The sequence below is a fragment of the Leopardus geoffroyi genome, chromosome B3, assembly GCF_018350155.1.
Source record: "Leopardus geoffroyi isolate Oge1 chromosome B3, O.geoffroyi_Oge1_pat1.0, whole genome shotgun sequence".
In the NCBI taxonomy this organism is placed as follows: domain Eukaryota; kingdom Metazoa; phylum Chordata; class Mammalia; order Carnivora; family Felidae; genus Leopardus; species Leopardus geoffroyi.
In genome coordinates this window covers 136,053,969-136,311,281 of record NC_059337.1, presented here as the reverse complement: position 1 = coordinate 136,311,281, position 257,313 = coordinate 136,053,969, and the positions used below count along the sequence as shown (strand labels likewise).

General features: G+C 52.4%; 2 protein-coding genes and 2 long non-coding RNA genes across 8 annotated transcripts; 1 reads left to right on the top strand and 3 right to left on the bottom strand.

Annotated features, from left to right (window-relative positions):
- The first annotated feature begins 47,231 nt into the window (after nt 1-47,231).
- ITPK1 (inositol-tetrakisphosphate 1-kinase) lies at nt 47,232-226,249 on the top strand. 5 transcript variants are annotated; one of them, XM_045448287.1, is made up of 11 exons: nt 47,232-47,335; nt 89,253-89,277; nt 153,808-153,933; nt 178,459-178,576; nt 204,467-204,565; nt 204,927-204,967; nt 208,858-209,023; nt 213,656-213,781; nt 215,061-215,128; nt 219,333-219,495; nt 224,047-226,249. In XM_045448287.1, exons 1-11 carry the CDS (start codon nt 47,241-47,243, stop codon nt 224,403-224,405), a joined length of 1,386 nt encoding a protein of 461 aa, XP_045304243.1. In that variant the 5' UTR covers nt 47,232-47,240; the 3' UTR covers nt 224,406-226,249. The 5 variants fall into 5 exon arrangements, with proteins under 5 accessions (XP_045304243.1, XP_045304245.1, XP_045304244.1 ...); XM_045448289.1 differs by lacking the exon at nt 153,808-153,933; XM_045448288.1 differs by lacking the exon at nt 213,656-213,781.
- LOC123582067 lies at nt 71,476-79,606 on the bottom strand. Its single transcript, XR_006704174.1, has 2 exons — nt 74,321-79,606; nt 71,476-71,661 (listed from the first exon to the last, which is right to left on the bottom strand). It is a non-coding gene; the product is annotated as an uncharacterized LOC123582067 (long non-coding RNA).
- LOC123582066 lies at nt 225,831-226,674 on the bottom strand. The gene is made up of 2 exons (XR_006704173.1): nt 226,575-226,674; nt 225,831-226,320 (listed from the first exon to the last, which is right to left on the bottom strand). It is a non-coding gene; the product is annotated as an uncharacterized LOC123582066 (long non-coding RNA).
- A 2,862-nt stretch (nt 226,675-229,536) lies between these two features.
- CHGA (chromogranin A) lies at nt 229,537-242,307 on the bottom strand. Its single transcript, XM_045448292.1, has 8 exons — nt 242,070-242,307; nt 241,197-241,243; nt 238,776-238,869; nt 237,921-237,989; nt 235,727-235,822; nt 233,413-233,850; nt 232,214-232,701; nt 229,537-230,022 (listed from the first exon to the last, which is right to left on the bottom strand). Exons 1-8 carry the CDS (start codon nt 242,113-242,115, stop codon nt 229,939-229,941), a joined length of 1,362 nt encoding a protein of 453 aa, XP_045304248.1. The 5' UTR covers nt 242,116-242,307; the 3' UTR covers nt 229,537-229,938.
- Nucleotides 242,308-257,313: the final 15,006 nt, after the last annotated feature.

Here is a 257,313-nt window from a genome sequence, read left to right as displayed (position 1 = left end):
TGTATCATTGTGAAAAGCTAGAAATTATATAAATTCCCAAAACAAGTGACAGGTTGAGTCAACTATCCCATGTCCAAAGGGTAGTATATTCTCTGCAGCCATTAAAACAAAATTGTGTTGGATGGAACATGATGGCTGTTTTCGTGGGTCAAAACTGGTTAAATTGTGGTAATTTCATATGGTTCAGCCTAATAGAAGAATATTTCTTGGTATGCAAATGCAAAACAGTAGTTCTCTTTGGGGGACTGAATTATGGGAAATTTTACCCTTTAAAAAAATGGGGTTCCTGCTTTTGTCCAGTGAATACTTCCCATCAGTGTAATGTGTACAGATTATTAACTAAAAAAAAAAAAAAAAAAAAAAAAATCATGAGATAAATTTCAAGAGGCAAACACTATTCTCTTATTTTGTGTTAGTGATTTATAATGATTAGGCAAAGCAGGGGGGAGGCAGCTTCACCAGAGGGAGCAGATGTACCAGTTCTAGCTGGCTGGAGGACATTCATCTCAGTCCTGCAGAATGACCTCGCCTGGGTCACTCAGAAGACAAGTTTTGTCTCTAAGCGCCTGATCCCCGTTTGGGTTTAATTGAGACCAGCACAACTGAAGAAATGTGCATATTTGGAGGGCCTGGCTGGCTCCGTCGAAAGAGATAGTGACTCTTGCTCTCGGGGTCGTGAGTTCAAGCCCCATGTTGGGTGTAGGAGATCACTTAAATAAGTAAATGAGTGAGTAAGTGAGTGAGTGAGTAAATAAATAAATAAATAAATAGGGGCGCCTGAGTGGCTCAGTCGGTGAAGCTTCTGACTTTGGCTCAGGTCACGATCTCAAGGCTCTTGGGTTCAAGCACCGTATCGGGCTCTCTGCTGTCAGCATAGAACACGCTTTGAATCCTCTGCCCCTTCCCTGCTCATGCTCTCTCTCTCTCTCTCTCTCTCTCGAAAATAAATAAATAAGTAGACTTAAAAAAAAAAACCAAAAAACAAAATAGTTTTGGAAAATGTGCACATGCCGAGAATGTCTGAATCAGACACCTGCTCTTTTCTCCGGTGCCCGCTCTGCCTTCTTCAGGATCTAGTGTGGGTTTTACTTGCAGATTCCCTCTCCCATGGCTCAGCCACAGTTTAGGGCATGGATGGATGGCCTAGACCCAGGCGAATCAGTGAATCACACTTGCACAAGGTGAGCACGAGATGGGATCAAAGCCAGAGCAAGAAGCCCACGGCCCCAGCAGCCTCGTCCAGCCTTTGTGGTGCATTTTCTTTTCTTTTTCTTTTTTTAAGTAGGCTCCATGCCCAACATGGAGCCCAGCGTGGAGCCCAACATGGGGCTCATACTCAGGACCCTGAGATCGAGACCTGAGCTGAAATCAAGAGTCAGGCGCTTAACCCACCGATCCACCCAGGCACCCCTGTGGTGAATTTTCCATTCACTTACACACTACTTTCCTCACGCTCGTCCATACTGTGTGATCATTCCATGTTTATTCATTTAATTGCTTATTATCTCTCATGGTTTCTTTGGGTCAGGAATTCAGACAGGGCTTAGTGCGGCTATTGTATGATATCTGGAGCCTCAGCTAGAAGACCCCAAGGCAGGGGCTAGAAGCCTCTGAAGTCTTGGCTCTCATTTGGCCACAGACGGTGGTGTCAGCCCAGGACCTACCTGGGGATGCTGTCTGCCAGGCCTTTCCTTGTAGCCTAGCCTTCCTTGCCACATGGTGGTTGGGTTCATGGGCAAATGTCCCAAGAGTCAGGCAGGAGCCGTATCCCTTTTATGACCTAGCCCCAGAAGCCATACAGCATCATTTGTGCTGGATTCCCTGGGTTACTGGTTGGGCAGTCGCATGGCCTCTCCCAACCCAGATTTAATAAGAGTAGAGATTCCAGGTCAGTGCCACCGTGAGAAGGACATGTAAAATGGGATAGACAGATCATTGGAAAATGCATTCCGTCTCAGGGGCTGATTGCCCTTTATTACTGCTCCTGGCACATTTATTCCAGTTTGGTGGTTGCTGTTGTTGGCTCTTTAGTTTATTTTTTAGTTTTCTAGTCTTCCCTACTGTGTTATTGTTTCCTCAAGTAGATCCATCCCTTGGGTAAGGCAAATGGAACAGCTGTCCTGAGCCTCTCACTTGGTAGCAACCCTCAGGGGGCTGCATCTTATGACATTTATGTCCTGTCTATGGGTAGCCCTGCATTCAAGTTTCTTTCTTCTATTTTCTTCTCCCTTCCGTGTTGGAAGCTTTTTTCTAATGAGTCTGAGAGAATGTGTGGTGTATTCTCAAATGCATCGTGCTCCTCAGCTGTCGGTCAATTCTCCTCTAAGTAGCTGATCGTAAGTGCTGTTTTCGTAGATGCGACTGGTGGTGGGACAGCAGGTCAGCTTTTTGGCTGGGGGACCCCCAAATGTCAGTAGCCGACGGTCTTCTCTCTCAGGCCGTTCGGTTTCTCCAGGGAACAATCGTTTCTCTCCTGCCCAAAGGGGTATAGCCTGACTACTTACTTTCGGGGGCCAGGTGGGAAACAGAGGCCCTGGGTCTCCCCGTTGGGAATGCAGACCCTTGTCACTCTCCTGGTTTTCGGTCAGGAGCCTCCTCTGCACCCCACACTGTGTCTGGCGTCCCTGGGTCAGGAGCATCTCAGGTTCAAATTAAACTCATCCAGAGAATAAATCTCCCATCTCCTGCCAAGGGAGCAGCACAGGGTAGAATGGGGCTCCAGGTGTCTCACGGCACCTTCTATCTGACGCATTCCTTCTATCTGGCAAACTCTGAGTAGCTCCCTGTGGCCACCATGGCAACTTACCACAAACTTCATGACTTAAAACAACAGACATTTATTCTCCCGCAAGTCTGGAGGCCAGAGGTCCACAGTCAGTTACACTGGTCCAAAATCAGAGTGTCAGCAAGACAATGCTCCCTCCACAGCTCTCGGGAAGAATCCACACCTTGCCTCCTCAGCTTTGCTGGCTGCCGGCATCCTTGGCTTGTGGTCCTATCGGTCCAGTCTTTAAGGTCACCATGTTTATTACTATTATTTTTTTTGAGAGAGAGAGAAGGTGCACCTGAGAGGGGGAGAGGGGCACAAGGACAGAGAAAGAGAGAGAGAGAAAGCGAGAGTCTCAAGCAGGCTCCATGCTAAGTGCGGAGCCTGACGTGAGTCTCAATCCCACAACCCTGGGATCATGACCCGAGCCAAAATCAAGAGTCAGATGCTCAACCAACTGAGCCACCCAGGAGCCCCAAGGCCACTATCGTTAAATCCCTCTCTGCCCCATCTTCACGTGGCCTTCTCTTCCATGTCTATGTCAAATCCCCTCTGCTTCTTTTAATAAGGAGTACATTTTGGAAGGTCCATGAGGGGTGAATATTTGCTTTCTTTTTTTTTTTTTTTTTAATGTTTATTTATTTGAGAGAGAGAGAGAGAGAGAGAGAACAAGCATCTCAAGCAGACTCCACACTCAGTGCAGAGCCCAATCGCACAACCCTGGGATCATGCCCTGAGCTGAAATTAGAAGTCAGTCACTCAACCAACTGAGCCCCCCTAGGCCTTTTGCTTGCTTTCTTTCTTTCTTTCTTTCTTTCTTTCTTTCTTCTTTCTTTCTTTTGTGCTTGTTTTTGAGAGACAGAGAGAGAGAGAGCAAGAGAGAGCATGAGCAGCGGAGGAACAGAGAGAGGGAGACAGAGGATCCAAAGCAAGCTCTGTGCTGACAGCACAGAGCCCAATTCAGGGCTCAAACCCATGAACCACGAGATCATGATCTGACCTAGAGTCAGACACTTAACTGACTGAACCACCCAGGTACCCCAGAATTTGCTCTCACCTGGTCCCCTCTGCAGGGCCTTATGGTGTAGCTTCCTCTGCTCTACTAGGTCAGTACTATTCCCTCAATACAGGCATAGTCAGAGATATTGTGGGTTCGGTTCCAGACCACTGCAATAAAGTGAAAATTGCACTAAAGTGAGCCAAATGAACTTTTTGGTTTCCCAGTGCCTATAACAGTTACGTTTACAGGGTGCCTGGGTGGCTCACTTGGTTAAGTGTCCGACTCTTGATCTCAGCTCAGGTCACAATCTCACGGTTTGTGGGATGGAGTCCTACCTCGGGCTCTGCACTGGCATCATGGAGCCTGCTTGGGATTCTCTCTCTCCCTCTCTGTCTGCCCCTCCCTCACTTGCCGTGCTCTCCCTCTCAAAATAAACAAATAAACATTTTTTTTAAAGTTGCGTTTACATGATACTGTAGTCTATTAAGCGTGCAATTGCATTGTGACTAAAAAAAAGTATATCCTTTAACTTAAAAGTACTTTATTGCTACAAAATGCTAACCATCATCTAAACTTTCAGTGAATCATAATCACCGATCACAGACCACCAAAACAAATATGATAATAATGAAAACGTTAGAAATATTGTGAGGTGGGGTGCCTGGGTGGCTCAGTAGGTTAAGAGTCTGGCTCTTGGTCTACAACCCAGCAATTGCACTACTAGGCATTTATCCAAGGGATACAGGTGTGCTGTTTCAAAGGGACACAGGCACCCCAATGTTTATAGCAGAGCTATCGACAATAGCCAAAGTGTGGAAAGTGCCCAAATGTCCATCGATGGATGAATGCATAAAGAAGATGTGGTGTGTATATATATATATATATATATATATATATATATATATATAAAATGGAGTATTACTCAGCAATCAAAAAGAATGAAATCTTGCCATTTGCAACTACGTGGATGGAACTGGAGTGTATCATGCTGAGTGAAATTAGTCAGAGAAAGACAAATATCATATGACTTCACTCATGTGAGGAATTTAAGATACAAAACACATGAACAGAGAAGGACAAAATGTAAGAGATTCTTAAATACAGAGAACAAACTGAGGGTTGCTGAAGGGGTGTGTGGGAGGGGGGATGGGCTAAATGGGCAAGGGGCATTAAGGAAGACACTTCTCGGAATGAGTACTTGGTGTTATACGTAGGGAATGAATCACTGGAATAATGAAATCATTATTGCACTATACACTAACTAAATTGGATGTAAATTTAAAAATTAATTAATTGATTAACTAATGAATTTTAAAAAAAGGAGTCTGGCTCTTGGTTTCAGCTCAGGTAATGATCTCACGGTTTGTGAATTTGAGCCCCGTGTGAGCACGATAAAACCAGGCACGCCCGGACTTCTCCACGTTCCAAAAATGTGTTGACATCTTGCTATGGTCTGAATGTGTGTGGCTCCCAAACTGTTATGTGTTGACATCCTAACCCCCAGAGGTGATGGTATTAGGAGGTGGGACTTTGGGGAGATGGCTGGGTCACGAGGGTGGAGTCTCGTGAATGGGCTTAGTCCCCTGGAAAAGAGACCCCGAGACCTTCCGCCCTGTGAGGACAAGGCGAGAATTCTGTGATGCAGAAGCCCTCACCCAACCATGCTGGCTCTCTGATCTTGGACTTTGAGCTTCCACACTGTAAGGAATAAAGATCTGCTGTTTATAAGCACCCAGTCTTCCTGAGTGGACTGAGCATACTTCTTGGCAGTGGATGTAACCCGCCTCCTTGTTCTGGGAGGCTTACACTTGTTTTGGTCCTTGACTGTCATTTTGGATGAGTTTCAAGTGGAAATAAATATTAACATATGTGTTTAATATACAGTGTGTAACCACATGTCTCTCCACTGGTTTTAAATATTTTTACAAATAGCTTTATTACTTCTTCCATTTGTTACAATATTTATTTGCTTGTTTTCAAAAATAGTCTCATACTAAGGGTAGGACAACGAAACTCTAGAAATCACGCCTCTTACCAACGAAACTCTAGAAATCACGCCTCTTACCTAAATGCAATGGTTGAAATTCAAGTCCACTGTTAACCACGTTTTTTAAAGCATATCCCAAACGTTATGGCATTTTTGTCTTTACATACTTTGTACCTCTTTTAAAAATCTCCCTTTTCTTATAATGCCAATATCACATCTGATAAAATTGTCAGTAATGACTTGATCATCTAATATCCAGTTCATTTTCAATTTTCTCTGATTATCTCGAAAATATCTTCTCACGGTTGATGGGAACCGGGATCGGATCCAAACAAGGACCACACGCGACTCTTGGTGTCTCTAGAGTCTCTTTGCTAAAGCGGCTCCCTCCCTTTTCCTCATGCCATTGCCTAGTTGAATCTCCAACTTTAAGAAGACACATAAGAAACATGGGGTGCTTGGGTGGCTCAGTTGGTTGAGCGACTGACTCTTAATTTTGGCTCACATCATGATCCCAGGGGCGTGGGATCAAGCCCTATGTCTGGCTCCGTGCTGAGTGTGGAGCCTGTTTAAGATTCTCTCTCTGTCTCTGTCTCTGTGTGTCTCTCTCTCAAAAAAAATTTTTTTATATTCCCTACAGTGCTCCAAAATGGCTTTGAGAGTCTAACGGAGCGCACTATTCCTCGATAGAAAGACGTGTGAGGGCAACTAACAAGTCTAACGGAATCAGCTAGGTCTTGTTCCGATACCAAACTCCACCCAGACATTTTGTCCCCACACAGCCCTTTTACTCTGAAATTCAGACTTTTTGAAAAGGCATCTGTTTTTCACCCGCAGATCTTAAGTAGCCCTATCCAGGCAGTTATTTTTGGATCAAATACAATCCAGGAGAAGGCGGAGACCCCAGATAACAAATTCCTTCTGCAGGGCACGCTGGCTGCCCTTGGTGGATTTCCTCACAGTCGCGTACAAACCGCTGTTACAGAAGAAAGTCTAAGGATCTGCCTCTTGAATTGCTTCAGAATATTACTGAAACACGTACGAGAAAAGGAAGTTTCTCTTTTTTGCTGGAGGAAGAGAGGTGGCTCCCATACCTTCCTCTTTTATTTGAGGGTCTGCCCACTGTATTAGTTTCCTCGAGCCACTGTCACAAAGTTCCACAAACGGGGGGCTGAAAACAACAGCAATGTATTCTCACAATTCTGGAGGCTCAAAGTGCAGAATTGGGGTGCCTGGGTGGCTCAGCTGGTGAAGCATCGTACTTGAAGCATCAGGTCATGATCTCACAGTCTGGGAGTTTGAGCCCTGCATGGGGCTCTGCGCTGACAGCTCAGAGCCTGGAGGCTTCTTCAGATTTTGTGTCTCCCTCTCTCTCTGCCCCTCCCCCGCTCACACTCTGTCTCTCTCAAAACTAAATAAAACATTAAAAAATTAATAAATAAAAAATAAAAATAAATAAAAGTGCAAAATCAAGGTGTCAGCAGGGCCATGCCCTCGCAGAAGTCTCTAGGGAAGGATCAGTTTCATGCTTCTCTTCCAGCTTCTGGTGTTGCCGGCAAGGTGTTCCAGCTCCTTGGGGTTCCTGGGCTTATAGACGTATCACTCCAATCTCTGCCTCCAGCATCATGTGGCCTTCTGCCTTATGTGTCTCTTTCTTGGTTTTCTCTTCTTCTTTTTTTTTTTTTTTAATTTTTTTTTTTAACGTTTATTTATTTTTGAGACAGAGAGAGACAGAGCGTGAACGGGGGAGGGTCAGAGAGAGGGAGACACAGAATCTGAAACAGGTTCCAGGCTCTGAGCTGTCAGCACAGAGCCCGACGCGGGGCTCGAACTCACGGACCGTGAGATCGTGACCTGAGCTGAAGTCGGCCGCTTAACCGACTGAGCCACCCGGGCGCCCCCCTTGGTTTTCTCTTCTTATGAGAACACCAGTCTCGGGTGCCTGGGTGGCCAGTCAGTTAAGGATCTGACTCTCGGTTTCGGATTGTGTCACGGTCTCGTGGTTCGTGGGTTTGGTCCCCACGTCAGGCTCTGTGCTGACCATGGGGAGCCTGCTTGGGATTCTCTCTTTCTTCATCTCTCTCTGCTGCTCCCCCACTCACTCTCTCACTCTCTAAAAATAAATAAATAGGGGCGCCTGGGTGGCTCAGTTGGTTAAGCATCTGACTTCGGCTCAGGTCATGATCTCGTGGTCCGTGAGTTCAAGCCCCGCATCAGGCTGTGTGCTGACAGCTCAGAGCCTGGAGCCTGTTTCAGATTCTGTGTCTCCCTCTCTCTCTGACCCTCCCCCATTCATGCTGTCTCTCCCTGTCTCAAAAATAAATAAACATTAAAAAAAAAATTTAAAAATAAATAAATAAACTTGAAGAAAATTTAAAAACACCAGTGTCTGGGTTAAGGCCCACCCTGATCCAACATGACTTCATCCTAATGACCTACACTGCAAAGGTCTTATTCCAAATAAGGCCACGTTATGAGTTTCCAGGGGGCCATGAATTCGTGGAGAACACTATTCAACCCGGTGTGCAGTTGAGATACAGAAGCTATGGAGCCAACCTTCTTTTGTAGAAAATGAAAACTCCTGGTGAACATTTTCCTCGTCTCCCTGTCAGGTACCACACAGATGTGAGACCTGGGCTTGGCCAGTAAAACACCCCTGCATAGGATTCTGTATCTGGACCTAGAGCTTTTTCATAAAAAAGCAGGAGAGGAGAAGGGGTACTTGGGTGGCTCAGACGGTTAAGCATCTGACTCTTGGTTTTCGGCTCAGGTCTTGACTTCACGGTTTCATGAGTTCGAACCCTGCCATCAGGCTCCACGCTGACAGTACGGAGCCTGCTTGGGATTCTCTGTCTTCCTCTCTCTCTGCCCCTCCCCTACGTGCACTGTCTCTGTCTCTTTCAAAAATAAACTTAAAAAAAAGGGGGGGGGGCGCGCCTGGGTGGCTCAGTTGGATGGGCATCTGACTTCGGCTCAGGTCATGATCTTGCAGTCCATGAGTTCAAGCCCCGCATCGGGCTCTGCTCTGACAACTCAGAGCCTGGAGCCTGCTTCGGATTCTGTGTCTCCCTTTCTCTCTCTGCCCCTCCTCTGCTCACACACTCTCTCTCTCTCTCTCTCTCAAAAATAAGTAAACATTGAAAAAAAATTAAAGAAAAAAAAAGAAGTTGGCCCATTAAAAAAAAAGGGGGGGGGGCGCCTGGGTGGCTCAGTTGGTTAAGCATCTGACTTCAGCTCAGGTCATGATCTCACGATTTATGAGTTCAAGCCCCGTGTCAGGTTCTGTGCTGACAGCTCAGAGCCTGGAGCCTGCTTCAGATTCTGTGTCTCCCTCCCTCTCTCTCTGCTCCTCCCCCACTCATACTCTGTCTCTCTCTCTCTCAAAAATAATACACACTAAAAAAAAAAAAAAAAAAAAAAGCAGGAGAGGAGAGATTCTTCTAGGTGGTCAGGTGCACTTGTCAGCTTCTATCATGGTAAAAAAAAAATACACCCCCAAATCTCAGTGATTTCCACCAGCAAATATGTTTCTCACTCACAGTTCTGTGGACAGGATGTTGGTGACCTGTGGCTGGGCTGGTTTCTATTGGACTCCCAGAGGCTGGACTCCAGGCTGCAAGTTGGGTTCAAGTGTGCTTCATGTCTTTGCAGGGCTGTGGCTGGAGGAGCCGCAGCCCCAGGGAGTATGTTCTCCTCATGCAAGAGGGCAGGAGAGTGGGGCAGGAACGCTGCTCAGAAAGGGCACACCATCATTTCAGCATATTCCATGGGCAGGGCAGATCCCATGGCCAAGCCCAAAGCCAGCGGGTCAGGGAAGCTTGGGGTGGAAGCAGAGAGAAGGAATCCCTCCTGGAAAGTAACAGAATCTGGCACGCCACGGCAGCATCAGATGCCCTATGGCAGCAGTGTCCTTCTGGTCTGGTTCTGAGCCAATTTCTAATCTCGTTTCTCAAGCCAGTTCTGTGCGATACCCAAAAGCCTTTGGTAAATTCCTTTGCAGCTTCAACTGGCCAAAGTCAGCTTCTCTAGCTTGCAACTAAGAGTCTTGAATGAGATGCAGGATATTAACTCCTCTTTGGCTTCAAGCACGCCTTGGTGGTCACTGGCCCAGTGTCTCTCAGCTCCCAGCCCACCTGTCTACCTGCTCTGTTGCTGGGACTCTGAAAACTATACTCCAGAATCCTTGGCCAGCTGATTTTCCAATGGATCCAGCCCCTGTAAAGAAAGACTGGCAGGGAGAAAGACTTTCCCGTTGCTTGACCCTCCTGTCTGCGTTGTCTTGGCAACAGTGGTCAGTTCCCAGCCTCTGTGTTCCTTCAGCACCTCTGAACCTACTCCATGGTGCCCTCACAATGCACCAGCAGTGGCTGGACAGTGCCCCCTTTCCAGGTGTGTTTTCCCAATAGGGCCAGTTGGTGACTGGGTCACCTCCCAGGTTAAGGACCTCCAGGTTGAGTACGTTCTCCCATGAGTGCAGCTTTGAGGCCTCCTCTCTTCCCTGTTGTGGGATGGACTTTGGGCTCTCAGGGGTCCCGGAGCGTTTCAAGAAGGCGTCTACACTGCATGGTCACACCAGGACAGAACACAGTCTTGTGGCATCACTGGGTGCCATCCCCACTGGGCAGATCCTGGTGAGAACCTGACCCTGTCCTGCATGCAGATCACAGAGGTGTCTGTATCCAGAGTTTCCCTACGGAAAGCTGGGAAAATTCCAGCACAGCCCCTGGACTCTCAATAGAGCTTCACATGCAGCCCTTCCCTCTCAGTCCCCTCGCACAATAGCCCCACTCTCTTTTTTTTCCTGGTAGACCCTGATGGGCCAATAAAACCAGACACTAAATCATTACCCTTTGATAAACTGGCTTTGCTTGCCCAGAGGGCTGGAAGAATTCATTCTGCATTTACCACCGGAAAGAGAAGGGAAATATTTGGAAATATTTGCACTGGGGTGAATGCTTGGAGGTGAGGGGGAGTCCCCCTTCTTAAATTGTATTGAACCCTTCCAAAGCAGGGATGAAAATGAGGAAAAACAAAACTTAAATTTCCATATTTAAAAAGTTCATATGCTGCCTCAGCATTAAACCAAAAAAAAAAAAACCTAAAAATACACACAAAAAGTCATAGACGTTAAATGAACAATATTAAATCAAAGTGACGGGTGATGTTTTACTGAAACTGAATCACTGTGAATCACTGGTGTGTGGTTTAATGGGGGAAAGGTGTATTTTCTTTTAAAACTTTTTTTTTTTTCAACGTTTATTTATTTTTGGGACAGAGAGAGACAGAGCATGAACGGGGGAGGGGCAGAGAGAGAGGGAGACACAGAATCGGAAACAGGCTCCAGGCTCCGAGCCATCAGCCCAGAGCCCGACGCGGGGCTCGAACTCACGGACCGCGAGATCGTGACCTGAGCTGAAGTCGGACGCTTAACCGACTGCGCCACCCAGGCGCCCCGAAAGGTGTATTTTCAACTTGAGTTTTGCTTTGTTTTGGATAATGGACCATTATTTGAATCACTGACATTATGACTGTTTATTCTTTTTATGAATAATAAACTCCTTTTCAACCACCTAGTCATAATTTTAATGAGCCAATCCATTTAATCATGTACCCCCAAATTATAACATAGAGGGGCACCTGGCTGGCTCAGTTGGTAGAGCATGAAACTCTTGATCTTGGGGTTGTGAGCTCAAGTCCCACGTTGGGTGGAGAACCCACTTAAAAACAAAACAGGGGCGCCTGGGTGGCTCAGTCGGTTGAGCGTCTGACTTCATCTTACGTCATTATCTGGTGGTTCCATGAGTTCAAGCCCCACATTGGGCTCTGTGTTGACGGTTCAGAGTCTGGAGCCTGCTTCAGATTCTGTGTTTCCCTCTCTTTCTGTCCTTCCCCTGCTTAGGCTCTGTCTCACTCTCAAAAATAAATAAACATAAAAAACCCACAAAATATAATCAGGAAAATATTTAAATAGTATTTCGTGGAACCTCTTCATGGTTTATTTATAAACCTTACTGTTAGTACCTACTGTCACATTGGATGGGAAGACAATTAGAGCTGCAAAACCCTTCATTTCATAGGACCATCTTTCTCTTGCCATCTTTCTCTATTTGAACTTCAGTGAGACATTTGGCTTTGATGATACTGCATACTGATTCATCTGCCATGAACATGACCCTAGTCCAAATGGAAAACCAGGTTTTAAAATCGCGAGGTGGCCCTTGGTTCTGGGGTGGGCATCCAGATGACCCAAAAATGAAAACACAACATTTGAAACTTTTGGTAGAATTCAGAGACCACCGCCCCCTCCCCGGCCCCACCCCAGAATATACCTACAGACCCTAGTTTGAAAAGTACCACCCTGAGTTATGAAGGGAGAAGGTTAGGATGAAAAGAGGTTGCTCAGGGGCTGCAGGCATGAGTCCTGGAGGTATCCACTGCTGCCCTGCAAAAACAGGCTAGGAAGACTCCAATAGAGGAAGGAAGTGGGAGTGAATTTCCAAGGACAAGAACAGATAACTCCTATCCATGCAAGGAAGAAGTGGCTTCCTCCAGGCAGCCTGGTGCAATCCTACCCAGAGTGGGGCTCCTTCTGGAAGTAAATAACATAAGATATATGATTGCAGGGGTGCCTGGCTGGCTCGGTCAGTAGATCATGTGACTCTTGATCTCGAGGTTATGAGTTTGAGCCCCACGATGGGTATAGAGATAGCTTAAAAATAAAAAAAATCTTTAAAAAAACGTTCAAAGGGTGATGTCAGCTATACTTCAAAAATAAAAATAAAAATAAAAAAACAAGGGGCACCTGGGTGGTTCAGTCGGTTGAGTGTCCAACTCTTGATTTTGGCTCAGGTCATGATCCCAGGGTCATGGGGTCGAGCCCTGGGTCAGGCTCCACATTGTGTGTGGAGCCTGCTTCAGATTCTCTCTCTCCCTCTGCCCCTCTCCCCTGCTCACACATGCTCTCTCTCTCTCTCTAAAAAAGAAAAAAAAAATCTTAAAAACAAAACGATATATAATTGCCTTTCCACTGTGCTTTCCTGAAACTCAAGCTGCAAACTTCTTAAAATCTCAAAAATGGTGGAGTTAAAAGATTTAAGTAAATCCAGTATAGTGTAATTACATTTTATGTGAATTTTAATTATGCAATCTGAATTACAGTAATGTAAAAATATGAGTAAGGCCTCATGTTATGTCCCATCATTGAAATACAAAACGCACCAATTAAAAAATTAATAAATACCGGAGCCTGAGTGGCTCAGTTGGTTGAACAGTGGACTCTTGATTTCTACTGGGGTCATGATCCCAGGCTTGCGACATGGAGCCCTGCCCTTGGCTGTGTGCTGACTGTGAAGCCTGCTTAAGACTCTCCCCCTCCTTCAGGGTCCCTGGGTGGCTCAATTAAGCCTCTGACTTCAGCTTTGGTCATGATCTAGAGGTTTGTGAGTTCGAGCCCCACATCAAGCTCTGTGCTGATGGCTTGGAGCCTGGAGCCTGCTTTGGATTCTGTGTTTTCTTCTCTCTCTGCCCCTCCCCTGCTCAAGCTTTGTCTCTCTCTGTCCCTCAAAAGTAAATAAAACGTTTAAAAAAATTTTTTTTCTCTCCCTCTGCCACGCCCCTGCTTGCGTGCACTCTCCCTCCACTTCTCTTGAGAAATAAAAATAAATCTAAAATTAAAAAAATTAATATTTATTTATTTTTGAGAGAGAGAGAGAAAGAGAGAGAGGGAGAATGCAAGTGGGGGAGGGGCAGAGAGAGAGGGAGACACAGGATCCAAAGTAGGCTCCAGGCTCTGAGCTGTCAGTACAGAGCCTGACATGGGGCTCCAACCCACAGACTGCAAGATCATGACCTGAGCCGAAGTTGGATGCTTAACCATCTGACACCCAGACGCCCCTAAAAATTAAAAAAAATATATTCAAGAATCCCTTAATTGCACAACTGGAGGGACAGGGGATTGTACACTATTCATGAAGTTGCCACAGGGTGGCGCCACTTTAGTGGATAAACAGAGGTACACCTCCTGAGTCAGCCTCAGGGCTGTTTGGGTGTACTGGGACTTCTGAGTTCAAGTGGTCTTGGAAGTGCTGAAGCTGAAAGATGCATCATTGTTGTAATCACTTCCATGGAAAGGTCAGCTGAGATAAAGTGCTATAAAGGACAGTCACTGCGATAGCTCTTGCTTGCTATTCCTGTATGTGTGAGCATTTTGCAAAATACCAGAGACGGCACAGAGAGCAAATTGTTCAGGAGCACCTGGCTGGATCAGTCAGTAGAGCACGTGACTCTTGATCTCCAGGTTGTAAGTTTGAGCTCCGTGTGGGGTGTAGAGATTACCTAAAAAAATTAAATCTTAAAAAAAAAGTTCAAAGGATGATGTCAACTCTACTTCGATAATAAAGGTTAGAAAAACAAGGGGCTCCTGGGTGGCTCAGTTGGTTGAGTGTCCAACTCTTGATTTTAGCTCAGGTTGTAATTTCACAGTTCATGAGTTTGAGTTTGAGCCTTGAATCCTCTGTGCACTGACCGTGTGGAGGCTGCTCGGGATTTTCTCTCTCCCTCTCTCTCTGCCACTCCCACACTTACACACGTGTGTGTGCGCGCGTGTGTGCTCTTTCTCTCAAAATAAAATAAACTTAAAAAAAATTTAAAATAAGACACATTTTTAAAAAGTTCAGTGGGAGCACAATACTACAATGGTTGTAGAATTTGTGCTCTGAGGCTCAAGCCCCCAACATTACAGTTATTCTTACAGGAAAATTATTCTTGACTTCTTGGGTTTTAAATGGTACAAGTCTCCTTGTCATTAAATGTGATGGATCAGATTCTGATTCTTAGCAGTAGATCAGCTCTGCTGGAAAGGGAGCCCTCCCAGCCTGTCCCAGAAAACCCAATTCACTCCAGGATACACTAAAAGAAACAGGCAGGGTTTTTTTTTTTTTTTAAGTTTATTTATTTATTTGAGCAATCTCTACACCCAACAAGGGGCTCAAACTCCTGACTCTAAGACCAAGAGTTTCATGCTCTTCCAAATGAGCCAGGCAGGCACCCCAAAACAAGCAGTTTCTCAGCTCCATTTCCTAGTATGTTATTTTTATCCACCTCCTCTCATTGAATCCTTCGAGACCTACCTGGTACTGTTCTACACCTGTCCACCCTACAGGTGATCTCTTGTCCATTTCTTTCCTTCCTGCAACAGACAAGGAAGCTGAGGCTCAGAGAGGTTGGTTAATTTGCCCAAGACCCCACAGCTGGCTATTTGTGGAGCTGGGATTTGAACTTACATCAAGTTGACACCCAAGCCTGCTTTATTCCTCCACATCAGCGTGCCATTAAGCTATGCTCGGTGCTGTTATCTCTGCCATCAGAAATTCAGCAGAAATAAACAGGTGTCTGTGTGTGATAGGGTGGAGAGAAGGCATTTCTCAACGAGATATCATTGCTCTTTCATAAACCATTAGAACATTCGAAGAGTCCTTGGACAAGATGATTTTAAAGATTATTTCAGCAGAAGTCACACCTCTCCAGACATAATGTCACCATGTGTGGTTAACAGCAATGGCATGTCCATCAGCAAACTTCCCAATCAGTGATTCACTTGCAAGGTTTCAGTCTAGTTGAGTCAGCAGCCTGGTAATTTCATGGAGTCAAGGAGAGGTTGATGGAGGCAGGACAGAAAGGGTAGAGAATTGTGATAAAGCAGGAAGATCACAAACCACAAATGCTTCCCAATTCTTTGGGACACTGTAATGTTATTTATCCATCCACTAACCAAACACAAATGAGGAAGCAAAAGCATGAGATCCTGGATCACTTACTCATTGCCAGATTAACACCAGCCAGCTGCCGTGTAAAATAGCATCATTCTGGTTGTGTTCTTGATTAACCTAAAAATAGAAATGAAGTTGAATCCCCTAAGTATGATTATAGGGGACATACATACTACGTTTTTCTTTTCAAAACGTTTTTACACCTGTTGTCTTATCTCTGCACAACCTCCCTGCCTTGACGAAATTTTTATTACAGCACCATGGCCCTGTAGTTAATGTTTAGTGCGTATGTCCGTCTCTCCCAGTGGTTTATGGCCTTCTTCAGGGCAGAGACCTTGCCATATTTATGCATTTATAAAGCCCTAGCATTTGGCAAGCTATTGGCTAGGGATTGTTACATTGAGAAAGATAGAAACCCACTGGATGCAATTTAAGCAAAAAGGGGCTTTGTTTCAAGGAGCCCCAGGGCAGGGGTGCAGCCACATCCCAGGAGAACAGGCACCAGGCTCTCTCACTGTTCCTCATCTGCCTCATTCACACCTCCTCCGTGCAGAAGTGTCTTTCCCTGCTTCGTGGACCCCTCGACTAAAACCCGGGCTGCCAGCATAGCTCCTGAGTCAAGGAGCGACTAGTCCAGCCGGGAGCCCGGAGCCTCATCACCCCCGCCAACTCCCTAGTCCCCAGGGGTTGAGACTCTGATTGGTCCAACCTCGGTGAGGTGTTCACCTCCAGTCCAATCAACTGTGGCCAGAGGGGTGTGGTCCAATCGCAGGAGCAAGGTTGTTCCTATGGTAACCACTTGGCAAGGGCAGGAAGGAAGAAGGCACAATTCCCTGAAAAAAAGGGGAAGGGGCGGGGTAGTCGAACAATAGGGGGCCATATCCCGTATATACTTGGTGCTCCATAAATGCTTAGCGATCTGCCTGGCTCTAAAGGCTGCAGGGTGTTGGCCTTCTTTTAGCTCCCCAAGTACAGTGGGACCTCTTTCTGGTCTCAGGGCCCCCGGACTCTTTTCCCCTTGGCTCTTCTGCACCTGCACCCCCTGGGCCTGGCTAATTCCTGCTCCTCAGTCTGGGTTCAACACCTCTTCAGATGGCCTCTCCTGACCCCCTTCCAGAATATCCTGCTCTAGGGGCGCCTGGGTGGCTCAGTCAGTTAAGCGTCCATCTTTGGCTCAGGTCATGATCTCATGGCGTGAGTTCGAGCCCCGTGTCAGGCTCTGTGCTGACAGCTCAGAGCCTGGAGCCTGCTTCAGATTCTGTGTCTCCCTTTCTCTCTGCCCCTACCCCCTGTCCCCCTTCATGCTCTCTCTCTCTCTCTCAAAAACAAACGCTTTTTAAAAATTTAAAAAAAGAAAAGAATATCCTGCTCTATTTCTTCAAAACATTTATGACCGGGTGGTTCCTTGTTCACCTCTAGCCTTCCGCCCAAGATTCTTCCAGCCTGGGCAGAAGCTCCAATCACTCCTCCCACAAAGGAATAACCCTTGTACCTTTGGGGTGGGGGATAGCAGGGAAGTTCAGTCCCCGGTAGTCAAACCTTTGACCAATAGGAGGTGGGAGAAGCAGCTAAATTCTTACCCTTTTCCCCTCAATGGACTGTCCTGAAGTGAAATTTATGTGGCTTCTTTCTTTCTTTCTTTCTTTCTTTCTTTCTTTCTTTCAGTTTACTTTATTTATTGGGGAGGGAGGGGCGGCGAGAGAGAGGGAGAGAATCCCAAGCTCTCAGCACAGTGCCCCACTCAGGCTCCATCCCGTGAACCGTGAGATCATGACCTGAGCTGAAATCACGAGTCTGCCACTCAACCAACGGAGCCACCCAGGCGCCCCCTCAAGCTTTTCTGGGGAACTCAGGCCAAGTTACAAACTCTAGCTGGCATAAATAAGAAATTGGCTTTTGTTTAAGCGCAGAGCTTAAACAGTGTGTCAGAAATCCCCCTCCCTCCATCCTGGGCTCTGCTTTCCTCCACTTTGGTTTTATTCGTATTCGGGGAAAGCCTGGGAGAAGGGGCAAGGTGAGGCCCAGGAAATGCCAAATTGGGTATGGTGTGGGGGCAGGATAGCACCACATTTGCACATGGTAGGGAGTTTATGATCTCCCCCTCCTCCCATCCAGGACAGACCCTCAGAGGGGAGAAGGGGGGACCTGCCCCCAACTCTCGCCTCCCACACCGACTACTTAGAGAACCAATTCTGTGGGAACTGGTGTAGGAGACCAGAGCTGGGGCCGGCCAGTCTTACCTCAATGATGGCCTGTCCCCGAAGCAAAGTTCAGGCCCTTCCAACCCTATGTCCAAGCCGACGCTGGCCCTCTCTACTCCACAGCACCACGGAGGCCTGTCTGCCCCAAAGCTCTCAGACGCAGAGCCTTCCCAGGGGTCCAAATGGCTGGTCCACCAAGTGCTGAGTCTACCCAGCAGTCAGGGACCTCAGGTTCGAAGCAGCCGGGAGGGTCCTCCTTCACTACAAGCTTTCTGTCAGGTAGACCCTCCCCCTTCCCCTGGGGAAACTGTCCTGAGGAATTTGCCTCTAGAGGAGAGTCAGGACTTACCCAGAGACCCAGGCCAGAGGCTCTGTCATAGGGTCACCCCCCACCCCCACCCCATGTGGGTTTTCTGGGCCTCAATCCTTCTTCTCTTCCCTGCCTTGGCAATCGCGCTGTGATCCGTCCTTAACTCTGTGAGTCCTGGGCCTAGTGGAGTTCGTTCTCAACCATCCCTAAAGCCTAGTAAGAGAAGCCACCACACATTCCACACTCGCCACACCAGGGAAGGAGTCTAAGTGCCTGATGGTTATTGATTCATTTCATCCTCAGAGCAAACACCCTCTGAGAGCAATGGATTGACCTTGCCTGGAACACAATTTGAAAAAAGTCATGGTTGGGGCGCCTGGGTGGCGCAGTTGGTTAAGCGTCCGACTTCAGCCAGGTCACGATCTCGCGGTCCGTGAGTTCGAGCCCCGCGTCAGGCTCTGGGCTGATGGCTCAGAGCCTGGAGCCTGTTTCCGATTCTGTGTCTCCCTCTCTCTCTGCTCCTCCCCCGTTCATGCTCTGTCTCTCTCTGTCCCAAAAATAAATAATAAATAAATAAATAAATAAAACGTTGAAAAAAGTCATGGTAAAAGACATTTTGGAGATCTTTAGGCAAATCTGAATGTGGACTGGGGATTCGATGACAAAAAGGAATTGTTTTCACTTCTGTGAGGTGTGAAAATAATATTGTGGTTACTGTAGGGAGAAATGTTATTTTGAAGCACAGTCATCAAAAAAAATTTTTTTTTAACATTTATTCATTTTTTGAGAGACAGACAGAGACAGAGCATGAGTGGGGGAGGGGCAGAGAGCGAGGGAGACAGAATCTGAAGCAGGCTCCAAGCTGTCAGCACAGAGCCCAACGTGGGGCTCAATCTCACAAACCATGAGGCTGTGACCTGAGCCGAAGTCGGACACTTCACCGACTGAGCCACCCAGGTGCCCCAGCATAATCAATCATTTAGAGGTGAAGTTTAATGATGCCTCTACTTGTATTATTAAAAAAATTTTTTTAATGTTTTTTATTTTGAGAGACAGTGTGAGAACGGAGGAGGGACAGAGAGAGGGAGACATAGGATCTGAAGTGGGCCCTGTGCTGATGGCAGAGAGCCGGATGCAAGGCTCGAGCTCAAAAACTGTGTGAGATCATGACCTGAGCCAAAGTTGGATGCTCAACCAACCGAGCCACCCAGGTGCCCTGATGTCTCTGCTTTTGAATAATTCAATAACAATGACAACTAAATGAAACAAATATGGCAAAAGGCTAAAAACTGTTAAACGTAGGTCATGGTATATGGGTGTTCATTAGAATATTGTTTCTACTTTGGTGTACATTTGAACCTTTTATAATAAAGGGCAAAAAATAATTAATGAGACATAAGTAATATTGGCAATCCCATTGTACAGGTGAGAAAGCTGAGGCTTGAGGAGGTCACACAGCCTCCCCAAGGTCACAGAGCCTGAGTGGTAGAGCCAGGATGGAGTCCCAATGCCTGCAGTACCTACCGCCTTGTTCCATACCCGGTGCATGCTCAGGGTTTCTGGATTGATTCGGCCCCTGCCTCACCCCTAGTGTCCTAAGGTTTCCCTGGAGGGCAGCCAGAGGGACCTTTCTGCAGTGTGGTTCTGACCCTGGAGCTGCCCTACTTAAAAACCTTCCTGCGTTTTCCACCTAAGATTGTGTTGCCACTGTTGCTGTTGCTTTATCTTGAAAAAAAAATTTTTTTTACTTCTCTTTTACTTCTCTGAATAAGTAATAACGAACACAACTTTAAAATTCAAAAAACGCAGGGGCCCCTGGGTGGCTCAGTTGGTTAAGCGTCTCACTCCTGATTTCGGCTCAGTTCGTGATCTCATGGTTGTGGGAACCGGTGCTGAGTCAGGCTCCATGCTGGGCATGGAACCTGCTTGGGATTCTCTCTCTCCCTTTCCCTCTGCCCTTCCCCCACTCACGGGCAAGCTCTCTCTCAAGAAAATTATTTAATTTATTTTAATGTTTATTTATTTATGAGAGAGAGACAGAGCGCAAGCAGAGGAGGAACAGAGAGAGAGGAAGACACAGACTCCAAAGCAGGCTCCAGCCTCTGACCTATCAGCACAGAGTCCAATGCAGGGCTCGAATCTATGAACCACGAGATCATGACCTGAGCCGAAGTTGGACGCTTAACCGTTTGAGCCACCCAGGTGCCCTCAAAAATGGTTTTTAAATAATATTCAAAAAATGCAAAAGAAAATCTAGTAAAAACTGATCCCCCCCCCCCATCCATTCAGCCACCTGGTCCCTCTGCCTAGAGGCTACCACTCTACCCAGTGTCCCGTGTATCTTTCCAGAGCTGGTCCACATGTATGGAAGCAAATAGGGAGGGGGAGAAGGAGCAGGACCTTCTTTTGCTCCAACTCTCACCCTACCTACCAAGGAGCTCCATTTTGTCTTTTTATAGCTTGTCCTCTTGTATGACATTTAAAACAATTTTTTTAATTTTTTTTTAAAGTTTATTATTTTTGAGAGAAAGAGAGAGAGCGAGCATGAGCTGGGGAGGGGCAGAGAGAGAGGGGAACAGAGGTTCTGAAGCTGGCTATGTGCTGACAGCAGTGAGCCCGATGCAGAGCTTGAACTCACAAATGGACAGCTCGTGACCTGAGCTGAAGTCAGATGCTCAACCGACTGAGCCACCGAGGCGCCCCGCGACATTTCATTTGAACACATTCCTAGCGCTAAGAAAGGTTTGAAGCCACTGACTACCTGGATGATGGCATCCACAGCCCTTCTCCTGCCTGGTCCATCCAGACAGCTGTGTACTGTCCCCTTCCAGCCAGCTTGAGCTCTGGCCACACCAAGCTGCTGTTGCCATTTATGTCCTGCACTTTCCTGCCTACAGCTTTGCATCTGGTACTGCTAGAATGACCTGCTCTGTCAGCCTTTCTTTGTTTCTGCTCAGTTAGTTCGTTCTTGAACATCTGCCTCAAGTATCACCTCCTGTGTCAGCCACCGATTGCTCTCTTGCTCCGTAACAAAGTGCCTGGAAACTCTGCACTTAAAAACAACAAATGTTTATCACCTCCCCCTCCACGCCTCCTTTCGCCTCCTTTTCAAGGGTCAGGAATCTGAGATTGGCTCAGCTGGGTGGTTTGGGCTCCCGGTGTCTCATGAGGTTGCAGTCGAGCAGGGCTGCAGTCTTCTCTGAAGGACTCACTGGGGCGGGAGGATCCACATGCGAGCCCACTGGCATGGCTGTTGGCAGAAGGCTTCAGTTCTTGGCTGAATGGACCTTTTCTATGCTTATCATGTGGCGGATAGCTTCCTCCACAGCAAGTGACCCAAGAGAGCAAGGCAGAGCATACTCAAGGTGGAAGCCACAGTCTTGCATCACCTGTATCATCTCTTCTACACACACACACACACACACACACACATACACACACACACACACGAGAGCAGTGTGGGAAGGAACTCCACCGGGGTGTGAACGGCAGGAGGCAGGGACCACTCAGCTGCCTGTCACAGTCCTCAGGGGATCCGCCCTTTACACATACTTCTTGCCAAGCTTTTGTCCCACTTTGTTATGGGTGCTCTGCCTCACTTCCGTACTGCAAACTTTTTTTTTTTGAGGGCAGTGATTAAATTTTATCCGTTCTTCCCCTTATTTTTAGCCCCATGTATGGCCTAATATAGAGTATATATTAAATAAATGCCAAATTAATGTTGAAACCATGGATGAGTAAGTGAATTAGTGGCTATCTGGATGGGTAGTTCAACAGACTAGGTAGCATGAACTATTATGTGACGAATTTCCCCCGGTTTCTGCGGGCCAAGACATCTAAGGAGTCGGTTGCTCAGGGTTGGCTTCATTTTACTCTGGTTACTTCTCCTTCCCTGACACCCAGAGGCAACAGCATCAGGGGCCTGGTCGCCATCTTGGTGTAAGGCCATCCTCACAGCTCATTGGACCGGAGCTGAGCACCTGATCTAAGCTCGACCAATGGACTCCTTCCCCAGGGAATTTGAAACTGGGACTGGGAGGCCAAGTTTGTCTGGCTGCTTTCTGTCGAGAGGGTCCTGAAAACCTGGAAACTGTTGGCGATAGCGATTCTTTGCTGCATGGATTCGGGGGCAGAGAAAGCCGGTCTGCCACAGAGGAAGGAGAGAAGAGCAAGAGGAAGGATAGCCCATGTTGCAAAAGCACGCCAGGTCCTGCTCCCAGTCCGATCGGAGACCCAGCTACAACTCCAGCTTGGTCCCCGCGACATAGGCTTGTATTCTTATTATAAATGGGGCTTGAGCGATGCTGCAGCTGGCTCATACTAGAAGTTTACTGTACATATTTCTTCGATGGCATCACAATGGCAGCTTAAAATAGGTCACCGCGGCAGTGTTTACACCGCAGCAAATGGCAAATACTACGGATCCCTCGCTAAAAGCTGGTTATTAAACATTTGCGAGCATGCCACTGGGTTTAAGACAGTTCCAAGGGGCTTCTGTAACTTACAGCCCAAAGAGTTTTTCCGACTAAAACATCTGGGCAAACTCCTACTCAGACTTCAGGACCCAGTGCATCTCCTGTGAGAAGCCTCCCCTGGTGTTTGTGAGAAGCTAGTTCTGTATGTACTCAGTGCCTAGGAGACAATCCAGAACTCAGTTACATGATATAGGACATGGGTAAAACAGACACCCCACCTAGGCAATAAATGCCTATTGCCTTTGAGTGAAGTCCATGCTCCTTAACATGGCAGGCTGGCCCTCAGTCGGTGGCCCTTGCCCTCCCTACCTCTCTCCAGGCTCTTCCCTGCCTGCCCCATCCCCACCCCATCCCCACCACCCAGGCTTCCTCTGCCTTTTCAGCCTGTAGCCCAGAGTCTCTGCCCCACCGGTTGTCAATCACCTGGGGAATCTGATAAAGATCACGGACCTTCACCCCAGAGGAGACACACGGACATGCACACATCCATTTGCATATAGTTTCAGGAGATTTGTGGACAAATATCGTCTTTCCTCTGAAGACTGTCTTGATTCCCACATCCTGTGTGCCCTCGCCACCAACCACAATCTCATCACCTTCAGTGCTTCTACACTTTAGTTATTTTTTTTTATGTTTATTTATTTATTTTGAGAGAGAGAGCACACAAGCAGGGTAGGGGCAGAGAGAGAGGGAGAGAAAATCCCAAGCAGGCTCCTTGCTGCCAGTGCGGAGCCCCACGTGGGGCTCAAACTCACAAACCATGAGATCATAACCCGAGCCAAAGTCAAGAGTTGGTCACTTAACTGACTGAGCCACCCAGGTGCCCCCACATTTGGTTATTTTCGAGTCTTTTGCTACACTGGGAGTTTCCCTGTGGAAGCACTGACTATCGTCTTATTAATGACTACATAGGTGACTGAGGGATGGCAGGTGTGTCCTGACACCCAAGTTCTAACCTTGAAATTGGGGTGCGGCTTCAGGCACAGCCTGCTGTCTAAGCACAAAGCTGCGTCATTGAGGATGGCACCACCATTGCTAAAGGGAGAAGATGCCAACCAAAGACAGGCTGTGACACACACAGAGAATGAGGAGCAGGGATCGCTATGGCCAGTATATTCAGGGTGCGGGGGGTGCCTTGGGCAAAGGAGGAGGAGCACCGTGAGAAGAACCTGAACTTTGGGGTCCCGGATTCTAACTCTGTCACTAAGGCTTGTGACCACGAGCAAGTCACTTTGTCTCTGAACCTCCATTTTCTCTTTAGTGAGTCACTGTTAAGATTAAAAGAGACGATGTATACGAAGTGCCTGGGATACAGGAGATGGTCAATAAAAGCCAATTTCTCCTTTTCCTGTGTTCCTGTCTTGTTAGTCCTACCCCCAAAAGCAACTCTGTTAAACTAAAGCAACACAAGAAATTTATTTGTAGGAGAGGCAGAGGCTGCTGACTGTCCCTCAATTTCTGTCATTCCTTTCTTACATGATGAAATAATTTTTTACCTGGAGGCATAGCTGCTCAGCTAAACACTACATTTCTGTCCCCACCCCCCAACCCCACCGGCCTCCCTTACAGATTGACACGACTTGGTTGGTGACTGTGGCCTGGAGGTGAGATGTGACTGGAAGTGATATATACAACTTCTAGGTCAAGTCCTAAAAAGGAAGGTACATACTTACCTCTTCCTTCTTTTCTCTCATCCTTCTGGCTGGAACAGAGATGTGCTGGCAGAGGTGGAGCAGCCATAGTAGCCCATGAGGTAGAAGATGAGTATCGAGGAAAAACTAGACAGAGGGAGCCCCGTGTCCCTAATGACTTAACAAAGGAGAAACACCACACTAGCTTAAAAACTCAGACTGCCAAGTGCAAGAGAATTAAACTTCTATTTGTTTAATTAGAACACTTCTATTCTCAACCTTTGGGTTTTGTTACAGCAACCAAACCTATATTCTGCCTAAAACTCAATGCTATAGACTAAATGTTTGTGTTCTTCGAAAACTCATATATTAGGGGCGCCTGGGTGGCTCAGTCGGCTGAGCGTCTGACTTTGGCTCAGGTCATGATCTCATGGCTCGTGAGTTCAAGCTCTGCGTCGGGCTCCGTGCTGAAAGCTCAGAGCCTGGAGCCTGCTTTGGATTCTGTGTCTCCGTCTTTCTCTGCCCCTCCCCTGCTTGCACTCTGTCTCTCTTTCTCTCTCTCTAAAAAATAAATAACCATAAATAAATAAATAAATAAATAAATAAATAAATAAATCTATCTCATATATTAGATCCAAACTCCAGTATGATGGCATTTGGAGGTGGGGAGTTTGAGAGGTGATTAGGTCATGAGGGCAGAGCCCCCACGAATGGGATTAGTGCCCTAACTGAGACCCCAGAGAGCTCCCTTGCCCTTTCTACCAAGTGAGGATACAGTGAAAGATGGCAGGTGGGCTCTCACCAGAAATGGAATCTGCCAGCATCTTGATCTTGGACTTCCCAATCTCCAGAACTCTAAGAAACAAATTTCAGTTGCCATCCAGTCTATGGTATTATGGTATAGCAGCCGAGCAGACTGAGACACTCAGCGAACCATTAAGGAGCTCACAGCACCCAAAAAAGAGCCAGACAGATATTTCTGTTGTTTCGGCTTCGACTATCGGGAGCTCGTTCTGGTGGCTCTTGTGTTATTTTGGTATATATGCACTATTTTGTTTTTTGAATATTTCCTTACAGTTGGCCCAAGGTGTTCCAGGCTCATCTTGTAGTTTCCATGCCTCAGCCTTGGAATTAGCCATTTCGGTGATGAGTTTGAGTTGTGCTAGTGGGGAACGGTAATCAGAAAGCAGATTCTGGGTATGCTAATTGTTACTGAGCTGTCACTGCCACTAGGCGGTCCAGCAGACAGAACTGGGAAATGTGTGTGTGTGTGTGTGTGTGTGTGTGTAGACAATACATACATCTAATATCAACTTCTGTATCTCTGTGTATATTTAAAAACCGTGAGTTTACGCCAATATCTCCAATTCTAACTCAATACACAGGTTTACTCTAGTCTTCCCCTTTTCCCTTGGAAGTTCCTCTCTTCTCTGACAGTTAGAAGTAGGGTCCCATCATCTTCACTCTATTTCCGGGTTTGCTCAGTCCCATGTGCGAACCAGTCCCTTGACCGCTCAGGTCCTTCCTCTGGCCTGGCCCTGTCATGTCCTCAGTCTGACTAAGGAAAAGGGGAAGTGACCAGATGCATATTTTAATAGCAATCCCTTTCCTTTCCCCCTGCTCATCAAACAGCTTCCTTGTTACAATGTGGCTACCCATTTAGCTTGCTTATAGGTACAGAAAAAACTGACCTTCCGGAGAAGTCACTTCCTCCTCATCCCTGTGCCACAGGAAGCTGGGATTGGATTTGCCTTCTGTTTGAAGACAGAAAGGTGCTAATTAAAAGGACGCTTTTGCAGGAGGACGCCAGAGGCACAAAACCTGGGTGCTTCTCCAGCACTAGCCCCAGGTTGGGGTTCCTTTCCTTACTAGGGAGCCCAACGCTCAGGGAGCTGTTCTTTGAGAGAGCGTCCAGCTAACCCCGTTCTCGTCCTCTGAGCCTGTCCTCAAGTACAAGACCAGAAGAAATATCTATGCCAGGTGTTGTGCTGGAGGCTTTGCATATATTATCTCTTTTATTTTAATTGTTTTAAGGCGTATTTTATTTTAACATTTATTTATTATTTTTGAGAGACAGAGCATGAGCAGGGAAGGGGCAGAGAGAGAGGGAGACACAGAATCCAAAGCAGGCTTCAGGCTCTGAGCTGTCAGCACAGAGACCAACCTGAGGCTTGAACTCACAAACTGAGAGATCATGACCTGAGCGGAAGTCGGATACTTAACTGACGGAGCCACCCAGGCGCCCCTTGATTTATTTTATTTTTTTAGAGAGAGAGTGTGTGTGTGGGCTGGAAAGAGAGGCAGAGGGAGAAAGAGAGAGAAAGAGGGAGAGAATTTCAATCAAGCTGCATGCCCAGCACAGACCCTGACATGGGGCTCGATTCCGTGACCCTGGGATCATGACCTGAGCTGAAATCAAGAGTCGGATGCTCAAACGACTGGGCCACTCAGGCGCCCCTGCATATATTATCTCTTTTTGTCTTCACAGCAATATTAGGGGGTGGCACTGTTTTGGTCCCCATTTCACAGATGAGAATACTGAGTCTTAGAGAAGTGACTGAACCTATCCAAGGCCACATAACAAACATCAAGGCCAGAACTTGAACCCTGGCCTAGTAGCTCTACTGTCCTGCTTTGGCCCTTGACTCCTCACGTCACTTCATCTGTTGGCCTGAAGCTGCCTGTGATCTGGCTAGTTCTGGCTTGGTCCTGGGCTCACTGAAGATTTCAGTGCCAAGCTTTTTTTTAAAAGTGCTATTGGGGAGCCTGGGTGGCTCAGTCAGTTAAGCGTCCGACTTCAGCTCAGGTCACGATCTCGCGGTCCGTGAGTTCGAGCCCCGCGTCGGGCTCTGGGCTGATGGCTCAGAGCCTGGAGCCTGCTTCCGATTCTGTGTCTCCCTCTCTCTCTCTCTGCCCCTCCCCCGTTCGTGCTCTGTCTCTCTCTGTCTCAAAAATAAATAAAAAAAACGTTAAAAAAATTAAAAAAAAGTGTTATAATGTGATATTTAACACAGGGGGAAAAGGTATCATACATATGTAAGTTATAAATCATCATAATAAAACAACCCCCACGTCCCCATCCCTACCTCCTAACTTAAAAATACACTAACAAGTTTAAAACAAATAAGCTTCATCCTTTCTATTTTTAGAGATCTGCTGTGTTTCCAAAATGTAAAACCTTTTCCAGTTTAATCTCCTAACTGGAAACCTGAATATCCCCCGTGGGTTAACCAGCTGCCTCCCTCTGTCATTCTTTCTCTGAGGAGAAAGTCCTGGACTACTGTGTGTGTGTGTGTGTGTGTGTGTGTGTGTGTGTGTGTGTTTACATCACACTTTCATCAACAAATCCTGTGGGTTTTACTGTCAAATGCATCACAAATCTGACCACCTCTTGCTCCCCCATCCAAAGTACTGTCATGGCTGGACCACGGCAGTAATTTCCTACCTTCTCTCCATTGGCCACCACAGTGAGCTTTAAAAAAACAGCGGGGGAGGGGGACCCCTGGATGACTCAGTTGGTTAAGCGTCTGACTCTTAATTTCAACTCAGGTCATGATTTCACGGTTCGTTGGATCAAGCCCCGTGTCAGGCTCTGCAATGATAGCACAGAGCCTGCCTGAGACTCTCTCTCCCTCTCTCAAAATGAATAAACATTGAAAAAAAAGGAGGGGATGGGAATCAGATTATATCTCTCCCCTGCGCCATCCTGGGGACATGCCTGTCCTGCCACCTCAATCCTGAATCCTCAGTGCTGACCAAGGGCAGGGCCAGATTCCCTGGTCTCTGCCATGGTTGACAAGGCCCTTTCCACGGATGTTCCTCTCTCTTTTGACTCAGGTGTTTTCACACTCACTGTTCCTTCTGCCTGGAACGCTGTTCCCCAGATAAGCTCGTGGGTCCTTTCTTCCTCTGCAGGACCTCTGCTCATTTGCACGTTTGCCCAAATGCTCCTTTTATAAATTTCACAGCATGAAATATATTCACAGATAATGAAATCTACCTAAGCACATACTTTAAAAAATCAATAGGGTACATTGTAATTTAAAAGACAGATGAAAGAAAGTTAATATTTAATAATTTGATATGTATCTTAATATATGAATGTTCTGACAGCAACCCGTTTTTATACCTGGAGGTATTATAACTGTGACAGTGACAAAGATATGATATATATATTTTTTAATGTTTATTTTTGAGAGAGAGAGAGTGAGTGAGCATGAGCAGGGGAAGGGGTGGGGAAGAGAGAAGGAGGACAGAGGATTTGAAGCAGGGTCTATGCTGACAGCAGAGAACCTAATGCAGGGCTTGAACTCATGAACCATGAACTCATGACCTGAGCCGAAGGCTTAACTGACTGATGTGATATGTTGACTCAAATTCCACACGGATGGGATTTCCTAAAACAGTGACCAGCTCTTAGTGGAGTCCCAAACAAAACAAAGTATAACTTTCCCTCCGTATATGTAGTTCTTGAAAGCCTGGAGATGCAGTGAATGTGCAGTTTGTGCACAAAATACTTTGCGCTTAATTATAAAACCAAGTTAGGGGGTGCTTGGGTGGCTCGGTTGGTTAAGCGTCTGACTGCAGCTCAGGTCAGCCCAGGTCACGAGCTCACGGTTTGTTGGTTCGAGCCCCGCGTCAGGTTCTGTGCTGACAGCTCAGACAGAGCCTGGAGGCTGCTTCTGATTCTGTGTGTGTGTGTGTGTGTGTGTGTGTGTGTCTCTCTCTCTACCCCTCCCCCACTCACACTCTGTCTCTCTCTGTCTCTCAAAAATAAATAAATGTAAAAATAAAAATAAATAAATAAATTTTTTATAAAACCAAGTTAGGTTCCAGGCTTGTATTACAGGTATATTATAAGCAGATTTTTCACCCACATGGATGTCTGTTGGAACATTCTAGAATTGCATGAAGGGGGTTGGTCCTCAGCACTTCATCCTTTCATCTGTCTTGTGTGTCCTAGAATGTCTGGTGTCCACGACACACGTCAGCTAAACTAGTGTGTTCCCCACAATGTGACAACCCCGGCCATTTCCAGAATATCCGCTAGGTGTCGCTATCGTCCAGAAAGAACCATAGCTGGGCCTTCGTTTTATTTTTCTTAGCAGCCACCATTCCCCTGATCTTGGAGACTACATTTTTTAATATGTGTAGTGCCTGTTTCCAATACTAGAATGTGAGCTGGGAGGGGTGGGGGGTGGCGGCAGGGCTTTGTTTCTGTCGCTAATGCATACCCGAGGCCTAGAAAGCACCTTGCTCATGTGGGCACTCTGAAGTAGTGGGTAAAGGAGTGGTGTCCAGGGTCACCCTAATTTCAATTCCTAGAACTCTGCCTTACAGTGCGGTCACAATCGTCTCAAAGAGGATACAAGATTTGAAAGTCAAAGTAGGTCAAAGCAGGCTTACGTCCAACCCCCAACTTTGTACAACTTCGAGATTTTTTTTTTTTTTAAGTAGGCTTCACGCCCAGCACGGAACCCAATGCGGGGCTTGAACTCACACCCTGAGATCAAGACCTGAGCTGAGATCTGGGGCGCCTGGGTGGCGCAGTCGGTTAAGCGTCCGACTTCAGCCAGGTCACGATCTCGCAGTCCGTGAGTTCGAGCCCCGCGTCAGGCTCTGGGCTGATGGTTCAGAGCCTGGAGCCTGTTTCCAATTCTGTGTCTCCCTCTCTCTGCCCCTCCCCCGTTCATGGTCTGTCTCTCTCTGTCCCAAAAATAAATAAACGCTGAAAAGACCTGAGCTGAGATCAAGAGTTGGATGCATAACCAACCGAGCCACCCAGGCACCCCCAAAACTGAGATTTGTAACAACAGAGTGACCACCCCCATCCCTTTCTTTGCTCAAATCACATTTTAAGCAGATCTTAGAACAATAACAATAGTTCTCAGTAGTCACTAAACGCTGATCATGTGACCAGCACTAGTCAAGTACAGCATAAGGCTCATCTCTTTGATCTTCTGGGAAATCCCTTGAGGGAGGTGCTAGCGTTACCTCCATTTTACAGGTGGGGAAACTGAGACCCAGTAGAGAGGCTGGGAAACATTCTCAATGTCACGCACCCAACCCAAAACCTAGGTTTTTGAACACCAGGCACTCAACCATCCACATGTGGAGCCACGAGGCTACACGCCCCTCTTGAAACACCCCGAGCGGCACAGAGTAAAAAGAAGTCTAGTTTAAGAACCAGAGTCCTAGGTTCAAGGTGTTGTTTTACCACCAACTTGCCATGTGACATTGCGCAGGCCACTGAGCCTCAGCCTCCTTATCCAGGAAGTGAAGGGGTTGAGCCAGTCATAAAAGCCACTGACCAGGGGCGCCTGGGTGGCTCAGTCGGTTAAGCGTCCGACTTCGGCTCAGGTCATGATCTCACGGTCCGTGAGTTGGAGCCCCGCGTCGGGCTCTGTGCTGACAGCTCAGAGCCTGGAGCCCGTTTCAGATTCTGTGTCTCCCTCTCTCTCTGTCCCTCCCCTGTTCATGCTCTGTCTCTCTCTGTCTCAAAAAAAAAAAAAAAAAGCTACTGACCAGAGGCCGCAGACATAGGCACATTGCTCTCTACTTCAAGAGAATTCAACTCTGCCTGGAGGCAGCCAGCGGGGCTCAGGGGGGGCCTCAGAAGTGGCTCAGAAGGCAGCACCAGCTACAGGAAATGGGGCCATTCTGGCCTGGGGACCGAAGACCGGAGGGGAGGCGGGGTAAGGGTGGGGTGACTGTCTTCTTCTCTCTGTAGGGCAGCCCAGAGGGCAGAGTTGCTGTACTGGGTTTCCACAAATCCCAGTAGTATCTGGTGCTCCTGACCCATGGTCAGGGTCCAGCAGAGAGGTCAAGGTTCACACGGCAGAAGTCAGAGAGGAGGCTCCGCAGAGTATCCTCGGTCTAAGGTTAGAAGATAAGATCTCCTGAGTCCACCTGAGGCAGCTGGAGGTGAGTCGCTAAAAGACAGAAGTGCTTTCTGTGGATGCCAAGTGGGCTGCCCTAGGGGAGAGGAGCACTCTGGGTGAGGAGAGGTGTTCAGAGAGCTTCTAACAGGTCTTTGGGGTCCTTCCACACCACAGCGCTGGGGAGATGGTCCCTGACATCTCTTTCAGACTGGCCTCCCTGCGTGGGCCCCCCATGGTCTGCATCTCAAGGCTGAGTGCTGTTTTTCTCTCCCCGCCCGCATGGCCTTGAAAATCCTTGAGGGGCTTTCCTCAGGGATGACATGAAAAAAGCCACTTCTGACTTATTCCACCAGCTCATTTGGGCCCAGGCCTAGCTGGATATTTCTGGCTCTCCCAAAAGAAAACAAATCTTTACCCACGAATGTAAGTGGGCAAAATCTTTACCCAAAAAACAAACAAACTAGCTCTTCTAGGCCTGGCCCAGCTTCCCGAATATGACATCAGGGATTATATCCTTGGAAGCCAATCAACATGGATAGTCCCACTCCCAGGAAGAAGAGGGACTAACCCCAGGTGGCCCACAAAGGTCACATTCACACTGAGGTGGCTTCAAAGATTGGATGGGGCTTTTCAGGGGTAAGGTTGTCAGATAAAATACTGGCGGCCCAGTTAAATTGGAATATCCTATGAAAACCGAATTTTAAAACAGTGTAAGTATATCCCACAACCCATTTGGGACATACTTATACTAAAAAATTATTCACTGTGTATTAGAGATTCAAATTTAACCGGGCTTCCTGTATTTTTATTTATCCAATCTCTCAACTTTGGGGGCTACATGTAAACAAATATGGTAAGCAATCAGGGGCTAAAACCAGTGTCTTTAAAGCAAGTGAGCGAGCACCTGTCAAAGAAGGACGTCCTGGTAAAGCTGGTAATTTGAGGCTACAGCACATTTGTGTATGAAAACTCGGCGCCATTTGCACTAGAAATAGCGGACGCAGATGCAGATGCGGATATGGCCGCTCTGAGAGTGGGAATCACCAACTTAAAAGCCTTTGCAGGAAGCTAGCCTTTGGGAAATTCCTTTGACTTTTTGCCATTGAAGCAGCTTGACCCCGTTACTCCCCTCCGAGGAGTCATTTCCAAGGACAACATCACAAGTGAGCTTTAGGGATGAAGACAGCCAGCACCATCTATAATCATTGCTAATATGTCCATGGCAGTGCTGTGCTTAAGCGAATTGCTTACTCCTCACAGTAAAACTGAAACACGGAGAATAACTCTGGTGTTCAATATCAGGGGACTAGTTAAGTGAGGTGGTGGCCTAATCACTAGGCACAATAGTAGGTCATTAAAACTAATGATTATTGAGGCTGTTCCAACGTAGAGGATGCTTAATGAGTGGGGAGAACACAGGAAAAACAATTAAAATAAAACTCGTTACCAATTTACAGAGAAGACACTGGAAGGGAAGGAAATCCATGCTAACTGGGATCGTTAGATAGTTTTTGCTTCCACGGTCTCTTTTTTCCGGAAATCCTTTAATGAGTGTATATTAATTTGATCATCAACAAACAAAACAAAACGGAAGAGTCCTCTCGTAGGTAGAAGGTAGACGTGCAGAATCCAGAATCTACCCATGGTTATGCCACAGAGGCCTACACTATAATTCTCTCACCTTCCCTCCCGTCCTCCATTAAATTCAAAATGACATTTAATAGATGCCTCCTCGGTAAGAGGCACGGGCCTACAACAGAGCAGTTGAAAAATGGAGTTGAAAAACACATAAGCCTGCCCTAGAGGGTGCTAATTACAGCAAAATGTGTTTATGTAGCACCTGCTACTTAGCCTGCTAGACTCGCCTCTTCCAGGATGCCTTCCAGGATACCCTATCCTTGTGTTCCCGTAAAGCTCCCTACATACTTACCTAATTTTGCCGTTAGATCATGAGCTTCTGGAGGCCAACCAAGGCTGTGCCTCTTTCCACTGACTCCCCAGGGAGTGTATTTTTGCTAAGTGAATGCTTCATATATCCTACGAACGCACAGAGTTTGTGGAGGGTACCTCTCTCTTTTTAGTTTGTCATTTTACTTTTCTTTTTTTTTTTTTTTTTTAATTTTTTTTTTTTTTAACGTTTTTATTTATTTTTGAGACAGAGAGAGACAGAGCATGAAGGGGGGAGGGGCAGAGAGAGAAGGAGACACAGAATCGGAAGCAGGCTCCAGGCTCTGAGCCATCAGCCCAGAGCCTGACGCGGGGCTCGAACTCACGGACCGTGAGATCGTGACCTGGCTGAAGTCGGACGCTTAACCGATTGCGCCACCCAGGCGCCCCTGTCATTTTACTTTTCTTAGTCAGCTGCTTGCTTCAGGCCCGGCCTAGCCTAGCCTCCAGAGGACTGTTGCCAGATAGACATACACGAGAAAGGTGAATCTTCCTGTTGCGCTGTTTTTGTGGCCTCACACATTAGTGCATTCACGTTCATTCGACGCTTGAAGTGATCCACCAGAAATCTTAAATTTTTTTTTTTTTAACGTTTTTATTTATTTTTGGGACAGAGAGAGACAGAGCATGAACGGGGGAGGGGCAGAGAGAGAGGGAGACACAGAATCGGAAACAGGCTCCAGGCTCTGAGCCATCAGCCCAGAGCCCGACGCGGGGCTCGAACTCACGGACCGCGAGATCGTGACCTGGCTGAAGTCGGTCGCTTAACCGACTGCGCCACCCAGGCGCCCCGATCCACCAGAAATCTTGGACAAGCAATCAGCTGATTTACCGTTAAATGACTCTATAAAAGCAACTTTATACATGTTCCCATTTAGCATAGCGTGGGGTGTGTGTGTGTGTGTGTGTGTGTGTGTGGAAACAGTAGTCAGTTAAAGTGTATAAAAAAGAAAAGTGGAGAATTTACAAACTGCGTGACCATTCAGAGCAGGGGTCAGCTAACCTTTTCTGGAAAGGCCCAGAAGTAAACATTTGAAGCCCTGCAGGCCGTCCGGTCCCCGTGGCGATTATTCAGCTCTGTAATTACAGCAGGAGGCTCAGCCACGGACAAGACAGAGAACGGGCGGCTGTGTGCCAACAAAATTTGATTTGTGGACACGGAAATCCGAATTTTGAATAATTTTCACATGTCGTAAATTCTTCTTTGGATTTTTTCCCTCAACCACTTTTTTTTTTTTTTTCTTTTTTTTTTTTTTTTTTTTTTTTTTTTTTTTTTTTTAAATTTTTTTTTTAATTTTTTTTAAGCTTTATTTATTTTTGAGACAGAGAGAGACAGAGCATGAACGGGGGAGGGTCAGAGAGAGAGAGACACAGAATCTGAAACAGGCTCCAGGCTCTGAGCTGTGAGCACAGAGCCCGACGCGGGGCTCGAACTCATGGACCACGAGATCACGACCTGAGCTGAAGTCGGATGCTTAACCGACTGAGCCACCCAGGCGCCCCTCCCTCAACCACTTAAGAATGGAAGAACCATTCGTAGCTGATGGGCCGTATAAAAACCAGATGCAGGTAAGGTTTGGCCAGGCTCTAGTTTGCTGGTCCCAGTTTATAGTGTGGACTCAGGGGCCAGCTCCAGATTCACCAGCCACTTACTCTCACTCCTTTAGCCTCTTAGTCCCTCAGTGTCCTTGGGTGTCAAATGGGAGGCATTAGCTGTGGCCCCCGCGAAGTGTCCTCATGAGGACTGAAGGCTGCATGTACCCGGTCAGAACCTTATAAATATCTGCATGTGTGCCTGGGAGCTATTTTTTTTTCCTTTTTTTTTTTTTTTTTCTTTCAGCATTTTATTATTTAAAGGTTTTTCATTCAGTTTTTTTTTTTTTTAATGCTTATTTATTTATGAACGAGAGAGAGAACGTGAGCCAGGGAGGGGCAGAGAGAGAGGGAGACAAAGAATCCCAAGCAGGCTCCACGCACTCAGTGCAGAGCCCAGTGCAAGGCTCGAACCCATGAATCGTGAGATCATGACCTGAATGGGAATCAAGAGTTGGATGCTTAACCTACTGAGCCAGCCAGGCTCCCCTAATAAGCTTTTTATTTTAATTCCAGTATAGTTTACATATAGTGTGTAATAGTGTTTACTGTATTAGTTTCAGGTATACGAGATAGGGATTTAACAATTCTATACTTATTCAGTGTACTTCATGATAACCGTGCTTCTTTTTTTGGAGAGAATCTCAAGCAGTGTCCTTGCTCTGCGTGGAGCTGGATGTGGGGACACAATCATGACCTGAGCCGAAACCAAGAGTCACAGGTTTAACTGACTGAGCCACCCAGATGCCCCTGTACTTTTTTAAAAAAAATGTTTACTTATTTTTGAAAGAGAAAGAGACAGAGCATGAGTGGGGGAGGGGCAGAGAGAGAGAGAGAGGGAGACACAGCATCCAACCGGGCTCCAGGCTCTGAGCTGTCAGCACAGAGCCCGACGCGGGGCTCGAACTCGCAAACTGTGGGATCATGACCTGAGCTGAAGTCAGACGCTTAACTGACTGAGCCACCCAGGCATCCCTTTTTTTTTTTTTTTTTTTAACTGTAAAGAATATTGGGTACCTGATTATAGATGATGATGATGATGATGATGATGGTGGTAATTAAAAAAATTTTTTTAATATTTATTTTTGAGACAGACAGAGACAGAATGCTAGTGAGTTAGGGGCAGAGAGAGAGGGAGACACAGAAGCAGAAGCAGGCTCCAGGCTCCGAGCTGTCAGCACAGAGCCGACGCGGGGCTCGAACTCACAAGCTGTGAGATCATGACCTGAGCCGAAGTCGGACACTGAACCGACTGAGCCACCCAAGCGCCCCGCGGTGGTGATTTTATGACTCATTTCCCCCCTGGACTGGTATAGTGCAATAGTTCTATCCCATGTGCCTCCAAGTATCTTGGGGAAGACTGTTTCGTTTCTTGCATTTCTTAATGTTGATCTTAGGAGCAGACGATTTTAAGAATTGTTGCCTTCGTTGCACTTCGTCATTGCTGGTACGCGCAGAATGCTGTTCTCATTTATTTTTTGATTTTGAATCTCCCTCCACACAAGAATTCTGATCCATTGGTCTGGGCGGGGCGCAGACAGAGATATTTGCTTTTAAAAGCTCTTCAGGAGCGTGTGGGTGGCTCAGTCAGTTAAGCAGCGGACATCAGATCAGGTCATGATCTCACAGTTCAGTTCGTGAGTTCGAGCCCTGCCTTGGGCTGTCAGCATGGAGCTTGCTTCAGACCCTCTGTCCCCCTCTTTCTCTGCTCCTCCTCTGTTCATTCTCTCTCTCTCTCTGTCTCAAATAAATAAATAAACCTAAAAAAAAAAGTCATCGGAGGAAAAAATAATAAAATAAAACTCTTCGGTGATTCTAATGTGCAGTCAGGGAACCAGTGAATTGGTGTTTTATTATAGTTGTTAGTATGTTGCTGGTTAAAGTCACCCATGGACCAGTAGCAGCATCTCCTGCTAGAAATGCAGGGTCCCGGCCCCCACCCCCGGGCCCAGTGAGTCAAAACCTGTACCTTACCAAGATTCCAAGGGATTTTTGTGCTCTTTGAAGCTGAAGAAGCACACAGCTCTTGTACCGTGTGTGGGTTATGCTTCCCTTTCTGCAATCGACGTGTGCTTGAAAGTGGTGTTTGAGAGACCGTGCTGTAGATGGAATCACGTTTCAGACCCAAGTGGGGCAGGTGCGCCTGGTAAAGCATCGGCCATTGAGGTCCGTGTGCTGTGAACTTGTTTTGTTTTGTTTTTCCTTTTTTAATTTAGGTTTCTGGTAAAGCAAGGTCCCTCTGCAGTTCTCTGTCTGGCACAGCCCAGAGGGCTGGACTGTGCCAGGAAAAGCAATTTAGGACTCAAGAGGCCACCAGGGGCCTCTTTCCCCATGACCCCAGAGAGTGGACGTCACTGGGGCTCAAGGGGCTGACGGGGGTGGGCTGTGGATGGCATTTCTTAATATAGTTAGTCAATAGCTATGTTTTCTAAGTGCCACAGAGGATTAAAAGAATGTCACTAAATGTTTGGCGTGGAGGAAACTAATGGTTTTGAGAGGGACATTTCCCAGGCCTTGGAAGGAGGACAGATATCCTAGAAGGGGGCTTTCATGGAGACAAATCCCCACGCATGGGCCCGATCACTGCTTTTGAACACTTTGGCTCAGGGTTTGAATAGAATGGCGTGGGCAGAGAACTAGCATTTCTCAAGGAAGCTCTCTGCGCCTGCAGTCCTTGGAGCCTGGCTTTGCTCAGTTTGCAGGAGAGCTGGAGGCTGCGGCCTTCCTCCCTGTGCCGTGGTGTATTGGCCCGGATCAAGGGCGCGTTGCCCCAGCTAGCAGCGTTTCGAAATTGGATTGCACTGTCTCGTTTCTGTATTTCCTTCCTTCTTTCCTCTGGAGGTCTTGAGAAGAAGGTTCCTGCCCTCAACTCCTCTTTGCCACTTCCCACAGTAACGGGAAAGAGGGAGGAAAAGCCCAGCATGGGGTCCAGGCCCCACTCTGCCATTGAGGTGTGACCTTCACCTGGGCGTTTCACCCCGGAGGTCCTCATTGGCTACAATGGGAGACACACTCCCTTCTCTGCGACGTCCTTAAACCAAGTATCGAAGGGTTCTTTGCCCACCAGGCTCAGGGGCTCATTAGCTGTGTATCGTCTACATGAACATCTCTTGAATCGAATCAGCTCCCTCCCACTGCACCTGCAAGGTCACACTAAGTCTCTCTTACCTCACTTTTTCTGGGGATGACAGCTGACTTGAGAGTTTGGTCAGTTGTGCAACTCTTGAGGAAATCATGGGTTCGGGCACAATTACCAATTTTTTTTTGGTGTTCAAACCATAGGAGGTGTATCAGCAAGGGGAAGGATGACAAAACTGACATATTCACTCAATGAAATAAGACAATAATGGAGAAAACTCTTGATACAACAATATGTATGCATCTCGCAGACAATACTGAGTGAAGGAGTTTATACTATAAAATTCCATTTATATGAAATATAGAAGCAGGCCATCATCTGGGAAGGGGCAGGAGGGGAAACCAGCCGCTGAGCTAGGAACAGCCTCTGTCTCGATTTGGGCTATGGTAACGTGGGTGGATACATGTGTAAAAATCCTAGCACAAGCAGACCTAATGTATTATTTTTTTTTAACGTTTATTTATTTTTGAGACAGAGAGAGACAGAGTATGAACAGGGGAGGGGCAGAGAGAGAGGGAGACACAGAATCAGAAGCAGGCTCCAGGCTCTGAGCCATCAGCCCAGAGCCCGACGCGGGGCTCGAACTCACAGACCGCGAGATCGTGACCTGAGCTGAAGTCAGACGCTTAACCGACTGAGCCAGCCAGGCGCCCCAATGTATTATTTTTTTAAATGTTTATTTATTTTTGAGAGAGAGAGACAGAGCATGAGCAGGAGAAGGACAGAGAGGGAGACAGGACTGGAAGTGGGCTCCAGGATCTGTGCTGTCAGCACAGAGCCTGGAGTGGGGCTCAAACCCACAAACTGCGACATCATGACTTTAGCCAAAGTCAGAGTCTTAACCGACTATTGAACCACCCAGGTGCCCCAGACTTTATGTATTTTCTAGTGCACATATACCATCTATAATTTTTTTTCAGCCTAAAGCTTTTTTTTTTTTAAGTTTATTTATTTATTTTGAGAGAGCAAGTGATCAGGGGAGGGGCAGAGAGAGAGGGAGAGAGAGAGAATCCCAAGCAGGCTCCTCACTGACGGCATGGAGCCTGATGTGGGGCTTGAACTCATGAGCCATGAGACTGTGACCCGAGCTGAACCCAAGAGTCAGATGCTTAACTGACTGAGCCACCCAGGTGCCTCTAAAGCTTTTTATCTTTTTAAAGTTTATTTATTTATTTTGAGAGACAGGTTGAGAGAGAGAGAACATATGCTCAAGAGAGCAGGGGAGGAGCAGAGAGAGGGAGGGACAGAATCCCAAGCAGGCTCCTCACTGCCAGCACAGAGCCCAATGCAGGGTCTGATGTGGGAGCTCAACCTGGAGCTCGAGCTCACCAACTGTGAGATCATGACCTGAGCCAAGGGCAAGAGTCAAATGCTTAACTGACTGAGCCACTCAGGTGCCCCTCAGCCAAAAGCTTTCAATTTGATTCTAATCAAGTCTTTAGGTCTAACTTCCAATTTCCAGGAAGTGTAGGGATAGATTGGCCGGCTAAATGCACCACGATGATGCAGACAAATCCAGAAGGTTGGTCCTTCTGCAGGACGACCAACCTAGTCTCTTTCACAAGGTGAACTGGTCAAGATCAGAAGACATCAGGAGACATCCCAACCAAGGGCAATTTGAGGTCTCAGTCTGAATCCGGTTTGGCCAAACCAGGCATAAAGGCAGATTTTAGAGGCAATTAGGGATATTTAAATATGGATCAAGTTTTAGATGACAGTAAAGAATTATTTTTCATGTTTTAAAGTATGATATTGCTAATTTGGTTCAATTAGAAAATGTTTATATATTGTTTTTAAGTTTATTTGTTTATTTATTTTTTTTTTCTTTTTATTTTTTTTTTTTAAATTTTTTTTTTCAACGTTTATTTATTTTTGGGACAGAGAGAGACAGAGCATGAACGGGGGAGGGGCAGAGAGAGAGGGAGACACAGAATTGGAAACAGGCTCCAGGCTCTGAGCCATCAGCCCAGAGCCCGACGCGGGGCTCGAACTCACGGAGCGCGAGATCGTGACCTGGCTGAAGTCGGACGCTTAACCGACTGCGCCACCCAGGCGCCCCTTGTTTATTTATTTTGAGAGAAAGAGAGACAGAGAGCACACAAGGGGCAGAGACAGGAAGGGAGAGAGAATCCCAAGCAGGCTCAGCACCATCAGCACAGAGCCCAGTACAGGGCTCAAGCTCACGAACTGTGAGATCATGACCTGAGCCGAAGTCAGTGGTCTAACTGAGTCACCTAGGCACCCCAGAAAATGTTATTTTAGAAAGGTGCATACCAGAAAACAATTCTGATTCATTTCCTGCTGGAAGTTCAAGCCAACCCACAGGAGTGCCTTTCTTTACTTTTAAATTTTAATTTTTATTTATTTTTGAGAGAGAGAGAGGGCAGGGGAGGGGCAGAGAGGGGGACAGAGGATCCAAAGCAGACCCCACACTGACAGCGGTGAGCCTGATGCTGGGCTCGAACTCACGAGCCTCGAGATCATAACCTGAGCCAAAGTCAGACACTCAACCCACTGAGCCCCTCAAGGTGCCACTCACTCTGTTGAGTGCGTTTCAACAGAAAACGTACATTTATCGGAAATTGCTGCTCACTTCATTCATTATAATCATATGTTTTTCCCTTTTGTAACTATTTTTATTTTTTTTATTTATTTATTCTTTTTTCAACGTTTATTTATTTTTGGGACAGAGAGAGACAGAGCATGAACGGGGGAGGGGCAGAGAGAGAGGGAGACACACAGAATCGGAAACAGGCTCCAGGCTCTGAGCCATCAGCTCAGAGCCCGACGCGGGGCTCGAACTCACGGACCGCGAGATCGTGACCTGGCTGAAGTCGGACGCTTAACCGACTGCGCCACCCAGGCGCCCCTTGTAACTATTTTTAATTGAAAAAGTAATACATGTTTGATAAAAAATACTTTAATTGCCAAAGAAATATGCAATGAAATATGAGCCCCCTCTCACAGCCGGGGGGCCCATTCCCCTCCCCCCCCACCCTCTTCCTCTCCCCAAAGGCAACCACTGTTAATGGTTTCTTGTGTATCTTTTCAGAAACACACAACATATATACATATATGTATATATATGTGGCCCTCGATTTTTTTGCTTGGTGGCAGCCTATCGTGTGTACTGAATTACATTTGTGGGGTTTTTTGTGTGTGTTTGTTTTTGTTTTTGTTTTTTTACTTAACATATTTGAGAGACTCTTCAATACTCAGTCTTAGGAAGGACACCAGTGATCTCCCACTGTCAGGTCCAAGGTCACCTGTCTATCTTTCTGTCGTTCCACTAGCTGATTGCTCCTTCCTCCTGGAGTACTTCCCTCGTGTGGCTCCCAGGGCTAGAACTCTCCTGGGTTTCCTCCTGTCTCTTCAGCTCTTTTTCTGGTTCTTCTGCTCCTCCCTGACCTCTGTACATGGTCATGCCCCTGAGGCCCATCCTTGAACTTTTCTCCACCTACACTCACACCCTTGGTGACCTCACCCAAGTTCACAGCTTTCAGTACCATCTGGGTGCTGACAACTCCTGATTTTATATCTCTTGCTTGAGTCATGCCCCCGAACTCCAGATTCCTTATCAAAATGGCCTACTTGATATCCCTCAGACAGATATCTCAAACCTAACCATTCAAAACAGAACTGATGTAATCCCCAAACCCTCACCTACTTCTGTCTTCCCCCATTTCAACTGTTGGCAGCTCTGTTTTTCCAGCTGCCAGGCCCCAGACCTCAGACTTCCATAATTTCTCTCTTGCGCTCAACCCCATTTCCCATGTCCCAGCAAATCCCACTGACCCTTCCTTCAAGTTACATCTGTAATGTGACCGCGTCTCACCGCCCACACTGCTATGGCCTGGGTCTGAGCCACCATCGCTCCCGGGCTAGATGATTGCAAATGAATCTTAACCATCTCTTTCCCCCATCCTTGCTGCCTCACTGGGTCTCCCCTGCACACAGCAGTGGAGTCCCAGTAAAACCAGAGGCGGTCCTGTGCTCCTTCAAGGAATCCCGTCTTGCTGGGCGGAAAAGGCCTTCACGGTGGCCTGTGAGCCCTGCGTGATCTGGCCATTCTCTCTCTGGCTCTTCCTCTTCCTCCCTCTTCTGTTCATTTTGCTCCTGCCAGACTGGCTTCCTTGTCAACACTCAGGCCTGAGCCTGTTTTAGGGCATTTGCTGTTCTTCTACCTGAGAGCTCTTACCCAAGATATCTTTACGACTTGCTTGCTCACCTTCGTCACATGTTTGCTCAAATGGCACCTTCCAGTGGGATTTACTCTGATCACACAATTAAGATCACAGTCCGCTATTTGCTGTCTCCCTTAGTGTGGCTTGTTGTCTGTAGTATGTATCACACGGGTAACATACTACACAATTTATTTACTTATTTTGTATATTCTTTGCCCACTCCAGGAGAATATAAGTTCCATGAGGGCCCAGATTCGGTTTTTGTCACTGTGGTATCCCTAATGCCTAGAATATAGAATATATTGTGCCTAGAATATACCCCTATGGCCTGGCACATAGTAGGTGCTTAGACAATATTTAGCGAATGAATGAATGAACCGATATAATTCTATTTGATTATTTTAATCGCTGCAGAGGCCCACACTATGGATGACGTAGTATAGCAGCACAGCAGTGGCTAACACTTATAAGACATGTTTGATACAGTCCTTCATGAATTTACCTCCTTTACAAATTTATAGTCCTTTACATATCTACACCCATTTAAACTTCTCGACGATCTTATGAACTAGGTTTGATCGTTACTCCCATTTATTTTTATTTTATTTTCAAAGTACCTAATTTTGGTTGTTCCCATTTAATAGATTACAAAACTGAGGCTCAGACAGATTTATTAATTTGCCCACAGTCACACAGATAATAAATGGTCAGGCCAGGCTGGCTGCGTCTTGAACCAGCACATTTAATTCCTTGCGCCAAACCATTGCAGAATGGGTATACCACGACTAACTTTTTTTTAAATGTTTATTTACTTTTGAGAGAGATCCCCGTGTGCATGCACGCGTGCGCAGGTGAGCGGGTGCTAGTGGGGGAGGGGTGGAGAAAGGGAGACAGAGGATCCTCAGTGAAGCTGGCTCTTCACTGACAGTTGTGAGTCCAACTCGGGGCTCGAAGTCAGTGACAGTGAGATAGTGACCTGAGCTGAAGTCTGACCCTCAACCGACTGAGCCACCCAGGCGCCCTACCTCGACTTTCTTACCCAGTCTCCTTGTAATAGATACCATCTTAAGGGTCTCAGATGAGGTGAGCAAGGCTCAGAGAGGTTAAGTAGATTGTTCAATGTCCATCAGCCACATCCTAGGTCGGAATTCTCAATTACTTCATTGTCTTACTTTCCAAAGCCCCAGTTTCCCCCGGGGAGAAAGATTGGGGTTAGGAGAGCTTCCCAGGTGAACAACTTCTACCCCTTGGCAGTGCTCTTCCGCCCCAAGGCCCTCCCTCCACTATGGCTCCACTTCCAACTCTGGAATAATCCTTTCCCAGATGGCCCCAGGCCATGGACACACAATAGCTCATTTAATCCCTTAATGGTCCATCTGCTTCCCAGAGGGAATGTAGATGTCTCCAGGTTCCTGTTCTGGAGTTTTCCTAGTTTTGCCTCTCTTACCTCAGGTGAGGTCGGGGACTGCCTGGGGGGACTAACCTGACATTCATTTATTCAGTCACTTTTATGGAGCAGTTTGGCTTCCGGTGCCTCCAGACAGAATCCAGACTCTCAGCCAGTGTCCTCTACTATTGTGCTATCCGCTGGATACTGTGGTGGGAAGAGGAAAACACGGTTCCTGCCCTCGAGGGGCTCACGGTTAGTGGTGGGACAAACATTAGTAAAATACTCAGCCCCAGTAAGGGTCCAAGTCTGATTCCCATCCGGGTCATTGAACTAGACTGGTTGAGATGACAGGAAGGGACCCCTGGGCGGGGAGCCGGTGGATGAGTTAATAAGTAAAAAGAGGGAAGAACGTACCAGAACAATGAACTGAATGGCTAAGGGCCCTGGGGACAGCAGGGATCACGGAGGCCAGGTTGGTAGGGGCAAGGTGAAGAGATGAGGCTGGGAAGCAAGGAGTTTTGGCTTTTATTCCAAGTACAGTGGATTTGTATTCTGAATACTGTTCTGGCTGGAGTGGAGAACAGACCAGCTGGGACTACAGGGGACAGACAAGTAGGGAAGGGTTGACAGGCTTTGTGGCACTCAAAGAAGTGGAGGAAGTCGTGAACTGAGCAACACTTGGCCCGAGGCTTTGCCTCTCCCCAGGGGTCAGCTCGTGCCCAAAGACCGATGGATTGGGCTGGAATGAGGCCGGCAAAATGGTTCACTCCTTTAGTCCAAGTGGGACAGCTCTGCGGCATGGTTTTACCCCCAGAGCCCCCTGTGGGATGACCAGGATCTTAAAACAGAGATAAAACCCATAGAAGTTCCCATTCTCTGTGGAGAGGAGGCTTGAGGCCAGCACCTGCCCAGGGCTCCAGGGAAATGTAGGTGGGTCCCTGGTCCCAGTGGTGCGTATGGAGGGTCCCGCTATACCCCGGGCGGCCGTCTGCTTCTCAGAACCTGTCCCTTCTCTCTCATCCCTCCTACCTCCAGAAGGATGGTGGCCTGGGGTTGCTGGTCCTGGCTTTCCCACTTACTTGCTCGGTGGCCTTGGGCAAATCCCCTTCCTTCTCTGGGCCCATTTCTTCCTGATAAGAAAGTAAGCTGGAGGGGCACCTGGGTGGCTCAGTCGGTTAAACGTTCGACTCCTGACTTCAACTCTCGATCTCATGATTTGTGAGTTTGAGCCCCGAGTTGGACTCTGTGCTGACAGTGCGGAGCCTGCTTGGGATTCTCTCTCTCCCTCTCTCTCTGCCCCTCCCCCGCTCACGCACACCCTCTCTCTCTCAAAATAAATAAGTAAACTTAAAAAGAAAGCAAATTGGAGTAATTAGTGACTCTAGGGCTTGCTTGGGCAGCACATATGCCAAAATTGGAGTAACTATAATGATTTTTTTTTACATTTTTTAAGTGTTTATTCATTTTTGAGGCAGAGAGAGAGAGAGACAGAGACAGAGACAGAGACAGAGTGTGAGTGGGGGAAAGGGCAGAGAGAGAGGGAGACACAAAATCTGAAGCAGGCTCCAGGCTCTGAGCTATTAGCACAGAGCCTGATGAGGGGCTCGAATCCCCGAACGGTGAGATCATGACCTGAGCTGAAGTTGGACGCTCAACCAACTGAGCCACCCGGGTGTCCCTGGAGTCATTAGTGATTCTTAACTTCTGGGGCAAATCCCAGAGTCGCAGAGTTTGTAAAAAGCTATGACCATTATGCACGTAATTTCTGGCAGCTGCAGGAGTTCCTGAAGCCCTGGGGGTGGGGGTGGGGGGGCTCTCAACTGGGCCTCAAGTGAAGAATCCTTAGGTTCTTGGATCCTGGGGTAAGTCAGTAACGAGCAGCATTTTTGAAGGCCTGCGGAGGACCAGTCCATGACCTTGTTCTAATCCGTGCTGCAATCCTTGACGCTCCAAGGGCTAGGCTGACTTGCCCAGGTGCTGAACTAGGGCCCCCAAGTCTGGTCTTTCAGAAGCCAAAGACAGTTCTTCCCATTTCGTGAGAGACATCTCTACCTTCATCTTCTTTCCGTCCCCTCACGCCCCACAACATCATACCTTTTAGACCCCACAGCCACTGCTCTTTTGCAGTCTGAAGTGCTCTCACCGCTGGTCTCTTGAGGTAAAGATGGAGGACCCGAGGCTCAGACGGGCTGAGTGGACTGCAAGGTCACACAGCGAGCACAAGGTGAGGTGAGTGGTGGAGAGCAAGCGGAGAGGTGGAGTTAGTGATGTGTGATCACTCCTGAAGTCCCAGAGTGGGCCAGCCTCTCCTAGTTGCAACTTGGAAGGCCAGCCAGAAGAAGGGTGGGGAGGTTGTAATTAGGGGAAGAAGGCAGACCCCCTAGGGCTGGGCCTTAAAGAATGAGCCCAAGTTTGGTCAGGGAGAGTCTGTCAGCCCTAACAACTTGGTTCTTTCTCCCTGCCTCAATTGTAGCTATTTTCCCTTCTAGGGCCTACCAAAATCTTCCTTATTTTCCGAGGCCAGCTTAAATTCTCCCCTGAAACTTTGAGCCCCACCCCTCACTCATTTTTCCTGCCGTTTTTCTCCTCCTACACCCAGGGCTCTTTGAAGGCTGGATGCTCCCCTACTGTCCCACAGGGCTGGAGCAGGGCAGAGTGGGGTTCAGTGAATCAAGGACCCAGAGGCTGCTGCTGGCTTGCGCTCCAAAGGGAAAGGGGCTCCTGGGAGTGTTCCACCCCCATTTTAGATGTTTCTAGTTCCTGCCTTGTCCCCACTCAGTGGGAAGGGACCAGAGAGGCAGTCAACACCCTACGTGTGAGAAGGCCCTGGGTGCTCAGGGTCACCACCCCAGAGGGCCCCGTCCTGGGCCTGGGTCTGTCTCCTCAAGAGAAGAGAGATGATCTCATTAAATGTCCATATTCCTCCCCCCCCCCCCCCCCGCTGCTGTTCCAGTGAATTACCCAGCGTGTTGAGGGGGGGGGCGCTGAATACTGCTGGGGGTACAGAGATGCTTTTAAGAAACTCGCAACGGACAGGCCGCAAATGCCCACAGCACGACTCCTCTCGCCCCTTTAAAAAGCAAAAACCACTTGGCAATGGCCGCCCCAAACCCAGTCCCGCGCCCTCCGTCCCGAAGCTCATAAGCCTGAGCCCCGACGCAAACAACCCCAAACAGCCAGCCGGGAGGGCGCGGCGCCTTTAAGAGGCGGCGGGAGGCGCTGCCCCCTAGCGGCCGTCGCTGCGGCGCTTCCTCCGCCGCGGCGGGGTCCAGCGGGCCGCCCGGCCGGGTCAGCGCGGCGGCGGCGGCGGCGGCGGCCGGGTTCGGCGGGGGCGCGGGCTGCGCGCGGGGGCGAAGACGAGGACCGGGAGGCGGCGGCGGCGGCGGCGGCGGGTGAGGACGGTGGGCCGGGGCGGGGCGGCGCGGGGGACGCGGGCGGCCGCGTGCGCCCCGCGGGGTCCGAGCGCGCCGGGAAGGGCACGCGCCCGGCTCGCAGCGGCCGATCGCACCGCCCCGGGCTCGGAGTCCGGGGCCGCCGGCGCGGGCGGGAGGGGGGGAGGAGGGGCCTCGAAGGGCGCGGGGGCCGGGCCTGCGCCGCCAGGGCCGCCGTGGGGGGCGTGGGGGGGGGGCGCGTGCGGCGCTGCCCCCGGGCTCCGGGCCCCGGCCCCCGGCCCCCGGCCCCCGGCCCGGTCCGGCGCTGGCGATCTGGCGCGCCGGCGAGCCCCGCGGGCGGCGGGGGCGTGGGCGGCGGCGGCAGCGGCAGCCAGTGGCACGCCGCGCTGAGCGCCGCTCCCTCCGCCCGGGCGCCCGCCCCGGCCCGCCCCTCCCGGCAGGACTGCGCGCCCCGAGTCCCGTTCCGCGTCCCCGCCGCCGGAGGAGGTGCCCGCACGCTCGCGGCGCGCGCCGGGCCGCCACACTCGGCCTGTGGGCGATTTCCTCCGGACCCGAGCTCCCCGCCCGAGGAGGAAGATGCAGACCTTTCTGAAAGGGAAGAGAGTTGGCTACTGGCTGAGCGAGAAGAAAATCAAGAAGCTGAATTTCCAGGCCTTCGCCGAGCTGTGCAGGTAAGGAGGGACGGGGCCCCGCCGCCCGGGGACCCCCGGCCCGAGCCCGGTTCAGCCTCAGCCGCTGTTTTGGGAGGCCGGAGCGTTCGGGAAGGAGCGGTGCTCGGGGACATCGAGTCCCAGCGACCAGGTGGTTGTGGTGGCCGCCGGCGGTGCTCGAGGGGAGCGGCGGCCAGGATGGGCGGTGTGGCACGGACCGGGGCTTCCAGGTGCACCGTGACCCTCGGTGGGGAAGCCCCCAGCTGCCTAGAGCGCGTTGGGAACGCTGCTAAAGGTGGCAGAGGGACCTGGGAAATCGGGGGATCCACTCTGTCTGCCTGTGGCTGGAGGTTACTTTTGGACTGGAGTGTTTTTCCTCCTTCCTTCCCTTCCCTTCGTGGAGAAGGGCAGCACTGTTTATATGTTTGCAGACCACCTACTGTGTGCCCCTCGTGTGCAGCCCTTGAAGCTGCCATTGCATGTCACTGGGTTAAGCCTCTGTGCAGCGAGTAGCAATACTTGGCATGTATGTGATGATTTGCTGTCTCATTAGAGCGTCGCACCAGCTTTGAGAATTGACCGGGGTGGTGATTCTGGGCCATGTGTCTGAGAAGGGGGAGCTATCTGCAAGAGAGGTAGGGTACCCTGCCCCGGGTCCCACAGCTAGGGAGTGTCTGGTGCAGAGGAGGTGGGGTAAATGCATGTGGTGTAGAATGGCCTTCCTCCCTCCGACAAGCTTCCCCCCCACCCCCACCCCCACCCCCAAGCTGGTGCTCAGTGGTGGAGATTCATGGTGTTTTAATAAGATTACATTCCTAGTCTATTATGGAAGCATCCACTCTTGGGTCAGGTATACCTCACCTTGTTCTACAACTGTGGCTTTGCCTCTGGGAAGCTGTTAGTGAAATCCTGTTCTTATCGAAAGCCAAAGAGAATCTGGTTCCCCAAGCCTTTTGCAAAGTCTTGATGGAATCCTTTTGTTATGCAGTGTCTCCACTTGGTAGATTTGATTCTGGGAAATGTGTTCCACTTACATTTTTGTCCCTGTTGGGTCCCCAAACATGTTGCAGAATTGAACAATTGGGCTTCCTTATCTCCTGGTGCTCGGAACAAGTGGTGAGTCTGAGCTGGCCTTCACATGCTGACCTGGCTTGTGCATTTCTGTGCCCCTGATGCCTGTCCCAAGGCTTGTTGCTCCTTTGCCTTGGCAAGCCCTGCGGGCACTCTTGTCCCTGCAGCCAGAGGGGCGCACCTTGTGTAAAACAGCTCCTGGCTCTGCATTTTTTGGCCTAGGGATGGAGTTGGCTGCCATTTCTCAGGCTGGTCTCTTAAGGAGAAAGCAAGCTTTTCATGGTCGGTAGGGCATGCCAAGCAGCCCGGGAATTCACAAGGAAATCAGGAAATCAGGAGGAGCTTGCAGCGAGAACTTTGAAAATGGGTCCGAGGACTTTTGGAACGTTAAAAAAGGACACTTGAACTTTGCGCCACAGATACATACAGGGAAAAAGTGCCCTAGACACAGGAGAAATGTGAAGCCCCTTTGACATGTTTTGCAAGCCCCTTTCTGCTCTTAGACTCCAGAGTCATCTCAGACTTGGTAGATCCCAGTTAATACCTTGCACCCTTTTTTCCCCAAGGTCTGTCTGTATTTGTGTCATCCTGTGTCTGCAGCTAAAGCATGAGGCTTGTCATCTGGCTGGTATGTTTTGCTCGTTAATTAGGAGGCTCTCGCAAAAACAGTTCCAGCCCAGACTCGGGGCTGGGTCCTGCCGCTGGACTTGCAGATTGCCTTCCCTTCCCACAGACACCCCCTGCCTTTAAGCAGGGCTGGAGGGGTGTTCAGGGCAAGCCCTGAGATGTTAACCATTCTGGGGAAGTCCAGCATGGAGGGTTAATTTCTCTGAAAAGGTTGTTGCCTTCAAAGTCTGGATGCCTACTTCTGGCCGGAATATTGGCTTCAAAGAGAAGACAGAGAGCGTCTGGGTCATTCTAGAACCTCAGGAAGCCCACTTGTGTTTTCATTAGGGAAGCTCTAGATATAGTGTCTTTTAAGCTAAAGAAGGAAAAGAAAACACCAAGAAAGAGTTTTTCTTTTTTTCCTCTTCTTTATTACTTTCAGGGCAGCGCCCCCTTGTGGCCACGTTTCTATACTTGATGCAGAAAGCTCCCATTCTTGACCCGGTGGCCAGAGCCCTTGGAGGTTGCTGTGCTCTTGGTAGGGAAAGCTGCTTCGATTTCAGTGACCCGAGAGGTGATGTGGATGGACATGTCACGTTTTTGACATTCACAGTCTGGAGGTGCAATGCTCCTGCTTTGATGGATGATGAATTGCCTGTGACTTTCTCTGATGAGAAAGTCCAGGAATGTTTGAAAATGATCTGAAGCTCTGCTCCGAATGTTTAGGGCAGTGTCAGCGCCAGAGAGCATGACCTGAATGGACCAGATGAGTTGTTTAGTTGGATGTCAGGCCTTGTAAAAACCTTCGAGCAGGAAGGGATGTTGGGGATCATCTCCTCCAGCCCATTTGTTTTACAGATGGGGAAGCAGGCATGAGAAGGGGTAGGTTCCGTACTTTTGTTCTTTTTTGTTTAACTTCTAGAATGAGCCCAACTTGATGACCTGGAGACCCCCACAGAAAGCCCTTTCTACTTGGGCACCTCCCAACAGTAAGGCGGACCCCCTCTTCCCTTCACAAGGGTTCCGCTGCTGCCCTGTTATCCCGGAGACACTTCCTTGCCTTGTTCCGCCAGGGGGGCATCGCATGTGGATGGTGGCCGTAGGGGGCTGGTACCTGGGCCTGGATACGGCAGGTGGGCATAAGGGCCCACCCTTCACACTCTTGGGGCACCTCGATAGGACAGCCCTCTGACTAGTCAACAGATGGGCCTTTGACTCCGCTTGTTTTTAGTGGTACTGTTTGTTCCTGTCACTGTCCTCGGTTTCTTCTCCCCTCAGGGACGGGGACATGGATGAAGCTCTCCTGTGCCCTTTTCTTTCGTTTTCTTCTTCTTTTTTAATGTGTATTCATTTTTGAGGGTGGAGGAGGGGCAGAGAGAGAGGGAGACACAGAATCCGAAGCAGGCTCCAGGCTCTGAGCTGTCAGCACAGAGCCCGATGCGGGGCTCAAACCCATGAACCGTGAGATCATGACCTGAGCTGAAGTTGGACGCTTAACCGACTGAGCCACCAAGGTGCCCCTTTAAAAAAAATTTTTTTTTTAAATCTTTTCCTTGTACCCTTTTTTTTTAAAAAAAAATTTTTTTTTTTTTCCAACGTTTATTTATTTTGGGGACAGAGAGAGACAGAGCATGAATGGGGGAGGGGCAGAGAGAGAGGGAAACACAGAATCGGAAACAGGCTCCAGGCTCTGAGCCATCAGCCCAGAGCCTGACGCGGGGCTCGAACTCCCGGACCACGAGATCGTGACCTGGCTGAAGTCGGACGCTCAACCGACTGCGCCACCCAGGCGCCCCCTTGTACCCTTTTTAAGATGCCCAGAAGGGACTCCCAAGGGGAAGCCAAGAAATAAAGCTGGTAGTTGGAAATGTTGGGGGGTTTTTGATTTTTGATTTTTGAACTTCTCCGATGTCTCGTTTGGAAATGCTGGCTGGCCCCCACCTCTCTGTTCCCTTTGTTTTCTGTGTCTCTCCTCCATTTCCTCACCCTCCTACCCTTTTCTGTCCTGTGCTTGAACCTGTACTGGGGGAGGTAGTGAAAAGTCACAGGATGTCACAAAGCATTTTGGTGTAAGATGTGGGCGGCCCGCTGTCTGTCTTTACTGTTCTGTCAGCTGCCTTTTTAATGCAGTCCTTCCTGGTACCTCATGTCACTTCATGCTCCCAGCAGCCCGGGACGGAGGCATGGGGACACCGAGGCCTGGGGAGTAGAAGGAAGAGGCTCCCACAGCCCGTTCAGCTTTCCTGTGCCTGGTCCTGAGGCCCCTTCACCGGGGGACTTCTGTGTTAAGTCTCTTCTGTGCCCAGGTTAGGCCGGGGCTTCCTGGAGGCTCCAAAAGCAGAAGAATGTCTGTGAGGTTCTCTTCCTTGAGAACCTTAGATGCCAGCACGGCCCACTGGGCCCACAGGAAACGTGTTTATGGAGCAATCTCAGGCCACGTTATCATCGCAGACCGTCCCACCAGGGAACCTTTATTCAGTTCCCTCAGAGGGAATGGGGCCTGGCGTCCACTGAGGCTCAGGTTGACTGAGCACCTTCTGGGGGGGGCAGCAGGTCGGGGAGCAGCAGGGCAGAGCCCCTGTCCTCGTGGAGCTGGGAGTGTGGTGTTAACGGCAGCCTGGGCTAGGGAAGCGTGCCAGGGAGGGCGTGAGGGTGCCATCAGGCCTTCCCCTCCCCTCCTCGTCCTACATTCCTTCCTTGAAAAGGGGGCATCTCGAAGGTCCCTTTCTGCTGGGATGGCTGAGAATTCTGGGCTGGAGTTCTTTTAGGAGATTCTTAGGGGGAAGAAGGAGCATCTTTTCCAGGATTAAGTGATGCTGGTCTGTGGGTAGGTGTTGCTGTCTTTGTCTCAATGTCTGGATGTGCACCATTTTGGGGGTGTGGGGGTGGGAGGAGGTACTGACCAGGTTTCCTTTGCACCAGTGCCCCGAGACCGTCCATAACTCAGCCTTGCAAAGAAACGCTTCCTTCCCGCCTCCAAGGGAGAGAACTGGACTTACCGGTGGCAGAAGACGTCCATCTGGACAGTGTTGGTCCCCAGCCTGCTCCACACCAGACCATCCATGTGACCCTGGGCCCTCTGTGCCTCAGTTTCCCCACCTGCAAAGCGAGGGTGTTAGCACTGCATAGCGCAGGGTGGTTGTGTACGTGAAAGGAGTCAGGACTCCGGGCATGTGAAGTGCCTGCAAACTGTAGATGGTGTCTGCTGCTTGTTTTTAGAGCTGTCCTTGGGGAGTAGGGGAGTGGGCTTCCGCCCAGGGCTGCCTCTCTGTTCCAAGACCTTTGGCACTTGTGAGTCTAGCATTCTTGGCCTGGGCCATTTGCGAGGGACTCTGAAGCCCATGATGGGTGCTGCCCGATCACCCTGCTGGGTGTGGGCTTTGTGGGGCCATCAGAAGCAGCCAAGGCGGTGCCCATCCGGTGGGGTATTCTCCTTTAACACGGGCTCCTCCCCACCGGGAGGCAGGGGTGCCGTCCTCTCCTCATTTACGGATGAGGAACCTGAGAAAATCATACACTAATGCAAGGTAGCACTTCCATTTTTTATTAAAGTTTGGAGATTCAGGGCGCCTGGGTGGTTCAGTCGGTTAAGCATCTGACTTGGGCCCAGGTCATGATCTCACGGCAGGTGGGTTCCGGCCCTGCATTGGAAAATTGTGCTGGACTTGCAGAAGATGCTGAGTCTTGATGAACAATCGTGTTACTATTAATGGTAACTCTTATCGTTTTCTTTATCTTTGTGAACACTTAATATGTGCATACGTCAAAAAAAATATCAAGAGTACTCAGAGGACAACAAAAAGTCAGTGACTCCCTTGTTCCCGGGTTCCTGTCACTCAGGGACAGCTGCTGTCGGCAGCCTCTCTCTGTAGATGTTCTGTGCAGACGGGCACACGCGTGTTCTGGTCTCTGCATATGTACCATTCTGCCCGCGTCTCATTTCACGGAACACCATGTCTTAGAGAAATAGCACATCTCTGCTCCTTTGGGAGGTAGATCCATATTGTTACCCTCCTTTATTTACTGGCCGAGTGGTCCAGCTCCTAACATGATTGACTAGATCTCGCCCCCTCTGGTTGGCCTCTGCCGGTGTAGACAGTGGGGCAGCGAGCGCCCTGCCCCATCGCCTGGGCATTCCCTGCCAGATGAGTGAATGCTGGGTCAGAGGGCACAGGTGGCTCACTCTTCCAGGGGAGTCGTAAAGCTGCTCACAGAGAGATAGCACTGCCCACAAGCGTTAGCAAATGGGAGAGCCTGTTAACCACACCCTCCCCAGAACAGCCCCTGGCACACGTTTTTGATCTTGGCCATGTGCAGGGGTGAGGTGGTACTTTTGATTTGCATGTCTCTTTTGACAGTGAGATTGATTCATGCTGTCTAGGCAGGGTGGGGGGGGGGTGCGGGCGACTGCATGAGGCAGGCGCCAGCAGGCACGGCGCCTGGGACCTCCATTCCTAACCACCAGGCCATCCTGCCTCCACTGGTTATGTCTCCCGCATGGTTTCACAGGCTCGGGGCATTCAGTAAATGCTTAGTGAAGTGCCTCATGAGTGCAGTTCCCCGAACAGTTGGAAGTAAATAGGGTTTCTGTTCCCACTCGTATTGTGAATTCAGCTGGTAAGCTAGCTTTTTGAGGGAATATTCTGGTACCTCCTTTTTTAAAAAGTAAGATTCAGTTTAGAAAGCCAGGCATCATTCGGGAGCTGTGCACCTACTCCTTCGCTCTTCCTGCATGAATCGGGCCGACCTCAGCCTTTCACCCTCCACCGGCCCTGGGGAAGCTGGCCTGGGCTTGTGTGGCCTTGCGTGGGGAGAGTGTTGGTTGGGTTCCCAAGGGGGAGACCCAGGCCTGGCGGGGTGGGGCGGCTTGTTCCAGGTCACACAGTGAGATGTGTGTGTTGGGGGGGGGGCTTACCTGCTCCAAGACCACCGTGCCCTCCCCACTGCCCGCCAATGCCTCTTAAACAGTACTTCCTCCGGAGTTACGGACCGGGGTGCCTGGGGAGCAGCCAGGCCCTTCCCGTTGGGCCGTTCGAATTCCGCCTGGTGCTTTGTCTTGCCTGCTGCAGGCCTCCCTCAGAAAGCAGTCGCCCTGTGGCCCGCACCTCCCCAGCTGGGCCTCACGGGCTGGTTTGTGTAGGCCCGTCATGTGCCAGGCTGAGGATTGTGACAGCTCCTGGGGGTGGCTCTGGCACTGCCTGTGGAGATTGGAAAATCACTCCCATGAGGAAGTCCCAGGCTGACCATGTCAACCGCTCTCCGTGCTCCAGGCCTGCCCTCCAGCCCCTGCAGGGAGAGTCAGGACACGCAGTCAGGCTGCGGTCCCTCCGAAAGGCAGCTTCTGAGAGGTACCTTTAATTTCCCTTTCTCTTGGAATCTTCAGCCTCTAGTGGGTTTGTTCTTTCTCTTCGGATTTGCGTGTTGTCTTTGAAGGTGCTTCCGTAAAGGTGGAGACCGACCGGCAGTTGTGTTCGGGCAGAGACCCAGGGCCTCCGAAAGCGCCCGTGGTAGGAGCACCAGAGGGTATCTCTTCGTGGATGAGGGAACTGACTGGTGGGTTTCGGAAGCCTTTTGCACGTCCGTGTGGCTCAGCCAGGAGCCACTTGTGGCTCTGGAGTGCTCTGGGCCCAGATGGAAACCCTGGGGTGAGAGGAGAAGGGGGAGCCCAGGCCAGGGAGGAGCCCCTGAGCTCCGTTCCTTCGTTCTTTTATCCACAGAGCAAGTCTTGAGCACACACCCAGCCAGCGGTGTGCTGGGTGCCGGTCCCCGCCCTCAGGCACCTGCAAACCCGGTAAGGAGATGAAGGTGAGGGCAGCACACAGACCACTTCAGTGCTGCGCCGTGTAGCTCGTGCCGGGAAGCCCGCAAACAGGAGAGAGCCGTGGCCAGGGGCGGCTGAGGCCACCGAAGCGCTGTGTGGTCACAGGAGGCCTCTCTGAGGAGGTGACGTTTGACCAAAGAGGCCGAGAGCCCCGTTCTTCTAGTTGCTGAAGAGCTACAGGGTGGGCTCTGTCTGCTGCCTAGAGGCCACACGCCCCGGCCCGCCTCTGTTGTAGCCCTGGCTTCTGTGTGGACTGTGGGCAGCTGTCTTGGGAAGGGCAGGCTGGTTTCCACTTCAGACAGGTGGCCAAAGGAGGCAGTAGAGTGTCCTTGGTGTCCTTGTTCCCGGACAGTGTGATGGGGGGCCAGGTGGGTGGCCCAGGGACCTTCTTTCCACCTGAGGCTGTAGCTGTGATCTGGGGGCCGGGACAGGAGGCCACATGCTCCCCTAGGGTCAGGCCCAGTCCAGCCTCTGTGTTCAGGAAGGAGCAGTGAGCCGGGAGCCTTGGGGATCCCCTGGCCCTTATTGGTAGTCCCTAGGCCAGCTGACCTTTCCCTTTTCCCAAAGCTCAGGTTTGGCCTCAAGGCGGAGTCTAGGGGTGGCGGACGGAGGTCACCGAAGCTTGCTCTCTTTAGTTTACCTTCCTCCAGGCCAGTGTTGGCGAACCTGCCCCGCAGAAGTGGCACCTGGAGGCCCTGCTGAAACATACACATCCTTCAGTCTTCCCTCTCCGGAGAAGGGGCCTGGCGGCTTTCTCTTAACATCAGTGCCCTGGTGATTCTTCAGGGAAACCCAGAGTACATTACTAGGCCTCACCCCCAAACTGTTAGCCACGTTTGTGTCGAGTTAAACAGGCAAGAAGTGGTCTCTCGGGGACAGGTCCTCTCTAGGAGGGCATCCGGATGTAAAGGTTCCCTGGCCGGTCCGTCTGAGGGGTCCCCATGGGGCACTTGTGTTCCTCGGAGCACACCCGCCCAGCTCTGCTTGCTGGTTGCTGCCCTTTGGACAGCCTTCTCTCCTCTTTTAAACATTTCTGACCTCTGGCTGCCAGTCCGTGCTGGAATTATTTAAAGGTGGATCCCGAGGGACTGGCCTGGCCAGACGTCACACCGGTCAGCGGCCCAGGGCCCGAAGCAGAGGCAGTGGCACAGCCCGTGGTATTTCCCTTCGCGGTTTGCTCTGCACCCCCATTGGCTTCCCATCAGAGGTCTGTGTGCTTGGGTCTTGGAGCCCGAGCCATGAAGCCGGGACTTGGGGCTCGCCCACGCGGCCCTCCAGGCTTCAGCAGGACTGTGGTGATATTCCGCCCCATCCCCAAATCGGTGGCTCACATCAGAGCCCCGCGAGAACCCACCACGGGTCGGGCACTGTTGCAGGTCGGAAGTCTGCCCTCCAAGGTGGCTGGTGTGTGTCCGCGTGCCAGATGAGAGTGGCAGGGCTGGGATTTGCCCCAGGGGCTAGCTGACCCCTGAAACCACGCCATTTCTACCCTGTTCGGTGGCTTTCGCCTCCACCTTGAACGTAACATCCGAGTACCATTGGCTTGATAACCACTTCAGAAGAAAAGCAAGGCGTTCTTTTCTGAGCACTCTGTGTACAGTTACGGGGCCCAGAGGGGTGGCGGGTGGTGGGGACGGCAGTGAACTCGGAACACAAGTCTTGCCCATCTGTTTGTGGATGACTAGACAAGCCACTCTGCCTCCCCTGAGCCTCTGCTCCTCTGCCTGTAAAGTGGGCATAATTCAGCCACCTCTAGGGCTGACAAGCATGGCAGATGCTTAATAAACGATAGCATTCCCCCTGTGCCCCAGGAGGCCACCTCCCCAACCTTCCTACCTGTCCAAGCTGGAGCCTGGGGCCTCTGACATATCTCTGGTGGGAGCCCTCGGCCCAGGGCAGACAGGTGGCCTCCCTGCCTCCCTTCCTGATCCTTTCCTGGTGTGGGGGTCCTCCAGTGTCAGTGACCAGGACATGCCTCTGGCCTCCCAGCTCACTGCTTCCTGGGAGGGCCTAGGGGTGGTAGGTGGGTGCTGAGAGTTTCGCTTTCATTTCTGCCTCACACCATATTTCCATCCAACATTGGAGGGCTGGGGTGTGGAGGTGAGGAAACATCTGGGCCCCCACCCTGGGGTGCTTGTCCTAGCGAAGGTTCAATTATTGAGTGCCTGCTACATGCTGGCCAGTCTTGGGTTCTAGGGACCCTCTGCCCCCAGGGGCAGCCCCAGCCCTTCTAGGGAATGTTTGCTGCACTGGGCCCTGATGAGCGGCAGGTGCTACAGGGAGGTGCGGGTTGTATGGAGTTCTGTTCTCCCAGGGGTCTGGGGCACCCTCGGAGAGGAGAGAAGGGACATGTTGGTGTGTGTGGGGCGGTGTTTGTGAGACCCCAGGTGCCCATCCTGGAAGGGCTGGCTCCTGCCCTTGTAGGATCCTGGGCATCTTTATGAGTAACATTCAGTGCTGTGGGATTGTTGGTTTCTCTCTAGGCTCTTTACTTTTAATTTAACAAATTTTTTATTTTCTTTCTTTCTTTCTTTATTTTTTAAAAGTAATCTCTGTGCCCAGTGTGGGCTTGAACTCACAACCCCAAGATCAGGAGTCATCTGCTCTACTGACTGAGCAAGGAGCAAGCCAGGCGCCCCTCTCTCTCTTGGTTTCTCTCTGGAATTTCCTCTTTGCACCCACCCATCTTACAGATGGGGAAATGAAGGCCCAGCAAGGAGATGTAGCCCCAGAGTTGTAGAGCTGGTGGGAGGGGCAGCTTGGAGTTGAACCTGGCCTTGCTGACACTAAAGTTTATTTTCTTTAATATTGGATTCTTTTTCTATGTTTGTTTGGTTGTTTAAGGTTTATTCATTTTTCAGAGACTGAGAGACAGAGAGTGAGCAGGGGAGGGGCAGAGAGAGAGAGGGAGACACAGAATCCGAAGCAGGCTCCAGGCTCTGAGCTGTCCTCAGACAGGGCTCGAACTCATGGACCGTGAGATCATGACCTGAGCTGAAGTCGGACGCTTAACCGACTGAGCCACCCAGGTGCCCCAGTGTTTATTTATTTTTGAGAGGGTGGGGCGGAGGGGCAGAGAGAGAGGGGGACAGAGGATGTGAAGCAAGCTCTATGCTGGTATAGAGCCTGATACAGGGCTCAAACTCTCATGAACCTTGAGATCATGACCTGAGCCAAAGTCGGAGGCCCAACCGACTGAGCCACCCAGGTGCCCCAATATTTTATTCTTAAAATTAAAAAAAAAATTTTTTTTTAATGTTTTTATTTATTTTTGAGACAGAGAGAGACAGAGTATGAACAGGGGAGGGGCAGAGGGAGAGGGGGACACAGAATCTGAAGCAGACTTCAGGCTCTGAGCTGTCAGCACAGAGCCCGACGCGGGGCTCAGACTCATGGACTGTGAGATCATGGCCTGAGCTGAAGTCGGACGCTTAACCGACTGAGCCACCCAGGCGCCCCTTAAATCTTTATCTTAAAATTCATTGCAGGATTCTTGAAAAGGAACTCTGACCATTCCCTCAGAGGCCTGTTCCTGCCTCTCTGTGAGCAGGTATGGGCAGGGCTTTGGGGTCCTGTTGGGAAGGAGTTCTGCTTCCTGAGGAATCAGCCTCCAGACCTCTTGGCCCTCACCTTGACTTGGGCGCAGCCAAGCTGTGGACTTTGCTCAGGGCGCTTTGGGTCCCTGGTTCCTCACTGCTCTGGGGAGGAAGGTCCAGGCTTGAGCCTTTGGGCCTCATGGAGGCCTTTGTCTGTAAATTTGGGAAGTGTCCCTGCAGTGAGGAGGGTGCTTCCTCCGTCCCCTGGGGTCGCCAATGTGCCTGCCTCTGGTGTGGAGGGGCGCTGTGGGGTCCTCCTCTAGAAGTGCAGCCAGCCTCTGCCAGAGACAGCAGAATGTCCCTGTGGCATTATTTTCAGCAAAATAAGAACAGTTCAGCCCCAAAGTAATAGCGCTCTGGGCCTGTCACTGTGCTCTGAGTCTTTCAGTCCATATTTTGAAACTGAGGCTCCAGGAGGGTAAGCGACCTTCCCGGCTTTCATGGCTGCTGTCTCCTGGGGGTAGGAGTTGAACAGTGGTCTGCATGAATCCAAAGCTGTCCCCTTGACCATGATGGAGGTGTGTCGTTTTTGGTAGGTGGATCCAGAGGATGACAGGATGGCTTTCCTTTTGTTTGTGCTCTTTTCCAGCGCCTCATCCTCAGCGCCCATAGGTTATTAGCTTTTTTCCATGTCCCTCTTGGTTCCATTTGGATGTCCTCCTTGCCCAGAGTCAGGAAATTTAGGTGCTGACTCTGTTGATCTCTGCTCAGCTGGGGAGGCCGGCCATGGATTCCGAGTGATGTCCTGGGGACAGTTGTGATCTGCTTGGTGGTGGGGTTTGAACCCTGGTTTGGCCTCTTACTGGATGGGTGGCCCTGGGTGCGTTGCAGCCCCTCGCTGGGCCTTGATTTCTTCCTTGTTAAGAGTCGGCCTTGTGCCCGTGCACAGGAGGTGCTCAGCATGCAGACCTCCTCCTTTCTTGAAGGGGCCAGAGACCATCCTTGAAGGAAAAAGGGGGCTGTCCCTCACTTCCCTCACCTGTCATCAGATCCTCCGTGTCTACAGGTGACAGCAGAGAAAACGTCCTCTGCTGAAGTGCAGAGGTTTGCGATCTTGGAGGAGTAATTTTCCAGAACCTTTGAGCTACAAGAGGTCTTTGCAGATGAGGATTTACAGCTCGGGGCGCAGGACTTGCAGCTTGGTGCCCACGGCTGTGTGGCGGGCCAGGCTGGGCCTCTGCTCCGGAGCCCACACGTGCCCCCAGTTTGGCCTCCAGGGAACCGAGTGTGAGGGTGAAGCAGGGTCTGTTCTGTTCCGGGCTGTCGTTGGCAGACCCCACCCCTGGTCAGGATGAATTGTTTCGGTCCCAGGGCCCAGAAGGTTGGGGTCCCTCCGCCACCACTCACCCCTGCAGTCTTTCCCATCTTTCCTCCAGCCTTTCTGGGAGTGCTGAAGGGCCAGCTCTTTGGATTCCGGAAGCTTCCCTGGGAAGGGTAGGGGAGTGGGCAGCCCTTTGGGACGCGGGCAGTTCTGTGGGTGCTTCTGCACCGTCAGCGGACGGGGGCTCCCCTAAGAGCGAAACCTGTGGACCTGGCCATGTGCCCGCAAATCTGTCCCCATTGCTGAGGACACCGTGGCAGCTGTGTCATCTAGTCCTCTTCCTCTCCCAATCAGTGTCGACGATGTCAGAATGAAGTTAATGACCTGAGCAGAAAGTCAACTGTATGATTGATTCCTACAAGTCACAGAGATGATGGGTTCCTGCGTAAACCTCAGTGCCAACTAGGTTCAGTAATGATGGGGCTCTCTGTAAGTGTTCTCTCCGTGGAGAGTTCTGGCTTCAGGCATAGGTGGAATCAGGTGCTCAAACGGTGTCTCAGGACCTGGCCTCTCGTGTTGGCTTTGTTCTCAGGCTGGATGGTTCCAGGTGAGTCCTCACTCTGACCTTTATCCTGAGCCAGGCAGTGTGCCGAGTCCCTCGTGTACTCTCATGTGATCTGCACTAAAGCCTGTGAGGGTGTGGGCTTGTACCCCTGTCTTCTAATAGGAGAAATGGAGGTACAGAGAGGTTGGATAACTTGCCGAGATCACACGGCTAGCAGGTGGCAGAGCTGGGATTCAGGCCTGGGTAGGTTGGCCCCAGGGCCTCCCTCCAGCCTGGGTGTAGGTCCCAAGGGACCCAGGATTCATTCTGAGTGGCCCTGATGGATCAGCCTGAGCCACATGCCTGCCCCTGAGCCAGCTGCTGGGGCCAGGGAGTGTCTCTTTCCCGGCCACATGGTCCGGGTGTGGGCAGGGCGGACCCCACACAGGAAGTCGGGGACTGCTTGCTGAGTAGACTGTGATGGCTGTTGGGCAGTCGGGGTGGCAGGGGCGCTTCCTGGTTCTGGGTTCTCCGGCCGGCCGGGGTGAGGGTGGGGGCTGCTTTCTGCCAGCCTGAGGGGCCACACACGTGGTCTCCTGGGCTAGGGTGGTGCTCCGGAGAGGGGAGTGAAGAGAAACCCCACAAGTCAGAGCCAATGGCCGGGCCCCTGCCTCCATCTTTGTCCTCAGATGAACCCACAGCCAGCTGGACACAGGTAGATTCCGAGGGCCTTGGGCCCAGGGGTCTGGCGCTGGGCCTCCTGGAGAAAGAGCTTATGTAATTCTGCCTGTAGGGATGGAGTTTGATGGGACCTTGGGGAAAGGCCAAGGCTGCCAGGAGTCCAGCGTGAAGGCTGATGATGTCCTCCCTGCCCCACTGTGCTGTGTGGAACCTTGTTGGACGGTGTTTTGGGGTAAACCAGTCCCATGTTATGTAAACTATTACTGATGGCCTTGTCCCGTGCACAAGGAACGTTTAGAAAGTGTCTTTCTTTCCCAGACCAGGAACCTGGAGAATATCACAGCTACAAACTGTCCGATTGGGGCTGTGGAACTGGAGGGGGGCTCAGTCCACCCTGAGATGGGGAGTGTGGGTGCAGGGCACGTAGCTGGCCTGTCCTGTCCTGTCCCTTCCACCCTGAGCAGGCCCGGTGGGAGCTGTGGGGAGGACACACTGGGAGTGGTTACACCTGGAAGGGGGAGGAAGTGAATGGTGAGTGTCCACACCCAGGCTTGCACACTTCTCGGGGGCCCAGTCCTGCAGGCCCCGGGTGAAGGGGCTAGGCTGAGGCTGGGAGAAGGCTCAGTGTGGTGGGGCCCGGTTAGGGCTTGAGGTCCCTTGTGGTTCCTTTCTGGAGTTGGTGAGGAAGTGAGGACCATTGAGGAGCCAGTGGCTGCCCAGCCCAGAGCCCTTGTCCTGCGTGGCAGGTTCCTCCACCCGGGTGTTCCAGAATTCTCACAGGCCAGTGGCTCTTCTTAGTGGCATGGCCTTCTGAGGCAGATAGATAGAGGTGGTACTTGTGGGACAGGAGTGGAAGTGAGGGCGATCCTGGGCTCTCCCTTTTGCTGTGCCCACTACAGACAGCAGGCAAAGCTGGCCTGATCTCTGTGAGCCCCAGAGGACCTTCTTGGTGCTGTACAAGGTGGCAGGAGCCCGGGTCAGGGAGCTGAAGTCCTGCTGTTTAGTCGTGGGGCCCTCATAGGAGTTCTTATTTGAGGACCCTCTCTCAGAGTCCTGGGAAATGAATTTGTGACCCGCTGCTTTCGGTGTAGCTGGTGAGACTGCTGTTTGGACCTGAGCGGTCATGCCAGACAGGAAGAACTGAGGCGAGTACTTCGTATCTGTTACGTGAGGCTGCGAGGACGGGTCATTTCAGTTTATTGACTGATAAAAATAGAGCCCTTGAAACCAAGTTCAGGGAGTTTGCGGACTTGTCTGCATGAAATTCCAGAGTTTCTCTTGAGTAGATTCATATCTGACTTGTGAATACTAAAAAAAAAACAAAACAAAAAAACCCTTTCTCTTTCTTCTTCTTCTTCTTCTTCTTCTTCTTCTTCTTCTTCTTCTTCTTTTTTAATTTGAGAGAAAGAGAGGAAGGAAGAGAGAGGCAGAGGGAGAGAGAGAGAGAATCTTAAGCAGGTTTCATGCTCAATGCAGAGCCTGATGCAGGGCTTGATCCCGTGACCCTGGGATCAAGACCTGAGCTGAAATCAAGAGTTGGACACTCAACCAACTGAACCATCCAGGTGCCCCTAAAAAAAACAAAACAAAAGACCTTTTTTTTTTTTTTCAACGTTTATTTATTTTTGGGACAGAGGGAGACAGAGCATGAATGGGGGAGGGGCAGAGAGAGAGGGAGACACAGAATCGGAAACAGGCTCCAGGCTCTGAGCCATCAGCCCAGAGCCTGACGCGGGGCTCGAACTCACGGACCACGAGATCGTGACCTGGCTGAGGTCGGACGCTTAACCGACTGCGCCACCCAGGCGCCCCAAAAGACCTTTTCTTAAAAAGTAACATTTCAGGGCTGCCTGGGTGGCTTAGTCGGTTAAGCGTCCGACTCCTGATTTGGCTCAGGTCATGATCTCACCGTTCATAAGGTTGAGCCCTGTTTTGGGCTCTGTGCTGAGAGCCTGCTTGGGATTCTCTGTCTCCCTGTCTCTGCCCCTCTCCCATGTACTCGCGCTCGGGCTCTCTCTCTCTTTCTCAAAACAAATAAATAAACTTAAAAGAAAAAAGAACACTGAGCCTTGAGCGGGGAATGCTCAAGGCATTTGGTCCTGTGAAGGACCAAATGGTAAATATTTAGAAAAAACAACAACAACAACAACATTTCAAAGTGAAATTCTGCCAAGGGCACAGAATAAAAAAGTATTATTCCTCACATTTGACCCTCATCCCTGGAGGCAACCCTCATTCCACATTCTTGCCTCCTCTTGGAAGTGTGCTGAGTCTCACAAGGCAGCGTGTATGCACACACACACACACAGCCCTCCACTTTCGTTTCCGCACCAGTGGTGGCCCATTACCTGTGTTCTCCCACCTTTAACTTTTTATTCGTTTAATATAGCATAGAGACGACTCTGGACCTACACTGTATCTACACTACACAGGGCCGCTTGTCAGCCTCTGTGTGGGGTTCTAGGCTTGCCCCCAGGGCTTACACTATACCTTCTTCCTTAAAATAAGCTCGGGCTATTATGACAAATACCACAGACTGGGTAGCTTGAACAACAGGCGTGTATTCCTCATGGTTCCGGAGGTTGAAAGTCCAGTTCTTGGGGAGAGCTTTCTTCCTAGTTTCTAGACAGCTGCCTTTTTCCTGTGACCTCACACGGAGGAGGGGGGGCACTTATAGTGCCTTTCATATAGGGGTACTAACCCCATTATGGGGCTCTGCCCTTCTGGGCTCATCTGACCCGAATCTCCTCCCGAAGGCCCCACCTCCAGATACCATCACATTAGAGGTTAGGGCTTTCATATGAATTTTGAGAGGACTCAAATATTTAGTCCATAGCATCTCTCCTGGTGGGGGTTATACAGCACCAGCTGCTATCTGTCTAAGTGTGGGAGGGGCCTCAACCTGGTTTGGTCCCTCTGCCTCCTCCCCCTCCTGCACGTGGCCCCAGTGCAGGTGCTGCCTGGGGAAGGAGGCTGAACAGGTGTGCTGGCCGGTGACTTCTGACCCCAGCCCCAGCGCCCAGGGCATGGCTGACTTTGGGCAGGTGAGGGGGCTCCCTTTCCTCCTCTGTAAAATGGGGACATCAACACCCAAGTGCGGGGCAGATTGGGCGATCAGAGAGATGATGGCTGAATTGCTGGAGGTGGGTTCTAGCACATAGCGGGGGATCTGATTGTCATTTATTCCCCCCCCCTTTTTTTCTGTCTGAAGATAAATTTTAGAGAGCTGAGTGTCATTTCTGATCTTAAAACTGGCCAAAGGAAGGGGCTGCTGGTGTGACCCCTTAAACTTGGGAAGGACAGATCTTGGTTGATAGCCCCCCACCACCCCGCACTCTTCCCTGCCTTCTGGCCAGCCGGGGTGGGAGACACTGGCCCTTGAGGGGGCCTGAGGGTCCCCTCCACAGCCCATCTGTGGCTTCCCAGCCCCACACACTGCTGGGAGGGCCCCCCCCCCCCCCCACCAGCTAGCTCCTCCTTCATGCTGAGACCCAGCTGAAGGAAGTGAAAGAATGTGTCATCCTTTTTCCTGAATTTTTTTTTTGTCCTCTGTGAAGACAGTTTAACATTATGAGAGCAGAATTTGAAGAGACAAATCATCCCTCTCGCCACCCCCTCCACATCTTTCCCTCTTTCCCTCTTTCTGTTTTGTGTGTAAGAGTCACAGGGTTGAAATCATTATGTGCACAGCATTTTGACTTCTGTTTTCTGCACGTACTGTAGCATTTTGTTTTTGCTTTCTGTACATAGCATTGTGGTGTAAACAAATTCCGTGTTTCTACACAGTTTTCAGAATGATCGTCCTAAAATGTAGTTTTTATGAACCTTTAATATGAAAATTTCCAACATATGTAAAAGAAAGAATAAAAAATGAACACAGCTCCCCCACCACCTCAATAATATGTGTTAACCATTATTGACTTATGGCTAATCTTGTTTTTTATCTGCCCCATGTGATTTTGAAGCAAATTGCAGACATAGAATTTCATACGTAAATATTTCAGCATGGCCTTTAAAACATAAACGTAGTGCTGTTACCACACCTGAAAATAAAGTACGACAGAACATGATCCTTTAAAATTTTTTTTTATTTAGAGAGGGTCGGGGGATGGGCAGAAGGAAAGAGAGAGAAAATCTCGAGCAGGCTCCAAGCTTAGTGCGGAGCCCAGCGGGGAGCCTGATAAGGGCTTGGTCCATGACCTTGGGATCATGACCCCGACCGAATGAGCCACCTAGGAACCCCAGAGCATAATCCTTTAATCACTGTGGAAGAGTTCTTTTTATTGGACATCTGTACTCTGATACAGTAAGCTGTAATCTTATTACTGAATATTTAGATTATTTCTGCTTTTCTTGCTGGTGTAGATAATGCTGCCTCGGACATCTCTGTGTGAATATAAATGTCTTCCTTCCCTTTCTGATCCATTTTGTGTAGGGAAGAGTTTGATTAGTTAACGTAGAGTAACAAACCATCTGAGTGTTGCGGCTTGAAGCAGTAACCATTGGTTTGACTCACCATTCAGTGGGGTGACAGTTCAGACCAGACTCCCTGGTGGATCTGCCATCAGCTATAGGTCAGGGTTGCCCTGGGCACTGGGAATGACTGGCCACGTGTGTTCATCCTCCCGCATGTGGCCTCAGTGTGTTCTTATCCAGGAGGCAAGGATTCAAGACACAGTGGGCGTGTCCGAGGCTTCTGGAGGCCTGATGGCTCGACCACGTCTGTTGGCCAAAACAAGGGCCAGCCTAGATTCAAGGAGTCAAAATGAATTTCACCTCTTTTTTTGTTTTTGTTTTTTAAAGCAATAAATGGAATTTATTGGAGGAAATTATAGTCTTTCACATAAATCACCTGTTTCTGTAGAACAGAACTTCTTAGCCTTTCTTGGGGGTTATTGATACTTTGAGATTCAGATGAAAGCTATGGAACCTACTCCTAGAGGGGCTCCTGGGTGGCTCTGTCAGTCAAGCGTCCGACTTCGGCTTAGATCATGATCTCGCAGTTCGTGAGATCAAGACCCGCATCGGGCTCTGTGCTCACAGCTCGGAGCCTGGAGCCTGCTTCGGATTCTCTGTCTCCCTCTTTCTCTGCCTCTCCCCTGCTTGTGCGCTCCCTCTCTCTATCTCTCTCTCTCAAAAAATAAACTTGAAAAAAAAAAAAAAAACCTAATTCCTAGAAAAACACTTGTAGTGATACCAAAATATAAATAACGCCACAGATTCTCTGAAGTTAAGGTTCTAGGGATCCGAGAGGAACTTTTCTTGTTTGACACTTGTGGTTTAGATTTTTGGGAAAGACAATATACGAGCATTCTTCACAACAGGATTTCTTACAAGATAACTCGCTAAAGAATTTCTGTGGTCACATGAGTTTGGGGAGCAATGTATCCCGAGAGATTGAAAACACATTTTATCTTTGTTTAACTTAGTGTTTTGCATCTGATGTATTAGCATCTCAAAGAAGACATTTGGGGAGATGTGGGTCTGCTACCTGCCTGTTCTGCAGTTTACTAGCTTTGCGACCTTTGTCAAAGCACTTAGTTCTGTGAACCTCGGTTTTGTAATCTGTGACATTTGGACGGTGACACTAATACGATGCCACAGTGCTTAGCTTGCACAGTGAACAGCACCTCTTGAGCAGAGCATAAAGTCATTGCAAAGGGCACAGACCCTGAACGGGGTCAAGAATTGAGGTCATTTCTGTGCACAAGGGTGTGGGATCTGGCCGTGTGTGCCAGCCTGGCACTTCACAGACCCCTCCTTCTTTGGTACCTGGCAGGTGCTCAGAAGGTGCTGTGCTGGGCACGGAGGGGGTGGAAAAGACGTACCACCTTGGGAGACCCCAGGGTGCTCGTTCCTGAGCGGACTCATGAGGGATGGATGCCTGTTTATTGTTCAGGAGACATTTCTGGAAACACTCTGTGCCCAGCTCCAGCCAGGTGCTCTGTGGCCTGGTCCTCTGGGAACTTGGTGTCAGCTTACGGAGAGGACGCTCGCATGGGTGACTGATGAGGGGGGACCTTGGCAGGCAGGGTCGCCCTGTGTGCGGTGCTGGGTTTTGGTCCCGGTTTGTAGCCTGGGGTTACCTGTGTGGCAGCCCCTCTTGCTGAACCTCATTGTATTTAGCTGAAAGAAGAGAGAGAACACAGGAGCACCCGAGTGCTAGACTGTTCCAACTGGGCGAGCCCCTGGGGTGTTCGGTGGGGAAACTAGCAGGAATCCGGCCACCACTGCCTCCTGCACTGGCGGGTGCCGTCATACTTCTGCACTGCTTCCAGGCCCGGTGTCTCGTTGTTGGTCTGCTTCTGTGTGCTTCCAGTGGGACACCTCCGGCATCCCCCCCGTTCGAGTGTCTGTTCGCAGACATCTGTTGGCATCCCTCCGTGCCAGGCCTCGTGAGCCACCATGGATGTATATGAGAGACCGGTGGCAGCGAGGTGGACAAGTCCTTTCGCAACTTCAGTCTGTGGGGACAAATTGGAGGAGAGGTGGTGACAGGTATGTCAGCCAGCAAGTTAAAGGGGGTCATTTCAGCAGGGATGCGAAGAGGATGGGTGACTGTCCTCAGGGTGGACACAGAAGGCCTTTTTAAAGGAGAGAGACCTGGGGCTGTGGCCTGACTGGTTAGAAAGGAGTTATCTGAAAGGCTGGGGCCAGAGCCTCTCAGGTAGGGGCAACAGCAAATGCAAAGGTCCTGCGGTGCTTTTGAGCAAGGGCTTTGGTGTATTTGTGGAGCAGCAGGGAGGAGGGCATGGCTGGAGATGTGAGGGAGGGAACAGTAGAGAGGCAGGTGGGGGCCAGATTGTTCAGGGCTTTCCAGGCCATGGTGTGTGGTATAAGTTTTACTTAAGGGCGGGGGGGGGGGGGGGGGGGCAAAGGCTCGCATCCAATTACTACACAAAACAGTCTGTGGACCTTGATGACCTTTTAAAAAGCTTTGGGCAGAGGGCCATGTGGGTGGCTCAGTCAGTTTGAGCGTCCGATTTCGGCTCAGGTCCTGATCTCACGGTTCATGAGTTCAAGCCTCGCACTGGGCTCAGAGTCAGAGTCTGGTGCCTGCTTCGGATCCTCTGTCCCCCTCTCTCTCATTGCCCCTCCCCTGCTCTCTCTCGCTGTCTTTGTCTCTCCCTCTGTCTGAAAAGTAAATACATAATTAAAAAAAAATAAAAAAGCTTTGGGCAGTGTTCACTAACAATGGGGCGGTTTTCCAGAGTCCCATGCTCAGGTGCACAGGCTGTGCATATTAGGGTGTTAAATGTCACCTGCAAGAGCAGTGCTCCCACCATCCCTGGGGCTGTGCTCAGCCCTCAGATGGGTGACTGTGCCCTGGAGCAGGCAGTTCTGGGCTGGGCGGACTCCTCTGTCCACCCGGGGCAGCCTGGGCTGTCTTCCCTCCAGCTGCCAGCCAGGATGCCCAGGCCGGCCTCGGAAGGAGGGCCCTTGCTGCTGTCACTGTCCAGCTCTGTGGTTTTGGGCCAGTTCTTGAGCTGCTTTGTGCCTCTGTTTCTACGTCTGTAGGGTAAGCATGCACTGAACCTTAACAGTTGGTGTGTCAGTTGAAATAACAAGCGTAAGGCCCTGCAGTTCACTGCCTGCCACATTTATTTATTTATAACTTTTAGAAACACCCCGCTGGAGCTCCTCGGTAAATGGTAGGTGGATGGTATTATCACTGCGATGGGGGTGTCACTCAGTGCTGTGGGTCTGTGTTAAGACACGGTGGTAGGTGCTGGGGATGCAGCCATTCCCACGCCCTGGGAGCTCAGGCGGGAGGGCGCCTTGAAGACTTGCTCAAGGAACGGCGGAGGTGCGGGGGCGGGGGGGCGCTTTCTCTGTCTGGGAAGGTTGAGGAAGGCTTCGTGCAGGCGGTGACCCTCAGCTGGGTCTTTGAGGGTCAGGAGGAGCTCGCTGGGCTGACAAGTGTGGGTGTAAAGTGCTCCCAGTGGTGAGCCAGCACAGGTGAAGGTGTGATGCTGTGAGGTCAGGCGCCCTCAAGCAGGGACTCTGGGCATGTCGGGTTGGGGGACAGATGGGGGCTGAGGGAGCCACTGGAAGCCTGGGCTGAGAACGTCTGGAAAGCAGCAAAATAGAGCGTAGGGGGAGGAGTGTGCCTAGGACCGTGGCAGGTCTTGTCCACTTTGTGAGTGGCAGGCGTGGACTACACCCACACCGAGCAGTTAGGAGCCTGGAGCCCAGAGGTGGCCCCCTGGCTTGGATCCTGGCTGCCCCACCGGGAGGTCACTGCAGGTCTGTAAGCTTCAGCGGGGGATGATGACAGGGCCCACCTCCCTCGGCTGCTTTCAGGGGACGGGAGGTCCATGCAGAGCACTGAGCACGAGGCAAGCACTTGATGATAAAATGGTGGCTTTTAAACCTGCTCCTGGAGTGTGAGTCTGGCTGACAGCCTCTCGTTGATGCAGCCGCAGGGGTGGCGTGCGGGGGTGGGGGGAGGTCCCCTCTCGGCCTCCTCTGAGCTGTGGGCACAGATGAGTTTCCAGAGCAGACTGACAGAGGGGCGGCCCTGCTTCTTGTTTCCTTTCCTTCTCGTTCTGAAGCGGTCCGCAGAGCAGCTACCTTCCTGTGTCTGCCCCAAGCCCCCTGCCCTGGCAGTCTCTCCCCACCACGGGAATGTTCCTGGCTGGAAGCAGGCAGGAGGGGACCCCCACATGGTCAGGCGTGGTCGTCCTGGCATTGAACGGATGAGGAGGCCAGAAGTTGAGTATCTTCCACTGGGGGGGACCCCCCGGCCCCTCCCTCCTGGGGTAGGTGGAGCTGAGGCCGCAGACGCCGCTAGGAGCCTCCAGGAGCCTCGGCATGAGGGGTGAGGCCCGGGGCAAGGCCAGGTGGCACAGGGTCCCGTAAGCCATCATTGTGCGCCTGGCCTTTGTCTCGGAGGCTGTGGGAGCCCTAGCAGGCCAGTCGGCAGGGCGGGCCGAGGCCCCTGTGGGCTCTGCCAGCTCCTCGGAGGACAGACCGGAGATGACGAGACTGGGGCTCTGGGCTGCAGGGTGGGAGGCTGCTGTGGTTGACCAGGCAGCGGGGAGGGCCCGGACTGCTGGCCAGATGTGAGGACTCACTAGGACCTCGCCACTCGGGGTGTGGTCCAGCGTGGGCTCGTGAGAACTGCAGCATCTCCTCGCACCCAGACCCTCTGATCAGGATCCGAATTTTAGCAGAGCCCCCAGGAGGTCATGTGCCTGTTGTACACTCATCTCTAAGGAGCACTGGTTTAGAAAACCTGCTGCCCCTTGGGTGCGGGCCTGGGAGAGGGAAGGAGGGGTGAGGCCGACAGGTGCCCGGTGGGGAAGTGGGCTGTGCAGGTTAGGGGGCCGGCGGGAGGAGACCACGTAGGATTTGGGATGTTCAGTGTACTCAGGTTCCCATCGCAACCCACCCCCCCCAGGGGAGTGTGAGGACCACAGGGGTCACTGAGGAGGCCTAAAAGGGTTGGGCTCTGCGAGGCTGCCCACTGTACCCAGTTCTGCCCTCGGGGCTCTGGAACCTGGAGGCCCGTCCCCTGTGAAGCTTCTCTTTAAACCTGGGATGTGTCTACCCCCTGCAGAGTTAGGCGTTTATCTCCTTATTGGGCCAGGAAATGGGCCTTGAGTCCATAAGTGCATGGGTAGTGGGTCATAGGAAAGAACAAAGTCCTGCTTTTATGAGTGGTCATTCCAGGAGGGTGGGGCAGAGGGTGCAGAGTGCGCAGGGGCGAAGGCTGGGGGAGGAGGGGGAGGGTCAACCTGAGGACCAAAGGAAGCACCTTCCAGAAAGGCTGGCCGGGTGTCCGCCAGGCCTTGGTGAAGTATGTTTCTTTGGGGGACGTGGTTAACATGATGGGGGGCGGATCTGGGGAGGCAGGTGCCCCTGGCAAGAGGACTGGGTGACTTTAGTGCCTGGCGCCCGGGAGTATAGCTGAGGCAGGGTGAGCACGCCTTCCAGCCCGCCTTCTGGATTCCTGGCTCCTTGCCCCTCTGGAGTCCGCTGGTGCTGAGGCCCAGTGGGGCTCAGGCCAGTGAGTGCACTCTGCCTTCCGCTGAGGCTGGTTGTAACGGGATGGAAATTTGGCCGGCCTGGTTGGCATCAGCCGGGACTGTAGCGTGGCCAGCTTGGGCTGGGTCACCCCACAGGCTCTGCCATCAGCCGTACCCTGATTGGGGCTGCCAGAGGCCCCGCTTTGTGCGTGTAGGTGGGGTGGGCACGTTGGGGGACGCGTGGAAACTCTCTGTGCCTCTTTGCACATCTGACTCGAGGCTCTAGTTCGTTCTCAGTAAGGTGTTTTGGGGTGGTTGACCTTGGGTTGTACTCAAGAGGCTTTCAAAATGTGGAGGTTGGGGAGTTGAGGGAGACTGTGCACATGCACAGGAAGTGTTATTTTTGAGAGAATGCGTGTGCGTTGAAATAGACAATACAGTCCCATGATTCAAATCAAAAGGTGAGAAAGGACTTACAGTGAAAAGGGTCTTGTTCTAGCTGTGCCCCCTTCACCCCTAGCTGCCCCCTCAGAATCGCTTCTTGTTTTTTTTTTTATCTTTCCAGGGTATTCTAGTACATGCAAACCACACGTGCATGCATATATCCACATTTACATAAATGCGTACGTACGTACACACATACATATTTATTGAGTTGAAAGTTCTGGTTTTTTGAACCAACTGCAGGTCTTGGCAGATCTGTGTGCGTGTTCACAGACGAATGTAGCTCAGGGCTCCTCAGCTTGGGCACTGTTTGCATTTTGGGGCTGGATCCTTCCATCTTGTTAGGGCTGTCCTGGGGCATTGAAGGATATTCAGCAGCATGCCTGGTCTCCATGCTCAGGGTGCCATTCCCTGCCCGCCCCCCTCCCCCCGAGTTGTGACAACCAGAAATGGCTCCAGACATTGCCAGATGTCCCCTGGGGGGCTGTCCCTCTCAGTAAGAACCAGTGCTAGCTGTAGCCCCCCGCCCCCCCCCCCCCCCCCCCCCCCCCCCATGGCTCCTGTCTGGCTCCCAGCCTGGCTTTGTTGCTGCCCAGTCACAGGTCTGGCCTGCTTTGTTTGCCGCTTACTGTTCTCACACACCTGTCAAGGCCCTCATGGCTGTGTGCTCATGGCTACTCAGGGTGGCCGGGTCTCTGGCCTGCAAGAAGGGAGGCCCGGATGGAAAATCATGGCCCTCCCTTGTTGGGGACCCTGAACCTGTCCTGTTAGGCTTCTCCAGACCTCGGTGTTCTCATCTTTCTGTCTTTGGGTGCTGGTGCGGATTGTGGATGCTGGTGTGTGGTCCTCCCCATCCCCCAGTAGTCGGCTGTCATGGGTGCCTGATGACAGTTAGTTGATCCCCTGACTCTCCCATGACCTTAAGTCCCTCTCAGTCTTGGCCTTGGTTCTGTTGTGTGTGAAATGGGGGGACCCAGTGCGGTGCAGGCCCCCGAGTTAGGGGGCACCTTCTGGTGAGAGAGGGGGATAGTGGAGGCCGGCCACCCAGCCGGAGCCTGTGATGTGTCAGAACCCAGACCCCTGAAGAGGGTCGTGTGCTAAAGCTGGGGAGGGCCAAGCTGCCACCCGCCATACGAATGCACACTGAGAAGCTCAGAGGGACACCTTTTCCACTGTCCCCTGAGCCTAGCGAGGACGCAGCGTGACACAGGTGTGGAGCGTGGACTCAGGTAGAGCTGTGTTTGCATGCCTGCTCTTCACCCACTACGTCGGTGGCTCCTGTACGCTTTCTGAGCCCCAGGCCCACATTTGTAGAGCCAGCCAGTGTTCTTCGTGGGAGGAGGGGGAGGGGGATTGCGGTGGCATCGACAGGACACGCACTGTGTGCCAGGCATCATTCTCTCCTCATGTGATGAGTTCCACGCCATCAACACGCCCATTTACAGATGGGAAAACTGAGGCGCAGAGTGCAGCACTTGGCCATAGGAGGCATCCAGTAAGTGAAGGTACCTTTGTTATTAACTGGCTGCTCTTGGGATCTGAGTCTGAATATCAAGGACTCTGAAGATCCAGAAAGGGAGAAGAAAGAAGAAAGGTGTGCCTCGTGCCTTCCTGGGGAGGGCCCTGTGCTGGCGGTGGAGGGAGTGAGGCCGGTTCCCAACGTGCTGGGGTTCCTGGGCTGGTGCTTCCCCTGGGCAGCTGGGAGCGCTTCTCCGGGAGCGGGAGCTGTCTGTCTGGCTCCAGCGCCTCTGTTGGCTTCGTTATTTTTTGCCTGCAGGGGCCTGAATGATCTGAGCTGACGATAAAACATTTGTCGGGCTGACGCTGTAATCACACTGCAAGGGACACTTGAAATTATATCCACATTTGGGAAGCTAATTTTAAGGAGCGTTTTCCTTCATAATTATATGCAATCAACCAGCCAGTGTTATTGGGGGTTCTCTTTTCCCCTCAGCCGAGAGGCCATCTGTTTTTCCTCTTCCTGCTTCTCCTTCCAGCATGCGTAGGCCACCTCCCTGGGGGAGGGACCCCCAGGCCTTGGCTGCCTAGAGGCCCAAATGAAAGCTTTCTGTGGTGACTGATGGGGTGGGGGATGAGGGAGAGGAGAGGTGGGGGGTGATGCCGGGCTTCGGCTGGGCTGCTGGATGGGTGCTGGTGTTGCCATCAAGTTTGAGGCACAGGTTGTTGGCGAAGGTGGTAGAATGTGATGCTTTGGTTTGGATGTTGTGAAAGCCAGGATTCTTGTGGATGTGAATGACAGAACACCCAGTTCAGATGAGCTTAAGCAAAAAGGGAATTTCTTTCCCAGGTTACCAAATGGCACAGGAACAGCCCCTGAGGGCCCCAAGATGTGCCTCTTGCCTCTCTCTCCCTGCACTGTGATCTTTTCTCAGTTCTTCAGCTGCTCGAAACTCTTTCCTACCTCAGGACCTTTGCACATGATGCTGTTCCTGCTTCTCGCAGGCACCCCCCCTCCCCCCACACTATTGGCCTCTTAGCCTTTAGACCTCAGCACAGTCCCACCTTCTCTGTCTCAGCCCCTTGAGTGGTCTTTTCAGAACATGTCACACGTTGTATTTATTTCAGGCGTTTGCTTGTTCACCCTTCCCTTTATGCTCTAAGTTCCTTCAGGATAGGAATCCTTTCTACTGTCTTTACTGTCGTATCCCCGGTAGCGAAACCATGCAGGGCACGTAGTAGGTGCTCAGGAAGTATGCATGAAATACGTGCGTGAATGAATAAAAGAATGCTCTGGACAGAAAGGCAGTTTGTGAGAAAGCAAGTTATCAGGAGGAATTTAGTTTAAGACAACCCTGGCCAAAAAAAAAAAAAGCCCCCTCTGTCTCCCCCTGCTAACTGGGCTCATTCCTCTCTGTCTGGAGTTCTTATCCTGGCAATGACCATCATTCCTGGAGAGCTGTCCAGCAGAGTAGCATCCTGAGTCAGGAAAGTGGGCTGGGATGTTTAGAGGTCCCCCGTACTCAAGGATGGGCTTGGGCTGTGGGTCTTACCTTTGGTAAGGAGTCTGGTTCTGGTTGTGCTCTGACTCCCTGGGCTCCTTATGGGCCTTCCCCTTGGGCTGCCCCCTGGGTTCTGTTGCGGGCGAGGGTGGCACGGGGAGCGGGGGTGTTCCAGATGGGGGGCTGCCCGCGTGGGCAGGGAGTCGGAAGTGTGAGAGCAGTGGCCTGTGGGGGAGGGCATGGAGCCAGGTATGCTGGGGACAGAGCTGCCAGCAGGGGTGAGGTTCCCTGGACCAGGAGGGAGGCACCTGTCACAGAGGCCTTGGTGCCAGTGGGGGTTGGGGGAAGCCGCAGCCAATTTGGGGGTGTGGTGAGGTGATGAGTCATGTCTTCAGTGTAGACGTCACAGGCTGGGGGAGTGGGGCTTGTGGAGACAGCAGGCTGGTGGCCTCCGGGGTAGGGAGGCTGCCCTTTGCCCAGACTCAGGCTTCTCCCTTCTGAGGAATCAGGGCCTTCTCTTTTTGGCGTTTTTCACTTCTGCGCGGGGCCCAGGCTCTTGGCTTTAGGTTGCGGCTGTGACACCCTGCGTGGGGCTCTCTGAGGGATTTGTCGAGACGTTTGGGGCCCGTTGCCATGGCTTGCAGCTGCAGAGCCCGGCAGGGTGGGAGCCCGAACGTGAAGGAGGTGGGGGGGGTGTGCCTGTCACCGGGAGCAGGCACTGGGTCCCCCGAGGCCTGACCGGCCTGTGCTTTTGGGTGCCTTTGTGGTCTCCTTGAGTCCAGTGACCTGGCCAGCTGCTCTCTCTCTCGATGGTGGATTCAGAACCTTCCTAAGACATCGGCCCCGCCACCTTCCCTGTGTACCAGGGTCCCCACCCTGATGGCGGGCGTTCAGCCCCTGCAGTCGGGCCAGTGACCATCTGCCTTCCTTGGGGAGCCGCAACCCTTCCTGCGACAGAGCTGAGCTCTGCTTCCGTGGTCCTTCTGCTTGGAGCGCGTGGATTCCAAGTGACACCGTACTCAGCCAGCCTTGTGGAGAAGGGAGAGACAGGTGTCCTGTGGCGTGTCCAGTCCCCACCCCACGTGGTCTCGGCACACCTGAGACATCTGAGACCCGTCACAGCCCCTGGAAGTGCCTTCTGGCTCTTCACCCACAGGGCTCCCCCAACCTCCCCAGGGTCAAGTGTGGAGGAGGGGTTTCAGCCCAGGGTTGGGGCAGTTGGCGGCGTGGGGGGTGGGGGACAGCTGTGTCCAGAACTGTTGCGCCTCCAGAAACCCCAGAAGCCTCACCCCCAAGACCTGGCTGGACCCCTGCCCTCCCAGGCCACGGAGTGAGGATGGTCTTTGCTGACAGACGCAGCTTTAGATTGTGGTTCTGCTGTGACTTACTTGCTTTGAGCTTTTGGACGAGTTTCTTTTTATTTTTTTAAATACGTGTATATTCTTTCCAGCTTTATTGAGGTATAACTGAAAAATAAAACTGTAACGTATTTAAAGTGTACGATGTGGAGGGCGCCTTGGTGGCTCAGTTGGTTACGCGCCCGACTTCAGCTCGGGTCATGATCTCACACTTCATGGTGTTTGAGCCCCGTGTTGGGCTCTGTGCTGACAGCTCAGAGCCTGGAGCCTGCTTCGGATTCTGTGTCTCCCTCTCTCCCTCTGCCCCTCCTCCACTTGTGCTCTGTCTCTCTCCATCTCAAAAGTAAATAAAACAGTAAAAAAAAAAGTGTACGATGTGATTTGTTGTATGCATAAATTGCAAGATGATTGTCACAACTGAGTTAATTAGCACATCCATTGCCTCACGTATTTGTTTCTGTTGGAGCTGGTGAGGACAGTTAAGTCCCACTCTCGGTAAACTTCAGTAGTCACCCTGTCCTATACTGGATCCTCAGATCTTATTCATCTTGGAACGGAAAGCTTGTCCCTTTCACCAGCCTCCCCCCATTTCTTTTCTGGTCTCTGTTCCTATGAGCTGCATTTTTTTTTTTTTTTTTTTTTTTTTTAGATTTCACATGTAAGTAACACCATGCAGTCTGTGTCTTTCTCTGTCCAGCTTCTTCCATTTAGCATAACATTTGGGTGAGTTTCTTGACCTCTCTGAATTCCCTCACTTGAAAAAAAATAGGACCGTCATACCCCTTAATGGAACCTGTGAAGTGAGTGCCCTTTCTGGCCCCTGTCTTCTCCCTTGTCCCCTCTCCCGGGCTCGGGGAGACCAGGCCTGAATGGGGAGTGAGGGGACTCAGGAATTAACTGCCTTTGCCAATCATTTGTTCGGGTTGTGCCAGGGCTTCGGAACCTCCCCTAAATTTGAGGGCTCCAGGAGCGCCAGATGAAGCCATTGCCTGTTTCTAGAGTTGATTGTGTCTGGGAAGGCGGCTGAGGCCAGGGCCTAGCACCCCTGGGCCTGTCAGTGGGGGACCCAGCAGGCCCCTGTTGGCTTTGGCATGCCTCGTGCTGGGCTCAGGTTCCAAACACCTCTCTTTGGGAGGTGTCTGTCACTGCTCAGAGTCACTTGGCAGGGTCTGAGGGACTTGGCCTTCAGTGAAGCCAGGTGGCCTTGAAGTGAGCAGTGGGAAGGCCTGTCTGGTCTGGGCATCTCTCATGGGCTTTCCGGTGGGCCCAGGGGTCAGGAATATTACCCCTCCCCGCAACTTAGGGCCAAGGTTTCCGGGTCTGGGGCCTTAGGTCTCTATCACCCAGGCCCAGGGCGCTTCTCCCCATCAGGGATCCCTGTGTCGGTGTTTGGTTTTGCTCAGTGTCTCTTTATGTGTTTCTTATTTCTTTATTTTATTTTTTTAAAGTTTATGTATTTACTTTGAGACAGATGAGAGAGAGCGAGAGAGCAGGAGCAGGGGAGGGAGGGAGGGAGGGAGGGAGAGAGAGAGAGAGAGAATCCTTAGCAGGCTCTGCACTGACAGTGCAGAGCCTGACATGGGGCTTGAACTCACAAACCTCGAGATCATGACCTGGGCCAAAATCAAGATTTGGATGCTTAACTGAAGTGTCCAGGCACCCTGCCCATTGTCTCTTTAGAATCCTGTGGGCACGTGGGGGCTGAGTTCCCATATCCACCTTGGTGACTGTTGAAGCTCCTAACGAAACTCTGGATGAATCCTGATCTGCACCTGGCCTGCCTCTGAACACTTCAAGGGAGTGTCCGAGATTCGTGGGATGGCCGAGAACTGCAAGAGTCTTGTGTTGGGCTAGACAGAATAAAGTCCCCCCAACAGGTGTCCTCAGAACTTGTGAATATGGTCCCTGACATGCAGAGGAGCTTTGCGGATGTGACTAAGGTCAAGGATCTTGAGGTCGGAGAGCATCCTGGATCACCTGAGTGGGCCCAGTGTAACCGCACCAGTCCTTGTAAGAGGGAGACAGGAGGGGCGGAAGGAGATGAGACAACGAAGCAGAGGTCAAAGCAATGTGGCCACAAGCTGAGGGATACAGGTGGCCTCAGAAACCGGGAACGGTAAAGGCATGGTGTCTCTGGAGAGCCTCCAGAAGGAAAACGCAGCCCTGCTGACCGGTTCCTGACCTCCAGAACCGAAGAGAAGTTTGTGTTGTGCTCAGCCACTGCATTTGTGGTGGTTTGTCACAACAGCAATAGGAAGTGAATACCGTGTTCCTACACGCTGCCTTTCTCTTCCCCCTGGCTGGGGGCTGGTCTGTAGGAGGGACTTGGGTCAAGCAAGGTCAGAGTCAGGCTCTGACTCCCTGTCCTTCATCACAGACCGAAGGATAAGGCTGTGACTTGACTGACTTCTTGGACCTGGACACCACTGCCATCCTGTAAATAGCTGAGGGGTTGGGGAAATTTTGAATAAGGCGCTTCGTGGTTTAAGTTTTCTGAGATCGGGGCGGGGGTAACCTCACCTTTCCTTTGATGGGACTGTAACCCTGGTGCCTATGGCAGAGGGACCCAGGGAACCCCAGTGTCCAGAAGGCCTGGCTTTGCCGTGGCTGTGTCTGGTGCTTGGCACGCCCAGGCAGCCTCCTTCCTGGTCACCCTCAGGGCTCAGCTCCAACAGCAATCTTAAGTAACCTTCCTGTGCCCCCTGCCATTCCCCAGATGTTTGCTGTATTCAGGGGCCTTGTGGCCACCAACATCTCTAGGCGGGGACTGGTGGTTTGGGGTCCCCTCTGTGACTAGGCCAGCCCAGCAAATGTTTGACGGCAGTCATATGGGGAGCTCTGCGCTTCTGTGGTGGGAGGCCGGGCAGCAGAGCAGTCACCCCCCCCCCCCCCCCCAACCACAAGGGCTCAAAGAACCCTTCTCATGCTCTTGGAATCCAGCCGTCTGGCCGGAAGGGAGATTTCAAATGCAAGCGAGTGTTAGCAGCAGGGTCTGGGCGGATGGAGATGTGTAATGTAATGTATGCTGGAACGCAGCCTTTGAGAGTGTCACCATCCCAGATGTAGGCCCAGGACACACACTTGTGCAGTTATTTTAAGGGTGTGTGGTGCCTTGAGGATAGGTGCTACAAAAATCAGACATTCTTGGGCAGGCTTCTCTCTCCCCCGGTGGCTCCAAAGGAGGGAAATGTCAGCGCTGGGACTCCTGTTTCTCTTCCTGCTCTAGCTTAAAATGACTTTGCATTCTTGGGAATGAGAAACTGCTGGGGAGAGAACAGGTTGAGTCATTAGCCCCCAGGCAGGCCAACTGACAACTGGGTGGAAGGTGGTAGGTAGGGTTGGTTTTGCTGGAACCAACCCTTCCTGCAGCCCCTGTGGGTCTTCGCTTCTAGAAACACCCTCCCCACCCCCCCACCCCCCACCTCCTGCAATTTAGGGCTCCTCCCTAATTAGAAGAAAGAAAAATTATAGCACCTGTAAAGGGGTAGTAAAAGACTCAAAAAGAATTTGTTAGAGAATTTTTATATTAAAAAGTGGGGGGATGCCTGGGGGGCTCAGTCGGTTGAGTGTCCGACTTCAGCTCAGGTCTGACATTGGGCTCTGTGCTGACAGCTCAGAGCCTGGAGCCTGCTTCAGATTCTGTGTCTCCTTCTCTCTCTGCCCCTCCCCCACTCACACTCTGTCTGTCTCAAAAATAAACATTAAAAAAAATTAAATAATAAAAAGTGGGAGCGTGGCTGGCTCAGTCAGAAGAGTATGTGACTCTTGATCTTGGGGTCGTGAGTTTGAGCGCCACTTTGGGTGTAAAGATGACATAAATAAATGAACTTAAAAAAAAAAAAAGCCAGAATGTGTTGAGTGCCGTTAAGGGGTCTCAACATTTGTTTTCAGATGAAAAGTTGGAGTGATCTGAAATGGTGACACTTAAAAAAATTTTTTTTTTTTAAATTTGTTTTGAGAGAGAGAGAAAGCACGAGCACGGGAGAGGCAGAGAGAGAGAGGAGAGAGCGAGAATCCCAAGCTAGCTCCACACTGTTCGCACAGAGCCCGACGTGGGGCTCCATCCCACGAACTGTGAGATCATGCCCTGAGCCGAAATCAAGAGTCTGATGCTTAACCGACTGAGCCATCCAGCTGCCCCTGAAATGATGACACTTTGGATGCACTTCCTTGGGGGATATCTAGCCCCCCACCCCCCGCCTCAATTTCCCTATCTTGAAAGTTAGGGGTGGGATTTGTGCTGTCATGTGCCAGTTAGCCCTGGCGGTTCTGCTTTCCTCCAGGAGGAGCTGGGGAGGTGAGTCACTAGCCCTGCCTCTCGCCCACCTCCTGGGCTCCTGAGAGAAAGCTGCTTCCAGGGACCCCTTGGGTTTGTCCTAGGTCTGAAAGAACACGCTGACTCACGCTACGGTGTCTGCACTGTGAGGAACCTGTGGCCTGCCTGTCTCCTCCAGGTGGGGCGCCTAGTATGGGAGCAGGTCTTCAGTTAGGAGGGGTGGTGGCTGTCCAGTCAGGGGAATGGCTCTCCCTTCTCCTCCCCCCCCCCCCCCCCTCCAAGGAGAAAAAAAAAAAAAAAAAAAAGACATATGGCAGCTTCCAGTTTATCTGGTTCTTTGCTGGAGCTGTCCAAACAATTCAAATGTTTGTACTGGCTTTGAAATCCTGTTCGTATGTTGCCTTTATATCGGGCCATTTCAGTTTCTGGCATTGTAATAAGAGGGAAATCCAAGTTACAAGACCATCAGCAAGTGAACCAGACTGCCGCAGAAGCAGATGGGCAGGGATTGGCTCAGGGTCAGAGCCTTGGCACCGGGAGGCTGGGACATCCATTCAGGAAGAGCTTGCAGGGCTCCTGCCAGGTTGAGGGTCCACGGTGGGCAGGGTGCCGAAATAAATAACACAGTCCCTGCCCTTGGGGGTGGAGGCTCCTGGTCTGAAACGGAGCACAGAGCAGTCCTAAGTATCAGATGGCTGTATGGCTGAAGAGCCGTCATTTCTGCCCCTGGGAAGGGGCAGGGGAACAGCCTTCAGCAGGAGTGATGTTTGAGCTGTTTTTGATGGCTGAGCAAGAGTTTGCCAGGGGAGGAAGGGCATGGCAGGCAGAGAGAACAGTTTGTGCAAAGGCACAGAGTTTTGTCAGGCTCAGGCGGGTTTAGAAAATGGGGTCCCTCCTGGGAGGGTTTCATGAGAAGGACTCGTGCTGCTTTCCCCCCAGTGCCTTTATGCTGCACCTCCAAATGCTACGTGTCAGGTGTTGTGCTCAGAATTTGGGCTGTAGACAGAGGCCACAAGCCCTGTTTCTTCAAGGGGCATTTATTGGTCAGGATAGGCTGCGAAAACAACCCCAAAAAGTTTGCGACAATAGATTTATTTATAGCTCGTTCATAGTCCGGTGGCTCTGTGCTGGTCTCCACACCCCGGCATTTCTCAGCCTTGGCACCGTGGACAGTTAAGGCTGGAGGGTCCTTGTTCTAGGGGGCTGTGCATTGTAGGGCCTCTACCCTCTGGATGGCAGTAGGCCTTCCCCTCATGTGACCATCAGAAATGTCTCCAGGTGTTGCTAAACGTCTCCTGGAAGTAAAATTGCCCCAGTGGAGAACAGCCGCTAGCTGAAGGTCCTCTTAACAGTTTCCTTCTGGTTCCCAGCCTGGCTTTGTTGCCACTCGGTCAGGTTTTCTTTTCAGGAGTGGGTCTGGGCCAGCTTTGGGGGCCATCTGCGTCCTCGTGCTCCCACGAGGATGTCCTGGAGGACTGGCTGCAGAGTTGGACACTGGCAGTTGAAAGCGTCTGCTTGGAAATGACATGGGGTCACTTCTGTGCGCATTTCATTGGCCAAAGCGAGCCGCGTGGCCATGCCTAATTTGGTGGGGGCCGTGGGGCCAAGGGAGCGCCCAGCAGAACCGCCAGCAGTGGTGGCCACCATTAACGTCCACCGCAGTGCCCTTAGCCTGGTAGGAGTCAGCGACACGGAGCCAGGCAGCCTCTAAGGTCTGCGTGCAGTGCTGGGGTTCCGGGGACTCTGAGGAGTTTGGGAGCCAAGGAAGGAAGGTTCCTAAGGAACTGACCTCGAGTGGGGTTAGCTGGGTGACCTTGGGGCTGCACTTGAGGCAGTGGGAGGCATGTCCCTCTGCGCACACTGGTGAGGGAAGAGGCCCCGCTGCCTATTCAGGGAACCCCAAGTCCTCCGGAGGCACTCCGGGGCCTACCCTCTGGGGGGAGGAAGGAGGCAGGAAGCGGGGAGGTTGCCTGCCTGCCTCGTGGGTGTTAAAGGGCGTTATTATTCGGGGCTCCTAAAATCTGGCAGTTACCAAACTGTGCTACAAATGGCTTGGATGAGCGTGTGCCTGGCTTTCCACTTGAATAATTACACACTTCCCGTCTCTAAGTGGTTTTCAGCTCTGGGTGCAGGTGCAGCGTCTTTCTCCTCCCCTGGCGGTGGGAGGGAGCCTGCGTTTCCGGGTTGATTCCCTCTGCTATGAAATTGCTCCAAGGAGGCCTGGCCTCCCTCCGCAGCTGGGTTATCCTGTAGGGCCCCTTTCAATAGCAGCTTGCCCCCTGTGGCCGGTCCTCAGCTGTGTCTGGGTAGGAGGCAAGTGACTGTGCCCTGGCAGATTGCAAGAAACCAGTTTTTTTGTTTTTTTTTTTAATGTTTATTTTTGAGGGAGATAGAGAGAGAGAGAAAGAGAGAGAGAGAGAGAGAGAGAGAGAGAGAGAGAGAGAGAGAGAACACAAACGGGGAGGGACAGAGAGAGGGACAGAAGATCCGAAGCAGGCTCCATGCTGACAGCAGAGAACCATGAGATCGTGACTTGAGCTGAAGTTGGACCCTCAACAGACTGAGCCACCCAGGTGCCCTGAAAGCAGTTCTTGATGAGCCCAAGCGTCCCCTTTTTTGACAGACTGAATTATTTGATTGCCACTCTGCTCTCTCTGAGTGCCTGCAGTTCTGGCTGTCATCACCAGGCTTTTCTCTCCTTACTAGTCAGAGGGCACCTCTGTGTCTCAGCATCACCCTCTCTCTCTCCCTTGCTGATTCACCATCTCATGTGCTTTACACACATGTCTGCAGTCATCAGGTCTTACACCTGCCCTAGAAGGTTCTGTTGGGCCAGAAGGATCACACCCATTTACCAGATAGGAAAGCTGAGACCCAGGTCCGTGTCTGCTGCTGGTTTCTACAGGGCCCTGCTCTGCAGTGAGGCAGGCCTGCCGCTTGAGGGGAGTCGTCGTCCCAAGATATCCTGTGTTACCCTTCCTAGTGCCATATGCAGTGGCCAAGGCCCAGGCCTTATGTGGCCTCCTCGTGGTGGCCTCCTTGTGGGATGGGTTCGTGGACACTTCTCCGTCTAGGTGTTCTGCCTCCCTGGCTTCTGGGACCTTCTATTTCTCCTGCTTTTGACCCTCTTCATTGGGCCCCTTTGTTGTCTCCTTTCCTCCCACGCTGGGTCATCCGGGTAGTTTTGTCATCTTCAGGAAGTGGTAGCTGTTGTCACTTACTGAGCACCTGCTGTAGTAAGCAAGACAGTGACCAGTGACAGAGACTCGGTAAACTGGCTTAAGCAGATAATCTGCAAGTGCAAGTCTGGAGAGGACAGGCTCCAGGCTGGCTGGATTGGGTGTGGAGCTCCAGCAAGAGGGTTATGGCTTTTTCTTCTGGTGCGGGCTCCTCCTTGTGAGTCTGGCCACAGAGAGGTGATGGCGTGCCAATGCTCCTGGCCATGTTCTTTGTGCTGTGGACAGTCCTCCAGGACCTGTCCTGGCAGGGACCAGGACTGGCCTGGCTCAGGTCCTGTTCCTGTCCTTCGTCTTACCGAGGTGCCAGGCCACGTGCCACCCCTGGAGAGGGTGCGGCCTTCCCCTGCATGGTTTGCTTGCTTATCAGAATCACATGAGATCAAGGAGGGATAGTTCTGGAAGGCTGGAGGGTAGTACAGAGCAAAGTAACAGAAGCCCACATTCCTAGTGTGGGCCCCAGTAGCCCTGTGAGGTGAGTTGCAGGATTCTTCTCACCTGACAGATGGGGAAACTGAGGCACAGGTACAGTTAGGTCTGGTTCCATGGTCTCCTCTTAGGGATGCACCCCACCTCTTACCTTTCACCTGCCTCCCTGATTGCATTTTCTGAGCCCTGAGCTGTCACTCAGCTCAGTTCTGGGTTTCTGATCACCTGCTGGCACGACCGTGGTCGGGAAAATGGAAGAGTTGACCATCGTCATGCAGTGTGCTCTCCGTCCTCTGCTGGCGCTGGCACGTGACCTTGGCCTGCTGTGCCCAGACTGTCACAGCTATTGTAGTTCTTGCATGTCCTTTAGTCCTGTCCCCGAGACCTGGAAGGGCTGCACCTGAATGAACACCTCCCGGCCTCCCCTCCCCCAGTCTGGTCCTGCTACTCCTCAAGCACAAGCTGCTGCTGCTTCTCACACCTGGCTGCCCCCTGAGCAGCAGCTGGGGCTTGAACAAGCCCCGAATCCCTCACTGGCCTTAGACCTTAGACCTCCAGAATCAGAGTCTGCAGGACTAGACCTTGAATGGGTATTTTTTTTTTTTTTTTTTTCCCAACGTTTATTTATTTTTGGGACAGAGAGAGACAGAGCATGAACAGGGGAGGGGCAGAGAGAGAGGGAGACACAGAATCGGAAACAGGCTCCAGGCTCTGAGCCATCAGCCCAGAGCCCGACGCGGGGCTCGAACTCACGGACCGCGAGATCGTGACCTGGCTGAAGTCGGACGCTTAACCGACTGCGCCACCCAGGCGCCCCATTGAATGGGTATTTTTGACAAACCCCAGTGGTGATTCTTAGTCATCCACCCTGGTATTTGGGACCCACACAGGGTAAAGGCCAGGCTGCGCTGTGATATTCTGGGCCCCTGGGCCTTGCTCACATCTTCTGTCCACTTCTCATTGCCCCTGCCCACTCCTCGTAGTGGATCTTATGCTCCCACACTCCCTTTTGGGAAGGGGGGCACTCCTCATGTTATTCCTCTTTAATCTCTCCTCCCTAGTGTTGGTCTGTAGTTTCCCTTCACTTGTCTTCCAAATGGCCAATGCCGCCTCCTCCCGGAAGTTTTCCCTGATTGCTCTCCCTCCTGTCCTGAAAGGCTAGTTTGTTTTGTAAGTGAGCATTTAAAATTCCTCCAGGCTGTGCTCTCCTTAGGCTTCTGCTGAGGAAGGGTCTTTTTACAAAATAGATCCTCCCTTCACAGCTATCCAGTTTTTGGAAAAACATTTGGAAAAAGTTTATGAGTTTTGGGGGTAGATCTCTGTCTAAAACTTATCAATGTAACAGGTACTGAGAAAGTGACAGTTTTAGAGCCTGTAGAAGTTTTCTCCAGGTGCAGGTTTTTTAATAAACTCCTTTGATTATTTAACTTTAACTTTTAGTGTTACTTTTTCTATCATTTTGGGAGTAATATCTATCCTTATTGTAGGAAACTAGAAAATACAAGGAAATGTAAAGGAAAAAAAGCCACCCGTCACTTTTCTGCTGTGTCCACAGTTTACAGGCTTTGTGCTCCCTCCTGGTCTGTTTTTCAGATACTCGAATATTGAAATGCCCTTAGAATCCAGACTGAATGCCCCTTCTAGGGCGGTCTGGTGATTCCAGAATGGGCATTGTTTCAGCTCCTCTTTGAGCACAACTTGGAAGCTTTTCTAGATGAATCCTGAACTCCTCTGCTTCACTTTACTGATTGATTGATTGATTCATGCTTTATCAGGCATTTACCTTATGCCAAGTACTGAGAATGCTGGCAGCTGGAGCTTTACCTTTATTTATTCGTTCATTCATTCGTTCATTCATTTACCTATCTATCTACCTATTTATTTAAAATATTTGTTTTGTGGGAGAGAGAAAATGAGTGAGTGGGGGAGGCCAGAGAGAGAGGGAGAGAGACCCTAAGCCCGATGTGAGGCTTGAACTCATGAACCATGAGATCGTGATCTGAGCCAAAATCAAGAGTCAGATGCTTAACCGACTGAGCCACCCAGGCGCCACTGGAGTTTTACCTATTATTTACAAGACAATTCAAAAAACACACTCCTCTAGTTTTTGAGAATATGTTGTTGGATGCACGTGGCACAAAGCTCAAGCATGAGAGAGCACAGTGAAAAAGAAATCTTCTCACCCCACCCCCCCGGCTGCCCTTGCCCTTGACCAGAGGCCATCCCACTACTGTTTTCTTGTGGTACTTTCAGATTCATTCTGTGTATATGCAAGCCCTCCTTCTTGTGCTGGATGCTGTTCTGAACCCAGGTAATTGCACATCGCACACGGGGTTTTGCACCTTGTATTTTCACATAGTAGTGTCTTAGCGAGAAAGCCTTGAGGGTGCATTGAGGAGTTCTGCATTCTTTTTACTCACTGCCTAGTATTTCTCTGACCACGTGTGGTTTGTTAAAGGTCTCTTAGGGTGTGTAAGTTGCTACTGGTCTTCTGCTGTCACAGCGTGGCAATTAACAGCCACAGCCTGGAACACTGCACATTTGAGGACGTCTGTGGGGTGCGATGATGGACTGGAGTTTTCAGGGGGAGCAGTTAATCACTTGACAACGAGTTCTTTGGTTTATCTTCCCCTCCGTCTTCCCCTTGGGTGTCCTGAACCAAATTCTGAACGTTTGGGATTTCAGGAGCCTGCTGTTTGGAAAATGAGGGTTGTTGGTCCTTTTGTTCCGCAGAAATTTCAGGAGAAGAAGTGAGCCCCAGGGGGTTTACGTTCTCCTTTCCCAGGTGGGCCACAGTGGTGTGCCTAGGGTCCTGCCACCATGGGCCATGTGGTTTTCTGCTGGCCTCCTTGCCTCCCCTCTTACACCGAGGCCCTGCAGCATGGAGACCAGGCTGGTCCATCTCAGTGTCTCCTGTGCCGGCTCTGCTGGGCCTGTCAGTTGCCACCCGGGCGTGGGCGAGCCTGGCTGCAGAGCCACTGCGCGCACTTCCTGAGGTCACCCAGCCTCCGCTTGCTCATCCGAGTAATGGGTCATCCCTGCCCCTCCCTAGTTGGGCTGCGGAAGCCGTCAGTGAGCAGAGAGCATCCGTCACACCATAGCTGCCCTCGCCTTGAGGGTGTCTTGCGTACTTGTGTGGCCTGATGTGGGCTGAAAGGGGAGCCGCGCCCCCTCCTTTCCGCCAGAGTCACAATTTATCCTGTTCTTGGAGCTCTGAGCCGCAGAGGAACTGGTCTGGCCCCTGACAGCTCAGCCACACTTAAGATTTTCAGCCTGCCTGTTCTCAAGATTACTGTTTTGTTTTCTTTTATGTTATGGGTCTCTTGTGTTTTCAGAGTTAGCTCAAAGTTAGCATCCTGTTTGTTTTTTAGGACCGGGGGAGGGAGAGCTGACTGGGATGATGTCAGATGTAGACGGATTGGAAGTGACCCGCAGTTGGCTTCATAAGGAGATGAGAGCCACACGCCGGGATAATCGGGATGCCATGAGGATTAACGAAGAGGGAAAACCCAGGTCTGGGCTGCAGCCCAGCCGAAGCCCTTTTCTACCTGGTGCGGGTCACGTCCACTTGCGCCCTCTGTCTCCTTCAGTGCTGTCCATTTTTCCTGAGGTGTGGCTCCAAGTCCTTTGGGACTGGCTGAGGGGGGCTGCTCCCTTAGCTGTCTGAAATTTCTGTCCTGGGGCAGGGACAAAGTGCGGAGTCACACTGAAACTTACCTGGCTGGTCAGAGTCCTGAGCCAAGTGCCCTAGGACCGGTTCCTATCACCCATGCTCACATGGGGCGGGACAGTCTGGGAATGAGGCCAATGCATTGAGGTGTCCACAGGGCTCAGAGATGATGTGGGTTGTGAGCTGGCGCAGATTTCTCAGGGCGCCGTCTGCCCCCCTGCTGTGGATGCTGGTGGCCCAGGGCTGTGCTCTTGTGCCCGGTCTCCCCTCCATGAAGTCATGGCAGTACATCGGTATTGGCTGTCATTCCTTCTGGAACTCTAGAGAAGCTGAGTGATGGTGGAGACCCCAGAGAGCATCAACCACTGTGGTTTTCCCACTGGGTTCCTTGGGGCCCGAGGTTGTGTTGAGGTTGTTGGGGGTTAAGGGGAGGGCGTATCCTGCAGTGCGAGCCGGTCTGCCCTCTTGGACTGACCTCGTGGCTTCCTTCGGAGGTTCCACTTGGTGCCCGGCTCTCAGAAGGTAACGTAAGATTGGTAGCTGTCACCTCAGCTGTGTTGTGTGAGGGAATGGTGTCGGTGCCCACTCACTGGTGCCCAGAGACTTCCTGGTGGCTTTGTGCCCACCTCCTCCCCTAGACCGTGAGCCCCTCCAGGGCCTGAGCGATGGCTGTCGCATTTATTGTGCCCCTGAGTGCTGGGCCAGGCTGGGCACGGGAACCTGAGCGAGGTGTTTATGTACTTACATTTAGGGAGTGTCTGTATGCCGGGCGGGCCCCATAAGTAGGCACAGGGTACACACAGCCATTGAATCTGCCATAGTCCCTGCTCTAATTTCTGACCTTTTCTGGTCACAGGTCCTTTGAGCGTCCGTCGGTGGCCTAGGCTTTCTTCTCAGGAAAACACTTGTGGGCATGGCCATTGGCAAGCCATCTGCATTCCATGCATCCTGCGCCTCCCTAGCATCCTGCCCCAGGCGACAGCCCACTGGGGCTCTGGAATGAAGGGCTGGGATACAGTGGTAGCCCCAAGTTCTCGGGAATATTCTGGCTCTGGGTGGGTCAGTGGGGCGAGGGTGTCGTGGGTCAGGGAAGGCTTCCTGGGAGAACTTCTGTCTGAGCCACATCCTGAAATCTGGGCTGGAAAGCGTGGACCAAGACTTGGAGAAGGGGCATGGCCCTGTGCCCAAAGGCTTGCAGTAAGGAATGTAGGGCAGGGGAGGTAAAGGTGGGTGCGTGGCAGGGGGCCTTTGTGCACTGCTCAGAGCCCCTGATCCTGTCTGTAATGGGGTGGGGTCATTAGGACATGTGTGTAGGTGAATACTGGCCACGGGATTGTGGGTGAGAGATGGAAGAGGCAGGGCCCAGGCTTGCAGGAATATTGGCAAGGCCCGTGATGGTTGAGTCAGGGTCGAAGGATGCATAGGGGGTCAGTGGGGGCTAAAGATGGCCAGGATTGCACTGACCTGAGCAGGGCTGAAGGGTTTGGGGAACTCCTGCAATGTGGGAGAGCAGATGGGCTGAGGCAGACCTGGGAGGCCAGGCCGAGGTAGTAGACCTGATATGGGAAGAAATGGGGAGCCATGGGAGGTGGTTGAGTCCAGGAGGGAAGGTCAGGCCATTGGGGGTAAATAAGGTGGAGGGAAGGGTACAGGTGTGATCCAGGCTGGAGCTGTGCCCATGAAGGGCTGGCCCTGAGATTGGAGAGCGGGATGCCTATGAGGAAAACCAGCAAACTTGGGGTCCTTGTAGAGCTACAGCCAGGTCCCTCTCAGGAAACAACTCTCTCTCTCTCTCGCTCTCTCTCTCTCTCTCTCTCTCTGCCTGCCTGAAGGTGGCCTTGAGGACTGGCTAGGAGTTTGCAGACTTTCCCTTTGCAAAGGAGGCTGTTCTGGGGATCGTGTTTGAGAGGGGCAGCTGCAGGCTGTCCTGCCATCAGCTGGCTGTAGTGAATGTTCTGGAAGGATGCTTCCTGGCTGCCTGAGTAACCTTTGTTTTCTTTGTTTCTCTCCACAGGAAGCGGGGGATAGAAGTCGTGCAGGTGAGTACAGACCATACCTTCACTGTTGTTCGTGTGGGTGGGCCTTTTAGGGCCCCCTTTCCCCTTCTCCCTCGAGAGTCTGGGTGCTTTTTTTTTTTAATTTTTTTTGTTACATTTATTTATTTTTGATAGATACAGAGCACAAGTGGGGGAGGTGCAGAGAGAGAAGGAGACACAGAATCCGAAGCTGGCTCCAGGCTCTGAGCTGTCAGCACAGAGCCTGACGCAGGGCTCGAACTCACAAACCGTGAAATCATGACCTGAGCCGAAGTCGGATCCTTAACCGACTGAGCTGCCCGGGCGCCCCAAGAGTCTGGGTGCTTAGCTTCTTCACTTGCATGTCATTTTTAACTTCTCCCCCTGTGGAATCTCTGTGGTTTCTGCCCTGGCAGAACGTGGGTCATGCTTGGTGGTCTCTGGGTCTTGTGGCGTTGCAGTGGGGTCATCGGTGGAAGGAGCTGGCTTGGGGGAGAAGTGGGGCTCTGGGTGGGAGTGGGGGTACAGGGTGCGGGAGCTTAGCCACCCCGCCAGACATCCGTGGTCCTGATGCCCCCACGGTTGGCCCATGCCTGCCCTCTGTCTTTGCTGAGGGAGCACGAGTCCCCCTGTGCCCCTGCCTTGGCTGTTCAGCCCTCTGAGGGTGAGTCTTCTCCTATCTTGGACCATTCTTGTGAGTGGTATCATCTCCAAGAGTACTCTTTCCTCTCTCCTTTCCCCCTCCCCCTCCCCAGGTCAGGTGCATCCCCATCCTGCTATCAGTTGGTGACACCCAATCTTCTCTGTGGGCCACTGACTCCTGGAAGGTGGACCGAGTCAGTATGGGGGGCTCCTGACCCTTGGGCTGCCTCACTCTGGGGCAGACTTAAGTCAGGTGCTCATTGGCTGGAGAAGGAGGGATGGATGGAGAGAGAATCCCTCCCAGGGCCTGGGGCGGGCTCTGTGGCCCCAAAATAGATGTACGTGCTCTGACAGTGGCCATTGGGGGTGGTTGGTGGGGTGGGGCTGGGTGGCTCTGTCTGGAAGCCTTGGTCTCCCTCTGGTTTCCCTCCTTGTAGCAGGTTGAGCTTGTCACCTGGAGGCTGAGGTTGGTTTTGGGGGAGGAGGCAGTTTCTGGAAGTCCCTCATCAACTGTAGAATTTTCAACCAGGCTCATTTTGGCTCTGCAAAGTTGTGTGATCTGCACTGAGTTTTTCTGTGGACCTTAATTTCTTACACATTAAAAGAGGGAAGTCAGAATTCCGGAATGGCTGAGAAGTATGCTTTTGGGGCCGCTTCTGATTGATTGGTAGTGGCTGCCTGGAGGAATCTAAATCTGTGAGTGGCTGAGGGCAGGGGTTGATTGATAATGCCTGTCAGGGGTCCAGCGGTGGGCAGAGGAAGTGCAGTTGTACCTTGGTCATTCTGGGGCCAGGTGTCTCAGATCGGTCCTGCTCCAGGATGCTTTGGCTTATTTTGGTCTCTTAGTCCTTACCTACGGTTACCTTGGATGTCACCAGATCCTTTGCAGATGCTGCTGTACCCACCATCAAGGCCTGGCCTTAAAGTTGGAGCTGTAGCTGGAGGTTGCTAAGAGAATGTCCAGGTGCTTCCCTGAGGTTAAGTATAGCGCTTGTCCACGTTCACGAAGAAATTTCTGCGGAGGAACAATATTTAGAGGAAGTGAATTCACGTGCTCACCAATAAACATGTTACTTAAAAGGGGAAAAAAATGTGCCCTTCCCGCAATACCTGATTCCTGTCCTGGAAAATCTTAGACTAACACAGTAGGATGCCACTACCCCTACCAAAAGAGGGAGGGGGGGGAGGGGAGAAGAGAGGAGAGGGACTTGGAATTTCAGGATGTGAGGAATAACCTGGGGGTTCAGTGTGTTTGCTTTACATGGCTTCCTGGGAAGGTTTAGATGAAAACCTCTAGTTATTTATTTATTCAATTTTTTTTAAAGTTTTTTTTTTTTTTTTTTTAAATTTGAGAGAGAGAGAGAGTGCATGTGTGAGCGTGAGTGGGGGAGGGGCAGAGAGAGGGTGAGAGAGAGATAGAGAGAGAGAGAGAGACCGAGAGAGAGAGAGCATCCTAAGCAGGCTCCATGCTGTCAGCACAGAGCCCAACGCGGGGCTGGGACCTCACAAACTGTGAGATCACGACCTGAGCCAAAATCAAGAGTCAGATGCTTAACTGAGCCACCAGGGCGCCCGGGACTAAAGCCTTGGAGCCATTGTTACGGAGTGTACCGGGCAGAAGAGTTACGAAATGCTTCCTTGATGTGTCTGCTGTTCCTTTTGGTGATGACTTCGGGGAGGAAGTGGTGACCGGGCACCAGAGAGAAGCCAAACTGGACGCTTTCCACGCCAGTATCTAAAAATAAAACCCACCGCGACGCCTCCCTGTTCACCTCCTCCTGGCAGCCCCGAGTGTTTGGAGAACTTGAAATTTCAAGATGTAGAGAAAGACTCTTTGCAAAATCTGGAAGCCAAGGCACTTGGCTGGGTTTTCAAAATTAGCCAGGCCTCTGTGCGCCAGATCCCTGGGCTGGTGGGCCGCTGGGTGCTGGAGATGATGGGTGCTCGCCAGATACGAGGTGTCAGTGACTGAAGGGGCGGAGAGGAAGCGTGCCGTCAGCCAACACCCAGTATCTCTTGTGTCTGGTCCCCCAGTGGCAATGTCCCTTTTTGTGCAGCCGTCCAGTGACATGAGTAGTGTTTTCATGCCCATTTTATTTTTTATTTTTTTTTTTTTTTTTTAATTTTTTTTTTTTTTTAACGTTTATTTATTTTTGAGACAGAGAGAGACAGAGCATGAACGGGGGAGGGGCAGAGAGAGAGGGAGACACAGAATCGGAAACAGGCTCCAGGCTCTGAGCCATCAGCCCAGAGCCCGACGCGGGGCTCGAACTCACGGACGGCGAGATCGTGACCTGGCTGAAGTCGGACGCTTAACCGACTGCGCCACCCAGGCGCCCCTTCATGCCCATTTTAGAGACGAGCCTCCACTGAGGCTCAGGATGTTGTGACTTCCCCTGGGGGAACTCAGCTGGTAAGTGGTAGAGTTGGGTTTTGACTGTGGGTCCGTTTGTCTCCAGAGCCCATGGTTTTTCTGCTCCATTTATTGACTGTTTCCAGGCCTGTTGTCACCTGGGCTTTGGCTTCTATTTAAAAAAAGGATATTGGGGTCCAGGGTCAGGAACCGAGACTGTAGAGTGCTGGTAAGATCCCAAGGTACCCTCCCATCAGGGAAGTTATTTCTCTGCCTGGGATTTAAAGGCAGTAGTAACAACGTGAGTGTTGACATTTATCGGGGACTGTGGTGTACCAGGCACTGATACCGTTTACTTGATAGAAACATCTGTGGGTAACCTCTCCAAGGTAGGATGGGAGCACATTGAAGAAAGCAAAATTTGGGGCACCTGGGTGGCTCAGTCTGTTAAGCGTCTGACTTCGGCTCAGGTCTTGATCTCTCGGTTCATGAGTTCGAGCCTCACATTGGGCTCTCTGCTGTCAGCACAGAGCCTGGAGCCTGCTTCAGATTCTGTGTCTCCCTCTCTTCTCTGCCCTTCCCCCGCTCGCACGCTCTCTTTCCCTGTCTCAAAAATAAATAATATTAAAATTAACAAAAACAAAAGAAAGCAAAATTTGCAGGTCTTCAACTTCCTCATGTGCTCATTTCCTCACCACATCTGCTTGGGAAGGAGCCTGTAAACCCTCCTTCCTGGCACCCTTTCCACATTGGCCTCCTCCCGCTTCTGCGGAGGCAGTGCATGCAGCAGTGAGGGTTAGGATCACCTGGGCCCAGGTTTCTGGCTGTGTGACCTTGCGCTAGATGCCTAACCACTCGGAGCCTCAGTCTCCCTGTCTGTAAAATGGGCACAATACTTGTGCCTGTCCCCCGGGATCGCCTGAGACCTAATTGAGTCAATTTGGGTAAGGCAGCTGGCACCATGCTTAGCACACAGCAAGCTTGTTATTTACGTTGTCAAGGCAGATACGACCCTGGGGCATAAAACCCACCTAGGCCTTGTCACCCATGGTCCCCCTGGGGCAGGTCAGGTTTCTCCAGTTCTTCCCTTGCAACAAAATTGAAAGAGGACCTGAATGAGTTGTCAGCTGATGGAGCATTAGAAATGATTTTTGATAACAAATGACCATAATTCTTAGCATATAATTTTAAAGGAATTCAGAGAATTTGCTATGTAAATCTCTTCCCATTCCATCCTTCTGCTTGAAGAAGGGGTTTTAGCACTTGCATCTATAAACATTGAAAAATACAACTGACAGTGAGCGCTGCCTTCATCTGTGGGGACTTGAAATACTTTTGAAAAATTCCCATTCATCTCTTCTGAGATGTGTTCCTCATAAGCTGTAATGTTTTTCCTTGTACAGTCAGTGTTTCGGTCATGTGCATCCGTTATGTACTGATAGTAATTGTAATACTAATTCAAGCCAGAAGAAAATTTCTGACACTTAGAGCTTAGTGGTCACACGAAATTAAAAAATTAAAACCTTTACATACATATAGTTCTTTTTTGCCTAGTAGTGTAATAGACTACTCAGTAAAAGGCCTTTAAACATAGAATTCACTGAAGGATGCGGGTTGGGTGTTGGGCTTGGAGGAGGCAAAAGGAACTTTTCTAAATCTCCCAGTGTTTAAGAGGCACTGGATTCTGTAATTTTAGGATGGATGATGGTGGACCTCAAATCGCTACGGTATTTAGATTCCACTGGATCCATTTAAAAGAGAAACAGGAACAGTTTTATTTTGAAATGTTAATATTTACAATATGTTGGAAATTACATCCTTTCCAAGTATTTAAACTTACGGTGAGAAATTTTAGATGTCAACTTGAAAATGCACAAAAAGATATGTAATTGTAAACATTTATTCTGGGGGCTTTGGTTGGAAGGCCACTGCTTTAGGACATTACCCCATTGACTTCTCAGAACTGGGCTCAGAGGAAGGTGCCATCTCCGAGGGGGCAGTGGCTTGGCTCCTAGGCCATCCAGACGCTGGGGCCTGTGCGGCCACTGAGACCCAGAAAAGCCTTGGCAACGGGCCTGTCTGCGGGCCGACCGGTGTCCCCTAACCTGGGTCTGTTAGGCCAGGTGGTGCTGTAATTAGGAAAACCTGCTGTTCTCTGCTCATGTAGCACGAGAAGCCCCCAGTCCAGGAGGAGTGCTGCCTTGTGTTTAATGTCGGGGCTCAGGCAAGAAGACAAGGGGAGAGTGAGGCACACTGTGAGATGGGGTGCCCTCTGCTCCTTTGTCCGGAGGGGCTGCCTGTCATGACCGTGATGGTCGCAGGCACCTGTTTGCCTCGGTTTCTTCCTCGGTATTATTGTAATGAGGATGCTGGACACGCCCTGACTCCTCCATTTCAGGCCTTGCTTAGCCACTGAGGCCCCTCACGGCCAGCAGGTGTGGGTTGGGAAGACTGGGCTCTCCCTGTAGCGGCATTCAGCGCATCTTTCTTGGGTGCCTGCGGTGCGCCAGGCTGCGGGTCTGGGGGACTCACCGTGCCAAAGCCTGGCTCCTTCCTTCTGAAGTCTGCAGTCTGCCGTCGGCATCCAGAGCCAGAGTTGGTGGGGGTCACTTGCACAGGCGTGCAAGAGATGAAGTCAGGAAGGCGTCCCAGAGAAAGGCAGGGTAAGCCTTGCTCACGGCTATAGGCCTCGTCCACCTGACAGAGCCTAGCTGAGAGCCAGGTTCAAACCCATGGTCTCGACAGGTGCTTCACCTATGTCCCAGGCTGTTCTGCTCCTGCTCCTGCAACACACAGGTTGCAGAAGTGACCAAATGCAAGCCGTGGCACAGCCATCAGTGTCCCTCCACCCACTGAGCCTTCATTTGGAGAAAACATTTCTTGACCTCCTGGGTCATCTGTAGCCTAGGGGGCCTGTGAGCCTAGGGCTCTGCCGAAGGCCAAGCAGGAGGTTTGCATCAGCCTTGAAGGATGGTGTTACCTTGGGAGCATCTTCCACTCTGACCTGATCTGTGGGGAAGGCTTGGGAGGGAAGCCTGGGAGGTTCTTTGTCCCTGGACCCCATTGCCCCTTTCTAGGGCAGCCCTGAACCTAAGGGAAGGGATCTGGAAAGAACAACTCATCTGTTGTCCTACCACCTCCAGCCTGAGCATCCTCTGGAAGGTGTGTTTTGCATCCCTGCCTCGAACATTATGGGGGCTTTCACCAGTTTGCAAAGCCCGAGGGGAGAAGGAGAGGGCTGTTTGCAGGAGAGGGGGCCGGAGTTGTATTTTAAAATGCAAACGAACAAGCTGTAAGTGTGGGAAGTAGAGCTACTCGTCATAGATTCACTGGTCTTCTTTCCAAATTCTTTGAGAATCCAGACATTACGAAACCCAGTCCCCGGAGCAGCCGCTGTTTCTCAAGTGGGCAAGGACGTAAAGAAGTTTCCCCAGCTTGCCGGGCAGGCAGCAGGCTTTTGCTCCGGGTTTCTCCAGAATTGTTGCTTGCTTGAGATGTTGGAGTGCTTTGTATACATGTTTGCACTGTTGCTGTGCAAACCATTCGGGAAAGGAGTTGGGTGGTGGACCCTCAAGCAGAAAGGGAAAGACGGGCTGAGAGCTGGAGGGGGCGTGCCAGGCGGTCTAGGGCTCATCTATGCTGTGGTGGGGGCCTGTGAGGACACAGGGGTGGACAGTTAGGGGAGGGTGGGCAAAGGATGAGGAAAGCCTTGTAGGGAAGTTGACGCTTCTTGATAGAGGATATACCCAGCTTAGGTTGGGGGGCGGGTAAGGTATTTGAATGTCGTTACAGGCAGAGAGCACATGTGAACAAGGACCTACAAGCTGGGCAAGGGGTCTTTTGTCTGTGAGAGGCTTGGAAACACTGGATCCTTGGCCCCGATGGAGTTGGCAAGTAGCCAGGCCGGAGAGGGCGGTGGGGCCAGACCTAGAAAGGGCTGGTGATCTGTTCACGGGCGTGGGTTCAGTGGGCATTAAAGGGCTTTTGTGTCGGAGAGGTGTGTGCTCCAGTGAGAAGGCACGACAGGAGATCCCACTGCAGGGCATATGGAGGACGGTTAGATAAAGACTGGGCTAGAAGGCAGAGAACTGGGTCTTCTGGAAGGAGCCCGGGACCATGGCCTGGAGTGGTGGTGGTCATGGTGATGGGGTCTGGCTGGGATTAATTCAGTAGTGGAAGGCAGGGGGAGACAGATGATGGGACGTGGGTGGATGTGGCGGGTGAGTGAGATTGAGGGTCACTTCCCAGACTTCTCACTTGTTTCTGGACATGCATGGGGGTGCAAGGAGAGGACCAGTGAGGGGGGAGGGCTGGTTTAGATAGGCGCGTTGAATCCAGTAACTGGCTTATTGAAAGCCAGAGGGAGAGTCTGTTGGCTGAGCAGGGTGCTTCTTTCCAAGGTTTACAGATGTTGAGTTCTCTGGCCAGCTGTAAGAAATATATTTGTTATTTGGGTAGTATTTTCAGTGGTTCAAAAATTGCTTTAAAAGGTATGTACTTAGAGACGCCTGGGTGGCTCAGTCAGTTCAGCATCTGACTTCAGCTCAGGTCATGATCTTACGGTTTGTGAGTTGGAACCCTTGTGTCGGGCTCTGTGCTGGCAGCTCAGAGCCTGGAGCCTGTTTTGGATTCTGTGTCTCCCTCTCTCGCTCTGCCTCTCCCCTGCTCATGCTCTTTCTCTCTCTCTCTCTCTCTCTCTCTCTCTCTCTCTCTCTCAAAAATAAAAATATTAAAAAAAAAAAGGTACGTACTTAAAAGTGTCAGATGATTTAATCCTCGCCTGGGTTCACTCTGCCACCAAAACCGTCTGCACGGTGCTTTTGCTGCCTGGCCTCGTGCCCTCACTAGATTTTATTTCCAGGTCGTTGGGGCCCACGAGGGGTGGACATTCTGCCTTTTGTCTGTCCCCTCTGCCGGGTGTTTGGGAGCCAAATACAGGGGCTGCGAGAATATAGGTTGTCTTGGTGTTTGCTGGGGGCCTGACGTCCTCGTAGCTGGAAGAGCTCATGGCAGTTATCCAGCTGTCTCCTCATGGGCGGGGGCTTTTCTCAAGGCTACCAGAATGTGACTCTGACCCTGACCTCTGATAGCAGACAGCAGCACCTCTAGGGAGCATGGCCATGAGATTGGGAAGTCGACTCTATGCAGAACGTTTCCATGGTTGTTTGGGTCTGTTATTGGGATACAGATTACTCTTTTTTTTTTTCAATTAAAAAAATTTTTTTAATGTTTATTTATTTTAGAGAGAGAGGGAAAGAGAGAGAGCGAGCGAGCGAGCCAGTAGGGGAGGGGCAGAGGGAGAGGGAGACATAAGAATCTGAAGCAGGCTCCAGGCCCCGAGCTGTCAGCACAGAGCCTGATATGGGGCTTGAACTCACGAACCGCGAGATCGTGACCTGAGCTGAAGTTGGATGCTTAACCAACTGAGCCACCCAGGTGCCCCCAGGGATACAGATTGTTCTTATCTGTGCTTGACCTTCCCGAGGAGCCCAGAGACCTGGGTTTGAGTTTCCATTAGTTTGTCTTCTGAGTATGTGATCCTACCTTAATCATCTTTAAAATGGGAGGACATTTACTACACAGGACCTAAGACACCTGATGGAAGCTTAAGGAGTATGGGTTTATTGTCCCCTCATCCTTTGTTACGAACCATGTGGCTTAAGGGTGGAGGGGCACAGCCGTAAGTGAGGCAGTGCTTAGAAAAATACGTTGTCTGCTGGTCTCTTTGCTTTGCCCTCCCCACCTTCCATCATCCAAGTAACACTTTTTGGTTTCTAGCTGTGTGAATTTAGCTTAATTCCTTTTTTATTTATACTTTATTTTTTTATTTTTGAGAGAGAGAGAGAGTGAGTGGGAGAGGGGCAGAGAGAGAGGGAGACACAGGATCCAAAGTGGTCTCTGTGCTGTCCACCCGATACGGGGCTCGAACTCAGAAACTGGGAGATCATGACCCAAGTTGAAATCAGATGCTTAACCGACTGAGCCACCCAGGCACCTCTGAATTCCTTTTTTAAAGATACATGTTATTTCTTACCATTTGAAATGCAGGTATTTGTATTTCCTTTTTTTCAAAACATTGAAAATTATTTTCATTCTCCATCATTTACTTAGCATATATATGTAACAGAGTCAGACAAGTTTATGTGAAAACATCAGGGTATTTTTTACAATAATGGTGCATGGGGCGGGGGGAATGTTCTTTAAATCAGGGTCTGCTCTTATCAGATGTTTTTAGGAGCTGTTAAGAGACGCATCTTGGAGGACAACATGGGAAAATGCTCATGAGCTGCTATGTGCTGCCCATGTACGCTGAATGGTTTCAGTTCTGTCAGTTTTATTTTTATTCTTGAGCTTTTTAGGCTTGCTGTTGCAAATAGAAACTGTCTCTGGCGTCGGGGCAGTCCTGTGTGGCTTCGGAGGCCTGTGATTCTCAGTTCTGGAGTGTTCTTTCCCCAGCCTTTGACTCGGTGAGTCAACTTGAACTTATCCTTAAAACAGAAAGTGGCCCTGCCAGGGAAGCCGGGCACCGGTGCTCCACGGTGCCAGCGCGTGCCCTGTCAGGACCCAGACTTCTCCATACCATTCCACACGGAGTTGGGGCCCTGGGTCCCTGGTCCCCTTCCGCGCAGTGAACATACAAGCGAAGAGATGAAAAGAGGCGCGTGGGGGAAATAGGAAGGGAGGAAAAGGGCAACCGAAAGCCGCTGCCTGTCTTGAGGTTGCTCGGAGGTGGCGTTGTCCAGGGCGTCGCTCCTCAAAATGTGGTCCTCCAGCCGTCAGCATCGCCATCGCCCTTGGCATGGCCCAGAGCTGGTTGGCGTTGCCAGCCCAGAGCTGCTCAGTCCCGATCCTCGGTGCAGTTGTAGGAGTGCCAGTGCAGCTGGGAGGGGGGGCCCTCTGGGGGCTGAGACTGGGCGAGGCGGGGCATTGACCGGAGGGCCCTGGGCGCACGGCCTGCGCTGTGAGAAGCAGGCATTGCCTTCGGCTCAGGCTCGCGGACCACCAAGCGGCTTGAGTCTTTCATTGGCCAAGAAGCTGGCACCACCCTCCCCACTGTCATGTTTTTATTTGTGCTGTTAGACGTGCTCAGGTGTCACCTTGCCCGTGACACCTTCCTGGCTCTCTCAGCGGACCCCCCCACCCCCGGCTTCCCATGCCTAGCTGGAGCTACAAGTTGATGTCTTCTCCTGGGCCAGAACTTTCTTGTCTCTGGGGAGTGCAGGGCCTGGCCCTGGTGTGTGCTCCATTTACTGGGTGATGTGGGTGATTGAAACCCTTGATTATTCTTTCTTCATGAAGTACTATGTGTTCGTTTCTGAAATTTGGGGAGAGAAAGACAGGCTTAAAGGTGAAAGCCCAGAGATAATCTTTGAAACACTTATTTCGGTCTTTTTTCGTACCTTTACCTAAAATACGTTGTTAAGTATTGTGTGAATCCAGGTTGGGCTTTTCTTATCTGTAGGTTTTCTGACCTGCGTTTGGAGGATGGACACACATTGATTCGCTTGTGCTGTTTACTCCCCTTGGAAATGATCCTTGCGAGGGCGGCACCAGTTTTCTGCCGTCCCGCTGTCCCAGCATCAGGAACCTTTTCTCTGCTCTGGAACCTTAGGTTCTAGTGGTTTCTGGTTTGCTGTTCCGAACAGTGCTGCCGTTCTCTCTTTGGTTCTCTGTTTGGATCGCCCTCTAGAAGTGACGTTACTGAGTCTAAGGCACCAGGATCTTACAGTGTGTGGAGCCCTGTGGCCTGTAGACCGTTTGTGGCCCTGAGCCGCTGCCCACGGTGTGGACTCAGTGGTGGTTTAGCACAGTGTCCCCTTGCCTGGCTCTGTGCCAGCAGTGGGGGGTGGAGGTTAGGGGACCCAGGGACGGACAGGCAGCCTTGGCAGTGGCTGATGCCTCTGAAAGGCTGTGTGTGGCTGCCACTCGGCCACCCTGCCTGAAGATTGCAGTGGCTGCCCCTGCACTGTGCTAGTCTCTGGCCTCTGGGAGGTGAGGGAGGACAGTGCTGGGGCAGGTCTTTGAGGCCCCTGGGCCTGGAGGGAGGGGGAGACCGTTAGAAGCCCAGGCTGTGGGAGAATTGATTGGGTCCTGAGGAACCCAGTCAGACGGGCAACTCCTTAGGGAGGGGTGGAGGGGTCACTGTAATGGGTGGGGGAGGTGATCAAAGTAGATGTGCACACAGCCTCGTGTGGTCTGGGAACTTCCATAAGCACTTTACTATGTTAACTAATTTCATCCCCACGACAATCCAGAGAAGGACGGTTAGTACTCTTATAGGTGCTGTTTAATGGATAAACTTCTGTTATCCCCACTTTACAGATGAGGCAACTGAGTCCGAGAGAGCTCGCCCCAGTCCCTGATCTAGCATGAGGCAGAGAAAACCCAGCACGCTGGCTCCCTGGTCCATCTGTGACCCTCCGCGCCCCACTGCTGATTTTGCATCATTCTGAAAGCAGCGCTTCCTTGCAATTCCTTTGCCTGCGGTGTCTTGAACCCTCTCCTGGACCGAGCCCATCTGTCTGCTGGCCAGCTGCTCAAGTGCTGTTTCTCACACAAGCCCCATCTTGACCCAGCGAGGCCGCAGCACCAGGGGGACAGGGTGATGTCCCATCCCTTGGAGGGGTTCATGAAGCCCTTGACAGTTGGTTCCCACTCCAGGGAACCTAGCCCGGGCCGCTTCCTCAAGTGCACCCCAAAGCACCCCGTGCAGAGGCCCAGCAGCCTGTGGCGAGGCCTGGTCCTCCGCATACCCTCTCCTGGCAGCCCGCCATGCCTCTCCTTGTCCATCTGGCTGACACTTATTAATCTGTCTGAACGAGCTCCCGGCCGCCAGCTCCTTAAACCTTCCTGGATACCCTAGGCCGAGAGAGCCCCTCCCTCTTGTGGGCCCCAACTTACCCTGTGCGCCCCACCTCCCAGACACAGAAGCTTCCATTGCATGGTGTAATCACGGGCTGTGGGGGCTTTTCCCACTTCTCCGGAGCCTCTGTAGGGCCGTGGACCATGCCTTGTTTTTCTGGAGACTGTGCAGGCCTAGCATTCTGGCTCATAGATGCACCTTATCAAGAACTCTTTGGAAATCAATGGAAACTAATTAAATATTACAGAAATACATGAATTGGCAAAATTCCCCATCATCTTATTCTCTAGAGGTAATCACTACGAACCTCTCCATTGGTTTTCTCTGGCTATAGTAACATACCTTTTTTTATTCTTTTGGTTCCTTAAAACCTACTTAAAACCCTTTTTTTAAAAAAAAAAAATAATTTATTGTCAAATTGGCTTCCATACAACACCCAGTGCTCAGCCCAACAAGTGCTCTCCTCAGTGCCCATCACCCACTTTCCCCTCCCACCCACCCCCCATCCACCCTCAGTTTGTTCTCTGTATTTAAGAGTCTCTTATGTTTTGCCTTTAAAAACCTTTTAATGAGTGTGTAATGTGATGGTTCTGACTGACAGTGCCTTTGAACCGACGAAATACGGTAATAGCATATTTGTATATTGTGGAAATTTCTTAATCTGTTCCTGCTAATGTGTAAAGGCAGGGCCCGGCTGAGAGATCTTGGCATGTCTTTTTCAGCAACAGGTTGATGTGTCATGTGGCACCGTTTTGAAAGGTCAGAAAGTATACATGAGTTGGAGAATCTTCCTCGTTCTTACAAAGTGCTAACTTAGGAGATAATTTGCCATTTTAGCTACTCAGAGAAGAATGAGTAGCTTTCATGAATTTAATAGTCTGGGAGATTCCTCCCTTTTAGCGTTCTGTATGCTTGACACTGTCTCGCTTTCCCCAAAGGAAAGGTTAGTAACACAGAAGAAGTAAATCGAGGTGAGGAACAGAGGAGATGTAATATTGGCTGTCGGGCCTGGTGCTGTGAGGACACACTAGAGTGGTGCTGAGCTTCCTGGTAGCCCGTGTGTGCAGAGAAATGAGATTAGAACTCTTAAGTCGTCAGGAGAGAGAGAGAGTAAAATCTATGGAGAGGCTTGAACCATCCTTCCTAAACTGTTGAAGAACATAGCGTCACAAATAGGACATTGTTGTCTTGATGTGGATGAAAACAGAAAATTGTAAGACAAGCAGAAATGTGTGGCCTGAGCACATTCTCCATGACTCTCTCATGCCAAGGATATTGTGTTTCGGGGGGATCTCTGCCTGGCCGGCTTTCATCCTCCCAACACCCCTCCACCTGCAGCTTCACTGTGGAGCCGTCAGGATTGATATTCGGCTGCCAGTAGCAGATTGGGAAAAACAGTGGCTTAAATAAAATCTTACATTTATTTCTCTCTATGCCAAAGAAACCGGATGCAGGGTAACCTGGGGCTGGTGCAGGGGCTCCATAAAGTTTTAAAGAACCCCCTTTTCTCTGTTTGTGCCGCACTATCTTCTAGGCCCAAGCTCACCTCCTTGTAAAAGTGGCTGCTGAGGCTCCAGCCGTTGTGTATACATCCCAGGTCATGGGAAAGCAGTATGGGAGTAGGGCATCCCTGCCACACACCTGAACCTATTCTCATTAGGTGATCTCCTTAGAGATCCCGTGTTATACTGCTGCCCATGCTGGCCTTGGTCAGAGTCGAACGTTCTAATACCTGGAGGCCAGCAGGGTGGGAAGTGCTGTCTTTCTGCTGGGCATGCTGTCACCTCACAGGAGCTTGGGGTTTTATTACTGAAGAAGAGGAGAATCGGGAATGGGTGTTGGGCTGCAGCTAGCCGTGCCCAGTGCCCTTGGGCCCAGTGCCCCTCAGTTCCCTCATTTACAAAATGGCAATAATAACGGAGCCAGCCTCAGAGTTGGGACATGGACGTGATACGGCTGAGGAGCAGCCCAGAGCCTGGCACACGGCACGTTCTCAGCAGGAGCTGCTCCTTTTTATTCGCTGGTGCCACCATTGTTGATGTCATCCTTAGGGGCCCATGGAAATCAGTAGGAGTCTAAATGAGGTGTATTATTGAGGGATTGGATGGGTAGATGAGCCAAAATAAAAGGACCCTTGTTGTTTGATTTGTTGTCACAAGTAAAGAAGCTGGAAATGTTATCGTGTAAGTTATATCTATCTGGTTTGCTTAGGGAGGGGCCGACAGGGGTAATGTTCCTGCTGTGGGCCAGCGGGGTCCCAGCTCAGGGTGTTCCCTCCTGACTGTGGAAGCCCGAGGCCTTCTCCTCGATGCGGGGGCGAGTGCAGCCTGCTTTGTGGTGCCCCCCAGGATCAGAGAAGAGTCTGCCCTGGCTGGGGTGCATTCAAGGGCATAGGCTGATATATTTTCTTCCTCCCTCTGCATCTCCAGTTCCAGCCACCGTGGGGTAAAGGCATCATCATCTCTGAGAGTATGACTTCCCGACCCTGGACACATAAGACCCCCGCCCCCCGTACTGGCTGGGGGCAGGTCCTGGGAGTCCTGTGTGCAGCTGAGATTTCACTGCTTTTCCCCAAATTTTGCAAATCCAGAGCCATAACTTGGCTTTCTCCCTCCCTCTCTTTCTTTCTTTCTTTCTTTCTTTCTTTCTTTCTTTCTTTCTTTCCTTCCTTCCTTCCTTCCTTCCTTCCTTCCTTCCTTCATCTTTCTTTCTTTCTTTCTTTCTTTCTTTCTTTCTTTCTTTCTTTCTTTCCTTCCTTCCTTCATCTTTCTTTCTTTCTTTCTTTCTTTCTTTCTTTCCTTCCTTCCTTCCTTCCTTCCTTCCTTCCTTCCTTCATCTTTCTTTCTTTCTTTCTTTCTTTCTTTCTTTCTTTCTTTCCTTCCTTCCTTCCTTCCTTCCTTCCTTCCTTCATCTTTCTTTCTTTCTTTCTTTCTTTCTTTCTTTCTTTCTTTCTTTCTTTCTTTCCTTCCTTCCTTCCTTCCTTTCTTCCTTCCTTCCTTCCTTCCCCCTTCCTTCTTTCTTTGCTCTTCTCTCTTCTCTTCTCTTCTCTTCTTTTTTCTTCTCTTCTCTTCTCTTTTCTTTTCTTTTCTTTTCTTTTCTTTTCTTTTCTTTCTTTTCTTTGTTTCTCCCGTTCAGCCACCCTTGCCTGGAGAACTCCCCCGGGAAGCACCGCAGCCCCATCCTACCCCTGAGTTCTCTGATGTCGTATACAAGTGGCTGGCAGGGTAGCCCTTTCAGGGACCTGGTTGTTCTGGGTCCCTTGTTCCCTGTCTGCACAGGGCAGGACTGTCGGTATTTCTCTCTCTGAACTTTCTATAATGGCCTTAGAGCAACCACCCTATAAGGAGATCCTGGCTCGCACTGTGTCTGCCACTTGGCGGTGCAGCAGGGCACGGTCATCGCTCGCAGAAGTCACTTGGGAGGCGCTCCGGGGTTAGGTGGGGGTTGGGTGGTGTTTGATCAGGGGTCCTGGGGGAACATGTAGGGCGGGGCTCCCAGACATCCGGGCAGTAATCACCTAGTAAGATCGCTTCGGAGGTCTGAGATGCCCTCAGAATAATTTCAAAATGCTTTGGTGTCTTTCCAGCTCGGATAGCAACAGTGACAGCTCCTGTTTGTGCCTTGCTTGCCGGGTGCCACTGTTAGTGTCCCCGCTTGCCAAGTGAGAGCGCTGAGGTTCAGACACCTGGAGTGCCTTTGCCTTGCACCATCCAGCAAGTGAGCAGCAGAGTGGGTGGGTGACGGCAAAGCCAATGCCTTCAGGCTGCCTGTCTAGACTGAGAGTCTGCTGATGTGCAGCCCTGGGAAGTGGCAAAACCCCTCGGAGGCCCACCTCCCAGATAGCGACAAGACGGACGAAAGAGATAGGGCAGGGTTAGGTGAGCAGGCCCTCCCTAGGGGGTGCATGAGTACCTGAAGTCAGGGATGGGGTGTAGGTTGGTATGTAGGGTTGTGGGGTAGTAAGGACCTCTCAGCAGCTCACTGGTTTTCTTGTTCCTGAAATGACTTGAGGGGTCTTATAAAGCCCACCCCCTGTCTAATTGGGCAGAAGTTTGGCCTCGACACTGAGCCTTTCCCATCCTTGGTAGGTGGGGGCCCGGGGGTCTCTGGGCAGGATGAGTGTGGGTTTCCTGGCGTGGAGAGGCAGCCCCTGCCTGGATGATATTTTTGCCGCAGGCCCTGCCAAGTGGAAATAAGTTATTTACAGTGTTTTGACAGGATCATCAAAAGCCTGGATAGGAAAGGATGCCTTTGGGACTGAGCTAATGGCCTAGGAGTGTGGCCTGGGGGGTGGGGAGCCTGGCATGGGAGACAGAGGAGACACTTAGTGGGGGCTAGGGGCATGCTTGATTGAGCTTCGTAAATGTGAAGGCCTCCCCTCCCCTAAGCAGAGGGCCTGATAAAGCTGTGTGCTGATTGGTTATTCCGAGCTGACCATTTTGGGCCCACATGTTCATTAGACCTGGGTGTCCCCAAGCCAGCTCTGGGCCTCAGCCTCCTAATTTTGCTGTGTGAGGTCTTGGTGCTGTCATTTGTCTAATGGGGACAAGGGCCTCTGCCCAGCCAGCGTGTCCTGGGAAGAAGGGGAAACAAAGACAAAACAGGAGTTTTTAGTTTTTGATCCTCCAGAAGAGGTTTGAAAGGGGTTTGAAAATGTGTTTCAAGGGGCACCTGGGTGGCTCAGTCGTTTAAGCACCCAACTTCAGCTCAGGTCATGATCTCATGGCTCATGGGTTCGAGCCCCGCATCAGGCTCTGTGCTGACAGCTCACAGCCTGGAGACTGCTTTGGATTCTTTGTCCCCTCTCCTCCCCCTGCCCCTCCCCCACTTGCGCGCGCGCGCACACTCTCTCTCTCTCTCTCTCTCTCTCTCTCTCTTTCTTGAAAATAAATAAGCATTAAAATAAGAAAGAGAGAAAATGTCTTTCAAGAAGGTCCAGAAGCCCCTCCGGGGTAGCTGGTAGTCCAGAGATAACCAGCAGTCAGACTTCAGGTACGCCCTTGAGTTTTTTCTCTGCATGTAGAAATGGAAGACGTATTTATATACTTTAAACAAAATTGTTATCCTTTTGTAATCTGCTCCCCACAAACACGCTTAGCATATTGTTAGTGTTTCCCCTTTTGTTAAATGTTCGATTTAGGCTTGTGTTCTTAGTCGCCACATAATCTATCCTCTCTGTAACCAGAGTTACTGCGTTCCCTCTGTGGATGTTGGTGGGGGTTCTGGCTTGTCGCTGTGATGCTGCTGTCATGACCATCTGGTTCTGATAGCATTCGGGCAAGTCTGTGATTATTTCTTGGGCTATATAAATAATAAGTTGTATTTATTGTTTTTGCAGTTTATAAAAGGAATATGTACTTCTTGGGGGAAAAACCCTGAACATTATAGAGAATTAAGGAAAGACACCATTGTTTTAGAGTTTGCCCTTCTGGATTTTTGAATGCACCCAGATCTTAGGCAGAGTCTGTTTCTCTCCCTTTTACCTTCTATCTCCCCCTGTTCTTTTTCATCCAAGCTCCGGACCCTCCTCTCTGCCCATTGTGGCTGTGGGCCTGGGCCAGGCTGCAGCCCTGCCCCTGGGCATTTTGCCTGACCCAGGGAAAGGGACAGAGAGTGTGTGCTGGTGGGGAGGTGGCTGGTCCCTGGGTAGTCCCCAATCCTGCTTCTTTCCAGCACAGCAGGCTGCTCCCCACGCCTGGCCTGTCTGCACTGTGGTCCTCCCCCCCCTCCCCCCCCCCCACCCTGCTGGCAGGGGCTTTACTCTGGTTTACATGTATATGCAGGTTGCTAGCCAAGGGGAAATTCTGACCGGACCAGGTAAGTGAGCTGAGGGAGCTACCACCCCTGCTAACTCCCCCTCCCCCTGAGCAAGCATTGTGCTCCAGGGACCAGCCTTTACCACACAATTGTTGGTGGCCATGGGCTAGTTCTTTAGCCCTGGGCCTCAGCCTCCTTGCCTAGAGGGGGTTGTCGATCACCTACCCCCTAAGGTTGAGAAGACTAATTGAGGTAGAGTGTCAGAGCACTTACTACAAAGCCTGGCCCCAAATCTATGTTCAGTGATCCGTGACCAGCTGTCAGTTTGTATTCAGGGAACTGAGGACTGGGAAAGGAGCTTTTGAAAAGGAATATCAAACACCACTTGCGTGCCTGCTTCCCTCTGGGCTGGGGGACTTGGATGTAGCCCTGAGTTAATCTACTGCTTCCCTGATGGGGTGGGTCCAGCCCAGACTTGGAAGGAGAATTTCCAGTGTGGATATGGGTCACCGGCCCCCAGTGAATTCTGACCACATGGCTTTGAGCTAATTCCTGGTCTTTGCTGAGCCTGGGTCCACATCTTTCTTGGATAGTTTTACTTTATCAGACAGACTGTCTCTGTGAGGTGGGATCTCTTTATTATTCAGATGAAGAAACTGAGGCTCAGATATGTCACTTGCTTAAAGATGAATCTGAGGTCACGGAGCCAGCAAGGACCGACTGCTGTGGTCTTTGAACCCAGGCGGGCTTGATCCCAATGGCCTGGGCTCTCTCTGTTCCAGTCACCCTCCCTACCCCCCGCCCTCATGCTAATCTGACCTCGCTGGTTTCCCGTAAAAACCTGTCGTGCCCTTCCTGAATTTTCCAAGGCTGCCGTGAACCTAGCCCTCAATATCTTTTTTTTTTTTTTTTTTTTTAATATTTATTCATTTTTGAGAGAGTGTGATTGGGGGAGGGACAGAGAGAGTGCGGGACAGAGGATCCAAAGTGGGCTCTGTGCTCGAACTCACGAACCGTGAGATTATGATCTGAGCCGAAGTTGGACACTGAACCAACTGAGCCACCCAGGCGCCCCTGCAGCCCTCAGTATCTTGCGTGGGCCTTTGCAACAGAGCTGGGCCACTCCCATTCCTGAGCTCTGTCCACTGTCCCCCATGCTGATGCTCACCTGTTCCAGCCTTCAACTGCTCAACCTGCCCTCACTGCAGGTGAGAAGGTTCACACCCTGTCTGCTCTGAACAGCGGTTTTATACTCCTCTTTCTGACTCATTTGTTCCCATTGTTCTGATCCTAATACTGTTCGAGGACTTGGACCCGTCCCTGCTCAACCTCCTCTACGTGGCTCTGGTGATGTGACTTTAATGTGGGGACTACATGCAGAGGCGTGGGCAGGGTGAAGGGACCAGAGCGGGCTGGAGAGGCTCCAGGAGCCTAGCTGTGGGAACTGTTACCGTTCCCAGGGCCGGCGAGGCAGCCGTAGTTGTGCTGGGCTGAAGCCCCTGCCCAAGGCATGTTGTTGAAGCGGGGAGAGGAGGGATAAATACCCCAGCCTCACTTTCTCCCTGCCCTCTGATCTTCTGGTACCTTCTGTTGGGCAGATGTAGCTGGAAGTCCAGAGGTCCTCAGAGGTAAGCCTCCAGGAATGGAGCAAGGTGGAGGGTGGGGGGGGGGCGGTCAACAAGGAGTGACCCGCACCCCTCTCTCCCCTGCTTTGTGATTTGGTGGACCCCAGGGCAGAGCAGCATTGTGTCCTGTGGCCCAGAGGTGCCATCCCTGGGCTCTTGGGAGGGCGACTCAGGGTCCTCTGTTCCTAGGCTCTGGCATGACCCCCCAGCTCTGACTTTCCTGTCTGACCCTCCCAGATGTCCCTGTGGCTGTTATCCTACAGGCCCATTTTGTGATTGTGATTGAGAGAGTTGACACTTGCAGGACTAAGGCCTGGGGCTGGTCCCTTGATTCTTTGCATCACAGGGTGCTTGCTTGGGCCCCTGCCAGTCGGCCCTCTGTTGTCCTCTGGGAACACCGACATAACCCGGTCTCCCAGGGTTCAGCCACCTTGGTGCCCGTGTCTCCGGGAGGCAGACAACCCTAGGGCTGCATCAGAAGAGCAGGAGAAGGGCAGGCCCTTGCCTTGACCTGGGAGCTGGGGAGCTCTCCTGTCAGCACAGCGTGCCCAGAGCTGGTGAGTCTTCCCCCACCCACCTGTTTGTGGCCTCTTGAGATGATTAGTCTATGGCCGAACTGGAAACTCAGGTCGAGGAGCCAGCAAGCCTGGAGAGAGTGACCAGGAGAGCACTTGCAGGTGCTTCCGAGATATATGATGCTTGTGGGAAGAAAGGACGTTATTAGGTCAAGGTGGCTGGCTCTGGGGGTCCCTGGCCCGGGCAGCAGGAGCTCCAGGCTCGCTGTCTGCCTGTCGTGCAGCTGGGCTGGGTTCTGGTTCCTTCTCTGTGAAACAGGCTAATGCCCCTGATGGGATCTCTGGCGTTTTATCTCACTCTCCCCTCTTGTGAATCTCCGAAATCTTCAGAAAGCAGGGGTAGGAAGCCTCCCCCCATGCTCTCTCCATCTCTGTCTGCTTATTTCTTAGTCTTTCATCTTGAAGACAGCCTGGTGGAGTTGCCTCAGGGATCTGAGCCTGCCTGCCCCCTGGGTGAATTTGTTGATCTGTTTGAAGCAATCCCCTTTGATGCTATTTAAGTAGGACAGATTTCTAGAGAATACAGCCAACTCCCCACATCAGACTCACTTGGGTGCAATTCGTGTGTTGTAGGCAAATGCACATGTGGCTGCCTGTGTGTGCACCGTGTTTTTGGAGTTGGGCTGGCCTGAGTTTGCATCCTGTCTCTGACCTTGACCAGTTCTGTGTGACCTTGAGCAAGTCACTGTGCTGCAGGCTCTTCGTCGATTTCAAGGCTCATCCTCATTATGGTGTTATTCCTACTTGCCCCAGTGTCTCACAGGCAGCAGGTGGGTCAACGCAGGTGCTTTATAAACTGTAAAGTGCTCTCTGAGGTCAGCAGATGTGAGGACGTGCTCTCCACAGCAGCACCAGCTTTGGAGTCTCAGGGAGCATTCCTGGCAAGGCCCAGTTTTTAGTCTCGAAACATCATGCTCAAAAAATGCTCGCATGCGGTTTATTTAACTTTAAGTGGGGCAAATTCTGAAATGGGTTGTTTATTGTCCAAGCTGAATTTTTAATTTCTCATAAATTCCCCACAAATTGCTGTAGTACATCTATATTTATTGAATCTGTCAGGGTTGTTTATGGCACAGAGGCCTGGGCTCCTGTGTTTGCGGTTGTTGCCATGGTGACGCTGGGGTCTGAGGCTCTAGAGGAGAGGCCCAGTTCTGAAGCAGCATGGAAGGTTCTGGAACAGGCTGGCCGTGTGAAGTAGAGCAGTGGCTGCCACACTGAGGGCCAGCCTTGGGTCAGGCGAGGTGTTTAAGACTCTGCATTCCATTCCACCTTTACCTATCTCCATTGGTCCCTCTTCCCTTGGGGTGCGGGGGTGGGGGATATACGGCTTCAGTCTCCATTTCTGTGCCACACCCTTGCTATCCCAACTGTGTCTGGCAACCAGTGGCAGCTGCACCACAGGGAGATGTACACATTTCCCCAGTTCTGCTGGGTCGGGGTCTGCAGTTCAATAAGATGGCAGGTGCCTTCTTGCCTGTGCCTGGCCCATTGTCATCAGGTGACCTCTCTGCGACACCCCCAGGGTTCCATTACCCTTAGGACAGAGCCCAGAGGTCTTGGCCTGGCAGTTCTTTGTCCCCGCCACCGTCCTACCCCATGATCTTTCTAATTCATCTCCCTCATTTCCTTCTGTCCTGCCAGGAGTGGACATTTCCCCTCAACCCCTCCATATCCAGCGTAGCCCTCTGTCACGCACACGTCAGTCTCTGCCTGTGCTGACCGCCCCAGCCTTATGTCTCTGGGGAATAGCAGGCATCCCAGAAGAGGCAGGCCCTGAGACCTCCATCTTTCTGTGAGGCCCTCTCTGCTTTGCCTGGACCGGGTCAGGGCCGGCTTTGCTCCAGCTCCCCCGTGCCCAGAGCCCTCACCTGCCCCAGCCTTATGGGGCTGTTTGACTCACTTCCCCAGCTCACTCCTCTGACCTTGAGCTTGCTGGTGCTCTGACTGCTGTCTGCCTGTCTCCTGGGGTCGTGGCCTGCAGCCTGCACTCAAGAATGCCACTCCAGTCAGCCGGCTTTCACAGAGCCAAGACTTGAGCCTGGACTTTTCCCCGGAGCCTTTACGTTCCATCCTGGGGAAGGGACTCTGTGCAGCAGCAATGGTGGGGATTGGTGGGGCGGGGGCCAGTCTTTGCTCAAGGCCTAATTGTTAGCTATGACTAGAGACTGGAAGAGGGTGTGAGGGGGTCTTCCTGGGCTTTGAGAAGGCACCCACAGGAGGAGGGGACCAAGGGGACAGCTGAGAGGTCCCCTGAGCTCTTGTGTGCAGGAGAGAATGCAGAAGCTCAGTTGCCCTATAGGTGTTTTTCCAGCACCTGCTCTGGGCTGGGCAGAGTCAGGGCTCAGGGGGCCCTGTGGTGCCCAGACCTGCTCTCAACGCGCACCCACATCTAGAAGGATGAGAGACCAAACACAGGCAAATGAGGATGTGAAGGGAGGATGATGGTCGACATGGATAGGAAAGGAAATGAAGCAGGGCAAGGGGCTGGAGGTTGATAGGGGTTTTGGAACATGCTTTCCTTAAAGCTGAGCATGTGCTACCTTTGGACTCGGCCACTGCACCCTCGATAGAGTGCTTATGTCCAGCAAGAGGCAGACATAGAGTGTTCCAAGCAGCAGTTGGCCTAATAGCCTCAAAGTGGAAACCACCCAAGTGTCCATCAGCTGTAAAATGGGTACATATAATGTGTTATATTTGCATGTTGTAATTCTATTAAAAAGCTTTTTTTAAAGTTTTGTTTATTTGCTTTGAGAGAGAGAGAGAGAGAGAGAGAGAGAGAGGTGGGGAGGGGCAGAGAGAGAGAGAGAATCCTAAGCAGACCTCCAGCGTGGAGCCCAATGGCAGGGCTTGAACTCACAAACTGCGAGATTATGACCTGAGCCTAAATCTAGAGTCGAATGTGCAACCAACTGAGCCACCCAGGTGCCCCTTAAAAAAATTTTTTTAATGTTTATTTATTTTTTTAAATTTTTTTAAAATTTTTTTTAAATTTTTTTTTTTTTTTTTTTTTTTGAGACAGAGAGAGACAGAGCATGAACGGGGAGGGGCAGAGAGAGAGGGAGACACAGAATCGGAAGCAGGCTCCAGGCTGTGAGCCATCAGCCCAGAGCCCGACGCGAGGCTCGAACTCACGGGCCGCGAGATCGTGACCTGAGCTGAAGTCGGACGCTTAACCGACTGAGCCACCCAGGCGCCCCTAATGTTTATTTATTTTGAGAGAGAGAGGTAGAATGTGTGTGTGAGCGAGGGAGGGGCAGAGAGAGGGAGAGAGAGAATCCCAGGCAGGCTCTTCACTGTCAGTTCAGAGCCCGACACGGGGCTCCATCTCAAGAGCTGTGAGATCATGACTTGAGCCAAAATCAAGAGTGAAATGCTTAACCGACTGAGCCACCCAGGCGTCCCGCCTGTGTGGTGTAATTCTATATAGCAGTGAGAATGAGCCAATGGTCGCTCCATGGAAACCATGGATGAGTCCCATAGACATAGTGTTCAGCCAGAGAAGCTGACCCAGAGGAGTGCTTGACGTATGATTCCATTTAAGTGAGGTTCTCGAAAAGGCAGAACTGCTCTGTGGGAAAGAAGACAGGTTTGTGGTTACCTTTGGGGATAGGGTAGGTAGGCGGGAACATGACAAATCTGCTGGGTCCTGCAGGGATCTCTTCTCAGTCTTGATCTCGGGTGTCCGTTTGAATATTCAAGCTGCTCGCTCATGATACACGCTTTCTCATTTATCATTCGTTAGACAGTAAAATGCTTATAAAACAAAAGGCAAAAAAAGCCACAGGAGGCAGGGGTGTGCAGTTTTCTGTAATATGTACTCTTGGGTTCTCTCTAGAGCATTGGTTCTCAAGCAGCAGTGCCTGTCAGGACTGAGTGTCCCTCTTCTTGAGGCTCCCCTCTAGGAAAGATGCTCCCCTTGCCACTGACGGTACAGGGTCCAGAGGAGATCGCCCTGGAGGAGATCTTGCCCTTCACGGGCCTGGAACCTCCCACTAATCGAAGGAATGCAAGTTCTGCGCTCTCCCCACCTCTGGCCCGGAACAGGTGCTCTGTGAACATTTATGGGATGAGGGGTGTTTCTGTCCCAGTGCGTCCAGCCTGTCTTTGGTAACGTAGACATGGAAGGAGAGGATTCCCTCTTTTTTTTTCAAAAAAATTTTTTAATGTTTATTTATTTTTGAGAGACAGAGAGACAGAGCACAAGTGGGGGCGGGGCAGAGAGAGAGGTAGACACAGAGTCTGAGGCAGGCTCCAGGCTCTGAGCTGTCAGCACAGAGCCCGACGCAGGCTCGAACTCACAGACCGAGCTGTGAGATTGTGACCTGAACCAAAGTCGGACACTTAACCGACTGAGCCATCCAGGCACCCCGAGAGGATTCCCTCTTGTGTTCTGCTCTCTAACTCTGGCTTCCAAGCCAGAGAGGTGGTGTTGGCAGGAGATGAGAACGTTCATTGTCTGGACGCCGTTTTCTGTGGAGCAGACGTGGGGTCCAGTTTGCACCGGCCAGTTGAGGGCAACCTGTATTTATTGTGTGTTTACTCTGTGCTAGGCACTGTATTCCCATTCCAGCGTCTTAATACCTTCTGTTTCCAGATGAGGAGACAGGTGAAAGCAGGCACACGCTGGGGACATGCTCAGGTTCACGTACTAGCTAAGTGGGGACTGTGGTTGACCCCAGGTGGGTAGAGTGATGCTCAGGCCAGCGTTTGCTGCACTGACTACACTAGAGGGGGAGGAGTTAAGGCAGATGCTGGGAAGGAAGAAGTTAAAAGCAGAGTTGGAATGAATGAGTCCTTCCCCGCTTCCTTCCCCACTCTGTCTCTCCCTCCTTCAGTCTCGAGTATGACTTCTCTCCTTCCGTCATCTTCTTTGACTGCTTCCGAGCTGTGTGGTCTTACCTGCTGACTCTGAAGCCCGGCTGTCCTGCCTCCGGTTCCACAGACTACAGGATTACAGTCACCCGGGAACTTCTAGGGCTGTATATTCCCAGCACCCCTACCCCACAGCCTTCCCCCAATCAACAACCCCCACCAGGGGAATGAACCTCACACATCATAGTCACCCAAAGCCCCTAGTTTGCCTTGGGGTTCACTCTTGGTGTTGTCTGTTCCTATGGGCTCTAACAAATGTGTGATGACACGTACCCCTTGTAGTATCGTATCCTGATATCATAGACCGTATGGTATTGCCCAGCTTCACTGCCCTAAAAATCCTCTGTGTTTCTCATATTTCTTTTTTTTTTTTTTAATTTTTTTTTTTTTTCAACGTTTATTTATTTTTGGGACAGAGAGAGACAGAGCATGAACGGGGGAGGGGCAGAGAGAGGGAGACACAGAATCGGAAACAGGCTCCAGGCTCTGAGCCATCAGCCCAGAGCCCGACGCGGGGCTCGAACTCACGGACCGAGAGATCGTGACCTGGCTGAAGTCGGACGCTTAACCGACTGCGCCACCCAGGCGCCCCACATATTTCTTTTTTTAATACTTAAACAAACCAACAAACCCCCACCACTGGGGCGTCATCAGGTATCTGGGGTGGGTCCTGAGCATTGGCTTGTGTGAAAGCTCCAGGGTGACTCTGATACACAGCTGGGTGCGGCTCGTTGGATGCCAGCTGTGGTTCTCAAAACTCGAGTGTCACCGGAATCCTTGGGAGGGTCTTCAACTAGGTGGTGGCCTCATGCAAGTCTCTGAACCAGTATGTGTTTCCTGGTGATGTTGATGCTGCTGGTCTGGGGACCCTCATCTTAGAGCCCCTGGCTTTTTTTTTTTTTTTTAATTTTTTTTTTTCTTAACGTTTTATTTATTTTTGAGACAGAGACAGAGCATGAACAGGGGACGGGCAGAGAGAGAGGGAGACAGAGAATCTGAAACAGGCTCCAGGCTCTGAGCTGTCAGCACAGAGCCCGACGCGGGGCTCGAACTCACGGACCGCGAGATCATGACCTGAGCCGAAGTCAGCTGCTCAACCGACTGAGTCACCCAGGCTCCCCTAGAGCCCCTGGCTTTAAATGGTGGGGGTGGAAGATGTCCTGGGGCTAGATGTGCCTCATGCAGAAAGCCACTGGAGCTCTTTCTGAGTCTTTTGGGGCATCTGGGGGTTCTGCCTGGGCGCTTTTCATAGATGCACTGCCTGCTGTCAGACTAGGGACTGACTCTGGGATGGCAGGTAGAGTGCATCTTGTCTGTGTCCGAGCCCATGCACTTCAGCCACCGGCCCCTTGGGGATCCTGAGTTTGGGGGTAGGGGGGTGGTGCTGGCGGGTATTACACCGAATGCAGGGTGGGCCCGGGGAGCAGAGGGGGTTGGAGGCCAGGTGAGCTTCCAGCTTGCTGAATATCACTCAGGCAGTTTCTGGGGTTTCTTTAGTATTCCCACCGGGACACATGTGCCCCCAAGGGTAAGGGCAACCCAGACCAGCCTCCCTGGATGGGGATGTCCGTCAGGCCTGATATCAAGACATGGAGCCTGTACAGAGCCCAGGATCAGGTATAGAAGACCTTTAGCAGAAACTGGTCTGCTCTGCTTGAACTTCTAACAGCCCGATAGTAAAATCATGTAAAATACAGCTAACATTTGGGAGCGCTTTATAAAGCACTTGAAAAAAATCCCTCGTATAAACCCGACAGTCCCATGAGCTGTAGGGATGAGTAATGGTCCTGCCTCTTAGATGTGGAATCTGTAGGGTCACCGAGCTGCTAATTGGCAGAGCTGGGATTTGAGCCCAGATCGCCTTCTGCTGTCTCAGCCCTCCCCTTGCCCCCAGGTGCACACCCCCCCCCGCAAAGAGACGAAGGCTCTTCCCAGGCAACCTCTGGCTACAAAAGTGAAGTTGCTGGTGCTTCCAGGGGTGGAATGTGCTAGAATTTCTTAGAACAGAGTTTTCTTGAAATGGGTGATAATTCTTGCCCTCCTCCCAAAAGGTGTGGAAACGAGCACCCCATGTCGGTAACAGTGGCAGGGATTGTTGAGTTGCTCAGCTTTCAGATCTGAAGGTTCCTGCTATGTCAGCTGTTAACTTCTCCCACGCTAGGGAGTTGTGAGGCACGGGGGTTTTCAAGCTCATTGGATTCGGGTTAGCAAGGGGATAGCACAGCAGTTTCCAAACTGGGCTCTTTGAGGAACCTAGGGGGTTCCTTGAAGGGGGCGTGCCTGCTTTTCCAAGGGGCACGCTGATCCCCAAACACAACAGCCTCCCTTCAAGTAACAGCAACTTTGATCTGTTTTTGATTTGGGAGTCAGATTTCATTTCAGGCACGACACTGGAGTTCAGGGGTGTTTGAAAACCACTTTTCTGGGGGACAGAGCCAGGAGGCGGGAGCCAGGGTCCTGGAAGCAGGGCTTTGGTCCCTGAGGTGAGGTGTATGTGGAGCGCAGTGGGGCTGCTGGGTGAGCAGGACAGCCTGGGCTGGGAGGCCTTGGGAGTGGAGGCTGGCCACCCCTGGCTCCGTGGGTTCCTGGACTGTTTGTCACCTTTGTTTGCCTGCCGGACCTGGTGGGCCCTGTGCTGAGCATGGGGGGAGGGGGGAGGGTGGGGGGGGGTGGGGATGCAGTTGAGAACAGAATTGTCCCAGTCATGGAGCATCCAGTCACTGGGAAGACAGATGCTGGCTTTGGTAGACCTTCAGTCTCTTTCAGCACCTCTGGGCACTATTATCAAAGAGGGTAGCATTTTAATCTGCACAGATACTGCTGCTGCTCTCATTTCTGCTGACAAGTCAGCGTGACTGGTCAGCATCACTCACTTCCTCTCCAGACCTCGAGGGTGCGCCACCTACTGGGCACTGCCGGTCATAGCGGCTCTACGGTCTGGTCGGCTGGGGCTCCCTGGGTCTCTAACCCACCCTCATCGGACTTCATCTTTCCAAGAGTAATGCTTGCCAAGCCTCTCACCACCCAGGACTTTGATTTGCCACCTTTCTGAGTGGGTGACGGGGGAGGAAATGTTACTCATGCGAAGAGAAGCGGAGGCCAGGTAGGACCTTACAGCATGGGGATGGGGTGCTTTCAAAGGCCAGCTGCAGGAGATGCCCACTTGGCCACTCCTGACCCCTGGTATCAGCCTTTGTTCCTTTGACTCTCGTGGTGGCCAGGGCCGAAGTTGCATCTTGGGACTCTCGGAGAACCATCTGGAATGCATGGTGCCCTAGAGTGAAGGGCCTCCTTGTACAGGACAGGGACCTGGTGGTTTATAGGGCAAGCGGAGTGGAAGAGCCAGCCTCCCACCCCTGCTGCACGGATGTGGTCGAGATAAGAGGTGGTATCCTGCCCACTCGAGGCTCTTGGGAGACAAGACTTTTACAAATGCAAGCTCAGTTCCGATTTTGCAGGCTGGCAGCACGCACGGGACAACCAGCATGACCACTGGGCTTTCTTTAAAACATGCCTTGTGGGGGCCCGGAGCGCCACCCAGCCCTCCTTGTGTAAACTCTTGCACACCAGCCAGAGCGGCTTGCTTCTATTTAAGGCAGTCAGAAGATCTTCCTCAGCTTGCTGCCCCCTGGCCCTGCTCTGCCCCAGGAAGGCTGTTCCTCACACAGTCGTTTGCAATTGGGCGACACTGGGCGGAGGGTGCCCTTCCCAGAAGGGAGGTCCATTCAGTCTTCCAGCCCCCCACTCCCCACCAGCAGGCCTACGATGTTTGGGAAGCACCTCGGTCTGGAGGCATCATTTTCTGTAACTTGACTCACTCTTTTCCTTTCCAAACCTGCATCCTCTCCTGTTTTCTTGGGTCATGATGAAGGTCCTGTCTCCCACCCAGGCAGCCTGCCCAGACGCCGCTGGCCCTCCACATCATCCACAGTCTCATCGGTTTCCGGGGCCTGTCGGTTCTCCCTCCGGACTCTTCCTTGCCTGTTCCCACCTACATCCTCTTGTCCTAGGTCCCCCGTCCCCCCTTACCCAGTATTGCCAGCCCTGGTGGGTGTCCCTGCCTCCTGGCCCACCCCTTGCCTTGCAGAGTGGTCTTTCCTGAAGAACACCTGCATCTCTCCCCTGCTTTCCGTTGTCTTTAGGTGAAAGTCTAGGCCTTGAGCATGGTTTATGGAGCTCTTCCAGTTTTGCCCTGCCAGCCTGGCCACCTCGCCTGCCACTCCCAAGTCAAACACCCGCAACCCCCCACTGTCGTCGTCTCTACACCGCTGCACACACGCCCTTTATGGCCCATCTTGGCACACCCAGTCAGGTGTCCTTGCTGGCAGAAGCATTCCCAGACTCCCCCTTTGTCTCCTCCTTCCTCCGGCTGCCTCTGCCGGTGCCCAGGCTGCTCGTACTCTCTCCAGACTCTCCGCTGTTTTGGGGGGATGGCTCTCTTTAACTCTTCCCTGTGAGGTACCTCGAGGGCAAGGAAGGGTACTCAGCAAGGAACTTGGCACATGGGGAGCCCTTGATGAATGATTCTTAGGTATTTGTTGAATTTACCCCAAGGTCAAATTAAAAGCCACAGGTTTTTTTGTTTGTTTTTTTAAGGACTTTCAGGGGCACAGGGACTCCATAATTTATTATCTTTACTATCTGGGGAGTTGCCCTCCCAGTACATTGTCTCTCTCCATCTTGTACACAGTCCCTGTTTTGTTCCAGGTAGCATTGGTGATTGACATAGGCCTGTCATGAAAACACAGTTCCCATTGTCAGAGACTCGCATCCCAAGCCTTCCTTGCGCCCAGGGGCACCCATGTCTTGCAGTTCTGACCAGTAAGATATAAGGAGAAAGAGTATTTCCTCTCGAGAAGGGCAGCTCCTTGGCTTTCATCCCCGTTTCACTGCCTTCCAGATACCCTCTGGGGATAGAGTACCTGGAGCTTTGGCAGCTGTTTTGTGACCATGAGGTAAGAGGAATGAGGACAGAAATCTACCATAGTAAGCATGGCAGAATAAAAACTTGAAAAGAGCCTGGGGTTCTTGCTGACATCGAGCTGTGGAAACACCAGACACCCTCCAAACTTTCTGTCCTTATGTTGTAAGCCATTCTTAGGCAACATTTCTTTTTCTTTTCCTTCTTTTTTTTTTTTTTTTTAAGTGTTTATTTATTTTTGAGACAGAGAGAGACAGAGCATGAATGGGGGAGGGTCAGAGAGAGAGGGAGACATAGAATCTGAAGCAGGCTCTGGGTTCTGAGCCATCAGCACAGAGCCCGATGCAGGGCTCGAACACATGGGCCATGAGATCATGACCTGAGCCGAAGTCAGACGCTTAACCGACTGAGCCACCCAGGCGCCCCTGGCAGCATTTCTTAAAATCAAACATATCTTCTCTGATTCTTTTGAGCTTGGCTGCTTGTTTTTTGTTGTTGTTCTCAACAATCAAGTGCACCTTTGGGATAAGGACTGGCCATCACAAAACTTTGAAGGCTGAAGGTGTGTGCCAAAGAGAAGGACACTGATGCTTGAGTGTTGTTAGCATTTGTGTTGTAAGTGTAGGTGCCCAAGGTGACTGTTGGGGACCCCTGTTCATTTGGACATATGTTATGTTAAAAAACTAAATTGTATGCGATGAAACTTAAAAGGCTCTTTAGGTTGTAAGCAACAGATTTCCATTATGGAAGGAAAGACTTCAGGAACTATGGGTAAATAGAGTTAGTTAGCAGGGATGTCTCATAAAGTCCAGAGGGGAAGTGTGGCCAGTTGCAGGCCCTTGGGGACTCGAATTTATGTCATCAGGCATAGTTTTACTTCCCACCCTCCTCGTGTGGGGCACATTGGGGGAGGTTGGCCAAGTCCCGTGGAAATGATGGCTGGCGGCTCCAGCCCATCAGCATGACACAACCTCGCAGGATACAAGCCTCTCCCCCTGCCCCGAGTTCCCAGGAAAGTGGCTGGTGCTTGCGGGTTCTGACTGCTCTGGCTCAAGTTACCTGCCTCTCCTATTAGTTTCCTGCCTAACAAATTGAAACAATGGAAATGTATTCTCCGTCCTGGAGGCTAGGAGTTGGAACTCAAGGCTTGGCAGGGCCACTTTCCACCTGATCCTTCTTTGCCTCTTCCGGCTTCCGGTGGCTCCAGGAGTTCCTTGACTTGTGACAGCATCACTCTGGTCATTGCCCCCATCTTCACATGGCCTTGCTCTCCCTGTGTGTCTGTGTCTTCACCAGGCGGTTTCCAGTTCTTCTAAGGACACCAGTTGTGTTGGTTCCGGGCCCTCCGTAATGGCCCCATCTCAACTTGATCACATCTGCCAAGACGCTGTTTCCACATAAGGTCACAATCGCAGGTGTGGGGGTAGGGACTTCAGCCTGTCTCGGTGGGGGGAACACAGTTCAACCCATAGCACCTGTTCTCAGACCATTCGCTTAGGTCTGGATGATGTGATGTTCTCATTGCCCTGTCCTGAGTTGCATGCCCACGCCGGAAGTGAGTGGGTGGGGGGGGTCAACTCTCTGGAATTGCGTGGCTTGAAAGTGGGAGAAGCGAGTCCTCCAAGGGGACTAGATTAGGGCAGGCCACGGATGCAAGGCTGGCAGGAACAGTTCTGGTGGTTTGCTGGCCGCTGGCTGCGGGGGCCCTGGTGCTTCAGGTTATGTGTGGTGGGTCTGTCGGTCTGATTCTTCTCCCCCTCTTCTGGCACCTTCCATCCTTGGCCTCCAGGGAGGGGGCGGTTCATTCCCTTGGGAGGTGGATGGAGCGATCACGCAGAGCAGTAGCCCGGAGGCCTCTGGTTTGCTTCCTCCCCGCTCACCTCGGGCGGAGGCTTACAGCAGGCGGGCAGCCGGGCACACAGCACCCTTGCTGTTCATCCCTCAGGTGGTTCTGCTGACAACAGCTACTGTTGTGGGGACGCAGACCCGGTCGGCCAGTTAGAAGTTGAGCTTTGCCGATAATGAACAGTGCCGTTTTTGTTTATTGGAGGTTCTCGGCCGCCGTGGAGGCCGGAGTAATATCCTGGGGCAGGACGAGGGCTGCTGAGTGTTCAAGCCCATGGAGAAATGGAAAAATACCGATTCCCCGATGCCATCCCTTGCTTTCCAGTTGACCACTCATTCGGAGATATTTTTGTTTGCACTGTTCCCCCCCCCCCCCCCCCCCCCGCCCCGTCCGTTGGGCCGTCCCTCCCTCCTCGGCCCTCCCCTGAGGGTCCCAAAGCCCCAGAGCACCCGGAGCCTCTGGACACCAAATTGCGTCCAGCCGTTTCCCCACTTCCTGTATGCTGGCCTTATCTCTTTTATGACAGGGACACGGTTCATAGTTTTCTTTTATCTAGAGCACACGAGGGGGCACATGGCAGAGGAAACTTGAGCCAGGCCGACCGGGCGCGGGTCCCGGTGCCACCACCGCGCGGCCCTTGGGGCCCTGGGTGAGCGCTATTTCTGAGTCTCCGTTTCCTCCTCTACGAAATAGAAAATGATACTAGCCCCTGGCCTGCTTACTGGTTGTGGCTTTTCCTGTAAGCAGTTTCCTGTAAGCAAGTTTGTGCGTGTCTGAGACCCGGAGCGAGCACAGGCCACAAAAAAGTCTTAGGTGGAGCCTATGGTTGGCTGGGGAGGTGAGATCAAGATGCTCAGAGAGTTAAGACAGAGGTGTGTGGCTTGCTTTAAACCACACATGGGTGTTCACAGAAGAGATGGTGAGGAGGGGTCAGAGAGGGCTCTGTGTGTGTGTAGGCTGAGGGCTTGGGTCAGGTTCAGGGACCAGGGGTGGACCAGTCCAACCAGAGCGGTGAGCTGTGAGTGTGGTTCCTGGTCTCGTGGCAGTGGGGAGCCACTGAATGTTTTTGACTGTGTGAGAAGAGCAGTTTCAGGATGGGTACCCTGGCAGTTCTGACCCAGGGTAGGATTAGGTTTTGCCCAGGCTATAGATGAGGCTCTGATATCAGTTCTGAAGCAGTAAAAGGTCCGAATTAGAAACTTTAAATAGTAAGAAGATCGTGTAATTTTAATGACTGGTCCTTGTTAATCACTTCTCTGGTTTACGTGTAAACCGGGGTCTCTAATTGGCTTTTGAGAGCCGAAGGACCTTTTAGCTAGGCGCCCTGCCTCCTTCCCTCTGCCTTTCCCCCCATGCTATTGAAGGGGGAGGCCCAGCATATGCTTCAGGCCTCTGGGCTGCAGTGGTGTTCTCTGGGGTCCTCGAGGAACTGAGTTAAAATAGAAGGCAGCACCAGCCTGGCCCCCGCCATTTCCCGCTGGCCGAGTGGCCCAGCACCTCGAGGGGCTGTGTGGCAGGTGAGTCCCAACAGGCAAGGGGAGAGGGTCCTGAGGGTCTGTCCAGAGAGGAACCTGGCCTCCCTGCTTGTTTCTGAGAGGTTTGATCTGGTCTAGGAACACTGTGCATATGAGGGTGAGGACAGTAGTGCCTGGTGAATCACCAAACCCTGGAAACGCAGATGCAGACTTTAATCTTAGTCTGAAAGGCCATATGGCCTGGGCTGTGAAGTCAGGGTCCTGGTTTTTTAGGGTACATCGTAGGGTGGGAGCCGTTAGATGCCCCTTCCTTCCACCTCCCTGGCTCCATAGCCAGACTGGTCCAGGCCCTGGAGCCCAGGCCCTGGAGGGTCCGGCCGGGGTTCCTGGAGTTGGAGCTGGTGGGTCACGTGGTCATTGCTTCTTTCTCCTCATCCAGCCTCGGTGCTTGAGGTGACCCGTCACACGGGGCTGGGATGCAGACCACACCCTCTTAACCACCCTGCAGTGCCAGTGTCCCCTTGGCTACCGTCCCTCCCTCCTGCCGGATCTGAGATCCCCATGGGGTTGGGGGATGGTCAGCATTGGCTACTTATTGCATACAGATCTATCCCAGCCGTCAGTCCTGTATCTGGAAGGCCCTGTGGATCATCCCAGTCTGAGTTCCCATCTGCCCTGTCCCTCCCCAGGGCCACAGCGGAGCAGGTGGGGGAGGTGGTTAATTAGCACTGGTCTAGGCTTTGGGCTGAATTCTGTTTCTTAGTAATTTCTTAGTAATTACCGATGTGACCTTTGTCATGTTCCCCTTCCTTGTGGCTGGACCTCAGCTTCCCCATCTGTGCAGAGCCAGGTGGACCAGGTCACAAACTGGTGACTTGGATGGTATCTGGCCTGCAGGTGACTCACTTGGCCCACACAGGACTCTTACATCCTTTCCTTTGAATTACTTGCCAGTTTTTTTTTTAAGGTTTATTTTATTTTGAGAGAGAAAGAGAGAGAGAGCATGCAAGCAGGGGAGAGGGGCAGCGGGAGAAAGAAGAGAATGTTAAGCAGGCTCCATACTCAGCATGGAGCCCAGCACAGGGCTCGATCCCATGACGCTGGGATCATGACCTGAGCCAAAATCAATGTCACATGCTCAACTGACTGAGCCGCCCAGGCGCCCCAAGTTGCCAGTGTTTAAACCACTTGCCCACAGTCCCTGCCACTGCCTGCTGTCCCACACCAGCTGCCATATTTACATTTCTTCTCTCTTCCATTTACTTCTAGGCCCCTCCTGTCCGGAATTTCCCTGCTGCCTCTGGCTCTGGCCTCCCTGGGTAATGGGGCAGAGGTGAGAGGCTGGCCATTTACTAGCCCTAGCCACATTCCAGAATGGTGGGAGTTGAGGGCTCTGGGGGGGGAAGAGAAGGTTCTCCATGTGCTCAGAAGTCAGGGTGGGGATGCTGCTTGAATAGTGGACTTTGAGGCAGCAGACATCTCAGGGACAAAGTGGAAACCGGGACTGCAGGCGGGTGTGCACGGGGCTCTCAGGTGGAAGGGGGGGTGTGGTGTGGGAAGGGCCAGTGGGCAGCTCCCTGTAGGGGTCTGGGCAGGATGCCAGGCCTGCCCTGACAAGTCCAGAAGAGATTGTGGTTTAGGCATGACCCCCCAGAGCCCTGATGTGCTGCAGTAACGTATACCTGATTACAGCATCCCCAGCCCCAGGGCTTAAAGATCTTGGTAATCAAGTCTGGCTTTAATCAGGCCACAGATAAGAGCCTCCTCCCAGCCAGGCTGGGGCTGGCCGAGGCCGGGTGCACATTCCTGCCTGGTGCACTTTGTCCTTCCAGGGAAGGTAGGGCTGTGTGGGGTGGGGCTGCCCTGCTACTGGGGCTCCAGGATGGCATTTTCCCTGCTTGGCAAGGCCCTGTGGAATTTCCTGCTGGGAATGGCCCCAAAGGAAAGCATGGTCAGTGGGTTGACTCATGTGTATTCATTTCTCGCAGTGACCCCAAAGAGCGTGGGGCTTTTGCCGCCTTCTGCCGGTGCTCCTGCCTGTAGAAATCCACCTGGCCTGCCTGGTTATATGCCTCCCTTGGGCCTGCGCACACAAGGACGGCTTTAATCCTGGCCTCCCTAGCTGTGTGATCTCGGGCAAGTCATTTCACCTTGCCGAGACCCAGCTTCACAGCTGTGTGTGCTGCGAACCCACCTAGGGCCCCGGTGGCCAAGCTGGGTCAGCGTTTTGTGCAAGTGCCAAGAAGTTTCTAAGACTTGGCTCAGAGTGTGGGCCTTGGTGGATGACCTGGTTTTCTTATCCTGGCAGTAGCTATGTGAGAAAGGGTTTGGACTTCAAGTCAGTTTGTAGGGATGGGGTCGGAACTTTTAATTTTCTTCTCCTTGTCTGAGGCCCCTCTTCCTTTCTCTATTAGCACTCCCTCTGTTCCTGAGCCCCCCCCCCCCCCCACATTGTGCAGCCAGTACCCGGCTCACCTCACAAGCCCCAGGTCCCCTGGAAAGGCAGGCAGCACACAGGTCGAGTTTCAGAACTTTTCTCCAAAGCTCTGTTAGGACCCAGTTCTACTCTGGCGAGGGTGTTCGACCCACACCCTCAAAACGGGGGAGATCACAGCCCCAAGCAACTCCTTTTGCCAAACGGCTACGCGTCAGAGGGGTGTTTGGTGACCTGAAAAAAGTACCAGGCGTTTTCCAACCCCCACCCCCACCCCCAGCACCAAGGCCCACCCAAGCACTGGGATCAAAGCTGCCTGGCTGAGGAGAAGGGGACCAACTCATTTTTGTTCTTAGCGACACATTCTCTTCATCCATGGCTATCATTCATTCAGTGAACATTCAGTATAACACAAAGACAGGCGGGTTCTGTGAGCACAGAATTGACCAGGGGGCTGACATGAGCAGAGAAAAGGGCCACGCTGAAAGGTCGCTGTGCAGCTCAGGGACCGCAGGAGGCCAAAAGCGCCACGCCCAGAAACGGGACCTCAGCAAGAGAAGCTGCACCCAGAAGCACAAGGCAAGTGGGCTCCACAGCGTCCGATGGAGGACCCGCCACCCAGCCCAAAGCCACGCACACAGCAGGCGCCGTCCCAGCTGGCACCGACCTCTGCAGCTGAGCCCTCGTGACGAAGGCTCCCTGTCCCTGCCTCCCAAACACTAAATTCTCATTCTAAATTTGTATATTTTATTCTAAATTTTTAAAAATGTTCATTTATTTATTTTGAGAGAAAGAGAGAGAGAGAGAGAGAGTGTGTGTGTGTGTGTGTGTGTGTGTGTGTGCGCGTGTACGTGTGCGTGTGTGCACGCACCAGCAGGGGAGGGACAGAGACGGAGAGAATCCCCAGCAGGCTCCATGCTGCCCTGCACAGAGCTGGACGAGCGGCTTGAATTCGTGAACCAAGAGATCATGACCTGAGCTGAAACCAAGAGTCGGTCACTTAACCGACTAAGCCACCCAGCCGTCCCTGCAATATAATTTTCTAATATGAGGCAGTGGAGTAAGAAGAAACCCATGTTTCAAGTTTGTTAGACCTGTGTTTGAACCTTGGATCTGTTACTGTGAGATCCAGGGTATTTCATTCATCTCTACTCTAGAAGGTTAATTTCCTTAACCTAAAATAATGATTTTAGTCGCACCCACTGCAGTGGGTGTCCCAAAGATTGAGATACAGAGGTGCCTGCTGGTGGCTGGTGTGTAATAGGCAGTCACTGCTGCTGTTGTCATTTTGTAAGGCGGCCTGTGGCTATTGGAGGCCGTGGGCCACAGGCTGGGTGAGGTGAAGTCTTTGCTACCAAGAGCTCATGATCAGAGAGGGTCAGCGTGAGGCCACTGTAGAGGTTTGCTGTGTTTGGGGGGCTCCCAGCATCTGAACCTCCTCCCAGTTGACATCTGAGGAATTCTCTTCCATATGGGTCATTGGAAGCCAGGCCAGAAGGGCCTTCCTGGCTCTCGCCCGTCCTGCATATGGACATGGGCACATGCTGGGTGTGGGCACCTGCCTGGGAACCTGCCAGCCCCACGTGCCACCTGGCTTTAGTGTTCGGGAGGCAGGGACAGGGAGCAGCACACTCCCGCTAGGGGGCCAGGGTCATGATTCCTGCTCTGTATTGATTAGTGGGGATGGGGGGAGTGGGGGGAGAGGTGTGTTTATGGCTTCTGCCCGGAGCTCAGTGAGGCACCCGTCTGGTTTAATCTCCATGACACCCTGTGGAGGAGGTAAGATCTGAAGAGACGGCCTCGGTTAAGTAACTCACCCTGTTCCCAGGGCCATCCAGCCTGTGGGACAGGACTTTCTGTCTAGCTCCCCTGCCTCCCAAGCCTGGCAGTTTCCAAGTCCCCACATGACCATGCTTGGGGGAAAGAGAAGGGCAGTGTGCCAGGGTGGGCTGGGATGCACAGGGATGCTTCCCAAGGAGGGAGCGTATGAATGGCCCCTTCGGAGGATGCGGGGAGCTCACCAGGCAGGTGAGGATGAGGGGGAGGAAGCCCCAGAGGCCCAAGCCAGCGTTGGCCTTTGGGGGGAGCCGGGTTTGGGGTGACTGGCCTGTGCTGTGTTTGTGGGGGTGCCCAGGAAGGAGTGGTGGGCAGAGCGGCGTGACAGAGGACCCTGTGTGCTCTGGTCGGGGACTTGGGCCTCATCCTGTCGTCGGTAGGAGCTGGTGCAGGTGAGGGTTGGCGTTGGTGGCCGAAGACCTGTGTGCCCCCAGCCCCCATCCTTATACCTCAGGGCCATGGCCAAGAGCCCTGCACACAGGCCCCACTTTCCTAGCAGGGGTAACCGTCCTGGGGTGGGCCTGGGGCCACTCCTCTCGAGCCTCGCACACACCCTCCGAGTCTCCCGTTCTGTGGTCTGTAGAATGGCTGTGGAATCACCTTTCTCCTCCCAGGGAGATAATGAGGGTGAAGAGCCTGTGTATGTGTGAATATGTAGTTTTTAAAACGAAGTGTCTTTTACTCAAGAGGAACAAAACGTGTGACTACAGAAAAGGCACTGTGTGGGAGCGCCTGGGTGGCTCAGTCGGTTAAGCGTCTGACTTCGGCTTGGGTCATGATCTCACAGTCTGTGAGTTCGAGCCCTGCGTCGGGCTCTGTGCTGACAGCTCGGGGCCTGGAGCCTCCTTTGGATTCTGTGTCTCCCTCTCTCTCTGCCCCTCCCCCACTCATGCTCTATCTCTCTCTGTCTCTCTCTCTCTCTCTGTCAAAAGTAAATAGTAAAAAAAAATTTTTTTTTTAATTAATTAATTTTTTTTTTTTCAACGTTTATTCATTTCTGGGACAGAGAGAGACAGAGCATGAACGGGGGAGGGGCAGAGAGAGAGGGAGACACAGAATCGGAAACAGGCTCCAGGCTCTGAGCCATCAGCCCAGAGCCCGACGCGGGGCTCGAACTCACGGACCGCGAGATCGTGACCTGGCTGAAGTCGGACGCTTAACCGACTGCGCCACCCAGGCGCCCCGAAAAAAATTTTTTTTTTTTTTAAAAGAAAGGCACTGTGTGTTCTTCCATTGGCCTGCCCTGGAGGTGAGGCACCTGCCAGTGTGGTCGGGCACGGGGGACACCAGTGTGTACTGTGACCTCATCCAGGGAGTCTGGTGGAGAGCATGTAAGTCTGCAGAGCAGGGACCCTCCCCCCACCCCTGGGAAGAGTCCCTGCAGGGTGGGGCCGGCGAGGGCAGAGGAGGTCCTAGAGGGGGAAGTGAAAGTGCCCCTGTTCCCCTCTGCACCCCTAGACTTTGTGTCCTGCCACCGCGTAAGCCCGGGAGAAGTGCGGTTCGCTCGTCACATCGCTGGCCTGTCGTACCACCAGCTGGTGGGGGTACCGAGCTGGGAGGGCATGGCGGGTGCTCAGGAGGCTGACATCTGTCAGGAGTGACTTGACAGTGACCCTTGTGGGGTTGGTGCCTCCTCTGGCCCATAGCAGAGTTAAGTGACCACCTGGTGGGGGGGGGGTCTGTGGGCCCGACGCCAAGCTCCTTAGGTTTACAAAGACGCAGGCACGGAATGGAGGTGTGGGATTCCCGTAGAAGTCGATCCGGGAAAGCCTGTTTGAGACAAGGAGGTGGCGGGGTGGTGCAGGGCGTTTCTGGGAAGCAGTGAGCAGTAGTCTTGCTTGGATGGCAGGTGCATGGGGTGAAGTGGGGGGAAGGGAGCCCGTGGCAGGTTGGGGCCAGATCCGGCCGAGAGGCCAGGCACCCAGGAACTGCAGGCTTCATTTGTAGGATGAGGGGAGTTGGTGGTGGGCTTTGGTGCAGCAGTGCCCCCACGAGAGCTGGCTGCGGGAAGATGCCACAGTGGCTGGTAGTGTCCACAGATCAGTGGCAGTAGTAGCTCGCTCCAGAATTTGGAGTATGTCTTGTTTTGGGGCTCAGTTCAGAGAAAAAGAGAGTGAGAAAAAGGTCACAGGTTTCAGGAATTGTTATTGAACATTTTATTTTCTGGCATGACAAGGAAATGCGGTTTTCCACTAAATGCGCTTCAAAAAAATTTTTTTTGATGTTTTATTTATGTTTGAGAGAGAGAGAGAGTGCATATGCACAAGCGGGAGAGGGATGGGGTGGGGGGGACACAGAATCTGAAGCAGGCTCCAGGCTCTGAGCTATCAGCACAGAGCCCGATGCGGGGCTTGAACCCACGGACCGTGAGATCATGACCTGAGCTCCAGTCGGACACTTAACCTACTGAGCCACCCATGCGCCCCTGGATCCTACTTTTTAATTAAACATGCTATCATGTCCGACTTCGACTCAGGTCTTGATTTCACGGTCCGTGGGTTCGAGCCCCAGGTCGGGCTCTGTGCTGATAGCTCGGAGCCTGGAGCCTGCTTCGGCTTCTGTGTCTCTCTCTCCTTCTCTGTCTCTGCCCCTCCTCTGCTAGTGCTCTCTCTCTGTCTGTCTCTCTCCCCCTCAAAAATAAAAAAACTTTAAAAAAAAAAAAGAAAAAAAAAAGAAAAGCTAGGATCCAAATCTGTTTATGTGGTTATGGTCCCAACTGGGGGGAAAAATATTTCCAAAATTGGAGGGATGTATGCAAAATACCATTGGTTGATCAAGGAAGAGTTGTCTGGTGTGAATAAGTTAACTTGGAATTCAAACACCTCTTCCAGTGAGCCTTTGTTAATTTGACCGGGATTTTTTTTTTTTTTAAGCTGCATTACATTATAGCCACATCTGGTGTCTGTCCACACTGCCCGAATTTCACCGTCTCCACACGGGGACACTCTAGATTCTGAGTTCCCAGGTGAGCTCCATCTCCCCTTTGGGGTCTTACGGGGTGCCAAGGGGCATTGCTCTGGGGCTTTCGGACCACACCTTCCAGAAGCCAGGTATGTGTTCGGCCCTGCGACCTCTAGTGGGTGTTCTGGAGTCCTAGGCCCTTTGTGAAGTGGGGACAGAGCCTGCAGGTGGCTCAGTGGTTCAGGCTGTTCCATCCTGGGGTCGGAGCCTGGAGCCTGGGGCCTGGTCGGACCTTCAGCTGCAGTTACCATTTCATTCTGACAGTGACACCCAACCTTCACGTTTCTTGAAATACCTTTAATCCAATCCTTACTAAAATTTGAATTTTTGTTAGATGTTGGTATGAATTTGACCCTTGGTCACATCTTGGGAAGGAAGGTAGGACCCCGGTCGCATGCCCCCATCCCCTGCCCTTGTAAAACAGCAGGTGGGATCTGACCTCAGAGGTGAGGTCATTGCTGCCCTGCTAATAACCATACAGGGGACACAGAGGTGGCTTTGCCTTGGGGTCAGGGGTTCCACTCTGGTTAAGGGGTTCCCGTGTGGCCCCCAGGGACTGAGACTGACTTTGCCCGGCCATGCCCCAGAGCAGGGAGCCACCCAGGGAGCAGGGGAACAGCCCTCAGAGGTGGCCTTGTTAGAGAACAGAGCCCTGGCAAGTGGGGTCGCTGCCCAAGAACAAAGGAAGTGTTGAGAGGGTGGGGGTGGGGAGAACAGCGGGGTCATCCCTGGCAGGAGGGCAGGCAGGAGGGCAGGAGATCGAGTTCCCTGACCCAGCTCCCAGGCAGTACACATTGCACTCTCTGGCAGGTAGGTCCTTTTTCTTCCTCCAAGGTTGCCTTTGCTGTGTTAGCTGCGCCCCTCCCAGATCCTCCTCTCTCTGTGCTGGGGAGAGTTTTTCTTAGCATTTCCCAGTTCTTGGAGCCGTGTCCTCCCCCTGCTCCCGGTATTGAGATGACAGCTCATGTTTTTGGTCGTGATCCCAGAGCCTAGAGAATAGGGTCAGTGTTCCCAGGGCAAGTAATTATCGGAGCTGGCGGGGCGAGCCCTGTACTCCCCTGATGAGCCCTGCTCCTCCCTCTCCAGGAAGGTGGCTATTCAGAAAGCTGGCCAGGCTTGCGGGGGAGCAGTGGGGAGGTGCCGCCTGCAAACAGCAAGGGCCCGTGGGTCGGATGGGCCACCTGTCCCGCCAGTGTCTTGGAGGCAGTCATGCATATTGAGACACATGTCACATTTCTGTTCATTCTCTTGGTGCCTCTGACTTTATCTTAAACCCCAGTGAGACATTTGTGGTTTTTCTCCTGTCACAGAGAAGCTGACCACTGTGGCCTTGACCAGGTGCCCTTCGGATGTTTCCATCCCTTGTACCTGGGCATTGGCAGTGCCCCGTAGACCAGCTTCCCGTTCGCCACCCCTCTCTCCTGACAGCCCTGCTCTCTATTTTATTTTTATTTATTTTTTTAATGTTTATTGTTTATTTTTGAGAGAGAAAGAGACAGACAGAGCACGAGCAGGGGAGGGGCAGAGACAGAGGGAGACACAGAATTCGAAGCAGGCTCCAGGCTCCGAGCTGTCAGCACAGAGCCCGATGCGGGGCTCGAACTCACGAGCCATGTGACCTGAGCCGAAGTTGGACGCTCAACTGACTGAGCCACCCAGGTGCGCCCCCCCCCCCCCACACTTTTTAAAGCTCTTTATATGTTTATTATTTATTTTTGAGAGAGAGACAGAGAAGCTCTGCTCTCTAAACCTCATTTCCAAGGCAGTGCTGCCCGCTTGGCCGTCTGCTGACCCCACATCTTCCCCTGGACTTGAGGTACAGAATTTCTGTAACACTGCAGTCTGCAGTGTTGGCTTGGGCCTAGTTGGTGCGTGTTGGCAGATGGCACATGAGGGCACTGGGCCCACCATCTCCTCGGCTCTGCTCACCAGCCACCTCCTCTGGGTTGACGTCCTGACCCCCACTTGAGTAACCTCACCTTCCTTTGTGCCCTCACTGTATTCTTTCCGGTCATTCAGGAAGAGCCCCAGCCTCTTTCACCTCACGGCCGTGATGGCGGCTGTGTCTCCTCCTGCGTGGGGTTAGGTACACGGTGAGTGCTTGGCTTTTGTATGTGGAGTGAATGACAGTGAAGTGGTGTGACAAAGGTCCCAGAGACCCTCGGCGGTGGGGTGGCAGTGTTTGTTTCAAAGGAGATGGTGGGCGGGGGAGAGCAGGGCCCTGTCCTGGGAGACAGGCGCCCAGAGAGGTGTGTGCCAGCCATGGCATGGGTGCCCAGGGAACGTCAGTGCCACCTGTGGTGGGGCGGGGAAGGGGGGGAGGCCTGCGGAGGTGCTGCGGCCCGAGAGGTGAGGGGGATGACAGGAGGGCCTGCGCATCAAGGTGGAGGGAACCGCGGAAGCCTGGGCCCCTGGGCCACTGCCCACCGCCTGTGTGTGGAGCCATGGCACCTTCTCGACCGTAGGCATGACTCATCCACTCCACCCTCGGTGAGTTCGCGCTCGTGGTTCTCCCCTCAGAATCTTGGTAGGTCATCGGGCGTCCATTCAACCAGCCACACACGTTTGCCAGATCCCCACCTCCTATGGGTTCCAGGTCTCAGGGGTACCCAGGTGATTAGGATGCATCCCTGCCCTGTGAGGGGGGTTGCATAGCAGACAGATGATCCCAACCCAGGACTGTCACAGCTGTGGCAGAGGCCACCTCCTAGTTCCTTTCCTGGTGGAACGTTCTGGAAAAGCACACAAATGAGTAAAGGCATAGCTGGATAGAGGGACTGGAGTCACCTTCTGAGGAGCCCTGTGGGATCCCCAGAGGGAAGAAGCGTTATCTGCGCCTGAAGCAAGGAACTTAAGGGCCTCTTTGCCTTCAAGTAAACCCAGTGGCTTTGCTCTTGGTTGGTATGGGTTTTCCCAGGATTTCCTGTGTCTTCCTCTTCTGCAGAGAGGGAGGGGTGGTTGCCATGGGAACCACCGGTTGCTGTAGGTGCCTGTATGCCCAGGGGGAAGCCACTTCCTCAGTCAGCCCGCCCTTGGGGGGCCCGCTGGGGTGGGATGCTGAGGGAGGGCACCTGCGGGAAAGGTGTTGGGTCATGGGTTAGGTGGGACCTGCCAGGAAAATGCCTGCTAAAGCAGTCTCACGCTTCAGTTTGGGGGCTGGGATCCCAGTAGCAGAACCCACTCTTTTCTCCCCATTCTTGGCTTTGGGGAAAGGCTGCTGGCCAACACTCTCCTACGCCACCTCTTGGTGGGAATCTGTCCTCTGTGTGCACCCACCCCATCCTTGGTCCTGGCCACTCAGTCACTGTCTCTGCCTCTCTCTCCCCCCACCATTACTGCCCTGGTTCTAGATACTTCTATTCACCCCTGTGCTCTGTCCAGGAGCCCTCCTGTGCCCGGGACTTAACCCTGCCACCCACACATAGGCCATTCTCTCCCATTACGAATCCTCCCTGGCTCCCGAGGCCCTGGGAATCTGTATGACCCTCTTTTGAGCCACTGTCCTCTGTCCTGGCAGGCCCCACCGCTTGTCTGACCTGAGCCTCTTCACTCAAGGGCCCAGTGCTCCACACTCAGGAGCCAGTTCTGACATCGCCTCTTCCCTGACAAAGCTTCCTGTCTTTTGGTTTCACCAGCAGGAGGGACTACCCTGCCCGTGGCTCCCTAATGCCTCACACATCCTGCACTCCTCTCCTGGCCACCCTGGTGGTCACTGTCTCTGGATTCACTGGTCTGCTTCCTCTGTGTGCTGGCCCTGGTTCTTGTGTCTGGACCCAGCATGGGGTCTGGCCCAGGGAAGGTGCTGGGGGGTGTGGGAGGGGGCAGAGCAAGTCTGTGGCTCCTGGGAAGATGAGAAGCAGCAGTGACGTTACGGGAGGCAACCCTGCCGGTTGATGCAATGGCTGTTTCTTCGAGCTGCTGGAGGTACACCCGTGCTAACACACAGTTAGTTTAAACTTGAAAGCAACCGCTCTAGGAAACCTTCCTTGACCCTGTCCCCCACCCCCCAGACGTGGCTCAGATGACCCTGGGGTCTTCCTCTCATCGGTAGGACTGTAGGAACTTAGGCCTTGGGGCAGAATCTGTGACACAACAAGTACAAATTTGCTGATCTAATTTGTAGACTCTGGGAAAGCCCGATGCCTGATTTCGTTCCACCACTCTGCTCTAGAAAACCATGCCTTTCACGTGACCCGAAGGCCTTTTCACATCTCTGCTTTCATTCTGAGTCCCTTGTGGGCGTCTCTGTGTCTCAGCCTCCTGAGCGGCTCCCGAGCAGCTGCTGCCACAGTGAGAGGCCACCCATCAGGCCCTTTGCAGAGGCCCAGGCTCACCCTGCAGAGAAGGACCAGCTTTGCCGGGTACATGAGCCATCCTGGCTGTGCTCACCCATTGAGCTTAAAACCTGAGTTTAGGGGCGCCTGGGTGGCTCAGTTGGTTGGACGTCTGACTTTGACTCAGGTCACGATCTCACAGTTCATGAGTTCGAGCCCTGCGTCGGGCTGTGTGCTGACAGTTCAGAGCCTGGAGCCCCTTGCTTCGGATTCTGTGTCTCCCTCTCTCTCTGCCCCTCCCCCACGTGTACTCTGCCTCTTTCTCTTTCAAAAGTAAATAAGACATTAAAAATAAATAAATAAAAGCTGAGCTGAGAAGCAGCTGCTCAGAGCCACGGTCTGTAGAATACAGTCTCCCCGTCCGTGAGTCCTAGCAACTCACTGAGGTCACCACAGGCTACTGCAGTACATCATTAAGCAGGGGATAGTCAAGGGCATCGAGCTGCCCCCTTGCTGCTGGTACGTACACGATCCATGGGGATTTCCTCTCATTGCAGAGCTGGGGTGGGTCACGTGCATTTTCTAGGCTCCCCCATGATGATCCAGTCACGTTTCTAAATTTCTGCGACCTGGCATTATTCTCTAGAATTTTCCCAAGTGAGTTTGGGGTCCCCCTGTGTCAATCTCCAGTGAACACGTGCATTTTAAAGTACCTAAGAAGTCCTGTGCCAAAGACACCTGTTTTAACTTGACCCAAGCTAGCACCATTTCAAGTGATTTTGAGTACTGAACTTCTCTTTATCATGGAATGTGTTTAAGTTTTTTAAAAGGCCCTTTCATTAATATTACATCAAATGCCAGCTCGGAAAGTGCCTGAAGGAATGGTCTTTTTGGACTGGAAATAAGTGAATATAGAAAGAGTACTGCTTTGGGGCTTAAAAATAATCTATGCAGGCTTTGTAGCAGTTTGACTCAGAGTTTTCCTGCCTTATTGTTAAAGGGGTGCACAGAACGTATGTATTTTTGGCTTGGAGAATGCTTGGCCGTTCATGGCCTGGGCTGCCAGTTGCCGTCCTGGGAGGAATGTGGAGATAAAGGACACATTGAGATGTGTTTTCCGTTGTCAGCAGAGAAAAACATCCTGGGCTGTGAGCCAAAGTTGGGTGGGGAAGAAGGGAGCATGGTTTGGGACATGAAGTGGAGTTCCTGGCTGGGAGCGGGTGGCTATTCTCATACCAGGAGCTCCTAGAGCCAGACCCCGGGGCCTCAGTGGGGTCTGGGACCCTCATGGTAAAGACTGGGCCCCCGGGATACAGAGGACTCAGTGCCAGGCCTCTGACCCACGACTCCTTGCTCTCTTCAAAGCATCCTAGAGTTTGAAATTCTTACCTAAGCCCCTTGTTTTGTGGGGGCCACAAAAATGACAAGCTGCCAGCGTGCCTGGGTGGTTCAGTCAGTTAAGTGTCTGACTTCAGCTCAGGTCGTGATCTCAGGGTTCATGAGTTTGAGCCCTGAGTTGGACTCTGCTGTCAGCACGGAACCCGCTTTGGATCCTCTGTCCCCCACTCTCTTTGCCTGTCTCTCTCTCTCTCTCTCTGTCAAAAATAAATAAACTTAAAAAAAAAAAAGACAGCTGCCAAGTATCAAGTACTTACAATACATATGAGGCAGGGTGTTGACGCCTGACATGTGTTAACTTCCAGAGTGGTCTCTCCAAAGGGAACTGAGAGCATAACTCCCTGCCTGATGCCCTTCAGTGGCTTCCCCTCCCCCCGGGAACACGTTCTGCACAACCTGCCCCCTGTCCTTGTCCCCCTCGCCTTCAGACCCACGAACATAACCTCTGCTCCGGGTGCTGCACCGACTTTCCCAGCTCCTTGCAGCTCTCGTCCCTCAGATCTTTCCTGGGCCCTTCTCCTCGTTCTGGTTTCTAATCAGATGGTGCTTCCTTCGGGAGCCTCGCATGATTTCCCTGAGCTGATGTAACAAATTTCCACAGCCTGGGGCCTGAACAACAAACCAGTTGTCCCGCAGTTCTGGAGGCTGGATGCCGAGACCAGATGTGGGCAGAGCTGGTTCCTTCTCAGGCTGTGAGGTAGAGTGGGTCCATTTTGCTGGCAGCCTCTGGTATTCCTTGGGTTGTGAGTGCATCCCGGGGATCTCCAGCTTCATGCTCGTGTAACATTTTCCGTGAGTGCGTGTCCGGGCCGGAATTTCCCCTTTTTGGAAGGACACCAGTCCTATTGGATTAGGGGCCCTCCCTACTCCAGTATGCCCTCATCCTAACTAATGTAGCGTCTGCAATGACCCGTTCCCAAATAGGTCACATCCTGAGATACTGGGGGTTAAGACTTCAATATAACATTTTGAGGGAACACAGCTGAACCCAAAACAGGCCCCCTACCCTTCCCACCTTGCTGTTTACACTGATTTCATTGCTGTAATGCTTGGTGGTCATCTGGAACAATTTTCCGTATGTTCGTTGTCCATCTCCCCCCCTCCCCCCCCCACTAGAGTAAGAGCCTAGAAGCATGGACCTCGGCCATCTTGTCTACTGCTGTCTTTAGTGCCTGGGCAATGCCAGGCACAAAGTGTTCACTTACAGGAATGAACGAATGAATGAATGAATGAATGGAGGAGTGAATGAATGGATGGATGAAAACACAGCCGTGTGAAGCAGATACTCTTGTCCCCATTTACCACCCACACGAACCGAGATTTCAAGAAAACAACAGACTAAAGGACAGTCCTTTACGTATGATTCGTGACCTGGTAGCGGTTTCTCTTTTATTTAAATCTGAAAGAGCAGAAGCAAGGATTGCTGTTACTACATTCTTGATGTTCTGAGACTTTGTCAAACGGGGTGCGTCTCACTTCGTTTTATTTTTGCGTTTTCCCACCAGTTTCTGCTGAAAACACACGTTCACCCTGGTAGCCCGTGGGGTGTTGCTTCTCTCGCACCTCAGTCACCACGTGTATCTGAGCATGCCGTTCGTGTGAGGCTTTGGTGGGTCAGGAGGAGGGTGCAAATGCGTTGGGCACCAACTTCAAGTTTACTGTCTGCGACGGAGGTTGGGATCCAGGTCAGGCAGTAGGGCTCGGTCTGAAATCCCCCGTAGGAAGTGACAGGAGAGCGCAGTTGGGGGGGCCTGGCAGGGGGGTGGGAGCCTTTGACTTTGTCTGGCTGGGAGCTCAGACGGAGACCCGTACCTCACGGGAGCTCAGGCTTTTAGCTTTGGGAGATGGTCAGACGAGGAGTGCTGAAGCTTGTGTATGGGCCTCCTTTCTTTGTCCACCTTCTTTATTTTTAAGTTTATTTATTTATCCATTTATAATTTATTTTTATTAAAAAAAATTTTTTTAGGGGCGCCTGGGTGGCGCAGTCGGTTAAGCGTCCGACTTCAGCCAGGTCACGATCTCGCGGTCCGGGAGTTCGAGCCCCGCGTCGGGCTCTGGGCTGACGGCTCAGAGCCTGGAGCCTGTTTCCGATTCTGTGTCTCCCTCTCTCTGTGCCCCTCCCCCGTTCATGCTCTGTCTCTCTCTGTCCCAAAAATAAATAAACGTTGAAAAAAATTTTTTTTAACGTTTATTCATTTTTGGGACAGAGAGAGCATGAATGGGGGAAGGTCAGAGAGAGAGGGAGACACAGAATCTGAAACAGGCTCCAGGCTCTGAGCCGTCAGCACAGAGCCCGACGTGGGGCTCGAACTCATGGACCACAAGATCATGACCTGAGCCGAAGTTGGTTGCCCAACCGACTGAGCCACCCAGGCGCCCCATATTTTTAATGTTTGTTTATTTTTGAGACAGAGACACAGCATGAGCGGGGGAGGGGCAGAGAGGGCGACATAGAATCCAAAGCAGGCACCAGGCTCTGAGCTGTCAACACAAAGCCCGATGCGGGGCTTGAACTCATCAGTCATGAGATCATGTCCTGAGCTGAAGTTGGATGCTTAACTGACTGAGCTACCCAGGCACCCCGAAGTTTATTTACTTTTGAGAGAGAGAGTGGGAGGGGCAGAGAGAGAGGAAGACCGAGAATCCCAAGCAGGCTTTGCACTGTCAGCGCAGAGCCGGATGCGGGGCTTGAACTCACCAGCTCTGAGATCATGACCTGAGTCGAAATCAAGAGCCAGTCACTGAACCGACTGAGCCACCCACATGCCCCTTTTTGTCCACCTTCTTGGGTCTCTGAGACTCAGTCTCAGAGAGGCTGGTGACTCTTCCGTCCTGCATTATGCTCATCTTAGACACCTAGAGTCAGGGGCTCTCAAGATGCACATGGTCTGCTTGGGAGGACAAGACTCGGGCTTAGGAAGCCGTGCGAGCAACTGAGGTGTGGCAGCTCTTCCCTGTGCCCCTTTGTGTTGTGTTTGGAGCCCTGACGTCTCTGGCACCCAGAGGTTGGGGCTTATTGGTTTGGCTAAAGACACAGTTGCTGTATAGCCCTTAGGCCTCTCGGACTCCACGGAAGCCCCATCTCTTTCTGCAAGGTGTATGTCCTGGGGCTGGAACCAGGTGTCCATGTCATCTCGTCCATCCCTGGGCTTGTATGTCCTTGATTGCTCCATCAAGGAGGCTCCCTTGACTGTCCAAACCACCCCCTCACCCCCCGCCCCCGCCTCAGAGTGTCTGCATCTTGTTCCTGGGGCCACACAGGACTTGAGGAGTCTTTGAAGAAATGCCGTGGAGCACTTCCCCTCCCCCAGCCCAACACAGGCTTACTCAGCTTGGAGGCCCTGGGGGTCCAGGCCCTCGGTGGATCAGTCTGCTCAAGACAGAATGAGGTGTGGTGGCCATGGGGAAAGGGGTGGGTAAGAGTTTGTGGTCAGAAATCCCTTGGGCCTGCCCCCTATTGGCAGTGATCTAGGCCAAGTGAATCTCTCTATGTCTTGTTTTCTTTCTTTCTTTCTTTTTTTTTTTAAGTTTATTTATTTTGAGAGAGAGAGACAGACAGAGTACAATGCAAGAGTGCACTTACACGGGAGCAGGGCAGGGGCAGAGAGGGGGAGAGAATCCCAAGCAGGCTTGTGCTGTCCACGTGGAGCCTGATGCAGGGCTTGATCCCACGAACCTATGAAATCATGACCTGAGCTGAAACCGAGTCAGATGCGTAACTGACTGAGCCACTCAGATGCCCTTTCTGTCTCATTTTTTTTTTAATGGAGAATGTGGATAACATGTACATGGAGGGGTGGTTTTATAAGCGCTCAATAAACATGGTGTGCATGGATGGTGGGTGAATGGATGCTATGAGTCTTCAGCCTCAGGGATTCATGTTTGCTGACCCCTGGCATAGCCAGGCACTGTGCCAAGGCCATGCAGAGTCACAGGGAGGAGGAGGACACAGTTCCTGACCTTGGCAAGGATGGACAGGCCACAGAGAAGTCTTTTTCTGCAACTCATCAGTCGTGTAAGCATCACGTTTGGGAACCAGGGTGTTTGGAAAGTCCGTTCTGCACCTGAATGGCAGTTACTGGTTGGCATCAGGAGCTAGCAAAAACTGTGACTGATGAGGGTCTGGTGGCACTGAGAGCAGAAAAATCTCCAGGAAGGGAGAGCTGGTGGCCTGCTCCTTGGGATCCTGCTTTCTAGAAGGCCTGCCGTGGGCCCGGTATGGTCTGGGCTTCACCACCCCTGTCTCGTTGAATGCGGAGGCAGGTGTCGTTGGCTCCATTTTATAGATGAGGAAACGGAGGCTGGAAGGGATTGGAGGTCACTGACTGAAGGCCCAGGCTCTGCCCACAACTGCCTGCCTTCCTCCGTTTGTCCCCAGCACCAGAGACTTGGCATTTGGCACACAGTGACAGATGTCCTGGGCAGAGATTTTCCTGGCTGGGTGTGTTTGTCAACAGAGGCCAAGCTAAGCCACTGTAACAAACCTGATATCTCAGAGGTTTAACACAGCGAAGGTTCTATCTCTTGCTTGTGTCACATTCTGATGGAGTCTCGTGGTCTCTCTGGAAAGTAACTCCAGGCTGTGGGTTGCCTCTATCGTGTGACTCTCATCCTGGAGTCCTTCTCTCTAGTGACATGGATGAAGTCAGGGGAAGCCGCACCGGTCTTCAGAGATCTGAGCTCCCCTAGCCTGGGCACATGGTGCTGCACGTTCCCACTGACGTCCTCTAATTGTGGAAAACCAAGAACCAGCTCCTCCTTCTCCGCTGCTCCCTGGGTGACAATGCACTGACACCAGTGTGTGAGGAGAAGAGGGCGGGGATTCCTTCCGGCTCTGACACCCCACACAGTGAGTGGGGGGAATTTTCCAGTGGACCCCTTGCTGCTCTTGACCAAACCAGGCTGGTTGGATGGACACGGCTGGGAATGAGCAGTTACCATGTCTGAGTTGGGGATGGGGCCAGGTGGCAATGGAGGCCACTGCCCTTTGCAGTTGGCGGTCCCATTGCTGACTGGGTGTGTGTGTGTTCCAGGACCTGGGTGATGAGTAATGAGAGGGCGTGTGTGTGCGGTTGTCCACGTGCACGTTGTTGAATTGTCTGTGTCGTGGGCATTCGGAGCCGTAGTCTCTGGACTCCGCTTCTCCAGCTGTCTGGCTCCTCTGTCTCCCTGGTGGCATATCCTGGTTCCTCCCTGATTAGCTGTGTGGACGGGGCCGGTTGTTCACCTTCTCCAAACCTTGGGGTCTTCATCTGTGTAACGGGAATAATAATCGTCTTGCCTCACAGGTGGTTGTGAGGCTAATTCATGTAAAGTGCTTATTACAGCAGTCTGGCACACAGCAGGTGCTCAGTGTATGTTAGATATTGGCTGGATTTGGATTCAGGTCCGACTGCCAACACGTGCTCGTTATACATGCTGCTTACCTGGTAATTTAAAAATTTACGTAAAGATACATGTCACTGGTTGGAAATGAAAAAGCTCACAACTGCTCCCTGTAAAGGCTCCTGGTTCTTCTCTCTGGAGAGTGGCACTCTGACCAGTTTCTTGTGAACTTCGTAAGATACGCTCCCCATTGTAACACTCTGTACTTGGTGATCTGTACCTTCTTGGAGGTCTCTCCTTCTCAGTACGGAAGACACTCCCCGTTCCTTTTTTTGATGGCTGTGTAGTGTTCCACGTTCAGGGTTACCATTGGTGCCTCAAGCAGCCCCTCTTGGTGGACTTGTGTCTCCGTCTCCCTCCTCCTTCCTCCTTTCTTCTTCTTGTCCTCCTCCTCCTCCTCTGCTGTGCAGCCATGCATAGCAAATGCAACAGCAGTGCCTAACCTTGCACTTCACCTGGGATTAGTTCCTCGAGTTGGACCTGCTGACCAGAGGGTGACTTAAAATTGAGACAAGATACTCCCAACTTGCCTCCTGTTGAGATGATTCGAATTTGCACTCCCCACTGCCGTGGGTTTCAGTGCTTGTTTCCCCGTACCCCAAGAGCGTTTTATCAGTTTCTCAGACTTTCGCCAATATGGTGCACAAAATACAAAAAGTGGTATCTTACGGTAGCTGTAATTCCCTTTTGTCTTCTGTGTGACGTTTAGCATTTTTAACATTTATACATTTGGAGCCATTTTTCTTTTCTTTACTTATGTCTGAACATATCTTTTGTTCATTGTAATTTCTATAGCGTTGTCTCTTTCTTAGCAGTTTGTTGGAGCTTATTATATACGAAAAAAATAGACGTCGGTGACGTGAGCTGCAAATACAGCATACCGTGTTCTTCTCGGTAGGACAAGTCAACATCAAACCATGAGTTTTCTCTAAATCGTCTGTAAATGTAACTCACCCCCAGTCCCAGTCCTATTCTAGAAGACATGTAGACAAAAAGAAATGAGCGTGACTCTCAGGGACATTCCAAAAAAAGAAGAGTGAGGGGGAACTAGCTTTTTCTAGGTATTAAACTATATCCTACAGATACTGTAATTAAAATAGTGTGGGCGGGGAAACGAAACAAAGCCAAACCACTGTGGTATTGGTGCCAGACTATACAAATTAATGGAGAATCCAAAAAGGGCAAAAAAAAAAAAAAAAAAGAAAAAAAATACACACACACACACACAGGGATTTTTTAAAAATATATATGGGAATTAACATATGAAAATAGTAGAGGCATTTTTGAGTGTGTCTGGGGCCTGGATTCTAGATTTTTCCATCCTGCCTGCTGCCCACGCAGTATGCCACGGTCCGCTCCACAGAAGCTCCCCAGCCAAGTGGGCTGACACTGGCACCTCCACCAGGTAGGAGCAAAGGCACCCATGGCGCGGTGATGACACCTGTGTAACATCCTCACTTTGTGACCCTTTTCACCTGACTCGAGGTGATTTTGCTACCAAGCAGGCTCTGCATGGTCAGCACAGAGCCCGATGCGGGGCTTGAAGCCAGGAACCATGAGATCATGACCTGAGCCAGAATCAAGAGTAGGATGACAGAGCCACCCAGGTACCCCTGATGTTTTCATTTTTTGATTCTTAATGCCCAAAAGTATTTCTTTTCTTTTTTTTTTTAATTTTATTTTTTTAAATTTACATCCAATTAATTAGCATCTAGTGCAACAATGATTTCAGGAGTAGATTCCTTAGTGCCCCTTACCCGTTTAGCCCATCTCCCCTCCCACAACCCCTCCTGCAACCTTGTTTGTTCTCCATATTTAAGAGTCTCTTCTGTTTTGTCACCCTCCCTGTTTTTATATTATTTTTGTTTCCCTTACCTTATGTTCATCTGTTTTGTCTCTTAAAGTTCTTATATGAGTGAAGTCATATAATTTTTGTCTTTCTCTGACTAATTTCACTTAGCATAATACCCTCCAGTTCCATCCACTTAGTTGTAGATGGCAATATTTCATCTTTTTTGATTGGTGAGTAATACTCCATTTTGTGTGTGTGTTTGTGTGTGTGTATCTATATGTCTATGTCTATATCTATATCTATCTATCTATCTATATATATATATACACACACATACATACATGCATACATACATACATACCACATCTTCTTTATCCATTCATCCATCGATGGACATTTGGGCTCTTTCCATACTTTGGCTATTGTTGATAGTGCTGCTATAAACATTGGGGTGCCTGTGTCCCTTCGAAACAACACACCTGTATCCCTTGGATAAATGCCTAGTAGTGCAATTGCTGGGTCGTAGGGTAGTTCTATTTTTAGTTTTTTGAGGAACCTCCATACTGTTTTCCAGAGTGGCTGCACCAGCTTGCATTCCCACCAACAATGCAAAAGAGATCCGCTTTCTCTGCATCCTCGCCAACGTCTGTTGTTGCCCGAGTTGTTAATGTTAGCCATTCTGACAGGTGTAAGGTGGTATCTCATGGTGGTTTTGATTTGTGTTTCCCTGATGATGAGTGATGTGGAGCATTTTTTCAAGTGTCGGTTGGCCATGTGGATGTCTTCTTTGGAAAGGTGTCCATTCGTGTCTTCTGCCCATTTCTTCACTGGATTATTTGTTTTTTGGGTGTTGAGTTTGATAAGTTCCTTATCGATTTTGGATACTAACCCTTTATCTGATATGTCATTTGCAAATATCTTCTCCTATTCTGCTGTCGGTTGCCTTTTAGTTTTGCTGATTGTTTCCTTCGCTGTGCAGAAGCTTTTTATTTTGATGAGGTCCCAGTAGTTCATTTTGGCTTTTGTTTCCCTTGTCTCTGGAGACGTGTTGAGTAAGAAGTTCCTGTGGCCAAGATCAAAGAGGTTTTTGCCTGCTTTCTCCTCAAGGATTTTGATGGCTTCCTGTCTTACATTTAGGTCTTTCATCCACTTTGAGTTTATTTTTGTGAATGGGGTAAGAAAGTGGTCCAGGTTCATTCTTCTGCACGTCGCTGTCCAGTTTTCCCAGCACCACTTGCTGAAGATACTGCCTTTTTCCATTGGATATTCTTTCCTGCTTTGTCAAAGATTCGTTGGCCATATGCTTGTGGGTCCATTTCTGGGTTCTCTGTTCTGTTCCATTGATCTGAGTGTCTGTTCTTGTGCCAGCCCCAAAGTATTTCTTAAATTTTCTCGTGGTTTCTCCAGGTATTTCTGTTTTCAGCTTGTTTTTTTTTTTTTTTATCATTAAATCTTTGCTTGCTTAAATTCTTTGCACTTAGAATTTATTTATGTGGAAGATAGGAGGTGTGCATCTCTATGTATTCTTTTTTCCAGAGGGATATTGAATTACCCCAGGACGTTTATTAATAGTCCGTCTTTTATCCCCTATTTTCAAATGCCACTATTTTCATATATTAACTCCCACATTTATTTTGCTCTTTTTGGAGCTGTGGGCAAGACCATGTACCTGTCTGTGGTGACCCCAGGCAGATACAGTCCTGCCTCCAGTCCCGGTGGGTGGGAGTGGCCTGCAGACTGTGTCTTAGATCACATTGCAGCCACCGCAGCCCATTGCTGTCACCTTGAGGAAAGATATCTCTCTGGCCACTCCACTTCCTAAGGAAAGCAGAGGGCTTAGGAACACCTGTCCTGGAGCCATAGGGACTGGGGGGAGGGAGGTGGAGACCTATGTCCCCCACTTGCTTACTGCTTATATAAGCTTTGACAGCTGCCTTTGCCTCCTGGAACCTTCCTTGCCGCATCTGCCTGGTGGTGACAGCCACCCCTGCTTCCTAGCGACATTGTGAGGATGAGATGGAATGGGTTGTGAGGTGCTTAGCACGGCGCCTGGGATGTCCTACGGGTCCTGGTGGTGGTGATTATTAGGATTGAGCTGGCAGAGAGGCAAACAAGGCAGGAGAGGCTTAACTTGAACCTAGAGAAAATTCAGCCTCCCGTAAGGAGGAACATCCTAATGACTGACATCTGTACACTGTGTACAGGTCCGTTCACACAGGGAGCCCGTGCCTGTCCCCTCGTGGCGTGCTGGTGATGATTTTAGGAAGGATGTCTCTTTACCTCTTTCCTCACTCTGCAGGTGGGGAAGCACGCTGAGGGAGGTGAGGGAAGTACCCTCCCTGGGCTGGAAACCTTTGCGCCCTTCTGCCTGGGGTGGGTGCGGGATGCGTCTGAGCTTCTGGCGGCTCAGGAAGAGAATTGGCCTGCAGGAAAGCAGGGTGTGCTGAGGACAAGGGGACTCTGGGTTTCCTCCTCTGGACTGGGGACAGGGGATTGAGTGGGGGACTCCCCACCCATCCTGACTCTCTCTCTCTCTCTCTCTCTGCAGTCAGCCGTTGTTAACATGGCCTTTGACTCTTCTTCCCCTGGGCCCAGATCTGCCAGCCCTTTTCATGCTGTCTTCTTTCCTTTTTGCCAGTCTTGGTTCGAGCTTTTTCCTCAGGACAGGACCAGGCTGGTGCCTGGCATCAAACGGGAGGGTCTCGTTTCCACTGCCCTGACTCCTGCCAGCAGCCACCGCTGTGAACTGTAGCGAGTTGGAAGCAGCCCGTTTAGCTGAGCCACAGAGGGTCGAGGGACTCCGTGGGCAGTTTAGGGGCCTGTTGGTGGACTTTTCTGGGGTGCTGGAGAGCAGCCACTTCATGGTGTGGCTCCATTCAAGATTTCTCCCTTCCAATCCTAGAGGATTGGACATTGAATCTTTCCCCCTTACAGGAGAAATTCCCGTTGTCATATTGCATCCAAATACTGAATTATTACTTAAAAAAAAAAAAAAAAGCCCAGTCTCAACCTGATAGGTTACCTGTAAGTTATTATTTGCTTTCATTTACTTTTCTCCCCCTTTCCCCTGCCCTTCCACCACTGCTGTTTGAACAAATGGAAAAAGAGAAAATTTAGGACTAGGGTGTGCTGTGTTAACAGATAACCCCAAGTCTTAGCAGCTTAAAACAGGGGGGTTGTTATGTCTCACTCATGGGGAGGCAGCTGGGGCCTCTGTTCATAATTGCTCAGAGATCAAGGCTCCCCCTTGAACATCGCTATTGCTGTGCCAGTGGGAAAGAGAGGGTCCTGGAGGCTCTGGCCCTTGCAGGTAAATGTTCTGCCAGGAGGCGATGGTTCGCCACCTCACAGGTCATTGGCCAGAACAGTCACGTGATTGGGTCCAGTTGCAAGGGAATCAGGAAGTACATCCTGCCCTGTTCCCAGATGGGCTTTAGACCCACAATGACTCCTCTATGCCCAGGATCCTCTCGTGTTCGGATTTCCTTTCCAGCTTTGTCCACAGCAAGTGTGGGTTCACATGGTTGGGACACACCTTCACACTTGTCTCCCCGAGGCCTTGTCCATCTAGTAATTCTTCAGTGTCTTCTGGTGTGGGGGTGCCTGTTGTTACCTATCCAGTCCCCCGTTTGGGGACATGTATTCTGTGTCCTGTGCCTTTTGTCAGTGTGGCCTCAGCGAATGTTCCTGGGCCAGGAGTGTTGATTTTTTTCTTAGGCCAGCTTCCCAGGAGTTGGCTTACTGGGTCAAAGGGCATGGGTGTGTTTATCTTTTTAATCTACTCTTGAACCTGGCTCCCTGGCATTGGGTCAGGGCCAGGGTTTTCTTAGCTCCTGAGAACCTGGGGTCAGCCTTGTTCTTAAGGAATCACGCTTGCTGAGTGGGTATAAGCTTTTTGGCTCTTTGAAATAAAGTCAGCTTGCAAATGGCCAGAACTTTGGAACTGTAAGGTACATTTGTCATGGTTCCATTTAGTCAACTTTGGCTCCTCATTCATCTCCTAGGGGAGAAAGATTATTCACTCTTCTGCCTTAACCAGATCGCTGTTTCTTATTACCCAGTAACTGGAAACCAGTTACTAAGAAACTGGGGAATCGGGTCAGGGAGTGTTGGTGACAGTTCCTCTCCCCGTCCTGGGGCAGGAGCTACTGGGGTGACCAGCCCTGTCCTTGGCTCTGCCTGCTGGTCTTGGTGGTCAGCCCCACGTGCCCTCCAGCTCCTGACCTCTCTGAGGGCCACTTTGAGCTCCTTTGGGAGTGAGAGCTGCCCTTGCTGGGGAAAAGCCTTCAGTCTTCTCTCCCCAAGAAAAGGCTTGGGGAGTCCCAAACTTGTCTTTTGGGACCAATGCTGCTGAAGAAACTCACGACCTGCGCTGCATCCTCCGAGGCCAGGTTCCCATTTGAAGTCTGACCGTGAGGCACCAGACCCGACTTTTCCTTCCGCGGAGACCTACCCCTGCGTGGCGAGGCTTTAAGTGTTGGAGATGGCAGCTCTATCCCAGATGCCCAGACCCATGGAGAGTGCAGAGGAATAAAACAGACTGGCACCCCCTCGCCTTCCATCCGGGCTGTTTCGTCTGGACCTTGATTGAGACAAAACTTTTCATCTAGTGACTTCGATCGGAAGTCACTGCTGAAACCATACCACTCTGCAGGGGTGGATTAAGGGAAAACGGGATGGAAAGAAAGCCCCAGGCACCCAGGACACCCTTTGGTTTAGAGGTTAATTGTCTGGCTTTGGCAGGAGAGAGACGCGAGTCTCATGCAGCTGTAACCATGACCCTGAGCACGTTACTTGACCTCTCTGTGACTCAGTATCCTCATCTGTACCTCACGCGGTGGGCTCTTGTTAGCGTAGCATGTGGCCCAAAGTCAGAACTTTGTAAATGTTCATCATCATCAACAATGACAATAAATTTTACTGCGGGAGCGAGCACTTTGAAGTCTAATGGGAGTCAGTACAAGTGACCTAGCTTTGCAAAATTCAAATTCTGACTTGTATTTGAGTCCTTCTTGATAGAAAAGTCAGGGAAATTTCCACTGGTCAGCAGTCATGTGAAGAATGAGAATAGGGAAATGTAATAGCTGGTATTTATGGATTGTGCTATCGAGGAGGGAAAACGCATCTCCCGTGTTTCTCGTTTGCTGTCATCACACTTCTTCACAATCAAAACGCTTCTAACACTAGGTGTGCGGGAACGTTTTCCCACACCAAGCAGTGCCGTGACCCCCGTTGGGTGTCTTGCAATGTAACCCAGTTCTGACGCCCTCTACCGGGAGGTGGTGTTGGATCCCACAGGCAAAGGGCTCAGTCCCACAAGACTGTCCTCTGGCTCCCACCCTTCAGATGCTACTCTCCAGTCCAGCTTGTCATCCGTGTTCCTGACCAGCCGGCTCTCAGTTGGAAGGACCCCCTTGTCAGGTTTGATTAATTTGATGAATTTGCTAGAGTGGCTCACAGAACTCAGGAACAGTTCACTTCCTGTTTGCTGGCTTTATTATAAAGGGATATGATGAAGGACCTACTTGAGCATCCAGGTGGAAGAGACGTGCAGGGCAAGGTGTGTGGGGAAGGATGTGGATTCTCCCTGTCCTCTCGGAGCCCCTTAGCACCTCTGTGTGTTCACCGACGCTCCCCGAGCCCCGTACCTTTGGGCTTTTTATGGAGTGTTCATCACGTTGGCATGATCGATCATCAGCTCAGTTTTCAGCCCCTCTCCTCTTGCTGGAGGACAGGAGATGGGGCTGAAAGTTCCAGACTTCTAATCATGGCTTGGTCTTTCTGGTGACCAGCTCCCATCTGGAGGCCCCCAAGCTGTGCGTCATTAGAACAAAAGACCGTGCTAACACCCAGGGAGTCCCACGGGGTTGTTTCACCACCGTGCTATTGGCTGAGAACGGTTAAGAGTCTGTGTGCGCTGTGAGTCCTTGGTGTGTTATTCAATCTCTGTGCCTATAGTGGGTCCCCATCTCAGGCTGTTGCAAGGACTATATGAGAAGCTATATGTGTAAAGTGCTTAGAACAGGGCCCAGCTCAGAGCAAGTGGGCGAGAGCTGCGTCCTGGCCACAGGACAATGGGTCTTTGCGCCGTGAAGCTGAGGTTCCGGGAGGATGGTCCTTAAGCCTGTCCGACTCCCACGTGGGCTGCAACTTGCAGCCCGTCTGGCCGTTCAGAGAGGCGTAGATTGTTTTCAGCAGCCCAGGCTTCTGCAGTCATAGGACACCCTGCATCTTGTATCCAGAGAGGATGAGCGGCCCCAGCATGGGTTGGGAGCCAGTTTTCCCCGGGTCCCCAGCCTCCCTGATGAGCCCCAGAGATGGTTTCACATTTTTGTCATATCTGGCTGCTTATTGATCCTGTCAGGGAAGCACATGTGGAAGTTTAGGTGAGAAGGAAGAGCTGGAGCCCCCTGCCCTGTTCTCATCTTGGGGGGCCCTTCTCCTCACTCCACACACACACACTGTCCTTGGGGACTATATTCGGGGAGGCAAACTTTCAGCCTACAACCTCCAGAGTTTGCCTTAACACACTCGAGATTTATTAGGTGTTCATCTCATAGCACAACTGTGGTCGTGGGAGGTGCCTGGCTCCCTAGGATCCCCTGTTTCCAGCCTGCAGATGCAGCATGAGAGAGGGGTGGTCATGGGCCACCCCTGCCAGGGTGGCATTCAGGGGTCAGTGCCGTAGGACAAGCTCCTTCTGCAGAGGGTAGCCTGTGGCACGTGATGCATTTGGACTTGACAAGTGTCAGTAGGCCTGCATTACACCTGTCTTCCTCCAGCCAGCTCTGAAGGTCCCGTTTTGCTCTCTCCCTCCTCCTCCAGGAGGCCATTTGTAACCCCCTGAGGAGGAGAGCATCACCCTGCTTCACGGGATGCCCCTTCCGGTAGGCCTGCATCGTTCACTGTGTTCTTCAGAACTTCTGGTTGTGTTTAGCACACGTTAGCAAGCTCTTCCCTGGGGATGCCAGGCCCAGCCCTGGTGTTTGGGGATCTCAGGATCTGGTGGACGAGGCAGGATTAGAGGAAGGACTTTATTTTGTTTTATTTTATTTTATTTTAATATTTTTTAACGTTTGTTTATCTTTGAGAGAGAGAGTGAGACAGAGTATGAGCGGGGGAGGGCCAGAGAGAGGGAGACACAGAATCCGAAGCAGGCTCCAGGCTCTGAGCTGTCAGCACAGAGCCCGACACGGGGCTCGAACTCACGGACCTCGAATTCATGGACTGCGAGGTCATGACTTGAGCCGAAGTTGGACGCCCAACCGACTGAGCCACCCAGGTGCCCCAGGAAGGACTTTATATTTAGAAGTTAGGTAGCAGTCCCTGAAGGATACGCAGGGGGTCCCAGGGATATGGGTGAGTGAGACCAGGGAGCCATTAAATCTTCCTGTTTGGGGTAGAACGAGTTGAGAAGTCTGGAAAAGGATTGAGCTTTGGAGCTGGGACTTGTCACTGTGGGGACAAGGGGACGTGGGGCCAGGGGATATTCTGGGCAGAGGGGCGGCTCAGACACAGGAGCTCGTCTCCCATGTGGGGCCTGGAGTGACATGTAGCTGTATCGCTTGGGCCAGCTTCCAGAGTGAGCTGGGACATTCACTGGGTTACTGACAGAGAGCCTCGAGAGGGGAGCACAGGGACTCTGCATCTGGTGCCCAGGCGGTGCCCAGGGGATACTTGGCAAATGAGTAGGCAGAGGCGGGTGCTTAGTTGTCTAAGCACCCAGAGCAGTATTAATGCACCTGCCGGACATCTACCCTGTGCCCCATCCGTAAATGGGATGTTCTAATCCCAAAATAGCCCAGTAAGGTAACATCCTCATTTTGTGGAAACTGAGGTGCAGAGCGGTTAAATCCCCTGCCCAGCCCAGGAGCAGCTGAGCTGTGATGGGGTTTCCAGGCTTCTGCCATGCACATCTTCCTCCCAGACCAGGTGGTGGGAGACGTGGGGATAGTCAGAGTCTAGCTCACCTTGGATCGGGTTGCTTGCTTCGGGAGTCAGAGGTAACTTTCCGGCCATTGGGGTTTGCAGGCCTTTGTCCCAACTGCTCCCGGTGCCCCCTGCCCCCCATCTCCAGTCAGCCTCCTGCCTTCGTAGCCGAGGGAAACAGTGGGTCCTTGTTTCATCCGAATCCTGAGCTCTGTGCAGAACAGCGTCCGGCATTGGCCTCACAGGATGGCGTGACTTGGAAGCATGGCACCCACAGACCTCCTCTGGCCACAGCGGGCAGCCCTTTCATTGAGACATCCTTGTTCCTGGCTGAGGGACAGATCGGACCCTTTCCGCAGAAGAGAACAAGTTCCTGGGAAAGTTCCCTTTTCTGGAGGCAGAGTGTGGTCAGAAAAACAAAATGACAGTTGAACGAGTTCCCTTCTGCCTGAGTCCCCCCTCCCCACCCCATCTTGAGAAATGAAACCTGGCCCACCAGGGTCCCCTCTTCTGCCGTGTCCTGGCTTCTTGGGAGCCAGCCACTCTCCCAGCATGACCCTGCCTGAGTGCCCACCTCCTCCTTCCCAGCCAGCAGTGAGAGACCAGAGTCCCCTCGAGGCATTTGTAGGGAGGATAGACCCCTCAGGGCGATCATGGCTTATCTGGCTACTTGAGGAGAAGATGTGCTGGGGAACCTTCTGGAACCAGTGACAGCTCCACTCAGGCCTCAGCAGAGATGCTGCCGTGAGAGAGATGGCCGAGCCAGGACCAGACCAGGCCTGATGTGTGTCCCAAGTTGCCGTTCTCGTGAAAGGGTTTTACTGGCATAAAAATGCTTGGAAAATATACAAAGGAAGGTGGCTGGCTTCCAGAACTCAACTGTTTACCTTCAGTGGAGCGGCCGGGAACGCGGAGAGCTTGTTTTCCAAACAGCCCATGCCTGTCAGGTCTGCAGGCTGCAGGCTGATGTCAGGCAGGGACGAGCCAGGGGGATCTCCCTTGTCCACCTCCTTCCCCAAAACCACAGGGACACATTTGTGTCCCCTCATACTGCACAGGAGACCTGGAAGCTTCTCTTTGGAGGAGTGGGGATGGAGCTTCCGACAGCCCAGCGTCTCCCACGTGACCCAGTTCTCTTCTATTTCTAGCTGCCTTGGTCTGAAAATATCGGTCTCCTGTTTGTGGCACCTGTCATGGTGGAGCCACGGGTTACGGCAAAAATAGGTTGGGGCCTATGGCGTCTCTTGCGAATTTGCTGTTCTTTGCCCAGGTTACCACCTCCCACCCGCTTTGGTCTCTTCCTTCAAGTTCTGTTTCTCGTTTTTTGGTTTCCTGGGAAGTGGAGTTGGATGGGAATGTAATACCGAATCCACAGACAGAACCAGAAGGGTCCTTGCAAGTTCCTCTGTTTGTCGAAGGGGAAACTGAGGCCCCGGGGGGATGATGAGCCGGGCTCGTGCATTGGTCCAGGACACTGGGCAGCTTGGCTGCAGGCTGAGCCCACAGGGGCTACTGTTTGGCCTCCATCCAGGCCCCAGTTGGGCCTCTTCCCAGTCGCATTGCCTTGCCTGGTCACTTAGTGGGCGCCTTGGGCTCTTGGTGTCCTGGTCTGTGATGGCGACAATGTCACCCTTAGCTCTGGGGCTTGATGTGAGGATAGCAAGTGCTGCTTCCCTTCCCACCCAGGAGCCCTAGAAGGGAAGGTCGGCTTCTCAGCTAGTCTGACTTTTTGTTCTGTATACAGGCTAGTCACCATGGGGTGGGAAGAGTCTCTTTCAGTATTATTGTGAGATCCATGGGATTAAAAAAAATGTTCATTTATTTTTGAGGGAGAGAAAGAGGGAGAACACACGCAGGGGAGGGGCAGAGAGGGAGGGAGAGAGAGAGAATCCCAAGCAGGCTCCACACTGTCAGCGCAGATCCCGATGTGGGGCTCGGTGTCACTAGCTGTGGGATCATGACTTGAGCTGAAATCAAGAGTTGGACACTTAACCAACTGAGCCAGCCAGGTGCCCTGGGATTTTTTTTTTTTTTTTTTTTTATTAAATAGGAGAAGTCCCTTAACATCTTTTCTGGCAGATATTAAAAACAACAACAATGAGTTAAGGATACCATGAGGAAAGAGCTGGTACTTTCTGAAGGTTTAATTAGATAAGAGTGTAAATAAGAGAGGATGACAGGTGTGGGCTGGGTCAAAGCAGCCAGCAGGATGTGGTGAGGCACCCCAAGAGTGGCAAGCTGTCACCACCCCAGGCCGGAGGGGACAAGGGGAGGGAAGGTGGTGTACGGGGGCCCAGAGGCAGCGGAGGGACTGTCTGCTTGGCAGGGATGGTGGCTATTGGCAGAAATACGGTGGGGACGTGAGGACAGTGGGAACAGACAGCCAGACTTTTCCCTCTCCCTTCTTCTCACGTGCCTCCAGTTGGCCACTCGGCCAGAGGACAGGGCCACTAGGTGGTTGTGGCACTAGAGGACAGCCTCCCAAGGCTCACGGAGGGTCAGGGATGGGGCCGGGGGCACTGAGTGACAAGCCCAGCCTCGCATGTGCCTGTGAGCACCACCACTTTCCCGCTGGCAGATCCTAGTGAGGTTTCCAAAGTCCATATTCCCCACTCTCCTCATTTGTAAAATCACCTCTTATCCCCATGGTTGGAGCATGAAAACGCAGTTTTTATCACCCAGAGTGAACGTGTGCAGCCGTCACTGTGATTTCTCTACTCGCAACTTTGAAACAGCCTTGACTCCTGGAGGGAGCCCCACTTGTGCGGGGATGGGTGTAGGGGTGGGGCCGGTGGCTTTCTCTGGCCTCTCCTGAGGCCATCCAGGGGGTCAGCCAGGTGCCGGGCTGGCGCCGCTGCCTCCGAGGGACCGGCCTTGCAGGTGGCGGTGGCCGTGTGCCGGGCGGCAGACATCTGGCAGGTCACGAAGCGCGGTGTCAGGCCGTCCTGGCTGTTGGCAGGTGCTCCTGTCTTGGGGTCAGGTGATGCCGACTGTCTGTCAGCTGGGCGGCTCTGGCTCCCTGGGGATGTGATCTTCCTAACCCCGCATTCTTGAAAAAATAAACACAGCCCCCAGCGGAGCAGGGCCAGCTGTGCCTCACGGGCTCCAGGCAGCCCCGCACTCCCTCACCGTGTCTGTGATGAGCCCTGATTTCTGTGTGAGGTGCAAGCTGCCGGCCTGTGAAAGCAGCACCTCTTTGGTTCGTGAAGATCACAGCTTTGCTGAGACTGTAGTTTCATGGGAAGCGTGTCTCCTTACATCTCAGTTTAGACCCAGCTGTGTGGCTTCAGAGCCCTCGTTTCCCTACCTGAAAAATCCAGGTCATTGACCAGATGGGACACGTTCAGTATACGTTTTCTCTATAAAACGATTTTGTAGTGATGCCTGCTTAACCAGTAGATGCCTCGATTTCATGTGTGTGTCTTCTGTAAGAGGGGTAGCATGGGGCTCGGGCCCTGCTGTGGAGGAGTCTGGGATCTTCGTGGGCGTGTGCTGTCCCGTCCATGTTTCCCCAGTGCGTCAGGGACGGGCGGAGGGGTGGGGAGTACAGTGGGGACAGTTGGCCCAGGTGCTGACGTTCTTCTTTTTCTCGGTGTCCTTCTGTCTCCCCTGGCAGCTGAACCTTAGCCGGCCAATTGAGGAACAAGGCCCCCTGGACGTCATCATCCACAAGCTGACGGATGTCATCCTTGAAGCCGACCAGAATGACAGCCAGTCCCTGGAGCTGGTACACAGGTTCCAGGTGAGCAAGGATGGTGAGGAGGGAAGGCCTGAGAAGGGCTCTGTGCATCTCTAAAGCCGTAGCAGCTGTCTTGCTGAGTAGTCCGTGGTAATGGTTCTGTTGCTGCCCCAGCACATGGCCTGGGGTCAGGTGCTTCGCTGCCAGGGCCTCGGTCTCTTTGGGTGTAAAATGGGGTCCATCCAGGGCATGGTTGGCACCCCCTCTGCTCTCTATCTGTGTAGATCAGGACACTGTGGAGTCCAGATGTGACCCCCACACCCTCAGCACATACAGTCACAGTCAGTGGTTCTGAGTTGGCATGAGGGGTGGGACCCTCTTGCCAGGCTTTGAGAAAGGGAATCCTAGGGGCCTTTGCAGTAGAACACCCTTGGGGCGCCTGGGTGGCTCAGTCAGTTAAGCATCTGATTCTTGGTTTCTGCTCAGGTCATGATCTCATAGTTGTGAGACTGAGCCCTGCATCAGGCTCTGAACTGACAGTGCAGAGCCTGTTTGGGGTTTTCTCTCTCCTTCTGTCTCTCTGCCCCCCCCTCAAAATAAGTAAATAAATAAACTTGAAAAAAATAACAATAGCCTTACTAGCTCCCCGAGTCCTGCCTTGGTGGGAAGCTCCCTCGCTGTGCCGACTGCTTTGACCCCTGCGTGCCTGTCTCTGAGCGTGGACTGGATCCTCTTGGCTGGTCCCTCCTCCCAGTCCCATTTCCTCCTACAGCCTCCCAGATCTTGACCCCGTGATGACCCACCCGCCACCTTGGGAGGTGCTGCCTTTGCCCCCGCTGACTTGCCCTGGGTTTTCTCTGTCGTGGACAAGACCGTGATTCATTCCTCTGGAAAGCAGCTCGAGGGTTACGAAAAACAAAGTCATATTATCAGTGAAAATGCGGCCAGAATGGAGGGCCTTCCTAGCGGGAGGGGATGCTTGAGCGAGCACTTGTCAGCATGTGATAATTGGAGATGTGATGTCCTGTCTTTCTCTGTCAGGACAAAGGGGACTCTCCTTAGTCTCCTCACCACACGGTAGCCCTCCTGCTGACAGCATTTTCTTTCCTCCATGTGTCCAGGGCCCTCCTTGCCTCCCTGTGACTCTCACCCCCTCCTTGGCCAGCTTGGCCACAGATCCCCACATCCTGTGTGCAAGCAGCCCAGAAGCAGGTGTGGCCTGCCGGTGGCCCCTATGCTGGAGGGAGGGGGTGCTGCCCCCATGTCGTGTCCTTCAGGGCCTTTGCCTTGCCAACCACCTGAAGTCCCTCTCGCTTTCATAGGGCTGGAGGCCGTGGGAAAAGCGCATTCGGGCTCCTCCGTGACCTTGCTGAGACTCTGTGTTCTTATCTATACAATGGTTTTAGGATCAGGAAAACTTTGTATGATGTTGGCTGGAGTACCTGACACTGCTCGGGCCCCAGTAGGTGCTTAGTAGAAGGTCAACTGCCATTTTGATGATGTGACTTCCCTGAGCCTTAGTTTCCTCTTCTGTAAAATGGGGATGCTGCTAGTTCCTGCTCCTTAGGATGGACAGGTTGCTGTGAGAAGTAAACGTCCGTGTGCATAAAGGAGCTGCTTCTGCCTCTTGGACTTGAGTACGACCACCACTGTTACATTCGTGCTGTCCTCCTAGATCAAGGGTGTAGCCCCCAGCCTGCCTCAGTGCCCTGACCAACCTCCCATAGGGGGATCCCCATCCCTCACTTCCCATAAACACATGCACAGCCCACAATCCCGGGCAGGGGATGGCTAAACCATGAAGGAGAACTGGGTCCCCTGTGTTGTGTTCTTGGTAGAAGAGAAGGTTCCGCAGGGCTGGGGGAGGGGGTGGCATGTGGGGACGTGTGGCTTCGAGGTTTCAGCCACCGGGTGCATTTCCCAGGGAAGTCTTGACTGGGTTCCCTGGAGCCTGTCCCAGCCAGGGCACACACACTGGGCCAGCCCTCAGATGACTGAGGTGACCTCAGTATAACCTTCCAGCCTTGGTATTTTTGGGATAAATTTTCCCTGTGCTCTGTGCTCGAGCATGAAGCCGGATATCTGATAAGGCCAGGACGTTTCCTCCTTTGTGAAGAGAACAATCCTTTAGGGAAAAGGGTGACAGGCTGGGCTTTCCAGAGGCCCCAGGAAGAGAGGGGACAGGCAGGGGCTGGTGAAGAGAAGGACCAAGGGACGCCGGGTGAGGGCCAGGGGAGAGGCCCAGTCGGCTACACTCCAGCCTCCCTCCTGCCATCAAGTCACTGTCAGCGCTGACCTGGTCACCCGCTTCTGCTATAGGATTCAGAGCCAGACCCGATAAACTGGCGCTTGACCTTGGTCACGTCCCTTGTTTTCAGATTCTTGTTTTAAAATATATGCTGGACTTTAACAAGGAGATGTTGGCTTGGGTGGGTAAGGGCCATAGGGTCAATAGCGGGGAAGCAGAACCCAGGGCTTGGGTTTGCAAAGCTGGCCTTTCTGCAGTTTGTCGTGAATAAGAAAACAGAGTATAATGGTTTGCCCCAGAAGGGGCTTGTCTTGAAGGGCCTTCTCCAGATGCAATACTTGAGTGCAGGAGAAGTGAGTCGAGGAAGAGGAGCGTCTGAGGTGTTCTGACCAGCCCTATAGCATTCTGCTCCCGGGATGCTGCCATGAGGCCTTTAGCCTGGGATAGAAAGGCATTCTCAGAGCTGAGAGGTTATGCTTTTTTCCTGGCTGCCTTTGAGGACAGGTTGGAGGGTGTGGGCCTGGGGTTCACTGCGGATCACTAAAGCTGGTTGCCATAGAAACTACTACTTAAGTCTTTTTTTTTTTTTTTTTTTTTTTTTAAATATTGGCCCCAAGAGAGCTTTGCTTGGAGAATTATCAGGATGATTCAGTTGTTTTTCTGCACCAGGGTTCATGTGGAGCCAGCAGCCTGGTGCTGCTGTCTCTCTGCCCGAGATTCATGTATCAGTGCACAGACCTTGAGGGCCCTGCCCATTTTGGCAAGTGGGGCTGCGGTGGTGGGAGGGTCCCTGTCCCCATGCTCGGGGGAGCCCTGGCCTCTGAAGCTATTTCCTCAGGGATGCTTGGAGAACCTTCTTCTCACTGTGGCATCCAGGGCAACCTGGCGGGACAGGGGCTGGGGGCAGACCTTCTGCTGCCCCTTCCAGCCCCAGAATTGCCCAGAAGGGTTACAGTGATTGTGTTCTGTGGGGCGTGTGGAGCTTTCTAGGAGGATCATCCTGGGGCTTTCCCTGAATGAGCTTGGAAAAACGAGGTTTGAGTTTAAATTGACACCTCTTCTCCTGTCTTGATTAGGCTGGGAGATTGTGAAGTGTTCCACAGATAGTCCCGGAACCCCTAGTCTGAATACCGGAGGTGTTCTTTGGGCAACACGCTGTTTGCCGAGCACCTTCCACGCGAGGCCGAGCCCCGCGGGGAGGCCGAGCAGGAACCCAGGAGCTGTCCTCACAGTTGCCAGAGTGATGAGTTAGGGCAAAGCCAGATCTGATCACATCCTGGTGTCTAACCATGTACCGTCTCTTTGCAGCCGTAACAAAGACTTCAGTTTTTAACAAGGCCCACGAGGTCTGTGTGATCTGGCCGTTGCCTCTCTCCACATCTTCATCTTGTCCCACCTGCCCCTCAAGCTCTGAGCTCTTGGCCACCTCAGTGCCTTTGCACAAGCTGTTCTTGTGCTTGAAATTCCTTCTTTGCTCCCAGCTCTCAGCTCAGGTGCCCCTTCCTTAGGGATACCTCCCTGATTATCTCACCAAGGACATATCCGCCATCCCAGGCCCTCATAGTTTTATGCTTTTCCTTCCCTCACTTTGGAAGCACATCATGCTTTATCAGTCCCTACTGTCTGTCTGTCCCTCTGGGGGTTATTAGCTGCAGGGGCGGGGATTGCATCTGCTCCGAGCTCACCGGGTATCCTCACTGCCTCCCATGGTGCCTGCTACGTAGGAATTGTGCCCGTGTGTTTGTGCAGTGAAGGAGCTTTGTGGTGCTGGCTTTGCGGTGCTGGCTTCGTGCAGGGCATCCTGGTGGGTCAGAGAAAGGAATAAATGGCTCCAGGGGGCAGCTGGGAACGGGACACAGGGAGGGCTCATGAGGCAGATCGTGCTGCCTGGTGGCTGCACCTGGGGAAGCCTTGGGGTGTGGGGAGCTGCTGGAGGAACAGGCTGGGGAGCTTGGACTTTATCCTGCAGGCCAGGGGTTAGAGTGAGAAGATCAGATTTCACTGGAATGAGAGAGGGCCTGCTTAGGAGGGGGAAATTGCCAAGGCAAGATGAACTCTGAGTAGTGAGGACACCATAGTCGTTGGAGCCTGGCAGTTTCTGCAGTGAAGAAGAGAGAGCTCATGCCCCTGGGGGCTCAGCACTGCCCCGTCCTCATCCCAGGGCCCCTGTGATCCTCTGAGCGCCCCTACCACAGGCCCACGACAGGCCCATGAGGGGAAATGCCCCACTCCCCTCTCAGGTCCCCGGCAGCCCTTTGATTGTATGAAATGGATCTGGGAAGGGAGCTCTTTCCTCGCCTCCTGGTTGCAGGCAGAGAAGGCACGCTTTGCACAGCTGGTTTTTTTAAATGATTGTTTTACCTGAAAGGAACCAGCTTTTTGAATCAACTCTCAGTAGCTCGGCTCCCCACCCCCCACCCCTCATCTTGAAAAACCGGTTTATTGAGATAGAACTCGCATGCCATTCCATTCACTCACTTAAAAGTGTATCATCGATGGGTTTTAGTGTATTCATAGATCTGTGCAGTCCATTTTAGGACATTTTCCTCACCCTGGAAAGAAACCCCAAATCTTTAACCATCACCTCCCCTCCCGGCCCTGAGTAGCCACCACTTTCTGTCTTTGTAGATTTCCCTATTCTTGACTTTCATAGGAACGGAATCACAGAGCACTGGACCGCACGTGACTGCTTCTTTCATTTAGCATAACGTTTTCGAGGTTCATCCCTGCCGTGGTGCGAAATGGTGCTTCCTTCCTTTTGATGGCTGTAAGCTTCCATTTGGATACACCACGTCGTGTATCCAGGTATCAGGTGATGGGTTTCCATCTTCTGGCTATTAAGAATACCACTGCCGTAAGCTTGTATGTACACATTCTCATTCCTTCTGGTAATATACGCCCAGGAGGGGGATTGCTGGGCCACATGGCAACTGTTTACTCGATCCAGGAGCCACCAGACTGTTTTTCCTAGAGCCGCACTGTTTTACATGCCCACCAGCAGTGCAGAAGGGTTTTGCTTTCTCCACATTCTCACCAGCACTTACCCAGCTCTGACTTTAGCCATCCTAGCGGGGGTGAAGTGGTTTTGATTTAAATTTGACTTAAATATCTTGTGGTTTTGATTTAAATCTCCCTGATGATGGCCGATGCTGTCAGGCATCTTTCCGTGTGCTCGTTGGTCATTTGTATACCTTTCCTGGAGCCCTTCGTACACTTCGTGCATAGATGTCTGGAGCCCACAGATTTGTCTTTTTCTTCCTCTGGCCTGTTATTATCCCCCAGAGCAGAACGGTTCGGAACACCGACACGGGAGTCCGTTGCCTGGGTTCAGAGCTCTCCCCACCGCTTCCTGCTGGTTGGCCTTGGGAATGTCTTTTAAGTTCCCCTGTGCTTCAGTTCCCTTATCTGTAAAATAGGGGCAGTCCTAGTCCCTGCCTCCCGGGGCTGCGGGAGGACCGAGCGTGTTGACCGTGGCCAGCGCTCAGAGCACTGGCCACGTGGGCTTGACGGCCTCGGAGGCCAGGCAGGGGCCTCTGCTGGGGCCCATGTGTGACCTGCCACTGCCTCCCAGTCTAGCTGCAGAGTCCGGTTTCCTCGGATGTCGGAGGAGATGGCTTCCAAGGCCCTTCCTGCTCCGGTCTGTCCAGACAGGCTCGGCCGCATCGCAGTAACAGGCAGGTCCTGCAACTCAGCGCAGGCTTGTTCCTACCCTGGGGCCCATGTTGTCAGAGGGCCGGCTGAGCTCTGCACGCCTGAGAGCTGGGGTGACAGAGCGGCAGCAGACCGGTCCTCACGGCAGAAGGAAGAGAAATCCACGAAGCGCGCTCTGGCTCATAGTTTCTGTCCCAGGGTGACGCGTGCCGTGGCCTCATTGATTCTTGTGGCCATGACTGACCGCAGGGAGTCAGGCACTTATGATCTGCTTGCAGGCCAGGGGGCCATCTGCGGTGACAGTAATCCAGCAGCCCCACCGTGCGCTTTCCTTCTGAGGCTTAAACGTGGCAGTTGCTGTGAGGCTTGAGCAACTGACAGGCACAGTGCCCTTGGAGCAGCACCTGCTCCGAGCGTGTGCACGCGTGTACACGTGGTCCCCCGCTCTTCCTTACCAGTGGTGCCTGGGGCGTGATGACAGGTGTAGCACTGAGTGACCCTTCCATCATGCCAGCCTGTTATTATTATTATTATTATTATTGCTGCCACCACAACCACCACCATATGGACAGTAGCTACGCGTCACAGCTGACCTAGGAGTCCTCAGTCACGATTGTAGTCAGTGAGGCAGTGATGATGAATATGTCCCCAGATTGGAGGTGTTCTCTGTGAAATGAGCGCTGACTTCAACTAAAGGCAGGGCCTGGTGGTGGTCAGGGGACATGCCTGGCTCCGCCCCTCCCCGGTCGCCCCACCTGCCGTCCAGGGAACGTGCTGGGATGGCACCGTAGGATGGGGACATTGAAAGCTGCGGTGGCCATCTCCAAAGGTGGCTGCTGTGAGCAGCGGTGATCACCTCTGAGACCAGAGCTCTGCACTGCCCCCGACCCCTAGGGCTCAGAAATGATTTCCCAGCCGCGCTGGATCAAACCCTTCCAACCTCAGATGTTTACTGGGTGGGCCGCCAGCCTGGGGCTCTGTGCCGCAAGCTGGAGGGATGGAGGGGAAGCAGAAGAAACCAGATTCTGTTGTTCCAGGCCTTCTAACCTGATTAGGGAGATGATACCTAAACCTGACGTAAATTAAGTGAGTTTCTGTCAGTTTGGAAGCAGTGCTTAGTGGCCTGTGGCCTCCTGGCTGGTGGTGTCAGAATCGGAACCCTGGGCGCCAGCAAAGGATCTGGGCGGCCACCGTGGAGCCCTGCCAGAGGCTACCACTTCCCGAGCAGGTCCCAGCTGGCCTTCGGTGCCCGGGGCGCTCCACATCTCTTATCTCACTTTGTGCTTCTGTCAGTGCCTGGGAGAATGGAATTACTTCCCCCTTTTCCAGGTAAGGATACAGGCCCGAGGAAGTTAAGGTACTCGCCCGGGGTTGCTTAGTCCAAACACGACGGAGCCAGGATCATAGCTCGTACTCTTTCAGATAGGCCTCAGAATGGCTTTGGGGTGTGAGGGCCAGTGATGCAGGGGCACCTGAAGGAAGAGGTCACCACCGTCTGGGATTGCCTCCGACCCAGCTGGTGCTGCACAGTGATAAATGTTAACCAGCAGATGCCAGGGGAGGCAGAACTGGGCATAGTTGGTGACCCTGGCCTCAGAGGACAGATCCTGTCCTGAGGTGGCCATGAAGTCAGTCTTGTCATGACTCCTGCCCTGGGTTACAAGGCCACCCTCCCCACCCCCCGCCGTGGTGGAGACGGCCACACAATCTGCCCATTGTGCGCCCAGATCAGGCGGTGACGGTGAATCATTCTTTCTCCCCAGGGGAGGTTGGTGCCATTTAGTGCCATTAGCTGTGTGCAGGGCCTTTCCTGTGTGGAGAGGAAGACCGGTCCCCCAGGCAGACCCACGACTTTATGACCCTGTTACCAGCCCCAAGCAGAGCAGGACTTTGTACAGCACCAGGCGGTACAGTGGGAGGGGCCGGCTGCCCTGGGAGCCTGAGCTCTGACCCAGCACACTGGCCGTTGCGGGGGGGGGGGGGAGGGAGGCAGTCAGGGTTTGAGGTGCATTGGGTTTCAGAAATACTAACGTTTATTAATAATAAATTTTACCAGGGTTGAGGAAGGTACTTTTATGCACGTAGTTTTAGGGTTCCTTAGCCTCGGCACTGTTGACTTGTTAGGCTGGATGATTCTGTACTGTGGGGCCATCCTGTGCACCGCGGGGTGTCCAGCAGCATCCCTGGGCCCCACCCACTAAGTGCCAGGAGTGCCACCCTCAATTGTGACAGCCAAAACTGTCCCCGGACACTGCTGCGTGTCTCCTGGGGGCAGGCTCGCCCCCGGGTCGAGACCCCTGCCTTTCTGGGAGGTCGGCAGCTGTGAGAGCTCCGGTGGGTAAGTGAAACCCTTCTGATTTAAAAGCTTGGATACTGAGCCCTCATTGGATACAGTATCTGAGTTTTGGAGATTGGGCTCTTCAGGCCAGGAGGTCTGAAGTCTTCGTGGATTCTTCCTTTGGTAACACCTGTAGCAGAAAGCTCACCTTCTTCCATTCTCCTCCTGGCCTGTTTTGGGGCCATGACTTCCTGACTTGGCTTCCACGTTCCCCGTGTGCTCTTAGGGTTAGGGTTAGGGTTGGGGTTAGGGTTAGGGTTGGGGTATGCTGTATGCTCACGGTTAAGCCGTTGTGGTTTCCTTCACCTTTGGTAAATCACAAAGCTTCTCACCAGCCAAGCCGGCCTCTGCTGACCTCGGTCCTCCGAGGCATGAGGACCCTCCTTCTCTGAGCCCCTCCCTGCACAGCTCATGCTGGTGGGGTCCATGCCCACTGTCTCAGGTCTCCCACCGCCCACAGCCCCTTGCTTCTAGCCCCTGACCCGGCCTGCGCCTCTCAGCCTGTTCATTGATCTCTAAGATCAGTCATTGAAGATCTGTTAATGTCATTCATTCAACGAGTCTTAATTGAGCACTTCCTGTATGCCAGAAATCCTCAAAGAAGTTGCAGGTACAGTGATCAATAAAACAGATGAGGTGGACTGGGGCCCTGCCCCCACAGAGGTGTATCTGTGTGTGTGTATGCAGGGTGTGGGGAAGGAGAATGCAAACAAAACACAAGCAAATAGGAAAAAGGAACACAATCTCCAATTATGGGAAGTTCTAGGAAGAAGGAAACTCAAGGCTTGTCTAACAGGGAAGTTCTTGCCACTTCATCCTGCAGCCTCTCTGAGGAGTTGACAACTGGGACTGAGGTCGAAATTTAAGGCCTTTTGACTGAGGGGTGATCGTGGAGCAGGCCGGTGGGGGTGGGGGGGGCGCGTCTACCAGGCTCTTTGGCAGTACAGGCACAGAGGACACTGAATAAGCCGGTGAGGCTGAAGCACTTGCCCAGGGAAGAGCATACAAAGCGAGCATACCCATTGCCTGCTGGTTAGAGCAGGGCCGAAAAGGACACTGGGAAGTCAGTGGTCTGCGGCCCCAGGGTCACTGCCATGGGGTGTGGTGTGGCAGCAGTGGCTCCCTGTCCTGTGTGGCTGGGGCCTGTACTGGAGGCGGGGAGGCTGGGGCAGCTGAGCATAGAGGTGGGGGCCCAGGCACTGCTGGCTAGAGTGGCCCTTGGCGTTCCCAGAGTTCAGCAGCGTGCTGCAAACCCTGCACTGGTTCCACACGACTCCTCTACCCTCACCGACAGCAGTGTGGGCACCCCGAGTTCTGTGACTAATGCTGGCACCCCCCAGCAAAGTGCAGGGGAGCCCGTGGGCATCGGGGAGGCCTTGGCTTGTTCTGGGAACTGAGAGTTCAGCTCTGGCTGCAGGGCTGGGGGAGGGTGGGCGTGTAGGGCAGGCCAAGCAGCCCTGTGGCCTGGATCCTGGGAAGTGGCCCGAGGGCAGGGTGGCTCCATAGCCTCACCTGAGCATTGTGGGGACGGGCGTGGGTGGGTGTGTGGGGATGCGCGTGGGGAGCAGGTGGGCATGTAGGCCTGCGTGCGTGGAGGGGGCGCACGGGGCTTAAGACAGGTGCTTGAGGAGTGCGGCAGCTGCTGCGTGACCCGGGACCGGGCAGCCCCTTCTGGTCCTCACTTTGCTCAGCTGCCAGCTCTGACCGTGGGGTCAGGTGACTGCTGGGACCCCCCTGTGGCCCCCACAGCGATCCCTTAATGGAAATGCTAGTCTCTCCTGGTTTAGCGTCAGCCTGGGAGGGGTGCCTTCTGACCAGCACCCAGCCCTGCAGGCCCCTTTCCCAGGTCCGTAGGCGCTGTGACAGAACATGTGACATTCATCAGGGTGAACAGCCTGTCCAGGCACTGTGCCAGCCTCTGCTGACGGAAGATGGAGAACATGTATAAGTTTGGTGCTGAAGTCTGGGGATAGAAAGGGAGGGATTGTTTTCCATGGGGGCCTGGGAACGGCGGGGAGAAGGCATTTGCCATCTCAAATAATAGCCTTCTGTTTACTTCCAGCCCTTTCTTCCTCAGCATTTGGGGTGATGTTTTGGCGGGAGCTAATTTCTCCATAGGCTTTTCTGTCAGCACTGCGAACAACAGTTTCTCACCCGTGGGGACCACACTGTTGTGCTCACGCTGCTCGCCAGGTGGCCGAGTGAGTCACATGACATTAGATTGTCTGGGAAGATGAGCCAGATGGACAGACAGTCGTGGGGGACATCTGGCTTTGGGGGGCACGTGACTTGGAGGCCACAGGCAGGGACACCGAGGCTAGCGTGCAGAGCCACACGCCCAGGAGAACCCGTGGTCTGTGGGGCACTCAGGCCCTCTCACAGCACCTCCCCTCCCCTCATCTGGAAAGGGTCTGATGTCCCATCAGCGGTGAGTCTGTACAGCTCACTGTGGGGACAGGGTCCTGGCTGCTCCGACCTCTCCTTGGCCCTCCTGAACCCCTTGTGCTGTGACCATCCTGTTCGTCAGCAGGGACGGGTGCGGGGGTGGCCCTTGCTGGCCCTCTGCTCCATGGGAGCTTTGTCTGCCCCTCCCGAATGCCCCAGTGTTTCTCCTACCTCGTGCCCAGCCTGGGCCAGTGAACCTTTCCAGTCATCTCATGGACTGTGATTCTGGTGGACTCCTTAGGTGTGGCTCTCAGTGGTCCTGACCGTCTCCTCCCACCTCTGCTGCCCAGTCGGCCCCTTCCCATCTTAGGCGCAGCCACAGTCGGCTCCCCACAGTCTTGAACCTTTTCAGGGGCTCCCGTGTGTCTGAACAAAGATGGTCTTCCCTTCCCCACACAAAGCCATTGTTCTGACACTAGATCTTGGAAATGACTTCACATCAGCCCTTCGGGCTGCCTCGTTCTGTTTAATGGCTGCATGGTATTGCTTTAAATCCTTTTCTTAACCAGCTCCCCACTGATGTTTCAGGAACAAGCCATAGTGATGAAATAATCTGTACGCGAATCTGCGTGCACACGTGGGGAGTTCCGTGGGATGAATACCTGGGAATGGAAATGCCAAGGTTGTGTGTTCTTAATTTCGGCTGGTGCCCAGTGTCTTCCCATAAGGTTGTACCAGTTTACATTCCCACCAACCTAGAGCTGGGCTGTGTCCCCCCCCCCCCCACTTTTGGAAATGCTTCTCATTGGTTTAATTTGGCATAGAGTTCTGGAATATCAGGGGGTGCCAGACCCTCACAGTACCCCCATCCCGTTGTGTTTGTCACTGGCACTCAGGGCCCTGGCAAGGGCAGTGTCTGTGCCAGGCTCACGCAGCCTGTCTGGACCTTGACCCCAGGCCACCTCGCTTCTGTCTGGTGCTCCTGTGTTCATACCTCGCCTTTCTCTCCAGAACTCCCTGTGCTGTGAGGGCCTGAACACCCCAGCCTGAGCTCACGGTTTTAATAATGGGTCTGGAGAGCAAGTACGCTGAGGGGCAGAGGGCATCGTTTTCCTCTCACCGGCTCTGTCAAATCATGCCAGAGGTCAGGCAGTAGCTCCGTCCTTCCTGCACGGCTGAGTCTGGCACACATGTCCCTAATGCCGGCTGTGTTGGACACACTGCTCAGGCCCATCCCTTCCGAGTTCGGCCCCTGGGCCTCACGTGCCGATAGACTGGTCACTGCAAAACTCAAAGCTGGCCCCGCCACTCCCCGGCACAGGACCCTGTTGCTTTAGGATCACATCCAGACTCCCTGGCTGGTGTGTCTCCAGCTGTCTGTCCTGCTTTCTGCCTTACATAACCTCCCCTTTGAGACCTATGTCTGCCCAGCCATGCCGGCCTCCCTCACCCCGTGCCTTTGCGTTTGCTGTCCCCTCTGTCTGGAATGCCTTTTCTCTTTGTGGCCCATGCCGGTGACCCTTATGCCTCCAGCAGCACTGGCCTCCGGAAACCCTGTCTATTCCCTCCACCCCCCTCCCCCCACGGCCAGATGAGTGCCGTGACCCGCATCCCTGCATATTCCCATATGGCAGTGCTTCCCTACTCTGTCCTCACCAGTCACCTTTACGTCTCTCCGCACTTAGGGGAGCCCCCAGTGAGGGTGGGCGGAATGCGACTGCCCTGTAGCTGCAGAGGTGCCCCCCACCCCGATGTGCAGACACACACTCTCTCTCTCTCTCTCTCTCTCTCTCTCTCTCTCCCTCTCCTCAGGAGCTCCGTCTCTTCCTGGCCTCGTGTTCTCTGGGAGGCCTCAGGCTGAGTTCTCAGACACTGGCGAGCTCCCCAGAATACAAATGAGGGCTGATTAAGACCAAGGTGTCTGTGGGCGTGGAAGGCCAGCTCTCCCCAAGGAGCCATTTTAGAAAAGTCAGAGACGTAGCAGGTGAGGAGGTGCCCTCTACATACCAGGGCTGGGTCTGTAAGGAATGGAGAGTTATCTTAGTCACTGCACAGAAAGGCAGTCCTGGTACGTGTGGTGTCGCTCAAGCTAGCGAACTGATGTCTGTCCCTGATGTGGAGCCATTGGCTATCCGCCATTCGTGTTCCTGTCCTTCCCTCTACTGTTGTGGGAATGTGTGTCACTGTCCTAACAAGACTGGGTTCTGTGTAGTTCTTACACTGTGTACTTGCTTGAGGGCAGCAGGCCCTGGGCTCCAGGACCCAAAGAGCTTTTTTTGTTCACTTATCACTTCAAAGTATCAAAGAATCCTAGGACTGGAAAGTCAGAAAGGATATAAATGCATCATTGCAACCTACTGGTTTTGTAGATGGGAAAACTAAGATACAAGTGACTTAGGTGGCTTTCAGAAGTATGCATAAAGTTAATGGCAGTCTTAGGACTTGAAGCCAATTTCTTTTTTTTATTTAAAAAAAATTTTTTTTTAACGTTTATTTTATTTTTGAGACAGAGAGAGACAGAGCATTAACGGGGGAGGGTCAGAGAGAGAGGGAGACACAGAATCTGAAACAGGCTCCAGGCTCCGAGCAGTCAGCACAGAGCCCGACGCGGGGCTCGAACTCACGGACAATGAGATCGTGACCTGAGCCGAAGTCGGACGCTCAACCGACTGAGCCACCCAGGCGCCCTGAAGCCAATTTCTTAATTCTGCCTCTACCTTAATTTTCACAGTGTCTTAGGGTCCTTTGTGTTGGAATCGGGATCACCCAGCAGCTGGGCTGAAAGAGATGGTCAGCCAGTGACTGGAAGGCAAAAAAGCCTCGACTGATGGTCAGGGACTGTTACGTGGTTTGTGTACTGCACAGCTCAGTGGTAGACTACGAATGGCACCGTGTGTGGCAGGACTTGGCAGTTCTGTCCCTGGTATGGACCAGGTGCTGCCACAACCTTCTCTTGGCCTCTGGGAGCCTACTCCCAAGGTTCAGCTGCATGAATCTCCAGCCCCAGCCGCATGCCAGCCCTGGCTACCTCTTCAGACCCCTGGCTGGTGATTCTTGAACAGCCGTGGGTGCTTTGGTCTGGCTAGGGCCATGGTTGGCTGCCTGGCACAGTCTGATGCATCCAGGCACTTGGGTCTAGCATGGATTCCTCAGGACTGTCTGTGGTATGTGATTTTCTGTAAGGTGTAATGAACAGGCATGTATTCTGGGTGGTGCCAGGAAGGCTTCGCCTGGGGGACATTTGACCCTGGCTTCAGATGATTTCACGTCCGTGAACAGCGGTTGATTTCATGGCTTCAGTAGTCTGCGCAGAGGATTCGTTAGCTGTCCTCCCCAGAAAGCTTTGCTCAGCACGGTTCATGACCTCATCCTCCCGTGGAGCTAGTCTCCCGGGAATGGGGTTCACTTTCTGCAGAAGCGTACTGTGCCTTTGATGGTGTGATTGCTCATGACACCGATGTATCTGTTTGTCCTCCCCTCGGGGGTCCCCCGCCTTCACCGCAGGCATCCTGTGCGTCCAGAGACGCACGTGCTGGCCCTGAGAATCCTGCACGTGTCCTTCCCTTGGTGCTGCATGGATCTTCATCCCAGAGGCCTTTGTGGACTCCGGCATCTGGCCCGATCATTTGCTTATTCTCCTGAGAGGTGGCTGTCTTGTGGCTGTTGTTAGTTTGTCTTGATCCAGGCTCAGGAATAGAAGCAGAGACTCTGGCCCAACGTGTTGGCTCCTTGGGGCCTTTGGGAGCAGAGTGAACCAGGGTGGACCCTGGGGTGCCAGGAGGAGCAGATGGGGTTGTGGGCTCATCTCTGCCGCTTCGCTGTGTGCCCTCGGGCTTGTTTCTACTTCCTTTCTCCTTTCTGGAAAGACAGGCTGACTAAGGGGCCCTTAGGTCTTGCAAGGTCTGACCGTCTGTGACTCTTCCTCTGGTAAAGGAACTTGCAAACTCTATTGCCATTTTTTCTTGGGTGCTTTACCTTGTCCTCGCACCAGAGGCCGCGTGCTTGATCTCACAGGCTGTGTCACCAGGCTCACAGCCGAGGCTTGGGTTGACAGCACACGAGAAAGATGTACTTTTCTTTTTTTAACATAAATTTTATAAGAACACACATGAGAAATCCTGGCCGTGGCTAAAATTTAGATGCTTTTCCTTTGGCCAGGCCTCCCCGAGCCAACTAGAGGGCTCTGGAACCAGATGGCCTGGATTCAGATGCCATCGTGGCTGCTTCCTTACTCGGAGAGCCTGGGCCAGGTACTGAGGCGCTCTGAGTCTTTGTTTCTGTCTGTCCAATGGGGCTGCTAATAGGACCTAGTGTGTAGGCTGGTTGTAAGGAATAAGTGTGTCGGATCCTGAAAGTGTGTAGAACACCATCCAGTACTTGGTGGGCATGCAGGAAAAGTTAGCTGCTATCATCACCATCATTACCGTAGTTACTGATAATAACTCATTCTAACATCTTGCCGGGACCTCCATCTTGGTGTTAAGACTTTAGGAACTGGAAGCTTCCTCGCTTTCATCCAGCACTTGGTGTGGAAGGAGCTAGTTCAAAGGGCAGCCTTTGTGGTCATCAGCTGGAAGGTCTGGGCGTGGGTTGTGCTATCAGGAAGAGTCAGAAGGAGTGAGATTATGTTGAGTAAGCCCAGGGTTACCTCTTTCCCATAAAAACCCCTGTGAGTAATTTCCACCGGCCGCAGGTCTTCCCCAGCATTCGTTTGGTGACCTAAGCACTAATTAAAACACGCCAGCCCTGACTCACGGAATCAGCCTGGAGAGCTTGTTCTGTGCATGGCACGTGGGATTCGCCCTGAGTGCCCATGCTTATCTAACTTCTGGAACCAAGTGATGATCAGGATTCTGAATCCCACGTGCTGTGATCCCCATCTGATCGCTGCCGTGATCCGTGGTGATGGCTGCCGTGGCCCTGGGGAGGTGTGGTGGAATTGTGCCCCATTTCCCATCCTTGATCTGCTCCACGTAGAAGGCTGGAGTCCCAGAGAAGGTGAAGACAAGGCAGGCTATACTGAGAGCAGGGAGCAGGTCCTTGCTTCCCTGCTTAGTTCAGTGCTTTCGTTCTCCCCCACCCCCCCCCTTTTTTTTAATAAGGTGAAGTATAATACATACACAGAAAACTGTAGGTATAAGTGAGTAGCATGATGGATTTCGCAAACCAGATACACCTTGTATCCACCACCAGATCAAACTGTAGAGCAGGACTGCTCCCTAGAGCCACTCGTGGGCTCCCCGCTCCTTCCCTGCCTGTGCCCAACCTGTCCTGCCCCTTTTTTCTCTTTCCACTCTCAGTGAGGACTTCTGTTCTCCCGTGTGACATCTTCCTGGGGGAGGGGAACAAGGACCCTGGAAGGAAGGAGGCTGGTTACCAAACTAGAAGATGAACTTTCTCCGACGTGTTGGATGCCCTCAATTCCCTGTTCCGTGAATGGCTTCCAGTCCAGTCTTCCCACACCATTGCTGGCCAGCAGGGTTTTTCTGAAGACTGCCTTCAATCCTAAAATTCTCCTCTTAGAAAGCATCTCTGCCTCTCCCTCCTGCCTTCAGGTTAACATGCAGAATGCTTGGCAGGGGAACCTGGCACTTAGCTTGCTCGGCCCTGCATGTGACTCCTTCTTAGCATTCACCATGCTGCTTCCTGTCCCACCTCTCTGGAGATTGAGAGTTCTGGACATTTAGAGTCCCGAAGAACAGGCAGGGCTCGCTGTCCCCACAGTGCTTGCTTAAGGTTTCCTCTGTAAGTGCTTAGATAGGACTACTCAGGAAGCCATCGTTCAAATAGACGGCCTCCCAGAGACCCAGACTGCTTGGTCCACCGGGGGGGGGGGGGGGGTGGGGGTGGGGGTGGGTGGTCTGGGCAGTTCTAAGGCTCTTCGTTCTTGTCCTCCCACTACTGGCCCCAGGCTTCAGCTCTCTCTTTTCCTGTTCTAGGCCTGCTTGACTGAGGTGTGCACAGGTTCTCCAGCACTTAGATTCGAAATGGGTCCTTAGACTTTCTGGGAATTAAAGCACTTCAGCCACATAACTTGTGTTTGGGGAGGTGACAGGGTGCACTGCAGGGGCCTTGGGTTTGACACTGTAATGGCTGGTTTTGAATCCTGACAAAGCCGCAGCTGATTGCGTGGCCTTGGGCCAGTCACTTGGCCTCTCAGATGCTCAGTGTTTTCATCTATAAAATGGGAATAAAAATACAGATGTTTACTCTATAGACCACAGAGATTGCTTTGTGAGTCAAATCTAGCGTTTTGTGTGATTGTAGCTTTTAGAAACCAGAAAAATGGTTTATTAGTATACCATGGTGGGCTTAAAAAAAAAAAAAAAATGTATATATATATATATATATATATATATATATATATATATATATATTTATATTTATTTATTTATTTTGAGGAGAGAATCCCAAGCAGGCTCTGCACTGTCAGCACAGAGCCTGACGCAGGGCTCAAACTCACGAACTGTGAGATCATGACTTGAGCTAAAATCAAGAGTTGAATGCTTAACTGACTGAGCCACCCAGGTGTCCCTGTGTGCCATGGCAGATTGTTATGATTACTACCTAAAATATCCATGCTTGAGGAACTGAGAAGTTTTGCAATCTTTTGTATTCTTAACCCAAGAATATATGGTATATAATCCAAGAGACATGAAAACGTTCATCTACACAAAAACCTGTGTACAAATGTTCACAGGAGCTTAATTCATAGTAGCCACAAGATGAAAATAAACCAGATACCCATTAGCTGATGAACAGATCAACAGAGGCGGTATATCCACACAGTGGAATATTGCTCAGCCATCAAACACAATGAAGCAGTGACACGTGCTACAGCATGAGTGAACCCTAAAAACGTTATGCTAAGTGAAAGAAGCCAGTCACAAAAGACTGCATTGATTCCATTTATAAGAAATGTCCAGGGGCACCTGGGTGGCTCAGTCGGTTCAGCGTCCAACTTCGGCTCAGGTCGTGATCTCATGGTCTGTAAGTTCGAGCCCCACGTCGGGTTCTGTGCTGACAGCTCAGAGCCTGGAGCCTGCTTCAGATTCTGTGTTTCTCTGTCTCTCTGTCTCTCTCTCTCTCTCTCTCTCTCTCTCTCTCTGCCCCTCCCCTGCTCGTGCTCTGTCTTTAAACAAATTAAAAAAAAAAAAAGAAGAAGAAGAAATGTCCAGAATAGGCAAGTCTCTAGAGGCAAAAAGTGGTTTCCAGGGGCTGGAGGGAATGGGTGAATTGAAGCTGATAGCTAAAAGGTATGGGATTTTTTTTTTTTTTGAAGTGATGAAAATATCTTATAACTATGCTTTTGGTTGCACAACTCTGTCACATATTGGAAGCCATTGGATTGTAAGCTTTAAGTGGGTAAACTGCATGGTATGCTGTCAATAAACCTGTTTTTAAAAAAAACATCCCAGGAGGTAGGGGCTATGACCCTCTCCATTTCACAGATGAGGACTGAGGCTTATGGAGGCCCAGAGTCGCGAGTAGGGAAGGCAGGATTCTACCCCAGGTCCAGCAGCCCCCCGCTCCCATGCATGGAGCCTCTTCACAGGATTGGTTTCACCTTATAGAGGAGGAAGAGGCCTAGAGAGGAGAAGGGGCTCCCAGTGCTCTGTGTGGTGCTCCTTCCTCCATCCTAGCTCCCCACCGCTACAGGGGAGATTTCTAGAACCATCCACTGCGCTTGAATCTCCCACTCCTGCCATGGAGGTCAGAGGTTAGGAAGTGCCCGCTGGGCTCTCAGGCACACACACGGTCCAGCAGGAGGCCTTTCAGTGGCTGGGTCACAGGTGTGATGAGATGAGGCCTGTGTGCCAGGTCTGAGGTGGGTGGTGTCCTTGACTCACAAAAGCTCCTAATGTCGATGACGTCCAGTTTATTTTTCTTTTCTTGATTGATTGTACTTTTAGATTTTGTTTTAATGTTTACTTATTTTTGAGACACACACACACACACACACACACACACACACATACACACACACACAGAGCGAGAACAGGGGAGGGGCAGAGAGGAGAGGGAGACACAGAATCTGAAACAGGCTCTAAGCTCTGAGCTGTCAGCACAGAGCCCGATGCAGGGCTTAAACTCACGAACCGCTAGGCCATAACCTGAGCCGAGGTTGGACGCTTAACTGACTGAGCCACCCAGGTGCCTCTGATTGTATTTTTACAAGAAACTTTTGTCTGATTCAAGGCCAGGAAGATGCACACCAGTGTAATCTTCTGAGAGTTTTATAGTTTCAGCTCTCACCTCACAGGAAATTTTTTTTTGTTGTTTTTTTGAGAGATAGAGCGCACGTACATACAAGCCAAGGAGGGGCAGAGGGAGAGAGAGAATCCAGGATTCATACCCAGTGGGGAGTCCGACGCGGGGCTTAATCCCATGACCATGAGATCATGACCTGAGCCGAAATCAAGAGTCGGACACTCAACCAACTGTGCCACCCAGGGGTCCCACCTCGTAGGATTTTTATATTAAAGGACATGGTGTTTGAAAACCATATTTCTCGGCAGTGTGTGTGTAGCTGGTCCTGGGTGTGTGGTGGCTGCTATTATTTAAAAGTTATGGGGCGCCTGGGTGGCTCAGTCGGTTAAGCAGCCGACTTCGGCTCAGGTCACGATCTCACAGTCCGTGGGTTCGAGCCCCGCGTCGGGCTCTGTGCTGACAGCTCAGAGCCTGGAGCCTGTTTCAGATTCTGTGTCTCCCTCTCTCTGACCCTCCCCCGTTCATGTTCTGTCTCTCTCTGTCTCAAAAATAAATAAATGTTAAAAAAAAAAATCATCTTTACTTTAAAAAAAAAAAAAAGAAAAAGAAAAAAAAATAAAAGTTATGATGATGATGATTTTTATTTATTATCATCTTTTCCATAATTAATCTCTCACTGTGTTTCCCATCTGGCTCGCTGCCTCTTGCTCCTTCTGGAAAGACAGTGTTGCTGTTTGAACGTGTCTCTGGCACGAGAGGTGTGTGGGATTGAAGAAAAGGTACATCTGGTTACTTAGCCCCCTCCCTCCATGCCCCCCCCCCCAATTTTCTGTTATTGCAGAGAATTTAAAAATACGTAGTGGACTCCTTAACACACTGCTGGGTCTCAGGACCCAGCCTCGAGTTAACTGCTTACGACCGCTCTTGTCTTGCCTCTGCCTTACCTCACCGTCCCCTGTGCCTGCTTACTTTGAAGCAAATTCCACACATCATATTTAATCATAAGTCACTTTGGCATGCATCTCTACAGAATGAATCACCCCTTTCTAAAAGGGGGCCTGCAGTGTTTCGGGGGAGTGGGCCAGAGTGCCCACTGCCTCTGAGAATTGAGGGGGCAGGAATTGTGCTGGGTGCCTCTCTCACTCCCCTGTAAGGAGCCAGCTGGCGTCGTGGGCTCGGCCAGGACCCGAGCGGTCCACGGCGGGGTGCACCCTGGAGCCTGGGCTGCCACAGGGCAGGGGATTGTGTGGTGCTCCGGGCGTCAGCAGAAGGACTGACCCCAGGGGCAGGGCTGGCATGCCCCTCAGTCTGCTGGAGGGGGCAGTGCAGGATGAGCTCAGAGACCTTGGGTCAGGTCTGCTGCCGAGAAGCCACACGTTGTCCAGTCATGAGAATCCTGTTTGTTTTTCTACCTACCAACTCCTTTCCCGTCCGGGTCTTAACTGCCCTCAGCCGCTCCCTGACATAGGTTTTATTCAGAGCGTGCATTTTGCGCATCAGGAAACAGAATCTCAGAGATTAACTGCGGTTTCTTTTTCACAGACCTCGGGTGAGTGGTAGACGTAGGATTTGAACTTGGGACTTGTGCCTGCATTTTCTGTTAGATAAGAGCAGACGCTTGCGTCTCCCTGCTCATTTCCTGTCCATAAATGGAACTGCAGAGGAAATGGTATCTGTGATGTTCACCCCGGTCCTCTCATCTGGCTCACATTCTCAGTGGGGAAGTGTTGACTTCCCCCAGCCCAGCAGACAGCGCTCGGTTTCCCTCTTGGCATCCTCATCCTATGGGCCTTGGGTCGGGGGGCACCTGGCTGGCCTCTGTCCCTTCGTCCCCTCAACGGACAGCATTCTCTGGCCCCCTGACCAGGGCCGTCTGTGTCTGCTCTCCCCTCTTTTCAGGCTCCCCCCTAACGTCCAGGCTCCCTTTGTAGGTGCTCGGTGGCAGGCGTGCTGAAGGAACATGTGTTTACCATTTGCCATGGAGACCGTTTGGGCCTTTCTTCTTCTGAGTGGCGATAAAACGGTACAGGGCGCTCACCCTTCCAGCAATTTGTTTGGTAATTCTAAGAGACTTGTGAAAAATGCATGAGGCCTGTGGTACAATAGATAAGCTGAAAGGCTTGGAAGGAAATCCACTTGTGGATAGTGGGGCGATTGGAAAAACTCTTTCTTTGCCCTCTCTGTCCTTGTCCCAAAAGAGATTGTGTTTAGGAATAATTCTTCTGTTAATACTGATGCTTTCATCCTGGGTCAAAAGCTTGTTGGCGCCTGCTTGTCAGATATTTTCCCCTTTGGTTTCTTCTAATTTCTTTCCCTCGTGAGTTTGGCTTAAATTCACGTCTTAATGATTCTGAGTTCTCTCTTTAAAGGTCACTGCCCTAATGCATAAAAGTGGAACAAGGTCCAGCAACCACTCGGATACTCCTCTTGGGGCTTGGCTGGGGTGGAGGGGGTCATTTTTGAGGGGGAGGAAGGAGCATGTCCGGACTTCATGGGACTCAGTTGCTGGGAGAGAATTGGGCTAGCCCATCAAAGTGAGCGTCTCTGATACTATACTGCCTTCTCTTTGAAGGAAGGCAGCAAGCATGTGCGTGGGTCCCCACCTTTACCTGCAATGCCTCTAGCAGGTGGCTATCTGTCCAGTTCTAAAACAGGCCCCATGTGTGGCCCTGAAGTCTGCCTCCATACATACCACTCTGCAGTTTCCTCCAATTTAGGCTTTTAAGTCACAGATGAGGGAACTGAGACCCAGAGAAGCCAGATGACCTGCGCAAGGTGACCTTGGGAGGTGATAACAGTGGGGGCATAGGTTTCTTGAGTCCTGGGCCCTTACTCTTCCCTCTGCACTAGGCTGCTTCCCGGAGTGTTGGGATGCGGGGGGGAGGCGGGGGGGGGGGGGGGCGGGGCGGTGTCGGGGTAGTTCAGTGCCTTCAGGTCATAACCCAGAACGTGAATTCAGTGGCCAGGGTTATAGATCCAGCAGGGCAAAGCATAAAAGGCTTTCATTCATCCATGTGTCTCTAGTACTCTGCACGATGATCTGAGCGCTGTGAATGATGTGCAGTTGGTTGAATGAATGACCTTTTATGTGAAGACAGTAATATGACTTCATGTGTATGTGGGAATCTTGGTGTCTCCTGAATGGCATGCTCTTGTGGCAGTGTAGACCTGGTTCAAAAGAGTGGTGCTGGCACGGATAGTTGCTGTTGCAGAGTCTGCAAGCCCTTCGGCGAGGCCGAGGCTGTAGGAGAGCGGATCTGGGCACGGTCCCTGGCCTGTAGGCATCTCTGGATACACCTTCCTTAAGGGCACTTCCCAGGGGCGCCTGGTGGCTCAGTCGGTTGAGTGTCCACCTCATGATTTTGGCACAGGTCCTTATCCCAAGGACCATGGGACTGAGCTCCGAGTCGGGCTCTGTGCTGAGCATGGAGACTGCTTGAGATTTTCTCTCTCTCTCCCTCTTCCCCTCTCTCCTGCTCACACACACTCTCTCTTAAATTAGAAAAAAAAAAAAAAAAAAAAAAAAAAAAAAAGACCCTTCTCAGCCTGCCTTCATGGTCCCTGTGGGTGGCAGATGTGGGCTTGCCCTCATCAGCTTGGGGGCTTGTTCTGTATAAGCCGGGAGGTGGGCCAGCCACTGAGCTGAATGCTGACACTCGCCTCCTGCAGGGGGAAGAGGAAGGTGGCTTCTCTTCTGTGTTTACATCTGTGGGATGGGTGTGCAGGGAGGAGGGGATGAGAGCGTGTCCGCCCCAGGAAGTTCGTGGATGTGAGGATGGGAAGAAGGGCTCCTCACAAGCATGTACTGGCCACCCCTTAGGGACAGAAAAAATTTTTAGACATTCAAAGAAAAAGACACAAATGAGCCCATAACCAGATACTTTGGTGGGAAACACAAGGGGGGGAGCCGATTTCAGAGGAGGAGGAGATATAAATCTCTGGCTTTGTGTTGAGAGCTCTTAAAAATGATTACTAGGAACCAAAATAGGTTCACTGAAAAAAAAAAAGTGGTGGGGGGGGGAAGTAATTCCAAATGGAGCTTTCTTTTTTGTTGATAAGGCTTACTTGAAAAGAAGCATTGTGGCTTTGTTTCTTGGCCTTTGCTGACCTCGCAGACGGATCTGGTAGACTGGGCGGGCAGGGGGATGAATTAAGCTGGTGTATTCATTCCCTGGGGTGGCCTTGACAAAGTACCACAAACTGGGTGGCTTAAAACACGGGAGTTTGTTTTTTCCCTCTCACAGTTAAGGAGGCTAGAAGTCCGAAGTCAAGGTGTCTGCGGGGTTGGTTCCTTCTGGAGGCACCAAGAGAGAATCTGCACCCCGCGTTTCTCCTACTTTCTGGCAGTGGCCAGTAGTCCTTGGCCAGCCTTGCCTTGTAGCTGCACGACTTCAATCACTGTCTCTCTTGTCCGATGGTCTTCTCCCTGTGTGCCTTTCTGTCCAGATTGTCCTCATCTTAAAGACACCAGTCAATGGATTAGGGGCCATCCTAATCCCGTATGGTCTCATTTTAGCTTGATTCCATCTGTAAAGACACTATTTCCAAATAAGGTCACACTCCCAAGCACCAGGGCTTAGTAGGACTTGAACAGATCTGTGGAGGAGAACACAATGCAGCTGATAATAACAACAGCTGGTGAATGGCCTCCCTTACACCCAGCCTTTTCTCGGAGCCCCTCTCTCGTTACTCCAGCACTCCATGTTTTTATCCTTAGAAACGCAGTGTTTTGGGGCCAGAGGGATGGTCTCATTTACTGTGTCTGTCTGGTGTGCTGCTCTGGCCCACTGCTATGGCATGGCTTGTGTAGTCACGGAGGTGACAAGGGGCAGGGCCGGGATCCTTGTTTCCCTTTCCTGGAAATATTTTGCTCAGTTTCATGTTGAATTCTGTTAGAGTTTCTTGTTCCCCATGTGCATTAGCGTCATTTCTCCCAAGGAGAAACTTCCTTAAAGGCCGGTTTGGCCATAGTTTGCTTGCATGCCCAGAGTCTAACCCTCAAGCTAGTAGGTACTGAAGAAGCATGTTGTCGGGAGCACTTGAGGCAAGATGGCTGCCCTGTGGTGTGTTGGTCAACAAGCCTTCACGCAGACCTTCTACTGAATGCGTTCATTCCTTCTACTGAGACCTTCTACTGAGAGCGTTCCGCTCTCGCTGGCCCTGCCTCAGAATCCTTATCAGAGCAGGGTGCCGGGCCACTCTCCTTGAGTGCAGTCCACACACGGAGCAGAGCTAGTTTCAGGTGAGGCTTTATCCAGGGGCCAGACGAGCTGATCAGGACCTGGTTGTGCTCCTTTTTTCTCAGCTCTGTTTTTCTCCCTTTGGGCTCCATTTCTGAGCTTTGGCTTTGTCCGGCCTTGCCTTCGCATCTCAGGGTGACTGCTCCCAGCTGCACAGTCTCTGTGCTTCCTCTTCTCCCCAGTGTGGAAGACGATGGTCTTGTCCCAGCATTCCTAGTGAGAGCTCCGAGCCTGCCTCTGATTGGATCGACTCTGGTCACATGTTCTCTCCTGAACCAGTGGCCAGGGTGGAATATGCTGATTGGTCTGACCAATGTCATGTGATCTCGCTGTGGCTGAGTGCGTGGGGGCAGCTTCCCCAGACTGTGTGGACCCCCAGACGGACGTCAGGGCTGGTGGAGGGAGGGGGAAGGGGGGGATGATGAGGGAAGGGCACGTGGGATGGCATCTTGCGGAAGCCTCATGTCAGCGTCAGTCCCCCACCTCCAACCAGAAGAGATGTGTTTTCCTTTCAGGAATACATCGATGCACACCCTGAGACCATTGTCCTGGACCCCCTTCCTGCCATCAGGACCCTGCTTGACCGCTCCAAGTCCTATGAACTCATCCGGAAGATCGAGGCCTACATGAAAGGTACGGACACATGTGGCTTGGTGCCTGTGGCCGGTGGCAGTCACAGGGAGGCCACTGCATGGGGTGGGAGGCGGGCGGGGGAGTGTCTGATCTTTTTAGGCCCTTTGGGACAGGTAGCAGTTGAATTCCGTGGGGACGCACATTCTTGGGAGGGCCCTTTTCTCTCCTGTGACCAGCAGAGTTAGGAAAGAAAAGCCCCAGGGTGCTCACTGGGAGAGAGAGTGGCTGCAACCACTTCAAGACGGTTTTGTTTTGTTGTCTTAAACCCACAGAGTGGCGATGAAGTGTCCCGATAACACGGTGGTTAGAGAGCAGGAGTGTGTGTAGAATAGCTGAGCAGCGGGCGGGGAAGGGGAGTTATGTAACCGGGCAAAGGAGACAAACAGAAATTGAAGGGCCTTTAATCAAACACATGGAGATGTGTAATGTGGCGGCTGGACCTCGTGGGGTACGCTCTGTTCTGGAGGGCAGGCGCCTCCCGCTTAGCTGCGGGAGCTTTTCCTGCCAGCCACATCCTCTTGTCCTTGAGGACTCATTCTCCCCACCTCCCTGGGCTGGGCAGCCCCAGAGAAGTGGGACTGCCTTCCTGAGGTGTTTATTTATGTGAGAAGGGCTTTTTTGGAAAGATTCGTGTTAACAGTGACTTAGTTCTCTTTGCCTGGTCCCAGCATTCCCTGCTGAGAGTTCTGGTTTAATTTTAAGGAAAAGTGCTTTGCCTGTGTCCTGGGCCTGTATGAAGATTCATCGTATAGCCCCCGTTCCTGCCATCCAGATCATGAGTGTGGCCTGTCTGGGCTGCCTTGAACCCGGAACCCTAGTGACTTGGTCCGTCGTTGTTTTGTGTGATGGTGGAACCGGTGGGGACTTTGGCTTTGCCGGACCAGAGGCAGCCTGTCTGCAAGGTTATGCCTTCTTACATTCCTTCTTCCAGTGCTCATGAAGGTGGCCTTGGTCATTCTGTTTTGCAGACAGTAGTGGAGACTGAGACTTAGCAGATGGACTGACATCACACAGCCTGTGGGTCGCAGAGCCAGCATCCAGTCCGGTCTCTCCAACTCGGGCTCCTAGCTCCTAGCCCTTAAGCTTAACTTACATGTTCGTGGCCAGAGGGCCCTGGATCTGACAAGCACCTTGTATGGAGCAGTCATGGACCTTGGCCAGGAGAGTTGGAACGTGCCCTGTGGAAGAGCTGGGTGTTGGACGTGGCTGTCCTGGAGGGGGTCTCGAGGCCTGTTTCCCTGGGTGTCTGGCATTTAGCAGGTGGCATAGAGCATGGGCTTCCTGGGTGGCCCCCAAATGCCAGGCTCTCTCAGCATACCAGCATCCGTTTTCCCTTGGGCCTGGAATGGCCAGTGATGATGTCAATTTCCCTTCCCTTTGCATCGTTTCCCTGGGTCCCACTAGAACCCTCCGATGAGAAGGAAGATCCATAGGGACATTGTGGCTAAACTTTGCTTCTGGAAATCCTCCTCTTATCAGGAGTTGTGGGCATTGGATATCAACTGTGTGAAGGGACAGGAGATGACTCCAGTCCTGATGAGAAGGCCCAATTAGCGGGAGGAGTTGAGGTCAGCAGCCATGTCTTGTGTCAAGTCCATGAGAAGAGTGAGGTGTTCTAATGGGGTCAGGGAGGTCATCACTGAGACGGCTTTTTCAGAGCAAAGAACACAGGCTTTGGGGGGAGACAGACTGAGGTTGTATCTGAATCTGGGCTCTTGTTGCCATGTGGCCTTGACCAAGTCCCTTGACCTAGCTCTGCTTGTTTTCTATAAGATGTTGGTAATAAGTGGTTTATCCACAGGGTCTGGGGTTGAGCTAATTGGGATGACATCTGATGAGCACTTAGCATGGGTCCTGGCTCATAGTGTCACCGGGAATGGCAGCTGTTGGCACAGCTCCCGTTACCCTACCAGGGGCTGGGGCGTCTGGACTGGATCTTGGAGTCTCTCTCAGTGTTCATGCCTAGAGAATCAAGGCTGGGGTCAAGGGTGAGCCTGGGCCTGGACTGTGAGTGTGCACAAGAAGCAGGGCTGTCCTTCGTGGGCGAGACTGAGGGGGACAGCCTCCCAGATCAGGCTGTTGTGTGAGCAGAGTGGGAGAGGGCCGCAGCGTGGGGGGCTTGTGTGTGGCCTGCAGACCGCTGGGTCGGTGTGGGGGACTTGGAATGCCTTGTGCAGTTGGGGACCTCGCTCATGAGCAACCACTGAAAGGGTGTGAGCTGGTGAGTGAAGGGTTCGAATATACCTGCGATCAGTGTAGGTGTGGCCCGGGGACAGGTTCTAATGGGGATTACCTATATGCTGTTGTAAGGGTGCTCCACACTGAGCCATAGGTGCGAGGGCCCGGTGACCGACCCCCCAGTGGGGAGGGAATCAGACCCCATGCTGCCGGGTCCGAGAAACCTCAAACTCAGGTGTCATCAGCTCGGGAGCTGCCTGCAGGGTTGGGGGGTGGGGAAGCCCCCTCCATGGCCAGCAAGAACGTGTTGACCAAACCCTCCAGGCAGGCTTGGTCCTAGGCCAGCAGGAATTGTTTTGTGGGTGGGCCATGACCGCTGCGCCCTGGATTTTCCTTATCGTGCACACCGAGCCGGGCTGGCATTCTTCCAGGAGGGTGGGCAGAAGCTGGGATTTCCTGGAGCCTTTTCCTGCCCCCATCCCCCCACGGCTGTTCTTGTGGAAGCACTGCGGGCTCCCACCTTCCATCCTCCCGGAGCGGGGGCTCCTCCTCCCTGCAGATGCAGAGAACCTTCTCTGGGAGGCACATCCCCGGCACTCCTCCGCCCCACTCCTGCTATTCCTGGAGGCAGCCTGTTAAGCGTACTGTAAATGGCCGTGATTACCCTGTAAGCTCCTCAGGCAATTAGAGCAGTCCAAGTGACACTTTCTGCGTGGGAAGAAGGGGCTGGGTGGAGACCTTCTTGAGGTGTCCTGTCCTTCAGCGGAGGTGGCTCTCTCTGCCTCGGAGAGCCTGGGCTGCTGCAGGGACAGACCCGGGGAGGCTGCTGAGGGGAGGTGACCAGGGCTGCCTGCTCAGTGAGAGTGGGTGTGGCACGGGGGGTGGGGGTGGAGGGGTCCACGCCCAGGCAGGCCTTCTGTCTCAACGTTCAGCGTAAGCTGTGCAGACAGGGGAGGCCTGCTGTCTGGAGCCCCTGGCTCCCCGTCAGACTACCTGGGTGCCATCTTGGTTCCATGCTCCCAGACCTCACCCTCTTCTAATCCAGAGCCTGGAGGGGAGGCCATTTGGTTAGTGCTACGGTTGCCATAGCAACAGAGACCGGAACTAACGGTGGCTTATATCAGATGGGACTTCGTATCCATGTCATGGAAAAGCCCGGAGAGAGAACCCAGACTTCTTCCAGCTGATGGTTCTGTGATGTGGGCCTCCTGGTCCACAGTGGTGCTGCTGAGACTCCAGCCGTCACATCCAAGATCTAGACATAAGGGTAGGGAGGTGCTAAGGAAAAGGAAGCAAGGGAAAACAGCCTTAGTTATCTTTAAGGAAAGGCCCTGGAACCCATACCACGATGCTCTGTCCACAGCCAGGACTGAGTCCCAAACTGAGCTGCAAGGGAGTCGGGGAATGTGCTTTCTGTTCTGGGCAGCCATGTGCCCAGCTACAATGTGCAAGCTTTGTCACTGTGGAAGAAGGGGGAGAACAGATTTGAGGGACATTTAGTCCATCTGAGACTCCTTCCTTCCTTCCTTCCTTCCTTCCTTCCTTCCTTCCTTCCTTCCTTCCAGGAAGTGGGTTGCTACATGGGGAATCCATGGGTGAATGATTCTTGGAATGACAGTTTCTCCTCCAGGTAACCAGAGGCTATGGCCTCAGCCTGTGACCTTAGCAGTAAGCTCCTTCCACACAGCAGCTCAAAGCAGTGTCAGGTCACTAGGCTTGCAGAGTGAGCCACCCCAGAGCGTTTGGGCCACAGGTTTCTCTAATAGATGACTGTTTCTGGGCAGGGTCACACCCACACCCCTTAGCCAGAGGCAACAGATGGCACTAACCTGGATCCAATTCAAACCAAGTGCAGGAACCTCCCAGAAATGAAACATTGCCTGGTGCAGGCTTGGGGACAGGGAGGGAGTGAGGGGAGGGAGGCTGGGGCAGTAAGTCGTGATTGCCCAGCACGTGTCTGCAGGCCTTTTCTCTTCCTGCCACCTGCTTTGGCGCCCAGGGCCAAGATTTTGAGATGGAAACCCCGAGGCCCAGGCCTGGCTCTGCCACCCCAGCTGAGCAATTCTGGGCAAGGCTCTGGCTGGCTCCTGAACTGGCCAACGCGATACGAGAGCAAGCTGGGCTGTGATTGGATGACACAGGCTTGTCTTCTTGACCCCGGGAGTCAGGGGTGGGGTGGGGGCAGTGGCTGATGGAGGGTATCGGGACAGAGGGCTCAGGAGACCCTTCAGAGCTGATGACAGCTGTGGGTGATGGGTGACGTGCTCTGGAGGTGACAGATGGCCATTGGGACGCCAGGCCTCCCTGGAGAGGGAGGTGCACGCCACGGATGGAGCAATTCTGCCTGTGGTTTTATGGGAAATTAATCAGGGCTCCTCTTGGAGGCCATTGGGAAGCTGGATTGAAAATGGAGTCATCTAGATGGCAAGTGAAGAGAAAGGAACATTCCTCAGAGCCTGGAGGAATAATTCCCCACAGAGCCTCGGTTGGGCGAGGGTGGCCAGTGGGGGAGGGGTGCGGTGGAGCTGGGGGGCGCACAGGCCTGTGGGTGTGAAAGAAGAGGCCAGGGAAGGGGCTTGGGGTCAAGGCTTGGGGCTCCGATCTGCCTGTGCTCCCTGCCTCGTGACCTGAGGAGGTCGCTTTCCTCTCTGAGCTCCCTCTGTCGGGGCTTGGGTGGGCACTGAGGCAGCACTTCCTGCAGACCAGGCACTGTTCGAAGCACTTTAGCTAATTTAACCCTCGCAGTGACCCTCTGAGAAAGGTTCGACACTGAAGTGCGTGGGCTCGTCAGTTCAGGCCACAGAACTACTTTGAGGGGCAGAGCTGGGATCTGAACCGAGCGCCATCCGTCTGTGCTCTCAGCTGCTGGTCCCTGAAACCCTGGGTGAACTGCTTGCTCCCGCCATCCCCGACACGGACCGACACCCTGTCCCTGACACGGACTGACTGAGGCAGAGGCCTGGATGGACACAGAGAGGGGCTCTGCTGGGACTGCCAGCTGGTGGCACTCTTGGGTGCCCTCTGCTGTTCAGGAGGTGACACCGACCCCAGAAGCTCCCTGGGGTCCACTCCACCGAGAAATGAGCAGCTCTGCTTGAAACGGTCACTGAGGCTCTGTGCCCCAGAGTTCCGGAGGAAACAGGAGTCCTGTCTGTTCGGTTTGAGAGCAGCCACATACGGTGGTGGAAAAGAACAGGCTTTGGTCCCGACAGACGGGGCTCAGCTCCCCTCGTGGGGCCTGCGCAGTCACTGGTTCCCTCTGAGTCGTTTGCTCATCTGTCCCGAGGGGTTGCCGTCACCTCCCTGGGGGCCAGTGTGCAGCGGGTCGGGCCCTGTTCGTTGCAGCGAGTGCGGGTGGCCCAGAGTTGGGTGTCCCATGCCGTCAGCTCCCTCTCCTTGGTCCTGCTGGGCACCCAGGTTCTAGGCGGGAGGCATGTGGCAGAAACTGATAGTGGGTGGCGGGGCCTGGAGTCGAGGACAAGGAGGACAGGAGTGAGCGCACCCCAAGGACTGTCAGTCCTGAGTCAGCCAGCTTCCAGCCTGATTTTGTGCAGGAGGCTGGAGTTTTGAAACAGCCTGCCAAATAAACACTCCATACGCATTGAGTGGGCTTCACAGGAGGCCTTACGGTGCCTGCCTGCCTGTGTCTCCCTTGAGTGTCAGCCAGCCTGACCCACAGCGCTGAGGCCAAGGGGACAGAGCACCAGGCCGGGCCCGGGCAAACTCCTGGAGCAGGTGGCTGTGCAAATGGGCCTCTACAAGCTTGGGTGGGGGTGGGGGCTTTGGGTGGGTGCTTGGCTCCTGGTTTCCCTCCTGGACTTGGGGGCATGTGGGAGAAACACTGTCCTCATTTTTCATGTCGGCTGCTTCCCGTGACCCAGGTAGAGACCCCGTATTCAGATCGAGGCAGAGGGTCGCCAGAGCAGGATGGTGGGCCCGGCCGAGGTAGGCACCTTCCCAGCATTAGGTGGGGCCTGGGCCTGAACCTAGTGGCATTTTGGCGGTGCCCTGGTGAGCCTCCCTTTGTCACCTGCCAAGAGGAGGTAGATGCTGAGGATAGTACTGAGGACCATGCGTGGCCCTGGGCGGGCAGCTCCGCCTCTCCTCGTGGTGAGTCCTCTCAGCAATGAGAAAGTGGAGGCTGAGAGAGGGGAGGGTTTCAGAAGTCTCCAAAACCAAGCCTCCTTCCTACACCAGATGCATTTTGCAGCTGATTCTCTGAGCCCCACCCATCTCCATGCCCTCTGCTCGCCCTGGGTGGGGTCTGCTCCTGTCCTTGGCTCCGGGTCAGAGGCCACACCTGCCGTGCGGGCCTGGGGCCAGGGTTCACCTCTGCTGCTGTCCGGGCATCGGGCCCTGCAGGGACTCTGTGTCTCTCTCTTCTCCACCCACCTGCCTGCCGGCTCATCCTCAGCCCTCAGAGGTCCCCTTCTGAAGTGAGGCCCTGTATCACCCGCAGGAATCCTGAGGGTGTTGACCCTGCCAGACGGGCTCACAGTGGAGACCGCAGAGCCCAGAGCACGGGAGGACTTCCCACAGGCTCACGTCTGCTCACTGCTTGTCCCCGCCTGCCCCCCACAGGCCTAGGCCTGCTCATTCACCTCCTGCCCGAGAGCTGTTTCCTTTGTGTCTCCCCACCCTGGCCTACCTGCAGCGGGGAGATGACAGGTGCCTTGGGGAATGCACAGACCCCAGCCTGCTCTTCAGCAGCCTCCATCTTGACACATTCTGTGTTCCAGAAGGCTGAGTGCTGTGCCCGGAGGGCAGTGGCCCCTGTTCCCTGGGGAAACAGACTCAGCTTCTGCCTCAAAGCTCTCAAGGTCCAGGCCTCCTAGTGCCGGGGCCCAGGGGCTGGTCTTACTGGGTCAGGGACGTGGAGATGCAGTGACTCTCTTTGGGGGGAGGGTGCAGGTGTCCCCTCACTTCTTGTTTTCTGCAGTTATACCAGAAGCCAGAGTCCCAGAGCTGGTATGGTCTGACCGAATGACAGCAGACCAGCACCCAGCTCCCCACCTTGCCTTCCTGCTGCCATGGCAGCCTGATAGGGGTGCCCCCTCCATGCTGGCGCTGACCTTCTCTCTTTGGCAGTCCTCTGCCGAATTCCTCACTTCCTCTGCCATAGTCTAGGACACAGGACTGGAGGTTCCAAGGAGAGATTCCGGGAGTGAAGTGGGCTCTCATGGTGGCTGGTTTGCAGCCTCCCAAGGAGACTCAGGTCCGTTCTTGGAAAGAACTTTCCTGTTTGCGCCCTCAGAGCTTCTCCCTGGACCTTGCAAGCCTTTGGGACTATAGCAGCCAGGCAGGGGCAGCCCCTTCCCCCACGGGTGCCTCCCTCCAGCTCTGTCTAGCCCAGTATCTCTGGATGAGATACCAGGCTTCTTGCTCGTGTGCTGGTACACAGATGTCTTGCAGTGTTAACGGGATTCGGTTGACATTCTGCATTTTGGGCAGAAACGCCACACCAGCAATGCCGTGCCCTCCTTTGCACATCCTGTCTATCAGGAGGGCATGACGTTCTGTGTGTTCTATCTGGTTAACTGATCATTTGGTCGGAGTGCTGTGTGTCACGTTTCTCTACTGTTCGTTTCTATTTTTCTCTGTAATTAGCAGTTATCTTATAACTTTGCAGACCTTATAACCTTTGCAGACACCCTGTTTCTCGTCATACTTTTGCCTGCTATTTTAGAACCATTGATGGCCCTTGATGACAAGTGTTGCTACTGTGGTACTTGCCAAATGGTCATTATATCGAATTTTTAAAAATAAGCATGCCCCTCTTCAAACCAGGGCTTTTGCAGACATCCATAAGAGGGCACTTCATGGAGCCCTCGCATATTCTCATTTGTAAGTAAAGAGAAAGGTGAAGATGAAAATTAAGGAGGAAGAGAGGGGATTGCGTTGGAGAAAGTTCTTTGCCACAGGACTTCTCAGAGCCTTTAATATGTCAATTTGACTCTCGAGTCTTCTGGAGGGTGGCGTGATGAATTTCACCACTGATGGTAAGATATAGTGGTAGTTTATATCCCACAAATAGGGGGAAAGTGCTAATTAAATTGTGATACAGCATCAATGATGAGACACATCTCAACCTCAGAGATGGAAAATGAAAAAACATATGTCTTAGGGGTGTCTGGGTGGCTTAGTCAGTTAAGTGTCTGCCTCTTGATTTCAGCTAAGGTCATGATCTCATGGTTTGTGGGTTCAAGCCCTGCGTTGGGCTCTGCACTGATGGTGTGGGGCCTGCTTGGGATTCCCTCCCTCTCCCTCTCTCTCTCTCTCTCTCTCTCTGCCCCTCCCCTGCTCGCTCTCCTCCTCTCTCAAAATGGATAAACACTTGAAAAATTTTAAGAAAAAGAAAAAAGAAAAAACACGTCTTAGAATCAATGGAATATGGCAGTATTCGGCCTTCCCCCCCAATTGGTTGTAGGCCCTCCTGCTCCTCTCTGTAGGGCTTCTGGTGAAAGGCTTGCTCCGCCCACCACACTTTAAGAATCCCCAGACTGGGCGCTGCTCACCTCCAACTCTGCACAAACCTGACCTTGAATTCCCTCCATATCAACAGGCAGGGCCCTGATTGTTGGTGACTCACTTCCCAGAGGCAGCTGCTTTTAATGGTGTGGAATCCATCCTTCTAGACCCTTCTCATACACCATACACGTACAAATATATGTATGTACTTTAAAAAAGAAAAGAAGCAGAATCATACTACATGTGTTCTCATAAAACTTGTTTTTTCCCCTACTTAGTATGTATCTTGGCTTCTTTCCATGGCCCATGAAAGATGAGGGAGATAGGTCTGCTTGGCTCCTTTTTGGTGGCAACATAATATTTCAGCACATGATTGATAGAATCATAATTCGCTTGATTATACTGAGCTCATAAGGACATTCTAGTTTCATTTTTTTTTTATTCAACCGGGCTGTAGTAAACATAGATTTTTGCATATTTCTCTAACATTAATTCCTAGAAGTAGAATTCCTCAGAGAGAGATTTTTGTAAACATTGCTCACATTGGCAGGTACCGCTGGATTGTTCTTCAAAAAGTTTGAGTAAACGTCACTGTCCTGTGCCCATCGTCCAGGGAAATGATACCTATCTTAAGTGGCATTTCTTCCGTCATTGACAAGAGAGCATCTCTCTTTTTTTTTTTAATGTTAATTTATTTTTGAGAGAGAGAGAGAAAGAGAGAGGAAGGGGCAGAGAGAGAGGGAGACACAGAATCTGAAGCAGGCTCTAGGCTCTAAGCTGTCAGCACAGAGCCCGACGCGGGGTTCGAACTCATGAACTGTGAGATCATGACCTGAGCCGAAGTCGGACGCTTAACCGACCGAGCCACCCAGGCATCCCTGATAGAGCATCTCTTTATACGCTTATTGGCCCTTTGTATTTCTTCTATGTGTGAGTCTCTTCATTTGCCCACTTCTCTGTTGGGTTGGAGGTCGTCTTCTTCCTGATTGGTTACCATCCTTTCTGGATTAAGGAAGTTGTCTCCTTGTTTAAAATATAGACTGTTTCATCGATGGAAGCTTCATCTTTGCACTGGGGCCAAGCTAACATTTTCTGTTCTGCTTTTAGAATATGAGCTGCCAGAGAGAGCACTTTAAACATTATTTTTGAAACGTCTTGAAAACAAAAAAAGGCTGCTGCATTTTGGGAGCTGGAGCTGAGTGGGGGCAGCGAGTGTCTGCCTCGGTCCGGAAGGGGCCATAAATCACTGGAAACAGCTGCCATGGAGTTAATCCACATTTTGCCAGCAGCCGTTTCCATCAGCTGGAATAGGGCTCAGGAATGTCCGTGTCTCTGCCTGGGCCCGTGTCTGGCTCCTCTGTTCCGGGGCTTTGTGAACGTCCCAGTGCAAACAGCACTCTGGGCCCTGGAGATGAAGCAGGTCATTAGCTAAGTCAGATGGGAGGAAACTGCTCATCCAGCTGACCTGGGCCGTGTCAGACCGGGAGATGTCCGAGCTGTGGCATTTCTTTCTCTCTGTCCCTGCCCACAAGCAACCCCCCTCCCTCAGTTTCGGGCTGATTCCACATCTTCCAGTGTCTGCCCCCTCCTCCCGCCACCACCCCGACAACTCACCTGTAGCCAGAGAGCCTGAGGCTCAAGCTGCGGGCAGGGAGGTAGCAGCTGCGGCAAGGCCTTTGGGGCCCTCAGAGCCTCCAGGGAGCAGGGTAGGGGCTGCAGCCGCTGGTGAAGAGTGCCCTCCACCCACTGGCTCCAAACGACAGTCAAGTCAAGGACCCACGTCAGCGAGGCCGCCTTTGGAGAAGACTGCCAGGGAGTTTTCACTCCGCTGCCTCAGAAAGCTCTGGCCGTGGCTGAGAACACTGTCAGGCCTGCGAACGTTTCGTCTGTCTCATGTCCTCTCGGCCCGTTGCTGACGTCGCTGTTTTTCTGATCCTGCTGGGGACTGACAGCTCACATCTGACCTTGTCTTCTGAGCCTGAGGATGCTGCTCGAAGCCGAGCGCTCTGCGAGGGGAGAGTGGTGGCCCTCTGGGAGATGGCCCGCATGTTGGCTGCCGGTCCGCTTTAGGAGTCCCAGTTCTGTCTCGGTGGACAGATGGACGAGGAGGCTCCGTCTCCCTTAATGCTCGGCGTCAACGGCACTGTCTCCAGGCAGGAAAACGCAGGCGCGATGTTCTTCCACGTCCACTCCCTGTTTTTCCCTCTCCCCAGGGGCCTTGTTGGGCCATGCAGAGCAGTGCTGGGCTCACTGAGGTGATCTTAGACTTTTTAAAATGGTAGCCCTTCGAGTAACCGCACCAGTACTCAAGGTGGAGGGATGGCGGGATCTGTCACTCCGTACCTACCATGTGCCAGTTTTTGTTTGAAGTGTCTGTAGGTCAGTTCGTTTGATCCTGGCAGCAGGCCCACGGACAGGACTGAGGACTGTTCTTACCCCCATTTTACAGACCAGGAAACCAAGGCACGGAGGGGTGAGGAACTTCCTCAAGGTCGCACATACTCAGGCAGCCTGGGATATCCAGTCACACAGTGTTGGGGATGCGTAGCCAGCTTGACGCCTCTGTAACTCCCTCTAGGCCCAGAGACCTTCAGTGGGACTGAGGAGAGGAGGGCAGTGAGGTTCCACTTAGGCTGCCACGCTGAGGGCATGGCTGTGGAGCCAGGCTGCCTGCGTGGAAGCTGGCTCTGCCACATACTGGCTTTCGGCCCTGAGGACAGAACATACCCTCCCGGGGCCTCGGTGTCCTTCCGTGCACAATGGAGGTGACGGTCGTGATCTGTGCATAGCGCTGCTAGGAGAATCCCGTGAGTTGAGACCTGGCACTGGGCTGTGTGCGCCTGCCTGGGTCCACCTCTCGGTGGAAGGAGCCGCGTTGCAGGCCCGCGCAGCTTTCCGCAGAGCATAGCCAGGGCGGGCCTGCAGCGTTCTCGGCTCTAGGACAGGCCCCACGTGTACTGAGGTGAGCAAGGCGGTCCCCCAGTCCTGTCAGGGGTGACTGGGTACCAGGATTGGGAGGCACATGCTGGGGCCTGAGCCCAGAGGTGGGAGCTTGTGTGAGAGACTGAGCGAAACCTGTTTTGTCCAGAGCTCAGGGGTGGGTGTGGTGGGAGGTATAGGCAAGGCTTCCACCCATCGTTCCTGCCCGGCCTCCCTCACCCCAGCTTCCCCCTCTGCTCTGTGTGAGCAGGAAGGAGACAGCACAAGGCCCGCCCTTCTCAGGAGGTGCCACTTCTCCCCTCACTTCCCCTGCTGCTCCCCTCGGGCGTCCTGGGGAGGAATGCCGCCTGGGTCCGGCCCTGTGCCCGTTGGCCTCCCGGCCCCTGCCTGGTCTGTGTGGTCGGTGACCTGGGCAGAAGGAGCCCTGGCGGGCCTTCCCTCACACCCACTGTCCTCACAGGCCCTTTGAGGTGTCACGCCCTTCCTTCCCTCAGCTGCTCTGGATAAACTGGACTGATGAGCGACACCCAGTCCTGCCTGCCTTTCAGGGACGCGGTTCCCTGTGGGCCGCTCTCCCTGTCAGCTTCGATTGCCCTCTGGCTCCATCTGAGCTCCTCGGTGCCTGGGCAGTGTGAGCAGGGCCCTCTTTCCTCTCTTGTCCCACAGCAGGTGCTGGAAGAGGGCACCCCTGTCCTATGCCTAGTAGTCCTGAGACAGTCCTAGCTCCTGAGGAGCCCTCGGCTCTGTCGTAGGTTCGGCCTGGACCCTGAGGTGTTGGCTGGACCTCGGGGAGGAAGGAGAGCAGACCCAGCTGTGACTAGTAACAGCAGTGAAGCCATGTCTCCTGCTGCTTATTGCTTACTACCTGCGGTCCCGGCACGGTAACTCACAGCGTCTTATTTAGTCCTCCCAGTGGTCCTTTGTGTGGTAGCTACCGCTGTTATCCCCATCTTGCAGATGTGGAAACTGAGGCACGGAGAAGCAGCTCAGGGCGAGCCAGGGGCCCTAGGATTGGAACCCAGGCACTTGGCCCACTAGTGTGTATACCCATAGACTACGAGGGGCCGGCTAGGAGGATGAGGAACCGCTTCTCCTGGGACTGACCCGGAGTCCCGGCAGATTTCCAGGTGGTTTCCATGAGTCAGGCTCCCCAGTCCCCACATCCCCAGGGCATGCCGGCTTCGAGGGCTGCAACGGTCTTAAACCAAACAAAACATATTATTTCGGTTTCATCTCATCCGAGGCTATGAATGGTCTGAAGATACGCACGATGATGTCACTGCCGTCCAATTGTTTCCACCCTTTTGAAGCGCAACTCAAATCCCCCCAACAAATCCAAGGGGCCCTCAGGGTACAGGGAGAGGTGAGTCACATGCCATAAACAATGCAGAATGAACTGGGGAAGTAGGTGTTCGGGGGCAGAGAGGACAGCTTAAGGGACCATTCGTAGGCATAACTGGCGGGAATCAGCAACAAGGAAGAACAGATTCTGACTTAGTTGATGGAGGGTGGCAGGTGGTTGGAGACATGGGCAGTGAGGACGTCCTAGGAGAGGACTCGCCCAGGAGAGTGGGGAGGTGAGGACGGAGTGCTGCCTGGGGAAGGGCAAACGGTTGCTCAGATAGTGCCGGAGCCCTTCCTGGCCAGGCCAGGTGGACAGGACACTGTGCTCTGGGCAGTGACAGCAGGAAGTTGTGCCAAGGACAGGGATGCCCTCTGCAGGCCCAGGCTCAGCTCCAGATCAGAGACCGGTTCCCACATCCACTTCCTCTTAGCCATGGGCCTGTCTTCTGGGCCCTTCCTGGCCTCCCAGCCCGGGCCTGTCGCAGCTCTCCCACCCCCACATGCCTGTGACTCGACTGTTCCAAGTTACAGGGGGGCTGCCATCACCATGAGCCGAAGAGCCCTTCGGATTATCTTCAGAGCTGCTGTCAGGCTGAAACTTGGTTTACCCAGAATGCTTGGAGCATCTTTCCCTGCCTAGAATTCAAGAGCATGTGGCTTCTGGCCCCTAACAGCTTACCGGCAGAGGGAAAGTGACTTTGGACAGTCAAGCACTAAATGAGTCATGGACAGTGGCGCCTGCAGGTTGGCAGGCCAGGCTCTCAGGGCTTTACCCCTTCCAGCCCAATGCCAGTCATCAGGGCTGTCCCAGACCAGCGGCGCCACATAGTGGCCGCTTGGGGAGTTGCAGGCCACCCCCTTTGTGCTGGCTTCCAGCTTCCCCTTCTGTGTTGTTTCCAGTGCTCACAGCTCACTTTTATTCTGTCTCCCGGTTCATCTCACACATGTGCGCTTGCCAGAGAGATGTTTCTTGCTGCCACCTCAGAGCAGTGCTGGAGTGGGGGAAGGCTGGATCCTGACCCCAAGGAACGTACTGCCTGGTTCCTGGTCAAACCCCAAACTTGTGGAACTATAACAGGGTCCGAGACATGAGCAATCAGACAAGGTAGCAGGGCAGGAGAGCAGTGGTGCTGGAACACGCGAGGCTGCTGGTGGAAGGTTCTGGGTGGAAGGTGCTGCTGGAAGGTTCCACTGCCAGGAGGTGGTATCAGTGGGAGACCACTTGTTCTCGAGGGCACAGGGGAACTGGATGAGTGGGTCATTGCCAAGTGGTGGGAGGAGGGGCATCCCAGAGGTGAGTGTGGGGAACAGTGAGAGTTCCGCCAGGAGCCAGGGTTTAGCTGGCAAGGATCTTGGGTTCTGTATTGCGGGAGGACTTGGGAAGTGCATTAGTTGGCTAGAGCTGCCCCAGCTAAGCACCACAGACCTGCAGCCTCAACAACAGAACTTTATGGTTCTGGAAGCTGGAAGTCCAGGATCGAGGTGTCATAGGGCTGGTTCCTTCAGAGGCCTGGCTCCTTGGCTTGTAGGTGGCTACCTTCTCCCTGTGTCCTCACATGGTCATCCCCCTGTGCGTGTCTGTGTCTTAATCTCCTCTCATAAGGACACCAGTCAGATTGGATTAGGGCCCGCCCAGATGACCTTGTTTCAACGTCATCACTTCTCTAAAGGCCCTGTCTCCAAATACAGTCATGTTCGGAGGAACGGGGGGTTGGGACTTCAGCATATGGATTGTGGGGGAGTACATTCCAACCCGTAACAGGAAGGTAAGCAGGGGCAAGTTGCAGAAGCCTGGAAGGGCTTTGGACTTCCACTTGAGTCAGCCATGGACAATTCTTGAGCTGAGAATAGCCTCAGTATACATGTGGGAGCTTTAGAAAGATGACCCAGGATCTGATAGCGATGTGTGGTTTGGGTTAGACGGTGAATAAGGCAGGCGAGGTGCCAGAAGTCCAGTGGTTTGTGGGTAGAGCAGAAGCTGTGGGGAGAAGATGGTAATGGGGGTGAAGGTACCAAGAAAGGGGTTCCCTGATTCACAGACTCCAGGATCATGGAGTCAGGCAGCTGGGAAGGAGCCCCAGTGCTCGTCCACAGCACCTGTTTGGTCAGTGTCCCAGGAGACTGGCTGAGGCCACTGTAGCTGCCCCAACCCTGGGGTGGTGCCTCCCCTCCCAGAGGGAAAGCGCCTGCAGAGATGCCCTGAGGAGGGTGGTATGTCTAGAGAAACAGGGCTAACTCTGGTTCTCACGTGTTTTCAGATGCCCGTCGTGCATATGGCCTCACCAAGTGTCTGTAACAGCTTGGAGGTGGGCAGTGTTGCTTTCCCATTTTACGGATGAGGGAAAGGATCAGAGAGGGTCACTGGCCTGGCCTGGGTGGCACAGGTTGCAGGGACTGGGCTGGCTCTCAGCTGCAGAATCGATGCTCATCATCGCTGTCACGTTTTGCTTTCTGGGCCCCCATGTGTGGTAACGGTCTCCTCCAGGCAGTCTTCCATGACTGCCCTGGCCCTGAGCGTCATGGTGGACATGTCGGGGTATGTATTTGGCATATGATCTGCCTGCCCTTCCCCAACACACCTCACTTCTGCCACTCACGCTTGGTAATCTGTAATTTAGCTGTATCAGTCACAGTGTATTTCTTGTTAAATAAAAAAGGTTTGTTGCAACTATGGCGAGGTATGGACATATAGTCTGTACTTACGGACCATTTCATGGGGGGTGGGGGACAGCCCTGTGAAGTAGGTACTGTTGCCCTCATCTTCTAGCGAGGAAACTGAGGCAGAGAGTTAAAGTTGCTTGGCCAGAGTCACAAAGCTCCCATGAGGTGGAGCTGGGATTCAAACCCAGGTAGCCTGTGTCTCCTGCGGACCGTCCAGGGGCGCCCAGTCTGTGCCAAGTTCGGCACATCATTAGTCACCAAGAGATGAGCCAGCAGAAGGGCCCTTTTCCTAGATGCACAGAAGGTGGCCTGACCAGACTAGGAGGACAGGCAGGAGTTCATCAGGCCAAGAATGGGCTAGGAAAAAGGATTTGGTGGGCTGGGGGACCAGCATGTGCAAGGCTCCAGGCCTGGGACATCAGGGCACTGTTTTTTCCTCAGCTCTGAGAAGATGGAGTGGGAACCCGACCCTTCTGCCCCTGAACCTTTTCCTGTGCCTGCTCTGCCAGTGACAGTGCTGCATAAGACCATGTCCCGCCCTGGACCTGGGCCCCTGGGCATGGGGAGTGGCTCAGGGAGGCAGGACGGAGCCCGGCTCTGAGAGGCAGCATCTGGGGGTGGTGTGCAGGACCCCGGGACGAGATGCTGCTGGTCCTGTGGGAACCGAGTTTTGATAGGGGCTGCTTCTCTTGGGCTGGGAGAGGTGGGAGCCCAGGCCAGTGTCTGCTTGGTTCACTCACCCGCCCCTTCACTGGGGTCGGGCCGTGAACGCAATGGAGGAAGCCCCTGTCCTCCCAGAGCCAACGTTCTGCCCGCAAGGTGGACCTGAGTCGGTGCGGCAGCTCTGGCAGAGGCAAGAGGGTTTGTCCAGATGGAAACTTCTTCCCGCCTTGGCTAGGGCCCACGGGCGTGGCCTCCTCCTGTGGAGCCCTCCCTGTCTCTCCAGGACACAGTTACAGGTCTGCCTCCTAAGCCACGTGCTTCCTAGCACCCGGCCTGGGGGCGCTGCCCCGTCGGCACCCCAGCTCTCCCGCGGGTTGGGGAGCCCCGGTCGGCTGGCTGGAACTCCGAGTCACGCGCTTTCTCCTGGCCTTGCCTCCAGCACGCCACGGGGTTGGGGTGCTTCTGTTGCCTCTGCTTCTGTCCCTGTCTGGAGCAGGGGGCGGCCAAGGGCCCTTGCCACCACCCGGCTCACGGTGGCACCTGGGCCCGGAGCTGTGCGAGGAAGGTGTGAATGGATGGCAGGACGGGGCCCTTGGAACGGCCGGCTCCTTTGCCTGGCCTTGTGCGGGCTCCATGGCACTTTTTCCGTGTCCTCGGTTCTCACTGCGGCGCCAGCGTGTGGACAGGGCCGGCTCGTTATGACTCCCCTTCTGCCGGTCCGGAGCCTGGGGCCCAGGGAAGCCGCTGGGATTGCACACTGGTCTCCAGGCCTCAGTTCAGAGCTTTTGCTCCAGTGACTCCCCACGCCAGCCTCACCGTCTCCGTGCCCTGCTCACTGTTCCAGGCGGCCCGCTGGCCCCCGAGTGACCATATGTGCAGCGATGGCATTGTTGCCCACGTCACCCACTGTCCTCCTTCCTAAAGGCACTTCCCAGATTTCTGAAAGTAGGGCTACCCAGGGCTGAGAGGGCACGGTCGAGACCATTCACTGCAGGTGCCACAGCAAAGACCTACAGTCCTGTTGGGAAACGGCTCAGTGTTGCGCAACAGTTACCGCAGAAACGGCGATTCCCGTGGACCCCGAAAGTGACTTCTGGGAATTTGGCCAATGGAAGTGGCTTACCACAAGCACAAATCCTTATGTGAGACACGTTCATCGAAGCCACGTCTGGCGGAGAAACATTGGCACAAATGTAAATGACTTCAGGGGAAACGTCACCAGTCAGGTAACCAGGATACGCGAAGTCACGGGAAGACAGCGGCAGCAACAGTGTTTGGGAAAATCAGAATTAAGAAGGCAAGTCCGATCACAGTCATAGCAAAGTAGGTAAAGAGGATGCTTGTGCAGGGGATATCCTTCAGAGGACGCAAAGCCAGGCTGAGCAGGGACATATGTGACTGCTTTCTTGTTTCCAAGTGGAACAAGCCCGGAGGTGGAGGGGTGTGACGACATGATGGCATGAGGCCTGTGCGCAGGCTAGGTACAGAATGTGGGTCAGGTGATGCCCTGACACGCTGACCGCATGCCCCGTGTCTGTCCAGATGTGCCCCGGATGCCCAAGGAGCCAGCCTTGTGCCTTAGGCAACAGTGACCCCTTCACGCCACAGGTCAGATCACTCACTCGGCAAGTGTTTGTTGAGCAGCTACTATGTGCCAGGCAGTGTCCTAGGCACTGGGCTATGGCTGTGAACAAAACCTAGAAGCTCCTGCCTGCCCTTGTAGAACTGACCTTCTAGAGAGGGAGACAAGAGCTGGCAAAGATAGGTATTTCCTCTGGCACACTTTCCTGATGTTGTCCCACTGCTCCGGGCCACACAGCAGGCTCCTGGCCCCCTGGGTCCCCTCCCTTGACTGTCTGCCGCCTCTTCTCCCCTCTGCCCACCCCAAACTCCTGGGCGTTGTTCACTCGTGGGGCCCTGCCCGCCACAGAAGCTTCAGAGGCTTCCAGCCCTGCATGTCCTTGGAGACTGTCCCTGCGCCTGGGTGGTCTTTGCATCAGATACTGCCTGGGTGAAGAAATTATACCTGTCCAAGAGAAGGGAACCAGGACAGGGTCCCATTACAGCTGTGCCCAGTCTCCCCACCACCACCAGGGTCCTGCCAAGATGTCTTTTGCAGCCACGGGAGGACAGCACCACGCTGGGTGCACGAGAGAGCAAGTGAGGTCGGGGCCCGGCACCCGACATGCCCCAGGAGGCCGGACATGGACCAGTGGCCATGTGCAGCATCGGCCTGCTCCTCTGTGGGTGTCCCCAGCTGGCCTTGCCACTGTAGGGTACCTGTTACGTACCAGGGCTCCCGACAACCCTCCAGGGAGACAGTGCTCCCATTTTACAGATGAGGAGAGTAGGGCCCAGCAGAGTTTAGTCAACTTGCCAAAGGTTACAGGTGATGAGCAATTTACCCCAGGTTCAAAGTCAGGCTTCAGAGTGCCATCTTACCCCTAGCCGTCCTCTTATATCCACCTGTTTGTCATTGGTCTTTTATCTTCTTGGTAGTTCTGTAGCAGCTGCCTGTAGTCAGATAAGAGCATGGCCACCTGGCAGAGTGAGGCCGGGTGTGACTCAAGACGCCTGGGCTCTCACCCTTGGTCTGCCGGTAACTTGTGTGTGGCCTTGAACTGTTCTCTTTCCTCTTCGGACGTGTGGACACATGGCTGGGACTCGCTCATCTCTGAGGGCCTCCAGCTTCACATTCTGTGATGAGGGTGGCAGACGAGGGAGGACGGCGCTGTTTCAGTTTCCCAGGGGCTAACGTTTCGGCTCTGAACAGAACACAACCCACCATCCGACTAAAAAAAGCCTCTTTCCAGCTCCCATCCAGAAATAAAGATGATAGATAAATAAGCAACAGTAGCCTTTTTCTGGGAACCAGAAATAGCCTCCCGGGCTCCCAGGGCTGACTTCTAGAAAGTCTTCAGTCTCTCTTTGGGGAGAAGAGCTGCTGGTGATGTTGTGAGTTTCCCACGGGAGAACTGGCGGAACCCTCTGCTGTTGCCATGCCCCGCGAGGCGGGGCCGCCGGGCCAGCTGCCATCAGGGCGCTGGCTCTGATGCTGCCGCGGCCTGGTCCCCCTCCCCCTGCCCCCCCACCCCAGGAGCACACTGACCCCAGATGCATCGCCTTTGCCACCTGCTCACCTTCCCTTGTCTCTGTTCAGCGAGACCTTGCTCCCTGACCTCGCCCCTGCTCTGCTGGCACCCCTTTGCGGCACCCCACCAGCACCATCTAGGGGTGCATCTCACTTACCAGCCTGGTTTACTGTCTGGGAATGTAAGCTCCGTGCGGGTGGGCACGTCTGTTTGTTAAGTCCTGTATTTCTGGCTCCTATGATTTAGCAGAGCCCCAACACAACACATATCTTGCCACTGGTGGCGAATGGTTGTTGACCCCAAAATAGGAACCGTAGTCGTTTCTAATTCAGTGTGATTTCCCGGACACGCAGGATGATCCTGGTTCAAGCAGTAAAGACATCGTCGTCTCTTGTACTCGAGTCCAGAGAGGAACAGGCCTGGGGCGTGGAGCGGCCATGGCCTGGTGTGGACAGTGGTCCCTTCCAGCCTCTGCCCTGCAGGCTCAAGACTGCCTTCACCCGGTGCTGCCTCTTGCTGGTGACTGAGCTCTGACTATGGGTCCTTCTTGGCAGTGTGATTGGCCAGTCTCAGTCCCAGACCTACCCCTGGAGCGAGAACAGGCTGGGCACCCAGTGGTGCCTGCTGCTCAGAGTGTGGTCAGCAGGCTCCAAGTTGGGAGAAGGGGGGAAGACCGTGACGGTGTGCGTGTGCCCCTCCTTCCTGGTGCCACCTCTCTTGGGCCCCGCTTCACATCACAGCCTGAGATTTCAGAAAACTGGGGCTGTCTGGCCTAATGCTAGATGTGGCCCATTCACTGGAAATGTCTCGTCTCTGCTTTTCCTCTGGACCGCAAACATCTCTGGGGGAAGCACTTGCCTTGGCCTTGTCTGACTTCACCCTGGACCTGACAACGGGGGGTGAGGAAGGGGGAGCTGCAGGTTTAAAAGATACGCTGTACGTGGAGTATGCACTTGAGAGATGGCAGCTGCTGCTGCTGGGGAATTTTTCTTGTTGTTTCCTTTTATTTTTTTATTTTTTTTTTATAAATTTTTTTTTTCAATGTTTATTTATTTTTGGGACAGAGAGAGACAGAGCATGAACGGGGGAGGGGCAGAGAGAGAGGGAGACACAGAATCAGAAACAGGCTCCAGGCTCTGAGCCATCAGCCCAGAGCCCGACGCGGGGCTCGAACTCACGAACCGCGAGATCGTGACCTGGCTGAAGTCGGACGCTTAACCGACTGTGCCACCCAGGCGCCCCTCTTGTTGTTTCCTTTTAGTTGATACAGTGCACATGCCATAAAATCCACCTTTTAATTTATTAAAAAAAATTTTTTTTTAATGTTCATTTTTGAGAGAGAGGGAACAACCAGGGGAGGAGCAGAGAGAGAGAGAGAGACAGACAGACAGATAAGAGACATAGAATCTGAAGTAGGCTCCAGGCTCTGAGCTGTCAGCACAGAGCCCAACGCGGGGCTCGAGCTCACAAATCACGGGATCATGACCTGAGCCGAAGTCGGACGCTTAACCGACTGAGCCACCCAGGTGCCCCTGAAATCCACCTTTTTAAAGTACACATACAGTTCAGTAGTTTTGAATATCTTCCCCAAATTGCGCAACCATCACCATTATCTAAGGCCAGAACATTTTCCTCATCCCAGAAAGAAATGTACCTATTTGTAGTCAGTCCCCATCCCTGCCAGCCCTTGGCAACCACCGTAGACAGATTTGCCTATTCTGGACATTTCATATGAATGAAGTCACACAATATGGGATTTTTGTGACCAGCTTCCTTCGCTCAGCATACAGTTTTCAAGGTCATGTTGTAGCCCGTGTCGGCACTTCTTTCCTTTTTCTGGCTGAATGATACCCCGTTGAAGGGGTGCATCATATCTTGTTTACCCACTCATCAGTTGAGGGGCATTTCGGTTGTTGCCACTTTTTCCCAGTGCTGCTGTGAACATTCCTGGGCAGGTTTTTGTGTGGACATAGGCTTCCATTCCCTTGGTTGCGTATCTGGGAATCACACTGTGACTCTGTGTTTAACTGTTTGTGGGACTGCCAGACTGTTTCCCAAAGCAGCTGTATCATTGTACATTCCCACTGGCAATGTTAGCACTTGTTATTTCCTGTCTTTTTGATTATAGCCATTAGTAGATGTGAAATAGGATCTCCTTGTAGTTTGGATGTGTATTTCCTTGATGGCTAATGATGTTGAGCATCTTTTCACGTGCGCACCGGCCATCTGTATGTCTTATGTTGAGAACTTTCTATTCAAATCCTTTGCCCATTTTAAATTTGGGTCATCTTTTTATTGTTTATTTCTTAATAGTTCTTTATAGGTTTTGGATATTAGGCCATTATCAGATACATGATTTGCAAATATTTTTCTCCATTCTGTGGGTTGTCTTTTTTACTTTCTTGACAGTGCCCTTTGAAGCACAAAAGTTTTGAATTTCGATGATGTCAGGTTTGTCTTTTTTTTTACTTTCGTTGCTTATGCTTTTAGTGTCTAAGAAACCATTACCTGATCCAAGGTCATGAAGATTTACACTCATGTTTTCTTCTAAGAGTTTTATTGTTTTAGATCTTCAGTTTAGATCATGATCCATTTTGAATCAATTCTTGTATATGGTGTGAGGTAGGGTTCCAGATTCATTCTCTCACACATGGATATCCAGTTTTTGGATTGGTTGAAAAGACCGTTGTTCTCCCTATTGAATTGTAGTGGCTCCCTGGTGGAAAATCAGTTGACTCTCTTTCTGGTGTCTCAATTCTAGTCCATTGATGTGTATGTCGGATCTTGTACCACTACCATACTGCATGATTACTGTAGTTTTATTGTAAGTTTTTAAATTGGGAAGTGTGAGTCTTCCAACTTTATTCTTTTTCAGGATTTCAATACTGGTTGTTCTGGGTCCCTTGCATTTTTACATGAATTTAAAGATTAACCTGTCACTTCCTGCTAAAAGAAAGCTGGGATTTTAATGGGGATTGTGCTGAATCTGCAGTTCAGTGTGAGAGTGTTGTCAGCTTAATATATTAAACCTCTTATCCATGAACATGGGACGTCTTTCCATCTATTGAGATCTTCCTGAATGTCTTTCAATAATATTTTGTCTTTTCCAGCATTTAAGTCTTTGTTAGATTTATTTCTTAAGTGCTGTTATTTTTTGATGCTAGTATAAGTAGAATTATTTTCTTAATTTCACATTCAGATTGTTCATTGCTAGTAGGTAGAAATATAATTGTTTTTTGTGTGTTGATCTTTTATTCTGCAGTCTTGCTGAACTGACTTATCTTCATAGTTTTTGGGGTTTGTGTGTGTGGATTCCTTGGGATTTCCTTTTTTCTTTTTTTTTTTTTTTTTTTTTTAATTTTTTTTTTTTAAATTTTTTTTTTCAACGTTCATCCATTTTTGGGACAGAGAGAGACAGAGCATGAACGGGGGAGGGGCAGAGAGAGAGGGAGACACAGAATCAGAAACAGGCTCCAGATTCTGAGCCATCAGCCCAGAGCCTGACGCGGGGCTCGAACTCCCGGACCGCGAGATCGTGACCTGGCTGAAGTCGGACGCTCAACCGACTGCGCCACCCAGGCGCCCCTCCTTGGGATTTCCTATAGAGAAGATCAGATCACCTGCATGTAGAGGTAGTTTTACTTCTTCTTTCCAGTCTGGATGCTTTTTATTTCACTCTCTCCTAATTGCCCTGGCGAGAACACCCAGTATGGTATTGAATGAATAGAAGTGGCGAGAACAGACATTCTTGTCTTGTTCCTGATCTTAGGCGGAAAGCATCCAGTCTTTCACCCCAAAGTAGGATGTTTCTGTGGTTCTTATAAATGCTCTTTAATCAGTGAAGAAATTCCCCTCTATTCCTAGTTTGCTCAGTGTTTTTGTCTTGAAGGCTGTTGGATTTTGTCAAGTGCCTTCTCTGAGTCTGTTGAGATGATCATCTCAATAAAAGCTTTGTCCTTTCTCCTGCTAATATGGAATGGACACTTTTTCTACTAGGGAGCCAACTGCCCAGGTCTGAGCCCCGCCCTCCCCCCCGCCCCAGCTACACCACATACTCACTGTGTAACTCTGGGCAGGGAGCTTCGCCTCTCCGTGCCCCATTTTCCTCTTCTGTAAAATGGGAGTGACAGCACTTTCTTGTGGGGTTCTTGTGAAGGGGCTTGAGTTGCTGTGTAGACTGTGTTGTTTGGCACATATCAAGTGCAGTTTATTGAGAAGTTGGCTGTTGTCAATGACATGTAGAAGTTTGGGTGGGCTGGGGTGGGAGGGGACGTTGACAGGGATATTGCAAGGCAAATCTAAAGGCCAGGCAGAGGCATCTGCTCTGAAAAATCTGGTGATGGGGAGTCTGGAAGCTCTTACAGGAGGTGGCCTGTTGGGCCCCAGGGATCTCTGAATCTTCCTGTGGGAGGGGGTGGGCCAAGGGGGCTCCGGGCTCCAGTCAAACCAGGTGAGCCCCTGTCTACTGCAGATTGAGGCCTTGAGTGTCACATTCTGTTCGGGTTGGGCTGCAGGGGCTGTGCTTTTGCAGCAACAAGCTTTCCCACCCTGGCTCTGAGTCTAGGCTGGGGGTGCAGAAATGGGGCCTTATTTAGGTAGTGGCTTACAGCTGAGAGCCAGGACACAGCCCCAGTACGTCCCCACCCTGATTTTCCTGACTTCTCTTTTCCTGGCCTGCCCTTTGAACCCCTGTCATTGACCATCATGTGACTTGGGGCAGGCTGCCTGTTTTGGCCTCTACCCATGGAGACACCACCACAGCAATTTGAGGATTAAAGGAGTTCTGTGTTTGGAAGGCCTGCAGCACTGTCTGCCAGGGCTCAGCAGACGCTGCCCCCAGACCACCCTCCCGTGGTCCCCAAAAAGTCCTGCAACCCCTGAAATCTGCCAATACTTGACAATTTTGCGCCAGTTTGGAGCCTGGGCTTGGGGGTGGGGGGGAGGAGGGGCGGGTAGAAACATTTTTAACATGCCCTGTGTAATTCTTGGCATTCATTTTTATGAGCTATATGAGGCTGGATCTTAAACCTTGGTTTAATGTACTGACCTTAGCCAGCCAAGTAGCTAGAAGCTCCTGGAGACAAGCCACTTTGCTTGTTTACTTTTGGTTTGGTTTCCAAGTGGGGGGGGGGCACCACCCCCTCACTAACGCTCGGCCTTTCCTGGCCTCTGTGCCCAGAAGTACAGGGTGGTCCCACCACCTCCTGAGGAGCTGCTGGCCTGGTCTGAGAAGGGGAGTAGACAAGAAGCAGTAATAACAAACCGGTAATGTAATTTAACAATCAGTAGAGAGCATCAGAGCACCTTTGGTTATCCCACAAATAATCTGTCTTGGCCTAACTCAGTGCCTGGCACCAGGAGCGTCCGGACAAGCAGAGCAGACCCAGCATCCAGAGCTTTTCAGAGAAACCAAACATGCCGAGAACCCACTGGATGGGCACCCCTCTGAGCCCGGGGACTCAGAAAAGGCAGGGTGTGAGAAGCTGTTGGCAGGGGGGCAAGGCCGGGGCTGGAGTGTGTCTGCAGGAGGCTGGAGGAGGGTGGGGAGTGTGCTTGAGAAAGGGAGAGAGGGAGGGAGAGAGTCAGGAGGCCAGACCTGGCAGGCAGGTGGCTGATGAGATGTGTCCTTTAGGTAGCCGAGAGGGTGAGGGCCCTTGTGTCCCAAGGCACAGGAATGCTTGTGTAGCCTTGGGCATGCACTTTAATCTCCCTGACGTCAGCTTCCTTCTCAAAGGATTATTTTGCAGACTTCAGAGGTGATGCATGCAAAGTCCTTTGCACGGTGCTAGACATGTGCCAGGAGCAAAGCACGTGGCACCACTCCTGCAGTCATTGTTAAGCCGATGAGGCATACGGTGGGAGAAGCCTCTATTGAACCAGAAGAATGCTCATAGTTTGTTGAGAGAAAATCTGGGCCGCAAAACAGGATCCTCTTGTAAAGTTCTTCGTGCATAAAATGTATATATGCCTCAGGCTGAGAAGTTTGTTGTCATAGTCTTATCTGTGAACGGTGTGGTTCTTACTTTTTTTTTGAGTCAAGTTTTATACTCCTCACATACTGGTTTTGTAATTATGGAAACGTTAGGAAATGTAATTAAAGGGGCGCCTGGGAGGCCCAGTCGGTTGAGTGTCGGACTCTTGATTTAGGCTCAGGTCGTGATCCCAGGGTCATGGGATGGAGTCCAGAGTCGGGCTCTGTACTGGGGTGGAGCCTGCTTGGGATTCTCTCTCTCTCGCCCTCTGCCCTTCTCCCCTGCTCACATGCACAGATGCATACATACTCCCTCTCAAATAAAAATTAAAAAAGAAAAATGAGATGTAATTGAAGAATATGCTGCCGTTACTGTCAGTGTGTGTGTGTGTGTGTGTGTGTGTGTGTGTGTGTGTGCGCGCGCGCGCGCGCGCACTTGCTGCGGACTTGGGGTTGTCTGCTCAGGAGAGCAGGGCTGTCGAGCGTGGCCCCAGGGAGGTGGCTCTGTCACAGGAAGTGGGCCCGGGGGCTAGTAGGCAGGCGTGCTGACGTGGGCTTCTTCGCCGTCCCCAGATGACAGGATCTGCTCGCCACCCTTCATGGAGCTCACCAGCCTGTGCGGAGACGACACCATGAGGCTCCTGGAGAAGAACGGCCTGGCATTCCCCTTCAGTGCGTACCACGCCCAGGCCCCGCTGGGCAGGCTGGCCGGGCCACGGGCCGGGTGGGGATGGGGGCTGTCTGTGCTCCCTGGGATGCGTGAAGGCCTTGGCCGCCAGGGAGGGCTTTGCAGCACTCAGCGGTCACGGGTCATCAGGTGGTGTGGGCGGCGGGTGCTCTTTTGCCGGCCTGGCACTGTCTGTCCAGACACCTGAGTGCAGATGCTGGCCGTTGTTGAGTCCGCGTGTCTGCTACCTGCCCCTCATCCCCACGGGCTGCTGGAGGGTCAAGAATTTCTCCCTGTACCGCGAGTCAGGCTTTGTGGAGAATAACCTCACTGATTTCTCTCTGCTTTTCTCTCCCTGCTCCATAGTTTGCAAAACCAGAGTGGCTCATGGCACCAACTCTCATGAGGTGAGTGGAAGCTTTGACTGCCCTGTGTCCCCATCTCCCCCTATGCCCCCACCTTTCCAGCTCACAGTGTCTCTCTGGGAGCCCGCAGGGGTCTGTGTGCCAGATCTCACACCTGCTGCTCCGGCTCCCTGTCCTGCTCCTGGTTGTGGCTTTGTGCGTGGTCTCCAGCTTCTCCCCGTGCCTGTCCTGTCCCCAGGGGCGGGATGGGTGTGCCAGGGGTCTGCCTGCCCGCTGCGAGCCCCAGCAAGTCACATCATGTCCCAGTTTGACCTGTCCGACTTTCCAACCTTTGGCTCATCAGTGTCGATCGCTCCCTGGGGCACCTGCTCTGTGCCAGCCACTGCCCCAGGCCCCTCTGAGTGCTGCTCACTGGAGATGTGGTGTCCCTGCCAGCTGCTCACAGACCGGCTGGTCCTGCTGAATTTAGAAGGGACTGGGGGAGGCAGCGGCACTCTACTTGCCAGTGTGTGGGGATTCCTCCACCCTCTCTGTCATTCCTTTATTCCCCCGTGGGCATTCCCAGCCCCACTCAGTGCCCGGGGAAGAACGCACAGGATGTGCACCCTGCCCCGGAGGGTAGAGACCGAGTCCCAGAGACATAGCACCGGTGAGATATGGTGCAGGACCATAAGCAGAGGAGGCCTTCCGGGGGTAAGGGGAGCAGGTGGCCAGGCAGGGACTCCATTGGGTTGCCCTTGCTGTCTTTGGAACCACACTGGGACATTGTCCTCAGGGCTTCCCTCCACCCCCACCCCATCGTCTGCATTTCATTCCCTTACAGGCACGGCCCGGCCTGGGGGCCTTCCTGTTAGGCACCGGGGAGGGTGCGCTGGGCAGTAGACTCAGCGCCCATCCTGAGGGCCCCGTGGGGAGAGTCTGACCCAGTCAGAAGTGCTCCCCGAGACCGTAGGAGGAAACCTGGACAGCCCCCCAGCAGTGCCCGGAAGCAGAGTTCCGTGGTGGTCTTTCTCCCTGGCATACGTTTGTGGCGACGCTTACATGCCTATAAATAGAAAGTGTCAGTGTGATATATGGTACATGGTGTGACGGAAGCTGCTGGGCCAAGGGTGTGCCTCTGCCCGTGGGAAGGGATGTGGGGGCAGCCCCTGGAAATCGCGGCCTGCTGCAGAGGTCAGCCGCCTCGTAAGGCTGGTTGCCCTTGGGGAGCCATCCCTGCCTGGGCCTGCCTGGGCTCTGGGCCAGGGATGTGCTCCATGCCAGGCGCTGGGAGGGGGCCGGAATGCTTCAGAGCAGCCAGAGTCATGTCGCCAGAGCCCACATTCCCCTCGGCACCTGCCTGCCAGCCTTCCACCTGCCCCTTCTCACTAGCACCTGGTTCCTCTGTTGGTCAGTGCCTTGCAGTTTTCTGGATGGAAGGATGACTCTAATCATCATTAGTGTGATTAGACCATCCTGATGCAGAAAAGGTCAGCCTGCAGGGAAGAAACCACTTCTGTCTTCACAAGAGAACTCTGAAATCTTGTGGACCTGGGAGCGGGTCTGGCTCTGGGCACTGCCAGCGGTGGGACTTGGGGCAGATTACCCAGCCTCTCTGAGTGTCTGTCTGCACGTGGGGATGGCATAGCGGTCGCGGGGGAATGAGGGAGTTGCCATACGTGCTGCCCTGCACCTGTCGGGTGAGCTATTAGGGAACCAGCTGCTATGGAGCCTGCCGGGGCACGGGAGAAGCAGTGGGGGTTCCAGGTCCAAGTGAGTTCCCTCCTGCCAACGTATGGGGTCAGTGCCTTTGGGGGCAGCTTTCACCCCTCAGTCTTGCTGTCTGAGTCTGGCTCCAGAATGTACACTTGGGTACCTCCCTGTCTCCGCCCCCCCCCACTTCTCCCAACCCACAGTGTGCTGTTTCAGGGAGGGGCTCTCCCAGATCGGGAACGGAGGAGCATCCAACATTGGGATCTGGAGACTCCCAGGGAGTCTGTGTGTGCTCTGGGCTGCCTGCCTCCTGGCAGGCTTCAACATCAGAGGGATGCCCCTTTGAGTGGGGTGCCCTCCATGGCATGAGCCTGGGCGTTGGGGAGCAAGGCTCTTCCCCTGTTTCACGGGGGCCTGGGGATGTTGGGTGCAGTGGACGTAATTTGCTTTATACAGAAAAGTGAGGCTTTCTTTTTTTTTTTTTTAATTTAAAAAAAATGTTTATTTTTTTTATTTTTGAGAGAGAGCACAGTGGGGGAGAGTTAGAGAGAAAGAGACAGGGAGACACAGAATCCAAAGCAAGGCTGGAGGCTCTGAGCTGTCAGCACAGAGCCCAATGCGAGGCCCAAACTCACAAACTGCGAGATCATGACCTGGGCCCAAGTCGGATGCTCAACCGTCTGAACCACCCAGGCGCCCCAAAAGTGAGGCTTTCTGATTAGGGTCCTTCCTTACCTGTACTGAGGTCTACCTGAGCCCTCCCTCAGAATCCCAAGCTCAACTAAAGTCAACTAGTTTTGGCAAACCACTCTCTTTTTATTTCCTGTTCATAGAGCTGTTTGTTTTTTGTTTTGTTTTGTTTTTAAGCCAGTGCATGCACACTGACTTGCTTGGCAGTGAAATCATCATCCTCCCCCACCCCCCCACCGCCACCTCTTTGTTAAACCACTAAGCCAGAAGCTCAAAGTGCCCCTGAAGCATCTATCCCATGGTAGTTATTGTTGCTGTTTTACAAGTGAGGAAAATGAGCTTAGGGCGAGTCCCCTGTCAGCCCTCATGTAGCCAGGTGCTGGAGCTAGGACTTAACCCCGTGTCTGGCTCGTCTGGCTCCCGGGCCGCCTGTGGGCTTTCTCTTCCTTGTCAGAAGGCTAAGGAGACGGTCGCTGCGGCACACGCATGCACTCACATGCGCACACACATGCACACAGATGCACGCATTTTTTCTTTCTGCATGTGGCCTGCCTCTCCACTCCTGCCCTGCCCGGCCGAGCACCAGGAACGTTGGGGTGGTGCTCTGTGACAGTTGACGTCAGGGGTGGCTGCCAGTGCAGGCAGCCAGCTGTCCAGGCTCCGTCATTCCTGCCCATAGTCCTGGGCATCTGGTGGCTCCTTCCTGGGGCCTTTGGGCTGCAAGGGATTAGTCATGGTCCCGGCTCTGGCAGCTGAGCCAAAGCAGAGATTTTCTCCAGCTGTGCCTCTGCCCTCCCTACCTTCGTGGCCCTACCAGATCCTCTCAGTGGGGACCTTTGTCCCCACAGGCATCGGAGTCAGAGCAGCACGTTCCCATTTCTCAAGCATCCATGTGGTTCACTGAATGTGTGAGAGGCCAAGACTTCGTGCTGGGCAGACCCAGTCCCAGCCTGGGTTCCATCACTTTCCAACCAGCCACTGAGCTGCTCAGGGCCTCAGTTTCCCCATCTGTAAAAGGTGCATGATAACAGTGCCCACCTCAGAGGTGCAGCGTGAGGACAGCACCAGGTGACTCGCATTAAGTGGTCAGAACAGGGCTGGGCATGTTCTGAGTGCTCAACCAGAGATAGCCCTTACCCTTATGCAGACTTTGACCCGAGGCCTCCCAATTCCCGATCCATTGCCTTACACTCCCTGCCTCTCCTGGATCTTTGTGGAAGAATCTCTAAGGATGTCGTAAGGATTGAATAGTATACAACCGGGGGTCCCGTTCCCAGGATTACGGTGTGGAGTTGGGCAGTGCACAGCCAGCTCAACCCTACATGGACAGCCTGATGGTACAGGATTTCCAAATCCCCACAGCAGGAGTGAATTGACCCCCAGGTGTTCATTCTCGAGTCTCACTCCCCTCATCCTGGCTTGAGATTCTTCCTGGGGAGTCCTCAGTTCGCAGGGATGGTTCTTGGTGCATCTGGGCAGGTGATGTGCCCCTGGGTAAGGCTGAGGAGGTGGTGGATTCTGACAGAGCTCTTGGCTCCCTGTTTCTGCAGATGGCCATCGTGTTCAACCAGGAGGGCCTGAGTGCCATCCAGCCACCCTGTGTGGTCCAGAACTTCATCAACCACAACGCTGTTTTGTACAAGGTGTTTGTGGTGGGCGAGTCCTACACCGTGGTCCAGAGGCCCTCGCTGAAGAACTTCTCTGCCGGCACGTCAGGTAACCAGGCTTCCCGCCGTCGCAGGGGCCCGGCTGGGACAGGGCGTCGGCTGTCTGTCCTGCCGCACTTACCCTGCTACCCTGTGTTCTTTTGGAGGGGGCAGGGATGATGTGATCTGAAGGGTGGAGGAGGTCTGCTCAGTAGTGAGAAGTCTTGGAGAACGAGGTAAAACCCCACTCCACCGGGTCATTGTAGGGGCTTCATCCTTCCGGACCACTGTTAGCTCTGGGACTCCTCCGAAAGCTCTCTGCGCCCAGGGCACTTCCTGGGGGCCCCACAGAGATGACACGCATGAGGAACATGCTGGAATGGGTGATTGGCCCTGAGGGAAGTGAGGGTTTGGGAAAGGGCCCCTCTTATTTTTTGAAGGCCAGAGTGCTGACTGTTTTATCATGTCTTTTTTTTTTCCAAATGGGGAGGCCCAGCGTTAATTGCTGCTTCTGCAGCCACTGAGTGGATGTGCGCTCCGTTAGAGGTCACACAGGGTCCAGCACTTCCTAGTTGTGGGACCCCAGGCAGGTCCATGTGGGCACAGTCACCCCACCGCGTCCCCCCTTACAGGGGTGAGGACTGAGTGAGCATGTTTTGGATCCCAAGTGTCCCTCAGATGGTCACAGGGTGGTGGTGTTTTTAGGATGCTGCCATCATTTGGGGCATTTGAGGGGATCCTGTAAGGAGGCTGAGGGGCTCCACAAGCTCAGTTTTATTAATTAATTAATTAATTAATTATTTAGGGAGAGCGAGTGCATGAGCAGGGGAGGGGCAGAGAGAGAGAGAGAGAGAGAGAAAATCCCAAGAGGCTCTGCACTGTCAGCACGGAGTCTGACACAGGGCTCGAACCCACAAACCACAAGATCATGACCTGAGCCGAAACCCAAGAACCTGACCCTTAACCGACTGAGCCACCCAGGCGCCCTGCTCAGCTTTTTTTTTTTTTTTAGCTACTCTCCTGACACCAGCTGATCCTTGGCCCTTTCAGAAACTGACACTAAGATACGGATTTGCTGGTGTTGGGGCTGCTCGAAAGAATGTTCTAGTGGTTCTGAAGGCATCTCTAAGGCAAGTTCCAGAAACCTTTGGAGCAGAGTAACCGTGTCTTTGAAATAAGCACAGCTTTCTAAGAGGATCCCTTGCAGGATATTTGATTGTCCTCATGTGCTGTGCTCAGACATGCCGTGCATTTATCTCTGCAAGGGAAACCCGCCATCACCAGATGCAGTGAAATACCGGGCCGTTCTGTTTCCATCTGAGTCAACAGATGTGTCTTCTTAAAGTCCCTCCTGCGGGGATTGCCTGTCACCATCCGTTCCTGGTGGCTTTAAGCCACTCCTCTTGAATAAAGTTCAGCTGTTCATCCCCAGGACAGCTTTTTTCTTCCCATTAACGCAACACAGAGAGCAGACACTTTGAAAATGTGTGCCCGTTTTCACTTCCTTTCTGGGTGCAAGCAGGCTTCCCAGCCAGGCGGGGGGCTCCAGGACTCAAGGCTGCATTGTCAGGGTTTGGGACATCCCCATAATCCCCCTGGTCCCAGCTCTCGCACACTGGGATGATGTAATGATCTGGGGGTGAGGGGACTAAGATCTGGAGGGGTCTTTTTGTATATGACTATATAGCAGCAGGAGGCATTCTTATAAATTGTGGGCTGGAAGAGACTATTTTTTTTTAATTATGTATTTTCTCTGATTTTTAAAAAGTATGTGCTTTAAGTCTGTGGAAAATATATTAAGAGTAGCATACCTTACATAGCCTCCTTTCTTTTTTTCTTTTTTTAGTAAAAGAATTTTTTTTTTAACATTTATTCACCTTTGAGGGACAGAGCACAAGCCGGGGAGAGAGAGGGAGGGAGACACAGAATCTGAAGCAGGCTCCGGGTTCTGAGCTGTCAGCACAGGACCCGACGTGGGGCTCGAACCCACTAACTGCAATATCATGACCTGAGCCGAAGTCGGACACTTAAACTGACTGAGCCACCCAGGCGCCCCTCTTTTTTTTTATTTTTACCCAAATCCCCTCTACCTGTAAGAAATTTACTGCCACGTTTCCTTCCTTTCCAGACAAAGGAAAGGAAGTTTTCTCCTTTTCCTCCCTGTTACAAAGTGCTGGGCCAGTTTCTGTCTCCGCCCTGGGAGCCGTTTGCAGCCAGGCACAGGCTCTGTGTCCTGTGTCTTGAGGATGAGGCTCCGTGTTTCTGTGTCTTCTCATGACAGGTTGCCAGTTTTCCATAAAATGTAGGCTGGGGAGTAGGTAAACTCCCAGAGCCAATGCAGGAATGTTTATTATGCTCAGGCAAGTTGAATAACTTTCAGCATGTCCGTCCATCCATCCCAAAGCCGATTTCATGTCTGCGGTCTTCAGGGCATCGTGCCAGGGAGCCGGCGCGGGCTTTGTTCTCTTTATGTGCGTGTTCTTTCCAGATGAGAAGCATAACTCGACAGGGGTCCTTTAAGCTGGACCAGTTGAGCAGCGGGCTCTGGGGCTCTGGCCTCTTTCCAGCCCCCACACTGGCTTTCCGGTTTCCCTTGTCCAGTGTGGCCTACAGCTTCCCCATCCACGCAAGGAGCTGTGGGATTCTTCAGGACCTGGGGGGCGGGGAGCCAGGGACACTAGCCTTCCCTCCATAATAACCATGCTCTGTTGATTTTCAGGTGCACTTGTGGTTTTCCCTGTTAACGTCTCTGAAGTCAGGTGATTTTTAGAGCCAGTGGCATCTTCTAGTTGCTTCTGCTGGAGTGAAAGTCAGGTTCTTACTGAGAGGGTTGGTGTTGGCTCGTGTCAGCCACTAGGAACACGTATCCTATGCCTGTCGTTCACAGTTGGGGAGATTGCTCCCCTGTCTCTACCCAGTGCCAGGACCGAGATAGGCACATCTCTGTGTTCCCCTTTTGTGCAGTGGATTTACTTTCGTTTCCTGTACTGTGTGGACTAGTGCCTTTATTCTACCCTTCTCCCTGGGCCTTTTTTCCCTTAGGGGTACATCAAAGAATGATATCACTTGCCACGTAGAGCTGGGGTCAGCAGACTTTTTCTGCAAAAGCCTAGATAGTAAATATTTCCAACTCTGTCATAATTATTTAATGCTGCCCTTGCGGCATGAAAGCAGCTGTAGACAATATGTTAGCACCTGGGCCTGGCTGTGTTCCAATAAAACTTTATTTGCAAATGGCAGGTGACAGGCTAGATTTGGCTTTCAGTCTCTGGTTTGCCGATCTGTCATCTAGAGCCTCTCTAGTGTAATGGATGCCGTATTTCCTTGAGCCTGCCATGTGCCCAGCCCTGTGCCTGGTAACTGATCCAGTAGGTGACTAGATAGTCAGCCAAGTATCCTGCCCTCATGTGTTTCTATTCTAGTGGGAGAACCCACACATGCGGAAAGAAAGAATAAAAAGATGCATCGTGGCATAGATGAAGGGCTCCAGAGGAAACAGTGGGTCCTGGGACACCGCTGGGTGAGGGAGCCAGAGCTGGCCTCTCTGTGGAGCTGATACTTGTATGGGATCTAGAAGAAGATCTGGGCCTCCGTCTGCAGCACTGTGACGTGCCCCCCTCCCCAGAGACACACATGAAGAGTAAGCAAATAAAGCTGAAGAAAGTGTGGTCCGTGCTCATAACTGCTGAGTTACTGCAATATTTGGGGATTAAACCTGTCATTTACTCTGTTTTGAACCTGTTCTTCTTGTCTATACATCAAGGGCCGAAAGCACCATATTCCCCTCATTGCCTTCCCGCCCCCGTGGGGCGCTGGTAGTGGTTCGTTACTCAGACTGTGTGTCTCAGGACTGTTCCAGACACTGGGAGTGAGTGGATGGGGTCCCAAATCCAGAGTGGTCCTGTGATCGGAGTGTCAGGGCCCAGCCAGGTCCGTCTTTAGAGGAAGTGGGTATCTTAAAGCTCCCCAAGGAACTGGCATCGGAGGACACGTGACCCACTCTGACCCGTCTCAGCTTCCCAGTGTCCTGGGCCAGGGAGTGTCTGGAAGTTGCCCACACCCCCTCTGGCCGCTGTTCAGGCCACACACAGGTGGTACTTGAGCAGAGCCCCCCCCCCCCACCCCCTCCACTGCCACTGTCATTGCTGAATAGTCCCCTGGCCTGAGCCCCCAGGTCAGAGTTAGCCCAGGAGGAGAAACAATCTCCTTGGAAAACGGTCCACGTTTTTGATTGGTGTCCCTTCCACAAGAAACTGTTGGGTGATGTGGTCTGTCCGGTCCAGTGAGTGCTGGGTGTGCCTTTCTGAGTGCCCAGCTTCTTCCCTTCCTGGCAGAGTTAAGCACCGTGGTGTTTCCTTGTGGCTCCTGCAGGCTTCCCAGCCTCCCTGAACTTGGCTGTGTCTACCTGCTCTGTGTGGCCCCCCCTCCCCAGGCTTGCTCTGCTACCCTTGGGGACCCTCGGGGTGGGTGGGAGGCACCCTGAGCTTGGTGGGGTTGGGCCAGGCCGGGCTACAGGGCAAAAAGGTGGGCAGTGCCCGCAGAAGGCCAGAACACCTGTGGCAGCTGCTCGAGGCCCACTCTGTCCTCCGGCCCACAGGGCTTGCCACCCCTGAAGGCCCCCTCTTCTTGGCTCTCGGAGCCCAGGAGTAGAGATTGGTGGGGCTGCTTGGCACAAGTCCTGCAGGGTGTTTATTTTCCCCAGGCTCCTCCCCAGGACCGTCTCTCGTGCCCCCCGTCTGGACTGGCTCTGGTCGGAGCGGCGGGAGGACTGTCGGGCACACCGGGGCGGCAAGGGGCCTGTGTGCCCCACTAGCGGGAAGGATGCCAGGTACCTCTCAGCGCCTGCCTGCTTGGCCTCCGCCCGAATCACTTCCTCATGCATGATTGTTGCGGCGCCGTAATCCTGGAGCTGGTGGGGGTCGTTGGCAATCAGAGCGGGTGCCCCGCTGTGGCCTGGCCCCTGCACGCCACGGTGCTTCCACCAAGGCCCTTCCTGTCCTGCGCTTAGGGACCCAGGTCCCAGGGATGAGCAGTATGTCCTGAGGACGGGAGCCACAATGGCCCACTCTGGAAAGACTGAAGCAGAGGCTGCTGGGGCCACATAGGGGCTCATGGCCCAGGACAGCCCCATGCCATTCTTGGTGGGGGGCACGGGGCGGTGGAGCTCGTGGTTTTGTGATTCTTGCATTTGTGTGCCCATGCTTCCAAGTGCTCGAGAGAACATGTGACCGACCGACCGCACTCCAGGCGGTGGACAGACAAACCAGCTGCTTGTTGCTCTCATTATTCTTGGGATCAGCCTGCCCCTCTGGGTGCCCCAATGGGACTGAGGGTGTGATGGGCGATGGCCATGGGTCAGGGAAGTATGGGGTGGGAGGAGGTGAAGCGCATTTCGGGCGGGCTGTGCCGGCTTCCAAAGCCAAACAAATTATTCTGTATGCTTTCTTGGATGGATATCCTATAGCAGCCCGTGTTCTGATTTCCTATTTTTCCCCCTAAATAGTTGGGATGCAGCAGAACCCTTTATATTTGAAACACTCACGTGCCAAGTAGCGGCTTGGGCATTTCTCACGTGCTACCCTGAAAAGGAGTTCTCTGAGCAGATACAGGGAGGGGCTGGGAATACTGGATTCAATGGCATTTACTGGTCCTCCGACCTTGATTTTACTTGCCAATTGACTTTGGGCCTTTGATATTCTGGTACACCGCATTTCCCGCTCACTCGGCCACCACTCCATCCCCTTTCTAGTGCCATGTCCGTAAGACACATTAGACACACTTTGGGAATGGGGCCTTGGGTGTGGGGGAAAACCAGATCTAAGATACCATAAGATCGTAGCAGAGGTAGGCTCATTAAGGTCATTATTTTTGTATGGGAGGAAGGCTTGAAGCGGGAGCCCTGATCAGGCGTGTTTCCGTCCACGGGGCAGTGTCTTCTTGTCGTGGGGGCGCCCGGCTCACCGTGGCCCCGGGTTGGCTGCTGTTGGACGCTGAACCCTATGGCCACCGTGGCCGTGGCTGGGGTGGTGCTGCCCCTGGTGTCAGGTGGTGGAGTCACCATCACTGCTTTAAGCTCACTCCGGCTCCTTCTTGTCTTTGCTTTTCAGACCGCGAGTCCATCTTCTTCAACAGCCACAACGTGTCAAAGCCGGAGTCTTCATCGGTCCTGACCGCGGTATGTTCCTTCTGCCGTGTTGGCCATGTTCCCTCCCGAGCCTGGGTGTGCACAGCGTGCTGTCGGTGGTGAGGCCCAGGCCTGAGCTCCAGCAGAGCAGGGTGGAAGGACCTCCGTCTCCCTGCCGGGGGCCGGAGACCCCTTTGCTTTGCTTGCTTCAGGCTTTCGTGCCGATGGCCATCGTAGCCACACCCATTTACCACTAGTTTCCTCCCAGTGGAAGCTTTTCTAACTCTTCTCCCAGAATGGGGACTCCCTCCCCTGACACATCCCCGCCCCCCCACCCCCACCCCCCGCCCCATGTCACGGATATTGTGGAGACCTGCTGCCTTTTTCCTGATTTAAGAAAAGGGGTGGGAGGCGACACCATCTCGGCTTCCTTTTTCTTTCCTTGTCCACGTGAATCCAGTAAGCGTTGTCCAGGGCCTGCTGCTACTTCTGTGGGGGCAGGAGGGCTCGCTCGGGGCGACCGTTCCGCGAAAGTCACCGTGTGTCAGGAGCCATCCTAGACGCCGCAGGGCATCACAGCCAGGCCTGGACACAGCCTTGCGGGAGAGGGCGGACAGCTCCATTTTCCTGAGCGGGGAGGCTAATGTTCGGCGAGGTTGAGGAACTTCTCCAAACTCACAGGACTGTTCACTCAGGGGCCAAGCTAGGGTATGACCCCGGATTGGTCTGATTCCAAAGCTGGGTCTTTGGGGAATTTCGGGCTTCTTATCACACTGGTATGTGCAAAGCAGTCTTTACCCAGAGCAGAGAGTTAGAAATTGCCATGGGGCAGCTTCTGCCATCCCTCCCAAGTCCAGCAAGCCAGCGGCCTCTGCTGTCGCTTCCCCTGACCTTGGAGCCCTATGCCTTATCTCCTGCTCCTGAGTCATGGCTGTCCCGGCTAATCCGGGAGGATCTGCCTGTGTCTTGGGATGTTCTCACCGACAACATCCACGGTAGGCCCCTGCCCCTGGGCCTCACACCCCCGCTTCCTGTGTTGGGGACATGCACTTGCCTACTACCTCCTGCCCCCCTGCTCCAGGCCGCCCATTCGTTTCTTGTTTGTGTCTGGTTCCTCTGAGGAGCCGGCAGCGTGCAGAGGGTTTTACAGAGCATGGGTGTGGACAGGGACCTGGAGGGAGCAGCAGCGTCCCTCCAGATGCTGATAGGCGTTCCCCAGGAACAAGTTCCATGTTCTCCAAGGAAGCTTAGAGAACAACCAGATTTTAAACAGAACCCCACAGCGCCTGTCTGTGCACTGTAAAAAGATGGAAAAAGCTGTTTTGTGCAAGAAAAGATTGTCTGGTCTTCCAGCCCTTGGAGACTTTGGGCTGGTGCAGTTCCTCGGGGCTCGTTCCTGAAAGGCTCTCAGACCTTGTTTGGCTGGTGGCTCTGGGCAGGGGTGGCATTCCACGGACTTGTGGGAAGCTGTCCCTGCCAGTCCCAGTGTGGCTCTCGTGGCCCCTGGGGCTGTTAATTGAGGCCAGAGGGTCCCAGGTAACCTTGGGTAATCACCTGTCTGTTGCTCAGCGTGTGTCTTCATCTGTGGGCTGGGAAAGCTTAGAGACACTTCTGAGCCTCCTCTCCACCTGTGCTCCACCATCACCTCCTTCCCCTCAGCTTGTGACTGCTCTTCAGGAAGCCCCCAGAAGTGACACCATGTGAAACTAGACAGGGGAGTGGCACTCAGCCATACCCTTCCTGTTCAAGACGCAAGCCCCTCCTGCACACCCACAGGCCAGCCTGACACAGTTCGACTCCAGACTCGCCTCCTAGCTTCCTCCCTCCCACCATCGGGGCCTCATGCAGGAAGCCTTGTCCTGGCCTTGAAGCCCCACCTCCTTCCCTGGCTGGAGGCCCCTGAGGGTGAACCCGACTCCCACACCCAACTTACAGGCCCCCAGACACTGCTACATAAGAGTGTGGACACTGACAAGATTGGCTGGCGTCACACCCAAGCTCCACAACATTTCGGCCGTGTGGCCTGGGAATCGCATTGTCGTCTCTCTGAGCCTCTGTTTCCCCATCCTGCCGCGCAGGGCGGTCATGGGATTCGGGGAGTTACTGGATGCAGAGCGCCCAGACGTGCGCCGGAGTGTGCCGGAAGCACTCAGCCCACCATGCTGGGGGAGGAGGGTGATCGTGGTGATCCGGAGGACCACCCCTCACCTCCTCTGTTGCCTCCCCATTCCCCAGAACATCACTGTAGCCTTCGCACTTACAACCCAGGGGCAGGATTTCCGTGCCTTTATCTTGTGCTGGGATGGCTAGTTAGTTTAATGTAATCAAACAGCTTCGGGAGGATTTCTGAGATGCCTTGGCTGAGCTGAGAAAGTGCTTTTGTAAACAGTGTGTTAATACGGCAGCCGTACCCCACCCCCCTTGCTGGTGGACCTGTGCTGCAAGCCTTAAACCTTAGCTTCTCGGATCCTACGTCCCGTGGTGCAGGTGTTTTTATTACCTCATTTATTGGAGTGAGAAAACAAAACCCAGAAGCGTACATTACGGCTCAGGGCGTGCGGGAGGGAATGGGCTGTGCCATGGTGTCTGCCTGGCTCCCTCTGACCTGGGGAGGACCTGGGGCCACAGATCCCGTGGCTGAGCTGCCTTGATGCGCTGAGCCTCTCACTGGCAAAAGGGAGACAAAATGGGGATACCTGCCCGGGCTTGGGCGGGTGCTAAGTGACAAGGGCTTGTCACAGGCAGTCTGCCACTGGCCCCTTAGAAAGTATTTCCTCTGATAGCACACCAAGGCAGCAGGGTCATGGGTTTGAGGGGCCCCGCCGGTTGTGCAGAGCCCGCGGGTGTGGCTTCACAGGGGACCGCTGATGGTGCCCGCCGTGGGCTCCTCACTCAGGGCATGTGTGCAAGCTCCCCATTGGCCGTTGTAGCTACCTGTGCCGGGGTAAGGGCCATTTGTCCTTGGTGCCCAGGGCTCTGTCCCCAGCCCTCCTGACTCAGCTTCACTTTTTTTTTTTTAAATGGGGTGAAATTCACATAACATACAACATAGCCATTTTAAGGTAATAATTCAGTAACGTTTTCTGCATTCGCCATGTTGTGCCTATCACCACCTCTGCCAAGTTCCGAGACATTTTCGTCACCTCAGAGGAAAACTCTGTACCTATGAAGCATTTCTGCCACCTTCCCTCTTCTTCCCAACCCCCACCACCACTAGTCTGCTTTTCATCTCCACGGACTTGCCTGTTCTGGACCTTTCGTGTTAACCTGTAAATATTAATGTGTAACCCATCGTGTTTGGCTTCTCACACTTTGCCTGACGTCTTCAGGGTTCACCCACGCCATACCATTGTATGGCTGAATAATGTTCCATTGTGTGGGTTAACACAGTTTGTTGATCCCACGTTTTGATGGGCACTTCGGTTGGTTTCCACCTTTAGCCGATGCTCTGAACATTGGGTTACAACTACCTGTTTTCAGTCTTTTGGTTACATATACCCAGGAGTGGAAGTGCTGGTCACGTGGTAATTCTGTGTTAAAAGTTTTTGATCCAGCATCAACTTTATTTCTGACGGATCACTCACCCTTCTTCCTCTTTGGCTTCTGAGCCCTGTAGCCCCCAGGACTCCAGTATTTATTGAGCACCTCCTGTAACCTTCTCCTGACTCAGAGGTCACACAGTGCTATCCCTGCTCTAGAATGCAAAGGTAGCACCTCCTCCCAGTGGGGCAGACACTGTTCCCACCACATCAGGGACCTCCCCATGCAGAGGATAGGAACCTCGTTGGTCCTGTTTGAGCAAACTGAGGCACAGTGAGGCCGAGTACTTCTCCCTAGGACCACAGAGCTAGAAGGTCACTGTCAGGATTCAAATCCATGTTCCCTAGATCCCACACACTTCTCAAGGTTCCCCTTCCTCTGTGGCCCTTCTAGGGGCCGAGCTTGAGCCCGTGAAAATCTGTGTGGCTGTCCCAGGCTGGCTGGGACGAGAGCAGAGGACGATTGGGGTGGGGCAGTCCTCCCAGCTTGTTACAGGGACTAGAGGGGTCACGAACACTGTATGCTTCGTTCCTGCCCAACTGGTGGGACGTGGGAAGTGGCCGTGTGAGTGCAACTCACCAGGGGTCTGTCCTGCCTCCTTGCCTGATGGTAATGCCAAGCTTGGGGCACCTGAGGCAGGGTCTCTGTGTCTGGCGTGGCATTGCACCTCCCCACTGTGGCCTGACTTGACTTGCATGTGTGTATATGTTGGCAGCTGGACAAGATCGAGGGCGTGTTTGAGCGGCCGAGTGACGAGGTCATCCGGGAGCTGTCCCGGGCCCTTCGGCAGGCGCTGGGTGTGTCGCTCTTTGGGATTGACATCATCATCAATAACCAGACGGGGCAGCACGCTGTTATCGACATCAACGCCTTCCCAGGTGAGCGGTGGGGCCACCTTTATCCGTCCGTACACTGGTGTCCTTGGGTAATGGGGCGGGTGGGTCCGGCTGATCAGCTTCCTCCCTCCCTGCTGGTAGGGCCTGGGATAAATGTGGTCCCGCTAAGCCTCAGCCCCACCTGCAAAATGGGTTTATGGTATGTGGTGAAGTTGGCAAACAAGGTCGGTGCATGCAGCCAGGGTGAACCTGGGCGCTTAGTGGGCCCGCACTAAGCCCATTCTTTTACCTTTCTCACTGACCCTGCGCCATCAGTGTTAGCCTTTGTTGGCGGAACCTCAGCTACTCTGTTGGGCTTGTAGATTTCGAGACCTGAAAGGACCCCAGAGAGAGTACGTCCTCCACAGTTTATGTGCAGGGAGTCGACTTTCCCAGGGAGGGAGAAATTACCGCACGTTACAGTACTGGTTGGTGGCGGGGCCGTGCTCCTGCCCCCACCCTGAACTGTAGTGCTGGGGACGGGCCTTGGAGCCGGCCAGCTCCCCGTGGCAACGGCCCCTGCTCCCTGCCGTCTGCCAGAGCCCTGAGGCAGGCAGCATGTGCTGGGGCCCTCAGGGCTGGCTGGCACAGCCTGGCTCCCCCGTGCTCCTCTCTTCTTGGTGGGACATAGCACCTGGAGAACCTTCAGTGGGGCTGTTAGCCTACAAGGATGATGGCCGTGACGTCCCCAGATGACTTTCCCCGGAATGAGCCCACTCTGCCTGGGGGCACCCTGAGGCTGACTCGTCCACCCTCCCAGCTGGCTTTGATTCTCACCTTTATTAAGTAGCAGCAGTGGAGGTAAAGTCACTCACTGCTCAGTGGGTATAAAAACATTCAGGAAATGATTCGTACCTTAGGGAGGTTAGCATCTCCAGGGAGAGCCCATGCGTGGCATGCAGGGACTGCTCAGGGGTGTCTGCAAGGTGTGAAACAAGACCTCATGTGCGGGGTGCAGAGCGTGACTTCAGGCTGTGCGGCTCCTGGGCGTCAGGCTGGGGGCCTGACATGTGTCCCCTTGCACTCCTCAGGCCCCACCACCATTATAGGTCATAGCCAGGGAAACCGAGGCTGGGAGGACACCACTGGCTCCTTAAGTCATTCAGTTGACTTTTATCGAGGGCCTACTGTGTGTCCCAGCTGGTCATCTAGTAACAGACATGCAGGTACAGCGTGACCATGATGGCCAGAGCCCTTCCTTCAGAGGACAGGAGGTGCCCAGCGGCTCCTTCTTGAGGTGGTGGCATTGGAGCAGAGCCCGGCAAGGAGGGAAGGAGCTACCCCCCAAGGGCTCTGGAAGGGACTGTGACAAGGAGGGCCAGAGATGAGCCTGCCATATGCCATGGTGAGAATGCGGGCTTTCGCTCTGAGAGGGACCAGAGCGGCTGACTGAGGCCAGCATTCCTTTATAGAAACTCAGGCCTGTTGGGACAATGGTCTGTGTTCCTCCCGTCACCCTGGGCGCAGCCTGAATGGAGACTTGGGTGTTGCCGGAGGTGGGGTTTTCACGAGGAAGTGACGGAATGAATGAGAGAGATCAAGGGAATACAGGGCGTGTCAAGGGAACAATTACAATGAATCAGAGGATCTAAACCCAGGAGGACATGGGGGGGGGCTGGCAAAGAGGTAGCCTGGCAAAGAGGTAGCCGAGTCAGCGGGTTGGTGGGACGAGGAGGGAGCAGTGCCAGGCTGTTGGGGCAGAAGTTCCAGAAGGATGGAGATGGGAGGTGGTGAGAGCATGAAGCTCTGCCCTTGAGCTTCGGCTTTGTGCAAGGTCCTGAGTCGGCCCCCTCTCAACATGGGCAGTTTGGACTGGGTGTCACGAGGGCGTCCTCTATGCTCAGGAGGGACCGTGATTGTGGGCCCAGATGGCCGGGAGGCTTCCGTCCGAGAGAAGGGCCGCCCAGATGGGGCCAGGCATGGAGGTGGGGGCTGAGGCAGCCGGAACGATGGGCCAAGTCCAGCAGATGCTGCCTGAGGGAGCCTGATGCTGGGGGAAAGCTGGGGGAGCCCAGGGCAGGCCGTGTCCGGGAGACAGCTGCTCCCCGGCCTCTCCCGGCTTGTTTTGCAAGCCTGGGTCTGGAGCACTCGTGGGCCCGACCCGAAGAGTACGTTCCTGGGGAGGCTGCCTGGGGGCCCTGAGTGTTCAGTAGCCTCCTGTCAAAGGGGCCGCGTGCTGGGCTCTGGGAACTAGTAACAGCAGTAGCCGCGGGTGCTGTTGACACGCTTACACAGCAGGCCTGCTCGGAGAGCTTTACTCGCATTTTGTCCATGCAATAGCACGGCGTGCAGTGAGCTGCCAAGATCTCCCTTTACCCCGTGGAGACATGGAGGTAGGAGCTGGGTGTCTTGTCCGAGCCACGTGGCTACCAAGTGCTGGAGCTGAGACTGGAGCCCTCCCCTCCTGACCTATCAGCCGAAGCCGTGGGTTCCGATCTTGGTCCTGCCCTTCCAGGCTGCGATGGGACAGGTCATCCGGGGGCAGGGGTTGTTCTCAGCGTTCCCTTCTGCGCAGCGGGAGCAGTGATTCCCCCCACACGGAGACAGAGGAGATGATGTCGGCACGGTGCCCGGCCCTGAGCTGGCGCCCCGCGGTGCTGGCTCAGCTCAGTCTGTTCTCCCCAGGCATCGGGAGCTGGCTGCCTGGCTGCCGGCCAGTTCGGGCCGACCCGAGGGGCCTCCCCGGTCTCCAGTTCAGCTTCAGGCCTCCACACCACCCCAGGAAGCCTCAGGAAGCACGTATGTCCTGCCCTGGGCCTTGTCTGGGGGCCTCAGAACAGGACTGCGTCTGTTCCCCGGTGTGGGCCTGACTCGGTTCTCAGCTCTGCTCCCTCTGCTCGTATCCCTGCCCTGGAAGCCCGGCAGCCCGCCTGCTGGTTGTCCCTTAGGGGCCTGGCCTGGCCTGGCCTGCCTTGCCTTTTGGCCCTATGGCTGGAAGAAGCCCCCCCTGTCCTCGGTGGACCGCCCAGGACCACATGATATTCAAGGCACAGATGGCACCAAAGGGGCTGGTTGAGGTCCTGGCACTGCCACTTGGGAGCTTTGTATCCTCTGTAAAATGAGGGTGGCCTTGGGCCCCACTCCCCAGGGACTGCGAGGGACATGCAGCATGCGGCCTGGGGGCCAGCACTTCCTAAGCCTGAGTGAACACCAGCCGTGGGCCCCATCACTGTCTCCACCCGCACCGTGAACAGCCATGTGTCTGTCCGCCTGTGGAAGGGCTCAGTCACTTAACTCTCCGTGCCTCTGTCTCCTCATCTGTAAAACGGGAACACGTTGTGAGGAGGGAGTAAGGGCACATGAACGCACCGTGCATGCCAGCCATTGTACGTGTTTTTAGTTTTGCCGTGGGCATCTCTGTTTCCCCTTCTCGGCCTCGGGCCCGCGATCATCGACGAATGCCTCCGCCGCCCGGCCCCGGATGGGCTCTTTTGAGAGGTAGTGCGCCTGCCCTCCTCACCCAGCCTGTGCCCATGCGGCGAGGCCCATCCTGGAGGATGTGCGAGGGTCCCGGTGACCTCTGAGTGGTGGTGGAGGTCGTCCTGGTGGAGGGAGAAGCCATACAGGGTGTGAGCAGTGCCTGGAGCCCCTCGCAGAGTGGGCACCTGTTTCTGTCCTGTTCCTGGAGCTGTGTGCCCAGTTCTCATGCCTCCACACTGGATCGGGGAGGTGGGGGTGGGGGGCACCTACTCATGTTGAATTTCTTTCAATGCAGTTTTTGGGGGAGTTAGCATAATCCTTGCCCTAGATGGGAAACCTGCTTGGTGGGTGGCGCCCAAGGATTTGTTTGCCGACATTTGCCTTCGTGTCTGTGTTGGGAAACGTGGGCCGTGGGCAGGCCCTGGCAGTTTCTGTTCGGGAACCCCAGGCCCTGCTTTGTTAGAGGCACAGGTGTGGGTGGGCAGTGGCCCTGCTGGGGGCACCCGGTCTCCACCCCTTGGCTTTGATGTTCAGAGCACATGGCACAGAGGGCCTCCCTGCAGGTATTTTGGGGGTGAGAGGGCAACAGACTCTGTTCCAGGGGTAGCCGCTCTGGATCAGGGGTCTCCCCGGGCATGCCCGCAACGGCCTCCTCCCCCCGCCCCTGAGACCTCTCAGTTGACACAGGAGGAAGCTGAGGCTGGGCCATGTGGAGTGGATGGCTGTTTATAATTTAGGATGGGAGGAGTGGGCCTTCGGTATTGCCACGTCCCTCCATGCCACGTCCTACCACAGGCATCTTGGCATATTTGGGGTGGTGATTAAACGAGACCCTGAAACTGTACCCGAGAGGGACAGGGTATGGGGCGTTTGCCTGTCTGCTGGAGCGCCAAGCGTCTCACACCCTGGGGACAGCCGAATTCAAGGGCTAGCCCACCCACACCCGGCTTTGAGTCTAGGCTTGATGGCTTCCATCTGTCCCATTACTTAACTGAGCCTCGGTTTTCTCTACGTCTTGAGAGCGCCCACCTTGAGTCCGGGAGCCCCATAGTCCACCTGTGCCCCGCTCTCCCTGCTGCCCGTCTCCACCCCAGCCTGGCTCAACGCCCTGTGCTGTCTCTTTCCTGCCCACAGGCTATGAGGGCGTCAGCGAGTTCTTCACAGACCTCCTGAACCACGTGGCCACCGTCCTGCAGGGCCAGAGTGCAGCCGCGGCAGCCGCAGGGGACGTGGCCCCACTAAGGCACAGCAGGCTCCTGGCGGAGCAGGCGGGCAGCCTGGCAGGCGAGCGGACGTGCAGCGCCAGCCCGGGCTGCTGCAGCAGCATGATGGGCCAGGACCCACCCTGGGCGTCGGAGGCCGATGCGGGCGGCGTGGGCACGGGCAGCACCGCCAAGCTGCCCCACCAGAGACTCGGTTGCACTGCGGCGGTATCTCCCAGCTTCCAGCAGCACTGCGTGGCCTCACTGGCCACTAAGGCCTCCTCCCAGTAGCCACGGAGCCCGGGACCTGGAGGGCGGCACGGGCCGCAGAGTGCACCTGCTGGGCAAGCAGCTCCCAGCAGTGACGCTCCTACTAAGAATTCCCAGTGATCTGATTCTTTTTTTTGTTTTTTAATTTTTAACCTGATTTTCTGATGTCATGATCTAAACGAGGGGTGGTGGGGGGGGGATGGAAGAGAACCCCAAGTGGCCCAGCCTCGGGGAAGATGCCTGATACCTGCTGTGCAGATGTCTTCACTGGGTTTACACTTGCTGTGTCTTCAACACTAGGTCTGAATGTGAGGTGGGGTGTGCGTGTGCACGTGTGGCTGCTGTGCGTGTGCACATCCACGTCTGTTCGTCTCGATGGCTGCTGTGGACCAGGCCTCGGGGACCCTGGAGGGGGGCCGTCCCGGGTCAGGCTTTTGGCCACTGAACAGAGTGAGTGAGAGGTTCCTCATCTCTCGCTTTCCTCCAAGCCCCTCACACCCAGGCCTGGCCCCCTCACTGTTCGCCTCCTGCTGGTGGCCTCCACAGCTTTGTGAGGAATGGGGCCTAAAGCCCCAGGCAGGTGTATGGCTGTCCCTCTGAAGAGCCAGAGGAAGCCAGAGGCACACCTACTGTTTCCTTGTGGGGGCTTCGTGCAGGGGGTCTGGGCTGTGGTCCGCCTGTTGCCCACTCACAGAAAGGAAGAAGGAAGCTTCCTGGGGGCAGCTAAGGTCCTGAGTTGGCCTTTACTCTCCACGTCCAGCTCCCCGGAGTCCTCCAGGCCCTTCAACTTGTGTCCCATGCGGCCCTGCAAGGGGGCCTCCCACCCTGGCCAAGCGCCACTCCCCGGGACCCCGGAGGAGGCTGCCTGGTCGGGAGCCCTCGGGCTGATCTTGCCTGTGCCAAGGATTTGTGCCGTGACTGTGGACAGATCATCCCAGGAGTTGCTGGGCCTCCGTGTCCTTGTCTCTGATGAGCCGTTGAGACCAGAGACCTCTGAAGGGCAGGCTTGGTGCCCTACACCCTGCAGTACAGTCTGCCTCTCTGAGAAGTCAGCCTGATGAGCCTCCCCTCGGCCTCGAGGTGATTTGGGGCCTCTTCCCCCAGCCAGGTGGGGGGGGGGGGTGCTGCCTGTATGCTTCACATCTTTTTGCACCGCCCAGCAGGCCCGCCCCACCCTTCCTGCACTCACTGCAAGCCCCAAGCACAGAGCCAGCCAAGTGTGAGGGGAGCTGCAGCCCCAGAGGTGAGGAAGCAGTTACCCCTCCTCCGTGAGAGTCCCCCCCAGCCCCTGATGGCAGCTTACACCACCGGCTGACCACTCCGCTCCCACGGTGCAGGCGGACAGACCGCCCCACCCCTCTGCAAAGAAGGGGCCGGTGAGGGGCTTTGCCAGTCCTGGGACAACGTGAACCTGGGCAAAATGCATAGGATCCCCTGAGCATGATCTTGTGTCCTGAGACATCCATTCACGTTGAGAAAGTGGGAAAGGCGTCCAGGCTGTCGTGCACGGTCCGATGAGGATGGCCCGAGAGAGGCTGCTGAACTGGGCACTCAGAGGTACCTCGGGCCCGGCTCAGCAGGGGCGTGGGGGTCACCCACCTTCGGGAAAGGAAGGACTGGGTGGGGGCCGCCCTCAAGCTGCACTGGGCCTAGGGCGAGGACAGGTGCTGTTGGGACTGCCCGGCTGCCCTGGAAAGGAGGGCCCACCGACTAACTGCGTTTACACGACTTGAGTGTTGAACCCCGATTATAATGTCTGTACAGCGCCTTTCCTAGTCCATCCCTGAGCCCCGGGGAAGCAGGAAAGCGTGGCTGGCCTCTTGCACTGCTTTGTCTCCAAAATAAACTACTGAAATCGAACTGCATTTCACATGTGTTTACAAATGCTGTTGAAAGTTCATGCCATTCTCCTGGTCTCTTAATAAAACAGCTTTACCTTCTTTTTTTTTTTTTTTTTTTTAATTTTTTTTTCAACGTTTATTTATTTTTAGGACAGAGAGAGACAGAGCATGAACGGGGGAGGGGCAGAGAGAGAGAGGGAGACACAGAATCGGAAACAGGCTCCAGGCTCTGAGCCATCAGCCCAGAGCCTGACGCGGGGCTCGAACTCACGGACCGCGAGATCGTGACCTGGCTGAAGTCGGACGCTTAACCGACTGCGCCACCCAGGCGCCCCAAAAACAGCTTTACCTTCTTAAATGAAATTCCAGTCCCGATCTGTCTCAGGAACAGGTGGGGGTGGAGGTGCAGTGTGACCCCCGATGCCGAGCTGGGGCCTCTGGCCATATCGTGTTCCTGGGTAACTTACGTCATCCCCCAGGGTCACACGTGCTCAGGTCCAGAGCCCAGATATCAAGTAACTGTTCCCCACTGGCCTCGATGCGGGTGGCAGGCAAGGTGACCGCTTTTTCTGGAAGCAGAAGCCGAGGGGAGGAGTCTCACTTCGTAAGGACCTGGGAGCAGCAGGTGGTGGGAGAGGGAAAGGCCCTGCCTGGCAGCAGGCATCTTCTCTTCCCTGCATTGCCCCTGTTCAGCAAACACTGGCCATCCCTGATGTAGGGGTTTCAGGAGCACAGACGAGGAGAGGGGCCATCACCCCCTCATCAGTGGTGATGAGGCACCAACCAGTGACCTCCACTCCCAGGGTCACTTGGGTGCACACTGACTCTTTTGGGTCCCAGGACACACTCTCCGTAGAGTTGATTTCCCTTCAGGCCTTGTGGTTTCCACATCAGGGAAAGACAGATCCACTAAAAGGCCGCATCTTCCTTGGCCCCTTAGCAGTATCTCCCCCCAAAGGCTTGGTGGTACTCCCTCTGGGTCAGAGGCTCTGGAACCTTGCAGGGCCCCTGGGAAGGGTCTGCTGTGGTGTGTGCATGTGTAGCCCCTAGAGTTGGCCCTGCCAGGATCATGGGGGCAGTTAGGACTCTGATTCCCAAGCCTCTATTTGCCAGTTGGTGGGCATGTTGGGGTCTGTGGCCCTCAGCACCTGTCTTGGTGGTGTTCAGTGGCCGGGGCTCCCGGAGGCACTCCTGATTTCAAGGGCTCCGGGAGCAGGTACCAGGGCCATATTTTGGCTAGGGCCATGGGTAAGTACAGAGGGTCAGTTGCAAGGTCTCTGTCCTGGACAGCCTGTGACAGAGACCTTGGGCCAGGTTCTGCTTGTGGATGCTTTGTCCAACGATGTGATTCCACAGACATTAGGCCCCACTTGAGTGCAGGCCCTTGATGTCTGTCGTCTTCAAGAGGGCCCAGCAGAGTCTCCTGGTGTAGCATCCTTGCCATTGGCATTCATGGAAGCGTCTAGGTTTGCGGCCCACAGTGGGTCGGGCTGGGCCTAAAGACACCCGGCACGGCCTGGACGCCTGGAACACCCAAGGAGTTGTATGGTGTATCCTTCAAGTGGGCCTTCATCAATGATGGAGAGAACAATTTGGAAAAAAGAGTTTCTCTCTAACCCAGAGGACTGTCAGGTGGGCCTCGCCCGGTGGAAGGGCCATGGCAAGAAACTAGCTTTCCAGCCAGCTGCGATAAGCAGCTGTTGTCACATGGCCACTCCAAGACCAAGGGAGACTACACGTTCTTGTCCTAGTCTGGGAGATCGGTCCTCTGCTCGGGGACTCACACTGGCCACTGGCCACACAGCTGGTGAATGGCTTGACTGCTGTCCCTGGCGTCTGCATCTTCCTCTCTGTGCCCTAGAAAATGATTCGCCCAGCAGGAGCCCCGACAGCCCCTCGCCCTCCACGGGCCCTTGCCCCGAGCTAGCGAGCTTGAGCTGGGTGCTGGCTGTCCTGAAGGCGCATAGCCAGCCCCTCCACCAAGGCTTACCGCGAGGCAGAGAAATTTCCAGGCTTCTCCCTCTTCTATCTGCCTGGCCCCGCCCTGAAGCCCCACACATCTGTCTGCCCTGCCCACGCCTGAGCCTGAGCCTGAGCCTGAAGTGATGTGGCTGAGGCTTCAGGCCAACCACACTCCCATTGTTTCTGCCTTTCACGAGGAAGGGCCTGTGCTTTGCCCATTCTCTCTGCACAGCGTTGCCAATGTGATCTTGGAGTGACACTGCCCACCCCCGACACTGTTCAGAGGAGAGCTGTTCCTTGGTCCCACCTGGGCGCTCTCCCTTCTGGTTCTGACCACCCGGGGGCCTTTTCCACGAATGGTTGCATTTTCCCTTCCCGATTTACCCTGACCCGACGGCTTAGAGGGGCTGTTCCTTTCCCGTAGCCTGCCTGACCTCTTCCTCCAGGGCTGCATGTGGGAGCACACCTCTTCAACACCTGTTGCCTCACAAAAAGCTGCTCCCATAGTGATTTCACTGAGACGGTGGTGGTTCTAGTTCTAGTGACGCCTGTGCTTTGCGACAAATGCTCAGGCCTCCATCCTGTTCATAGGCAACAGGCAACACTTCCCAGAATCCCAGGCTGCCTTGTACTCGATCTGTGCACGTCCGTCCGTACGGTGTTTCTACGAATACACGTACTGTATATAAAATCACCGCTTTTGTAAAAGCCAGGAGACTTTGTCCCTGGGCTCTTTGGATTTGTCTTTACAGTTGTTCTGTGTGGTTATGATAACACAGGTGGCCATCTTTGGGATGGGTTTTTTTTTCAGGGGCAAGGTGACCCCGTGTTCCCTTTGTTAACTTGTCTCGGGAGTGGATGTTTTGATAGCTGACCGCCTAGTGGGATACAGTTTGCTGTTGTGTTTGTTCTTTCTGTAATGGTTGGGGGATAGAGTGCACCCTTGAAAACGTGTGAAGAAATAAACAATGACGCCAGCTCTTTGGAAGGTGTCCCTCTGTGTATCAGGGGCTGGTTAGCAGCAACAGTGGGCCGCTCCCTCCCCAGCCTCATGGGAAAGGCCTAGCCTTGGCAAGACTGTTCATGTGATTTGTATCATCATCGTGGTTTTCTGGTCCAGGCTGCCTGGGCCCTTTGAACCCTCATCACAATCAGATGAGGAAGTAGTAGCATCCCCATTTTGCAGATGAAGAAACTGATGTTGAGAGGTGCAAAGTCGCTTGTGTGTAGTCCCATGGCTAAAAAGTAGCTCCAGGGAGCAACTTGAGCTCCCTTTGTCCCTTTGCCCAAATCTAGTCCCTCCCATCCCGCTCTGAGTTAAGAGGCGGGAGAAGTTCAAAGAAACCAGAAAGAGCCCAGAGCAGTTTTATTTCTCCTTAGATAAATTTTGTACAGAATATATTACAGTCAGGAGTTCTCAGCTTTCACCAAAAGGTCAGAAGTTATTGCAATTGTGCCCAATGGCTCTCACGATGGAAAGGAAACTTCTAGAAAGCTGCCTGTGTCCAGAGAGAAGATAACCGTTTAAAGTCGTGGGGGGTGTGCCCCGTAGAGGGGCGCACTGGGGCTGGAATCGAGAGCAGAAGGGAAGGAGCGAGGGGGCAACAGGGCGGCCTGGGCTTGGGTGGGCTGGGAGCGGCCTCTCTACCAGAAGCAGTGCCCGGGCCGTCTGGCCAGGACCTGCAAAGGGGACAGAAGAGCCAGGACTGCTGGGTGCCTTGGGGCCCTGGCTGGGGGGGCCGGCTGGCGAGTCAGCCCCGGCGCAGTGCCTGCAGCTGGTGGGCCACCTTCTCCAGCTCTGCCTCGATGGCCAACAGGCTGTCCAGCTCCTGGTCCTAGGAGAGAACATCAAGGGTCATTCACATGGAGGGTGCAGTCTGCCAGACTGGTTGTGCCACTGGCTAGCTGTGTGGCCTCAGGTGGCTTTGCCTCTCCCAGCTTTAGGGCTTTCATCCAGATCATGGGGACAGAGATGCCACCCTGCTGGGCCGCTCTGAGCATTACTGTGCACAAGAAATGGGCATAGGGGCCTTGACCCCACACCACCCCAGTAGCCTCATCCAGACCTGCCTCCCCCTGAATGGCTCTGGGCAGGCACGTGGAAAATGAAGCCTTCGGTGCTCTTCAGTGTTCCTTAGCTCCTCAGCCCAAGGCCTAGACTGTGACAATGGCCCTGACCGTGAGTCCAGGCTTCCCTGCTTGAGGAGCCATGGGCCTTTGGCACAGGCTTGAGGACGTGAGGGCTTCCCTGCTTCTACCTGCCTAGGGTTGGGCCTGGATCCTCGGTCCCAATCATAGGGGGACCCAGCTCTGGCTGCCAGGGTGGTTCAGGGCAGCAGGGGACCCTTCTGTGACCTCTGCTCTGTGCCCCAGCCTCAGGAAGCTTTCAGGGTCCCCCGAACTGGGGCCGATGCCCACAAGCAGATGCCCTTGGACTTGGAGCAGGAGTCGGGGAAGGCCACGCCCTCGCCCTCGGTCTTGACCTGGGAAGGGTAGTCTTGCTGGGGTCCCTGCCAGATGCCAGGCTGTGGAGGGCACCCACTGGGGCCACTTGGAACAGACAGACAGTGGTTGTCATGGAAATAGGGACCTTAAAGCCTTCTGTCTTGGAATGAAATTCTGTGATGCCGGAACATTTCTAAGAAGACCCTGGAGCTGGGTGGAAGAGGCCTCTGCCCTGTCCTGTCCACAGGACTCTGGGGTCCCCATTTCTGTGCTCTGCAGTCCAGGGCTTTCTCTGCCCATGGAGAAGGGAGCTGGCAGGCACCTCAGGGTAACTTGCTTGCTCTTTCCAGCTTCTGTGGGTTGGGGAGGGGCAAGCAAAGGTGCCCAGGCTTGTCCTGGTCCGAGGCTAGGGATGGAGGGCAGTCTCCTGGGCACATAGAGAGATGACCTCTCCTAGCTCCTGCTGCCAAGGAATCTTCTCCCTCTAAGGCTGCCAAGACTCTGGTCCCAGCCCAGAGAAAGGTTGGGACCCAAGGAAGGGGCCACATCCTTTTCTGGGTGGGCAGAGAGAACTGGGGTCATGGGTAGATTCCAGTCCCCAGCAGGACCCTGACTTCGACCTGGACACTGAGGCCTGAACCACGGACCCCTAAGGCCTCCTCTAGCTCCAAGATGGTACTGCCAGCCTGGCAGGGACCCCAACTCCCACTCCTCACCTCTGGGGCTACATCCCAGCATCCCATTGAGCTAACCAGGTATCCCTGAACATGGCCAGGTTTTGAAAGCTCATGTGTGTTCTGACCATAATAATGAGGTGAGCAGAAAGGACTCCTTACCGCCATTTGAGAAATGGGGGAACCAGTGAGGCTCAGAGAAGGGGAGTAACCCGCCCAAGGTCACACAGCTAGGAAGAGGCAGAACCCAGGTCTCCTGGCACATCCATGCCTCCCTCACCCACTCACCACCAGGCCCTGTGGTGCCACTGGCCTTGCCCTTGCCCCACCGGAGGGAGGCAGGGTCTGAACCTCGGAGGAGGGTGTGCCTGGGCTGCCTGGGGGCCAGGAGAGGACATTGCTGGACCAACCACAGGGATTTCCCAGGAAATCGCAGGGCACCTTCCATGCCCTCCCAGCTCTTGGGGCCATGGTGCCCTCCTCGGGCCAGTCCCTGCCAGGTCCTTTCCTTTCCAAGTTCTCTCCGTCCAAAGCTCCAGCTTCACCCCTCACTCCTACTTCACATCCAAACCTGCAGGGGCCCCCCATCACCTCCAGGACAGAGACCCACGAAGTGCCTTCAGGCATTGGCTGAACCACCTCTCCTGCCTCCACGACCCGATCCAGACAGCCCTCTCTTGCCTGCCTGTCCGCCAACTTTACCGGGTGCCCTCTGTGAGCCAGGGTTCACTCGCCTCCCTGCCTGACCCGTCCTCACCCCTACCCCAGCTCTGCCCCTCTCCCGAGAGCCCCCCGTCCAAGTGCCTCTCCAGCCTCAGACCCAAGGGGACGGTGTGTGTCCCCTCAGGGGGGCAGGGCCCACACTCTGGAGGCCTGGCCTGGGGCTGGCACCCGCCCCCATACCAACCTCCGGTCTGCGGTTGGCACTGCCCTCCTCCTCCTTCTTCTCCTCTGGGTAGCTGCGCACCTGGAGGGGCAGGCCCGCCTCGATGCTGTCCTCCCGGGAGGACGGCCTCCAGCCTCGTCGCAGCTGCAGCCCAGGGCCCCTGAAGTCGTAGGCCCGGGCCCGGAAGGAGAGCTTCATGGAGCTGTCGGGGTCCTCCTCCTCGCCCTCCCCCTCCAGCCGCTTCTCGGCCGTCAGCTCCTTGGCCAGCTGGTCCATCCTGCTCCATCGCTTGGCATCTTCCCACTCGTTGGACAGCTGCTCCTCCTCCTGCTCCTGCTCCAGCTCCCTGCTCTTCCCGCCCCGGAAGAGGCCTCGAGGGGCCTCTGCCATCTCCTCCTCCTCCTCCTGCCGAGAGTGCTCCCGCACCCCCTTCCCCTCGGGGGGCTGAGCCTCCTCAGCCCCGGTCTTCCTGGCTCCATCCACAGCCAGAGCCTTGGGCCATCCTGGAGCTGGTGGTGGACAAGAGCAGGAGAATGAAGGAGGGCCCGCCGCTTTCCCTGGTCCCTGCCACTCCCCAGGGCCTCTGTGTGGCCATCGCTGGGGCCACAGACCATGCTCAGGGTCCAGCCCAGCCTCTCCGCAATAACTGCACTCGGAGGAAGAAGCCACCTTGACACCGTGCTTTGCAAGACCCTCTCAAAGCTCAAAGGGGTGGGCTGGCCAGAGCTTGCCTCTTCTGCGAGCCTTCTCCTCTGAGGAGCCCCCGATCCGGGAGCCACCCAGCTGGGGAGGGAGGAAGGACCCTTACAAGGCCTCATGGGGGGCCAGGGGCCTCTCCTAAACCCTCGGTGAAGCTGACACTGTCCCTAGACCAGCCTGCTTTCGCCTATCAGGCTGTCCCTCTGTTCCCGAAGCCCACCCACCCTGCAAAGTCCCTCTGGCCTCCTTGGTTGGAGGGGAGGGGCTGTGTGGACTAGTGGGAGATGCAGGGTTTTGGAGTCAGCCAAACCTGGGTGGTTGGACTCAGCTTTTACTACAAATTAGCTGTGTGACCTTGGGCAAATTACTGAACCTCTCTGAGTCTCAGTTTTCCATCTGGAAAATGGAGATACACCTACTTTTCAGGGTTGCTGTGAAGGTGCAATGAAATTATGAATGAGGTCCTCCCTCCCACCCTCTGCCTGACACGTTTGCTGAGGGGTCTCAGACGTCATACATACTCTCGTCCCTCTGGGTCTCCTTGTAGCCAAGGCTTGGGTGGGGGTCAAATGCTGCGGTGGGGCCTTCTTCTTCGGGGACAGCCTTCTCTCCAGCCTCTGTGTCCTCCTCCTCTTCCTCCTCCTCTTCTCGCTTTGCCTGCTGCTCCTGCTTTACACCCAGGCCCTTCTCTCTGTCCACCGGACCCTGGGAGAGGCTCCCTCTGTCCCCCTGGGCCTGTGGGCCTGAGTGTTTCTGGCTGGGAAGGCTGGCTGGGGGCTGGGTGTTGGAGGCTTCCTGCTCCCCTGGGGCCTGGTTGTCTTCCTCGACCTCGGACCCTTGTTCAGGCTCCGGGGAGGCCTGGGGCCTGGCCCCATCTGTGTCTCCATCATTCTTCTCTGTCTCTTTAGAATCCCCTCTTTTCTCCGCAGCATCCTTGGAGGATGCCTCTTCTGTCACCTCTGCAGAAACGACAAAGTCAGGCCCTGAGGGCCAGGCCACACACAGAGTCTCCCCGAGAGCCCAATTGCAGAACTCAGTCATTGTATCTTTTTTTTTTTTTTCCTGAACAGCAAGCGAAAGTTTATTAGAGTATAAAATTAGAAAGAATAGTAGGAAAGCTCTCTCTACAGAGAGGGGACATTCCAAAGTGAATGCCCTAGTCATTGTATCTTTTGGCTTCTAGAAAGTCCAGCCCAAGACTTATGACACAATTAGCATTACTTGCTCTGTGTCTGGGTCCGACCTGAGTACAACTGGCATATCTTTCTTCCTTTATATTCTACTTTCTTTAAAAAAATTTTTTTTAATGTTTGTTTTTGAGAGAGAGAGACAGACAGAGTGCAAGCGGGAAAGGGGCAGAGAGAGTGGGAGTCACAGAATGTGAAGCAGGCTCCAGGCTCCAAGCTGTCAGCACAGAGCCTGATGTGGGGCTTGAACCCACGGACCATGAGATCATAACCTGAACCAAAGTCCTACACTCGACCGACTGAGCCACCCAGGCGCCTCTGTAATTCTACCTCTTAAAGCAGGAAGTGATTAAAAAAAAAAAAAAAAAGACCTTGAAAGGTCTTAACCTCTGTATGAGAGGCATCATCACTACACGTTCCTTCTCCTCTCCGTGTGAGGCTTCTCTGTCTTGATGTCTTGTGAAAGTGCTCGACTATTTGTAGGGTTTCATTAAAAGGCATTTTAGGGCAGCCTGGGTGGCTCAGTCTTTTCAGCGCCTGATTCTGGATTTTGGCTCAGGTCATGATCTCATGGTTCACGAGTTCAAGCCCCGCGTCGGGCTCTTGCACTGACAGTGCAGAGCCTGCTTGGGATTCTCTATCCCTGTCTCTCTCTCTACCCCTCCTCTGCTCTCTCAGTCTCTCTCTCAAAATAAATAAGCTTTAAAAAAAAAAAAAAAAAAAAAAGCATTTTCGGCTGGCTGCCTTGAAGATAGGCTTTTACCCAGTAAAAATCCCTCCCTGCACCAGAGTGATTACTATTGAACAAAGCCTCGCCAAGTACGTGCCATTTGACTCCAGGACTCCAGGTGAAAGTGCTCCCATCCCGTTTACAGAAAGTCCGCCTGATCCTCAGAGAGGGTGACCTGTCCATGCTCACAGTCCATGGGCAGCAGGGTCTTGAATCCAAGTCTCCGGATGCTAAGTACAGGGTGCTCTTTGCCCTGACACATAACTGCCTCCCCCATTAAAGCCTCCAGGTGCCCCAGATGGAAGTCCATGGAGATCCTTGGTCCTAGAAACTGGCCTGCCCACCCACCTATGTGCAAAGAGCAGGCCTTGCGGGGATACTTTTTAGCTGTTTCCGGGCAGGAGGATGAGTACTAGGGCATCACCTTGACCTCAGCCATGATCTCTTTGGACCTTAGAAGCTCTTGTGGCTTCAAGAAAGATGATCCAGGTTCATTCAGTGTTTGAGACCTCCTCTCCTGGGACCCTCTTATGACAGGACTATGCCGAGGCACCACCAAATCCCAGGAGGACAGGTGCCAGGGGCAGGGGTTCTTCTGCAAGGGCTTCTGGGAAGATCCAGAGTTGAGGCTGCCCTCCCACCAGACCAGAGACTTCCTGCCCTGAGCATGAGCCCCTGTGGTGGGCAGGCTTTGCAGTGACATAGACCCGGATTCGCATCTCGTTATGCTGCTTACCTTGGGCAAGGTACTTAACCCCTCTGGGCCTCAGTTTCCCCATTTGTAAAGGGAAGACTGAAATGATAGCTCCTTTACAAGGCCTAAAGGAGGGCCTCCTGACTCCAGGGAGCCCTTGATCTTATAACTACTGTTATGATCTCCTCCATCCCCAGCCTCCAGCTAGACTGGCCAGCACTGACCTTTCAGCTCTGCCTGGTCATTCTGCTTCTCAAGAGCCTCTGAGAGTCCATCCTCAAGACCGCTGTGTTTCTTCTGATGTGCCCTCTCCTTGGCACCTGGTATGAGAAAAGGAGGGGGGGAAAAAAAAGGAGAAAAAAGTCCCATTTTGCCAAGCCCAGCCCTGGGATATTTGTCTGTGAGAACGAAGGCTTCCGTTTCCTTATCTGTAAACTGGACATGTCATGTTCCAAGTCTGCTTAATGAGAGACTGAGGGGGCAAGACCCAGGCGGGGGTGCCCCCCGCCGCCCCTTCTCAGCTGGGGCTCAGCACCAGCCACAGCCACAGGGGCAGCCACAGCACCTGTCCACACTCAAGTTTCCCACCTGAGATAAGAACAAGCCCTGCTTGCTGCCTCTTAGAGCAATAAAGACTCAGATGGAACACAGGGTCCCAGGGGTGGGAGCAGAGAGGTAGCTAGGGGACTCTGCAACAGGAGACAGCAGTGACTGCTTGCCCCCTCATGGGGGATCTTGAATCAGGTGAGCCCTGTTCCCCCAGGTCCTGGGGAGAAGGCCAAGCTTGAATCCCAGTTCTGCTGCCGTGATCCACACACCCCTCTCCCTGCATGGACCCCAGGCTGCTGCTATTTTCCCCATGCTGGGAATCTCTGGAGTGGCCAGAGGCACCGACACAGCGGTTGTGGGCCAGGGAAGGATGCCCAGATTTGACCCCGGGAAGGCCTTGGTTCACACCTCCTGGCGATTCTTTGCTCCGTGACCTTGGGTAACTCGGTCTATCCAAGACTTGGTTGCTCATCTACAAAACAGGGCTGCTGCTTGGTACACAGAAGTTGTTCTGAGTGCAGAAGAGGGAGTGGATGGACGGATGGTTGGATGGATGGAAGGACAGGTGGACATATAGCTATGTCCCATACTCTTTCAGTAGAAAACAGTAATATATATGTGTATTGGAAACTGTTCATAATGGATACACGCACATATGTGTGTATACAGGTGTTTCAGGACACATTTCCCCATAACAGTCTGTGTTGACACTATATTTAATTATTTAAATGTAGTATCTTAGTCATTCAATATTTAATTTTTAAATTATCATATTGCAATAAAACATTTAATGTTCAGCTAAAAAAAAAAAAACCCACCAGGGTCAATGATGATGAAATTAATAAGACAGGCAGTAACTGCCATGGCTCCGTTCGGCACCCACTCTGTCCCAGGCACTCACTTCACACTCCCAGCAACTATACGAGACAGGTGCTTGCCTTCCATTCTCACACACGTGGCCTGGTCCTCTCCAAAGGCCTCAGAGTGGGGGTCTCCCCAGAGCTGGAGAAGTCTTCATGCCTCCGATCCCACCCCCCACCCGAGACAGAAGCCCAGCCCTCAAGACAGACCCTCACTTCCTTTGGAAGCAGATGCAAGGTTCTCGACTGAGGTCCCATTCCCAGAGAGAGGCACAATGCCAGTGGCCCTGCCCCCAAATAAATAGCCACTTCCCACAGGATGTCAGCTTGGGGCAGATGCAAGGCCAGAACGCATTTTGTCTAACTTTCCAGGTTCCTATGAACACAGGAAGGAACCTGGGGCTGGGCATCTGTGGGATGACATCAGTCTAACCCTCCATCCCAGCATCCTGTCCCGGCTCTGCTTGAATATCCTCAGTGACAAGGGGCTCACTCCCTCACAAAGTCACTCCATTCTCAAGAGTATCAGTGGATTTTCTGAATCTCTAAAGCATGCTGAAAGTCTGGTCTGTGTTTTGGGGGTGAGCAAGACCTTGCTTCCCCCATCAACCCCTTGAGCAGAAGCTCACAAGAGGAAAGGGGCCTGTCCTCTCTTCTGGAGACCAATTTTCTTTTAACAGAGGAAAGGGATTCTCTCTGTAACCTAGTCTTAAAAGTGCTCCCACTGAAATGACTGAACTGCAGAGATGGGGTATTTGGAGAGCTGCGTCTGGTCTTGGTATGTCCTTAACTTACTGTGTGACCTTGGACAAGTCGCTCAACCTCTCTGGGCCTTACTCTCCTTAACTGTATCAATGACAAATTGGACCAGGGCATGAAGGACCCCATCTTCCTACTCTATAACTGGAAGAATCAGAGAGAAATAGGGCATTGCTCAAACTCACACCCTGGTGTTCTCTCAATTACTGGAATTTACCCAGTAAATTCATATGCAGTGACTGGAAAATACCTTGGAGAGCAAGATCTTGGAGCTCTTTCAGCAAATTCTGATGTCGCAGGATTGAGAGGATCCGTTCATCTGCAATGAAGAGAGTCGTTATGGGTGGTTTCCAGAGAACAGCCGAGAAAGAGATGACTATCGATATTTTCAGCTGAACACAAGGAACTTATTTTGGACACTCAAAACCTGGGCAGCAGCCTTAAGATTGGGTCTTGAGAAGACACTTTTGAAATGGCCTCCTCTCCAAGGTGCCAATTCTTCCTACTACATCAGCAAGGTCAGCCAGTGGCCCAGCACCCAGACCTCAGCCAAGAGGTGGCAGGCCCCCAGGTGAGGTAGGTGTCTCTACCCACATCATGTCTTCCAATATTCATCTCCATGCCTGCTCCACCTGGGCTATCCTTTCCTATCTACTGATTTCCAACCTTTCTCTGAAAGTCCAACCCAATGTTGGACCCATCCAACAGCTGATCAGAACTTGACTGCTTGGTTGGAAAGACTTTGTTCTTCTCAGGCCAACCCCCACACTTCTTTATTCATCACATACCTATAGATTGTCTAGCAGGTGTTTGAGGCTGCTCTTGGCTCTGGGGGTCTAGTACACAAAATCTCTGTTCACAGGGTGGACGGCCCTGCTTTCATTCTGCCCAGAATTCTAGTTAATTGGGTTCCTATCTGTTCCATCTGCCAGTCTGTAAGTTCCAGAAGCACAGGGGCTGTGACCCCCCTCATCTCTCCAGACCACTCAGACCCTAGCACAGGCCTGCCCAGGGCAGGCACTCGATCAGTGACTGTTGAATCAAGTCACTGAATTCTGCTCAAAGCCACACACCCGGATCCTCCCCCCCCCAGCCTTGCCCGTACCTCCTCGGAGGGTCTCGAAACACTCCTGGCTGACAGGCATGGGGCTGGGTTTGGATAGTGTGTCAGAGATGACCTCAACGATGCACTTCATCACCTGGAAAGAGAGTGGGTGGGGGGAAGGCTGGGGCTGGTTTGTGTATGGGGTTCAGCCCCAGAGGCTCCACAGCAAATTTCTAATGAGAATATAAGGACATTTGCTTTTGTCTTCAGGAGTCAGTGGGTGCCCGTCTCAGGAGCACAGCTTTGTGTTCTTAGCCAGACAATAACCACAATAAAAGAAAACCCTTATATGGTGTTTGCCATGTGCCCGGTGATCTAATCACATAGCCAGCAGGTGCCCCTCTAAGGTACCAAGCGTGTCTCCAAAGAAGGGGAAACTGCTCCTGGGCATGGAGGTATGGCTTGCAGAAGTCCTTGAACCTTGCAGATGCCTCAAAGGGCAACTATCTCCAGGAAGTATTTCTGGACTGCCCAGAGGAGAACAAAGACCTCCCCTGGCTTTACTCTGTCTGGAAACAGGATGTGGATCACTGTCTCCCAACATTTGTGGTGTTGTCACCTGCAAGGAGTGACAGCCTCACAGTCTGGCTCTACATTGGGCCAGGGGATGAATCCTGTGGCCGGATGTGGGCACACATCAGCTACATCGATGCGCCTGCCTGTTCCAGGCCCACGGCAGCCATATCTCCGAAGTTTTTGTCTCAGGCCCAGAAAGGTGCTGTGGATAAGCAGGCACCTGGTAAGTGGATATTGGAAGGTAGTGCCAACTGGAGTGCAGTATCCTAGCTGTGTGATCTTGGACATGTGACTTGACTCTCTGAGCCTCAATTTTCCCACTTGTAAAATGAGAGTGAGAAGACATTCCTGCTCCCCTCCCAGGGTGGTCAGACACAGATGGAAAAACACTCTATAAAGCATGAAGTGCCCCACACACCAAGAGAGGGATTCACAACTTTCAACCTGCTTCAGCTGCCTAGAGCAGGGCAGAAAACCAGGAGGTGCCAGACATGCATCAGGCAATGCTGGTGGGGAGTGAGGGGGCGGCAGGCTGTGTCTATGGGCTGCCAAAGCAAGCCATCCAAAAATTCAGGATGGCAAACTGGCAAAGAGGCTCTACAGTAGTCACAGCATCATAGGATGGAATATTTAGGTCTTAACCAGCTGTTATGGTGCTCCTGCCCCAGGCTGCTAGGTGGAGTATGGTGACCACAGTGTCTCCCATAGAGATCTGGTAGGAAGAGCCCTGAAGTGTGTACCCTGCATCCCCCTGCAACCCCAGACCTCACACTGGGAATGGCAGATAGTCACCAGTCCATGAGGACAGGTTCTGGGACAGAGGAACTGGGCATGGGCCCCAAGAATAATAAAGAGCCTCAAAAGGGAGCCTCAAAAGGGTGCCCATTTACTGAGGACCTGCCATTTGCCAGGCACCTGACATCTATGATTCCCTACTCTCACAACTTCCCTCAAGGGAAATACTACAGATGGGAAAAGTGGAAGCTCAGAGAAGCTCAGGAACTTTACCAAGACCACACAGCTATATAAGAGTGCAAGTAAATTAAATCACTGAATTCTGCCAAGTGAAATACAGGAAATATAATTGAGCAAATAGAGGCTGAAATTGCTTTGCTGTTTTGGGTTTAACCATAGCCTCTCTGGAATGGAAGAAAACAGCTCCTGAAAAGGTGAGGAGTAGAAATTTCTCTGAGTCTCAAGTGGGGGTATCTGTGAGCATCAGAAACTGGAAAAATAGCCCCAGCCTAGACATGAATGGATTCCAAATATATACCCAACAGAGTGTCTGTCTCGCTGGCTACAGAACTCCCCACTGGTATCTCCTAAGGCCCTTTCCGGGGGGACATGCACCATAAGCCCTAAATGGCCAGCACCCTGGGTATGGAAGCCATGATCAAGAGTCTTCTCATTCTGGCCCTTTGGGAGAGCCAGGGCTTGAGTGCCTGGGGGGTGGGGGTGGAAAGGCAGCTAGCAGAACCTTGGGAGGAGGGGAAGACCAAAGCGGGAGGCCAGAGCCAGAGAAATGAAGACCATCCTTGCAGGTCTGTGGACAACCACAGCCACAGAGAAGTCCCCCCACCTAACCCAGCAGCTCATGGTAGGCCTGCCAGATGTGGAGTGTTCAAGGCAGTAGGCCTGGCACCTTGGCCCAGCAGCTAAGACACAGTCCCCATCGGCAGCATACCCAGCTCAGATGAAGCTGGGGAAGTCCCCACAGCAGGATGGCAGGGAAATCTAGCAGTCTTTGATATCTTCTTTTGCAAGCTGTCCCCAGGCTCAGCAGCCGCAGTGCTGGCTCTTGGCTGTATGCCAAACTCACTCCTGCAGCTGCCTAAAAACTGGCTGTGAGGCGTCCACTGGGCTTCCTACCCGCCATCCCGGGGGCATCCCCATTCCCCTTCTTACCTCGGTGTCCCCTTTATTCATAGGGCTGTTCACAGGGAGGGCAATGACTGGGGAAAAAAATAGAGAACTGGGGTCACTCCTCTGCTCCAAGGGGAGAGCCCAGTCCTTCCTGACCCAGTTTACAGGGGGCCCATTCATCCCAGTGCTCCCCTCAAAACTGCCCCCACCCAGTGGTTCTGTTTCCTTTCCCTGGCTGCTGCTCCCATGGGTATGGCCCCCAGAGGCTACACTGAGCTCCCTAACCCTGCCTTTTGGGAAAGTTCTTGCTCTGGGCGGGGGATGGGGGGGTGGGGGGCGGGGGAGAGGACTGGAAGCTAATGCTAGGAAAACAAGGGCAGCGGCTGAGTGGGATTGGGGTGGAGAAGGAAGCGAGGAGAGGAAGACAGACCCCAGAGGTGTGGGAAAAGAGACGGAGGAGGAGGATTGTGAGAGATGATGCGGAGGGGTAGAAGCCAAGGGCAGAAAGATAGAGCAGGAGGGGGAAGAGAAAGAGAGACGAGAGCGGGAGCCAGCAACGGTTCTCCCATCTCCCCCAATGACCTTGGCCAGCCACGGCACGGAGCCAGAACTGGCCCAGATGCAGTCGAGACGTCGAGCCCAGACAAGGGGTAGGGGGCGCCGGGGTGAGGGGGAAGGGTGGGTCCTGCCCCGCGGGGTCAGGAGTCCGGCCCACCAAAGAGTCCGTCCGGTCTACGGGTTTGGGACCGAGACCGCTGCGGGGTCAGCAGGAAGGCGGTGGCGCTGTCCGCGGTGCTGAAAACTCGCCGGGCCGGAGGGGAGGCACGAGGGGCGCGCGGCGCTACGCGGAGCCTCGACCTCGGGGCAGGCGGGGGCGCCCAGGACCCTCTCCCACGAGACCCCGCGCTCGCTCACCTTGCCCGGCGCAGAACAGAAGCGCCAGGACAGCGGCGGAGCGCATGGCGAACCCGAGGCGCAGAGCAGTTGGCGGTCTGGGCCCCGGCACCGCAGGCACCCTGGCGAGGGCTGGCTGGACGGGCGGCCTGGGAGCGGGTTGTGGCGGCGCTGGCGCGGATTGGGGGCGGGGGGCGCGGCTTCCCTCTCGGCGTCCGTCTGTCGGCCCACCCACCAGCCTCTGTGCACTGGGCTCTGGTACTGCAAGAATTTATATACCCCCGACCCCGGAAATGACGTCATCGGGACCGCCTCTGCCCCCTTTCCCCACCCCTCCGGGGGGTCCGGCAGCAGCTCGCTCCGCCCTCAGCTTCACGCCTCTGGCTTCTGTTGTCCGCCGCTGGGCTCTCTTGGGTCGAGCTGTGAGACAGTTCTCTGGCTTCCAGGAGGATGGCAAGGGACCTCAGCTGATCCTCCACCCCTCGACGGTTCCACCGACTTGCTGTGGGTCCGTGGGCAAGTCACTCCCAGTCTCTGGGCCGCGTGTTCCTTCAGTGTGTGCTGAGGTCCCTGCCAGCGCTAGCGCGCCACTTCATGCTCCTGAGATTCCCACGGCGGGGGCGCGCTTCCCCTGATGCCAGAGTCTGGAGGCTTGCTCCACACTCAGGGCTCCCTCAACTACCTAGCAAGTCCTACAGAGGCCTCCCGACCCCCTTTTTGAGTAAGGCACTCCCCCCCCCCGCCCCCCCGACAAACCCGTTTTGTGCCTTCACGATTTGTAATTGTATTATGTATTTATGTATTTGAAAACGTTTGGTCGCCATTGCTTTCTGAGGGCAGCACCTGGCACAGAGTAAACGCATTTAATAGATACCTGTTGAATGTACTGATTGAAAGTTCAAGCCAGGGAAGAATGAGTGAACCTGGGCTCTGGCCATTGTTGAACAGCTCTCCTGGGGGGTGGTGAGGGAAGAGTGGGGGGTAGTTCTAGATATTAAACCAAAACAGGAGCTCTTGTAACTTCTACTCATTAGCCCTAGTTCAGCCCCCTTAGGATCTGCTTCTTGCTGCTGCTAACCCACTGTATATTTGAGAACAGCTCTCACAGTCTCTTTGAGTGTCCTCAAAATCTGGGTGTTTGGGGGCACCTGGGTGGCTCAGCTGGTTAAGCCTCCGACCTCTGAGCAGGTCATGATCTCACAGTTTATGGGTTCCAGCCCCAGGTCGGGCTCTGTGCTGACAGCTCAGAGCCTGGAGCCTGCTTGAGAGTCTGTGTCTCCCTCTCTCTCTGCCCCTCCTCTGCTTGCTCTCTCTCTCTCTCTCTCTCTCTTTCTCAAAAATAAATATTAAAAACTTTTTTTTAATCTGGGCATGTTGTGTGTCAGATTGGTTTCTTGGTTTGTGTCCCTCTGCCCTGGGGCCACATTGCTGCTCTCAACCTGGATGTCACATTGGAAGCCCTTTGCCACCTGACCCCAATGTCATAGTGAACCTGGTATCTGGGCTACAGTTTGGCATCAGTTGATATTGTCCAGAGCCTCCTTCCTGCGACTCTGCCCACATCTGCTGCTGCTATTTCCTACTTCCTGCCCCACCCCATGCCCACTCCTGCCCCTAAAGGAAAACCTGGCAGGAGCTCAGAGGAGACCGAAATGATCCTTTTCATGTGTTTATTCTTTCATTCAGCCACTATTTGTTTAACACCTACTATGTGCTTAGAACAGCACTCAGCTATTCTCGGTGCTGAGGATACAGCAGTGAACATAACAGACAAAGGGCTGATTCTTATGGAGTTTACATTCTAAAGGGTGAAGACAGACAATGAATAAGTAAAGAAGTGAAATGCACAGTTGTCAGGTGGAGACAAGTACTACAGACAAAAATGAAGCAGGGAGGGGGATGGGTGTGTTGGGGAGGGGTGGGGATATGTTTTAGACAGGGTGGGTCTGAGAAGTCTTCACCAAGGAAGTGACGTTTCAGCAAAGATCTGAAGGTGATGAGGGAGGGGGGTGCAGGTGTCCAGGGGAAGGGGGCCCCAGGTAGAGGCAATGGCAAGAACAAATGTCTGGTGGAAGGAATGTGCCTGGCATGTTCAAGGATTGACAAGGAGATAGGGTGAAAGGGACTTTGAGAATATAGCTGAATAGTAACACATAGTCCATCCCCAAAACTTGGAAAATGCACAGAAATGCAGGAAAGCACCTGTACTCACACTACCCAGAGATAAGCATCAATAATTTAAAAGTATGTACAGTATTCTATAGTCTTTGTTGAAGCAGCTCCCTTTGTAAAGGGCAGTTCCCAGAAAAAGACTTCAGCTGAGCACAGACAGAATAAATGCATCAGCCCCTTCTGATGTGGGATCATCCTGAGTGTGTTACAAAGGACTGCAACATGCTTCATCTCCAGAGTCCTATCACACAGACTTACCCAGTCATGAGTATAGCGGTCTACCACAGTTTATTGTGTGCCACAATTTGTTTGACTAATAGACAAATAGATTTCCTAGAGGGCCCCCTGAATGGCTCAGTCAGTTAAGCATCTCACTCTTGATCTCAGCTCATGAGTTCAAGCCCCATGTTGAGCTCTGTGCTAGGCATGAAGCCTACATAAAAAAATTAAAATAAAATAAAATAAAATAAAATATGAATAGATTTTTTGTTTTTGTTTTTGCTGTTATATATTTCTAAATGTTTGTTTATTTTGAGAGAGAGAGTGGGGGGGGGGAGGGACAGAGAGAGGGAGAGAGAGAGAATCTCAAGCAGGCTCTGTGCTGTCAGCTTAGAGCTTGACACAGGGCTCAATCTCACGAATGGTGAGATCAAGACCTGAACTGATATCAAGAGTTGGACACGTAACCAACTGAGCCACCCGGGCACCCCTTGTTTTTGCTATTATAAAGAACAATCTTATAGACAAACCTCTGTGGCATTTGCAATAATTTCGTGTAATGGTAGGTGAATTCCTCAAAGAAAATGGATGTTTTTAAGACACTTGGTATGCATTGCCCAGCTGCCGGGAAAGTTGAACCGCTTCCCAAGCTGAGTGGATTTTTCTCAAGGGAAATTTCAGAGCTCCTGCCACCCTTCTAAGGTCCCCAGTTCTCCAGGAGCCTGATCCTGCTTACCCCATGAAGTTGAGCATAACCAACTAGCAAAAATGTCCCAAACTAGGCTTCTAAAATGACAATGCCAATAATTGACATTTGCATCATGCTTCATAGCTGTTCAAAATGTTCATTGTTGAGCCCTTATGGTGCCCCTAAGCCTAAGGTAGAGTGGAAGTTTTTTGTTTGGGGTTTTTTTTTTAGAGGCTGCTTTTATTTTGTTTTTCAATTTTCAATTTTTTAATTTTTAATTTGTTTATTGTTTAATTTACATCCAAGGTAGTTAGCATATGGTGCGACAATGATTTCAGGAGTAGATTCCTTAGTGCCCCTTTATCCATTTAGCCCATCCCCCCTCCCCCAACCCCTCCAGTAACCCTCTGTTTGTTCTCCATATTTAAGAGTCTTTTCTGTTTTGTCCCCCTCCCTGCTTTTATATTCTTTTTGTTTCCCTTCCCTTATGTTCATCTGTTTTGTCTCTTAAAGTTCTCATATGAGTGAAATCATATGATATTTGTCTTTCTCTGACTAATTTCACTTAGCATAATGCCCTCCGGTTCCATCCACATAGTTGCAAATGGCAAGATTTCATCCTTTTTGGTTGCTGAGTAATACTCCATTGTGTGTGTGTATGTGTGTGTGTATATATATATATATATATATATATATATATATATATCCATTTCTTCACCGGACTATTTGTTTTTTGGGTGTTGATTTTGATAAGCTCTTTATAGATTTTTGGATCCTAACCCTTTATCTGATATGTTGTTTGCAAATATCTTCTCCCATTCTGTCGGTTGCCCTTTAGTTTTGCTGATTGTTTCCTTCGCTGGACTGAAGCTTTTTATTTTGATGAGGTCCCAACAGTTAATTTTTGCTTTTGTCTCCCTTGCCTCTGGAGATGTGTTGCATAAGAGGTTGTTATGGCAGTAGAGTGGAAGTTTTGACCTTACCTTGTGGATTTGGAAACTGAGACCCAGGCTGTTAAAGTGAGCCTCCAAGGGACCGCATGGAAGGTGAATGGTAAAGTTGGATGTAGAGCTTGTTTTGCCCAAATGCCCATGATTTCCCCATCTTATAATTTCTCACATACTGTTACTTCTCCCTGGGATGCCACTATGGCCTGATGAGCCCCTCCATGCCTCTCAGGACCTGAGGCAATTGCTTCCTCCTCTGTACCTCACAACACTTGCCTGAGCATTTATCACAAAGGCTGAAGGTTTTGTCTTCAGATCCTTCTATCTCATTACACTTTGAGCTCCTTGGTGCTTGGTCTATATCCTGCTCATCTTGTGACTTCAGTTCCTGGCACGTGGTAGGCACAAGGGAAAAATTAAAGAAGGAAAAACAACTCACATCCCTTGGTCTTTTTTTTTTTCAGGGTTCAGAGCTTTTATTTTTATTTTTATTTTTATTTTTTTTTGCGTTGTTTAAAATTTTTTTAATGTGTATTTATTTTTTTTTCAATATATGAAATTTATTGTCAAATTGGTTTCCATACAACACCCAGTGCTCATCCCAAAAGGTGCCCTCCTCAATACCCATCACCCACCCTCTCCTCCCTCCCACCCCCCATCAACCCTCAGTTTGTTCTCAGTTTTTAACAGTCTCTTATGCTTTGGCTCTCTCCCACTCTAACCTCTTTTTTTTTTTTTTTTTTTTTTTCTTTTTTCCTCCCCCTCCCCCATGGGTTCCTGTTACATTTCTCAGGATCCACATAAGAGTGAAACCATATGGTATCTGTCTTTCTCTGTATGGCTTATTTCACTTAGCATCACACTCTCCAGTTCCATCCACGTTGCTACAAAAGGCCATATTTCATTCTTTCTCATTGCCACGTAGTATTCCATTGTGTATATAAACCACAATTTCTTTATCCATTCATCAGTTGATGGACATTTAGGCTCTTTCCACAATTTGGCTATTGTTGAGAGTGCTGCTATAAACATTGGGGTACAAGTGCCCCTATGCATCAGTACTCCTGTATCCCTTGGGTAAATCCCTAGCAGTGCTATTGCTGGGTCATAGGGTAGGTCTATTTTTAATTTTCTGAGGAACCTCCACACTGCTTTCCAGAGCGGCTGCACCAATTTGCATTCCCACCAACAGTGCAAGAGGGTTCCCGTTTCTCCACATCCTCGCCAGCATCTATAGTCTCCTGATTTGTTCATTTTGGCCACTCTGACTGGCGTGAGGTGATATCTGAGTGTGGTTTTGATTTGTATTTCCCTGATAAGGAGCGACGTTGAACATCTTTTCATGTGCCTGTTGGCCATCTGGATGTCTTCTTTAGAGAAGTGTCTATTCATGTTTTCTGCCCATTTCTTCACTGGGTTATTTGTTTTTCGGGTGTGGAGTTTGGTGAGCTCTTTATAGATTTTGGATACTAGCCCTTTGTCCGATATGTCATTTGCAAATATCTTTTCCCATTCCGTTGGTTGCCTTTTAGTTTTGTTGGTTGTTTCCTTTGCTGTGCAGAAGCTTTTTATCTTCATAAGGTCCCAGTAATTCAATTTTGCTTTTCATTCCCTTGCCTTTGGGGATGTGTCGAGTAAGAGATTGCTACGGCTGAGGTCAGAGAGGTCTTTTCCTGCTTTCTCCTCTAGGGTTTTGATGGTTTCCTGTCTCACATTCAGGTCCTTTATCCATTTTGAGTTTATTTTTGTGTCCCTTGGTCTTATCTTTGGGTTTGGGGCTGGATTAATTAGAGCAGGATAAGCTGATGGAAAAAAAAAAAAAAGACTCCGAAATATAGTGGAGTATAATGGGATCTTGTTTCTCTCACATGCAACAGCCCAAAAGTAAACAGTGGTGTGGCTATGCCATTCTCAATATGAGATTTCCATCTTTGGTACTAAGGGAGCTACTTCGGTTTCTGATATTTCTCCACCACTGCAAGGGGTAAAGGGTAGACGGAGGCCAAACAGCTTCTTTGTAAGGCTATGATAAAGAACTTGCACAATCACTTCTCACAACCCATTGGCTAGAACTTGGGCATACGGGCACACCTAGTTGAAAGGTAGGCTGGGCACCCATTGAGGGGTGGTTCCAATTACTAAAGGAAGAGGGACTAGTGGAAGACAATTATTATTCTATACCACACAACCCAGGGGGATGATGATAAAAACTAACCCTCATAGAAAACTTGCCAAGAGCCAGGCACTGTTCTAAGAGTTTCGCATTAACAGCCCTATGAGGTAGGTGCATTATTATACTTGCTTACAGATGGAGTTCTGTAAGAGAATTAAGCCCCAATGTCCTAAGGCATTTAATATACAATAAAATAAGGTCTCTTGTGTGCACCTGAAATGGTAGTAATTGTGCACCATCATTGGGAAATTTGAGAAAATAGTTGTTAAGATAATTTCTGTGTTTCACGGTTCTGATAAGGAACCTTGTATAGTGTAGTTGATAGGTACCTTTCAAGGAGTCACGTACTGGGTTTGATTTCTGTCTTTATTTGGGTTCCCCCAAAAGCAGACCCTAAGCCAAGGATTTGGTACAAAGAGTTCATTTGGAAATTATCCCAAGAAACACAATGAGGGAGCAGGGAGGCGAGACAAGGAAAGGAGAAAAGCCAACGAAGGGTGTGGTGATGAGTTGAGTCACCACTGAGGACAGTGGAGACTCAATCTTGCTGGGACCTGTTGAGAGACTGTGCAGAATACATCTCAGAATTGTTCCACTGGGGTGAGAAAGCTGGAGTCCTTACTTGTGGATTCCTTACCCTCATTGAGGGTCTCTCCTGGAGACATTGATTTCCCAGCACTTCTGGTCTGTTCTGAGAAAGGGCCAAGCAAACTCTCACTGCCTGAGAACACCTTCCGGCAGAGAACACTTGCAGCCTTTGGTAGGTATAGGAGCTATCTACAGGTAACCTCCAAGGTGGCCCAGACGGAGGTAGGTGGGACACTGACATCTGCTACAGGGCTTTATACATGGTATTTCATTTCATCTTTACAATAAACCTGTGGCTAAGTTATCAGTATCCCTGCTTCTCATATGCAGAAGCCAAAGCTCAGAGAGATGGAGTGATTCTACCAAGGTCACACAGCTAGGAAATGGTAGAGTCTAGGGGCCACCCATCTGTCTTGTGTCACTCCCTGCTCCCCTTCCTCGGCCCCAAGCCCTCTACTAGCCTGTTTTAACAGGTCCCCATCAACAGCTCCCACCAAAAAATTTTACCTTCAGGCTTTCTTGGGCTTCTCATTGCTTGAGAAAGACAATTAGTATTTTTGCAACCTTAAGTGGATGAGGCTTGAAGAAAGGCTATTTTTATTGCTGTGAGTATATACATATAATCCCCATCAAAGTCATGTCCTTGCTTTGTATATTCAGCTTTGGACAAGTTCTCTAGCCCCCAATTCTAATCAGGTCACTGCCCCTGAATTACTCTTATCTTGTCATTCTGGAGCTGCCTCTGGTAATAACAAGTACCTCTCATCCGGTACTCATGGTCAGGACCTTTTTTTTTTTTTTTTTTCCACAGACAAATGTTCTTACTGTGAATCACTCCTACTAAAATGCAAAGGCCTGGGACATAAAGCCAAGATGTGGTTAATTGTCCATTAATTACGCAGTAAGAGGGAATCAGAAGAATATGATATGCTTCGAAGGTGGGCCTAGAAGCCCATCTTGGAATCATGTTAGAGCTCCAAGGGGCTAGTAGTTCTCAATGTACTCGCTGCTCACTGGTTCCCCTTGACAGTTTTCCAGATCTGCTGCCAAATCTTGATTCATGCATAAAATGTGTTTTTGTTAAAGCTAAGTATATACAGGCATACCTTGGAGATATTGTGGGTTCAGTTCCAGAGCACCGCAATAAAGTGAGTCAATGCATTTTTTGGTTTTCCAGTGCATATAAAAGTTATGTTTGCACTATACTGTAGTCTATTAAGTGTTCAATAGCTTTATGTCCAAAAAAAAAAAAAACCCATGTATATACCTTAATGAAAAAATATTTTATTGCTGGGGCGCCTGGGTGGCTCAGTCAGTTAAGTCCGACTTTGGCTCAGGTCATGATCTTGAGGTTTGTGGGTTGGAGTCCCGTGTCAGGCTCTGTGCTGACAGCTCAGAGCCTGGAGCCTGCTTCCAATTCTGTCTCCCTATCTCTCTGCCCCTCCCCCACTCTCACTCTGTCTCTCTCTCTCTCTTTCAAAAATAAATAAACATTAAAAAATTTTTAAATACTTTATTTAAAAATATGCTAACCATCATCTGAGCTTTCAGCAAGTAACAGAAGGTCTTGCCTTGATGTTGATGGCTGCTGGCTGATCAGGGTGGTGGTTGCTGGGGGTTGGAGGGACTGTGGCAATTTCTTAAAATAAGAGTGAAGTCTGCCTCGTTGATTGACTCTTCCTTTCATGAATGACTTCTCTGTAGCATGTGATGCTGTTTGATAGCATTTTGAACTTTTTTCAAAATTGGAGTCAATCTTTTCAAAACCTGCCGCTGCTTCATCAACTAAGTTTTTGTAATACTTTATTGTTGCCATCCCAACAATCTTCACAGCCTCTTCACCAGGAGATCATTCCACTGCAAATAATCACTGTCCTGGGACCCCCGGCTGGCTCAGCTGGAGGGACATGTAACTCTTGATCTCAGGGTCATGAGCTCAAGTTGGGTGTAGAGATTGCGAAAAAATAAATACATAAGTAAACTTTTTTAAAGAATCACTTTCTTTGCTCATCCATAAGAATCAACTCCTCATCTGTTAAAGTTTTATCTCATTCTCTTGCTATTTCCACCACACCTGTGGCCTCTTCCTCCACTGAAATCTTGAACCTCTCAAAGTCATCTTTGAGGGTTGGAATCAGCTTCTTCCAAACTCCTATTAATGTTAGTATTTTGACCTCTTCCCATGAATCATGAGTGTCCTTAATGACATCTCAAATGGTGAATCTTTTCCAGAAGGTTTTAAATTTACTTTGCCCAGATCCATCAGAGGAATCACTACCGATAACGACTATAGCCTTATGTCATGTATATTTCTTTTTTTTTTTTTAATTTTTTTTAACGTTTATTTATTTTTGGGACAGAGAGAGACAGAGCATGAACGGGTGAGGGGCAGAGAGAGAGGAAGACACAGAATCGGAAGCAGGCTCCAGGCTCTGAGCTGTCAGCCCAGAGCCCGACGCGGGGCTCGAACTCATGGACCGTGAGATCGTGACCTGGCTGAAGTTGGACGTTTAACCGACTGAGCCACCCAGGCGCCCCTGTCATGTATATTTCTTAAAGAATAATACTTGACATTCAAAATGACCCCTTGATTCATGAGCTGCAGAATGGATGTTGTGTTAGCAGGCATGAAAACAACATTAATTTCATTGTACATCTCTCCACCAGAGCTCTTGGGTCACCAGTTGCATTGTCAATGAGCAGTCAAAATTTGAAAAAGAAGGGTTTTTTTTTCTGAGAAGTAAGTCTTAAAATATTCAGTGAAACTATATTGTAAACAGATGTGCTGTCTCATAGGCTTTGTTGTTCCATTTATAAAGAATAGGCAGAACAGATTTAGCATAATTCTTGAGGGCTCTGGGATTTTTGGAATGGAAAGTAAGCATTGACTTCAAATTAAAGTCTCTGTTGCATTAGCCTCTAACAAGAATCAGCTTATCTTTTGAAGGTTTGAAGCTAGCCATTGACTCCTCTTATTTAGCTATAAAAGTCCTAGATGGCATTTTATTCCAATAAAGTCTGTTCCATCTGATTGAAAATCTGTTGTTTAGTGTAGCCACCTTCATTAATCATCTTAACCAGATTTTCTGGATAACTTGGTGCAATTTCTATGTTAGCACTTGCTGCTTCACCTTGTATTTTATGTTATAGAGAAAAGTTCTTTCCTTAAACCTCATGAACCAACCTCTGCTACCTTCCAACTTTTCTTCTGCAGCTTCCTCACCTCTCTGAGCCTTCATAGGAAAGAAGAGAGTGAGGGCTTTGCTCTGGATGAGGCTTTGGCTTAAGGGAATGTTGCGTCTGGTTTGATGTTCTATCCAGACCTCTAAAACTTTCTACATGTCAGCAATAGACTGATTTTGCTTTCTCATCACTCATGTGTTCACTGAAGTAGCACTTTTAATTTCCTTCAATAACTTTTCCTTTGCATTCATAACTTGGCTAACTGTTCAGCACAAGGGACCTAGCTTTGGTCTATCACAGCTTTCAACAGGACTTCTTCACTGAGCTTAATCATTTCTAGCTTTTGATACAAGTGAGAGACATTCAACTCTTCCTTTCACTTGAACACTAGGAAGCCATTGTAAAGTTAGTAACTTGCCTAATTCCAATATTGTTGTATCTCAGGGAATAGGGAGGCCTGAGGAGAGGGAGAGAGCTGGGGGAACGGCCAGTCAGTGGAGCAGTCACAATACTACACACAGCATTTGTATATTACGTTTGCCATCTTAAATGGGTGTGGTTCATGGTGCCCCAAAACAATTACTAGAGTAACATCAAAGATCTGTGATCATGGATGACCGAAACAAATATAATAATGATGGGAAAACTTGGAATATTGCAAGAATTACCAAAATGTGACACAAATGGGACACAGAGTGAGCAAATGCTGTTGGGAAAGACGGCACCAAAAGACTTGCTTCGCATTGTAGGATTGCTACAAAGCTTCAATTTGTAAAAACAAAACAAAACAAAAAAACCCCACAATATCTGCAGAAGTACAAATTAAGCAAAACGCAATAAAACAAGTTATGTCTGTATAGTGCCTTGGCTTTGAATGTCAGATGAAGCACTGAGCTGAAGTGGGTGATGGGAGCTGTAGCTCACTGAGAGGAGGAAGTGAGGGGAAAAGCAGAGTCAGGAAGTCTTTGCCTTGTGAGGGCACCATGGATTAGATTGTTCAACACCCATCCCAACCCTCTTTCTGGTGGGCAGAAGTAGGAAAGCTAAAAACTACATTTCCCAGACTGCCTTGCAGCTAAGGACCTGGATGTGATTTAGGTTCCACCAGTCAGAAGTACTTGCACAGGAACTGGAGTTGGAGTCATGTGTGGAGAGAGAGAAGCTGCAGAACAATCATGTTGCCAGTGCGGACCTGGCAGAGGTGGGTGGCTCTGGTGACAGCTTCCCTACTTGGCAGCCAGTCTCCTGATCCTGGCAGGGGCTGCAGCACCCGTGGCAGCTCAGTTCTGATGTGTGGCTTTGCAAGCTGTTCCTGGGAACAACTGACAAAAGTTGACACTCTACACTCAACTTCTTCAGCCCTCCCACCAACTGTGTAAGCCATTTAAGATTCTGTTTTCCGCAGTGGAACCCCGGCTGAAACAAGGAAATACTCTGTGAGGGCAGTGAGGGGCTCTGACGACAAATAGCAACCATGGCCAGGTGAATAGGGTGTATGTGTACATTGTCACTCTGTCAAGAGAAAGGGACTGGTCAATGTCAGGCGTTATTTATTTTCATATCCCAGACAACACTGTTCAAATCCAGTCAAACTACAGGCTTTATAAGGGATGCCAGCACTTTAGGGTTTCATCATGGGGATAGAAACCTCTTGGTTATCGGGCAGTTGTCTGAATGAATGCCTTAGAATGACCAATTTCCCAGTCTGTACGAAACTCAGTGAATGGCATTGGTGTTGCCAAGATTCTGGGCTCGTTCCTGAGCTTCAGAGATGGCAAGGGACTTACCCAGGGTCACACAGCAAGTTGTAAGAGCCAGAACCGGTTCTCTGATTCTAACCGAATCTTTCCATTGCTCCAGTGAATGCAAAAAGAATGAAGAAATGGATGAGAGAGGTATGGGACTGGCCCTGACTCCAGAGTCCAAGGGCCAACCTAGGGTTGGGGCAGAGAAGGAGGAGAAGAGAAGGCATATTTGGACAGTGAGAACCACATTGGAATGCTTTTTAAAAAAACACTCTCTAGTCAAATTCATAGAGACAGAAAACAGAATGGTGGTTTCCAGGGGCAGTGGGGAGGGGTGAATGGGGAGTTGTCGCTTAATGGGACCAGCATTTCTTCTGGGGAAGATGAAAAGTTTATGGGAATGGATGGCGGGGATGGTTGCCCAACAGTGTAAATGCACTCAATGCCACTGAACTTTACACTTAAAGATGGTTAAAATGGTAAATTTTTGTTATGTATATTTTACCACATTTTTATTTATTTATTTATTTATTTATTTATTTAATTTTTTTTTTCAACGTTTATTTATTTTTGGGACAGAGAGAGACAGAGCATGAACGGGGGAGGTGCAGAGAGAGAGGGAGACACAGAATCGGAAACAGGCTCCAGGCTCCGAGCCATCAGCCCAGAGCCTGACGCGGGGCTCGAACTCACGGAGCGCGAGATCGTGACCTGGCTAAAGTTGGACGCTTAACCAACTGCGCCACCCAGGCGCCCCTACCACATTTTTTTTTTAAAAAGCACCCTCTGCCCACTAATGTGTGATGATGTGGGCTGCAGGAAGGTGGCTGCCTCCTAGCCTGAAGGGTGCAGGGCAGGGGACAGAATGGTGTCCTAGTCTCTCCATGGGGCAGAAGCGGTCCATCCAGCTGGTATATCTGGGAGTACCCCAGGCACTAATTCGGGAGAATAGGGATCCCGCTAGGGGTACACACCAGGGAGGGGCACCAGACCTCCTGCAGAGCTGGTCTCCCAGGACACTGACAGTGGTTCTCACAGACACGCGGCTCCCCAGAACGCTGATACCCAGAGAGACCCCAGAGGAGGCCCCATCTGTGCCGATGGGGAGCTGCAGACTCAAGGCTGGCAGGAGCCCCTGGCCGCTTCCCAAGCCAGCTGTGTCAACCCATTAGCAGCCCGAGTTCTGCCTGTGTCTCTGGGACCCTTCAGAGCCCTGGCCCGCCTCCCCCTGCCAGGATCTACCCCTCAGTGCCCAAAGCCTCTTAACAGAAACTCAGAAGGCTTCTGGACTCACATGCACCAGAAGCTGAAAGCCTGTCCTCCACCAGTGCATCTCAGATGTCCATTTAGAAATACCCCAGCGGCACCTGGGTGGCTCAGTCTAAGTGTCCAACTCTTGGTTTGGGCTCAGATCACGATCTCGCCGTTCATGGGTTCGAGCCCCACATCGGGTTCTGTGCTGATGATGTGAAGCCCACTTGGGATTCTCTCTCTCCCACCCTCTCTGCCCCATGTTCTCTCTCTCTGAAAATAAATAAATAAACTTAAAAAAAAAAAAAAAAAGAAATACCCCAACTTCCTCATCCCTGGGTGGGATAATTCTGAGGAGAGGTTTCTGGCATCACTTTCCTGTGGCTCCCTGAGGAAGTAAGCTCTGTTTCTCACAGTGGGGTCTAGGTTAATAACACACACTTTGTTGAGTTTATCTTTCCTCCTCCCCCCTCCTCCCCCCACGCCGTCCTCCTTCCCCGCTCCTCTACCAGGGATTCCCGGTATACCATGTGCGCTCACATCCTTGGCTCAGGGAACCCAGGCACGACGCTGGCCCCCGCCGGCTCTGTCTGGAGTGTGAGTGGTCTGCCAGTGTCCAAATCTCCCTATGGTCCTCGGTCCTGAGCCACATGGGGCTCAGCCCCTTCCGAGCCCAGCCCCTTCTTGGGCCTTGATAGATCTTTTTCCACGTCTGGTTCTGGAGCTTGAGTGTTCCTTGCATTAATTTGCAGGGTGGCTCTTTAGACTCCTGTCCTACTTGGGAAGCGTCTTGGCAATGCTAGGCCGCTTCAGGGCCTCTGACCCGTTGAGGCCCAAATGGTGAGGACGCGCCAAGGCCAGAATCCACTGGGTTGGGGAAATGAGCGGGCCTTGAATCAGCCAAGCTGCAGCAGTGGAATGCAAAAGTGGGGCAAACCCGAGGCTCCAGGGTCAGTCGGACATGAAGTCTACCCTGGAACTATCATTGACTTGCTGAGTGACCCTCGCTGGTCACTTTCCCACTCTGTGGCCTAGTGTCCCCACCTGACACATGGCTGTGAGGACCCAGGGCACAGCCATGTTCAAAGAGTATAAATGAAATCTGAACCATAGTAGCTGACCCTTTTGCGTGGATTGACTGCTTTACTCTTCACACACCTGTGACATAGTTGCTATCATTATCATTAATAGGTTAGGAAGCAGAGGTTCAGAGAGGTTGCTTAAACTGCCTGACACCACACAGCCTAATAAGTGGCAGAGTCAGAATCTGATCTCTGGCTGTGGTGTGAAAAGCCATTATGTGGAAGTTTGTTGATTTTAGGGGGTGGGAGGGTGTGGCCTCAGCAAACAGGTGGTCAGGGTCAGCCTCATTGAGATGGTGGCTTGAGTAAGGATTTGAAGTTGTTGAGGGAGACAGTCATACGCTATCTGGGAGAACATTCAAGGCAAATGAACAGTCAGTGCAAAGGCTCTGGGGCAGGAGTATACCTGACAGGTTTGAGGCAGATTGAAAAGGCCAAGGTGACTGAGAGAGAGTGAGTAAGCAGAGAGTAGTTGGGAATGAGACAATATTGGGCCAGATGATACAGGGCCTTGTGGGCCTTGGTGAAGACTTTGGCCTTTACTTTGAGAAAAACAGGAGTCACTGGGAGAAGATAGGAGCTGGTGGGACACTCAAGGGCACTGTATGGGTGTGTGCCTCGGACCCAGCTAGCTCCCAGCAGCCCCAACACCCCACTCCATCCCAGGGGTCCTGCAGAGATGCTTCTGAGCCAGGGGTCAGGGAGAAGAGAAGAGAAAGCCATTGTCATCATTTGCCCATGGTGGTTAGGTATGTCCTGTTGATGAGTGCCAGGTCCCCAGGAGGGACGGGCTGCTCCTCTGGCTAGGGTTCAGGACATCTCCTGCCAGGGGGTCCTTGGGAGCAGCTTTCTGCCTGTGCCCCAGGGAAAGTGGCAGCTGCTTATCTGATGGGGAAGCCCAAACGGCAGAGTCAACACACCCTTGACCCTGCTTACAAAATCATATTTTCCAAACACACTGTTCCTCCAAGCCCCTTATCAGGCCTCCAGGTGGCAAAGCCCTGTTGCTGGGCAATGTTGTTTTATCTGCAAGGTCTGCACAGAGGCCAGTATGAGGTGATTTCATTAGATCCTCTCCCATCTGTCTCTGCAAACATCCCCAGGGGCCTCCAATTAAGGTTTTGCTTTTCTTCTTTGGCAGATGTTTGTTTTAATCTAATAAAGCGGTTTACAGGCCTCAATGTGTGGACGAAAGCCTCGGCAGGCCCCAGCCCGGG

Coding starts and splice junctions, on each gene's coding strand:
- ITPK1 (XM_045448287.1), top strand. CDS start 47,241: ATGCAGACCTTTCTGAAAGGGAAGAGAGTTGGCTACTGGCTGAGCGAG. Junction 47,336..89,252: donor GCCTTCGCCGAGCTGTGCAG/GTAAGGAGGGAC, acceptor TTCTCTCCACAG/GAAGCGGGGGATAGAAGTCG. Junction 219,496..224,046: donor CGACATCAACGCCTTCCCAG/GTGAGCGGTGGG, acceptor TCCTGCCCACAG/GCTATGAGGGCGTCAGCGAG.
- CHGA (XM_045448292.1), bottom strand. CDS start 242,115: ATGCGCTCCGCCGCTGTCCTGGCGCTTCTGTTCTGCGCCGGGCAAG. Junction 241,244..242,069: donor TCTGTTCTGCGCCGGGCAAG/GTGAGCGAGCGC, acceptor TTTTTTCCCCAG/TCATTGCCCTCCCTGTGAAC. Junction 233,851..235,726: donor TGACCAGGCAGAGCTGAAAG/GTCAGTGCTGGC, acceptor TCGTTTCTGCAG/AGGTGACAGAAGAGGCATCC.